The 288358-nt window shown below is 30.2% G+C and overlaps 1 protein-coding gene across 22 annotated transcripts; it reads right to left on the bottom strand.

The window, feature by feature from the left end:
* Nucleotides 1–131021: 131021 nt before the first annotated feature.
* On the bottom strand, nt 131022–272999 carry LOC119615953 (protein pangolin, isoforms A/H/I/S). 22 transcript variants are annotated; one of them, XM_037972005.1, is made up of 13 exons: nt 272344–272997; nt 272093–272136; nt 259114–259894; nt 258726–258774; nt 246181–246278; nt 205409–205520; nt 171245–171332; nt 171057–171140; nt 166616–166762; nt 150243–150438; nt 149124–149289; nt 142233–142308; nt 131022–132793 (listed from the first exon to the last, which is right to left on the bottom strand). In XM_037972005.1, exons 3-13 carry the CDS (start codon nt 259282–259284, stop codon nt 131152–131154), a joined length of 2829 nt encoding a protein of 942 aa, XP_037827933.1. In that variant the 5' UTR covers nt 259285–259894; nt 272093–272136; nt 272344–272997; the 3' UTR covers nt 131022–131151. The 22 variants fall into 22 exon arrangements, 18 of the variants coding, with proteins under 18 accessions (XP_037827933.1, XP_037827935.1, XP_037827932.1 ...); XM_037972007.1 differs by having other exon boundaries at nt 270612–272136; nt 272756–272997; XM_037972004.1 differs by having other exon boundaries at nt 272093–272997.
* Between the last annotated feature and the right edge of the window lie 15359 nt (nt 273000–288358).

Here is a 288358-nt window from a genome sequence, read left to right as displayed (position 1 = left end):
ACCTGTTCGATAGTGCTGTGCATTCTTCTGAAACCAAACTGATGGTCAGGAATAATGCTATTATCATTACGGTGTACAATAACTTTTCAAAAAGTTTTGAGAATATAGACAACAGGCTAATGGGACGGTATGATGTCACTTGAGTGACATCGTTTCCAGGTTTTGGTATCATAACAATTTCGGATACTTTCCATGAGGTAGGGAAATATCCAATACGTAGCATCGAGTTAGAGATGAACAAAATAATTCTCAGTGCTGAATTGGGCAGGTTACTTATCATCGTGATAGTAATTTTATCTATATCAGGTGATTTTCCTGCCTTTAGACCTTTGATTGTCGTCTTCACGGTAGAGAACCGGAATTTTATTGGGCGTGGAACCACATTATTTATAATGTTAGCACTAATAGAAGAATCTGTATCATTTTCAGTAAACACATTCTCCAAGTGATTGGCGAATGCTTCAAGTTTTTCTGACGTATTTCTTGCCCATTGACCATTCTGTAGGCGTATGGGTGACTCATATGCAATAGGGCATTGCATATGTATGTTTAACAGCTTTCCAGAGACTATATTCTGTTTTCTTAGTAGGGTCTAAGTTTTTGAGATAATTTCACAGATTAGATTCCTTATTATTTTTTAAGGCGATGTGAAGTCTTCTTTGGCACTGATTAAGTTTAACCTTTATGTTTGGAGATCGCGATTGTTGCCATTGACGTCTCACAGTGGTATAGGAAAAAAAAAAGAGGGAAATAATTCGGTAACTTCTAAACGGTTAATCCGATTTTAATGAAATGGTATGCACAAAGAGGAGGTGTTGTCGAGTTTAGGTTTTGAATTTGGACCTTATAGGCCAACCAGGGGCCCGGCGGGGGGTCCTCAAATTAGGACACCTCGGCTATGTTAATTTCGTATATAGAATCTCCTACGGGTCCAAATATTCCCGATTTTCGCAATTTTTTTTATTCGCTGAACAACAAGTTTATATATCAAGCAGTGAAAGAATTATGTAAAAATCATGACTGAGTCCAAAGTTATAGGCATTTTAATTTAAAAAATAAAAAAAGGCGATTTTTTGTCATTTTTTTGGGAAAAAGTATCTTTTTCTTTTTAAGTTATCTAAAAAGTTTCTAAGAAGATGTATATAGAATTTATACTTTTTGGAAAGCTGACTTTACATAAAGTACGATAAATGAAACAAAACCTAAAAATTTTTGATACCGAGGGGACCAGGTCCATCCAAAAAACCCTATTTTTTATGGAAAATTCAATTTTGAGCAAAAATTCTCAAATCGCATAGTCGATATCAAATTATAGTGACCTGTTTTATATGACCCAATATGTTCTTAATCATTTTGTAACGGGTTTCGATAACCCCGCCCCTGGTATGGATATAATAGGCAAAAAACCAAAAAAATCCCATTTTTGTGATTTTTTAAAACTTTTTTGGGAATTCCGGGATTTCTCATAAGAAAATTCGAAATTTTTATTTAATTTTGGATTTTGAGTAAAAAAATCTACCTAACTGTAAAATGTCATCAAAAAATATTCATAAATAAAATTTTTATTGCAATTTGAAAAAATTGTATCTTCGCAAAAACTGAATAAAAAACATTTTTTAATTTTTTTTTAAAAAGTATTCCGCGAATTTTTTAATTTTCAAAAATTATATACAGTTTTGAAAAATAGACAAAATTACCTTTCCATTGATATATAACATGCCTACCTAATGTTTTTTAAGTGACAAATTAATTAGGGAAAACTCAACATCTTTTAGAGAATTTACCTAGTACTATTATTTTCAATATATTTTTTTAATATATGTAAAAGTACGTTCACACCTATCAAATATTTGACGTTTTTTATCAAATATTTGTTGGCTGTAATGTGAACACAAAATATTTTTGAAGAGCAAACAAAATATCAGCTGTTTTCGTGAAACATTTTTATTTGTCAACCTACAAATATTTTCTTAATGTGAACACAATGTGAACACCAAACATGAAACATTTTTGTTAAACGTTAAAAAAACTATTTAATAATATTTTTACGATTTCATAGAAATTTCTGCCTAAAAACAAAAAATTAAATACATTTTTATTTCATAATGTGCTTAAAATGAGTATTTCTATTTTGACGTTTTGTTTGAAGAAACACAGCCAAACACAATTCAATACAAATAGTAAAAGTTTGTTTGCCCGGTGTTCACATTACAACAAATAATTTCGTAAAACAATTGACGGATGAAACTGTAAAAAAACAAGATTTTGTTTGCAGGCAAAGAGGAACATAACAACAAGAACAGCTAATGCGCAACCAAACCAAAAGCCAAAAATATATGTGTTTATATTTACTAAAAAGCTATATCATTGAATAATAACTTCTATATATTCTAAAATTTCATTTAATATTGTTTTTCATCAAAATTTTACAACAAAAAAATACAAATTACATTTCAATACCTTGTGCAAGTGGAAAAGAGATAGATAGACTTGCACAAGGTATTGAAATTACATTTCAATACCTTGTGCAAGTGGAAAAGACATAGATAGACTTGCACAAGGTATTGAAATTACATTTCAATACCTTGTGCAAGTGGAAAAGAGATAGATGGTGGATCTTTACTGTCATGTTGTTGCTATTTAGTATAGTCAATGTGGCGAAAAACCTTGGTTGTTTGGAACGGTTTATAGCGTTTTCAAAAAAATCGTTATAAGCCCGGAAATAACCAAATTATAAATAATTTTCATTAAATTACATATCTATAAAATTGAAAATTATAGATTAATATAATAAATAATTGTTTAAATAAATTGAGTAATAAATTAATTAAATAATTTCTCAATTAATTACTAAACTATAGACTAGATTATAACCTATAGACTAGACTATAAACAATACTATAAACTAGAGTATAGACAAGACTATAGACTAAACTATAGCTTGACTATAGACTAGACCAGCGGTTCCCCCGGTTTTTACTTCGCGGACCCCTAGAGGAATTTATTTAAATTCGCGGACCCCCATACATATTTTGATATCTTATTGTTCTAAATATGTAATTGTTCATCCGAAAATTGTCATAGTCCATATCTTATTGTTCTAAATATGTAATTGTTCATCCGAAAATTGTCATAGTCCATAAATCCCAATTTGGGAACCGTTGGACTAGACTGCAAACTAGACTATAGATGCATATATTATGTAGCATAACTATATAGTATGTTGTTACCAACCAATAAATAACAAAACAAACAACAAAAATAATAATTATCATTAATTTACGCAATTGCTTGAATTTCAATTAAATGACACAACTTTGTCTCAGATTTATATTTTATAAAAAATAAAATAAAACCAGTCATATAAGCGACTATTTACATTTTTGTATGAGGTGATAACACTCATTTTCAGAAAATAAACAAAGAATAGCTGTCATTGACGCTGTTTGATCTTACATTTGGTTTGCAAGATCAAATAATTATTTTACCAAAATGACGTAAATTATTTGACTTTTGGTGTTCACATTGATGAAACAATGAGAAAATATTTATTTGCCAGCAAATCAATTTGTTTTATGAAAATCATCCGCATTGCTGTTTGTAAACATGATATATTTTATGTTCATATTCGACAAAGTTTTTTCAATCGTGTTATATATTAATATTATACACTTTTATTATAAAAATTTAATTTTAAACCTAATAAAAATAGTTAAAATTAAAACAAATTGCCAAATTGCTTTTTTCTTGCATGAAAATATACGATATTCTGTGGCTGCAAAACATGTTTGTGTTTGAACCAAATTATTTTTGCACTGTTTGATAAAACAATACCATCAAATATTTGATCAAGTCTGAACATGAAATAAATATTGCGATTGTTTGACGCAACTTTATAAATATTTTATAACAAATATTTGGACCAAATATTTTACAGGTCTGAACGTAGCTTAACAAACTCTCGTTTGCTGTTGTTTTTGAATCTGTTGTTTGTTTATTTATTTTTTCTTTTGCGCTATTATCTACACAATTGTTTTGTTTTGGCGCACTTGAGAGAGGAGATCTATCGTTTGTTGTTGTTCTTACACTTAAATAATTTTTTGGATCATAATTATTGTTGTTGTTGTATGGAGAGCTCATAACAAAGTATGGATTTTTTCCATTGCTACTGAGCCTCATTTCACTTATTGGAGAGTTGAGAAACCCATGCACAATAACACAAACACTATACCTTATTAAGGTTTTGTTGTTATTATTATTTTTTTTTATACCCTCCACCACCATCAGTGGTGATAGAGGGTATATATAACTTTGTCATTCCGTGTGTAACACCAAGAAATATTCATCTGAGACCCAACAAAGTATATATATTCTGGATCCTTATGAAATTCTGAGTCGATTTAGCTATGTCCGTCTGTCCGTCCGTCTGTCTGTCTGTCTGTGTAAAACACGCTCACGCTAAAACGAAGCAATGTAATTTAACCAAATTCACCCAAAATATTCATTGTTATCCGGTACAGTTTGGTATTGAAAATGAGCAAAATCAATTCACATCGGGAAAAGTTATGAATCAAAATTTAAAACAACCTCGAAAAAAATAAGCATTTTTTACACATTCTAATGTAAAACTATGCAAGATAATTGCATGAAAATCACCATACATTCGTTTCTACAGAAGATCTTGATTCGTGTAGAAAATTGCCAGAATCGGTCCACAATTTCATATACCTCCCATACAAAAGTACATATTCCCGGAAAATGGGTTTTTCGTTAATAACTTCCATTACAATGTCGATATCTTCACAAAATTTTACAAATTAAAATCTTATGTCAATAGAATTCTTTCAGAGAAAAATTTTCTGGATCGGTTCATAATTGGACATATCTCCCATACAAGGTCCCCTCCCGAAAATCACTTAAACGCGCATAACTCATTACTAAATTAAGATATCCATACAAAATTTGGTATAAATATTGCTCATATGCATAGAAATATTACTGTGAAAGTTTTTTCCGATCGGTCCATAATTGGTCATAGCTCCCATACAAGGTCCCCTCCCGAAAATCACTTAAACGCGCATAACTCATTACTAAATTAAGATATCCATATAAAATTTGGTATAAATATTGCGTATATGCACAGAAATATTACTGTGAAAGTTTTTTCCGATCGGTTCAAAATTGGTCATAGCTCCCATACAAGGCCCCATCCCGAAAATCACTTAAACGCGCATAACTCATTACTAAATTAGGATATCCATACAAAATTTGGTATAAGTATTGCCCATATGCATAGAAATATTACTGTGAAAGTTTTTTCCGATCGGTCCATAATTGGTCATAGCTCCCATACAATGTCCCCTCCCGAAAATCACTTAAACGCGCATAAATCATTACTTAATTAAGATATCCATATAAAATTTGGTATAAAAATTACACATATGCACATAAATATTACTGTGAAAGTTTTTTCCGATCGGTCCATAATTGGTCATAGCTCCCATACAAGGTACCCTCACGAAAATCACTTAAACGCGCATAACTCATTACTACATTAGGATATCCATATAAAATTTGGTACAAGTATTGCACATATGCGCGGAAATATTACTGTGAAATTTTTTTCCGATCGGTCCATAATTGGTCGTAGCTCCCATACAAGGTCCCCTCCCGAAAATCACTTAAACGGTCATAACTCATTACTAACTATAAAGTTTGGCAGAAGTATTGCTCATATACAGAGAAATATTACTGTATATGAGGTCCATAATTGATCATAGCTGCTATACAAGGTGCCTTTCAGAAAACACTTAAAGGCACATAACTCATTAGGAAATAGTGATACCCATAAAATATTTGGCATTAATACTATTTTTGTACACATAAATGCTATTTCAACATTTTTTCACGATTAGTCCAACCTTGGTCATAGCTCCCATACAAGGTTCCCTCCCGAAAATCACTTAAACGCACATAATTCATTACCAAATATTGATATCATACATTTAGCAAAATTATTCTCTTATATACATAAATTACACTATAAAATTGTTTTACGATCGGTCCATATTTGGTCATAGCTCTGATACTAGGTCCCCTCCAGAAAATCACTTAAATGCACAATATTCATTACCAAATAATGATATAGTTACAGAATTTTGAAATTTTGTTTTTATATATAATTCGTCATAGCTCTCATACAAGGTCCTTTTACGAAAATCTCTTAAACGCACATTACTCATTACCAAATAAAGCTATTGATACAAAATTTGCCACAAATATTAGTTTTGTATACAAAAATTCTATTTCAAGATTTCTCACGATCGGCTCATAACATGGGTGCGGTCGGTCCCATACAAGGTTCCCTTTCGAAAATCACTTAAACACACATTACTTATTACTAAATTACAATATAGATATAAAATTTTACTGAAATATAGCTTTATGTACAGAAGTTTAGCTTAAAGAATTTTTTACGATCGGACTATAATTGGTCATATCTAGGTCCTGCCCCTGAAAGCACTTTAACCGTATTTAACTAGTTGCATTATCAATTTGTGTAGATTATATATATGTATTTTGAAAATCCTTTAATTTTCACACACATGCATACATGCAAATTACTAAATATCGCTAAGCGCTATAAAAATATAAAGAAAATTGCGTTTGTAATGTTCAATACATCTTGGAATTGTAATAGATTTAAGCAGTTTAAATCTTGGGATTTTTCAATTTAAGACATGAGATAACTTATTTCTACAAATATTTGACCAATTAGAAAAGTCTTAATATAAAAGTAGCTGGTGGAGGGTATTTAAGATTCGGCTCAGCCGAATTTAGCACTCTAACTTGTTTTTTTTTGTTTTTTATACTTTTTGTTTTGCTACAATTTGTTATTGTTAATAATTGCATTAACAAAAACGACAATTTATTTAATTTAAATATATTTTTATATATTAAGATTATTGATTTCTTCGAACTGTGATATTAAATATTATTAATTGAATATTCTTCAGGCTCGAGTTCGAGTCCCACTTGAGGATAGGTTATTTTCCAAATTGTAACGATATTTTTAATTATAAGAATACTGAAAATTTAATATTTTGGACACAACAGCAGAGTGGAATGCATTTTCGGGCCCGCTACGGCTCCTCATCAGCAATCTTCTTGTGCCATATGCTATGTCACTTGTAAACATCATCTATTTAACTCACAAGTATTGAAGAAATAGAATATGGGAATTGTAACCAAGTGTGTGTTTATATATACAGATTATTGATTTCTTCGAACTGTGATATTAATATTATTAATTGAATATTCTTAATATATAAACACACACTGGGCACAGTGAATATACGTACATGTTTAATGCAATGCTGTTGATTCACGACTGAATAGGATCAACAAAAGTAAACAAAACATACAAAAACAAAAAGTGTTGCTTAATTGCTAACTGACAGTTGGCTAAAGCAGCGACAAAGAGTAATGATAGATAAGAATACAACACTGAAAAAGCTCGTAATCTTCGATCTAACTCAATAAAGTAGAATGAAATTTTAATAAGGACTTGGTTACAATTCCCATATTCCATTTCTTCAATACTTGTGAGTTAAATAGATGATATTTACAAGTGACATAGCATATGGCGCAAGAAGATTGATGATGAGGAGCCGTAGCGGGTCCGAAAATGCATACCATTCTGCTGTTATGTCAAAAAATTAAATTTTTAGTATTCTTATAATTAAAAATATCATTACAATTTGGAAAATAACTTATCCCCAAGTGGGACTCGAACTCGAGCCTGAAGAATATTCAATTAATTATATTTTTATACCCACCATCAAAAAAGATGGGGGGTTATATTGATTTTGTCATTCCGTTTGTAACACATCGAAATATTGGTCATAGACGCATAAAAGTATATACATTCTCGGTCCTTATTAAATTCTAAGACGATCTAGCCATGTCCATCCGTCTGTCTGTCTGTCTGTCCGTCCTTCTGTCTTCTGAAATCACGGTAGCGCCCACACGAGAGGAGCTAGACAGTTGAAATTTTGCATAAATATTCTCTATTGTTAAGGTTTGTTTGGTATTGAAAATGGGTAATAGCGGTCCACGTTTTCGGATAGCCCCCATACAAGTGGACCTCCAAAAAATAGTTCTAACGGCCATAACTGTTTTAGAAGTACGAGTATAGGGATGAAATTCGACATAAATAAGTTTCATATGAGCCAAAATCTTTGTACCAAATTTTTTGAGGATCGGTCCATAATTGACCCTCCTCCCCATATACAGTCCCCTTCAGAAAATGACTTTAACACTCATTACTGGCCTAAACATTCTAGTATAGCCATGAAATTCGGTATAAGTAGGTTTTCAGGTTCAGCAGACTGCATACTTTTACAAGTATAACTTTACTTGGGTCCAAATTAGGTCCCTTTGTAATGACTGGAAAGAAAAGGAGAAAGAGGCGATAGAGACAGTAGTGGGTAGTAATTAAGAAGTGAGAATTAAAAAGAATGGATAGAGATGGTAACGAGCCTATAAGAGAAGTGAGGAACATAGTGTTTGATCAATTACACACCCATTTCGACAGTTTTAAAAATGCGAGAATACGTTCAAGTTGAACAGTTGATAGATCAGTTAGATCAGAAAAGTGTGCCGACCCTGTTGCCTGATATCGGATCGATTCAAGGGCCGGGCAATTACATAGAAGATGAGTAATTGTTTCTTCTTATTCTTCATTTTGACAGCTTCTACAGAAGTCATTGTATGGAAGACCAATGCGTCTTGCATGGTTTCTGAACTTGGAATGACCAGTAAGAACTGATAACAGAGTGCTCAGATGTGTTCTACTAAGCCATAATATGTAGGATGTTTTATGAGGATCCAGCAGTCGAGCAAGTGTGTTCTTGAGACCACCGATCTTGAGCTAAACTAAAACAAGTGTTGTATATTTGTTTCTTAATGGCCGCTAGGGGGACGCCGCAGAATTGGTCTATCTATATCCAGTATGGCCATCCTCGTACAAGCTTTTGCCAAGATATCAGCAATAGTATTGCCAACTATATCTCCGTGTCCTTTGACCCAAACGAGGGTAATTCTTGAATGTCTCGCCATCTCGTTTAGAGACGCCTGGCATTCTTATACAAGTTTTGATGCGGAGTAAACACCTATCAGGAATTTGATAGCGGCTTGGCTATCGGTATAGATTCTGATATTTTCTTCCCAAATTCTTCAATGAAGATTCCACCGCCGACACCTATAGTTGTTTTAGAACCGTCTGTATACACATTTAGGCCGTCGTCACCAACAGGTGAAGGTTCATTATAATCAGGGATTATACTATACCGGAAGTTTCTCGTAATGCACGGTTCCGGAATACAGTAGTCAGAGACCTCTTGTAGATTTGGGAGAAGATCCATCTATTTGTGATACTTAATCTGACTGCAGTACTCATTGCCAGTTGTTTAGCAAGGAGATCAACAGGAAGCCAGTTCAGCATAGCGAACAACGCTTTACTGTGCGTCGCCCTAAGAACACCTGTTATGAGAAGAGCCGATTGTCTCATAACTTTCGTGAGAGTGTTTCTGTTTGATGATTTGTCAAGTGCATGCCACCATACAATTACACCATACATCATTATCGGCTTAATCACCACCTCATATAGCCAGTGTACATTTTCTGGGTTGATACCCCAATGCAGGCCAATAGCCTTTCTACAGACATATAATGCCGTAATAGCTTTTGAAGATCTGGAGGTAATATCCAAACCCCATGACAACTTCCTATCAAGAATAACACCTAAGTATTTTGCATTATCCGACAGCGTGAGAACCTCGCCGTTTAGACGAGGGAGAGAGAATTTAGGAATTTTGTATTTGCCAGAAAATAATACAAGTTCCGTTTTTCCTGTATTAACTAACCCTGAGGCCACAGTCTACGCTCCATGAGCTTATTACCTTCAGCGCTTCTTCCAATCTCTGAGACATAGTCTAAAGGTCCGTACCAGTTACCGCTACTGCAACGTCGTCAGCGTATGAAACCGTTTTAAACCCTAGTGAATCAAGTCTAACTAACAGCCTGTTTTTCTAAAACAATTTAGTTCTCACACGAAATTTTATTTTATTACGATCAAGTTTAAAATTATGTTTTTACAAAACATTCGAAAGTTTTCGTTTAAAAATGTCTAAAATGAAATGAGCTTTTTCTATCGTAACAGAACATTATTGCTTTTTATTTCTGAAATTTTAAATATTTTTTCATGTAGTAATAAGCTGTTTGGTGTTAACCCTGAAAGAGGTTTCTTTCGTTTATTACGAACGAATTCATTTTCTAAAATTTTTTGTAAAAATAAAGCTCTTTCGTTGCCACTCACATGAAAATTTATTTTTTCGTTACAAAAACGTAAAGCCTATTTTGTTCGTTATTTTTAAGAACGAAGACAAATTTTCATTTTAGAAAAACTGGCTGTAAGAGTCCATTAATAGCCATATTCCATAAGAGTGGAGATAACACCCCTCCCTGAGGAGTACCCTGTATGGCTCTTTTGCAGATTGTTGTATCACCCAGTGAGGATACAATAATCCGTTGTGATAGCAAGTTCCTCACGAAGCTCACAGTGGGATTGACAGATGGGTGAGGATTTGACATTGTTAAAAGCGCCTTCGATATCGACAAAGACAACCAGAGTGAAATTTTCATAGCAGTCTCAACAATTTTCCCTTCATATAGGCATGTTGAGAGTTTGAGAGCAGAGATCTGTCAATCGATGATCTAACATTGATATTTATTATTCTGTCCAGAGTTTCAAGCAAGAATGACGCTAGACTTATGGGTCTGAAGTCTTTTGCCTTTGTGTGTGATGTTTTACCCTCTTTTGGGATAAAAATCACGTTACACTTGGTCCACTGTGAAGGTATATAGCACCAGTAGATGCAGGTCTTGTAAATAGTACTAAGCCAATCAAATCTATATTATTTTGAAGACCCGCTGGAATAATGCAATCAGGGCCAGGTGATTTATAGGTGTCAAAACTCCTAATTGCACAGCGGATGATGTCATCGTCTATCTTAACATTCCACAGTGGGGCAGAATGGAAATTTTTTGGAAATAAATCTGGCATTTCTAAACGACTGATCCGATCGGGATAAAATTTGGCGTGAGCGTAGCCAAGGAATATTCGAGTTTAAGTTTTGAAGATGAACCCTGCAGATGCCCCAGGGACGGCGCTGTGGCGGCTCAAAGTAGGGTACCTACGACATGTAAAATTTTTAAACTCGTGCCATTTTTTTTGTTTTTCATCCAAATACAAAGATATATTTTCTATATTTTCTGAAAGCGCTCGACGAGATCTTGAAAAAACATGCTTGGACATACTACTTATCTCTTATAATATCCGAGTTATAGGCATTTAAAAATTTAGTGATACAAAATTTACCATACCTTGGTCCGCCTTTTTTTGAATACCGGGCGTAATTTTGGACCAAATGGACTCAATTTGTTCTTGTTAGTTAGACAACAAAATTTCCAATAATATACAAAAAAATTTCAGATCAATATCATTTGCAGATCCAAAAATATACGTTTTTTAATTTAAAAATTCAAAAAATTTTAGATTTTTGCCGTTTTTTTGCCAAAAATGTGTCTTAACTCTTTTATTAATAAATTAAAATTTTCTTTAAGAACATATAACAATTTTATAGTTTTCTAAAAGGTATCTTTACGCAGAACGCTTTGGCGTAAAAAACTTGTCCTATTTTTTGAAAATGTTGCCACTGCGTCCTTCCGAATATGACCTATTTTTTATCAAAACTTCAACTTTGGGCGACATGTTCTAAAATCCCAAAGCTGGGATCAGAAAACTGAAAGCAGTTTTGGAAACCTCAATATGTTTTCTATTTACCCCAAAAGTATTTTCCCAGCCCTGAAAGAAATGTGGACCCTATGGGCAAAAAAGTAAAAATCCCATTTTTGGGATTTTCATTCCTATTTTTGGGAATTGCGGGATGCCCTTTGACCTTTTCAATTTTTTTGCATTTTCTTATTTGAAATGACAAATTTAACAAGCGTTGAAAATTTCATTGAGTTTTGTTCATAAATAAAGATTTTGTCATATATTACATATTTGTTTAATTTCTAAAACTATGATTTATATCAAAATTTTAATAGGGTCGCAGATAGCTACAACAATTTAGTCCATATTTATCTCTTAATATCTTTTTTTAGTTAGATATGGAAATTCTCGATTCTTTACAAAAATTTTCAAGCCAATATCTCAATTACCTTAAAAAATATGTTCATTTAAACCTGTATCCTTTAATTTCATATTTTTCATATTTTAGTATTAAATATGACAGAACATATTTAATTCTTATATTTACCTATTTTCTATTTGTTTGCTTATCCTTATAATTGAAAGGTCCTATTATGCTTAAATTTTGTGATTTATAGGTGTCAAAACTCCTAATTGCACAGCGGATGATGTCATCGTCTATCTTAACATTCCACAGTGGGGCAGAATGGAAATTTTTTGGAAATAAATCTGGCATTTCTAAACGGCCACTGTTGCCAATTTAGCTATTTTCTCGTCAAAACTAGCGATTTTAATCCCATTTTGCGGGGAAAAATATGATTTAGCTATTAGCGGGAAATCTAGCGATTTTTCTTTAGATTTTAAGGCATTTTTTATTCATTTATATTTTGATAATATCGCTTAAAAGTAGCTACGAATGACGATATTTACATATATGTATGTATATAAAAATATGCATTCAATGTAAATTATTTGAGTTTTAGCTGTGTGTATTATACTTATTTTGAATGTTCTGAAGAACATAATTAGGAGCAAATATTTGTGCGTACAGGTAAAGTTATACGAAAAACTTTAAAAGGGGTATATTTTATTGTACTCAATTAAAAAACGAATATTTAATTATTCTAGTCTTTTAGTAAATGAGTGATATGATAATAAAATTTACCATAATTCTAAAAATTAGTGAACATTGGAAATAAGTGACGAAAGGATCGATCCATAAAGTCCTAAAAATTTACAACATTTCTAAGGCGTATAGGGCCGCATATCGATATTGCAGATAAACTTCCCACAAAAGGAGTGTATAATAATAATCTTGGGTGCCCCGGTAAGCTAGTTGGTAGTGTGCTAGCCTGTCAGTCTGGGGGTTGTGGGTTCGATTCCCAGCAGAGATCCTGGTCTGCTACACTACAACGGTCGTATGGTTATCGTAACCCTGCTCGGTAAATTAGGTTAGAATATAATTTGTAATTGTATTGTAATGGAAAAATAAATAATACTCTTATGCCGAGAATAAAGGATCGATCCATAAAGGCCAGCATTTCGAAATTCAATTTATCTTTACAACATTTCTAAAGCAATCTGTATAGGGTCGCATATCGAAATGAACCTCAACTTGACATTTTTCCTAACCCAAAGTGAAAATATTTAACATAAAAAAAGATTCTCTTATATGTTTGTTATAAGATGTGTTTGTATCACTATCCCATTCCTACGTATGTATATAGATTTTAGCGATAAATCTGACTTTTTGGAATAATATAAAAAATCTGAAAAACTAGTTTTTTTAGCTATTTCTTTTCAGAATCATATAATAAATATTATTTTGACGATTTAACGCTAAATTTTTCAAAATGTCTTGAATTTAGCTATTTTCTAGCTATTTTTGAGTCGACTTTAGCGATATTTTTGGGAAAAAAGTTGGCAACAGTGTAAACGGCTGATCCGATCGGCATAAAATTTGGCGTGAGCGTAGCCAAGGAGTATTCGAGTTTAAGTTTTGAAGATGAACCCTGCAGATGCCCCAGGGACGGCGCTGTGGCGGCTCAAAGTAGGGTACCTACGACATGTAAAATGGAAATTCTCGATTCTTTACAAAAATTTTCAAGCCAATATCTCAATTACATTAAAAATATGTTCATTTAAATCTGTATCCTTTAATTTCATATTTTTCATATTTTAGTATTAAATATGACAGAACATATTTAATTCTTATATTTACCTATTTTCTATTTGTTTGCTTATCCTTATAATTGAAAGGTCCTATTATGCTTAAATTTTCAGAAATTTATAACTATTTTTTACCTAAATTTTTTCGATAGATCATTTCGTTCTGTTTCGTTTGTGATCATGTAGGTAAAAATATACAGGTAATGATAATTTCCATTCATTCACTAATAAGAAATATCAATGACTGAATTACAGGTTATAGTAATATAGTCCTAAATGTTAATAGGTAGACAATTAGAATTTTTTTACTTTGGAATACCTGTATCGGAAATGACAAGAATTGTTATATAAGTAAACTTCTCAGATTTTAAGTACCATATTTAATAAATCTACAATGAAGATTACATTAAAGTACGAAGAGTTGTGTTCCGTTTTATGGAGTGTATCTTCAAAAGGGCCAGAAAGAATTGAAGACATTTCAAATTATATAAAAACTACATATAGTAGAAAAGTAGACAAAACATGCATATCAAAAATTGAAAACTTTTTAACATTTTTGATGTAAAAAGTAAGTCTGTGGATGGAAATCAAAAGAAATTTCGATTAAAGTTTTGTAGTTGGATGGAAACTACTACGGAAATCTCAACTTACAACACATCAACAGGAGCGCCTTGCAAGTCATACGAAGACTTATGTTCAAGGTAAAAAAAAAGAGGGTCACACAAAAACTTTTTTCAATCTCAAATGAGGAAATTGCTGATACATTTAACGAAATGCTGAAAAAGGAAAACCAACCTATGGATGCCGTACATATTGCAACTATTCTTCCTAATGCATCACCAAAACGACTTAAACGAATTGTGGAAAGTATACCAACTCCAACATCACAATCAAATTTTACTGAAGAGGAAGCAATAGCGCTTATGTTGGAACTGGGTCTCAGTCGAAATAAGTACCAAATATTAAGGAAAGCTCTGCATGAAAAAGGACACAATATATTACCATCACACAGTGGTATAGGAAAAAAAAGAGGGAAATAATTCGGTAACTGCTAAACGGTTAATCCGATTTTAATGAAATTTGGTATGCACAAAGAGGAGGTGTTGTCGAGTTTAGGTTTTGAATTTGGACCTTATAGGCCAACCAGGGGCCCGGCGGGGGGTCCTCAAATTAGCAGGCCTCGGCTATGTTAAATTTTTAAAACGATCCTATTTCTTCATTTGAGTTCCGATTTAAAAAAACATTTCGTATATAGAATCTCCTCATCAAGCACTATAAAAAATGTCATCGTAGCAGTAAATTATCTCTTATAGTTTAGGAGATATTCGCATTTGAAAATTAAACTTTTAAAATTTTTACCGTCCTTACTTTAGTTTTTTTGATAATAGCGGGTCCAAATATTCCCGATTTTCGCCATTTTTTTTATTCGCTTAACAACAAGTTTATATATCAAGCAGTGAAAGAATTATGTAAAAACCATGACTGAGTCCAAAGTTATAGGCATTTTAATTTAAAAAATTAAAAAAAGGCGATTTTTTATCATTTTTTTGGGAAAAAAGTATCTTTTTCTTTTTAAGTTATCTAAAAAGTTTCTAAGAAGATGTATATAGAATTTATACTTTTTGGAAAGCTGACATTACATAAAATATGATAAATGAAACAAAACCTAAAAATTTTTGATACCGAGGGGACCAGGTCCATCCAAAAAAACCCTATTTTTTATGGAAACTTCAATTTTGAGCAAAAATTCTTAAATCGCATAGTCGATATCAAATTATAGTGACCTGTTTTATATGACCCAATATGTTCTTAATCATTTTGTAACGGGTTTCGATAACCCCGCCCCTGGTATGGATATAATAGGCAAAAAACCAAAAAATCCCATTTTTGGGATTTTTTAAAACTTTTTTGGGAATTCCGGGATTTCTAATAAGAAAATTCGAAATTTTTATTTAATTTTGGATTTTGAGTAAAAAATCTACCTAACTGTAAAATTTCATCAAAAAATATTCATAAATAAAATTTTTATTGCAATTTGAAAAAATTGTATCTTCGCAAAAACTGAATAAAAACATTTTTTAATTTTTTTTTAAAAAAGTATTCCGCGAATTTTTATATACAGTTTTGAAAAATAGACAAAATTACCTTTCGATTGATATATAACATGCCTACCTAATGTTTTTTAAGTGACAAATTAATTAGGGAAAACTCAACATCTTTTAGAAAATTTACATAGCACTATTATTTTCATCCATAAGGTTAACTCTTAAATTTGTTACATATATGGATGAAAATAATAGTGCTAGGTAAATTTTCTAAAAGATGTTGAGTTTTCCCTAATTAATTTGTCACTTAAAAAACATTAGGTAGGCAACACCTCCTCTTTGTGCATACCAAATTTCATTAAAATCGGATTAACCGTTTAGCAGTTACCGAATTATTTCCCTCTTTTTTTTCCCTATACCACTGTGCGATCCAAAAAAAAAACAAACTATCCTACCATCACCTATTGCTGTTAATGATGTGGAAGCTTGTATTGATATATCATCTTTGCTCGAAAACACAGCATCAAGAATTGTGTCAGACTTTTCAGAAGACCAACTAAGGAAAATTCATAACTGTGATGTTGTCTTAATGTGTAAGTGGGGATGTGACGGTTTATCAGCACTTCCAGAATACAAACAAGCTTGTGGAAGTCGGACATTAGCAGACTACAAAAGTGTATTTATGTCATCATTAGTGCCATTACGAATTCGTTCATATTCCCTTAATCCATCATCGTCAAGCATCGGAAATTCATTTGAAGATATATGGATCAATACAACTCCGGGTTCAAAAATGTTTGTAGACCCATTGGATTTGAATATATAAAGGAGTCAAAGAAAACAACAAAAGATTTAGTGGAATATTTAAAAGATGAAATAAATGAACTGGAGCCCATTTGCATAAAAATAAAGAAATTCTCTATTAACGTATCATATCAGCTAAGCTTAACAATGATTGATGGAAAGGTCAGCAATGCCATAACAGAAACTTCTTCCTTCTGGAGATGCTCAATATGTAATGAGAAAAAGTCGCAATTCTCAAATATAAACAAAAGCAGAAGTATTAATGAAGAAGTCCTGTCTTTCGGAATTTCACCACTTCATGCCAGAATACAATTTTTGGATTACTTTTTACACATAGCATACGACCTCAAATATAGAAGTGTGCCAGAGAATCTTACTAAATCAACAAAAAATAATGAAGAATTGAAAGAACTGAGAGCTGCGGAAAAAAGCAGAATCCAAGAAGAATTTAAAGTTCAGATGGGATTAAACATCGACAAACCACTTCCACGTTGCGGTAGTACAAATGCCGGTAATACGGCGAGAAGGTTTTTTCGTGATTTTGAAATTACTTCAAAAATAACTGGAATCGACAAGGAGTTGCTTCGAAGAGTTAACACTATTTTAATGGCACTGAATAGTAAACATAAAATTAATGGAAATCGATTTGGGGAATATACATCTGAAATTTCTAAATTACTTGTATCTCTGTATCCATGGAGGGAACTAACACCAACAGTACACAAAGTATTGTGTCATGGTCAAATAATAATTGAATCGAATATTCTTCCACTTGGAGAGTTAACAGAAGAAGACCAGGAAGCGAGGAATCGAGATTTTAAGCATATTCAACTATTCAGCTCAAGAAAATGCTCCAGGCAATCACAGAATGAAGATATTTTTAATAGTTTACTTCTATCTTCTGATCCTGTTCTTTCAACTATGCGAAAAAGATGGATTTGTTATGAAACTCTATCATCTCAAAACAAGGAAGATTTAAAGGACTTATATTCTAGATATGTATACCGATATGACAGATTATTTTATAGAAAATAAGTAGTGTTAGGAATTAACTATATAAGTAGGTTGTAAGAATTAATTGTATTATGTTTAAGATAAACAGTTCAAATAAAAATAGCTGTTATACTAACTGATGATATTGTATTAAATTGTGTTTTATGTTTCGGTGGGCGGGAAAGGTGGTTTGTGTGGGGTGATTTAGGTGTTGTTGTGCGTGGCTCATAATAAAATTATAATTTTGTTATTGTATATACAATGTTATAGTCTTTAATAAAATAATTAACTAAATAATTTTTAAAAATTGTCCAAATATTTTATTCAACACCAAATGTATGTTCTGTCATACTTAATACTAAAATATGAAAAATATGAAATTAAAGGATACAGGTTTAAATGAACATATTTTTGAATGTAATTGAGATATCGGCTTGAAATTTTTTGTAAAGGGTCGAAAATTTCCATATCTAACTAAAAAATGATATTAAGGGATAAATATGGACTAAATTGTTGTAGCTATCTGCGACCCTATTAAAATTTTGATATAAATCATAGTTTTAGAAATTAAACAAATATTTCATTGTATTTTATTCAACACCAAATGTATGTTCTGTCATACTTAATACTAAAATATGAAAAATATGAAATTAAAGGATACAGGTTTAAATGAACATATTTTTGAATGTAATTGAGATATTGGCTTGAAATTTTTTGTAAAGGGTCGAAAATTTCCATATCTAACTAAAAAATGATATTAAGGGATAAATATGGACTAAATTGTTGTAGCTATCTGCGACCCTATTAAAATTTTGATATAAATCATAGTTTTAGAAATTAAACAAATATGTAATATATGACAAAATCTTTATTTATGAACAAAACTCAATGAAATTTTCAACGCTTGTTAAATTTGTCGTTTCAAACAGGGTTTAATATTTAGTTTTTTTAATGTCGACTGAACTGAAGAAAGTTCAAGTATTTATTTTTCCCTCACAAGCTAACTGAAGTCAGTCAACTGTGTCAACGCACTGCTGCAATAACTTGCAAGTGGTTTTGTTTTTCTTCAGCAGCCAAACACACAAGCAGCGGCCATGTTAAGTTTTTCAACTCAGCCGAACTGAACACAATGACTGAACAGTAAAAACAGATTTGCGTGTGCTGCTTACGTATTGCTTAGTTCTTGGTTTCGTTTTCTTACTAAGGGACGTAAAAAAACTGATAGTTTGACTGGTTAGTACAAATCAAGCCGACTGAACAATGAAACTTGATGGGTTGTTTGTTCGGTAAGACTTTGTTATTGTATGCAATTTGTTTTAGTATATTGTATGTTTTTGTGTTTAAAGTTGACAAAAGTAAATAAAGTAATTGATAATTATTGCTAATAGAAATTGTTAATTAATTTAAAATTTATATATTTATAAATTACTATACTTATAAATTTAGATATTTTCTTTAAATAAAAATTGATTTAAATTTAAGCATTTTGATGATTTTTTAGTGAGATTTTGTTATTGTATGTATGTATGTATATTAATGTGGGTCGAAAATAGGCTTTTCACTCGGACCAACTTCTAATAGTGAAATTATGTTGTATTTTAATGTCAAATGGAAGACTATAAAATATTATTCAATTATTTTGAGGGTAAGAGCCCGCGCATCGCCGCCAAAGTTTGTAAATGCGTTTATATGGGAAAAATGGCACTTTTTGGAGTATTTTCACAAAATGAGGCTAAAAGTATTAATTATTGCACCATTTTATAGCAAAGTCGTAATGTCTACAAAATTGTCTTTCCAAAAAGATGGAAAAACTCAAAATTGGTTAAAAAAGTTTTGAGTTATTAAAATTTCCCCCGAGAATTTTGTGATTCTGAAGACATATAAAAGTAAATATATGAAAATTTTTGTTAGTTTTGAAAAATTTTACAAAAAAAATATTATGTTTATCTTTATAAGGTTCATAAATGTGCTAGTACGAATTTTTGTTCAAATTGGATAACGCTTACTCGGTTTAGTCTGTGGTCAAAAAAGGGCCATTATTTTAACAGAATCTCCAAAACTCCATTTTCAAACTTTAAAAAATTTTGTTAAATGGATTATTAAAAATTAAAGTTTTCTATGCTGGATATTATAAAAGATATATATAAGAATTAAACACAGAAAGAATGAGCTTAATACCTCTCATAGTTTTACCGTACCTGCGATGTGAATTTGAAGGATGGAAAGTTAGTTTTAATCAAATTTTCGAAACTAAAAATCATTAACCCTCTAAACACCGGTGTCAAAATCAAATTTTTGAATTTTATTATCTTGAAGAAATAAGAGCATGATGTTGTTAATTTGTTGATGGATATTGATGAAACTTCTTAGAAGTTATTTTTACTACATTCAAATAATACGATAAACCAAATACTAGATATATATCCATTAAATCTTTAAGAAAATTAATTTTAGAAAATTCCTTTTTAAAAGTGTTTTTTGTAGTGTTTAAAAAATCGGTCTTGAATTGACCCCAAGTATGGCAGAGGGTTAATTTTTAAAGAAGTTTGATTCCTAGATTTCTGGATATATTTTCGTGTAGTTTGTCAAAATGGATTCATAATTAAACACACAATATTTTGCTATTTTTAATGAAGAATATTAAATATACAAAAACTTGATTTTGACCCCGGTTTTTAGAGGGTTAATGATTTTTAATTTCGGAAATTTTATCAGAAATAACTTTTCATGGACTCGGAAATAATAATCGCAATTTAATTGATCAAAATTAAGCAACAATTGGTAATAATATAATTTTTACTTAATTATTGGCAAAAATTGCCTTTTTCCCGGTAAAACTATGAGAGGTATTGAGCTCATTCTTTCTGTGTTTAATTCTTATATATATCTTTTATAATATCCAGCATAAAAAACTTTAATTTTTAATAATCCATTTAACAAAATTTTTTAAAGTTTGAAAATGGAGTTTTGGAGATGCTGTTAAAATAATGGCCCTTTTTTGACCACAGACTAAACCGAGTAAGCGTTATCCAATTTGAACAAAAATTCGTACTAGCATATTTATGAACCTTATAAAGATAAACATAATATTTTTTTGTAAAATTTTTCAGAATCACAAAATTCTCGGGGGAAATTTTAATAACTCAAAACTTTTTTAACCAATTTTGAGTTTTTCCATCTTTTTGGAAAGACAATTTTGTAGACATTACGATTTTGCTATAAAATGGTGCAATAATTAATACTTAAAGCATCATTTTGTAAAAAAACTCCAAAAAGTGCCATTTTTCCCATATAAACGCATTTACAAACTTTGGCGGCGATGCGCGGGCTCTTTTGCCTTTGTGTGTGATGTTTTACCCTCTTTTGGGATAAAAATCACGTTACACTTGGTCCACTGTGAAGGTATATAGCACCAGTAGATGCAGGTCTTGTAAATAGTACTAAGCCAATCAAATCTATATTATTTTGAAGACCCGCTGGAATAATGCAATCAGGGCCAGGTGATTTATAGGTGTCAAAACTCCTAATTGCACAGCGGATGATGTCATCGTCTATCTTAACATTCCACAGTGGGGCAGAATGGAAATTTTTTGGAAATAAATCTGGCATTTCTAAACGACTGATCCGATCGGGATAAAATTTGGCGTGAGCGTAGCCAAGGAATATTCGAGTTTAAGTTTTGAAGATGAACCCTGCAGATGCCCCAGGGACGGCGCTGTGGCGGCTCAAAGTAGGGTACCTACGACATGTAAAATTTTTAAACTCGTGCCATTTTTTTTGTTTTTCATCCAAATACAAAGATATATTTTCTATATTTTCTGAAAGCGCTCGACGAGATCTTGAAAAAACATGCTTGGACATACTACTTATCTCTTATAATATCCGAGTTATAGGCATTTAAAAATTTAGTGATACAAAATTTACCATACCTTGGTCCGCCTTTTTTTGAATACCGGGCGTAATTTTGGACCAAATGGACTCAATTTGTTCTTGTTAGTTAGACAACAAAATTTCCAATAATATACAAAAAAATTTCAGATCAATATCATTTGCAGATCCAAAAATATACGTTTTTTAATTTAAAAATTCAAAAAATTTTAGATTTTTGCCGTTTTTTTGCCAAAAATGTGTCTTAACTCTTTTATTAATAAATTAAAATTTTCTTTAAGAACATATAACAATTTTATAGTTTTCTAAAAGGTATCTTTACGCAGAACGCTTTGGCGTAAAAAACTTGTCCTATTTTTTGAAAATGTTGCCACTGCGTCCTTCCGAATATGACCTATTTTTTATCAAAACTTCAACTTTGGGCGACATGTTCTAAAATCCCAAAGCTGGGATCAGAAAACTGAAAGCAGTTTTGGAAACCTCAATATGTTTTCTATTTACCCCAAAAGTATTTTCCCAGCCCTGGAAGAAATGTGGACCCTATGGGCAAAAAAGTAAAAATCCCATTTTTGGGATTTTCATTCCTATTTTTGGGAATTGCGGGATGCCCTTTGACCTTTTCAATTTTTTTGCATTTTCTTATTTGAAATGACAAATTTAACAAGCGTTGAAAATTTCATTGAGTTTTGTTCATAAATAAAGATTTTGTCATATATTACATATTTGTTTAATTTCTAAAACTATGATTTATATCAAAATTTTAATAGGGTCGCAGATAGCTACAACAATTTAGTCCATATTTATCTCTTAATATCTTTTTTTAGTTAGATATGGAAATTCTCGATTCTTTACAAAAATTTTCAAGCCAATATCTCAATTACCTTAAAAAATATGTTCATTTAAACCTGTATCCTTTAATTTCATATTTTTCATATTTTAGTATTAAATATGACAGAACATATTTAATTCTTATATTTACCTATTTTCTATTTGTTTGCTTATCCTTATAATTGAAAGGTCCTATTATGCTTAAATTTTGTGATTTATAGGTGTCAAAACTCCTAATTGCACAGCGGATGATGTCATCGTCTATCTTAACATTCCACAGTGGGGCAGAATGGAAATTTTTTGGAAATAAATCTGGCATTTCTAAACGGCCACTGTTGCCAATTTAGCTATTTTCTCGTCAAAACTAGCGATTTTAATCCCATTTTGCGGGGAAAAATATGATTTAGCTATTAGCGGGAAATCTAGCGATTTTTCTTTAGATTTTAAGGCATTTTTTATTCATTTATATTTTGATAATATCGCTTAAAAGTAGCTACGAATGACGATATTTACATATATGTATGTATATAAAAATATGCATTCAATGTAAATTATTTGAGTTTTAGCTGTGTGTATTATACTTATTTTGAATGTTCTGAAGAACATAATTAGGAGCAAATATTTGTGCGTACAGGTAAAGTTATACGAAAAACTTTAAAAGGGGTATATTTTATTGTACTCAATTAAAAAACGAATATTTAATTATTCTAGTCTTTTAGTAAATGAGTGATATGATAATAAAATTTACCATAATTCTAAAAATTAGTGAACATTGGAAATAAGTGACGAAAGGATCGATCCATAAAGTCCTAAAAATTTACAACATTTCTAAGGCGTATAGGGCCGCATATCGATATTGCAGATAAACTTCCCACAAAAGGAGTGTATAATAATAATCTTGGGTGCCCCGGTAAGCTAGTTGGTAGTGTGCTAGCCTGTCAGTCTGGGGGTTGTGGGTTCGATTCCCAGCAGAGATCCTGGTCTGCTACACTACAACGGTCGTATGGTTATCGTATCCCTGCTCGGTAAATTAGGTTAGAATATAATTTGTAATTGTATTGTAATGGAAAAATAAATAATACTCTTATGCCGAGAATAAAGGATCGATCCATAAAGGCCAGCATTTCGAAATTCAATTTATCTTTACAACATTTCTAAAGCAATCTGTATAGGGTCGCATATCGAAATGAACCTCAACTTGACATTTTTCCTAACCCAAAGTGAAAATATTTAACATAAAAAAAGATTCTCTTATATGTTTGTTATAAGATGTGTTTGTATCACTATCCCATTCCTACGTATGTATATAGATTTTAGCGATAAATCTGACTTTTTGGAATAATATAAAAAATCTGAAAAACTAGTTTTTTTAGCTATTTCTTTTCAGAATCATATAATAAATATTATTTTGACGATTTAACGCTAAATTTTTCAAAATGTCTTGAATTTAGCTATTTTCTAGCTATTTTTGAGTCGACTTTAGCGATATTTTTGGGAAAAAAGTTGGCAACAGTGTAAACGGCTGATCCGATCGGCATAAAATTTGGCGTGAGCGTAGCCAAGGAGTATTCGAGTTTAAGTTTTGAAGATGAACCCTGCAGATGCCCCAGGGACGGCGCTGTGGCGGCTCAAAGTAGGGTACCTACGACATGTAAAATGGAAATTCTCGATTCTTTACAAAAATTTTCAAGCCAATATCTCAATTACATTAAAAATATGTTCATTTAAATCTGTATCCTTTAATTTCATATTTTTCATATTTTAGTATTAAATATGACAGAACATATTTAATTCTTATATTTACCTATTTTCTATTTGTTTGCTTATCCTTATAATTGAAAGGTCCTATTATGCTTAAATTTTCAGAAATTTATAACTATTTTTTACCTAAATTTTTTCGATAGATCATTTCGTTCTGTTTCGTTTGTGATCATGTAGGTAAAAATATACAGGTAATGATAATTTCCATTCATTCACTAATAAGAAATATCAATGACTGAATTACAGGTTATAGTAATATAGTCCTAAATGTTAATAGGTAGACAATTAGAATTTTTTTACTTTGGAATACCTGTATCGGAAATGACAAGAATTGTTATATAAGTAAACTTCTCAGATTTTAAGTACCATATTTAATAAATCTACAATGAAGATTACATTAAAGTACGAAGAGTTGTGTTCCGTTTTATGGAGTGTATCTTCAAAAGGGCCAGAAAGAATTGAAGACATTTCAAATTATATAAAAACTACATATAGTAGAAAAGTAGACAAAACATGCATATCAAAAATTGAAAACTTTTTAACATTTTTGATGTAAAAAGTAAGTCTGTGGATGGAAATCAAAAGAAATTTCGATTAAAGTTTTGTAGTTGGATGGAAACTACTACGGAAATCTCAACTTACAACACATCAACAGGAGCGCCTTGCAAGTCATACGAAGACTTATGTTCAAGGTAAAAAAAAAGAGGGTCACACAAAAACTTTTTTCAATCTCAAATGAGGAAATTGCTGATACATTTAACGAAATGCTGAAAAAGGAAAACCAACCTATGGATGCCGTACATATTGCAACTATTCTTCCTAATGCATCACCAAAACGACTTAAACGAATTGTGGAAAGTATACCAACTCCAACATCACAATCAAATTTTACTGAAGAGGAAGCAATAGCGCTTATGTTGGAACTGGGTCTCAGTCGAAATAAGTACCAAATATTAAGGAAAGCTCTGCATGAAAAAGGACACAATATATTACCATCACACAGTGGTATAGGAAAAAAAAGAGGGAAATAATTCGGTAACTGCTAAACGGTTAATCCGATTTTAATGAAATTTGGTATGCACAAAGAGGAGGTGTTGTCGAGTTTAGGTTTTGAATTTGGACCTTATAGGCCAACCAGGGGCCCGGCGGGGGGTCCTCAAATTAGCAGGCCTCGGCTATGTTAAATTTTTAAAACGATCCTATTTCTTCATTTGAGTTCCGATTTAAAAAAACATTTCGTATATAGAATCTCCTCATCAAGCACTATAAAAAATGTCATCGTAGCAGTAAATTATCTCTTATAGTTTAGGAGATATTCGCATTTGAAAATTAAACTTTTAAAATTTTTACCGTCCTTACTTTAGTTTTTTTGATAATAGCGGGTCCAAATATTCCCGATTTTCGCCATTTTTTTTATTCGCTTAACAACAAGTTTATATATCAAGCAGTGAAAGAATTATGTAAAAACCATGACTGAGTCCAAAGTTATAGGCATTTTAATTTAAAAAATTAAAAAAAGGCGATTTTTTATCATTTTTTTGGGAAAAAAGTATCTTTTTCTTTTTAAGTTATCTAAAAAGTTTCTAAGAAGATGTATATAGAATTTATACTTTTTGGAAAGCTGACATTACATAAAATATGATAAATGAAACAAAACCTAAAAATTTTTGATACCGAGGGGACCAGGTCCATCCAAAAAAACCCTATTTTTTATGGAAACTTCAATTTTGAGCAAAAATTCTTAAATCGCATAGTCGATATCAAATTATAGTGACCTGTTTTATATGACCCAATATGTTCTTAATCATTTTGTAACGGGTTTCGATAACCCCGCCCCTGGTATGGATATAATAGGCAAAAAACCAAAAAATCCCATTTTTGGGATTTTTTAAAACTTTTTTGGGAATTCCGGGATTTCTAATAAGAAAATTCGAAATTTTTATTTAATTTTGGATTTTGAGTAAAAAATCTACCTAACTGTAAAATTTCATCAAAAAATATTCATAAATAAAATTTTTATTGCAATTTGAAAAAATTGTATCTTCGCAAAAACTGAATAAAAACATTTTTTAATTTTTTTTTAAAAAAGTATTCCGCGAATTTTTATATACAGTTTTGAAAAATAGACAAAATTACCTTTCGATTGATATATAACATGCCTACCTAATGTTTTTTAAGTGACAAATTAATTAGGGAAAACTCAACATCTTTTAGAAAATTTACATAGCACTATTATTTTCATCCATAAGGTTAACTCTTAAATTTGTTACATATATGGATGAAAATAATAGTGCTAGGTAAATTTTCTAAAAGATGTTGAGTTTTCCCTAATTAATTTGTCACTTAAAAAACATTAGGTAGGCAACACCTCCTCTTTGTGCATACCAAATTTCATTAAAATCGGATTAACCGTTTAGCAGTTACCGAATTATTTCCCTCTTTTTTTTCCCTATACCACTGTGCGATCCAAAAAAAAAAACAAACTATCCTACCATCACCTATTGCTGTTAATGATGTGGAAGCTTGTATTGATATATCATCTTTGCTCGAAAACACAGCATCAAGAATTGTGTCAGACTTTTCAGAAGACCAACTAAGGAAAATTCATAACTGTGATGTTGTCTTAATGTGTAAGTGGGGATGTGACGGTTTATCAGCACTTCCAGAATACAAACAAGCTTGTGGAAGTCGGACATTAGCAGACTACAAAAGTGTATTTATGTCATCATTAGTGCCATTACGAATTCGTTCATATTCCCTTAATCCATCATCGTCAAGCATCGGAAATTCATTTGAAGATATATGGATCAATACAACTCCGGGTTCAAAAAATGTTTGTAGACCCATTGGATTTGAATATATAAAGGAGTCAAAGAAAACAACAAAAGATTTAGTGGAATATTTAAAAGATGAAATAAATGAACTGGAAGCCCATTTGCATAAAAATAAAGAAATTCTCTATTAACGTATCATATCAGCTAAGCTTAACAATGATTGATGGAAAGGTCAGCAATGCCATAACAGAAACTTCTTCCTTCTGGAGATGCTCAATATGTAATGAGAAAAAGTCGCAATTCTCAAATATAAACAAAAGCAGAAGTATTAATGAAGAAGTCCTGTCTTTCGGAATTTCACCACTTCATGCCAGAATACAATTTTTGGATTACTTTTTACACATAGCATACGACCTCAAATATAGAAGTGTGCCAGAGAATCTTACTAAATCAACAAAAAATAATGAAGAATTGAAAGAACTGAGAGCTGCGGAAAAAAGCAGAATCCAAGAAGAATTTAAAGTTCAGATGGGATTAAACATCGACAAACCACTTCCACGTTGCGGTAGTACAAATGCCGGTAATACGGCGAGAAGGTTTTTTCGTGATTTTGAAATTACTTCAAAAATAACTGGAATCGACAAGGAGTTGCTTCGAAGAGTTAACACTATTTTAATGGCACTGAATAGTAAACATAAAATTAATGGAAATCGATTTGGGGAATATACATCTGAAATTTCTAAATTACTTGTATCTCTGTATCCATGGAGGGAACTAACACCAACAGTACACAAAGTATTGTGTCATGGTCAAATAATAATTGAATCGAATATTCTTCCACTTGGAGAGTTAACAGAAGAAGACCAGGAAGCGAGGAATCGAGATTTTAAGCATATTCAACTATTCACCTCAAGAAAATGCTCCAGGCAATCACAGAATGAAGATATTTTTAATAGTTTACTTCTATCTTCTGATCCTGTTCTTTCAACTATGCGAAAAAGATGGATTTGTTATGAAACTCTATCATCTCAAAACAAGGAAGATTTAAAGGACTTATATTCTAGATATGTATACCGATATGACAGATTATTTTATAGAAAATAAGTAGTGTTAGGAATTAACTATATAAGTAGGTTGTAAGAATTAATTGTATTATGTTTAAGATAAACAGTTCAAATAAAAATAGCTGTTATACTAACTGATGATATTGTATTAAATTGTGTTTTATGTTTCGGTGGGCGGGAAAGGTGGTTTGTGTGGGGTGATTTAGGTGTTGTTGTGCGTGGCTCATAATAAAATTATAATTTTGTTATTGTATATACAATGTTATAGTCTTTAATAAAATAATTAACTAAATAATTTTTAAAAATTGTCCAAATATTTTATTCAACACCAAATGTATGTTCTGTCATACTTAATACTAAAATATGAAAAATATGAAATTAAAGGATACAGGTTTAAATGAACATATTTTTGAATGTAATTGAGATATCGGCTTGAAATTTTTTGTAAAGGGTCGAAAATTTCCATATCTAACTAAAAAATGATATTAAGGGATAAATATGGACTAAATTGTTGTAGCTATCTGCGACCCTATTAAAATTTTGATATAAATCATAGTTTTAGAAATTAAACAAATATTTCATTGTATTTTATTCAACACCAAATGTATGTTCTGTCATACTTAATACTAAAATATGAAAAATATGAAATTAAAGGATACAGGTTTAAATGAACATATTTTTGAATGTAATTGAGATATTGGCTTGAAATTTTTTGTAAAGGGTCGAAAATTTCCATATCTAACTAAAAAATGATATTAAGGGATAAATATGGACTAAATTGTTGTAGCTATCTGCGACCCTATTAAAATTTTGATATAAATCATAGTTTTAGAAATTAAACAAATATGTAATATATGACAAAATCTTTATTTATGAACAAAACTCAATGAAATTTTCAACGCTTGTTAAATTTGTCGTTTCAAACAGGGTTTAATATTTAGTTTTTTTAATGTCGACTGAACTGAAGAAAGTTCAAGTATTTATTTTTCCCTCACAAGCTAACTGAAGTCAGTCAACTGTGTCAACGCACTGCTGCAATAACTTGCAAGTGGTTTTGTTTTTCTTCAGCAGCCAAACACACAAGCAGCGGCCATGTTAAGTTTTTCAACTCAGCCGAACTGAACACAATGACTGAACAGTAAAAACAGATTTGCGTGTGCTGCTTACGTATTGCTTAGTTCTTGGTTTCGTTTTCTTACTAAGGGACGTAAAAAAACTGATAGTTTGACTGGTTAGTACAAATCAAGCCGACTGAACAATGAAACTTGATGGGTTGTTTGTTCGGTAAGACTTTGTTATTGTATGCAATTTGTTTTAGTATATTGTATGTTTTTGTGTTTAAAGTTGACAAAAGTAAATAAAGTAATTGATAATTATTGCTAATAGAAATTGTTAATTAATTTAAAATTTATATATTTATAAATTACTATACTTATAAATTTAGATATTTTCTTTAAATAAAAATTGATTTAAATTTAAGCATTTTGATGATTTTTTAGTGAGATTTTGTTATTGTATGTATGTATGTATATTAATGTGGGTCGAAAATAGGCTTTTCACTCGGACCAACTTCTAATAGTGAAATTATGTTGTATTTTAATGTCAAATGGAAGACTATAAAATATTATTCAATTATTTTGAGGGTAAGAGCCCGCGCATCGCCGCCAAAGTTTGTAAATGCGTTTATATGGGAAAAATGGCACTTTTTGGAGTATTTTCACAAAATGAGGCTAAAAGTATTAATTATTGCACCATTTTATAGCAAAGTCGTAATGTCTACAAAATTGTCTTTCCAAAAAGATGGAAAAACTCAAAATTGGTTAAAAAAGTTTTGAGTTATTAAAATTTCCCCCGAGAATTTTGTGATTCTGAAGACATATAAAAGTAAATATATGAAAATTTTTGTTAGTTTTGAAAAATTTTACAAAAAAAATATTATGTTTATCTTTATAAGGTTCATAAATGTGCTAGTACGAATTTTTGTTCAAATTGGATAACGCTTACTCGGTTTAGTCTGTGGTCAAAAAAGGGCCATTATTTTAACAGAATCTCCAAAACTCCATTTTCAAACTTTAAAAAATTTTGTTAAATGGATTATTAAAAATTAAAGTTTTCTATGCTGGATATTATAAAAGATATATATAAGAATTAAACACAGAAAGAATGAGCTTAATACCTCTCATAGTTTTACCGTACCTGCGATGTGAATTTGAAGGATGGAAAGTTAGTTTTAATCAAATTTTCGAAACTAAAAATCATTAACCCTCTAAACACCGGTGTCAAAATCAAATTTTTGAATTTTATTATCTTGAAGAAATAAGAGCATGATGTTGTTAATTTGTTGATGGATATTGATGAAACTTCTTAGAAGTTATTTTTACTACATTCAAATAATACGATAAACCAAATACTAGATATATATCCATTAAATCTTTAAGAAAATTAATTTTAGAAAATTCCTTTTTAAAAGTGTTTTTTGTAGTGTTTAAAAAATCGGTCTTGAATTGACCCCAAGTATGGCAGAGGGTTAATTTTTAAAGAAGTTTGATTCCTAGATTTCTGGATATATTTTCGTGTAGTTTGTCAAAATGGATTCATAATTAAACACACAATATTTTGCTATTTTTAATGAAGAATATTAAATATACAAAAACTTGATTTTGACCCCGGTTTTTAGAGGGTTAATGATTTTTAATTTCGGAAATTTTATCAGAAATAACTTTTCATGGACTCGGAAATAATAATCGCAATTTAATTGATCAAAATTAAGCAACAATTGGTAATAATATAATTTTTACTTAATTATTGGCAAAAATTGCCTTTTTCCCGGTAAAACTATGAGAGGTATTGAGCTCATTCTTTCTGTGTTTAATTCTTATATATATCTTTTATAATATCCAGCATAAAAAACTTTAATTTTTAATAATCCATTTAACAAAATTTTTTAAAGTTTGAAAATGGAGTTTTGGAGATGCTGTTAAAATAATGGCCCTTTTTTGACCACAGACTAAACCGAGTAAGCGTTATCCAATTTGAACAAAAATTCGTACTAGCATATTTATGAACCTTATAAAGATAAACATAATATTTTTTTGTAAAATTTTTCAGAATCACAAAATTCTCGGGGGAAATTTTAATAACTCAAAACTTTTTTAACCAATTTTGAGTTTTTCCATCTTTTTGGAAAGACAATTTTGTAGACATTACGATTTTGCTATAAAATGGTGCAATAATTAATACTTAAAGCATCATTTTGTAAAAAAACTCCAAAAAGTGCCATTTTTCCCATATAAACGCATTTACAAACTTTGGCGGCGATGCGCGGGCTCTTACCCTCAAAATAATTGAATAATATTTTACAGTCTTCCATTTGACGTTAAAATACAACATAATTTCACTATTAGATGTTGATCCGAGCGAAAAGCCTATTTTCGACCCACCCTAATATACATACATACAATAACAAAATCTCACTAAAAAATCATCAAAATGCTTAACTTTAAATCAATTTTTATTTAAAGAAAATATCTAAATTTATAAGTATAGTAATTTATAATTTTATAAATTTTAAATTAATTAACAATTTCTATTAGCAATAATTATCAATTACTTTGTTTACTTTTGTCAAATTTAAACACAAAAACATACAATATACTAAAACAAATTGCATACAAAAACAAAGTCTTAATGAACAAACAACCAATCAAGTTTTATTGTTCAGTCGGCTTGATTTGTACTAACCAGTCAAACTATCAGTTTTTTTTACGTCCCTTAGTAAGAAAACGAAACCAAAAACTAATCAATACGTAAGCAGCACACACAAAACTGTTTTTACTGTTCAGTCATTGTGTTCAGTTCGGCTGAGTTGAAAAACTTAACATGGCCGCTGCTTGCGTGTGTGGCTGCTGAAGAAAAACAAAACCACTTGCAAGTTATTGCAGCAATGTGTTGACACAGTTGACTGACTTCAGTTAGCTTGTAAGGGGAAATTTTAACCAGTTACTATTTTTTAAGCATGGTACTAAATTTAGTCAAATATTTAGTAATTTGCGACTGCAATTAGCAGTTTTTTGAAACCCTGGTTTCAAATAAGAAAATGCAAAAAAAAAATTGAAAAGGTCAAAGGGCATCCCGCAATTCCCAAAAATAGGAATGAAAATCCCAAAAATTGGATTTTTTACTTTTTTGCCCATAAGGTCCACATTTCTTTAAGGGCTGGGAAAATACTTTTGGAGTAAATATAAAACATATTGAGGTTTCCAAAACTGCTTTCAGTTTTCTGATCCCAGCTTTGGGGGTTTAGAACATGTCGCCCAAAGTTGAAGTTTTGATAAAAAATAGGTCATATTTGGAAGGACGCAGTGGCAACATTTTAAAAAAATAGGACAAGTTTTTTACGCCAAAGCGTTCTGCGTAAAGATACCTTTTAGAAAACTATAAAATTGTTATATGTTCTTAAAGAAAATTTTAATTTATTAATAAAAGAGTTAAGATACATTTCTGGCAAAAAAAACGGCAAAAATCTAAAATTTTTTGAATTTTTAAATTAAAAAACGTATATTTTTGGATCTGTAAATGATATTGATCTGAAATTTTTTGTATATTATTGGAAATTTTTTGTCTAACTAACAAGAGTCCATTTGGTCCAAAATTACGCCCGGTATTCAAAAAAAAGGCGGACCAAGGTATGGTAAATTTTGTATCACAAAATTTTTAAATGCCTATAACTCGGATATTATAAGAGATAAGTAGTGTGTCCAAGCATGTTTTTTCAAGATCTCGGCGAAAAACAAAAAAATGGCACGATTTTAAAAATTTTACATGTCGTAGGTACCCTACTTTGAGCCCTGGGGCATCTGCAGGGTTCATCTTCAAAACTTAAACTCGAATATTCCTTGGCTACGCTCACGCCAAATTTTATCCCGATCGGATCAGCCGTTTAGAAATGTCAGATTTATTTCCAAAAAATTTCCATTCTGCCCCACTGTGCAGCAGTGTTTATAAGTTCGACACCAAACTGATCATGCGTGATTGATTCAGCAGTTGAGAAGCAACCGGGAAAATGAGTATTCGGGAGAAGCTCAAGTGTTTCATGACTACCTGCTGTCCAATTTCCGTCCACTTTTTTAATATAGCTTGGGACAGAAGGGGATTTAGACAGGATTTTGCGAAGACGACTTGTATCTGAAGAGCCTTCTATAGAACTACAGAATTTTCTCCAGGATCTGCGTTTCGCACTACGTACCTGATTCTTAAATTCATTAACTTTTGACTTATAAAGAGACCATACACCAGATCTCTTTGCCTCGTTAAATAATCTACGACACAACCTACGGGTTTTCGGAATTTCGGGATCCCACCGAGGGGGTTTGCCATTATAATTACCTTTCGATGGTTTATAAGCCCTATTAGTGGCAACACTGATGGAGCTTGGAATCCAATTTACGGCTACTTCGAGGTCCCTTCTGTTTTCGATAGTCGGTGCAGAAGGAATAATATCAGTCAAGGTCGTCTTATGGACCTCCCAGTTTGTCTTTCTCCTATTGAGAAATGGTTTCACAATCTTTGCCTGAACTATTATTTCAAATTCTACATAGCAATGATCAGAGAAGGAATACTTCTTTGAGATATTCCAACCCTGAACTAGATCAATATGGTTTGCACTCACAACCGTAATATCCAGTACCTCCTTTCTGTTCGCAACGACGAAAGTTGGTTCTGAACCTCTGTTTAATACTACTAGGTTATTATCTAATAGAAAATCTAAGAGAGACTCACCCCTTATATTGACATCTGAGCTACCCCAGACCGTGTGGTGCGCGTTGGCGTCTGCGCCCATAACCAACGGTATATGCCGTCTTTCAGCTTCGCGCACAATATTTCTGACCAGGGGTCGCCATGGTCGTGCGCCATGTAGCTGCTTAGAAGCCAGATTTTTGAGTTTCCAGACTCCCAGGCAGCCGCAGCTGTAATCAGACAGGATAAAGATATTTAGATGGTTCTTGGCCAAAATACCGGTAGGAGGGCAGCAGATGCTGCCTTGGAGTGGTGAAAGTTAATCTGCGTTACCTTCACCATCTCCCAGGTCAGGATCATATACGACGGTTACGTCGACATCCTCCGGATCGGTATCAGAAAGGGTGTCGTCGTCCTCCGCCACTTTCAGATCACCAAGGAGTTCGCCCAATTGACCTGTGGTCGATTGAGAGTTCTCCCCGCCTTCTGAAACACCGGGTTCGTCGAGGTTGTCTTCATCCTTCTTAGGCGGACCCTCTAGCTTAACACTAGAAGCGGCGGCGTTGCGTTTATCGTCACTGAGGTAGATACGGAGAGTGATACTATCGGAACCATAGTACACTTTGCTTCGCACTTACGCAGTGGCGACACGGACTCCTTATTCAGGACCACAATCGCTTTTCTAATCGCTCCTATCGGTTCGGACACCTTCACCACCTTCCAATCATGGGTAGGTAGATGATGGTTTCCGCTCCGAAGGAGGTCCAGAATCTCCGCCGGGTCATGAGGCTCAGTTGGGATAGAGGCAATGGATTTCGGTCTGCGAGGGATTTCACCTACCGGGACCACGTCCAACAAAGCACCTAACCACACTTCCCCAAGGGAATCAATCGCCAGCTTGAGAAGTAATGCAGAGCGTACATTCGAACAAGGTTTTTGGCAACCTCACTGAAATCCCTATTAACGATGTCAGTTTGAGCCTTTTTGGGACGTTTAATCGTCGGCTGAGCATTCGACAAAGAAGGGGACTCTTCCCCGGATCTCTGCCGTTTAGGCGCCTCCGTAGCATTCTTAGTCACTTCTGCGTTGGCTGGAGGATCTGAGTCCTTTTGTCTCGCCAGGATAGTATTGGCCCACTCAAGAGACAATTTCTCGTCCTTGGACAATGCATTGCTGGGCTTGGCGCCATGACGCTCAACAATGCGCTCGGCGGCTCGCCGGTGTGCAAAGGCACTACGAGAAGGTGTTTTGTGCCGTTGGGAGTCTGCTGATGGTACACTAGAAGAGCCCGACATCGACTTTTCCAGCGTAGGGGGAGGTGCTGATAAGGAATCCGACATCGGGGTCGACAATTCCTCTTTTGCACAAGGGGGCACATGGGAGACACTCTTGTCACCCGAAGGCAGGGAAGTGGCTGACTTTTGATCAGCTAGGACTGCTCTCGCGGCTGCAGAGGCACTTGCCACAATGGACAGAGGTACCTCACCGCTGCGAGCCAAAATCTCTCTAACAAATTTTATTTGGATCGGTCCATAATTGACCCTACCCCCCATATAAGGTTCCCTTCAGAAAATTATTTAAACGATCATTACTGGCTTAAAAATACGAGTTATGAAATACGGTTATGAAATTCGACATAAAAAACTTTTATACGAACATTAATCTTGCTACCGAATTTCATGCGTAATGTGGCGGTAATTCACCCTACCCCGCTTATAAGCCCTGTAAGGACCCAAAATGTTGCCATTTTGGGCCGCACATTTTTTTTTGCCATACTTTGTTTTTTTTTTTATAAATAAGATATTCACGGCACCGGTGTTTTATTTGGAGGGCAATGGATTACATCCATCAAAGGGGAGCGGATTACATCCGCCAATGTGTGTTTGTTTCTTTTCATATAAAAAAAAACGATCAATTCAGCCCAACAGAGTAACAGAACAGTGACATAGAGAGAGATTCAGCCAAAGAGAATTCAGCAAGAGAACAAGAAGATATCCAGCCAGTGAGAGGGAGGACAGTCGGATGGGGAGAATAAGCAGTAAAACCGTTAACGGTTCAAACCTATGAGAGGAGCATTACTACAAAACTACTGAAGTTGTAGTTACAGAGGACTATAAAAGAGGATGTAAACGAACAATCAGTCTCTTTTGTGGTGTAACAAGTGAACAGCTAAGACGTGTGTGTCGGTAAGAAAACTACAGTGGGCAGTGCTAGGTTAGCAAGAAACACAGTAAGGCTAAGATTAGACCTCTAGTTTACAATCAGTGGACAAACAAAAAAACCTTTAAGGGATTTACATCTGCTAGAGGAAGATTAGGGCTGAGGTGATAGACATTTTCCCTGGAAGTTTACACTCGGGAAAATTAGGGTCAAGAAAGAACTCTAGAATTACATTCTAGAAGAAAACCGTAGGCAAGTCAGGGCAAAAGCGATAGAAATCTTCCTGGAAGCTTACACTCGGAAGAGTTAGGAATAAGAGAAAATCTCTCGAATTTACATTCTAGATATTAACAAAGGTAGGAGTTAGAGGGCAGGATTGGAGGGACACCGACACGCGTCACACGTTCACAACCCGGCCAGCGAGACAAGTTCGTGTTAAGTGATATAAGTATTAAAAATACTTGAAAAGAAAAAAAAACAAATATATATAAGCATAAAAGTGTTCAATAAAGCTCGAGAGATAGAAAAAAAAGATCATTTGAAAGAGTGTATTAAACTTTTATGTAAAGGAATCCTGGACTAGGCTGAGCACTACCCCAGCTTCAAACCCGGAATAACCGGAGGTTCCTTACATTAGCAGGGACCCTTTTGGTCAACACACAGAGAGGTAATAGCAGAAGAGACAAGAAATCATGGTGCGTACGTCCTGGGCATATACCCTACGAAAGGATGAATTGGTGCAATATCTGGAAGAATTCGATCTAGATGCCAGTGGTACCGTAGAAGAAATGAGGAAGAAGTTTGCCACATTTATATCCGGTGAACACAAGGAAAAGGTTCTCACCAGGCTAGGAGCTAGAAAACAAGCACGGTCGGTGTCAAACACCCACAACCCCAGTATGTCCACACAACTAGACGTGCCAACAGTGTCACATATGGCAACAAGAATGGGACAGCAATCAGCCTCAGGCCACCTGTTGTGCTCATCACCACACAATGAACAGAGCTCGCAATCAGCTACGAATCCACCGCAGCAAAGTCCACACTACTCAACCGTGATCGACATAGTTAGGAAATGGTCGTTTCGCTATGAGGGCGGAAAAGATCCCATTGCTTTTGTTGAGCGAGTAGAAGAACTCGCGGTGGTCTACGGTCTGGACAAAAATATGCTACCCTGGACAATGCCAGAATTGCTTAAAAAATCGACGCTGGAATCGAGATTTTAAGCATGTTCAACTATTCAGCTCAAGAAAATGCTCCAGGCAATCACAGAATGAAGATATTTTTAATAGTTTACTTCTATCTTCTGATCCTGTTCTTTCAACTATGCGAAAAAGATGGATTTGTTATGAAACTCTATCATCTCAAAACAAGGAAGATTTAAAGGACTTATATTCTAGATATGTATACCGATATGACAGATTATTTTATAGAAAATAAGTAGTGTTAGGAATTAACTATATAAGTAGGTTGTAAGAATTAATTGTATTATGTTTAAGATAAACAGTTCAAATAAAAATAGCTGTTATACTAACTGATGATATTGTATTAAATTGTGTTTTATGTTTCGGTGGGCGGGAAAGGTGGTTTGTGTGGGGTGATTTAGGTGTTGTTGTGCGTGGCTCATAATAAAATTATAATTTTTTTATTGTATATACAATGTTATAGTCTTTAATAAAATAATTAACTAAATAATTTTTAAAAATTGTCCAAATATTTTATTCAACACCAAATGTATGTTCTGTCATACTTAATACTAAAATATGAAAAATATGAAATTAAAGGATACAGGTTTAAATGAACATATTTTTGAATGTAATTGAGATATTGGCTTGAAATTTTTTGTAAAGGGTCGAAAATTTCCATATCTAACTAAAAAATGATATTAAGGGATAAATATGGACTAAATTGTTGTAGCTATCTGCGACCCTATTAAAATTTTGATATAAATCATAGTTTTAGAAATTAAACAAATATGTAATATATGACAAAATCTTTATTTATGAACAAAACTCAATGAAATTTTCAAATTTGAAATTTTCACGCTTGTTAAATTTGTCGTTTCAAACAGGGTTTAATATTTAGTTTTTAGTTTTTTTAATGTCGACTGAACTGAAGAAAGTTCAAGTATTTATTTTTCCCTCACAAGCTAACTGAAGTCAGTCAACTGTGTCAACGCACTGCTGCAATAACTTGCAAGTGGTTTTGTTTTTCTTCAGCAGCCAAACACACAAGCAGCGGCCATGTTAAGTTTTTCAACTCAGCCGAACTGAACACAATGACTGAACAGTAAAAACAGATTTGCGTGTGCTGCTTACGTATTGCTTAGTTCTTGGTTTCGTTTTCTTACTAAGGGACGTAAAAAAACTGATAGTTTGACTGGTTAGTACAAATCAAGCCGACTGAACAATGAAACTTGATGGGTTGTTTGTTCGGTAAGACTTTGTTATTGTATGCAATTTGTTTTAGTATATTGTATGTTTTTGTGTTTAAAGTTGACAAAAGTAAATAAAGTAATTGATAATTATTGCTAATAGAAATTGTTAATTAATTTAAAATTTATAAAATTATAAATTAATATACTTATAAATTTAGATATATGAAAATTTTTGTTAGTTTTGAAAAATTTTACAAAAAAAATATTATGTTTATCTTTATAAGGTTCATAAATGTGCTAGTACGAATTTTTGTTCAAATTGGATAACGCTTACTCGGTTTAGTCTGTGGTCAAAAAAGGGCCATTATTTTAACAGCATCTCCAAAACTCCATTTTCAAACTTTAAAAAATTTTGTTAAATGGATTATTAAAAAATAAAGTTTTCTATGCTGGATATTATAAAAGATATATATAAGAATTAAACACAGAAAGAATGAGCTTAATACCTCTCATAGTTTTACCGTACCTGCGATGTGAATTTGAAGGATGGAAAGTTAGTTTTAATCAAATTTTCGAAACTAAAAATCATTAACCCTCTAAACACCGGTGTCAAAATCAAATTTTTGAATTTTATTATCTTGAAGAAATAAGAGCATGATGTTGTTAATTTGTTGATGGATATTGATGAAACTTCTTAGAAGTTATTTTTACTACATTCAAATAATACGATAAACCAAATACTAGATATATATCCATTAAATCTTTAAGAAAATTCCTTTTTAAAAGTGTTTTTTGTAGTGTTTAAAAAATCGGTTTGAATTGACCCCAAGTATGGCAGAGGGTTAATTTTTAAAGAAGTTTGATTCCTAGATTTCTGGATATATTTTCGTGTAGTTTGTCAAAATGGATTCATAATTAAACACACAATATTTTGCTATTTTTAATGAAGAATATTAAATATACAAAAACTTGATTTTGACCCCGGTTTTTAGAGGGTTAATGATTTTTAATTTCGGAAATTTTATCAGAAATAACTTTTCATGGACTCGGAAATAATAATCGCAATTTAATTGATCAAAATTAAGCAACAATTGGTAATAATATAATTTTTACTTAATTATTGGCAAAAATTGCCTTTTTCCCGAAATCCTTCAAATTCACATCGCAGGTACGGTAAAACTATGAGAGGTATTGAGCTCATTCTTTCTGTGTTTAATTCTTATATATATCTTTTATAATATCCAGCATAAAAAACTTTAATTTTTAATAATCCATTTAACAAAATTTTTTAAAGTTTGAAAATGGAGTTTTGGAGATGCTGTTAAAATAATGGCCCTTTTTTGACCACAGACTAAACCGAGTAAGAGTTATCCAATTTGAACAAAAATTCGTACTAGCATATTTATGAACCTTATAAAGATAAACATAATATTTTTTTGTAAAATTTTTCAGAATCACAAAATTCTCGGGGGAAATTTTAATAACTTAAAACTTTTTTAACCAATTTTGAGTTTTTCCATCTTTTTGGAAAGACAATTTTGTAGACATTACGATTTTGCTATAAAATGGTGCAATAATTAATACTTAAAGCATCATTTTGTAAAAAAAACTCCAAAAAGTGCCATTTTTTCCCATATAAACGCATTTACAAACTTTGGCGGCGATGCGCGGGCTCTTACCCTCAAAATAATTGAATAATATTTTACAGTCTTCCATTTGACGTTAAAATACAACATAATTTCACTATTAGATGTTGATCCGAGCGAAAAGCCGACCCACCCTAATATGTATACATACATACAATAACAAAATCTCACTAAAAAATCATCAAAATGCTTAACTTTAAATCAATTTTTATTTAAAGAAAATATCTAAATTTATAAGTATAGTAATTTATAATTTTATAAATTTTAAATTAATTAACAATTTCTATTAGCAATAATTATCAATTACTTTGTTTACTTTTGTCAAATTTAAACACAAAAACATACAATATACTAAAAAAAAAACAAAGTCTTAATGAACAAACAACCAATCAAGTTTTATTGTTCAGTCGGCTTGATTTGTACTAACCAGTCAAACTATCAGTTTTTTTTACGTCCCTTAGTAAGAAAACGAAACCAAAAACTAAGCAATACGTAAGCAGCACACACAAAACTGTTTTTACTGTTCAGTCATTGTGTTCAGTTCGGCTGAGTTGAAAAACTTAACATGGCCGCTGCTTGCGTGTGTGGCTGCTGAAGAAAAACAAAACCACTTGCAAGTTATTGCAGCAATGTGTTGACACAGTTGACTGACTTCAGTTAGCTTGTAAGGGGAAATTTTAACCAGTTACTATTTTTTAAGCATGGTACTAAATTTAGTCAAATATTTATTAATTTGCGACTGCAATTAGCAGTTTTTTGAAACCCTGGTTTCAAATAAGAAAATGCAAAAAAAAATTGAAAAGGTCAAAGGGCATCCCGCAATTCCCAAAAATAGGAATGAAAATCCCAAAAATTGGATTTTTTACTTTTTTGCCCATAAGGTCCACATTTCTTTCAGGGCTGGGAAAATACTTTTGGAGTAAATATAAAACATATTGAGGTTTCCAAAACTGCTTTCAGTTTTCTGATCCCAGCTTTGGGGGTTTAGAACATGTCGCCCAAAGTTGAAGTTTTGATAAAAAATAGGTCATATTTGGAAGGACGCAGTGGCAACATTTTAAAAAAATAGGACAAGTTTTTTACGCCAAAGCGTTCTGCGTAAAGATACCTTTTAGAAAACTATAAAATTGTTATATGTTCTTAAAGAAAATTTTAATTTATTAATAAAAGAGTTAAGACACATTTCTGGCAAAAAAACGGCAAAAATCTAAAATTTTTTGAATTTTTAAATTAAAAAACGTATATTTTTGGATCTGTAAATGATATTGATCTGAAATTTTTTGTATATTATTGGAAATTTTTTTGTCTAACTAACAAGAGTCCATTTGGTCCAAAATTACGCCCGGTATTCAAAAAAAAAAGGCGGACCAAGGTATGGTAAATTTTGTATCACAAAATTTTTAAATGCCTATAACTCGGATATTATAAGAGATAAGTAGTATGTCCAAGCATGTTTTTTCAAGATCTCGGCGAAAAACAAAAAAATGGCACGAGTTTAAAAATTTTACATGTCGTAGGTACCCTACTTTGAGCCCTGGGGCATCTGCAGGGTTCATCTTCAAAACTTAAACTCGAATATTCCTTGGCTACGCTCACGCCAAATTTTATCCCGATCGGATCAGCCGTTTAGAAATGTCAGATTTATTTCCAAAAAATTTCCATTCTGCCCCACTGTGCAGCAGTGTTTATAAGTTCGACACCAAACTGATCATGCGTGATTGATTCAGCAGTTGAGAAGCAACCGGGAAAATGAGTATTCGGGAGAAGCTCAAGTGTTTCATGACTACCTGCTGTCCAATTTCCGTCCACTTTTTTAATATAGCTTGGGACAGAAGGGGATTTAGACAGGATTTTGCGAAGACGACTTGTATCTGAAGAGCCTTCTATAGAACTACAGAATTTTCTCCAGGATCTGCGTTTCGCACTACGTACCTGATTCTTAAATTCATTAACTTTTGACTTATAAAGAGACCATACACCAGATCTCTTTGCCTCGTTAAATAATCTACGACACAACCTACGGGTTTTCGGAATTTCGGGATCCCACCGAGGGGGTTTGCCATTATAATTACCTTTCGATGGTTTATAAGCCCTATTAGTGGCAACACTGATGGAGCTTGAAATCCAATTTACGGCTACTTCGAGGTCCCTTCTGTTTTCGATAGTCGGTGCAGAAGGAATAATATCAGTCAAGGTCGTCTTATGGACCTCCCAGTTTGTCTTTCTCCTATTGAGAAATGGTTTCACAATCTTTGCCTGAACTATTATTTCAAATTCTACATAGCAATGATCAGAGAAGGAATACTTATTTGAGATATTCCAACCCTGAACTAGATCAATATGGTTTGCACTCACAACCGTAATATCCAGTACCTCCTTTCTGTTCGCAACGACGAAAGTTGGTTCTGAACCTCTGTTTAATACTACTAGGTTATTATCTAATAGAAAATCTAAGAGAGACTCACCCCTTATATTGACATCTGAGCTACCCCAGACCGTGTGGTGCGCGTTGGCGTCTGCGCCCATAACCAACGGTATATGCCGTCTTTCAGCTTCGCGCACAATATTTCTGACCAGGGGTCGCCATGGTCGTGCGCCATGTAGCTGCTTAGAAGCCAGATTTTTGAGTTTCCAGACTCCCAGGCAGCCGCAGCTGTAATCAGACAGGATAAAGATATTTAGATGGTTCTTGGCCAAAATACCGGTAGGAGGGCAGCAGATGCTGCCTTGGAGTGGTGAAAGTTAATCTGCGTTACCTTCACCATCTCCCAGGTCAGGATCATATACGACGGTTATGTCGACATCCTCCGGATCGGTATCCGAAAGGGTGTCGTCGTCCTCCGCCACTTTCAGATCACCAAGGAGTTCGCCCAATTGACCTGTGGTCGATTGAGAGTTCTCCCCGCCTTCTGAAACACCGGGTTCGTCGAGGTTGTCTTCATCCTTCTTAGGCGGACCCTCTAGCTTAACACTAGAAGCGGCGGCGTTGCGTTTATCGTCACTGAGGTAGATACGGAGAGTGATACTATCGGAACCATAGTACACTTTGCTTCGCACTTACGCAGTGGCGACACGGACTCCTTATTCAGGACCACAATCGCTTTTCTAATCGCTCCTATCGGTTCGGACACCTTCACCACCTTCCAATCATGGGTAGGTAGATGATGGTTTCCGCTCCGAAGGAGCTCCAGAATCTCCGCCGGGTCATGAGGCTCAGTTGGGATAGAGGCAATGGATTTCGGTCTGCGAGGGATTTCACCTACCGGGACCACGTCCAACAAAGCACCTAACCACACTTCCCCAAGGGAATCAATCGCCAGCTTGAGAAGTAATGCAGAGCGTACATTCGAACAAGGTTTTTGGCAACCTCACTGAAATCCCTATTAACGATGTCAGTTTGAGCCTTTTTGGGACGTTTAATCGTCGGCTGAGCATTCGACAAAGAAGGGGACTCTTCCCCGGATCTCTGCCGTTTAGGCGCCTCCGCAGCAGACTTAGTCACTTCTGCGTTGGCTGGAGGATCTGAGTCCTTTTGTCTCGCCAGGATAGTATTGGCCCACTCAAGAGACAATTTCTCGTCCTTGGACAATGCATTGCTGGGCTTGGCGCCATGACGCTCAACAATGCGCTCGGCGGCTCGCCGGTGTGCAAAGGCACTACGAGAAGGTGTTTTGTGCCGTTGGGAGTCTGCTGATGGTACACTAGAAGAGCCCGACATCGACTTTTCCAGCGTAGGGGGAGGTGCTGATAAGGAATCCGACATCGGGGTCGACAATTCCTCTTTTGCACAAGGGGGCACATGGGAGACACTCTTGTCACCCGAAGGCAGGGAAGTGGCTGACTTTTGATCAGCTAGGACTGCTCTCGCGGCTGCAGAGGCACTTGCCACAATGGACAGAGGTACCTCACCGCTGCGAGCCAAAATCTCTCTAACAAATTTTATTTGGATCGGTCCATAATTGACCCTACCCCCCATATAAGGTTCCCTTCAGAAAATTATTTAAACGATCATTACTGGCTTAAAAATACGAGTTATGAAATACGGTTATGAAATTCGACATAAAAAACTTTTATACGAACATTAATCTTGCTACCGAATTTCATGCGTAATGTGGCGGTAATTCACCCTACCCCGCTTATAAGCCCTGTAAGGACCCAAAATGTTGCCATTTTGGGCCGCACATTTTTTTTTGCCATACTTTGTTTTTTTTTTATAAATAAGATATTCACGGCACCGGTGTTTTATTTGGAGGGCAATGGATTACATCCATCAAAGGGGAGCGGATTACATCCGCCAATGTGTGTTTGTTTCTTTTCATATAAAAAAAAACGATCAATTCAGCCCAACAGAGTAACAGAACAGTGACATAGAGAGAGATTCAGCCAAAGAGAATTCAGCAAGAGAACAAGAAGATATCCAGCCAGTGAGAGGGAGGACAGTCGGATGGGGAGAATAAGCAGTAAAACCGTTAACGGTTCAAACCTATGAGAGGAGCATTACTACAAAACTACTGAAGTTGTAGTTACAGAGGACTATAAAAGAGGATGTAAACGAACAATCAGTCTCTTTTGTGGTGTAACAAGTGAACAGCTAAGACGTGTGTGTCGGTAAGAAAACTACAGTGGGCAGTGCTAGGTTAGCAAGAAACACAGTAAGGCTAAGATTAGACCTCTAGTTTACAATCAGTGGACAAACAAAAAAACCTTTAAGGGATTTACATCTGCTAGAGGAAGATTAGGGCTGAGGTGATAGACATTTTCCCTGGAAGTTTACACTCGGGAAAATTTGGGTCAAGAAAGAACTCTAGAATTACATTCTAGAAGAAAACCGTAGGCAAGTCAGGGCAAAAGCGATAGAAATCTTCCTGGAAGCTTACACTCGGAAGAGTTAGGAATAAGAGAAAATCTCTCGAATTTACATTCTAGATATTAACAAAGGTAGGAGTTAGAGGGCAGGATTGGAGGGACACCGACACGCGTCACACGTTCACAACCCGGCCAGCGAGACAAGTTCGTGTTAAGTGATATAAGTATTAAAAATACTTGAAAAGAAAAAAAAAACAAATATATATAAGCATAAAAGTGTTCAATAAAGCTCGAGAGATAGAAAAAAAAGAACATTTGAAAGAGTGTATTAAACTTTTATGTAAAGGAATCCTGGACTAGGCTGAGCACTACCCCAGCTTCAAACCCGGAATAACCGGAGGTTCCTTACATTAGCAGGGACCCTTTTGGTCAACACACAGAGAGGTAATAGCAGAAGAGACAAGAAATCATGGTGCGTACGTCCTGGGCATATACCCTACGAAAGGATGAATTGGTGCAATATCTGGAAGAATTCGATCTAGATGCCAGTGGTACCGTAGAAGAAATGAGGAAGAAGTTTGCCACATTTATATCCGGTGAACACAAGGAAAAGGTTCTCACCAGGCTAGGAGCTAGAAAACAAGCACGGTCGGTGTCAAACACCCACAACCCCAGTATGTCCACACAACTAGACGTGCCAACAGTGTCACATATGGCAACAAGAATGGGACAGCAATCAGCCTCAGGCCACCTGTTGTGCTCATCACCACACAATGAACAGAGCTCGCAATCAGCTACGAATCCACCGCAGCAAAGTCCACACTACTCAACCGTGATCGACATAGTTAGGAAATGGTCGTTTCGCTATGAGGGCCGAAAAGATCCCATTGCTTTTGTTGAGCGAGTAGAAGAACTCGCGGTGGTCTACGGTCTGGACAAAAATATGCTACCCTGGACAATGCCAGAATTGCTTAAAAAATCGACGCTGCTGTGGTTCAGAAACAATAACCGTCAGTAGAACACATGGAGAAGCTTTATGGACGACTTTCTGAAGTTTTTCCTGCCACCCCGATATTTTGATGGGCTTGACCACGAAATTCGCCGAAGACAGCAAAAACCACGAGAAACCTTTAAAGACTTTGTCATCGTATTACAAAACATGATGAGGCACGCGGGATACACACACGAACAGCAGGTGGATACAATATTTAGAAATTGCCTGGTGGACTATCAAATGTACATAAGAAGGAAAGATTTTCAGTCCCTGGAAGAGTTGATTCAGATGGCCGAAGATTTCGAGGTAATACGAACACACCACCCCGAGGTAAGCCATGATCACCGTGGCACTCGGCAGGCTCATCGAAGAGATGATAGACCTCGACAAATTGTGCCCACTGTAGAAGAGACCCCAATTAACCCAACGACTGCATGCAGGAGATGCGGGCAAGAAGGACATGGCTACCGTTTTTGCCAAAACGAGAGTGTGTTGTTCTGCTGGCAATGTGGCAGAAGAGGTGTGAGGACCCGTGAGTGAAGAAATGCGGAAAACGCCAGAGGACCGAGCCATCAGCAAGGGGAGGCTGCGGCCCTGAACAGACAAACCTTGCCCCAGTAAGTGCTTTCCGTCAAACGGAAACCCGATTGCTGGCCCAGGTCCAACTTGGAAGCCTGCACAAAGAGGCTACAATCGATACAGGCGCCTCGAGGAGTTATGTAAGCGAGCGTGTCGCCGAAGAATTAAGAGAGCAGAGTCAGATGATTCCCGTGGATAGCAGGATCATCTTAGCGATTGGTACCACAGTAGAAGTTAGAGAAGTTATCAGAGTGAGGGTGAGATTAGGTAGCAGAAGTTGCCAAATGTAGATGGGTGTTATGCCAAGCATGCTGGACGAAGTGCTGCTAGGCTTAGATTTCTTGAAAGCTGTGGAGTTTGCGATGCAGTGTGGTGACCAGAAAGTTAAGTTTAGCCCTGTTTCCCAACACGTAATGATAGCAGTAGAGGAGCAGGCAGTGATGGCAGGCGAAGAAGCACTTAGTGAAGATGAAGTAATTTCTCGGTTTCTGGAGAGTGAGTTAGACAAGTTCAAAGATGTCAAGGGTCCTACAAATTTGGCTGAACACCAAATCACATTGAAAGATGACAGACAGGTCCGACAAAGGTACACGCAACGCAATCCCGAAATGCAAAGGTTGATCAATGAAGAAATCGATGAACTGTTGAGAAATGGATGTATAGAGTCCCTACAGTGCACCCATTGTCATGGCACCAAAGAAAAATGGTACCCTTAGATTGTGTATTGATTACAGGCAGCTCAATGCCAAAGCGGTGGCCGATGCATGCCCCTTGCCACGGATTCACGCCATTCTAGACCGGCTGCGTAATTCAAAGTTCATTAGCAGCATAGATCTTAAAAATGGGTACTGGCAAATACCAATGGCAGAAGACAGCAAAGAATACACAGCATTCACAGTGGCTGAGAAAGGTTTGTTCCAGTGGAAGGTGATGCCTTTTGGGTTAACGTCAGCGCCAGCGACGTTGCAGAGAACGTTGGATAGAGTAATTGGTGCAGAAATAGAACCCCACGCCTTTGCCTACCTGGACGATATTGTGGTGCTAGGAAATTCGTTGGAAGAGCACATGGCCAACTTGAAAGAGGTGTTTAGAAAACTTCGAGAAGCGCGACTGAAGATAAATCAAGAGAAATGTAAGTTTTTCCAGAAGGAAATAAAATATTTAGGCCACGTAGTCAATGAAGGCGGAATCAATACCGATCCCGAGAAGATTGCCGCTATCCAAGAACTCTAACCCCCAAGGAATGTGAGAGAACTGCGAAGATGTCTCTTAATAGCTTCGTGGTATAGAAGATTTGTCCCCGATTTTTCACAGATTGTACATCCCCTGACCTCGTTGCTGAAGAAAGGTAAGCATTTTCGTTGGAACCAAGAGCAACAGGAAGCATTCGGGCGTTTGAAGAAACTCTTAACAGAAGCCCCAGTTTTAGCTTGCCCCGATTTCTCGAGGAAATTCACTCTTCAGAGTTATGCGTGTGATTACGGTTTAGGAGCGGTTCTGACCCAAGAGTTTGAAGGTCAAGAGAGGGTGATATCGTACGCTAGCCGCAGATTAAACCCTGCCGAAATGAATTATTCAGCGACCGAGAAGGAGTGTTTAGCGGTAGTGTGGGCCATCAGGAAATTACGGCCATATCTAGAAGGCTATCATTTCACGGTAGTGACTGACCACCTTGCACTAAAGTGGCTCAACTCGATTGAGAGTCCCTCAGGCAGAATAGCTAGATGGGCCTTAGAGCTCCAACAATATAGTTTCGATATTCAATACCGCCGCGGAAAACTTAATGTGGTGGCAGACGCCCTATCCCGTGACCCAGCAAATGTGTGCCAAGCTATTCAAGACAGGCCAGTGGAGTGCAGCTGGTGGAAAAGAAAATGTGATGAAATAAGCAAAGAGCCAGAGAAGTTCCCAGACTTCCTTATTCTCGAAGGGCAACTTTATCGGCACCTCCCGACGTGCGATAAAGATGAAGAATGTGCTCCCTGGAAGCTGTGTGTCCCCTCATGCCAGCGCCAGAGAGTGTTGCAAGAAAACCATAACGCCCCGACTGCCGGTCACCTCGGCATAAGAAAAACCATGGCACGTGTTACGAAGAAGTATTAGTGGCCCGGAATGTTCAGAGACATTCGTACTTATGTCAGAAACTGTGAAATATGTCAACAGCATAAACCCAACCAACTGCTCCCCGCAGGACAAATGCTGTCACGTATCGCAGAAGAACCATGGTCTATAGTTTGCGCAGACTCTGTAGGCCTTCTACCAAGGTCAAAACATGGAAACTCGATGCTGCTAGTTTTCACGGACAAATTTTCCAAGTGGTCAGGGGAAACCTTACGTAAAGCCTTTAGAGAAAGAATCTTAGCGAATTTTGGTGTACCAAAGATGTTAATCACCTACAATGGCTCCCATTTCACCAGTAAGATGTTTCGTGAATACCTCAAAGAAATTGGTGTTCGTCACCAGTTGACTGCCCCTTATACGCCCCAAGAAAATCCCACAGAACGTGTCACTCGCACCGTAAAGACCATGATCGCACAGTACGCTGGATTTAATCAGAAAACATGGGACGAGGTAATCCCAGAAATACAATTAGCCATAAACATGGCTAAGTCAGACACAACCCAGTATAGCGCCGCTTTTCTGGTACAAGGAAGAGAACCGCGACTTCCTGCCGCCTTGTACGATGAAGTAACCCCAGGAACGGGAACATCAGCCCAAAACCCACAGGATAAGCCGAAATGCTGAGGCACATATACAGCTTAGTAAGAAGTAATCTCGTTATAGCAGCTAAAGACCAGGCGCGTTACTATAATTTGCGGCGAAGGAAATGGAATCCTAAAGTAGGAGAACTGGTATGGGTTAAAGAACACCATTTGTCCAGTGCAGCGGATAGTTTTGCCGCCAAACTCGCCCCGAAGTTTGCAGGCCTGTACCGCATTCACCGATTAATATCGCCCGTAATTGTCGAAGTGCGAAAAGACGGTGAAAAAAGCTCGCGAACTGCTCACGTGAGTGAATTAAAAGCTTATAGTGGTCCGTCGGCTGTAAATGACGTGAAGAAATCAAGTGAATTATAATGTGAATTATGAAGTGAATCATAAACGATCATGAGAATGAATTTAAGAAAAAAAATCTAAAATAAAACCAAGAAAAACAAGTGAGAGTGTTATATTCGGCAGTGCCGAATCTCATATACCCACCATCAAACCATATGCCGTAAAAGGAATGCTCCCCTATAAACACCAGGGTGATATTTGGAATATGGCTTAAGTCAATTATGGACCGAGCTCTTTTGAACTAACAAAATATTAATTTTTAAAAACAATATGTTTTTGTCCAATTTTTAAACCGTGAGCGTATACGTAATTTTCTGAAGAGGACCTTTATATGAGTCAATTATGAACCGATACTCATAAAATTTTGTACATAGATTTCGTTTTGTATAGAACTTGTTTATGTCAAATTTCATCGCAATACTCTATTTTAAATAAGGAAAACTCGTATTTTAATAACCAAAACTCTCTCCTGAAGGGAACCTAGGGTCAGTTATAGATCAGTCCTCATTATTTTCGGAATGAAGAATTATGTTCCTAAGTATATACTTTTTAATGTCGATTTTCATCGCTGTACTACTAATCATATGACCCTAGCCCCTATGAAAAGCCCCCATCAAAATTTCACTTAAATGTCCACAATTTTATTCAACAATAAACGGCTTAAATATGCATATCTAAGGCAAGGTACAATTCAACTTAAATGCTTTATTATGGCAACTAAATCTCATTATATTTATGTTAAAGGTGTAGGGTATTATATGGTCGGCCTCGCCCGACTATAATTTCTTACTTGTTTTTTATTCAATTGTTGTGTTTTACTATTCTTTTTTTTTTGTTTTGTCGCACTTGTTTCGACCGCACTTCTTAGTTACGCACGCGCTGACTAATATAAACTGTGTGGAGTGTGTGTAGTAAATGTGCGTAAAGGGTATGCGTTGCATTGTTTACTCTCTGCCCACGCATTGATGTTCGATCGAACCATCGAACAATGTAGCCCATTGTAGCGTTTTTTTCCATCTCATTCTCATGTATATTTTTTTCCAGCGATTTTTTTTTAATTTTATTGTTTTATTATTTTTTTTTAAAGGGTTTTTATCGTTTTTTTTTTCTTCATATTTTTGTACCCACCATCAAACAAGGATGGGGGGTATATTGATTTTGTCATTCAGTTTGTAACACATCGAAATATTGGCCATAGAGCCATAAAAGTATATATATTCCGGGTCCTTATTAAATTCTAACACGATGTCCGTCCGTCTGTCTGTTGAAATCACGATAGGGACCACACGAGAGAAGCTAGACAGTTGAAATTTTTCATGAATATTCTCTATTGCTAAGGTTTGTTTGGTATTGAAAATGGGTAATATCGGTTCACTTTTTCGGTTAGCCCCCATACAAGTGGACCTCAAAAAAATAGCTTAAACGGGCATAACTGCTTTAGAAGTACGAGTATAGCGATGAAATTCGACATAAATAAGTTTCATATGAGCCAAAATCTTTCTACTAAATTTTTTGAGGATCGGCTCATAAATGACTCTACCCCCCATATAAGGCCCCTTCAAAAAATGACTCATAACACTCATTACTGGCCTAAAAATTCGAGTATAGCAATGAAGTTCGGTATAAGCAAGTTTCTTACGAACCAAAACCTTTTAACTAATTTTTGTTTAGGATCGGTCCATAAATGACCCTACCCCCCATATAAGGTCCCCTTTTGAAAATGACTTAAACTCTCATTACTGGCCCCAAAAAACTTGTTTATGCAAAATTTCAGCGCTATACTCGTATTTTAAATAAGGAAAACTCGAATTTTAATAACCAAAACTCTATCCTGAAGGGAACCTTTTATAGGGGCTAGGGTCAGTTGTAAATCAGTCCTCATTAAATTCGGAATGAAGAATTATGTTCCTAAGTATAAACATTTTTATGTCGATTTTAATCGCTGTACTTCCAATTATCTGAATTTTCTTCATACAATTTTCTAAAGAGGATCTCATATGTGGGGTATGGTCAATTGTTGACCTATCCTCATAACTTTTTGTAGACAGATTTTGGTTCATATAAAACTTGTTTACATTGAATATCATCACTGTACTCGCATTTTTATGCCAGCAATTAGCGTTCATGTAATTTTATAAAGGGGCTTATATGGGGGTAGGGTGAATTACCGACACATTCCGCATAAAATTCTGAGCGAATTTCATAACCGTATTTCACAACTCATATTTTTAAGCCAGTACTGATCGATTAAGTAATTTTCTGTAGGGTAAATTATGGACCGATCCTCCCTAATATCGGTTCACTTTTTCGGTTAGCCCCCATACAAGTGGACCTCAAAAAAACAGCTTAAACGGGCATAACTGCTTTAGAAGTACGAGTATAGCGATGAAATTCGACATAAATAAGTTTCATATGAGCCAAAATCTTTCTACTAAATTTTTTGAGGATCGGCTCATAAATGACTCTACCCCCCATATAAGGCCCCTTCAAAAAATGACTCATAACACTCATTACTGGCCTAAAAATTCGAGTATAGCAATGAAGTTCGGTATAAGCAAGTTTCTTACGAACCAAAACCTTTTAACTAATTTTTGTTTAGGATCGGTCCATAAATGACCCTACCCCCCCATATAAGGTCCCCTTTTGAAAATGACTTTAACTCTCATTACTGGCCCCAAAAAACTTGTTTATGCAAAATTTCAGCGCTATACTCGTATTTTAAATAAGGAAAACTCGAATTTTAATAACCAAAACTCTATCCTGAAGGGAACCTTTTATAGGGGCTAGGGTCAGTTATAAATCAGTCCTCATTAAATTCGGAATGAAGAATTATGTTCCTAAGTATAAACATTTTTATGTCGATTTTAATCGCTGTACTTCCAATTATCTGAATTTTCTTCATACAATTTTCTAAAGAGGATCTCATATGTGGGGTATGGTCAATTGTTGACCTATCCTCATAACTTTTTGTAGACAGATTTTGGTTCATATAAAACTTGTTTACATTGAATATCATCACTGTACTCGCATTTTTATGCCAGCAATTAGCGTTCATGTAATTTTATAAAGGGGCTTATATGGGGGTAGTGTGAATTACCGACACATTCCGCATAAAATTCTGAGCGAATTTCATAACCGTATTTCACAACTCATATTTTTAAGCCAGTACTGATCGATTAAGTAATTTTCTGTAGGGTAAATTATGGACCGATCCTCCCTAAATTTGGTGGAGAGATTTTGGCATGCAATAAACTTATGTTATTTGCAGAGGGGGACCTTATATGCGGGAAGGGTCATTTCCAAAAAAAAATGTAGAGAGGTTTTAGTTCGTAAGAAACTTACTTATACCGAATTTCATCACTATACTCGCATTTTTGAGCCACTAATGAGTGTTAAAGTCATTTTCTAAAGGAGACCTTATATGGGGGGTAGGGTCATTTATGGGCCGATCCTAAAAAATATGGTAGAGAGATTTTGGTTCGTAAGTAACCTACTTATCCCGAATTTCATCGCTATACCTGCATTTTGGGGCCAGTAATGAGTGTTAAAGTCATTTTCAAAAGGGGACCTTATATGGGGGGTAGGGTCATTTATGGACCGATCCTAAAAAAAAATTAGTTAAAAGGTTTTGGTTCGTAAGAAACTTGCTTATACCGAACTTCATCGCTATACTCGAAAAAAAAAAATTGGTACAGAGGTTTTAGCTCGTAAGAAACTTACGTGTGTAGCATTTCATCGCTTTACTCGTATTTTTAAGACAGTAATGAGCGTTGAAGCTATTATTTTTACATAAAAGTTATTAAAACGATTTTGGCTCGGGAGGAACTTAATTGTGTAAAATTTTATCGCTATATTCGTATTTTTTATGAGCGTTAAAGTCATTTTCCGAAGGGGACCTTATATGGGGTGTAGGGTCATTTATGGGCCGATCCTCAAAAAATTTGACAAAATGATTTTGGCTCACATGTAACTTATTTATGTCGAATTTCATCGCTATACTTGCATTTTGGGACCAGTAATGAGTGTTAAAGTCATTTTCTGAAGGAGACCTTATATGGGGGGTAGGGTCATTTATGGGCCGATCCTAAAAAAAATGGTAGAGAGATTTTGGTTCGTAAGTAACCTACTTATCCCGAATTTCAACGCTATACTTGCATTTTGGGGCCAGTAATGAGAGTTAAAGTCATTTTTAAAAGGGGACCTTATATGGGGGGTAGGGTCTATACAAACGAAATCTATGTACAAAATTCTATGAGTATCGGTTCATAAATGACTCATATAAAGGTCCTCTTCAGAAAATTACGTATACGCTCACGGTTTAAAAATTGGACAAAAATATATTGTTTTTAAAAATTAATATTTTGTTAGTTCAAAAGAGCTCGGTCCATAATTTACTTAAGCCATATTCCAAATATCACCCTGATGTTTATAGGGTAGCATTCCTTCTATGGCATACGGTTTGATGGTGAGTATATGAGATTCGGCACAGCCGAATATAACACTCTGACTTGTATAAAATTAAATTGTACTGATACAAATCAAACTTCTAGATTTCTTGTTAATATTAAAAATATATATAAGTATGTATTTAATCAGCGTCCATTCGCTGTTACTTACTTTTTTTATATCTTAATTAAGAATTTATGTTCACAATATTATTTTCTCGTGAGAGCGATTTAAAACACGTCTATCCACTATGAGATCAAACATCTATTTCATAACTGAATGAAGATATCCGTATAATATTAGTCATGAATGTGTTTATAGTAGATATGAAATTGCGACCTATTAAACAAATTCCAACTCTTATTTTGGAGATTTGTTGCTTTTGTTTTTACTTTGTTAAGAAATTAACGAAGTTGTTCAATAACAGAATTGAACAGTGCACACAAATAAAATCGAGAATTTTATTTCTACTTACGTGTTGGTTGGTGGAATTTGAAACACTTTTTTTTTAAATATTTAAAGCACCAGGAGTGCGTTTTTGGTTTTATTTATTTATTTTATTTTTTTAATTTAGAAAAAAAAAACAGCTTTGTTGACCGGGAGTCGTTAGGGTTGTTTTTTTTTTTAATAATAAAAAATTAGCCGATCTTCATCGGCACCAAGCCCGGCTTGCTCGTAACACTTCCTAAAATGTTGCCTTTAGGAAGTGTTTGGAGACCTTCAGTCAAGGTCGGTAAGGCCGTCGTCGAAGTCAATAAGATCGTCGTGAAGATCGATCAAATCGTCTTCAACGCGACCTGACCGAACCTCGACATGCCGGCCCCCTTGCACTGGTGCAATTGTAGACCCCGTCAGCTGGCTGAGGGCCGAAACAATCTGATTTACTAGCCCCTGGGTTGAGGCTGGCGTTGCCGGCGGCTGAGGAACAGCTATGGTTTGTGGTTGTTGGCGTCGTAGTTGTTGCTGCTGAAGTTGTTGTTGGCGTGATTGTTGTCGCCGTTGTTGTTGCTGTAGTTGTTGCTGCTGTCGCTGGATTAGCACTTGTTGCTGTTGCAGACGCTGCCGTAGGTCGTTCAGCCGTTGTTGAGCTCTTTGCTGCGGTGGGTTGGTATGCTGACGATTTCCCCGCACGGCTGCCTGTGATCGTGGTTGGGTTCGCTTCTGCTGAGGATGACGATTTTGCCGGGATTCCTGACCTGCATTCCCGGGATGATGAAGAGTGTGGTGCAGATCGCAACAGATCTGGCAAGCCCCCATCGAAATACAGCACCCAATCTGATGGGACCGAGAAAAACAATTGGAGCAGTACTTGTTGATGCGTACCGCGTAGAACCTCTGCTCCAATGACAACTTGCGAAACATCTTGCAGTAACGCAGCGGATGGTAGCTGAAACAGACAGCACACAATTCTGGATTTTGAGCTGGGTCCATTCTGGAAAGATATTTAAGAAACAAAGAACAGAGGCAGATTAAGGTCGAAAAAATTGGCTTTGGAACACATAGACACGACATTCTATGGACAAGAACAAACTAATCTACAGACTTTTCACATAACGGCAGCATGCATAATTTTACTATTGGTCGGGTCACGACGCCATTAGATGTTCTAACATCAGCGACTCTTACGCGCTTATCCCGACCAACGTGTACGGCTTCTATTCTGCCTAACCTCCAGTCGCATGGAGGAAGAAGCTCATCCTTGATGATAACGAAATCACCAGTCTGTAGATCCCGTCGTGGATTCTGCCATTTGTACCTCTTGTGTAGCTCCAGAAGGTTCTCATTTTTCCATCGTTGACCAAATTTATGATATAGTGCTTTCAGTCGTTCCCACCGATTCAATAACGACAAATTGTCAGGCGGTATTTCTGGCGCGAATACCAATGGTGCACCGCGGAGATAATGACTCGGAGTAAGGGCCTGCAGGTCATCTGGGTCTTCTGACATCGGTGAAATTGGTCGTGAATTTAGAACACTTTCTATTCGCGCAAGCAGAGTAGAGAACTCTTCACAATTAAATTTATGTGTGCCAGCAATTTTCCTAAAGTGGATTTTGAAGCTTTTGACGCCAGCTTCCCATAAACCTCCCATATGCGGGGCGCTAGGTGGAATGAACTTTCACTCAAGTCTATTAATGGCATATTTATCTGTTATAAAGAAATAACGAATACTCCTTTAGCAATGACTTACTAGCGCCTATAAAATTTGTACCATTGTCCGACATAACTGATTTTGGCAATCCTCGCCTAGCTATAAATCGTGCAAAAGCAGCTAGAAATGCTTCTGATGTTAAACTAGAGGAAACTTCTAAATGATAGCTCTTGTAGAAAAACATACAAAGATACATGCGTAACCTTTCATATATGGTAAATTTCGCAAATTGCCAGACTTGATCTGAAATGGACCAGCAAAGTCGACACCCGTATGTGAGAACGGTAATGAGAGAGTGAATCTCTCTTTTGGCAGTGCAGCCATTATTTTCGATTTCACTTGTTATTTATAATGAACACAGGTTAGACATTGATGAACGCATTTCTTGACTGTTCTTTTTAAACCAGGAATATAGAACTGGCTTCTTACTGCGCTCATCATAAGTGTGATGTCAGTATGGACTAGAGAGTTGTGGACAAACTCCAGAAAAATTTTGCAAAATTGGGAAGAGTTGGGGATAATTATGGGAAATCGCTCATCGTACGTAAGCGGGGAATTAGCTAATCTACCATTAACCCGCATAAGACCTTGAGCGTCGAGAAATGGATTCAAAGTAAGCAGAGATCTTTTCTTTGAAATATGCTTAGACTCCGAAAGATCCTTTAAATCTTCCGAATAATGAAACTTCTGCGTTAGTCTAATATATACAATTTTTGCGTTATTAAGCTCTTCGCGAGAGAGCGTTAAACTTTCAAACTTAGTTTTCTCTAATCTTTTATTAGTAGAACGTATGAACCTATAAATATATGCTATTACGGCGAGGGCTCGCCGATATGAAGAAAATCTTTGTATTATATTGAGTTCATCTGTAACGGAACAGTGAACTTCAACTTTCCTTTGTTCCATAAGAGCTATAGCAGGTGCGTTAGATTTAGGTCAATTATCTTGGGAGTCAAGTAGCCACATTGGTCCATACCACCATAAAGAATTTTCTTTAAGATCTTGTGGTTTACAACCTCGTGTTCCAAGATCTGCTGGATTTTCATGGGTTAAAACGTGGTTCCACTTAGCATTACCAACATTTTCAATGATTTGAGATGTTCTATTGGCAACATATGTTTTCCAAACTGATGGATGTTTTTGTAACCATGCTAATACTATAGTGGAATCTGACCACAGGAAAAGTTGAGCACTTTTAAATGAATTGTTAGTTAGAGTTTGTTTAATTAGTTTCGAGAGCAATAATGCCCCACATAACTCTAACCGAGGAAGACTTACACGTTGCAACGGCGCAACTTTGCTTTTCGCTACTAGCAGATTAGAATGTCTGCCAGACAAATCTTCCACTCGAATGTATATTGTTGCACAATAAGCCTGTTGAGATGCATCACAGAAACCATGGATCTGGATTTTGCTATCTGAATGAAAATGGATCCACCTGGGGATTTGAATGGATCTTATGTGTATAAAATCTTCTAAGAAAATGTTCCACCTTGAAAGAGTCTGAGGTTTCACATCTTCATCCCATCCAACCCCATCTTGCCACAATTCCTGTAGAAGGATCTTTGCTTGAACAATAATGGGCGTTAGCCACCCTGCGGGGTCAAACAATTTAGCTACCGCGGACAAAATTGTTCTTTTTGTTTGATGCGAAATTGGGAATTTCGAGTTTATAAGTGAAGGAATCACTGTATGCATTCCACTGAATACCTAACGTTTTCGTAGAGCTCGAATCGTAAAGTTTTAAGAAATCTGCACTTAAAATATCTTCTGTTGGAATATTTTCTAATAATTTGCAATTGTTTGCCGTAATTTTTCTAAGTGGAAATCCAGCTGATTTTAAAGACTTTATTAATTGACCTTGCGCTTCTAGGGCTGAAGCCAAAGTATGTCCACCAGCTAAAATATCATCGACATATGTTTCATGTCTTAATATGTGAGATGACAAAGGAGACTGTCTCTCTACATCTGTTGCTAACTGCAGCAACGTTCGTATAGCTAAATACGGTGCACAATTCACTCCGAAAGTGACTGTTAACAGCTCGTAATCTTCAATATTGCTTTAAATTTTTGTTCTATACAAAATTCTCTGAAACGGACAATCTGCTTCCGTTAATAACTAATATTTTTATACATTTTTTGATATCACCATTGAAAACGTATCTATGTATATATACGCCAATTTAAAATAACTGACATTAAGTCAGATTGCAACGTTGGTCCAATATGCAATACATCATTCAACGAAAATGAGCTTTTCGTTTTACGAGAACCATTGAAGACTACTCTAACTTTTGTAGAAGCGCTTTCTGGTCTAAATACAGCATAATGAGGTAAGTAATATGAAAAATACTTCCCATCTTTACAAATTTCGGAAGAATTTGTTTTCCTCATATGACCCAATGTTATATATTCTTCTAAAACATCATTATAAATCTGTTGAAGATCTAATTGTTTTTGAATGATATATATATTGACTTTTTGCTGCGAATCTGGAAGATTGCAAATACAAGTTTTCTGGAAATTCTTGTTTAAAAGGAAGTTTTACAACATATCTACCATCACCTCTGCGATATGTTGTCTTTTTATAAAGTTCTTCACAGTAGAGATCAATTTCTGATAGGACTTTCTATTTTGGAATTTCTTCTGTTTCCCAAATTAGTCTAAGCGTTGAGCTTATTTTATCATTTTCTTCCTTATTTTGAATATTAGCAGTTAAGGAAACGCTATGTATCCGCTATGTATCCATAGATGGAATTTTGAGCAAGTAGATTGCCTAAGATATTCTTTTGTATTCCAACTTGAATGATATATGGAATTATATCACTACCCATTAGCTTGTGAAGATACCAAGAATGCGGATCGGCTAATTCCAGATGTTTTATTTCTGAGAGATCAGCGTTTGAAATAGTAAAGCTTGGCATAAATTTGGTTAAATTTGGAACTATTATAACTTGGGTACTGAGTGAGAACTCGTGTTTTTTTCTACACATAGTACCCCCTATCCACAAATTTCAAAATTTGCATTTTGAGTTATTAACTGTAAATATTTCTCCTAAATGTAAAATTTCTACTAGAGCTGTAGGTAATAAAATATCATCATCATTGACAGAAAAGTTTGTTTGTGTGTTTGTCTTGTGTACTGTAGACATTGAGCTACATGGTGGTTGGCGGTTTATTGTATCCTCCGGTTGCTGAGAGAGATCAGCATGAAACGTATTGGACGTTTTGTTTTTATTTGATTTATTTTTCTTATTATTGGAATAATTATCCAAATGAAGTAAGCTGTGGTGCTTGTTCTTACACTGGACACATGTAAAAACGCTTTGACAATTTGTATTTGTGTGAGCTGAAGACAAACAATTACTAAAAATTTTGTTCTTTTCTACATAGTCAATTCTCTGTTTTACTGAAAAGTTTTCAAATTTAGGACAATTTCGAATGATATGTGTTTTATTACATAATTTGCAAAGCATATCATCATTCTTCGATTGAGCTTCTTTGTTCGGGTTTTCATATCTAGCTTTATTCTGCTGTGAAGAGATATTATAATTTCTACCCTGATTATTATATGGAACATAAGCTGGGTTTTGACTTCTAAAATATAGATATTCTTTCCATTACCTGATGTCTATTGATTAAAAATTCTTCCATTTCTGCCCAGGAAGGTAAACGAGTTGGAGAACTCAACGATTGCTCCCAAAGAGCTAATGTTTCATCAGGTAATTTTGTGGAACACAAATATATTAGGATTGGATCCCATTGATCGGTTCGTATACCATGAGCCTTTAATATTGATAAACAATCGCTAATGGTAGTTTGAATCCTGTTAATAGATTCGCAATTTTCAGCCTTTGCTGCTGGTATATTAAATTGGAATCTTCAACTGATTATCTACTAAAATGCGCTTGTTCTCATATCGCACCCTGAAAGCGGATATTTAGCTACAATACTACCTGCTTCGCCATTTGTTTTATTCTTTAGATGATATAACTTTTGAGCCTGTGTCAATCGAGGGTGATTACCATAAATGGCGGTAAACATATCGCGGAATGATGGCCATTCCTCATAACCCCCATAAAATTCCTGAGTATCACAAGGAGGAACCTTTATACAAATTTCCGAATCATTAAATGTGGCATTAATGGGATACATATTCGAAGTATTGAACAAAGTAGAGTTAGTCGGTTGATCAGACCTTAGACCTTGATTGCTAGAAGCTCTGTGCCTCTTCAATTGGTCCATCATATTAGCCTTGGTACGTTGATATTCGTCCTTAACTGACCCAAATCTTACTTTTGCCGTGCATTTTTCGCTCTCAGGAATAATATTCTCATTAGTTCAGGCTTTTCGAACTGATTGCCAGTCCTCTTCAAGGGACTGCAATTTCGTCTCGAGTTATATCAAACTTGGAACAAGATCCAATTAAATTATCGCATTCTAAAGCGAACTTAGCACATAATGTGGAGCCCATTATTAAAAAAGTTCAAATAAATTGTTTTAAAATGGAAAATTTAAAAAGCCAAATGAGAAAACTAATATCGAAAAAATCAAATCGATGAATAGAATAACTAACAAGTATAACAGTAAGTGATCTGCACTAATATTATCTAATTTGACCGTTGGTTGAAAAATACTGAGAAAAAAATTCCGTACACAAGTCCTATAATGCACCTAATATACCGAATCTAATTGCGTAGAGTGACCGTTAATCGCGAAAATATATTTCCAAAAAGTTAAATAAAAAAATCTTTTAATTGAAAAAATATTACAAAACAGTTCCGTTTACAGGTCCTATATTGTACCTAATATGCCGGATCTAACAACGTAGGGTGACCGCTTATTCGCGAAATATTTTTCCAAAAAAGAATTTTACTCGAAATTTAATTAAAAATTTAAGTCGATGTTATAATTAGTATTGAACTAATCAGACCGACTCACAATGTGTAGGGAACACACAAATTACAACAAACACAATAATGTATATATGTAATGTATGTTTGTATATATGTTTATTTTGTCTCTTTCTTTTTTACTTTCTTTTGTTATAGCTACGGTATAGCGTATAAAAAAAGAGAATATATTTTGGTATTTTAAGAGATAAAATAAACAAAAAAACCACCACCAAATTTACTTTAATATTTTTAAATAATAATATTGTAAATCTTAGTAAGTATGTATGTGCAATATTCAACAATGTTCTGATGGAAACAAAACAATAACAATCACTAGTTCTTGCACTAAATAGAATAAACTTTATATATAAAAAAATAATTATGTATGTGAAGAATGGGAATTCTTGCGACTATACTTATTATTTTTTATATAAATTTTCAATTAATTTAGCACTTTCACTGTAGTGTATAAATAGGCTATGAAAATAAGTTTTTTACGGATCGGTCCATAATTGTTCATATCTGTCATATAAGATCCGCTTCAGAAAATCGCACATTTCATTGATAAATAAAGATATCGGAATAAGGATATTTTGTGTATATAAGAAATCTTTTTTTTTTTTCTTAAATTAGGATCAATGCATAATTGGTCTTAGTTCTCATATAAGGCCCATTTCCATAAGTCACTTTTTCTAATATATTTCATTCAATTATAAATATATACGAATAAAATCCGACACAGTGTGTTTTTTATCGATAAATCATTCTGTGAAATTTTGTTCGGATTGGCCAATAATTGGCGACATCTTCATAAAATGTATATATGATTTCTAAATGATAGCACCCTCATCACGGAAGTACAATTTAAACTTTCACAATTTATTATATACGTATCTAGTAATATTTATAAGGGTTTTCATAAAAACTAGCTTACAGGTGGAGGGTATTTAAGATTCGGCATATCCGAATATAGCACTCTGACTTGTTTAATTTAAAGTTTTCTTCATTTAGATCATCAATATCAGATTTAATGGAATTAATATCTTCCTTTTTAGCAACATCCTTTAGCTTGTTATCCAGCACACTGTTTAGTTTATAACAAAAAAATGCATCATTTTGATTAGTTTCCATGGCTTCAAACGTTTGTTTGTTGTTATTGTTTTGAAAAAACCTACATTTTTTGCTTTTATTCTCAGTCAGCTGTTCTGGTTCATAAAAATTACAGCATACGTTAAGGCAGAAGCAAATTTATAAAACCAGTAGCTAACGAGAACAGCTGAACTGGTCAAATGGCGGCAACTAAAAATCAAAACAAAGATGTGTGTGTGTACCTCGCAGCCACCAATTAGGTAAGCAGCAGTCTGAGTTGTAATTTGGGGTTGATAGCAGGGATGGAAAATGAGATTTTGTTTCAGTATCAAAAAATATTTCTGAGGGTACTTTTTTGGATCTCAGAGTACTAAAATAATTTTTTTGCTGAAAGTTGGTAATTTCTTAAATGCATTTACATATATTTAGACATTTTTAAACAATAAACAAAGGAAGTAGAAAGGGCATTATATGTTGATATGATGAATATTTGTCTATCCTTCAATGTTAACCTTTTAGATATGATTTGATGAAATTTCTTGTACAGGAAATGGGTACATGGTATCAAATAGATCCAATAAAAATATCATCCCGATATTGTACTTTGTAAATATTTAATATTTAAATTTAATGCAGTCATTTTGTTATATTATAATAAATCCGTTGTTATATTTTAATAAATATGGCCTTAATGAAATTCAGGCCACATTTAACCCTACACAAGAATAAATTTAGAAATTCAACTTAACGCTAATAATTGAGCTACAAGTATTAGTAACGATAGTTTATTGTCAATAAATCTCTTATTTATGTGTTATTAAATTAAAATATGTAGATGTTAATTTTTTAAAAATCGATTGTCATATCAAATTCCACACATTGCGCTCCATGACATGAGACCTTACATAGGATATTTCCTAGTACATCCGATTCTGAATATGGCAACAAACAATAATTTGCTTTAAAGTCCAAATATTTTTGACCAAATATTTCTTATATTATCTTTGGTTGAATGCTTAATTTCAAAACATATCGTTTTATATTAAGGCCCAAATAGACTACACAAGCGGCTTGACAAACATACCAATATTTTACGTTTGTGCAAGCCTGTTGTGTAGTGTATGAGAGTGTTTCGTGTTTCTACAAATGCTTGCTGTTTGTTTGTATAAAAATTTAAAAAAAAAATGATTTTTACACAAACATATTGAATTTTTTCAAACCGTTTGTATTCTTTATATTCATTAATATCAAATTTTTCACAATAATTTATATTTCTAAGAAAAATTGTCATCTGTATCCTTGCAAGTCCACAAAAACGTGAAAAAATCGGTGTTTGTACGAGCAATGTTTGTGTAGTGTGTGTGCGAATGAAAAAAGTATGTTTGATAAGCCGCTTGCGTAGTCTATTTGGGCCTTTAGATAAATATTAAAACCAAAGAATAAACAAGAAGTGAAACGCTGTCATTTTTTTACAACAATAACATTACGCTCTTCTCACAGACAAGTGCTGTGTAAGTCCAACACATATGTAAAAATTTTATTCTCTCTCCAAACTTCAAAACTTTTTCGCGAAAATTTGAGGATAATAGCACTTTGAAATATTTTTTATCACTTAACATTATATTTTATAATTTTTTTGCACAATTTAAACACATTTAATAGCCCGAAAATAATATATTTTTTACAAACGAAAAAAATATTTTTTATTTTTTGACATTGAATTTTTGTTGGTTGAAATTAAAACTAAAAAAAAACAATGTTGAAAATTTTCGTATGGTAAACGAAAAACATATTTCAAATAAATAATTTTTTTTTCAATATTATAGATTAAAAAACAAATAGACGTGTTTATAAAATGTTTGTAGATAAAATATGTGGAAAATATCTTAAGAAACCTTTCAAAGTATAAATTGAAATGTAATATTTTTTTTCAATATTTTTCAATACGATTTTTTGCAACTATGTTGACTTGAGAATTCTACTAATACATTCTTAGAGTTAGGTACCGGATGACTTAGGTACTTTTGACAACAGTTTCATTTCTTATTTATTCTTTGATTGAAACCTTCGAGTTTCTGTCATTTGGAAATAATGAGTTTTAAAGTCAAACATTTTTTCAATATTAAAATTTTTGGTAATTTTCTCATAAAATATTAACAATGGAATTTTAATTAGATTAATATTCTTATAATGCCAATCAAGAAAAAAATTCTAAATTCCATTTCGAAATGTGCTGCATTAGTGATTTGCAAACATACTTCTAAATAAGTGGCTTCTAAAATTTGATTTCTTTAATTCTGGTAATAGTGAAAATAATTCTATTACTCTATAATTTTATTCGCCGTTTTTTTTTTCTAGAACTTTTAGTTGATGCGTTTTTGATAATTTTATGTAGATATGTGCTAAAACATTCTAGGAATTTCAAATTTGAATAATAATTTGAAATTTTAAAAATGCTTTGAGAGTATCAAATAAGACTCGGAGTATCACGGTATTTTTGAACATCAAAAAGTACCAAAAAAAGTATTATCGTACCAATTTTGCCATCCCTGGTTGATAGCAAACAAGAGTGATGTACTCCAATTGATTATAAAACACAATACCTCCAAGCGTCGTTATTAAATAGTTTTAACCAATAATGTTATGGTATATGAATATAATTATAAAAAATAAAAATATTTGACGGACAGTAAAATTTTTTGCACAACTTGACAGATCACAGGCAGGGTTTCCAATCCATTTATATGTTTTTAAAATACCATTTATATGTTTTCAAAATACCATCGATTCCATTCAAAATATTACTATTGATACAATTAACGTCAATGTTTTTGGACGCCAGTAAAGCACGCTCACATAACCACTACCTGTATTTGAAATTACGTTGAAGATTTGGAAAAACACAATTTATTAACTCTTCCTTTGTGTGATCCTGCAAAAGTTTCTATTCAAAATAATATTATTGATACAATTAACGTCAATGTTCTTGGGTGCCAGTAAAGCACGCTCACATAACCACTGCCTATTTTTGAAATTATGTTGAAGATTTGGAAAAACACAATTTATTAACTCTTCCTTTGATTGTGTGATCCTGAAAAAGTTTCTATTCAAAATAATATTATTGATACAATTAACGTCAATGTTCTTGGGTGCCAGTAAAGCACGCTCACATAACCACTGCCTATTTTTCTTAACATTAAATGTATAATCTTTAGAAAATTGAGTTTTCAATGGTAATTTGAGTGCAGAATGCGCAGTTATGCCTCCATCTAAAAGTGTTGCTGCCATACCTGATGAAGCAATGGCTAAAGCAATACTCTTTTGTGATCGAACTTTAGATAAAATCAATGAGATGAGAAAGGTTTTTCCGGTTCCTCCTGGCGCATCAATGAAATAAAATCCTCCTTTTTGGTTTGTAATTGTTGACATTATTGTATTATATGCCATTCTCTGCTCTAGTTGTAGATGCTGTAAATTTTCTGCCACCAAATTCTCTAAATCTTGTGGATTGTAACCCATTTCACGTTGCAGATCTTGGTAATTTGCTCTAAATAATAATATGAATACTTACTACAGTGACTTTCACAAAATTTGAGACTCCAGCTGTTTTAGTTTCCAAGATACATTAATTTAAGTATTTTCTTTATTTTCATATCTCGAAGCTATCCTAAAGTTATAATAATTAAAAAACTTCCTTTACGATTTTTTGAAGATTCTAGTTGTTTCAGTTTCCCAGATATACGAATTTTGTATTTAATTTATATGTAAGGTGCCAAGCCCCTATTGAATGTCAGAGTTCTTCGTGCAAAATTGAGGATTCTAGCTCTAATAGCTTTCCAGATATACGAATTTTTGTACTCAATTCATATGAGAGGTATCAAGACTGCCTAAAAGTTGCTAGTTCGCCCATTTTTGTCCTAAGCATTCAATTTGATACTAAAGTTCCTCCGAAAAAATGAGTACTCTAGCTGTTATAATTTCTCAGATATACTAATTTAAGATTTTCTTTATATGGGAGGTGCCACGCCCACTGTATCTAGGCTACTAATTTCATTCCCATATATTCATATGGATATTAACGTTTGTCCATACAAAATTTGAGGAATCTAGCTCTTAAAGTTTCTGGGATAAGCGACTCTTAATACTTATTTTGTAAATGAGCGTGGCATGTCGCCCACTTGCAATTTTGAAGTAAAAAGTAGCATATAGTTCCCTCCAGACGTACAGGAAGACACTATGAAAATAAATCGCTCCAGCCGTTTAGCTGTCTATAAAGGCAAAAAAAAAACTTTTTGTTTGTTTTTTTTTTAATAAACGTACAAACACACATTCATTTTTATACATATAGATCCATATTGGAGGTACCAAAACCCCCTTATGAAAGTCCACCCATTTTTCTCATAAATATTCACGTGGATGTTAAAGGTCTTTGTGAAAAATTAAGATTAATAGCATGTTTCTACATAACGAGACATAACATAACAGACGATTAGAAAAAAATATTCGTTAGAATAATTTTGAATTGAGTTTTGTTTTTAAATAGTGAAATAATCATGGATTCAGATAATAAAAAATGGTAAATATATGTATATTTGGGGTAATAGTTGAAAACAATGTTTATAACCGTTGGAAATTTGTAGTGTCAAAAAGACCACTGTAATTCAGTTCCAAAAGTTAGTTGCTTCAATGGAAGAATTTCCTAATCTCGCAAAAGGAAGCCCTACATTTGGAAGTAGCCGAGCTGCAGTGGAGGAAACATGGGACAAAGTGGCACAGAGAATAAATGCTTACGGACCCCCGGAAAGAAATGGATCCGAGTGGAAAAAAGTATTATATATAGTTATTAAATCAATTGATAAATTAATGATTGATCTTTCCTAGATATGGCAAGATTTAAAATGCAGGTTGAAAAAGAAAATTGCAGACAACAACAAAGGCCTTAAAGGAACTGGTGGTGGTACGTGTTCTTTAAATAATTTAACGGCTTTGGAATTAGATATCGATAAGATATGCCACCTCACATCAGCTGCCGCACCTGGTGGACTTTGTTTCGGAGTGCCTTCGTCAAATAAAGTACTTGATATATCGACTAACCAACGGGAAATAACAACATCAAACACATTCAAAAGACAAATTTTATGCACACAGAACAATAACATAGAATGTTATCCCTTGCCCTCTATACAAACCCCAAATATCACAGACATACTAACTCTATCACCCCCTAAACAACCATTAAAATCTCCGATCCTTACGCCACAATCACTTAAAACTAAATATTTATCAATGCGAACAGAAAACAACAAAATCGATAACACAGAACCTCTACCCTCATTTCAAACACATAAAAAAAAGAAAGAAAAGCGAAAACTATGCAGAAAAATTTCAACTTTTACGACAACAGGTGGAAATACAAAATAAAACACTTCTTATTTTGGATAAACAAGCAGAAGCTACTAAAAGTAATAGTGAAGCATCAAAGATTTAAGCCGATGCAGCAAAAGCTCAGGCTGATGCTATGAAAACTCAGGCCGAAGCTCTTAGAGAAATTGCCGATGCTTCAAAAGTTATAGCTAACGCTTTGGTGGATATCATTAAACACTTAAAATATGAAGAAGAATGAAGCAAACATATTTTTTTGATTTTGCATTTACAAAATGCATTTTTATTATTATATAATTAGTTAAATTAAAGAAAATATTGATTTTATAACAAATTCCTCGAAATTTCATTTCTCTTAGAAGTTGCTACTGTTGAGTCTTCAGAAAATGTTTCAAAAGAATCAAAATTATACTCATCATCATTTATGTTGTCGTTCTCAGGAATTTGCCAGTTATTTTTATAAAAAATACAAATGTTATGCAAAGTGCAACAAGCGTTTATTATTTTTGTAGTTTTTTCTGGACTATAATGTAGTCCCCTTGAACCAATTATTGCTCGAAATCTGTTTTTCAAAACGCCATTACATCTTTCTATAACATTTCTAATTTTACAATGCTTTTCATTATATTTTTTTCATGAAGTTCTGTTGGATTTCTGTAGGGGGTCATCATATAAGGCATTAATTTGTAACCAGAATCTCCTGTTAAAGAAGCTTAGGTAAATCGCTTATTAATTAAATATTTTATTCTAAATTATTATACCTAGGAGCCATGTGTTTCTCCTTCCATTTAAATAATTTGATTTAAAATAGTGTTCCGCTGCACTTTGGTCCCAAATAAAAGAATCATGATTAGCTCCTGGATGTCTTGCGTCCACATATGTTATGACCCATATTATGATCACATATCTATTATCCAAAAAATATGCACAGAATGTATAGTATAGTATAGTATAGTATAGTATAGTATAGTATGTATAGTATAGTATAGTATAGTATAGTATAGTATAGTATAGTATAGTATAGTATAGTATAGTATAGTAGTATAGTATAGTATAGAGTATAGTATAGTATAGTATAGTATAGTATAGTATAGTATAGTAGTATAGTATAGTATAGTATAGTATAGTATAGTATAGTATAGTATAGTATAGTATAGTATAGTATAGTATAGTATAGTATAGTATAGTATAGTATAGTATAGTATAGTATAGTATAGTATAGTATAGTATAGTATAGTATAGTATAGTATAGTATAGATAGTATAGTATAGTATAGTATAGTATAGTATAGTATAGTATAGTATAGTATAGTATAGTATAGTATAGTATAGTATAGTATAGTATAGTATAGTATAGTATAGTATAGTATAGTATAGTATAGTATAGTATAGTATAGTATAGTATAGTATAGTATAGTATAGTATAGTATAGTATAGTATAGTATAGTATAGTATAGTATAGTAGTATAGTATAGTATAGTATAGTATAGTATAGTATAGTATAGTATAGTATAGTATAGATAGTATAGTATAGTATAGTATAGTATAGTATAGTATAGTATAGTATAGTATAGTATAGTATAGTATAGTATAGTATAGTATAGTATAGTATAGTATAGTATAGTATAGTATAGTATAGTATAGTATAGTATAGTATAGTATAGATATAGTATAGTATAGTAGTATAGTATAGTATAGTATAGTATAGTATAGTATAGTATAGTATAGTATAGTATAGTATAGTATAGTATAGTATAGTATAGTATAGTAAGTATAGTATAGTATAGTATAGTATAGTATTATAGTATAGTATAGATAGTAGTATAGTATAGTATAGTATAGTATAGTATAGTATAGTATAGTATAGAGTATAGTATAGTATAGTATAGTATAGTATAGTATAGTATAGTATAGTATAGTATAGTATAGTATAGTATAGTATAGTATAGTATAGTATAGTATAGTATAGTATAGTATAGTATAGTATAGTATAGTATAGTATAGATAGTATAGTATAGTATAGTATAGTATAGTATAGTATAGTATAGTATAGTATAGTATAGTATAGTATAGTATAGTATAGTATAGTATAGTATAGTATAGTATAGTATAGTATAGTATAGTATAGTATAGTATAGTATAGTATAGTATAGTATAGTATAGTATAGTATAGTATAGTATAGTATAGTATAGTATCGTATAGTATAGTATAGTATAGTATAGTATAGTATAGTATAGTTATAGTATAGTATAGTATAGTATAGTATAGTATAGTATAGTATAGTATAGTATAGTATAGTATAGTATAGTATAGTATAGTATAGTATAGTATAGTATAGTATAGTATAGTATAGTATAGTATAGTATAGTATAGTATAGTAGTATAGTATAGTATAGTATAGTATAGTATAGTATAATATAGTATAGTATAGTATAGTATAGTATAGTATAGTATAGTATAGTATAGTATAGTATAGTATAGTATAGTATAGTATAGTATAGTATAGTATAGTAAGTATAGTATAGTATAGTATAGTATAGTATAGTATAGTATAGTATAGTATAGTATAGTATAGTATAGTATAGTATAGTATAGTATAGTATAGTATAGTATAGTATAGTATAGTATAGTATAGTATAGTATAGTATAGTATAGTATAGTATAGTATAGTATAGTATAGTATAGTATAGTATAGTATAGTATAGTATAGTATAGTATAGATAGTATAGTATAGTATAGTATAGTATAGTATAGTATAGTATAGTATAGTATAGTATAGTATATATAGTATAGTATAGTATAGTATGTATAGTATAGTATAGTATAGTATAGTATAGTATAGTATAGTATAGTATAGTATAGTATAGTATAGTATAGTATAGTATAGTATAGTATAGTATAGTATAGTATAGTATAGTATAGTATAGTATAGTATAGTATAGTATTTTAAGAATAATAAATGTTTCAAGTATGTAATAAAGCTTACCAACATCACGTTTATACTAAATAACCCTTACGGTTATAGTATAAATGATTTCTTTCGTTTCCAGGTGCCTTTATTCGCACATGAGTGCCATCAACACAACCCACGACCCCTGGTATTCCACCATAATTATAGAAAACTCTTTCACTTCACTATCATTGTTAGCTTTTAATTTTATCCATTTTGAACACAAGTGCCTTTCGAATATTTCTAACAATTCAGTTATTACCTTGGACACTTGCGATATCCAGAAATAATAAAAATGTTGCAAGTTTGGTAGGTGCTGGTATGTGTGTATTTCGATATGCCACTTTTAAATTTGGCGTTATTTCTTCAAGTAACATCACAAACACTTCCTTATTGACTCGAAAGCTAGCAATAAATCTAAATTCCTTTGTATGAATAAGGATTTATTACACATTATGTTCATTCACTTACCGTTCTTCTGGAAGATCTAAAACATTTGTGGCATCTCGTATATTCCTCCGACAAAGTCGTGTATCATCGTTATCACTTTCACTTGAATCACTATCCAGACTTATGGCAATTGATCCAAACATATTTATAAATTATACTATTTTATTTTTTAATAATTTATTTATATATGCCAAAAATTAAACAAAATGAAAAATTGTATTTGACAATCTCATAAATTTTAACGTAAAGGGACGAATGGTTTAAAAAAACTCATTTCATTACGTACTCGTTCGCATACTACTCGTTCGTGTAGAACTATGCAAGTTATGTAGAAACATGCTATAAGATTCTATCTCCAATAGTTTCCCCGATCAACGAATTTAAATATATAACTCATATGAGAGGTACCACGCCCCCTTTTGGAAGGTGCCACGCCTTTATATGGAAGGTGCCACGCCCACTATGGCTAGGCTGCCCATTTTATTCTCATGTGTTCACATGGATGTGAAAGGGAGGACTGTAGCTTTAATACTTATTTTGTATGTGGGTGTGGCACGTCGCCCACTTAAAATATTGAAGTAAAAAGTAGCCTTTGAGACATACAGGAGAGACAGCCGTTTAGCTGTCTATAAAGTCCAAACAAACAAACACACATTCATTTTTATATATATAGATTAAAAGTTAAAATAAATTTAATATCATTGGTGATAGAGGGTATATATACGTTTGTCATTCCGCGTGTAACACCAAGAAATATTCATCTGAGACCCAACAAAGTATATATATTCCGGGTCCTTACTCACGTAAAAACGATGCTAAATAAATTAATGAAATTCGGCCAAATGGTTCACTATTGTCCTAGGCAGTTTGGTATTGAAAATAAGCAAAATCGGTTTACATCGGAAAGTGTTATGAATTAAAATTTGAAAAACTGTATATATTCCCGGAAAATGCATTAATTTTTAATAACTTCCGGTAGACAAACTTTTACAAGTAAAAGTATTATGTCAATTGAATTTATATAGATGAAACATTTTCTGAATCGGTCCATAATTGGCCGTAGCTCCCATACAAAGTCCCTCCCGAAAATCACTAAAACGCACAAAACTTATTACCAAATAATGGAATCCTTACAAATTTAGGCACAAATATTGCCTTTATTTTTTCATGATCGGTCCATATTTGGTATTAGCTCCCATACAAGGTCCCTTCCCGAAAATCACTTAAACGCACATAACTTATTATTAAATAATGGTATCCATAAAAATGTTGGCACAAATATTGCTTTTATATATAGAAATTATACTGTAAAATTTTTTCACGATCGGTCCCTATTTGGTCATAGCTCCCATTCAAGGTCAACGCACATAACTCATTACCAAATAATGGTATCCATACAAATTTTGGCACAAATATTGCTTTTATATATGGAAATGATACTGTAAAATTTCTATACAGAATTTAACACAAATATTACTTTTGTAAACAAAAATAAAATTTTAATATTTTTCCCTTAGAAGAAATCCTTCAGAAAATAAATCATTACCAAATAAAGATATCCTTACAAAATTTGGCACAAATATAAATTAAGTTTACATAAATTTTATTTAAAAAAAAATTCACGATCGGCCCATATTTGGTCAGAGCTCCCATATAAGGTTTATTTCAATAAAAAACAAGTAAGAAAGTATAGTCGGGCGTGGCCGACCAGTTATGAATATTAAATGTGATTTATTTTTCATAATAAAGCATTTATCTTCAATATTCCCTTGTTCCGATACATTTAAGAAATTTATGGATGAAAAACTAATTTTATGAAAGAGGCTTTATACGGGGCTAGGGGCAAATATGGACCTAGCCCGATAAAGTTTTGTGAATATATTTATATTTATATTTATATAATATTTATTTGTGCTGAATTTCATCGCGATATTTGTGTTTATAAGTTAATTTTGGACATTCAAGTAATTTTCTGAAGGGGACTTTGTATGGGAGCTAGGGTCAAATGTGGCCCGATCTTTATGAAATTTGGCAAGGTCATCAAGGCTTGTATAAAACTTAGGTGTGCAGCTTTTTATCGATATACAGGTATATTTCACATAATTATGAGCTCAGAAGCCCTTTTGGGGAGTTCTGTTGTATGGGGGCTAGGTGAAATAATGGACCGATTTTAACCATTTTCAATGGCTTCAATAAAACGTGCGTGCCAAATTTCATCCAATTATCTTGAAAATTTTTGTATGTTACAAACATCAGCACAAATCCAATATACCCTCCCCACTAAAGTGGTGTAGGGTATAAATATAGAAATGTTTTTGTAAAAACACTTTAACCGTGTATAATTAATTAGTTTGTTTAGTAAAATTAATTTAATATAAACTAATTCTGAACAACAGTACACATATCTAAATTTTCTTAAATATTTTACACACATGCATACCTGGAAGTTATTAAATATATTTAAAGCATATTTTAAGGCGCTATAAAATATTATAGAAAATCGTGCTTATAATGCTGCGAAAAAACTTGCAATTGTAACAGATTTAAAATATTTAAATCTTTTATTGTTGCATTAGAAAAGATGAGAAACCCTATTTCCACAAATATTTGATTAACTAAAAGGTTATTAATATAACATAAGCTGGTGGAGGGTATTTAAGATTCGTCTCAGCCGAAAATAGCTCTCTAACTTGTTACATATATAAAATATAACAAGTAAGAGTGCTATATTCGGCTGTGCCGAATCTTTATACCCTTCACCACAGTGTATTTAAAAAATACCAATTCTATAAAATTTTAATTTATTTCATTTTCCCGTTTATATCCTTATTATAGCAATAGCAAAACGAACATCAACGCTAAACGAAATAAACACACGAAATACACATGGCAGTAAAAGCAACAGATATCCAAACATACGAAACTGAATGCACCAAGAAACAAAAACAATATACACAAGGCAATGAAACACACAGCCATCCAAACATATGAAACGAAATTCTCAATGAATAAGCAGTGTTGTTGTTGCTTATATCAAAGCATGAAAAAAATTGTTTTCTCGGATTTTTGCTCATATCTCCGGTATTTATGGACCGATTTTGCTGATTTTAAATAGCGATCTTCCCGAAAGCATGTCTAACAGAATTATTGAAGATTCGGATCTCGCCGATATCTGGGGTCCTCTAAAAACTGATTTCAACAAACATACAGACAGACAGACGGACATGGCTTAATCTACTCCGCTATCTATAAGGATCCAGAATATATACTTTATAGGGTCGGAAAATTATATTATAGCAATTACAAACGTAATGACAAATTTATATATATATATATATATATATATATATTTATTTAAACTGAACCCCTCGAAAATTGCTTTTAAGTTCATAAGTAATTATGTTCAATATACTCGTATCTCGACAAAAACCAAGTTCTAGACTAGCATTCCTGACCCTGATAAAATTTTTGGTGACCCTAGCCTCTATACAAAGCCCCCTTCGAAATATGATTTAAATGTACACAATTTTATTCAACACAAAATGGCTAAAGTATATCTGCGACAAGGTACAATTCAACTTAATTACTTTAATATGAACAGTAAATCACATTTTATTTTTATAACTTGTGTAGGGTATTATATGATCGGCTTCGCCCGACTATAACGTCTTACTTGTTTCATATTCGGTCGTCAGTTTTTAAAAATAAATATAAAAGAATTTTTTTTAGTCGTGTGAAAAATAATCATGAATTTAATTTATCGTAAATTAATTCATAAATATTTATTAAATTTATAGACGCCAACCGATTTTTTGAAGGAAGTCAATAGGAATTTAGGTTTATATTGATCCTCATAAAATTTAGTTTACGACTTTACCCATTAATGCCCACAGTTACGTATACATAACGCAAATTAATTTGAATTTGGACAGAAATGGAAAATGCAAAGTTACTTTTTTCCGTTTGATAGGTTAACTTATCATGTTCTTAACGATTAGGAATAGAATTTGAGTAATTTTTGCCTATAGGACTGTAATTTTTGGTTATATTCTAAAGTACCTATGGTTAACATGCAAAAACTCATATTTTTCGAGGAATGATGTTTGTAACGCACAATAATATTGGTCCTATACCCACCTAAAAGCAGGGTTTAATATTTAGTTTTTAGTTTTATTTTTTTAAATGTCGACTCAACTGAAGAAAGTTCAAGTATTTATTTTTCCCTCACAAGCTAACTGAAGTCAGTCAACTGTGTCAACGCACTGCTGCAATAACTTGCAAGTGGTTTTGTTTTTCTTCAGCAGCCAAACACACAAGCAGCGGCCATGTTAATTTTTTCAACTCAGCCGAACTGAACACAACGACTGAACAGTAAAAACAGATTTGCGTGTGCTGCTTACGTATTGCTTAGTTCTTGGTTTCGTTTTCTTACTAAGGGACGTAAAAAAAACTGATAGTTTGACTGGTTAGTACAAATTAAGCCGACTGAACAATGAAACTTGATGGGTTGTTTGTTCAGTAAGACTTTGTTATTGTATGCAATTTGTTTTAGTATATTGTATGTTTTTGTGTTTAAAGTTGACAAAAGTAAATAAAGTAATTGATAATTATTGCTAATAGAAATTGTTAATTAATTTAAAATTTATAAAATTATAAATTACTATACTTATAAATTTAGATATTTTCTTTAAATAAAAATTGATTTAACTTTAAAAAATTTTGTTGACCCCGGTGTTTAGAGGGTTAATGATTTTTAGTTTGATTAGAACTAACTTTCCATGGACTCGGAAATAATAATCGCAATTTACTTGATCAAAATTAAGCAACAATTGGTAATAATATAATTTTTACTTAATTATTGGCAAAAATTGCCTTTTTCCCGAAATCCTTCAAATTCACATCGCAGGTACGGTAAAACTATGAGAGGTATTAAGCTCATTCTTTCTGTGTTTAATTCTTATAAAATAATATCCAGCATAGAAAACTTTAATTTTTAATAATCCATTTAACAAAATTTTTTAAAGTTTGAAAATGGAGTTTTGGAGATGCTGTTAAAATAATGGCCCTTTTTTGACCACAGACTAAACCGAGTAAGCGTTATCCAATTTGAACAAAAATTAGTACTAGCACATTTATGAACCTTATAAAGATAAACATAATATTTTTTTTGTAAAATTTTTCAAAACTAACAAAAATTTTCTTATATTTACTTTTATATGTCTTCAGAATCACAAAATTCTCGGGGGAAATTTTAATAACTCCAAACTTTTTTAACCAATTTTGAGTTTTTCCATCTTTTTGGAAATAGAATTTTGTAGACATTACGATTTTGCTATAAAATGGTGCAATAATTAATACTTGAAGCATCATTTTGTGAAAAAACTCCAAAAAGTGCCATTTTTCCCATATAAACGCATTTACAAACTTTGGCGGCGATGCGCGGGCTCTTACCCTCAAAATAATTGAATAATATTTTACAGTCTTCCATTTGACGTTAAAATACAACATAATTTCACTATTAGATGTTGATCCGAGCGAAAAGCCTATTTTCGACCCACCCTAATATACATACATACAATAACAAAATCTCACTAAAAAATCATCAAAATGCTTAAATTTAAATCAATTTTTATTTAAAGAAAATATCTAAATTTATAAGTATAGTAATTTATAATTTTATAAATTTTAAATTAATTAAGAATTTCTATTAGCAATAATTATCAATTACTTTGTTTACTTTTGTCAAATTTAAACACAAAAACATACAATATACGAAAACAAATTGCATACAATAACATAGTCTTAATGAACAAACAACCCATCAAGTTTTACTGTTCAGTCGGCTTGATTTGTACTAACCAGTCAAACTATCAGTTTTTTTTACGTCCCTTAGTAAGAAAACGAAACCAAGAACTAAGCAATACGTAAGCAGCACACGCAAATCTGTTTTTACTGTTCAGTCGTTGTGTTCAGTTCGGCTGAGTTGAAAAACTTAACATGGCCGCTGCTTGTGTGTGCTGCTGTGCTGTGCTGCTGAAGAAAAACAAAACCACTTGCAAGTTATTGCAGCAATGTGTTGACACAGTTGACTGACTTCAGTTAGCTTGTAAGGGGAAATTTTAACGAGTTACTATTTTTTATGCATGGTACTAAATTTAATCAAATATTTAGTAATTTGCGACTGCAATTAGCAGTTTTTTGAAACCCTGCCTAAAAGTATAACAATCGTCTCAGAATCATTTTCTGAGTCGATTTAGCTATGTCCGTCCGTCTGTCCGTCCATCCATGTAAACCTTGTAATCAAACTACAGGTCGCAATTTTGAAGATAATTCAATGAAATTTGGTACATGATCTTCTATTATCCCAGGGATGAAGCCTATTGAAAATGGTTAACATCGGTCCCTTATTTCACCTAGCCCCCATACAACTGAACCCCCGAATAGGGCTTTTAAACCTTGTAATCAAACTACAGGTCGCAATTTTGGAGATAATTCAATAATGCACATGATCTTTTATGGTACTGTAGATGAAGCCTGTTGAAAATGGTTTACATCGGTCCATTATTTCACCTAACCCCCATACAACAGAACCCGCCGAATAGGGCTTTTAAGTTCATAATTATGTTTAATATACTCATATCTCGACAAAAAGCTGCAAAAACCAAGTTGTATACAAGACTTGATGACCCTCATGAATTCCATCAAAATTTCACTTAAATGTCCACAATTTTATTCAACAATAAACGGCTTAAATATGTATATCTAAGGCAAGGTATAATTCATCTTAAATGCTTTATTATGACAACTAAATCACATTATGTGATTTTTTTTGTCAAAGGTGTAGGGTATTATATGGTCGGCCTCCCCCGACTATAATTTCTTACTTGTTAAAAAAAGTTTTTGACGTAAACTTATAAAGAAGTAATCATAGTTTGTTACCTAATTTTTTATAAAGCAGAGACTGAAAATAACGGGTCCACTTTGTTTTTATAAGGTTAATTGCTGTGATCACCATTTATAATTGTGTTTTTGCAGTTTATCACTGAGAGAAACCTTTATGTTAGATTTTTTTTTTTTTTGATAAGTTGTTGGGAGAAACCGAAAAGAAAAACAAATAGGAAAGTATAGTCGGGCATGGCCGACCATATGAGATCCTATACCACTGAGTATGTTAAAAATGTGGATTATACATATATAATAACAAAGCATTTAAGTTGTTTACCTTAACTGTCTTGTCTATACCCGAGTAAAATTACGTACATCAATACCCAACATACCCGGGTGTGTTATACAATTTATATGGTTATTTCATCTTTTTATACATTTCTAGTGTATAATTCAGATAATTATTAAAACTAATTTAATAAAACGTTGTTATATATAAATTAAATAGTTTTTGATTATAAACCATTCAATTTTAGCATTTTTTTTTTAAGTTTTCTTATTACTTTTCTATTAACAAAAATATCGTATGCAAACAGCATAAAGAAAAACTCCTTCATAACGTATGTACGTAAGTATTATGCAGAATTTGAATTTGTAAAATTTTGAATTCAAGAAGCTATTACTCAGTGACCGGGAAAGATAATTGAACAAAACTTTTTATACATTATTTATTAGGGTGCATATAATCGATTAGCATTAAAGAAATTGTTTTTGCTTTCGTTAGTAGGGAACTTTTTTGCAAAAAAAGATTGCTAAGTCATGGTCAAAAATTAAAATTTTAAAATTTAAACTTAAATATTTTTGTTTATATGAGAAAAAAAATTATTATAATCAGCATAATTTTACTTTACTAAGTCATATACAATAAAAAAATTATTTCATCAAAATCAGCGCATATTTGTTAATGTTACAAGGTCCACAAATATTTCACATTCAAAATTATGAATAAAGACACATGACTCCGTATTTGAAACTATATTTGTTGTTTAGTTAAATTTTCTGTCATAAGATACAAGAATATATATAATTCTAATAATAAAACATAAAATTTATAATGAAAGTTAATTTTTGTCCGATAATTGACATATAATTTTTATACATACCGGGGTATGTTGGGTATTGACACACGAGGTAAAAATAGAAAATCGTCATAAATCGGTTTAAAATGTATATTAATTTTTGGAAAATGTATAGAACATGAAAGCATAGTCGAAATTTCAAGCCCATACGATATATAGATATCGAGATATATCACTTCAAAAATGAAAAACATACCCGGGTATGTGGGTATTGACATAACGGTTAATTCCGAAATATTTTAACAATTTGTTGAAAGAAGTGATTTTCTAAAAGACAGGATATATGGAGGAAGGGTAAATATGCCCCTATGCTTATAAATTTTGGCACATGACTTTACGTTTACATTAGAGTTATGTATGCTGGATTTCATCGTGATACTAGTGTTTATTAGTGAATTATTGACCTTCAAGTCATTTTCTGAAGGGGACTTTGTATGGGGGCTAGGGTCAAATAAAGTCCGATAATTATGAAAATTGGTAGTATTATTAAGACGTATATATAAATAACTTTTGCCGATTTTTGTAAAGATACTAAAATATTTAACATAATTATGAACTCAAAAGCCCTTCCAGGGAGGTAGGGTTGTATGTGGGCTAGGTGAAATAATGGACCGTTTTCAACCATTTTCAATAGGCTTCGTCGTTGGGCCGAAAAACACGTATGGTCCATCAAAATATCTTGAAAATTGCGACCTGTACCTTGCGCACAAGGTTTACATGGACAGCCAGCCAGCCGGACAGACGGACGGACGGACATGGCTTAATCGACTCAGAAAGTGATTCTCAGTCGATCGGTATACCTTAAGGTGGGTGTAGGACCAATATTTTTGTGCGTTACAAACATCAGCTCAAACGTATAATACCCTCCCCACTATGGTGGTGTAGGGTATAATAAAATAACTCGCTACAATTGATTATACCCTACACCACTTTAGTGGGCAGGGTATATTGGGTTTGTGCTGATGTTTGTAACATACAAACATATTCGTCCTATACCCACCTTAAAGTATACCAATCGTCTTAGAATCGTTTCCTGAGTCGATTTAGCTATGTCCGTCTGGCTGGCTGTCCATGTAAACCTTGTGCGTTTATTTCACCTAGCTCCTATACAACAGAACCCCCGAAAAGGGCTTCTGAGCTTATAATTATGTTAAATATACCTGTATATCGATAAAAAGCGGCACAACTAAGTTTTATACAAGCCAAATTTCATAAAGATCGGACCTGATTTGATCCTGGCTCCCATACAAAGTCTCTTCCGAAAATTACTTGGATGTCCAAAATTAACTTATAAACACAAATATCGCGATGAAATTCAGCACAAATAAATATTATATAAATATAAATATATTCAAAAAAACTTTATCGGGCTTGGTCCATATTTGCCCCTAGCCCCCATATAAATCCCCTTTCAGAAAATAAGTTTTTCATCCATAAATTGCTTAAATGTATCGAAACAATGAATTATTATGAAAAATAAATCACATTTAATATTCATAACTAGGGTAGGGTATCATATGGTCGGTCACGCCCGGCTATACTTTCTTACTTGTTTTTATTTTGTAAACATTTTTGAAAAGGTCTGCTTATGATTTTTATTTTTAAAAGCAAAACAATAAATCGCAAATGTAAATACACTATTAGGACACACATTCAATCTTCAGAAATCATAGCAAACAACAACAATATACTCTCCCACTCCACATAGGTCTGGCTTATCATGTTTTTTGGCCAAAACTATAAAAATATTATTTTTACATTGAAAATTTATTATGTATTAATTTGAGATAAGTTTATATAAATTTCCCCGATTTTGTGACCAATTAAAATATTGAAAGTATTTTTGAAATTTTTTATTTTTTAAGCAAAAATTAGCTTTAACAAGTTAAAGTCTTATATTCGGCTGTGCCGAATCTTAAATACCCTCCACCAGCAAGTTATTTTTCATTAAATCCCACTACACTATCTAACTTTTCGATAACTTGGCAAAATTGTTGTTTCGTATTGATATGCATATCTCAATCTAATTTTAATTAAGTCCAGAAAAATTTATATTAATAGGCCAGTTCGAAAACATTTTAATCTAATGATATATCTATACACAGAACATATTCATGTCGAATTTTATCCGGATATAATAATTTAATAACGAATTAAGTGGTATTAAGTGATTTTCAGAAGTAAACCTTGTATGGGAGCTAAGATAACTTATGGACCGATCCGGAAAAAAAATTCCGTAAAATATATTGAAGACAAAACATATTGAAGACGTACTTTATCCCAATAGCTTTATTATTGGACCTTTTATGGGAGCCTATCCGGAAAAAATTTCGTAGAGTGATTCATATAAAGACAAAACATATTTGTGTCGAATTTTATCAAGATAGCTTTATTTGATAATGAAATATGTGCATTTTAGTGATTTACGGAAATGGGCCTTATATGGGATCTATGACCAATAATTTACCGATCCGTAAACAATTTAGTAGAATGATTTGTATGTACGCAAAACATATCTGTGTCGAATTTTATCACAATAGGTTTATTTATCAATGATATGTGCGTTTAGCTGATTTTCGGGAGATATGACCAATTGTGGACCGACTGAATTCTACGTTGATATTATGATTTCTGTTTATATTATATTTGCATGTACAAAATTTTGTGTTGATACCGATATATTTGAGGGTGTTATTAACGATAAACTAATTTCCGGGAATATATACCTTTGTATGGGGGCTATGGGAAATATAAATCGATTGTAAAGATTTTGAACATAATTAATTACTGCCTTGAAAAAATAATGTGTGACAAAATTCATCGCAATATATTTGGTAGTTTCTGAGAAAACTTCAAAAGAATTAGGAAAAAAAAGTAATTTTTTACGTTGTGAACCGATTTTGCTGATTTTCAATACCAAACTGCTTAGAAAAATAACAAATATTTTGGGTGAATTTGGTTGATTTCCTTTGCTTAGTTTTAACGTGAGCGTGTTTTAGGCAGACAGACAGCCGGACATAGCTAAATCGACTCAGAATTTCATAAGGACCCAGAATATGTATACTTTGACGGGTCTTAAATGAATATTTCTTGGTGTTACACACGGAACGACAAACTTATTTATACCCTATATCACTACTGATGGTGGTGGTGGGTATAAAAACTGCCCATTTGTAATTAAACGGGCAAGTTATATTATAATTAATTAATGGCAAATATTTTCCAACAAATTGGTCTAATTTAGATTTATTATATTTTTCTCAACATTTCTAACCATTTTGTTTTATTCTTAATTAAAGATCCTATAAAAATTCGAACCAAAAATTAATATTTAAAAAAAGTTTTTTTAAAAGAATGTTATATTTAAACAAGTAAGAGTGCTATATTCGGCTATGCCGAATCTTAAATACCCTCCATCAGCAAGCTACTTTTTATTAAAACCCATTTAGCTATCTAATTTTTAGATAACTTGGCAACATTTTTGTTTCCGTATCGAGAGTACTAACATTTAGGCATATTTGGAACTAATTTTGATTAGGTTCATAAAATTTTATATTAATAGGCCAGTTGTAAACATTTTAATATAATGATTTATCTATACACAAACATACTCATGTCGAATTTTATCTGGATATAATCATTTAATAATGAATTAAGTGCTATTAAGTGATTTTCAGAAGTAAAATTCCGTATAACGATTTATATATACAAAATACACATTTATGTCGAATTTTATCCCGATGACTTTGATTGTCAATGTGTGTTTAAGTAATTTTCGGAAATGATCCTTATATGGGAGTTGTGACCAATTATGTACCGATCAAGAAAAAATTTCGTATAATTGTTTATATGGAAAAAAAATTAAGTAGAATATTAGTATTATTAATATTAGAATATTAGTTAGAATAGCTTTATTAATTAATAAAATATGTGCGTTTAAGTGGTTTTCGGAAGTGGACTTTATATAGGAGCTATGACCAATTTCGGACCTGTCCAGAAAAATTTCGTAGAGTGATTCATATGTATGTACACACAACATATTTGTGTCGAGCTAATTTTTATAAGTCCAGAAAAATGTATATTAATAGGCCAGTTCGAAAACATGGTAATAGAATGATTTATCTATACACAGAACATACTCATGTCGAATTGTATCCATATATAATCCTTTAACAACGAATAAGGTGGTATTAAGTGCTTTACAGGGAGCCAATACAACTTATGGGCCGATCCGAAAAAAATTCCGTAGAATAATGTATATACACAAAATACACATTTATGTAGAATTTTATCCCGATAAGTTTGATTGTCAATGTGCATTTAAGTAATTTGTAATGATTTATATGTAAAAAAATCAAGTTTAATTTTACTCCAATAGATTATCAATTAATGAAATATGTGCGTTTAAGTGATTTTCGGAAGTGGGCTTTATATAGGAGCCATGACCAATTACGGGCCTATCCTGAAAAATTTCGTAGAATGATTCATATGTACACAAAACATATTTGTGTCGAATTTTATTAAGATATCTTTATTTGATAATGAAATATGTGCGTTTAAGTGATTTTCGGAAGTGGACTTTATATAGAAACTATGACCAATTACGGGCTTATCCGGAAAAAAATTGGTAGAATGATTCATATCCCTATAGCTTTATTATTCAAAGAAAGATATACGTTTAAGTGATTTCTGTAAGTGGACCTATCAGGAAAAAATTTCGTAGAGTGATTCATGTAAAGACAAAACATATTTGTGTCGAATTTTATCAAGATAATTTTATTTGACAATGAAATATGAGCGTTTAAGTGATTTTCGGAAGTGGGCCTTATATGGGAGCTAAGACCAATAATGGACCGATACGGAAAAAAGCGGTAGAATGATTTATATGTACACATAACATATTCAAGTCGAATTTTATCTGCATAGCTTTAGAATTAGCGTTTAAGTGATTTTCGGAAGTGGGCTTTATATGTGAGCTATGACCTAAAATGGACCGATCCGTAAAGAATTTTGTAGGATGTATATGTACACAAAATATATTCAAGTCGAATTTTATCCCTATAGCGGAAAAAATATCGTAGAGTGATTCATATAAAAACAAAACATATTTGTGTCGAATTTTATCAAGATAACTTTATTTGACAATGATATATGAGCATTTAAGTAATTTTCGGAAATGGGCCTTATATGAAAGCTAAGACCAATAATGGACCGATCCGGAAAAAAGTGGTAGAATGATTTATATGTACACAAAACATATTCAAGTCGAATTTTATCCCTATAGCGGAAAAAAATTCGTAGAGTGATTCATATAAAAACTAAACATATTTGTGTCGAATTTTATCAAGATAACTTTATTTGACAAGGAAATATGAGCATTTAAGTGATTTTCGGAAATGGGCCTTATATGAAAGCTAAGACCAATAATGGACCGATCCGGATGTGACCAATTTTATCCTGTCCGGAAAAAATTTCGTAGAGTGATTCATATAAAAACAAAACATATTTGTGTCGTATTTTATTAAGATAGCTTTATTTGACAATTAAATATGATCTTTTAAGTGATTTTCGGAAGTGGGCCTTATATGGGAGCTATGACCAATAATAGACCGATCGGAAAAAAATTGGTAGAATGATTTATATGTACACAAAACATATTCAACTCGAATTTTATCTCAATAGCTTTATTTATCAATAAAATATGTGCGTTTAGGTGATTTTCGAAAGTGGACCTTATATGGGAGCTATGACTAATTATGGACCTACTGAGATCTACGTTGATAGCATGATTTCTGTTCATATTATATTTGCATGTACAAAATTTTGTGTTGATATCGATATATTTGAGGGAGTTATTAATGATAAACTAATTTTCGGGAATATATACCTTTGTATGGGGGTTATGGGAAATTTTGAATCGATTATTTTGATTTTCAATATAATTTATCCCTGGATAAAAAAAATAATGTGGGACAAAATTCATAGAATTATCTTTTGTAGCTTCTGAGAAGACGACTTAAGAATTACGAAAAAAACATTAATTTTCGAGGTGGTCTGAAATTTTCACTCATAACTTTTAACGTTGTGAACCGATTTTGCTAATTTTCAATACCAAACTGCTTAAGACAACAGTGAATATTTTTAGTGAATTTGGTTTATTTCTTTTGCTTAGTTTTTACGTGACAATGTTTTAGGCAGACAGACAGACAGACAGACAGACGGACATAGCTAAATCGACTCAGAATTTGATAAGGACCCAGAATATATTTACTTTGTTGGATCTCAGATGAATATTTCTTGGTGTTACACAGGGAATGACGAACTTATATATACCCTCTGTCACCACTGATGGTGGTGGAGGGTATAAAAATGCATATTTTAATTAAACGGGCAAGTTATAGCGAAATAAAGTTATTGTAAATATTTCCCAATATTATGACCCAATTTATGGATTTATATTTTTCTCAACAATTTAAACCAATTTGTTATATTCGTAATTGAAGTCTCTAAAAAAACTCAGGTAATATTTTTTTAAAATGTAAATTTTTAACTAAACGGGCAAGTTATGTTAAAACTAATTGAAGGCAAATATTTCCCAACAGATTGGTCTAATATCGATTTACTATACTTTTCTCAACACTTTAACCATTTCTATATTATTCTTATTTAAACAAATTTAGATAATATTTTATATATGAACATGTATGAAAATGTATGAACATATATGGTTTCATATATGAAAATGTATGGGTTCTTATATTAACATATATGAACAATTTTATCATATTTGGATGCATATATGGAACCATATATGGAGAATTGAATCCAATTGATATGTATGTATGTATGTATGTATGTATGTATGTATGTATGTATGTATGTATGTATGTATGTATGTATGTATGTATGTAGTATGTATGTATGTATGTAGTATGTATGTATGTATGTATTATGTATGTATGTGTATGTATGTATGTATGTATGTATGTATGTATGTATGTATGTATGTATGTATGTATGTATGTATGTATGTATGTCTGTATGTATGTATGTCTGTATGTATGTATGTATGTATGTATGTATGTATGTATGTATGTATGTTTGTATGTCTGTATGTATGTATGTATGTATGTATGTATGTATGTATTTGTATGTATGTATGTATGTATGTATGTATGTATGTATGTATGTATGTATGTATCTGTATGTATGTATGTATGTATGTATGTGTATTATGTATATGTATGTATGTATGTATGTTATGTATATGTTATGTATGTATGTATGTATGTATGTATGTATGTATGTATGTCTGTATGTCTGTATGTATAGTATTCTGATGCTGTATGTATGTATGTCTGTCTGTATGTAGGTATGTACTGTAATTTCTTTATGTATGTACGTATGTATGTATGATCATGTATGTATGTATGTATGTATGTATTGGGCCCCATAATGTGGTATGTATATCTTTCGGAATTCAAATTTTGGATTATTCTCTTAGATATGCCTTTCATAAAATTTGGCCATGTAACACAATAAAATCGGGTCCAAAATATGAACGGTATGATGGAAAATTTTAGGATATATCATGTTTGTATACACGACTAGATCAAATTTATCGGGATATATGTATATGGTTTAAAATATTTTTTTAGAAATTTTAAGAAACACATTGTTAAAGTTATTTAAAAAAATTTAATATAAAAAGCGAATCATACGTCTAGTTAAATTCTGAGGAATACAGATTATAGATGTAGTTGTTTTATGGAACAGGTTTGTTTTTTGGTGTTCATATCAAATATTTGTTTACAAATTAATCAGCTGCATTTATACAAATTTCCAAAAATAAAAATAAATGTTAATTTATTTATTATTTGCCGTTTTCGCGTAATTTATCTTGTAATGACGATTATAAGCAACACTGCTACAATAAAAAACACATGTTATTTTTTAGACAGTGATAAAAGTTAATAAATATATTATTTTATTATGTAAATTGTGATAATTTTATAATTTTCGGAAAGAAAAAACTAAAGAAAGTAAAAGTTTTTTACAAAATCAATGAAATAAAATACTTAAAAAAACAAAAGCTAGTATTAAATAAACGAAAGTAAGTATTTCAATTTCTTAAACGTTTATAGAATTAATTTATTTACAATTAAACAGTGATTTGATTAAATATAATTAATACAGTGATAATTAGTCTATAATTAAACAGTGAAAGAATCAGGACATGAATTACAAGTTCTTCAAGAAAAATTGGCAAAATAAACAAATCAAAAATTAGCTGAAACACAACAAAGCGGAGGAAACCTCGTGACAAACGAAGCCGGCAATGTGAAGAAATGTGGATCTGTGTTGTTGAGATTAGCTGAAGTAACAAATCATCCAAATCACATTGGAGAAATGCTAAAAATTTATTCCAGCCATTTATATCGGAAAATTATGAAGAAAACGTGAGTATATCTGTGCATATTTGACAAGTTTGTTCTTCAAAACGTGTCAACTATAAATGTTAATATTTATAATTAAAATTTTTCGAATTAATTAAAAGAACACTTTTAAGTAACTGTCAATTATTACAACTTTTGAATTGATCTATTTTTAGATGGTGCTACTAAAACACAATATTTGTTATCGAAGAATCGCGTATGGTAAAGATTTTTGATTCCGTGTATGTCCAAAAACGAGGATGGATACCTTAACTATGAGATAAATTACACCATTATGCTGTAAATAGCCGAACTAACGACAACATAATAATAATACCTTACATGTAAGTTTTAATTAAAGTAAAGAAATAAAACTGAAACTACGTGAATTATGTGCGAAAATTTTATTTTGTATTATTACTTTGTTTCTATATTTAAACAACATTATATGTATCAGTTTTTATCTTAAATGTAAATTTTTATAAATGTAATTGAAATAATTTATTTTTATAAGAATTATATCCTAAGCTCTTATGTAACTTTTTAAATATTACAATAAATAAACAAAAAATTCAAAATATGCATTTTTATTTAGAACAAAATTGTGGGAATGTATAAATATATATGGAAAATATGAACATATATGATCATATATGGTCATATATGTTCATATATCGCCAATTTTCGATCTGAACATATATGGAGCTTCATATATGAACATGTATGGTGCCATATATGAACATTTTATGGAATTTGTTTTTTGTTATTTTAATGGCGTTTAAAGATTTTAAAATTATATGAAATCTGATTTACTTAAATTTTTTCAACATTTTGTCCAAATGTATCAGCTAGCTAGCTACATGCCACTGTCATTTGTTCTTTGTCAGTTTTCCATATTCATTAACAGAGATGTTTCATCTCCATGGTGTTTGTTCGTAATACCAATTCGAAGTTGCCTTTCACTATATTTATTAATTATTATTTATTTACAACCACTTTTACACACATACTTTGTCCGGATCTTCAAGGAATGCAGTAGCTTCCTCTGTTATCACAATCAATTTGCTCTTTCTTTTTCAATTACATATTTCTGAAAATATTGAATATTATTTAACACTAAAATTTAGCACAAATTAAATTATATTTATTTAAAATACTTACCTACTTACTTCTGGGATTCCGGCGTTTTGTTTATAAAAAAATATAAACTTCTTTTCTTTTATGTATTGGGCATTTACTTATCAATGATGCCGACGTACGCATTAGCAAATACTAGCTACTGAATAGTTGACGAGTGTTGCGCACAAGCGATTTGCAGCAGTGGGTACATGCGAATACTTTAGTTAATGAATATGACTAGGCTTGCCAGACGTACTGTTTTCAGCAGTACGCGTACTTCTTTTTAGTAATTGTACTTTTAACTGCATAACCCCTAAAGAAGTACACAAATGTACTTCTTTTTAGCATTTGTACTTCTTTTTGTACTTCTTTTTTGAATTTAACCATAATTTTATAGATGTAATCGTCACCATACACAAATATTCTATAGAATCGATATTTAAGGACTTCAGAGATACATAGTTTGAAAGTGGATTTACTAAGCTCAGAAAGGCAAATTCAACTATAAGAGGTTTCGATGCATTTAGAGCGTTTATTCAAAATACTTTAAAGTTGTTAAATTTTGATTAAGATATCACTGTAATGAAAGTTTTTAATGAATTTTCGGCATAAAAAAAGACTGCGAATGTGAAGGACATGTTTGAATGTTAAAATGTAATGCATAATGCTCCGTCGTGTAAGTTCCTATTCGATAGCTTTATCCAGTTCCGCTGTGGAACGATTTTTAAAAAAACTATACTGCCATTCTTATTTTTCGTAGCAGGGTGGCTAATTTTTAAAAAAATAGGTATCTGAGGATGTTTGAAGAATGACAAATTTAAATAACAGAGTAAAAGTTGTAACGTTTTTGTAACAGTTAGAGAATTTTTATATTTTACTGGATATTTTTTTCCATAAAAAGATATCAAACATATCTTCACAACAAATGGTTAATATTTGAAAATGTAAACAAACCAAACGAAACAAAAATTTAGGGAATTTTACACTTTTTAAAGAAAATATATAAATTAATAGCACACTAATATTAAAAAAATGATTTGTAATTGGATTAATTTTATTGTCATAAATTAGTTTTATATAAGTTTTTTGTGAAAAATCATAGCAACCAATGTCAATATAGCGTTTTTAGAACAATTTAATTTAATTTTTTGGAAAATATACAATTGTTCTTTTTTTATTCAATTGTACTGCTTTTTTAACTACGATGTACGTTTTTAGTTGATTTCAAATCTGGCAAGCCTAAATATGACTAATAATGCATTCTTTTTATTCAAAGAAAAATATTCAACAAGATAAATAGATATTTAACCACATTAAGAAATTTTTATATGTGATTAAATTATGATCATTTGGAAAATACAATTTTTGTATAAGAAAATGTGTGATTTATATAAAAACATATTTTTAGAGATTTTATATGCATATTAATAAACAACTATTTTGGAAAATTTCCAAATGTCAATAAATATAATTTTGACATATTTTTACCTAATTTTTGCATGCACATACAAGTGTAATGAAATCAAGATCAAGAAAGGAATTGTAAAAATTCTTCTACCTAATTTTGTATATACAAATACAAGAAGTGTGTTAAAAATATAAAGGATTCAAATAATTTCCAGACTACCTGTGACAGTCTTTGACAAAAAAAATATTTGTAAACTTGTAACCCAAAACAATATATATACTTCATATTAGAGACGCCGCGGCAACCAATACAATTTCGACAATTTTACTCCTTTCAATTTCCGTCCATTTTCTTATAAATGTTCACATGGATGGGATGTAAATAGGACATACATACATACATATATACATACATACTTACATACATACATACATACATACATACATACATACATACATACATACATACATACATACATACATACATACATACATACATACATACATACATACATACATACATACATACATACATACATACATACATACATACATACATACATACATACATACATACATACATACATACATAAATACATACATACATACATACATACATACATACATACGTACATACATCCATACATCCATACATACATACATACATACATACATACATACATACATACATACATACATACATACATACATACATACATACATACATACATACATACATACATACATACATACATACATACATACATACATACATACATACATACATACATACATACATACATACATACATACATACATACATACATACATACATACATACATACATACATACATACATACATACATACATACATACATACATACATACATACATACATACATACATGCATGCATGCATGCATACATGTTAATATTGATTTTTGATTTGATTTTTGCACTCATATACTTTCATATATGATCCCATATATGGAAAAATTATTTATAGATGAATCCATAAACTGTTCATATATGCTTCCATGTATGATCCAATTCTCCATATATGGTTCCATATACATATGCGTCCATATATGATAACATTTTTCGTCTATGTTCATATATGGATCCATACATTTCCATATATGAAACCATATATGTTCATACATTTTCATACATGCTCATATATAATCATATATGATCGTTTTTAGCTGGGATGTCAAATATTTCCTAACATATCGATGTAATTTCGATTTTTTATATTTTTCTCAACACTTTTAATCGGTTGTTTTATTCTTAATATTTATATACCCTACACCACTTTAGTGGGGAGGGTATATTGGGTTTGTGCTGATGTTTGTAACGCACAATAATATTGGACCTATACCCACCTTAAAGTATACCAATCGGCTTAGAATCATTTTCTGAGTCGATTTAGCTATGTCCGTCCGTCTGTCCGTTCGTCCATGTAAACATTGTAATCAAACTACAGGTCGCAATTTTAAAGATAATTCAATGAAATTTGGTACATGATCTTCTATTGTCACAGGGACGAAGTCTATTGAAAATGGTTAAGATCGGTCTATTATTTCACCTAGCCTCCATACAACTGAACCTCCGAATAGGGCTTGTAAACCTTGTAATCAAACTACAGGTCGCAATTTTGAAGATAATTCAATGAAATTTGGCACACGATCTTTTATGGTATCGGAAACGAACCCTATTAAAAATGGTTAACATCGGTTCATTAATTCATCTGGCCCCCATACAACTGAATATCCGAATAGGGCTTTTAAACTTTTTAATCAAACTACAGGTCGCAATTTTGAAGATAACTCAATGAAATTTGGCACACGATCTTCTATGGTATCGGAAACGAAGCCTGTTAAAAATGGTTAACATTGGTTCATTATTTCACCTGGTCCCCATACAACTGAACCTCCGAATGGGGCTTGTAAAGCTTATAATCAAACTACAGGTCGCAATTTTGAAGATAATTCAATGGCACACGATCTTCTATGGTATCGGAGACAAAGCCTATTGAAAGTGGTTAACATTGGTCCATTATTTCACCTAGTCCCCATACAACTGAACCTGCCGAATAGGGCTCTTAAGTTCATTACAGTGTTGCCAGAAAATGAATTTCAAAATAAGGTAAAACTTGAAAAACTAAGTGCTAAAATGTTCTACGGATGAAAAAAAGTGCTAAAATTTTTTAATCTAACAAAACAATATAAATGTTTGTTTTTTCTAGTTTTTATTTAAATACTGATGATGTAGTGCATGACTTCAATATTTCTGGTACTATATCTTCAACGTAATCCTCATTTTGATATTTATCAAATGATCGTATTTGATTTGTAATATAATTTTTTATATATTCATAAACAACATTTTATTTTGTAAAAGATTTTTAATACTAAATTTCCATCCAAAATTTGTATAAAATTAAAATTTGTTTATGATTAAGGCCTTAAGTGTAACAGCATGCATTTTCGAATTTCAATTCTTTTCGAATTTGTATTATTGAACATAAAAATTCAGCTTAAATACGATTTCGAATTTTAATTCTAGACTTTGATATAAAAAGCCTTTCAAGTTCGGCATTAGAAAAAGGTGAAACGAGTAATGACAATACAAAAATATACAATTCATTAAATTAATTTTCACCGATAAAATTTTCAAAATTATATACATTATATCAGATTTTTGTCATAATGTTGTTTTGCAATATCCAACCATGATTTTCAATAATATTTTTATCAGTTAAACTATACTTAGTTTTTTTTTAGAAAACATAGAAATATTTTTTAATTTTTTTTATCAAGCAAATTATGCTAAAAAGCATTTAGCATAATTTTAAAAAACCTCAATGCATTTTCACGATGCAAAATGCTAAATCTAGCACTGAAAGTGCTAAAATGGCAACACTGGTTCATAATTATGTTTAATATTCTCGTATCTCGACAAAAAGCTGCAAAACCAAGTTCTATTCTATACTAGCCTTGACGACCGACATGAATTTTATAGTTATAGAGTCTCATTTGACCATAGCCCCTATACAAATCCCCCTTCAAAATTTGACTTAAATGTCCACAATTTTATTCAACAATAAATGGCTTAAGTATATCTGAGACAAGGTACAATTCAACTTAAATGCTTTTTTCTGAAAAAATAAATCATATTTTATTTTTGTAACAGGTGTAGGGTGTTATATGGTCGGCCTCGCCCGACTATAATGCCTTACTTGTTTTTTATTGAAATCTATATACAAATTCGAACCAAATAATTTTTTAATGAATAAAATATATCTCATATATTTTGTACATCAGCCAAACTTTTTTATATTTAACGTTTCAGAAGTACAATCTATATTATCATCATTAATTTAAATAAGTAATATGTTTAATGTATTTTTTCCTTAACTAAAAAATCTGTTGAAAAGGAATAATACCAACAGTTTAGAAATATATTTTTTTTTATATTTATGGAAAATATTTTACTTTTGTTTTATCGCGGTCTAATGTGTAGAAGTTTTTTTCGAAGAACAAAAGTATATTTTATAATCTTTCAAGTGTTTAATTTAACATTGCAGTACCAAAAAAGTAATTGTGCGTTTTGAGTTTTGGCCATAAATTGCGTATTTCTAGACCTATGTGCACTCTCATAGAAGCAAGAAAAAGAAGTAAGAAAGTATAGTCGGGCGTGACCGACCATATGATACCCTACATCAGTTATGAATATTAAATGTGATTTATTTTTCATAATAAAGCATTTATCTTCTATTACCTTGTTCCGATGCATTTAAGCAATTTATGGATGAAAAACTAATTTTCTGAAACAGGCTTTATATGGGGGCTAGGGGCAAATATTGACCAAGCCTGATAAAATTTTGTGAATATTTACATAATATTTTATTGTGCTGAATTTCATCGCGATATTTGAGTTTATAAGTTAATTTTGGACATTCAAGTAATTGTTCCGATACATTTAAGCAATTTATAGATGAAAAACTAATTTTCTGAAACAGGCTTTATATGGGAACTAGGGGTAAATATGGACCAAGCCCGATAAAATTTTGTGAATATATTTATATTTACATGATATTTTATTGTGCTGAACTTCATCGCGATATTTGCGTTTATAAGTTAATTTTGGACATTCAAGTAATTTTCTAAAGGGGACTTTGTATGGGAGCTAAGGTCAAATGAGTCCCGATCTCTTAGTTGTGCCGCTTTTTATCAATATACAGGTATATTTAACATAATTATGAACTCAGAAGCCCTTTTCGGGGAGTTCTGTTGTATGGGGGCTAGGTGAAATAATGGACCGATTTTAACCATTTTCAATAGGTTTCGTCATGGACAGCCAGCCAGACGGACAGACGGACATAGCTTAATCGAGTCAGAAAACGATTCTAAGCCGATTGGTTCACGGCTTATAATTGGTTTAAGTAAAAATCATTTTATAACTGAGTGATTTATTTTAAAAAACTAAAATAAATCACAATTCGTGCACTTTGGTTATGTGGCCCAGTTATTTTCAGTCTCTGTTATAAATATATACCACGTCCTTGCGGAGACTTATAAAGATGACAATTAGGATGTTACGTATATGTAACAGTGAGCAATTCTCAGTACTTTTTGTCGCCCTCTACATATGATATAAATAATGAACCACTTGCTTACTTTTTTATGAAATCTGCTTCAAAAATAGTTTTTTATCGGAGGAATTTGTTGATAACGTAAGAAAAAAGAAAATATTTTCTTGAAATATTGATATTTGATGACAAGCAATATATTTTGAATGTAAATGTTTCTATTAAATCGTCCTTTCGTGGATATTTTAAATTTTTTAAGGATTTCTGTGAAGGATATGCCATTTGACCGCATTAAAACTTACGCAAGGCACAGTTTGCGAATCTTAAATACATATTTTTACGAGAAAATTGTAATATAATTGCAATTATCATTCATAAATGAAACATGGTTAGAAAATTATGTCTATTTTCTTGGTTTATTAAGTGAAGGATTATAGCGCCAAAGAACCTTTGTAAATATATGCAAAATGAGTAATGTTAGTCAATATATCTGTTGCCGCAAGAAAAAATACATATTTCTTTAAATTCATGAATTGACATAAAAAAAAATACAAAATTCCACGAATTAAAATTTTTTACTTTTAAATTATTTTTTATTTTATATGAACAAATTTTGTATGATATACCAAATAAGCTAGTCTATACTTAAAACTTAATAATTAACCAGTTTTTTACGATTTTTTTAAAATATATAACTCACTTAAAATACTTAAGGGACAAAAATTCGTGGGTAATGGTTACGTATATGTAACGTCTTCTAAAATCCAAACCAGGCAAAATAGAAAAATTTTTTAATTAAAATCGGTTTATATACAGAAGTAAACAATCATATCCAAATTTCACAATTCTACCTTACGTAGATCGCCGTGGGCATTAATGGGTTAAGTTCATTTATTGCTTATTTATGACTATTAAGTGCGATACTAATATTTATAAGACTAAACATAAAAATAATTTTCTGAAATGGGCCTTATATAGGCATTGGATCAAATGTGGTCCGATTTAAAAAAAAAAAAACTTTACAGAATTATTTGTAGATCCTTAAAACATACTCCTGACTAATTTCATAACGACTAAACATAAAAACAATTTTCTGAAATGGGCCTTATATAGGCATTGGATCAAATGTGGTCCGATTTAAAAAAAAACTTTACAGAATTATTTGTAGATCCTTAAAAAATACTCCTGACTAATTTCATAACGATTGCTGCATAATAGAGGCGCTTACGAGTATTTAAGCGGGGCTATGTCGCTAAACGCAACTAAAAACCATCATTCTTGGACCATAATGGTGCTATATACCATTTTTTTCCTATATAGCTTTAAGCTTCTGATCTGTAATTTAACACTAATGAACTCTGGAAGTGGTTTTGAGTCTATTGGAGTCCTTTAAGCTTAGTTAAGTACTATTATTTTTGGTTTTTACTAACATTACCTGATTCATTATTACATTACCTGATAATATAAATTGTAATGGTATAGGATATACAATTCAATATAATTCCTGATTTTTCCAGTTGACGATAAATAATAATCTTTTTATATTCATGTAACAGTGAAAAATAAATACATGTGGGTAATTCCATGAAAAGGTAAACCTCAACTGAAAAAATAAAACCATTTTTTAAGATAATTCAACAAAAATTGGTATATGATCTTTTGTAGAAGAAGAATGTTGAAAATTTTTGAAATCGGTCTATTTTACACCTCGCCCCCATACAAACGGACCCGCAAATATCACTTTTTAGCTCATAATTCTGTTAATTATAATACTATTCCTTCCAAAATCGGCAGATCTATACTGTATATAAGCCTAAACCATTATTACGATTTTTATAACGATTGGACCTCATTTGAGCCCAGTTCCATTCAAAGTTTAATTTCAGAAAAACATTTAAACGTCCGTAACTCACTTATAAGCACTAGTATTATAATAAAATTTGGCACAAATAAGTTTTATATGAATAAAAATCCCTCCCCAAAATTTTATGAGGATCGGTCCATATTTGACCCTAGTCGCCATATAACTACTGTTTTTTAATTTTATCTAGAAATTGCTTAAACAGTCGGCCATTTCCGACTGCACTTTCCTTTTTATTTGTTGAGGTGTGTGTGTGCATATATTTCCAAAATATATATTTTATAACCTAGAAAAAATTCAGGAAAAAAATGTGTCACGTACAATATTCAAAACGTTCATTATATTTTTTTTTTTTTTATTTAAAAATTATGGATTACGAATGAAAAATCTGTCCCATAGTGTAAGAAATTAAAACAAAACAGATACACCTACAGAATTCGCAGATTTTCGAAAATATTTACATGTACTTTAAAAACACTTCCGTTTTCCGTCACGTTTGATATCGCCATATTTTAATCCATATTTTGGAAAATAAGATTCTGAATGGGACAATTCCTTTTGCAAATATAGTATTCTCAGAATGGAGCAGAATGTCAATATTGTTTTCCAAGTACTCCCATTTTTACGTTGCGTACGAATGTCACATAAAATCGTATGGAATTGGCCATGTATATATTTGATAGATTTATTGCATTTCACTTTGTTTTAAAAGTGGTAAATCTATTTTTTCAAAAAGTAAACAAGTAAGTGTGTTATATTAGGTTATGCCGAATCTTATATACCCACCATCAAATCGTATGCCGTAAAAGGAATGTTCTACTGTAAACATCAGGGAGATCAGGCTTAAGTCAATTATGTACGTGATCTTCGAATTAACAAAATATTCATTTTTAAAAACAAAATTTTGTTTGTCCCATTTTTTAACTATAAACATATATGGGAGGTAGGGTCAATTATGGACTGTTTGTCGTAGAATTTGGTAGAAAGATTTCGAGTCGTATTTCATTGCTGTTCTCGTATTTTTAATTCAATCATAAGCGTAAAAGTAATTATCTGAAGGGAACCTTTTATGAGGTAGGGATAATAATGAATCGATACACAAAAAATTTTGTACATAGATTAAATTTTGTCGGCTATGGTCAGCTATAGACCAATCCTTATAAAATTCGGAATGAAGAATTAAAATAAAAATCTTTCTCGTTGTGGCTTTATATATGAGGGGTAGGTTCAATTGTGGACCGATCCTCATAATATTTTGTAATGCGATTTTCATTAATACAAAACTTGTTTATGTCGAAATTCATCATATTTGTGTCGAGTTTCATTATTATATTCGTTTATTTTCTGAAGAGGACTTTATATGGGGGGTAGGGTCAATTATCGACCGATCCTCATAAAATTTGGTAGAGAGATTTTGACGCATATAAAACTTATTTATGTCGAATTTCATCGCCATACTCGTATTTTTAAAATGATTATGACTGTTTAAGCTGTTTTTCGGGGGCCACTTGTATGAGGGCTATGCGAAATCGTGGACTGATATTGCCCATTTGCAATACCGAAGAAACCTCAACTATAAGGAATATTTGTGGAAAATGTGCTTTCAACAGACAGACGGACATGGCTAGATCATCTTAGATTTAAATAAGGACCCAGAATAACTACACTTTTGTGGGTCTACGATTCGATGTGTTACAAACGGAGTGACAAAATCAAGATACCTCCATCTTTTTTGATGGTGGGTATAAAAAAAACGAATATACCGAAACCCGATTTTTGAAAATAGTTAAAGAATCGAATTTTCTCGGTTTTTTTCTATTAACCGTTATGTCAATACCCACATACCAGGGTATGTTTTTCATTTTTAAAGTGATATATCTCGAGATGTATATATCATATCGGAAATTTGGACTATGCTTTCAGAGTAATGTTTTCTACATTTTCCAAAAATTAGTTATATATATATATATATATATATATACATCGTCATATACAATAAAAATATATATATATATATATATATATATATATATATATATATATATATATATATATATATATATATATATATATATATATATATATATATATATATATATATATATATATATATATATATATATATATATCAAAAAAAAATATATATATATATGTATATATATATACATATATATTTCATTTTGACCTCGTGTATCAATACCCAACATACCCCGGTCTGTACATAAAGTATGTCAGTTATCGGACTAAAATTAAGTTTCATTACAAATAATTATTAGAATTATAAATATATATTCTTGTATCTTATGAAAAAAATTTAACTAAACAACAAATTTTGTTTCATTCATTTGAATGTGAAATATTTGTGATACCCTGTAACATTAACAAATATGGGCCGAATTTGATGAAATAATTTTTTTTTTATTGTATATGACTTAGTAGAGTAAAATTATGCTGATTAAAATAATTTTATTCTCATATAAAGAAAAATATTTAGGTTTAAATTTAAATTTTTAAATTTTTATTTTTGACCATGACTTAGCAATCTTTTTTTATTGAATATAATATTTTTGTCAATAGGAAAGCAATAAGAAAATTTCAAAAAAAAATTGCTAAAATTTAATGGTGTATGATCTAAAACTATTTAATTTATATATACAGACGTTTTATTAAATTAGTTTTAATAATTATCTGAATTATACATTAGAAATGTAAAAAAATATGAAATAGCCATATAAATTGTATGACATACCCGGGTATGTTGGGTATTGATGTACGTAATTTTTAGTTTTTAGTGAAAATTGCCTTCCATTGGTATTTAACTTCATCCAAGATGTAACTTTTTAAAATAAGTCTACTATTACGCACAATTCAAAATACGTCTTTTTCTAAAAAGATAAAGAATACCACTAAAACAGGGAAATAAAATTGTTTATAATAACCAATATTTTTAGTACTGACAATATCAAAAACCATGGTACCAAAATATTTTAAAAATTATCATTTTAACGAGAGATATATCAAAACGAATATATATATATTTTTTAACAGCGTATTATTTTGCACATCACTGTATATAAATATTATACGAATAATTTAATTTCATATATGTAGATCCTTGTATGAACAAATCTGCCCTAAAAATCACACAAAAGCATTTCCATTATAGACTGACAAAATATACGCTTCCAAAAAACAGGACAAAGTACCGCTGTCACCTCTTAATCTTCAAATATTTATTAGTATTGTTAAAATATGTAATATACATATGTATATATAAATAAACTGTTAATATTATCTCTTGCGAATGTATCTCGATATCGTTAAATGTATCATTTACGTACACGATTTCAATACCAATAAAGAACATTTTATAAACTTTTCTCAATATCGAGATTGGAACTTAAAAGATGTATTTTTTAATTCATAGTTAATATTGCTAAATACTCGCTATTGGTATCGTAAGCGAAACTTCGAGATCGAATGATTTGCTGCCACAAACTGGGCGACAGGCCAGATCTAGGAGCACATTCTCTTGTCGTTGTCGATAGCCGTTTTCGACTGTTTTACCCGAGAAATTATTGAGAAAACTTCGATGGTGATTTCATTATCGATAGCCATGGTCAAGTGGGATTCTCTGATTGCAACCAAACGTGTATGTGTATGAATTTCCAAACACAAAGCGCACAAGCATATTCATATACCAAGGCGAATTCATAGGTGGTGATATTCAATCAGCTGATTATTTTTTTCTTCACTGGACTGGTACGCACTGATGTCAGAATTTGTTATTGTTCACATTTTTATATTTAAAAATTTCCGTTAAAACAGAAAAAAACTTCGTTAGTATTATGAATAATTTATGTAAAAATCTGAAAATACCAAGCATTTTGTAAACAAATATTTTTCTTATATTTCTTATATGAATAATTGGTACGCATCACAGTAGGAAATGGTAGAATAGGAGCTGATCATGAATACTTTTTATAAAATGTTAATTTTTGACATAATTTTGTTTTCATAGTAAAGCTAAGATTTTGTGTATTATAATATAAAAATATTGGAGAAATCCAACTGGTATAACTATCCGTAAATATTGATCAAATGTGAAGGATTTCAAATATAATATTTTTGTACTTTAAAATTGCCATATTTAAGGTCATTATTTTCGCTGATATAGCATTTTTCGGAATATGTTTTAATTAATGTTAGATAGAGTATTTTGTTAAGATATTTATTAAGTCATAATTTTTAAAGAAGATTGTAAACTTCTCTTAATATTTGCATGTTTTCTAGTTAATGTTCTTTTTATGAAGTATTGAGTTTTTGGTGGAGTATACGTTTTAAGGTCCCCTTGCCACCGTGTTAAAATTAATATAAAACAAGTATGAAATTATAGTCGGGCGAGGCCGACCATATAATACCCTACACCTTTCACAAAAAAAAAAAAATCACATAATGTGATTTTTGTACCTTGCCTTAGATATACATACTTAAGCCGTTTATTGTTGAATAAAATTGTGGACATTTAAGTGAAATTTTGATGGGGGCTTTTCATAGGGGCTAGGGTCATATGAGAACCTATTATTATGGAATTCGTGAGGGCCATCAAGTCTTGTATACAACTTGGTTTTTGCAGCTTTTTGTAGAGATATGAGTATTTTAAACATAATTATGAACTTAAAAGCCCTATTCGGCGGGTTCAGTTGTATGGGGGCTACGTGAAATAATGGACCGATGTAAACCATTTTAAACAGGCTTCATCTACGGTACCATAAAAGATCATGTGTAAAATTTTATTGAATTATCTCCAAAATTGCGACCTGTAGTTTGATTACAAGGTTTAAAAGCCCTATTCGGGGGTTCAGTTGTATGGTGGCTAGGTGAAATAATGGACCGATGTTAACCATTTTCATTGAACTATCTTCAAAATTGCGACCTGTAGTTTGATTACAATGTTTACATGTACGGACGGACAGACGAACGGACATAGCTAAATCGACTCAGAAAATGATTCGGAGCCAATTGGTATATTTTAAGGTGGGTATAGGACCAATGTTATTGTGCGTTACAAACATCAGCACAAACCCAATATACCCACCCCACTAAAGTGGTGTAGGGAATAATGAAAGCTTAATGTATTGTGTATTAAATTTAATGAATGAAATTTGCGGCGGTCTGCGGCTGCAGTTAGGGGAAATAAAAGCCCTTTAGAATACACACATTTATTTTTAAAATTTAATATGTATTGTATTTTATAGATCGATATCTATGGTATTTTAATCTTATTTAATAAAGCCAATTCAAGAGAATGTTCGTTTGGTATGCAAATGTGCAATATCGGTCCACGTTTTTTTCTAGCTCCCATACAAGTGCCTCATCGGAAAACAGTTTTAAAAGTAAAAACTGGTATAGAAATACCAGTATAGCGATGAAATTCCACATAAACAATTTTTATATGAACCAAAATCTCTCTACCAAATTTTACGAGGATCCCGCCATAATTGATCCTAGCCCCCATATAATGTCCCCTTTAAAAATTTACTTAAACGGTCATTACTGGCTTCAAAATAGGAGTACAGCGACGAAATTCGACATGAAAAGAAATTTTACTATTTTTCTACAAAATTTAATGAGGATCATGCCACAACTGGCCCTACCCCCATATAAGGTCTCCTTCAAAAAATTACTTTAAAGCTCATTACTGGCTTAAAAATACGAGTACAGTTATAAAATTCGACATAAACATGTTTTGTACGAGCGAAATATCTTCAACATTTTATGAGGATAGGTCCATAATTGACCTTACCCTCTCAGGGAAACTTTTTTGAAATTAAACAAGTAAGAAATTATAGTCGGGCGAGGCCGACCATATAATACCCTACACCTTTGACAAAAATATAATGTGATTTATTTGCCATAATAAAGCATTTAAATTGAGTTGTACATTGCCTCAGATATACATACTTAAGCCGTTTATTGTTGAATAAAATTGTGGACATTTAAGTGAAATTTTGATGGGGGCTTTTCATAGGGGCTAGGGTCATATGAGGACCTATTATTATGGAATTCGTGAGGGTCACCAAATCTTGTATAGAACTTGGTTTTTGCAGCTTTTTTCGAGATATGAGTATATTAAACATAATTATGAACTTAAAAGCCCTATTCGGCGAGTTCAGTTGTATGGGGGCTAGGTGAAATACTGGACCGATGTTAACCATTTTCAATAGACTTTGTCTACGGTACCATAAAATATCATGTGCCAAATTTCATTGAATTATCTCCAAAATTGCAACCTGTAGTTTGATCAAAAAGTTTAAAAGCCCTATTCGGGGGTTCAGTTGTATGGGGGCTAAGTGAAATAATGGACCGATGTTAACCATTTTCAATAGGCTTCGTCTACGGTACCATAAAATATCATGTGCCAAATTTCATTGAATTATCTCCAAAATTGCGACCTGTAGTTTGATTACAAAGTTTAAAAGCCCTATTCGGGGGGTTCAGTTGTATGGGGGCTAGGTGAAATAATGGACCGATGTTAACCATTTTCAATAGGCTTCGTCCCTGGGACAATAGAAGATGATGTACCAAATTTCATTGAATTATCTTCAAAATTGCGACCTGTAGTTTGATTACATGGACGGACGGACGGACGGACATAGCTAAACCGACTCAGAAAATGATTCTGAGCCGATTGGTATACTTTAAATTGCGACCTGTAGTTTGATTACAAAGCTTAAAAGCCCTATTCGGGGGGTTCAGTCGTATGGGGGCTAGGTGAAATAATGGACCGATGTTAACCATTTTCAATAGGCTTCGTCCCTGGGACAATAGAAGATCATGTACCAAATTTCATTGAATTATCTTCAAAATTGCGACCTGTAGTTTGATTACAAGGTTTACATGGACGGACGGACGGACATAGCTAAACCGACTCAGAAAATGATTCTGAGCCGATTGGTATACTTTAAGGTGGGTATAGGACCAATATTATTGTGCGTTACAAACATCAGCACAAACCCAATATACCCTCCCCACTGAAGTGGTGTAGGGTATAAAAAGACATACATTACGATATACTAAAGAACCTTAACATATCAATAAAATACCTAAGTAGTTTTCTGTGTAAGCAATTTTTTGTTTTTAAAACAAAACAACTTTTGAACTCCTTATTTACAAGTACTTATATAAATAGTGATTTGTAAGAGAGCGTGGTAAGTACTTACCTCCAATGTCATGACCGTGTTAAAATTATGAGTTAAAATTCTAATGAATAAGTTGTGAAAAGCCGCTTTTTTAGCTTTTCAACTCATTAATTTTCAATGTATGTTTTTGCTGGGTAATGGTAGGTTTTTACTTATTCACTACTCATTTATATGTATAAATTATATTTAGATAAAACTTATTTCTATATAAGGGGTTAACAATATCAATTGTTCATTAATTTATTACATTCGAAATGAAATATTACAACAAAACTTTTATTCAAACTTTTGCAATAAAAATATTCAATTTCAAACATATATTACCAATCAAACATTGAAATTTTGAAGCTCATATTTATATATATGATCAGAAATATTGTCAAAATTATTGGTGTAAAATTTTGGGCATTTATCTCAGAAAACGACAAAAATTTCACACTGTGCGCATGTATAAACTTAATATAACAATAATATTTTTTCTATTAAATGTTAACAAATTAAACAATACTTATACCCTACACAATATTTTTGGGATTGGCCTATAATTGGGGATAGCTCCCATATAAGGCCCATTTCCGATAACCACGTAATCGCACATATTATGTAACAGATTGAAGATATCGGTATAAAATTCATCATGAATGTGTTTCAAGTATATATAAAACACCCTGCGAAATTTTTTCCGGATCGGCCCATAATTGGTCACATAATTGGTAAGGTCCACTTCCGAAAATTACTTAAATGCACATTACTAATTTAGAACAAGTAAGAAATTATAGTCGGGCGAGGCCGACCCTACACCTGTTACAAAAAAAATGTGATTTAGTTTTCATAATAAAGCATTTAAGTTGCATTGTACCTTGCCTCAGATATACTTAAGCCATTTATTGTTGAATAACATTGTGTACATTTAAGTCGAATTTTGAAGGGGGCTTTGAATAGGGGCTATGGTCAAATGAGACCCTATAATTAAAAAATGCATGAGGGTCATCAAGGCTAGTATGGAACTTGGTTTGGCAGCTTTTTGTCGAGGTACGAGTGTATTAAACATAATTATGAACTTAAAAGCCCTATTAGTCAGGTTCAGTTGTATGGGGGCTAGGTGAAATAATATACCGATGGTAACTATTTTCAACAGGCTTCGTCACCAGTACCATAGAAAATCGTGTGCCAAATTTCATTGAATTATCTTCAAAAGTGCAACCTGTAGTTTGATTACAAGGTTTACAGGCCCTATTTGGGGGTTCAGTTGTATGCGGGATAGATGAGATAATGGACCGATGTTAACCATTTTCAATAAACTTCGTCTCCGGTAAAATAGAAGATCGTGTGCCAAATTTCATTGAATTATCTTCAAAATTGCGACCTGTAGTTTGATTACAAGGTTTACAAGCCCTATTCAGGGGTTCAGTTGTATGGGGGCTAGGTGAAATAATGGACCGATCGTAACCATTTTCAATAGGCTTCTTCCCTGGGACAATAGAAGATCATGTACCAAATTTCATAGAATTATCTTCAAAATTGCGACCTATAGTTTGATTACAAAGTTTACATGGCCGGACGGACATAGCTTAATCGACTCAGAAAATGATTCTAAGCCGATTGGTATTCTCTAAGGTGGGTATAGGACCAATATTATTGTGCGTTACAAACATCAGTACAAACCCAATATACCCTCCCCACTAAAGTGGTGTAGGGTATAATAAAGAAATTGAAATAATATTTAACATAAATATGTATTGTGTATACATATATCACTCTGCAAAATATATTTTGGATCGGTCCATAATTGGACATAGCTCCCATACAAGGTCCCCTCCCGAAAATCACTTAAACGAACATAATTCATTACTAAATTAAGATAACTATACAAAATTTGGTAAAAAAATTACTCTCACACACAGAAATATTACTATGAAATTTTTTTCCGATTGGTCCATAATTGGTCATAGCTCCGATACAAGGTCCCCTCGCGAAAATCACCTAAACGCGCATAACTGAGAAATTTTTTTCCGATCGGTTCATAACTGGTCATAGCTCCCATACAAGGTCCCCTCCCGAAAATCACTTAAACGCACATAAAATACCCATAAAACATTTGGCATAAATACTATTTTTGTACACATAAATGTTATTTCATCATTATTATTTCCTTGGTCATAGCTCCCATACAAGGTTCCCTCCCGAAAATCATTTAAACACACATAACTCATTACCAAATATTGATATCCATACATTTAGCAAAAATATTGCTCTTATATACAGAAATTAAACTACAAAATTGTTTAACGATCGGTCCATAATTAGTCATAGCTCTCATACTAGGTCCCCTCCCGAAAATCACTTAATTGCACAATATTCATTACCAAATAATGTTATAGATACAGAATTTTGAAATTTTGTCTTTCTATACATAATTGGTTATAGCTCACATACAAGGTCCTTTTACGAAAATCTCTTAAACGCACATTACTCATTACCAAAAAAACTATTGATACAAAATTTGGCACAAATATTAGTTTTATATACAAAAATTCTATTTCAAGATTTTTTCACGATCGTTTCATAACAGAAAATCACCTAAACACACATAACTTATTACTAAATTACGATATAGATACAAAATTTGACTGAAATATAGCTTTTATGTACAGAAATTTTGCTTAAAGGATTTTTTACGATCGGTATATAATTGGTCATCTCCCATACTAGGTCATGCCCCTAAAAGCGCTTTAACCGTATTTAACTAGTTGCATTATCAATTTGTGTAGAACAAAATTAAATATATGTATTTTGAAAATCTTTAAATCTTTCACACACATTCATACATGCAAATTACTAAACATCGCTAAGCGCTATAAAAATATAAAGAAAATGGCGTTTGTAATGTTCAATACATCTTAGAATTGTAATAGATTTAAGCTGTTTAAATATTGGGATTTTTTCTATATAAGACATGAGAAAACTTATTTCTACAAATATTTGATAAATTAGAAAAGTATTAATATAAAACAAGTAAGAAATTATAGTCGGGCGTGGCCGACCATATGATACCCTACACCAGTTATGAATATTAAATGTGATTTATTTTTCATAATAAAGCATTTATCTTCAATATTCCCTTGTTCCGATACATTTAAGCAATTTATGGATGAAAAACTAATTTTCTGAAAGAGGCTTTATATGGGGGCTAGGGGCAAATATGGACCAAGCCCGATAAAATTTTGTGAATATATTTATATTGACATAATATTTTATTGTGCTGAATTTCATCGCGATATTTGTGTTTATAAGCTAATTTGGGATATTCAAGTAATTTTCTGAAGGGGACTTTGTATGGGAGCTAGGGTCAAATGAGGCCCGATCTTTATGAAATTTGGCAGGGTCATCAAGACTTCTATAAAACTTAGTTGTGCCGTATTTTATCGATATATATGTATATTTAACATAATTATGAGCTCAGAAGCCCTTTTCGGGGGGTTCTGTTCTATGGGGGCTAGGTGAAATAATGGACCGATCTTAACCATTTTCAATAGGCTTCAGTCAAATAAAACGTGCGTGCCAAATTTCATCCAATTATCTTGAAAATTGCTACCTGTACCTTGCGCACATGGTTTACATGGACAGCCAGCCAGCCAGACGGACGGACGGACATGGCTTAATCGACTCAGAAAACGATTCTAAGCCGATTGGTATACTTTAAGGTGGGTCTAGGACGAATATTTTTGTATGTTACAGACATCAGCACAAATCCAATATACCCTCCCCACTAAAGTGGTGTAGGGTATAAATAGCTGGTGGAGGGTATTTAAGATTTGGCTCAGCCGAATATAGCACTCTAACTTGTTTTTTTTGTATAAAAAATATGGATGGTCAAAAATAATTGTTTAATTATGAAAAACATTAAAGAAATGAAAGGGTATTATAATTTTTTTAGATAATATTCATTATTGTATGTATTCATTATCATTTCATTTTTCCCGCTTTATTGAAAAAAATTATTGAAATAATTTATTATTGCATATTTATGTACATTAAAGATTTATTTGCACGCAAAATATTTTATTTTGTTTATGAAAAACTTTTTACAGTGTACTAATACTAAATGTTAACTTGAATACGGTTCTCTGCTGCTTAACACACACAAATATATATGTACTTGATAGTATCTGTCTGCCCACCACTAGTTAAAATGCATTAAAAGCCGACTTTTTCATCAACTAGTTGTGGTTGATCATTGTATTATTTTTAATGGAGCCAACTGACTATTTTAACATGGCGATGTCCTACGAAATAATCAATTGTCCGACTCTGCATGACTTTTGAACTAACTTAAAGTTAGTTACAAAATTATTAGCTTAAAGTTAACTGTTTATTAACTTACTTAAAGTTAGTAGCAGAAAACACAACTAATAGTTTTCTTTTGTATTACCTTCTGTATTAATTAATTACATTTTAATTACATATATTTAAAATTTATTTAACTATTAGTTATCTAAATTACACTTTGCTTTAATAAATATTCTTTAAAATATTTTTTTGATAATTATGCAAAACATGTTTAAAACAGAGAAATCTGAATGAAAATTAGTTCCTGTGCTTATTCTTGAAGCTTTTTTAGTTGAAAATACTGTGGAAATAGACACCTTTTTAAGATTTGGAAAGTTTATGTAATATGATATGAATTTGTTAGAATTAATAGACATCAGTTTTCTGCAGAGGAACCAATAATAACGCCGGTATTCATGATTCCCATTGATCCAAATCTATATACATATATAAAAATGAATGTGTGTTTGTTTGTATGTTTGTATGTTTGAACGTTATAGAATACTGGCTGAACCGATTCCTCAACTTTAGTGTCAATATGATTATTTAGGGCAAAAAGTAGGCGGACTAGCATTAGGGGGCGTGGCACCTCCGATATAAATTAAATACAAAAATTAGTTTATCTTGGAAACTATTACAGGTAGAATCTTAAAATTTTGCACGAATAACATTAACATCCATTTAAACATTTTGGGTAATAAATTGGCGGACTACCCATGAGAGGAGCGGCACCTCTCATATTAATTAAATACACAAATTCGATTAGCTGGGAAACTAATGGAACTAAATTCTTCAAATTTTGCACGAAGAACTTAAATATTCATCTGAACATTTTGGAGGAAAAAAGCGGACTTTCATCTGGAGGGGCTTGAAGTCCCCATATGAGTTAAATAGAAAAATTCGTATATCTGAGAAACTATTAGAGCTAGAATCTTAAAATTTTACTTGAAGAATTTTGACATTCATCTGAACATTTAGAGTATAACGGGCGGACTTTGAATGGGGAACTTTGCACCTCCCATATGAATTAAATATAAAATTTCGTTTATCTAGGAAACTTATAGAACTTGATTCCTAAATTTTTGCACAAATTATTTTAATATTCATCTGAACATTTTGGGGAAAAAGTGCGAGCTTTCATCTGGGGAGCTTGAAGCGCCCACTGAGAAACTATTAGAGCTAAAATCTTCAAATTTTATATGAAGAACTAACTATTATGTCTTTAACTCTTATAACTTGCTTCAAAATGATAGTTAAGCTACGAAATTCAATTTAAACAAGTTTTTGGGGAACAAAAATATTCCCCATATATTATGAAGATCAGCCCATATTTGACTCTACCCCCATATAAGGTCCCTCTCAGAAAACGACTATTTCGGTCATAAATGTTCCAAAATTATAGCAATGCAACGAAATTCGATATATACAAGTTTCAGGGGAACATAAATATCTGTGCTAAATTTTTTTGGATTTTGGCCCATAATTTACCTTACCCCCCATATAAGGTTCCTCTCAGAAAATTACTTTAAAGGTAATAATTTGCTTTAAAATTCCAGTATATCAACGAAATTGACATTAACATGTTTTATGGAAACCACGAAATTCAGCAACGAAATTCGACATAAACAAGTTCTTCAAAATTATAGTAAAGCAATCAAATTCGACATAAACAAGTTTTATAGGAACATTGTTCTAACTGGTTTTTGATGATCGGTCCATGATTGGACCGACGGCCATGCTTATAGAATGTTAAAAATACCAGTATAGCCATAAAATTCGTCATGAACTAGTTTTATAGGATCTAAAATCATTCCCCTATCAACGGCCTTTCTCATAGAATGACATTAATGGCCATAACTGGCTTAAAAATACCGGTATATCGATAAAATTCGTCATGAACTAGTTTTATAAGATCTGAAATCTTTCTGTGAAATGTTATAAGCATCGGGCCATATTGTATCAAAGCCTTCATATAAGGCTTAGAAAGCTTGATATTCGACATAACAAGTTTTACTGAAACCAAAATCTTTGTAAAATCTTAGGAGGATTGGTCCAAAATTGACCATAAGTAAATTTACAGGAAATCAAATTGTTAAAAAAAAAATAATTATGATAAATTATTTAAAATCACCCTGACTATTACTATTTATATATGACAACTCAGTTCAGAAAAAAATTCAATAAATGTTTAAATTGTGGTAACAAAAACATGGATTTTTACAGCGTAGGTCCATTTTCAATTGAAATTTAAGACACATGATTTGATGGTGGGTATATAAGATTCGGCATAGCCGAATATAGCGCTCTTAGTAGTTCATTTTTAAAGTGATATATCTCGAGATCTATATATCGTATCGGCTTGAAATTTGGACTATGCTTTCAGAGTAATGTTTTATATATATATATATATATATATATACTTATATATATATTAAACTTATTTATGACCGATTTTCTATTTTTACCTCGTGTATCAATACCCAACATACCCTGGTATGTATATAAATTATATGTATGTCAGTTATCGTACAAAAATTAAGTTTCATTACAAATTTTATGTTTTATTATTATTATTAGAATTATATATGTATATGTATATATATTCTTGTATCTTATGAAAAAAATTGAACTAAACAAAAAAAAATTACTTTCATACATTTGAATGTGAAATATTTGTGGAACCTGTAACATTAACAAATATGGGCCGATAATAAAAATATTTTTTTTTTTATTGTATATGACTTAGTAGAGTACAATTATGCTGATTTAAATAATTTTATTCTCATTTAAGTTAAAATTTTAAAATTTTTATTTTTGACCACGACTTAGCAATCTTTTTTATTGAATATAATATCTTTGTTAATAGGAAAAGCAATAAGAAAACTTAAAAATCAAGTAAGAAAGTATAGTCGGGCGTGACCGACCATATGATACCCTACACCAGTTATGAATTTTAAATGTGATTTATTTTTCATAACAAAACATTTATCTTCTATTACCATGTTCCGATACATTTAAGCAATTTATGGATGAAAAACTAATTTTCTGAAAGAGGCTCTATATGGGGGCTAGGGTCAAATATGGACCAAGCCTGATAAAATTTTGTGAATATATTTATATTTACATAATATTTTATTGTGCTGAATTTCATCGCGATATTTGTGTTTATAAGTTAATTTGGGATATTCAAGTAATTTTCTGAAGGGGACTTTGTATGGGAGCTAGGGTCAAATGAGGCCCGATCTCTATGAAATTTGGCAAGGTCATCAAGGCTTCTATTAAACTTAGTTGTGCCGCTTTTTATCAATATACAGGTATATTTAACATAATTATGAGGTCAGAAGCCCTTTTCGGGGGGTTCTGTTGTGTGGGCTTCGTCCTTGGGCCGAAAAAGGAGTGTGTGCCAAATTTCATCCAATTATCTTGAAAATTGCGACCTGTACCTTGCGCACAAGGTTTACATGGACAGCCAGCCAGACGGACGGACGGACAGACGGACATAGCTTAGAAAACGATTCTAAGCCGATTGGTATACTTTAAGGTGGGTATAGGACGAATATTTTTGTATGTTACAAACATCAGCACAAACCCAATATACCCTCCCCACTAAAGTGGTGTAGGGTATAAAAATTGCTAAAATTTAATGGTTTATGATCAAAAACTATTTAATTTATATATATAGACGTTTTATTAATTTTTTTTTTAATAATTATGTGAATTATACATTAGAAATGTATAAAAAGATGAAATAGCCATATAATAGTATGTTGGGTATTGATGCACGTAATTTTGCTCGGGTATAAATTTTTTTATGAAAATTGCCTTCCATTGGTATTTAATTTCATTTAATTTTCAAGATGTAACTTTTTAAAATAAGTCTATTATTATGCACAATTCAAATTACATCTTTTTTTAAAAAGATAAAGGATACCATTAAACCAGGGAAATAAAATTGTTTATAATAACCAATATTTTTAGTACTGACAATACCAAAAACCATATTAACAAAATATTTTAAAAATTATCATTTTAACGAGAGATATATCAAAAAATATATATATTTTTTAACATCGTATTATTTTGCACATCACTGTATATATAATGTAAATAATTTAATTTCATATATGTAGATCCTTGTATGAACAAATCTGCCCTAAAAATCACACAAAAGCATTTCCATTATAGACTGACAAAATATACGCTTCCAAAAAACAGGACAAAGTACCGCTGTCACCTCTTAATCTTCAAATAATTATTAGTATTGTTAAAATATGTAATATACATATGTGTATATAAATAAACTGTTAATATTATCTTTTGCGAATGTATCTCGATATCGTTAAATGTATAATTTACGAACACGATTTCAATACCAATAAAGAACATTTTATAAACTTTTCTCAATATCGAGATTGGAACTTAAAAGATGTATTTTTTAATTAATAGTTAATATTGCTAAATACTCGCTATTGGTATCGTAAGCGAAACTTCGAGATCGAATGATTTGCTGCCACAAACTGGGCGACAGGCCAGATCTAGGAGCACATTCTCTTGTCGTTGTCGATAGCCGTTTTCGACTGTTTTACCCGAGAAATTATTGAGAAAACTTCGATGGTGATTTCATTATCGATAACCATGGTCAAGTGGGATTCTCTGATTGCAACCAAACGTGTATGTGTATGTATTTCCAAACACAAAGCGCACAAGCATATTCATATACCAAAGCGAATTCACATAAGGTGGTGTTATTCAATCAGCTGATTATTTTTTTCTTCAATGGACTGGTACGCACTGATGTCAGAATTTGTTATTGTTTACATTTTTATATTTAAAAATTTCCGTTAAAACAGAAAAAAACTTCGTTAGTATTATGAATAATTTATGTAAAAATCTGAAAATACCAAGCATTTTGTAAACAAATATTTTTCTTATATTTCTTATATGAATAATTGGTACGCATCACAGTAGGAAATGGTAGAATAGGAGCTGATCATGAATACTTTTTATAAAATGTTAATTTTTGACATAATTTTGTTTTCATAGTAAAGCTAAGATTTTGTGTATTATAATATAAAAATATTGGAGAAATCCAACTGGTATAACTATCCGTAAATATTGATCAAATGTGAAGGATTTCAAATATAATATTTTTGTACTTTAAAATTGCCATATTTAAGGTCATTATTTTCGCTGATATAGCATTTATCGGAATATGTTTTAATTAATGTTAGATAGAGTATTTTGTTAAGATATTTATTAAGTCATAATTTTTAAAGAAGATTGTAAACTTCTCTTAATATTTGCATGTTTTCTAGTTAATGTTCTATTTATGAAGTATTGAGTTTTTGGTGGAGTATACGTTTTAAGGTCCCCTTGCCACCGTGTTAAAATTAATATAAAACAAGTATGAAATTATAGTCGGGCGAGGCCGACCATATAATACCCTACACCTTTCACAAAAAAAATCACATAATGTGATTTAGTTGTCATAATAAAGCATTTAAGTTGAATTGTACCTTGCCTTAGATATACATACTTAAGCCGTTTATTGTTGAATAAAATTGTGGACATTTAAGTGAAATTTTGATGGGGGCTTTTCATAGGGGCTAGGGTCATATGAGAACCTATTATTATGGAATTCGTGAGGGCCATCAAGTCTTGTATACAACTTGGTTTTTGCAGCTTTTTGTCGAGATATGAGTATTTTAAACATAATTATGAACTTAAAAGCCCTATTCGGCGGGTTCAGTTGTATGGGGGCTACGTGAAATAATGGACCGATGTAAACCATTTTAAACAGGCTTCATCTACGGTACCATAAAAGATCATGTGTAAAATTGCGACCTGTAGTTTGATTACAAGGTTTAAAAGCCCTATTCGGGGGTTCAGTTGTATGGGGGCTAGGTGAAATAATGGACCGATGTTAACCATTTTCAATAGGCTTCGTCCCTGGGACAATAGAAGATCATGTACCAAATTTTATTGAACTATCTTCAAAATTGCGACCTGTAGTTTGATTACAATGTTTACATGTACGGACGGACAGACGAACGGACATAGCTAAATCGACTCAGAAAATGATTCGGAGCCGATTGGTATACTTTAAGGTGGGTATAGGACCAATGTTATTGTGCGTTACAAACATCAGCACAAACCCAATATACCCACCCCACTAAAGTGGTGTAGGGAATAATGAAAGCTTAATGTATTGTGTATTAAATTTAATGAATGAAATTTGCGGCGGTCTGCGGCTGCAGTTAGGGGAAATAAAAGCCCTTTAGAATACACACATTTATTTTTAAAATTTAATATGTATTGTATTTTATAGATCGATATCTATGGTATTTTAATCTTATTTAATAAAGCCAATTCAAGAGAATGTTCGTTTGGTATGCAAATGTGCAATATCGGTCCACGTTTTCTTCTAGCTCCCATACAAGTGCCTCATCGGAAAACAGTTTTAACAGTAAAAACTGGTTTAGAAATACCAGTATAGCGATGAAATTCCACATAAAAAATTTTTATATGAACCAAAATCTCTCTACCAAATTTCACGAGGATCCCGCCATAATTGATCCTAGCCCCCATATAATGTCCCCTTTAAAAATTTACTTAAACGCTCATTACTGGCTTCAAAATAGAAGTACAGCGACGAAATTCGACTTAAACAAGTTTTGTACAAGTTCTCTACAAAATTGTATAAGGATTGGTCTATAATTGACCCTACCACCAATACAAGGTCCCCTTCAGAAAATGACTTTCACGCTCATTACTGGCTTAAAATTACGAGTACAGCGATGAAACTCGACATGAAAAGAAATTTTACTATTTTTCTACAAAACTGGCCCTACCCCCATATAAGGTCTCCTTCAAAAAATTACTTTAAAGCTCATTACTGGCTTAAAAATACGAGTACAGTTATAAAATTCGACATAAACATGTTTTGTACGAGCAAAATATCTTTAACATTTTATGAGGATAGGTCCATAATTGACCTTACCCTCTCTGGGAAACTTTTTTGAAATTAAACAAGTAAGAAATTATAGTCGGGCGAGGCCGACCATATAATACCCTACACCTTTGACAAAAATATAATGTGATTTATTTGCCATAATAAAGCATTTAAATTGAATTGTACCTTGCCTCAGATATACATACTTAAGCCGTTTATTGTTGAATAAAATTGTGGACATTTAAGTGAAATTTTGATGGGGGCTTTTCATAGGGGCTAGGGTCATATGAGGACCTATTATTATGGAATTCGTGAGGGTCACCAAATCTTGTATAGAACTTGGTTTTTGCAGCTTTTTTCGAGATATAAGTATATTAAACATAATTATGAACTTAAAAGCCCTATTCGGCGGGTTCAGTTGTATGGGGGCTAGGTGAAATACTGGACCGATGTTAACCATTTTCAATAGACTTTGTCTACGGTACCATAAAATATCATGTGCCAAATTTCATTGAATTATCTCCAAAATTGCGACCTGTAGTTTGATCAAAAAGTTTAAAAGCCCTATCCGGGGGTTCAGTTGTATGGGGCTTAAGTGAAATAATGGACCGATGTTAACCATTTTCAATAGGCTTCGTCTACGGTACCATAAAATATCATGTGCCAAATTTCATTGAATTATCTCCAAAATTGCGACCTGTAGTTTGATTACAAAGTTTAAAAGCCCTATTCGGGGGGTTCAGTCGTATGGGGGCTAGGTGAAATAATGGACCGATGTTAACCATTTTCAATAGGCTTCGTCCCTGGGACAATAGAAGATCATGTACCAAATTTCATTGAATTATCTTCAAAATTGCGACCTGTAGTTTGATTAAAAGGTTTACATGGACGGACGGACGGACATAGCTAAACCGACTCAGAAAATGATTCTGAGCCGATTGGTATACTTTAAGGTGGGTATAGGACCAATATTATTGTGCGTTACAAACATCAGCACAAACCCAATATACCCTCCCCACTGAAGTGGTGTAGGGTATAAAAAGACATACATTACGATATACTAAAGAACCTTAACATATCAATAAAATACCTAAGCAGTTTTCTGTGTGAGCAATTTTTTTGTTTTTAAAACAAAACAACTTTTGAACTCCTTATTTACAAGTACTTATATAAATAGTGATTTGTAAGAGAGCGTGGTAAGTACTTGCCTCCAATGTCATGACCGTGTTAAAATTATGAGTTAAAATTCTAATGAATAAGTTGTGAAAAGCCGCTTTTTTAGCTTTTCAACTCATTAATTTTCAATGTATGTTTTTGCTGGGTAATGGTAGGTTTTTACTTATTCACTACTCATTTATATGTATAAATTATATTTAGATAAAACTTATTTCTATATAAGGGGTTAACAATATCAATTGTTCATTAATTTATTACATTCGAAATGAAATATTACAACAAAACTTTAATTCAAACTTTTGCAATAAAAATATTCAATTTTAAACATATATTACCAATCAAACATTGAAAATTTGAAGCTCATATTTATATATATGATCAGAAATATTGTCAAAATTATTGGTGTAAAATTTTGGGCATTTATCTCAGAAAACGACAAAAATTTCACACTGTGCGCATGTATAAACTTAATATAACAATAATATTTTTTCTATTAAATGTTAACAAATTAAACAATACATATACCCTATGGTTGGAACTTGGTTTTTGCAGCTTTTTTCGAGATATGAGTATATTAAACATAATTATGAACTTAAAAGCCCTATTCGGCGGGTTCAGTTGTATGGGGGCTAGGTGAAATACTGGACCGATGTTAACCATTTTCAATAGACTTTGTCTACGGTACCATAAAATATCATGTGCCAAATTTCATTGAATTATCTCCAAAATTGCGACCTGTAGTTTGATCAAAATGTTTAAAAGCCCTATTCGGGGATTCAGTTGTATGGGGGCTAAGTGAAATAATGGACCGATGTTAACCATTTTCAATAGGCTTCGTCTACGGTACCATAAAATATCATGTGCCAAATTTCACTGAATTATCTCCAAAATTGCGACCTGTAGTTTGATTACAAAGTTTAAAAGCCCTATTCGGGGGTTCAGTCGTATGGGGGCTAGGTGAAATAATGGACCGATGTTAACCATTTTCAATAGGCTTCGTCAGAAAATGATTCTGAGCCGATTGGTATACTTTAACAAACATCAGCACAAACCCAATATACCCTCCCCACTGAAGTGGTGTAGGGTATAAAAAGACATACATTACGATATACTAATACTATATACTAATACGATATACATACTATACGAAGCTTCATGAGAACGGTATATATAAGTTTGTCATTCCGTTTGTAATTTCTATAATATAATTTTCCGACCCCATAAAGTATATATATTCTGGATCCTTATAGATAGCGGAGTTGATTAAGCTATGTCCGTCTGTCTGTGTGTTTGTTGAAATCAGTTTTTCAATAATTCTGTTGGACAGCTTTCGAGAAGATCGCTATTTAAAATCCGCAAAATCGGTCCATAAATACCGGAGATATGAGCAAAAATCCGAGACAACCTCTGAATATTTCATAAAAAGACAATATTTTTCATGCTTTGATATAAGCAACAACAACAACACTGCTTATTCATTGAGTATTTCGTTTCATATGTTTGGGTGGCTGTTGTTTTTGTTTTTTAGTGTATTCAGTTTTGTATGTTTGGATGTCTGTTGGTTTCATTGCGTTGTGTATTTTGTTTTTTTGTGTGTTTGTTTCGTTTAGCGTTGTTGTTGTTCGTTTTGCTATTGCTATAATAATGATATAAACGGGAAAATGAAATAAATTAAAATTTTTATAGAATATATAATATATATTTTTAAATACACTGTGGTGAAGGGTATATAAGATTCGGCACAGCCGAATATAGCACACTTGTTGATATACGCACTTTTCACATATATACCATCTACCCGTGGCTATTAAAAGTTATGTTATATGAAAAAACTTCACGATATTGTCACACACGAAATTTTTTCTAAAAAACTAGTTTTTAAAATCGCAAACCACTACTACAACAAAAAAATGTGTATCGTAAATTAACTGGTAACGATCCAAATGAAGAAGTTTTTTGTTGAAGAAGATTAACAATTTTTTAAATGCAGTCGATATTTTGCGACATTTTTGCTTAGAACAAGATATAAATTCAAATTTTTTATTTGAAAAAAGATACAAATGTAACTAACATCTCCAAGCTAACACAGACTAAAATTATTGATTTTTTAAATGTAATGTATTTATATTCACGAAGAATTAATATATACGATTTTCTTTATAAGCTCATTCTGCCATCTACAAAAATGTTTGTTTATAATCACTTTAGCGATATATTCCTCAATTTGTGTGCAATTAAGGGTTGTGACTATAAGCGAAATATACTGTATATTTAAATATTTTTCGAAAGTGGACCATATATGGGAGCTGTGACCAATAATCGACCTATACAGATCTACGTTGGTAATATGATTTTTGTACTTATTATATACATATGTGCAAAATTTCGTGGTGATACCGATATTTTTGCCGAAGTTATTAACGATAAATCTATTTCCGAGAATATGTACCTTTGTATGGGGGCTATGAGAAATTTTGAATCGATTGTTTTGAGTTTGAACAATTTTGATCCCTGGGTAAAGAAATAACGTGTGACAAAATTCATTACATTATCTTTAGTAGTTTCTGAGAAAACTACTCAAGAATTAGAAAAAAACCTAATTTTTTTCGAGGTAGTCTGAAATATTTTCTCATAACTGTTTACGTTGTGAGCCGATTTGTCTGATTTTCAATGCCAAACTGCTTAGGACAATAGTAAATATTTTCAGTGAATTTGGCTGATTTATTTTGCTTAGTTTTAACGTGAGAGTGTTTGAGGCAGACAGACGGACACAGCAAAATCGACTCAGAATTTCATAAGGATCCAGAATATATATTCTTTGTTGGGTCACAGATGAATATTTCTTGGTATTACACACGGAATGACAAACTTATACATATATACCATTTATCACCACTGATGGTGGTGGAGGGTATAAAAATGCATGAAAAACAAAGATTGAATAAAAAAATATCTCATATTCATATTTACTGTATATCATATCACATATGTAGCTTACAAGAACTCAATATAAGGTACAGTCAAATTCGTCTATTATGAACTCCGCGGGATCAGTCAAATTTGTTCGGTATAAACGTAATAAGACGGGTGAAGTTTTTGTAGTTCCAAAAATAAAGTGGCTTTATACGAAATTTTAATAATATGATTTATAATTTTATGTAATACTAGCTATACCCAGTGTGCTTTGCTACCCTAAAAGCAATATAAATAAAATATGACTTAACGATTTTGAAGATCCTAACTACAATAGTTTTCCACATATACTATTTGCTACATATGAGAGATGACACGCAAATTATTGCAAGTTCGCCAATTTTCCCGAACGTTAATTAAGATTTTAATGTAATCTAAATTAATAAGAATTTTAATAATCTAATAGATATACGAAATTTTGTATTTAATTCATATGGGAGGTGCCAAGCCCCCCATTGAAAATCCGCCCGTTATTCTCTAGTTGTTCACATGAATGACAAAGTTCTTCCTTTTCCTCAAAAATATTCAAATGAATATTAAAGTTCTTCTTGCAAAATTTGAATCTAGTTCTATGAGTTTCCCAGATAAACGAAATTTTATATTTAATTCATATGGGAGGTGCAAAGTTCCCCATTGAAAGTCCGCCCGTTATACTCTAAATGTTCAGATGAATGTCAAAATTCTTCATGTAAAATTTGAAGATCCTAGTCCTAATAGCTTCTCAGATATACGAATTTTTCTATTTAATTCATATGGGGGCTCCAAGCCCCTCCGCCCCTTTTTTTTGCTCCAAAATGTTCTGATGAATATTAAAGTTCTTAGTGCAAATTTTGAAGAATCTAGTTCTATTAGTTTCCCAGATAAACGAATTTTTGCATTTAATTAATATGGGAGGTATCGCTCCCCTCATTGGTAGTCCGCCAATTTATAACCCAAAATGTTTACATGAATGTCAAAGTTCTTCGTGCAAAATTTTAAAATTGTAATTGTAATAGTTTCCAAGATAAAATAATTTTTCTATTTAATTTATATGGGAGGTGCCTCGCCCTCTGCTGCTAGTCCGCCTACTTTTTGTCCTAAATAATCATATTGACACTAAAGTGGCTCCTACAAAATTTGAGGACTCTTACTGTCATATTATCTCAGATATACTGATTTAATATTTTTTTAATAGGGTCCCACTTCAAATTTCGAAATAAAAAGTAGCCTATAACCTCTTCCAGACATACAGGAATACCCTGTGAAAATTTCAAGAAAATCGGTTCAGCCGTTTAGTAAATCATATAAACATACAAATATACAAACACACATTCATTTTTGTATACTCGTATATAGATTATTCACAAAAAACTGCATTGATTTTATTTGTTTATATTTTTTAACAAATTTAAGTTTTTTTCAACAAAGCAAAATATATTCTTATGAGTTCAACACATAATTTTAAAGTTCGCTATAAAAAAAGAAAATTGTATGAAATTGTACTAGAGGGACTGAAAAAGTAGTTCGTTTTATACGAGGATTCGTAATAACCGAGTTCGATATAAGAGATGTTTTTTGTATGAAGATAGTTACCAAAATAGCGGGACTTGAAAACTTTTTCGTAATAACCGAGAATTTGTTATAAGCGAAATAAATTAATAGAAATTCCATATAATATGTTATTATCTATAACAATTATTTTTAACGATTTAATGACGATTTCCAAAAATCAATTGACGATTTTTTCCTCGAATTTGACTAAATTCGATTGGAAACAAATTCGGTTGCAACAATGAATCTGTTTTCTCTGTGTAGTTAAAATAGTTACTATAAAATCGTAAAAATACCATCAAACATGTACACTATCGGACAAAATAAAGTGCAAAAGTGCTCATGATATATTCTTTCAGCGAAAAATCTGTTAAATGATTATTGAATATGAAATTTTTTTAAAAATTCATTTAGTTTATATACAATGCTACAAAAATAACAATAAACAAAATTATTCCACCTTAAATTTTTCTGTATAACATCCAAAATTAAAGTAAATTCACTTTTTTGTCGGACAAAATAAAGTGTAAATCTTATATATATATAATTATTTAAATTTCTTGACCTAAAAAATACAAAATTAAATACTAAAATCGAAAAAATTGTCCAAGCATTTAAGTATGTTGGTGAAAGATTGAAGATATGGGTCAGTTTACTCTTCGTATGTGTCCAATATTTAACGTTAGGTGTGGGGAACCTAAGGGAAATTTATTCAAAATGCTCCAGTGAACACTATGTGAGCATGTTACAGTCAAATCTTAAGATCAGTGCCTTCGAAATTGACTTGGGCAACTTTATATCTCGGCAAGATAATAAGCTTAAGAACTTGATAAAGTTAAAAAATAACATTACTGTAGGAAAGAACACTGAAAAAATGGAATAAGTTGTTCAGATTAATTTTGGACCACAATTGATCGAAAAATTCCGATGAAAAAGTGATCAAAAACGGATTTCTTTTGAAAATAATCATATGGGAAAAGCAAGAGGAAGGGAACGCGATTGCGAAAAACAATGGGGAAAAAAATTACCAAAATGGCTCCAGATATTCAAGTCAGACACCAAAATAGATAAAAAAAATTTTGATACACAAGAAATTTAAATAATGATATTTAAAATTTACACTTTATTTTGTCCGACAAAAAAGTGAATTTACTTTAATTTTAGATGTTATACAGAAAAATTGTAAGTACAATAACTTAGTTTTATTGTTATTTTTGTAGCATTGTATATTAACTAAATGATTTTCAAAAAATTTTCTATATTCAAGAATCATTTAACCGATTTTTCGCACTTTATTTTGTCCTATGTTTACACGTCTTTGTGCATTTTCGCACGCAAATACTTAAAGTACACGGTGAAAACATCATATCGTCACCTAAAACGCAAACGGCCCTATCTAACATTTTTAAAATTTTACAGGAGAAGCAAAAAACTATTTATATTGAAAAGTTTGTTTCAATCAACGCGATTTATTTGTTGTAAATAAACAAATTGTTTAATAGTGAAACCTATCATTTGTTATGATAGTTGACAATGGCGTATATAAAAATCGATAAATTGGACTTTTTACCTTTAATATTGAAATGTTTTTGTAGATAGGGCCTTTTGTTTTTGGTCAATAAAATCAATAATTTTTGTTAGAAGAGTCCAATTTTTGGTGTGGACATTTGTTTTGATGCAATACATTAGAATCAACATTAAAATCGATTTTGAATTTTTGGTTAGTTAGGGCCGTTTGCGTTTCAGGTGACGATATACTCAATACTCATTCTTTCGTTTGGGTATTCATGTTCAAATGTTTGAATAAAAGAAATTCCCAAAATATTATTTGTTTTTATTCATTTGAGATCATACATACAAGCTATGCTTTTGAATAGTGTATAAGATCATACATGTTTGTTATGCGCATTGAATATACGTATTGATATTTCATTGAAAATACGTACATGAAGGTACTCAAAATTAAACTTGTGTACATTGTAATCAAAAATTCTGAGTAAATAGTTGTGTTACTTGTTTCATACATATCTATTGTTAATCTCTGACGCATATGTTCATGTATTCCAAAAAATAACAAAATAATGAATGGAAAAAACAACATGGTGTTTAACTGTCAAAACGAATTACGAATGTGTCGTGGAAACGGGTTAATTGGCTATTGTAATTCAGAGGCCGAATTAAGAAATTTAACTGTCCGTGTGAACTTGGTATTAAGCATTAAGGGTGATAGCAATGATCAAACAAATTTACACACACAGGAATTTTTTTGATTGTGTTAGTGAACAAAAACTCACACGCACTGGTTTGATGAAAATGAAAAACACTTTTGATTTTCAACTGAAATTGAAGCAGAAGAAGCATACATTGAAGAAGAAGAAGCATAAATTCATTTTTATTTAGTGTTTGGTGAGACAACATCACATTTTTTGCCGCAAGGTAAATGAAATATGGATGAAAAAAAAAAATCATATTCGAATTTATTTACAGGCACAGTACCAAATTTTACAAAGAAAAATATCCAGTATTTTAATAAAATAATTTTTCATTAATAAAAAAATAATTTCAAAAAATAAATAATGGCTTTTTATAACAAAAATTACATTTATAATAATGGTAAAAATTGTATGTGTAACAGTATAGACACATAACGCATAAAATTTTTTCATACAAAAAAAATTATGTTGCCGTCGCAAAATCTAAATAAAAATTAAATTTATGCTTCTTCTTCCTCAATGATTGCTGGAATAAATTACTAACACATAAACAAGTTTTGATCAAATGTTGACGTGTGGCCATCGCCCTTTATAAAATTGCAGCACTGACGTATGTATGCCTTTTTAGTCTCCATGGGCATCACCCTGATTAAGAGAAATTCGTCATTCGTAAAAAGTTATTTCGATTCTACTACACTTTGGACTTGACTATGATATAAAGCGTCTCACATATCGGACACTTATTTCTCACTGATATGGTATAAATCAAAGACTGAAAATAATACAAATACAATATTCAGATTTTATATATATATATATATATATATATATCATATAACTTTATTATTGTTTTATTTTTTCTTTATTTGTTTGTTTGTTTTTATGTGTGTTTTATTCCTTACAATTATTCCTTAATTATAATGATGTTTTTTGTTTTGTTTTTATTAGTTTAACTTAGAAATTGTGTATTTATAAAATAATAATAATAATAATAATAATAATAATAATAATAATGTAAGCAAAATTATATAACTAAAAAATAGTTAAATATTTAAAAATAAAACACAGTACAATGGAAGAACATGTTGTTGTGCTAATCATAATAAAATTAGATTTTGCAAGTTTTTTGTTTTTGTTGATTAAAATCAAAAAGAAAATAATAATTGTTAATAAAATAATATTATTAATAGGTAAAAAAGTGTGAAAATAAAAGAAAAGAATAAATAAAATAAAAAAATCTTATTTTTCGGTCGCTTCTTCTTCATAACAATTATAATAATAGTAATAATAAGTTATAATAGGTATGTAGAATGGTTTATTACACATAAAATACAGTTTGTAACTCTACTATAAACTTATAGTAAGTTGGTTTTACCATCACCATAAAATCAAAAACCTATTGCCAACTTAAGTAACTATTGAAGTACGAATAAAAATATTTTATTCTGCTTCTTTTTTTGCTTCAAATTTGAAAGCAGTTATTCTAACAGTTATGCAGTAGAGAAGCAATAGAATAATGCTTGCCTACTGCTCTCGTAGGCAGTTATGCAGTAGAGAAGCAATAGAATAATGCTTGCCTACTGCTTTCGTAGGCAGAGAAAGGCTTTCTGTAGAGCTGTGGGAATGATTTCGATTTTATGGATTGGCCTTTTACGAATAATGACTAAATATACATATATTAAAAAATAATAATATAAACAAAAAGGCATTTGGTGAAAGAAATTTAAAAAAAGTTTTGTACAATATTGCTAAGACCAAATGTAAATAAATACACTTATTTTCCATTCTATTATTTATATATATTTTTTTGTTTTTCTGAATTTGTTGTTGTTATTATTAAATGTAATATATTGTTTTTGTTTGTTTCGTATTTTTGTTATACCATCTACACAAGATCATACAAGATACATAATGTACATTGAATACTTCCCACTATATTTGGAAGCCCCAATTTCAGCACATAACATTCAAGATTTTCTTTGTATTTTCGTTGGTAATACATATTATATGAAAATGCCTTTTTATGATCTATATATCTATATACATATGTGAATATATAGATACATAGTGTCTTGTACATTATGTGATAATGTATTATGTATAACATTGTTTTCATGTACATATGTATGTGTTTTTGGTTTGCAAATCGTCATCATTTCAGACTTACAATTTGTAAGAATCGAATTTAATTTAGTTTATTTATTTAATTTTTTCTTATTATTTTTTACTTTTACAATTGATATATCCATATTTATAAGAAACAGACATAAAATTATTTAATTATTTCTTTGCTTTTGTTTGAATTCGTTGAATTATCGTTTTCTTTTTGGTTTGCATGTGATTGATTATTTATTTATGTTGACTTTGAATTTCAAAAAGGACTTTGGATTTGTTTTTGGGTTCTGTACGGCAGGAAGAATATACTTGCGTATAAAATAATTTTTTGTTTAACAGCTAACGGATTCAGAATATACGCAATATGTATACCAGAGTTTTTTTATTTCGACGTACAAAAGGCAGATCGGATTACACTTACTCGTGCTGTACAGATGGTGAAATTTACATATAAATATTCACAGGGATTTTCGTACAAGACTTTTACTCAAGTATTAAAATAAAACAAAAATCTAATCTACTAGATATCGTTGTTGTGAAATGCGGTATAAAATTTAAGCTTTAAGAAATTTAATTAGAAAATAGAGATTCGAAAGATTTGTTTTATTTTTTTAACTGATATTTCAGAGTAATTTTATCAAATTTTTCTTATACACTATGTTTCCTCAGATTTTAGTCAGAATTCTCGAGGAACATACGAAAAATGCTGTATAAAAAGTTTAATTTATACTGATTTTTTAATAACACAGGCCAACAAACAATTTTAAAAGTCGAAAGGAAGGATTACTACCCAAAATTTGAATCTGGCATCCGAATATTTTTATCTTATCATGTTTTTGTGTCATGTTTGCCTTTAAATTTATTAATCGAAATTCAATTTTTATTTTTTTCTATGCGTCAGCATTATTCTTTAGTAGAGCTTGTAAAATATTTGAATGAAAATTAGTATTGATTTTGAGGTGCTTGCACCTTTTTTAGGAACCTAACAATCAACTCAAAAAACAAAAATAATAATATAATATTTGGGACTTTCTTAACCCCGCTTTTTAATATATTTTCATTCAAATCCCGCTTTTTAATCATTCGGATTCCGCTATTATTCCAAAGTCATCTGGTCACGTTAGCTATGTGTCATGTTAAAGCAGAAAGTGAAAATAGTACATTTCATACATGACCTAATATTGCTTTTGAACTTATATTGATATGGGTACACCGGTGCCGAAGCTAATATAGCTATACATAATATACCGGTACTTTAATTGAATAAAACAAAATATAATGACAATAGCATTATGTTACTGGAACTGATACAGGTACTGTACCGAACATATTGTTTCTATTGTAATCGATATTAATTACAATATCGGTTGACAGATTTGTATTTTTCTGTTGTAATTTAAATTTTTTGGTAAATTATATTTTTTATAAATTCTTTAGGTAGGTAATTAGGTGTGGTGGTGTTGTTAATTACACAGTATGTATATAGTAGGTGGCGATAAAATATATTTTTGTTTCTATAATATTTTAATTTAATATTAAAACCCTATTAAGTAATTGTATATGGCAAAAATGTGGCACAAAATTCTGTTTTTTTTTTTTGTTTTGTTTTGTTTTTGTAGTATGTATATAAATGACACAAAATTATGAAAAAAAAACATATATAAAAATTAAATTATCTACTTTGTTGAAATGTGAAATGTATTGCTTTTAACAGATATTAGACATGAAAATACACACTTTTACAATATTCTAAGACGACAATATTTTTTGTTTAATATCATGCAAAAACATATTACTTTTCAATAAATAATTTAAACACACAAGGGCATTCAATATTCATTTACACTCCACCATACATCTGTTAAAGCATACATATATTTCGGGTTTATATTCTGGAATTTTAAAATGCTCTTATAAAAATAATAGTAATTTTCATACTTCAACATAAATCGTTGCATTCAACAGTTTGGCATTTATGAGTCTCAAAAAAAAAAAACTAAAGAATTTTATTCCAAAATATTGCAACACATAGTTAATTTTACATTTCTAATAGTCTCAACGTTACATAAGTAAAATTCTTAAATAAAAATAAAATATTTTACAAAAGAAAACTAATGATATAAAGAAAAAATAAACTGAAAATATTAAGATAAATAAAATAACAATCCTGCGTTAAAAATGACACTTCTCGAAATTATTCACAGTTTTGGCCGGAAATTCATAATTAATCGAATTAAACTATTCGTATAACTAATTTCTAATTTATAAACAAATTGCAACATTTACATAAAATTTTTTATAAATATATAAAAATTTTTTATAATACAAATCCAGGGAGTTAAAATTCTGAAAATGAAAAATCCCATTAAAAGGTCAGAAAAAATTAAACATTTAAATTAAATTATATATTTTTAAAATGATTTTATCCTTTTTAAATAAATACAATTAAAATGAATTACACATAATTAAACCGAATATTTCGAAAGTTTTAATAAGAATTCATTTGGTGAACGTTTTGGGATAAATTCTGGTGGAGTGCATAAAAATTCGGCTTGGCCGAATTCGCTAAATTGTTCAGTATAAAAAATTAAACGAACGTTTATAAAAGCCCAAGAGATTGGTATTTGAGAAAAATTTGACAAGTTCAGGACTAGCATTTGTAATTAGATATTGGATTAAAGATAAGTAATTATCCTGATTTTAAACATTGTTTTTACACAATGAATACATACAAATGTATTTAATGTATACATAAGATGTACACACACAAGTGTATATAAGTAATACTTCCATAAATCCGCAGAATAAACACAAGCGCCATCCTGACGATTGAGCTTCAGACATTGGTCGGTCATTATAAATATTTTTTTTACAATATCAAATATGTTATAAATGAAAATAAAAAAATATGCATATGTCTATTGATGTTATGAAAAGTATTATCATAACTTATGAAAGTATTCGTATATAAAAGTATGTATATGTTGTTGTATTTTCCGATCTTTATTTTTTCAACTACTACTTCTCCCAAATAATTTGTGTGCATGTATATACAATCATAAGTAAGTAGAAGTTTTTACATAATTAAATAAATTAAATAGCCTAAAGGTCTATATATTAAAATTCTATAATAATTTGTTAATTCAATTTATTTGAATGTCTGTCATGTGATCTATAGTGTGGTATGTATGTATGTATGTATGTATGTATGTATGTATGTATGTATGTATGTATGTATGTATGTATGTATGTATGTATGTATGTATGTATGTATGTATGTATGTATGTATGTATGTATGTATGTATGTATGTATGTATGTATGTAGGTATGTATGTATGTATGTATGTATGTATGTATGTATGTATGTATGTATGTATGTATGTATGTATGTATGTATGTATGTATGTATGTATGTATGTATGTATGTATGTGTATGTATGTATGTATGTATGTATGTATGTATGTATGTATGTATGTATGTATGTATGTATGTATGTGTTTTCTTCATTTAAAATATTTTGTTTTATGTGTGTATAAAATAAATTTCGATTTTAGTTTCATTTTAAGTCTATCATAAAAAGGGTCAATTTCAGTTTTTTTTGTTTTTTCTTTTAATTGCTTAACAATTATATAAAATATTATCAGGTTGATTTTCTTTTGTCGTATTAATATGTATTTATGTATGTATTGCAATTTTTATCAATTTCCAAAATGCACAAAATATTTTATCTACTTCCCAACGTCCTTATTCACATTTCAGGATGTTCTTAAAAATTTCGAGTGTCACGTCTTAGTAGTATATATTGAACATAAATTACTTTTGCAGTTTTGATAGCACACTGAAATAATCCATGCCTAAAATATACGAAAAATGTCGTATATTGTACGAAATGCTTCGTGGTTTCGCAACACGAAATTCTTTCGTAATATATACGAAATTGTACGAAATATTTTAGTAAAATGCAAAATAATTTTATATAATTTTAGAAAAAAAATTTGTTTATTTTACGATTTTTTTAAAAACATAAATATGTTAGTTCTTTTAAAATAATCATTGTAGATTTAAAAAAAGATTGCGAATTAAAAAAAAAAACAAATTTTTTATGTGCGAATTAAAAAAAAAAACAAATTTTTTATGTTTTTTAAAAAAACATAAAAAATTTTACAGGAAATTAGGCAGCTAATTTAATGTAAATTTAAAATTACGTTTAATTTAACTCGCTTAAAATTACGAATATAACAAAAAAAAATTCGTAACAAAATATTTTTTTTGGTGAAATCAAAAATAATTCTTGTATATTACTAAATAATTTTGTTACGAAAAAAATCGTTACTTTTTTTAAATATTACATGTCTTAATGAAATTATTTTTGTAAAAGAAAACAAAGTTTCTTTCTTAATATATACGAAAAAAGATATTACGACAGGTTTTCGTACTTTCGTAAAATTAGAAAAGGGGTAACGTTAAGCATGGATTATTTTCAGTGCATGAATGCATATAAGTAGAATATTTAATTGTCAGTGAGTTCTCTAGATAATGTGAATGTAAAACTAAAAAATGTATAAAAAATTAGCTTGTTTGTCGTAGTTTAGAAAAAAATTGATTTTAATCCAATGAAATAAATACACAGATTTTTGTTAATTTTTATATGATTAAATTAAAATTTAGTGCTCTCAATTTTATTTTAGCAAATCGTTAAATTTTTTGTTAAGAGTGTATAGTCAGCGGAATGTTTTATAGTAACAAGTTCAGAGACAAATAATGGTGTTCTGTATCGAAATTTGATATAAATGTTTATTAATTCAGAGGAGTGTGAAGAATCAGCTGTTCTTGTTTAGAATTAAGATTCTAAAAATCTTAATTTGAGTATGTTGGCTTTTTAAAATGCTATATGCAACATAAAAATGTAAAAAATCATTTCGGAACATTGCAAGATTATGTGTGGATTAGTAAAATTATTTTAATAACTCATAAACTTCTCAACAGCATAAACTGTAATATCTCTATAAGGAAATTAAACCGAAATTGTTCAAATTGACTCAGCGTTACGGCAGCAAAACTAGTATCATACTAATCCACACTGAAAAAATCCATGCCTAATATATACGAAAAATGTCGTACATTGTACGAATCTTTCGTTGTTTGGCTCCAAGAAATTCTTTCGTAATATATACGAAATTTTAGTATAATGCAAAATAATCTTGGAAAAATTAATTTACATAAATTGAAAAAAGTGAATTTTTAATAAATACGGTAAAAATTACGAAATATTAATTTATACAAACATTTTTGCTAATTTTCAAATAATTTTTCTAATTTTAGTTCAAAATTATTCTCCACACGAATTTTTAATTTTTTTTTTTATGAAAATAGTTCGTCAGTTATATTATACTTTTTCTTAAATTTTATAAAAATGTTGTTGTTTTATCTAATGATAATATACTTAATATCATTATGTTTAATTTCGCTAAAATTCAAGAAAACATATTACGAAAGGTTTTCGTACTTTCGTAAAAATAGAAAAGGGTTTTATTAAGTAATATTTCGTATTATACACGAAATTTTTGTAAATATTACGAAAATATAAGTTACGAAATTTTTTTTCGTAAAGTTGAGCATGGATTATTTTCAGTGCAGTCAACACCCCTCAAAATACGATAGGTAAATAATAATAAACACTCTTACATATGTATGTATATGTAAGTACATATATATGCATGTAATACAAATAATTTTGTTGCTATGATCCCATTTTCCATTGTTTGCTGACTGATTCTTATTTGATGATATACATATATGTATATGTACATATGTATACCACTTGATCATTTAGGTGTTAAAGTAATATTATTTGTAAATATCTTTCGTCTTAGCACATTGATACATTTCCTATCTTATAGCAAATATACGGTTTGGTTCTGTTTTATGTAAAACCTGAGTGACCAGAAAATTCTAAATGTTAATGGAAATGGAAACTGAAGAAACCGTTTTATAAATTTGTGTGAAGAATATTTTAACACCTCGCCTAAATGTATTACGAGAAGTGACCTGTCAATGTTTGGCAATGCAACTTCAAAGATTGTCATACATTTAATCTAATTACATAAGTACGTTTTTAAACTGCTCCATATTGAAGGGAGAGAGGCAAAAAGATATGATAAAAAATTTAATAACAGTAGAAATAAATGAATATTGAAATACGTAGAATTAATATTAATATATCACACACTATATCGACAAATGCAAACATATATTTAAATTTAAAATTCTGTTTGATAATCTAGATTTATAAACTAACACCATCAATAGTTCTCGTTAAATTGTTGCTTTTCTCTCCGGAAATAAGATTGTTAGATTGGGGTTATGTTACACTTATGGCACCACTTTCATTCGTTGCAGTTGTTTCACTTGTCGGCCGACGACCGACATCAATATTTACAGACATGGCACTAGTGGCTACATTGCTAGCGCTATTACTGTTGCCAACAGCTCGAGAAGACTGTGTGACAGTTGTTGGCGCAGAAGCAATGGCCGCGGCAGCTGCTGCTGCCGTAGCCAAATGATGGCCGAATTGTTGTTGGAAATGTTGGGTGAAATTATTGCTAAACATAGCATTATGAGGTGGGGGTAGTGGTAATGCTGCTTGCGTTTGGTGATGTGTGGATTGCAGGTGGTTAAAAACAACATTTGCTGTTGTTGTAGTATGTCCGCCTGTTGAAGCCGATAAAGACCCTAATGAGGTGCACGTGTTGCTATTAATACTACTACCACTGCTGTTGCTGATTCCGTTACTTTCCTCTCGTGGCCTTTTCGTCAACTGATTGATGCTGAGCGGGTTATTGATGTCTCGGGGATTTGCGCCGATTGGATTTCTCTGTAGGGGTATTGATATATGACTGCTGTTGTTGCTGATGCTGGCACTTAGAATATCGGTTGTGGTAGAGATTGCCACCGGTGATGAGGCTGCAGACGATGTTACTGACGGTACTGAGGGTGATTGGGTTGATATTAATGCGGTGGTTAGTGGTTGATTTATGGATTTGTCTGAATTATCAGAGCGTATATTATTAAGACTAGTTGTTATTGAGGATCGACTGCTACTGGTTGTTGGTAAGGATGTTATTAGACCTGAGCCATCGTTTGCGCTTGTTGCAGCCAGTCCTAAGGAATTATAGGTGTTGTCATTACTAATACTGTTGTTGTTGCTAATACTATTGTTAGACATGGCCAAGCCCATTGCTATATGACCAATACGATTGCCAAGTAACATTGCCGGGCTACCGCTAAGCAATGAGCGAACCATTCGGTCGGATAATGAGGCCGGCGAAGATGTGGAGGATGTATTTGTTGAACATGAGCTTGCTGATCCATAACCCGACACCGAACCCGATGACGATGAAGATGAGGTAGATAGTGTTGGCAATAGTGTGGACACTACACTGGAAGCAGCGTTAATTATGCCACTTTCATAGGCAGACACTGCTGTCGCATTTGAATTGGAGCCTCCAACACCAATAGATTGTTGCTGCTGTTGCAAATGACTTGACTGCTGTTGATGATGATGATGTAGCTTTGTCTGTTGTAGTAATTGCTGATTTAAATGTTGTTGCTGAGCCTGCAAAACCTGCATATGCTGCTGTTGCAACTGTTCATTTACGGGTGCATTTAACAGTCCGTTGCCATGCTGCGGCATAACCGGACTTGTCAACAGACTTAAGGGGCTGGCTAAACTTGTTGATGGACTTTGCAGGCTGGAGAGACCACTTAAACCACCAGGACTCGAAAGACTATGGTTCAGTGATTCGTTGTCTTCATCTCGGCCCTTGTGTGTGTCATCGCCACTACCACAACTTCCCAAATTATCATGTTCGTTGTCGTCGTCATCATCCTCATCACTTCGTTGACCGTCCATGTCATCTAAATCATTACAGTGATCTTCTTTTGTACTACCACCACCGGTTGCACCAACCGACTCCATATAGCGAATGCACTTCTTTTTGCGCCTATTTATATATAAAAAAATCAAATTAGTAATTTCCATTGCATTTCTCTTTAAAATAATAATATTTGTTTTCTATTAATTTTTCCACTTTTTTCATTTTGTTTTCCAAAATCAATACATGTTATTTGGATTTGTTTAAATGTAACAAAAAAAAATTAAACAAAAAATATTTATTAAAGATTCATGCTATTATACATTCCAGGTCATGCAAAATCAAATAATATAAATCAAAAATAATAAAAATTTTAATAATAATTAAGACCATTAAAGCATAAACATTAAAAAATTATATTCATTATTATTATTTTTATTTCTTTCTTAGCAAAATTTGGATCTGCCCCAATCTTCATATTTACAACCTCATCCAGTTTTCAGTTCCAATCTGATATTGTTTTACTTTCCGATTAAGAACTATAGAACTTGGACTATAGTTCTTAATATAGACCCAAATAAATGATCAAATAAAATCAGGCATCTTAATTATTCAGAACTTGTACAGTACCTACATCAGTTTGACTTGTGTAAGAGATTGGAAGGAATTGGTTGGTTGGTGGGGTGTGTTGGGTCTAATTTACATGCAACAGAAAGTTGATAACATGCTGAACTTTAGTAAAAAAGAAACGAACCAAATGAAAAAGATAAAAAGCTATTTCTGTTGTTTTTACAGATGTTAACTTAATGGAAGACTTTCCATTTTAGCAATAATATGTAAAATTTCAACAGTTTTAAATTCGATAAACATCCAAACAACAATTTGTTTTAAAGTAATTATGGTTAAGAAATAAAAGTTAATAAAAGAAACGTATATACATATATTGAAACAAAATAATAATAAAATGTTTTAATACTGCTTTAATAAACAAGTATTTAACAAACAAAAAATTCAAGCATTTTTATTGCAAAGATATTGTCCTAAATTATATGTATTAATTGGCGTCTAATCTAAAATATGAGTATGACCTATATACATACATATGTATGTATGTCACAGTCAAAAGTATTTAAGACCTAAGAAAAGCTTATAAATAGCAAAAATAAATTTGAGTTGCAGTAAAGCCTATTTTACTAAGGATCGAATAATTAGTTGTGATTGAAATTAACTGAGCAACAATTATGTCTTCTTTGTATTGCAGCTATTGTTGTGAAAGATTCTTTGGGAGAGGCGATGCAGTACATACATATACATATATAAGCGATGTTGTTACACTGAAAAGAATCCATGCCTAATATATACGAAAAATGTCGTACATTGTACGAATCGTTCGTTGTTTCGCACCACGAAATTCTTTCGTAATATATACGAAATTGTACGAAATATTTTAGTATAATGCAAAATAATCTTGGAAAGATATGAATTTTGAATAAATATGGTCAAATTTACCAAATATTAATTTATGCAAACATTTTTGTTCATTTTAAAATAATTTTTCTAATTTTAGTTCAAAATTATTCTCCACACGAATTTTTAAAATTTTTTTATGAAAATAATTTGTGAATAATAGTATACTTTTTCTTAAATTTTATAAAAATGTTGTAGTTTTAATTAATGATAATTTAATTAATATCATTATGTTTAATTTCGCTAAAATTTAAGAAAAAAATATTACGAAAAGTTTTCGTACTTTCGTAAAAATAGAAAAGGGTTTTATTAAATAATATTTCGTATTATACACGAAATTTTTGTAAATATTACGAAAATGGAAGTTACGAAATTTTTTTTCGTAAAGTTGAGCATGGATTATTTTCAGTGTATTTATATAATAATAATTTGTTTCCAATGGAATGATTAAAGACCCTTTAATTAGTATGGCCGTGTATTTAGAGGGATTTGAAATTAATATGTCAAAAGGACAACAAAGAAAAGGCTACTATTCCACATAAATGAAATTCTAAATTCTAAATAACATTGTTTCACAAATTTTTTTCACAAAATAAGAATTTTAATAATTAATAATAATAATGCTTACTTAAAGAACGTAAGCACTTGTTTTTCAGTTGCTCTTTTTGAATTTCTTTCGTATGTACCTATTTTAAAAAAATATATGAACTATTTGTTAAAATCACATACGGCATATAAAAAATTAAATAATTCTATATTCTGGCGCAATTTAGTCGTAAACAATAATGACTAAATAAAAAAAGTATTTAGCATAATAAGTAGTCAACATCAAAAACAACATTTACAAAACTTTATTAGACAAACATTAATGACAAAATAAGAAAATAGACAATAAATTTATTAACAGCAAAATTTTATAAAGAAAACATAAGAAAAAAAAAACGAAACGAAAAAATATGAAACATTTTAAATTGGTTTAACAATTGGAATTAAATTGTTTAAACAAAGCAACACCTACGATAAGAATGAAACACGTAGATGGAGCGCGCTGCTTCCGAAGTACTCGAATATTTTTTATTTAATAAAAAACAAAACGATTGGTACAATTTCGAAGAGTAGGAGGAGTGTAAGAAATTAAATTTCTTTATTTATTTATTTATTTATCTATTTATTTTTTTGTGTGACAAATTTGGTGTATTTGTTGTTTCTTTGGAAGGAGATGCGTTTAAATATGCTTTTAATAAATGGGACGTTCGCTGTGATTGAGTAGTGTGGCATATGACAAACAGGTTATCAACGGTAGTTATTTGATAGATTACAAGTTCACGTATGTGGGTGGAGCTTGGGGAGATGCTTGCTGAGGACCGCCGGCGCCACCAACGACATTGGCACCACAATTACTACCACTTAAATTCGTTGTACCATTTGCATTGAGACCTCCAGAGTTATTCGGATGCAAGTGTGTTTGATTTAAGCTGGCACCGTTGCTATTATTATTGTTGTTATTATTATTATTTGTGCCATTTGTACTGCATTGTGAATTTGATCCTCCAGATCCACCGGCATTGCCGACTACTGCTGCATTCAGTAAGTGCATGTGATTGGACGATGACGTCGATGATGATGACGAGGATGAAGAGGATGAATTTGGCAGCATTACAGTGCCCCCAATACCTGTCACAACCGTATTGATCATAGAGCTTGAGCTCAAACCTACACTGACACTCCCAACTCCACTGCTAGCACTTCCGGAATTGGTCAAGGCGCTTAAACTTGGACTGCTCACATTGATGATTTTGTTTTTTTTTTTTTTCATTTAAGCATTTTATATTAATTGTTCATTCATTCGTTCAATAAATCATTAATTAATTTGTTTATCCATTTTTTTATTGGTAAGCATTATCAAAGGAAAGGTTTAAAAGACATCATTATTAGTTAGTTTTCATGTTAACAATTAACTAAATTTGTCTAATAAAAAACAACAAAGATATTGAAACTAAAATATATCCAATATCTACCTTTATTTATTCTTACAAACGTAATTAAATATTTGCATTAAAGCCATAGTCTATCTGACAGTGTCAGCTATTTAACACAAAGTAAAGCCTATCTATTTTTCTTTAAAGTTATGAGCTATATACATACATATATTGCAAAGCGAAAACTTAACTAAATTTAGAAAATCTGAACGAGAGACTAAACAGTCGAACTTTTTGTAAGAATCTATACTGGCAATTATTGATTTAAAAGACATACATATATATATACATACATTAGAAAAACTATGTTTTTATAAAACTAAAATCTTGACTTAAGTGAACGGAAGTATATTTTATTTAAATTTCAGGTAAATTGATCTTAAAAGAATATTGTTTATCAACTATTTTAGTTATTTAGCTATGACTTTCCATATTTATAGTTTTGTATTGAAGCCTAAAACTATATTGAGAAAAACAAGAAAATTTTGTGAAATATACATAAATATATGTATATTGCTGATTAACCGATTTTTTTTATTGAACCAAGGTATAAAATAAATAGGAAATAATTTTGTAAAATTGTTTAAATCAATTGCTCAATTCACTATCGACATTTTAGCGTTGTATGTCAGCAGATTCTACAATAGTCATAATAATTGTAGTTGGTATTTTCTACGCAAAAATTGTATACAGCACTTATGAAATTTTCACATATCTCTCAAGACTGGCATAATCCAAAATGCGGCGTTTTGGAACTGAACATTCTGAAGTCTTTTATATAGATTTATTCAAATATGTCTATTACTTTCGGTGTAAGATCGATTTTTTGTTGTTAACGCAAAAACTAAAACTCATGTTTTCACGAATATTAGATAAATAAAAATTAAATTTCAATTTAGATGATAAACATATTAACCTCTACTTTGAATTTTTCAAATCCCTTGTTTCGTTTAAAAATTATTTAAAAAATAGTAAAAAATGTTATTAAACGTTCAAAGCCATTTTTCTCAAAACAACTTTTTGGATTATGCCAGTCTTGTAGTATATGAGCGATATGTTTGTCGAAGGTTGTAAAAAGATTCAGTGTTGGCAAAAGTTCATCTCAACTAATTTTAGCTTAAAAAAACAACCTAAAAGCTGTGATACACGATTGTCAGATCTTAAAACGTTGTCAGTAAAATGTGCAGAAAATGTCTAACAATCGTGTGAACTTACTATTTTTCTTTTGCAAGGTTGTCAGAAAAAGCATAACTGACAATGTTCCAAGACAAAATTTGTAAGTTGACACTGTTTTAAGACATTTTCTGCACATTTTACTGCCAACGTGTAACAACCGTGTATACATAGCTTAACTGAAACCAAAAACAGCTGATTGCCAAAACAAAAATAAAAAAGGTTTATTAAAAAAGTTATTTATTAGCATGAATTTTGTAACAAAGTAAAATAAAGAATTTTAAATTGATAAAAATGTTACTAATTTATGTTCATGTTGACGAAAAGAAGAAGCAATCAAAACAAACATACAAAAGTTATGAGATAAATAAAAAATGTATTGAATTTTCTATGTTTATTTAGATTGTTTCTTCTCTTTGACAACATAAATTTACGACTTGTCGCAAAGTTCTGTTCACAATTGCAGTTGTACTTCACAAAATCCATTATTTTTAATTCGTAAAATCGTAATTTTGAAACTGATTTCCCTATTACTAATAACTGCTTTGCATTAAGTCATAAAAAACAAAAGATATACAAAACCAGCACCAGGAAATAATTTTATTTTATTTTTATAAACAGCATTATGTATTCACATGTAGTAAAGATATTTTTCAAATAAATGTAAGTGTATTTCATTTCCAAATGTTGTTGTATGTAAAAATATTAGACACCGAAGCAAGGAGCAGAATCTTATAAATACATATGTATATATGTACATTAGACCGACTCACAACAAATGTTGCTTGAGTTACCCCTTCAAAATATTCGCTGTTATGTAATATGATGTTACCCAAAATATTTTGGGTTTAGTGTTGTATGTTCGTGAGCTTTTCAAGAAAATATTTTATGGATGACACGATTTTTCATATTCAATACAATATTTTATACAGCTTCAAAAAATCTTTGTTTTGTAAAGGTTCCCAAAATATTTATAGTCTATCGACGGCCGTTCGTGAGCTGGACCCGTTAAAAAAAGTCCCTTTTTATTTTTTTTTTAAATTTTACAGTTTTTTCTTAAACAAAATATACAATATATTTTGTTTCATAACAACACTAAAATTCAAGCAAAAATAATTCAAAAAAACCTTTTTTAATTTGGTCTAGTACACGAACGGTCATCGGTAGACTTTATTTTGCGAATCATCAAAACAAAGCATGGAATGTGAAAGGGGTAACAAAAACGCGCGCTGCCATACAGACATACAGACAGACATACAGACAACAGACATACAGACAGACAGACAGACAGGAACATACAGACAGACAGACAGACAGACAACAGACAGACAGACAGACAGACAGACAGACAGACAGACAGACAGACAGACAGACAGACAGACAGACAGAACAGACAGACAGACAACAGACAGACAGACAGACAGACAGACAGACAGACAGACAGACAGGACAGACAGACAGACAGACAGACAGACATACAGACAGACAGACAGACAGACAGACAGACAGGACAGACATACAGACAGAAAGACAGACAGACAGACAGACAGACAGACATACAGACAGACAGACAGACAGACAGACATACAGACAGACAGACATAGACATACAGACATGCATGCAGCAGCAGACAGACAGACAGACATACATAGATACACAGACATACGACATACATACGGACAGACAGACAGACAGACAGACAGACAGACAGACAGACAGACAGACAGACAGACAGACAGACAGACAGACAGACAGACAGACAGACAGACAGACAGACAGACAGACAGAAACATAACAGAACAGACAGACAGACAGACAGACAGACACAGACAACAGACAGACAGACAGACAGACAGACAGACAGACAGACAGACAACGACAGACAGACAGACAGACAGACAGACAGACAGACAGACAGACAGACAGACAGACGACAGACAGACATACAGACAACATACATACAACAGACAGACAGACAGACAGACAGAGACAGACAGACAGACAGACAGACATACAGACAGACGACAGACAGACAGACAGACAGACAGACAGACAGACAGGACAGACAGACAGACAGACAGACAGACAGACAGACAGACAGACAGACAGACAGACAGACAGACAGACAGACAGACAGACAGACAGACAGACATACATACATACATCATCATACTACTAACTACATACATACTACATACATACATACATAACACATACATACTACATACTACATACATACATACATACATACATAATACATACATACATAAATACATCATACATACATACATCATACATACATACATACATACATACATACTAACATACATACATACATACATACATACATACAACATACATACATACATAAATACATACTCCATATACATCATACATACATACATACATACATTACATACATACATCATACATACATACATATTCTGTCGTTCTGGATCGGTCTATATATTGTTATCATATGTACATACATATGGTATTTATAACTAGTTTCTATACATACGAGTATTAAAAAATTGCATTTAAGTTGTTTAAGTATTAATACATTTTGAATTTTTTACTTAATTGTTGTTGTATGTTAAAATTAACAAAAAATAAAGAAGAAATATGTAAATGGGGTTTGGGGAAAAAGAAACTAATGATATTTGAAAATAATAAATAAACTGTCTTAACATCACATACATAATAATAACGAAAGAAATTATAAAATAAATTGTATGTAATATCATAATATGAACGTATGTAAAAAATTTAAAAGGTGTGTTAGTGAGATAATAGACATTTGGTGGGTGATATTTGTTGTGTAATTCTAAATTAAATTGAAAATATTTTGATTTATAGACAATGCTGATATGTCCAATTTACAGTTCGTACACACCGAAAAGTTAATATTGGCATTAACTGTATAATGGTAATAGAAACGAATACTGAGAATTCCGAAAAAAGAAATACTAACATTTTTGCAAACAAGTTTAAGTTTTAATTTTGACCACTTTTTATTATAATCGGTTGATCTTACAATGTGAGCTTCCAATATTAAAATTTAAAATAAAAACCAGGTTTATCCAAGGAAATCATTTTCAAAATTAAAATTAATTGCATTGCTAACATGAATATTTGTCAATATTTGGTGAGCTGGATAAAAGCATGAAAAGCATAAAAGCATGAAATTTTGTATCATTTGAAAGATCATTTACAGATTTATTCAGATTTTATGTGCGGTTACAAAAGTACATATTAATTTTTCGTACTTTTTTTTAATAATTTAAATTATTACATCTTATATAATTACAGTGAAGTAGTTTTTTGTGTTTTTCAAAATTCTAGCTATCATTTTATATCATTCCTTTGCGTTAAGTATGAAAAAATTTGAGAAAACTTATAAAAGGACCGTTCTATTATTTGAGCTAACAACATTTTGAGAAACGGTATCATAGAAAGAACTAGACTTTCATCAGTATCTTATTTCTTCTTCATACAAATGGGTCCCCTGGTACACAAATGTATTATATATAAACACGGAGAAATCGCATCAAAACCTAACTATTGATATGAATTTGGCTTGCGGCGTTGCTAAGAGCTTCACGAAAAAATACCAAATCGGACTTTAAAAAACGTCATCCCACATATTTCGGCTTATAACTCAACTAGTGTGTTTTTAATTGAAAGAATTTAACATTAATTTGACCCCTCTACATGTGTCCAGATTTATATTGGATTTTGCTTTTTATATATTTATGTATATGCCAATATCAACTTTTCACATACTAAATATTTGTATTTTTGTTATAAAATAAGTTCAGTTTTTGTATGATTTTCTGTACTAAATAACTAAAAAAAAAACAAAGTAGTAATAAAAATAATAACATGAATAAGAATTTCTAATAATTTTTTCTGTGTTTATGACTGTGTTTATATTTTTCTTGCTTAAGTAGAAATTTCAAGATAAAAAAATATGATGATTCAGAGCGGATAAATTAGCTTGCAATAGTATGAAACTTAATTTTTTCTAAATTCTCATAAACAAAATGTTTAGCAAGATTTTAGATCGGTAGTTAACGGTACAACTCATAACTCGAACGATTTTCCAGTAATTTTGTAAATAAAATTGAAAAATAGGATTAAAAAAACTATTAAATTATTATATTTTATATATTTCATTGCTTGGAACTAATAATGTTCATTTATATTACAATTTTTTAAGTATTAGTAATATTAACGAAATCTCAATTTCGAAAATTGTATACAGAAATGACATGTATTTACACTCATTATATCCGTTTCGACAGTAATAATTGTAGGTAATTAGTTGTATAGAATATATCAAATACACTGGCAAACTTATAGCACAGTGTCGTCTAGTCTGTTAAACCGGAGGTCGTGGGTTCGATCCCTACCAGATATACTGGTAAGAAGCGCACAGCAGGCTCGATGTAGACCTAGTAGTATTTATTCCGATTTTATGTAACATACATCCTCCTTTCAAAGTAACTACTAACTATAACACCGATCCACAAAATTCAATCTACCGAATTTATTACATTCTATCATTTATATCCACACAATGTTTTTCTTATGATGTCGCTATTTATCCACTCTGACAATATTGTACTGTGTATACGTGCAAAGGTTTTAAAAATTCCTGGAACTGGCATTAAGGATTTTAAGTTAAATAATATACACAATATTTATCTTTCATTTTCATTACCAATAAAGACAATTATGGCTTTGATCACTATATGTAATAAAATTTCTTTGATTTAAATTTTCCATAAGCCCTTTACAATTTTGGTACAGTTAAAAATATATCATATTCATTTTTTCATTTGGCCAAAATTTTACAAAACCTAAATCATTGGTAAACTTTATAATCTAGTTAAATTAGTTTGAATTTAATAAATATATATTTTTACAATAATTAATTTACATACCTGCAAGGTTTACACCACTGATTTTGTTGATCCAAACCGAACCGAGCTCGACATTTCTTCATATTATTACCTAAATCAGTAGGTTTAAATAAAGAAAAGAAAAAACACAAAAAGTACATACAAATAACACAATTTATGTTTGATAATAAAATATTTCAATGGCAAAAAGAAAGAAGTAACAGAAAATTTAATGTATTTTTCAAAAATAACAGTTAGAGAAATTAACAGAAGTAGGAAAAGTAAATTAAACGACATACAAGTACAGACATACAAAAGTATTATTTATAATTATTATATAAACACTGCTAAATGTCAGTACAACTAAATGTAAAGTAATAATAATAAAAAGCATGCAATATCTTATTAATTGAATAATAATAAAAAACAATCAAATAAAAAATTAGTTACATAAATATATGTATATATATTTTTTTGTTTTTATAATTATATATAAATATATACAACAAAAGAAAAACCTCATGAAATCACAAAAGAAACTAGAACAATGTCGATTTGAAACCTTAGACCAGTAATTATGTTTTAGCAGAACTAGATACTTCTCGAGTTACACCTTCGCGGAATAATATCTTATAGTTTACACTACTCTTAGAATTAAATTTGAATGTGCAACACATCAGTTGTGAGTACAACGAGGATATATTTTTCCAAAATCTGAGCAGACAGAGAAAGACTTTGTTTAAAGCAAACAATATTTAATGTCAATGAATTGACGAATGCCAGTTCTTTGAACAAAAAAGGTAGTAAAAAATTGCGTAATTCCACTTGCGTGCTTATCTGTTAGGTAGGTGGGCCTATTGCAATAAGTTGGCCTATTGCAATAGGTTCTAGCTCATAATTATGTTCAATATGTTTGTAAGTAAGGTTCTTAATTATCGGTCCATAACTGACCATAGCCCCCCCATAAATAAGTCCGAATTCGAAAATTACTTTCACGTTCACAATTGGCATATATGTATATATATGAAAATACTGGTATCATAAATCCCTCCACCAAATTTTATAAGGATCGGTCATATCTGACACTAGCCGCCATCCAAAGCATGTTTTAGAAAATCAGTTTCTAACTCTTTGTACGTTCTAAGGTCACAAAAAATTTCTACAATAAATTAACTCTAATACGGTGTTTAATATTAGTTCATATTATAAATTGTTCTTTAGTTCATGAGATTTTCTTTCTGATGATATATAATAAATTAAAATGGCCCAATTCAATAATTTTCAGTGTTTTTATTGTAAGCAAATTTCAGTAGCAAAAGTTTAAATAATAATAAAAATCACAAATTGTTATTTTGTTAAAAATAATAGTTATAATAAATAAACTCAATTAGGAATATCCACCACCATAAAATATTTTTGTGTATAAAGTAAAAGATAGGTCTACATAGATCCGAAGGATAATGGTAATTTTTTAAGATTTAAGATTTAATTATTGAAAGAACAGTGGTTCTGAATTAAAAAAAACGTAGTGATTTAGACCTGAAGGTAGGTATATAGATAGGTTTTCTGTTCAACATATATTTAAAACAATTTGCCGATAATAATGGTGGTGGTTTTAGCCTTCTTGGTATTGACGGTGTGTTATTTCGTTTATAACGAAAAACCTAGAAACTGGATTTTAATTTAACGTTTTTTTAGATTAAGAAGAAGAAAAAATGTTTTGTAGACTGTTTTTAACTAAGAAAACTAAAAAATCATTGACACTCAATACAAGTTTGGTAGTATATATAAATATACATACAATTTAATATCTAGATATATGTATATAGAATATATGTTATTATTGTTAACCCATTAATGGCCAATTTCTAGCAATGAGTGAAAAAACAAGTACAAATTTCTAGAATTGATTGTAGTTTGCCTTTTAAAAAATATTTATAGTATGTATATACAGTTTATTTTTAGTTGTTAGAAATTTTGTTTCGTCTATTATTTTGTGAAAAAAGAAAATATAATTAATATTGTATATAAAGAAATACAAAAAATTGTACAAGTATAGTTAGATACTGAGCAGCTCAAGTTATATGTATTTTGTTGAACATTAATGGGTTAATTATTAAAGTAAATGTGTGTAGGTAATGTTTTTACTTATTATAGTAATTTGTTGTTTTTTATTATAACGAATATACATATTTTTATTTTTTTATAAAATGTATGCCTGAAAAAAGTTAATCTAACCTCCGTCTGCATTGTTGTCTTGTTTTCGCTTGCGTTTCTTCCCTCGTGACGCATTTGTCCGTGAGCTCCAATCGGGATACATTTGCATATGCAATTGACGTTCTCGACGTGCCAATTCATAATATTTGGCTTGTTCTTCCCGACCCAAAGCATGCCACTATTTTGTTTATTAGTTCATTTTTATTTTTTTTTTCAATATTTTTTGTTCAATTTGATGAAGTACAAGATTTAGGTAAAAAAACAAATATTTAGAAAATAAAAAATAATCAAAAATGTTTTTAACAATTAATTTGTTTTTGCTTTTCCATTTTTTGTATGTTTTTTTGATTTAGCTTTTTATTTGAGCGAGTTAATTAAAAATAATGAAAAGAAACAGAGGAATTCCCATTTGACTGATTATAAAAAACTTTTTGGCTTAAAAATTACAATTATCACGATCGTTTCTACGGCTTCGGAAGCATGCAGTCATATGCCGAATTAGTTTTTTTATATAAAAATATATAGAAATTTGTTTTTATAGGTATATCATATAATTTAAAAATATATATTTTTTAATGTGTTAAAGCATAGTAATGTAATAGTTTTGTAATTTTCCTTAACAAAATACAATTTTTTGTTTGTAATATAATAAAATTCCACCATTCTTAAAATACAAAAAGAACTGATAGTTAAACCGTGAAGGTTATAAAATAAGTACTGAATTGTAGACAAATTGCAGTAAAGTAAAACTTTTTTAAAGCGAACTCCTATATAGAGCTAATGGCAAAAATATGGAGAATATCGTGTCAAGTGAACCAACTTTAAAAATCGATGTAAGCCGAACACAAATTTTCTGCTCTATCGGTCACGAACTGCCGGAGTCAGAGGGGCTCAAGGTTGGACATTTTTGTCATACAGGGTTTTTCAAATATGTGTAACTTTTCACCTATTAGTCCTAGCAAAAATTATCCAAAGGAGTTCTGATAGGTATTTCTTCATTCTTTATATTTTATTTTTTAATTTTTTTTCAAAATGGGCCCTTTTTATTTTTTTGCTTAAAAGAATGCTTATACAATTTCCTTAAAGGGCTTTATAGTCCCATAATGGGATGCGAGTAGGATATTCATCAAAAAATTATTTTTTAACTCAAGAATAAAATTTTGTTCAATATTTGGCACTTAATTTTCCCCCATTTTTTCAAAATGGACGTTTTTGTTGTATTTTTTTTTTACTCAAAAGAAAGCTGTGAAAAAAATAATATTTTAACTGAAAAACTTTGCTTTTGGATTTAAAATATTATTTATATATATACCACTCGCATCCCACAAAGCTCTTAAAGCTATCTGCACTCCTTTGGACATTTTTTGCTAGGACCAATAAGTGAAAAGTTACACTCATTTGAATAAAATACTGTATGACCAAAATGTCCAACTTTGCCCCCCTATAAGTCCGGCAGTTCTTGACCGACAGAGCTGAAAAATTGTGTCTGACCTACTATCCAATAGTACTAGCCTTAGAGAAAATGTTGTCGAAGTATACTAAGAAATTTTTTCTGGTTTGGTTTTGTACAGTTTTTTTGTTTTTATAGAGGAGTAATAATCTATATAGAATTGCATTTCCATATAAATATATAGAAGTTAAACATCGGTTGAAATCATGAAAAAGCAGGATTTTAGATTTTAATGCAAACTATAACGCTATCCTAAGAACTACGAATGATCAAAATACCATGTTTTAATATAGTAAATAATTCTGCGAATGCAGTAATAAAATAATCTTAAAATTAATGTTACACATCACTATTTATAAAAGATCAATTAGTGCCATAACCATAATCATAAAGTACAAATAAGCGATTAGGTTTTCTATTCGGGTATGTAAACTTTATGATAAATTTTTTTTAAGATAAGCTGATGTAATCAGGCACATGTCCTACTATGTATGTACATTAGAAGTTTCAATTTTGTTTGGATGGTCCTTATTTTGTTCATGATTGTCTAAACCAAACTTGTGAACAATTTTAGCCCAATCGAATAACGAAATGAAGAAAATATAATTTTAATAGCTCAATTTCAATCGATTTCAGGAACGGGTTCCCATTTTCCGATTGGATTAAAAATTTTACACCAGTTAGTTTTAGACACTAGGTGACCAAATACCAAACAAAATCTATATTTTTAGGCACCTCAAATATATATACATACATATGTATGTCAATTATGTAAAAATAACTTTCAACAATAGCACATGCCAACAATTTTTTTAACCCAGAGCTGTGCTGAAACCGAATCTGGCCTCAGAATTTCGCCATCACATCCAGTTTTCGAGATATCGTGCCCATTTTGTAGCCATTTTGAGATGTTATACAGCGTGAAGACATCTTGTCACCTGAAAGGCCAATGTATCGACTACGCCTTTATTTTATGACAAACTAGATGTATGTCACAATATCTCATAAATTTTCCCCAATAGTTTTTGAATTTAAACATTTATAGTATTTGCTAACATATCGTCTATAATTGCTTTTAACTATGGGTTAAGATAACTCGAAGTGGAAGAAAATATAACAGAGATTTAAACTTTATTTTAAAGCAATGGTGTCCATTTCATAGCGCGTTTGCGCAGACTAAAAACATACATACATATTCTTATTCTCTTTTATTTAGTAGTTGCTCAGACAGCAACGAGTACTCATGCTTAGCGGGCGTACGAATTCTTTTAATTTTTTAAAATTTTTGTTGTTAATGCACTGAAAAAATGAAACGTAATATGTGAGAAATTCACTCTTAACAATATTTGATACAAAAAATTAGGAATTCTAAGGTCAGATTCGGATTTAGCGGTGCTAAAAGTATATTTTTTATACTTTTTCAAATGTATGTGTAATCATAATACCACTACCAAATAACAAAAAGGAGTATCGGTCTCACAACCTAAATTAATTTTAACAATTGTGTGTAAATCGTATCGCATTGTCGGGCCTAACCGACCATATATACATTGCTTGCTTTTGTTTGTATAGGTATATTACAAAATTATTTAAGATTTTGAATTCTGTTTTTAATAAAAATTATTTTTGTTTTTCAATTATTATTAAAAACTCAAAATAAAACTAGAAAACTAGAAAAAAATTATAAAAATTGGGCCAATTCTATAAAAAGTTTTTACTTGAATTTCGTAACCAAAATATATGAACTAATTTTGAACCAATTACTAAACAAAAATAATTCAAAATATATGTATTTTTCAAACCAAATGCAATTTTTGTTTGTATTTTGACAAAACAATTATTTTTTTGTTGAGAGTGTATGTGTGTATTTGTTATAGAAAGATTTTTTAGTGTTTTAAATTGTTTCGAATATTGATTAATTTTTCATTGTTTTTCTTATGGTAATGGTTTGAAAGCAATTCAAATATTTATTCTAACCTAATAAATTTAAATAATGGTTATGTTTGCTGTTTATACAAAAACAAAGAAATTATTAAATACAAATCATAATAATTATAATATCAACTGTAAAAGTAATACTGATTAAGACGTATTATGTATTTGTATATAGATTCAAAACAAAATGTAAAACAAAATAAAAGCAGGTGATTGAGTTTTAAATATAAATGGTCTTTAATGATTGGATAATTGTACTAGTGATGTTTTCTAACAAGTCTACATATTATTCTAACAAAAAAAATGTTTTTGATCGCACTTAAAGATGCCATAGGTTAATAAAATGTATATAATGGCCCATCTAACACGAGCAGTACTGAAGGATATATTTTCATTAAGTTAAATCTAAAATTATACATGTTTTTGGCGATCGTATTTCATAATAACAGTACACATAGGAGTAATTTAATTTAGAATTGTAGTGTCAAGATAGTCTGCTAACATTTGTACTACACTTTTCTTTCCTGATCAATTCTAAAATGCTACTTTTTATATACATATATCACAAGCAATTTGACAGTGTTATCGAATCGAATTGTTCGTTGTCCTGCATAAATGTATATTGAATTTTCTATTTATTTGTAAATTATATGCAAATGTAACTGCATGTTTTGTTTTTGTTTAAGAATCCTGTTATTAGTCCAATTTGAACATTTTTTATAATGAACAGATATTTTTGTAAACATTTAGTATTAAAATATTCCTGTGGAATTATTGAAATATATTTTTATGATTGCATTTTAATTTATGTTAAATTTTAAAATAAAAACTAAATCCAAGTAGTAAAACTTCTTCGAGGGTGTATTATAAACACAAGATGTAAAAGAACAGCAGAAAAGACATTATCGCCTCCTTCTGCGACCCCTAAAATATTAATTTAACTGTCCTATAGTAGAACTATATCCATTGGCATATATTTTGCAAACAAAAGGTATTATTTATACTGGACTAATGTGGACAGCACCATAATTGTTCTTTAATTTTTGTCACTTTTCGTTATATTATTTGTTATAAATACATTAATTGTACGTTCTAATGTTATAAATTATAAAAAATAATATTAATAAATTATGAAAAAGTAAAAGTAAAGTAAGGAAAGGAAAGAAGGAAATAAATCCGAAAATAAGGATACAAATTTTAAAACAGTTAATAATGATAGATGATGGTTGGTTAATGTTTTTAGTGTATTATAAAGTTACAATTAAATGAAAATGATAATTATAATTATAATAATTAAAAAAATTTTAAATAAAAAAAATTTTGTGCAATACCTCCCGAATCCGCGGGCGATCTGTCTTTTTTACGCTTTTTCTTTTTCGAAACATAACCATAGTTGTCCCGTGCACTCCACCCCGGATACAATTCCATGTGTAATTGACGTTCTTGCCGAGCTTTTTCATAATATTTACTTTGTTCTTCGCGGGACAGTTCATGCCACTACAAAATAGTTTGGGGAGGGGGGGTTGTATTTAAAATGCATACGTTTCAATGAAATTACATACATAAATGTTTCATATGTAAAAGTAAGTTAATAAAAAGTTATTAGCTAGTTTAATTATTGAGACCCTTCCAAAAAGGGTGATCATGTATTAAACTAACAATAGTAATAGTAAAAACAAATTTAAATACAGCTTCTTGAAAATTCCAACGCTTAATTTTGTTTAATATATTTATTTTTATATTTATTTGTTAAGAAAAAATGGTGTAAAACAAAAACATATTATTTTAAAATATTTTGACAGAATAAAACATTACTTGAGTAAGATTGGCGAATGTTACTGTATGATCGAGGCCCTTAAAATCTGTCAATAAACGTTTTTATCTTTTATGAAATGAATGAAACATTAGTTTATTTATTTTGGATTTTAGTTATTTCAGAGAAAAAAGTAGCATTCCAAATAAAGCAAAATAAATGAAATGTTTTTGAAAAGATAATAAGTATATTTAATTATAGTTGCGAGTTGATATGATCAATAAATGTATAATGGTACAGTAACACAGTTTCGCTTAAATCCTCGCATTTTTTCTCAAACAATGTTTAATTCAATATCAGAAAGTGATTCTACATAAAATCTTTCATTTAAATGTATGTTTATATGATTAAATAATTTTAAATAAATGATTACATTACACATATCGTTGGGTTAGTGTTAATAACGCTTAACTGACATTTCATTGTAACATGATGGGGAAATCTGTTGAAGCATCATTATCTCATGTTTAAGTAAAAAATTTCAGTTACAAGTTACCAACATGTAACCTTCCAAACATATGTAAATATGTATCACTTTCACACTTTCATGGGACTTTATTCAATACTACGTTCTTTTTAGTGCATAGGACGCTTAGAAAGCTTACAAGCATGATTTATAGTTCTAATGTGGACTTACCCGTCTACCCAAAATTTGATTAATGGCAGCTGATTCCTTTAGTGTGCACTCTGCCACTACTTTGGCACGCATTTCCTTCATGTATAACATGAAAGCATTCAAAGGCTTTTTGATATGTGGTTTCTTTTTTTCGGATGAGTTATCCTTGCAGTTATCGTTTCCCTGTAAATTCGATGAATTTTTGTTATCCAGATTCCTGAAAGGCAAAAAAAAATACAGTATATATAATTAACTAGTACCATATTGATGAAATTGAGAGGCAGTGGAGAATTATATTTCTCAAACCGAAATTGGAGATACTATTGACCGTATTTGTTACATTATTAGGTGTCTTTGGTAAATTGTATATATAATAAGAAATAAGTAAATATATTGAAATATTAAATAAATAACAGACTAGTGTAGTATCTCTTCATTCTTTATGACCTATTGTTTTATTTATATTAATTACATCTTCTTAAATTTGTTGCCAATGCTGAGATCATATGGTCCTTCAGAATTCATTGCTGAGTTTGTCAAGTTATTGGTATTGTTAGTTGTGGAGGTGATAGCAACTGTCGATGCTGCATTTGCTGAAGCTGTGGCAGCATTAATGACAGCTGCAGCAGTTAAAGCACTGAAGCGAACTTTAAACATGTCACTTAAAGCTTTTTCCTGTAGAGCAGCTACAGCAGCGGCTGCTGATGTTGAATGTGTGCCATATATTTGGGCATTTGTAATGGGCGGACTTGTAGCATAGGAGGGCGTGGTTGTATTTAATCCGGCAATAGAGGTGGGTGGTATACTACTATTATTGGTGTTGGTATCTAGTTTCTTTGTTTTACGTCGGTTACAGCTGGGGCTGGTGGTGGTAATCGGTGGTATATTGGCTGCAATAGTCGAAGAACTTGATGCTAAATTTATAAGAGCTCGATTGCTAAGAGCGGTAAGAAACGAAGATGTGCCACAATCTGTCATGAGCATATTTAAAGCTGGAGCTTCATCCGGGTGGTTTGAACTCATCGAGTAATTTGATGAAGATGATGATGCAGATGTTGTTTGTAAAAATGGCGAATTACAAGAATTCAGAGATGGGGTTGATGTCGATGTTGCAATTATTTGCGGCACTGGTGATGGATTAGTAGAGTTGACCGTATCCATTGATTTTTTTTGACAATTTAACGTAGTGTTTGCAGGTGCTGCTGCTCCCGCTGTTTTGTTAAGCGCTGCACACTCTAATATTATTTCAACGGCTGTTACAGCCTTTTCATTCCGATTCATGCCAACATTTTTAGGATGCCAAAAGCAAATGGGTGATTTGTTTTCCGAGTGTCCTGTGTATAGTTCTTCTTTGCCAAGTTTGCTTTCATCTTCTTCCTGTGTTTCTTCTTGTTGAGTTTCATTGGCGAATGGTTGCCAGACAGTTTTAAAAATATTGGTTTTAAATTCAGTATCTGTGTTACCGTTCATATCATTTGTTTCCCGCTTTATAGACGAAACATCCGATTCGATTATATCCGTTGTTTTCGATTGAGCTTTGGGTTTCAAGTCAGGTGTAGACCTATCTTCTAATAAATACTTGAGATGATTTACAGGTGATACAGATATAGACTCTTCTTCGGATAATTGACTAGTTCTTAAATACAACTGCCGTGAGTCTTCACAATGTCTAAAAACGTAGTGCAATTTTGCCATAATGGCTTCGATAAATCCCTTTTCATCTTTCAAATTATTACAGACTTGGCTGCCATTTGGTTTTTGAAGTGTGGGTGTCGCAAAAACGACTTGCATTTCTTGATTAATTTCCAAAAATTGTTCTAGGCATATGTGGGCTTGAGTTAAAATTTTTAATTGTTCGTGCCACAAATCTAAGATCTTGGTACCGCCAATATCATCAAAAACAGATGAGTTGGCGAGAAAAGATAACGCAGGTGATGTCGGTTGAACCTTGAGATATGTTTCTTTAATAGGATTCTTCTCAGTTTTTATGTTATTGGCTTCCAAGTCCAAGTCGTTGTTGTCGCTTTCAACTGCGACTTCAGTCCCCTCTAGTTTTTCATGTTGATGATCATTAGTCTGTACATTTTCATCGATGTGATCGTAACTTACATCATTGTTGTTGTTGGTTTTTAAACTGTAATCTAATATAAGAAGAGGTGATGGTGATGATGATGATGATTGCTGAACTAACTGCGAATGCAGCAGCTGAGAAGCCAACATATGATAGGCTGCCGACAAGCTAGATCTGTTCGTCTCTTTATTCGGCAACTGTTTTTGTTGCTGTTGTTGTTCATCTGTTATATTGTTAAGCTTAAGAATTTCCATTAAAAGTGAAGTTTGTTTTAAACCTGAGGAACTAAGACGAAATGATCTTTTGGCAAGTTTCTCCAAATGACGATTCGGAGCACAAGGCGGGGGGGTGGTGGCTGTCAAATTTGTGCTATTACTTGCAGCTGCTGCAAATGAGGCCAAACGATGCAATAAACTACGACCTTTTGTGCGATTAATGGTACTTTTAAGAGCATCTTGCGATGCGGTTTTGTTTGGAATGCATGTTGAGTTCGCCGTTATTATTGGTACAATATTTGTTTCATTGATTTCTTCGTTATATTTGTCCTCTTCCTTTTCAAGAACATTATTCGACATATGCTCTATGTTTTTTTCGTTCTGTAGATTAATTTCGGGGGGTAAATCTTTTCGATAACTATTAATACCAACATCTAGAGGAGAATCTTCAGTTATAGCAACTGCCATGGCAGGCAAAGAATCGCCATTTGATGTGCCAAATATATTTTGATTAGTTTGTGAGGAAAATTTAGACTTTAAATTTGAAGATGACAAAGGCCACGATGTCGTTACAGACGATGTTGTTGAGTTATGTATTTTTGAAAGTCCAGAAAAATAGCCGGAAAAATCGCTGCAACCCACTTGTGACGTTAAAAAAGAATACAGAGGGCTGGTTTTGGAGTTATTATGAAGAATATTATATAAATTCGACTGACAATGACTCGTTAAAGATGCAGAGTCGTTAGATAAACATGTTGTTTCTGCAGTTGTAGATGTTGGTGGCAAGGGCGTTAAAAACTCTATGGAACTGAAGGAGGGAGGAGGCATCAACCGCTCCACCTGTGCAATATGTTTTAATTGTAAATCTTTTGATTCAGCTTTATTAACGTCATCATCATGTTCCACATTAACAGTAGACATCTGTACTACTACTAGTAACCTTCACTGTTTAAAGACCTTTTAAAAAATGTTGCATATTTTCTTCCATAACACACTACCACATGCATAAATTATATGCAACTGAAAATATTTTCCTTTCCGTTTTATTTTTTCTACCCTTTACTATTCAGCTACAGGTTTTGGTCATTTTAGTGATAAACGCTCACACAAACTCGCAAGGGAATTGATAAATATTTATTTTTGTTTCTAGTTTTTTCGTTTGTTTATTTATACTAGTTTATTTTTGTTATATTTATGATTGTCCTGTCAAGTAATGTTTGTTTTATTTTAATTTATTTATTTACAAAATGCCACGCCTTGAAGGCGATTTTAATTTTGACACTTTATTTGCTTAAGACAGCATCTTTACTGTTTTATATAAAATGTTTCTTTATTTCATAAATTGTTTGAATGTTTATATTTTATTTATTTTTGTTTGAGTAAATAATTTATTTAATTGTTATCACTTTTCCAATGAGTTTTCTATAAATAATAATCGTTTTCTTTTATGTATTGCAGGCTTAGTACACTCATATACAGACATTCGCAATCATCAAAAAATATATGTTCGCACACTTACTCACACACAAACTTAACACAGACATTATTCACATATTTCAAAAAGTAAAACAACAAGTGCAGGTGTAATTAAGACAGAAAAGTGAAACATATTAAATAAAAAAAATAATTTATCCATCATCATTTTAATATGTTCAGTAAATGTGTTTATTGTGTGCTGAGTGAGTATTCACTTTTCTGCCATATTTTATACTCTTTCTCTATATCTCGCTCTCTCTCCCTTAAGCATACAAAAACAAAATATTTTTATTATGCTCTCACTGTATAATTATACCCTTCACCTTCGTGAGAAGGGTATATATAAGTTTGTCATTCCGTTTGTAATTTCTATAATATAATTTTCCGACCCCATAAAGTATATATATTCTGGATCCTTATAGATAGCGGAGTTGATTAAGCTATGTCCGTCTGTCTGTCTGTCCGTCTGTGTGTTTGTTGAAATCAGTTTTTAGAGTACCCCAAATATCGGCGAGATCCGAATTTTCAATAATTCTGTTTGACATGCTTTCGAGAAGATCGCTATTTAAAATCCGCAAAATCGGTCCATAAATACCGGAGATATGAGCAAAAATCCAAGACAACCTCTGAAAATTTCATAAAAAGACAATATTTTTCATGCTTTGATATAAGCAACAACAACAACACTGCTTATTCATTGAGTATTTCGTTTCATATGTTTGGGTGGCTGTGTGTTTCATTGCCTTGTTTATATTGTTTTTGTTTCTTGGTGCATTCCGTTTCGTATGTTTGGATGTCTGTTGGTTTCATTGCGTTGTGTATTTTGTTTTTGCTTTTTTTGAGTATTTCGTTTCGTATGTTTCATTGCCTTGTATATATTGTTTTTGTTTTTTGGTGTATTCAGTTTTGTATGTTTGGATGTCTGTTGGTTTCATTGCGTTATGTATTTTGTTTTTTTGTGCGTTTGTTTCGTTTAACGTTGTTGTTGTTCGTTTAGCTATTGCTATAATAATGATATAAACGGGAAAATGAAATAAATTAAAATTTTATAGAATTGATATTTTTAAATACACTGTGGTGAAGTGTATATAAGATTCGGCACAGCCGAATGTAGCACTCCTACTTGTTTTTATAAAAGATTTGCATATTTTTTTACTATGTTTCAAAATTAATGAGGAGGAAACGACATAAAACAAAAAATTTAAGACACTTTTGGAATACTACAACAATAAATAATAATTTGCAATTGTTAATCGAAATAATTAATCTATAAAATTATATACAACTCAAATGCACAAGGAGATTGATTCTGATACTTTTAGCAAGGCCATCACCATTTTTGGTTACAATGGATAAATTTTTATCTGTCATTCTGCTATTACCTATTTTATTATAAACAAATTCACAGTTTTGAGTTATAAGGTAATGAAACTGTCCTAAATTATGTTTAAATTTTTTCAACTACTTTGTAAAAAAATACATATTTAAAAAATAAAATTGAATAAAATTTACCATATATATTTAACAATTGAGAGTATAAATGTCATGGAACAAACACTCTTCAGACATATCTTTAGCAGGGATGGCAAAATTAATACCTTTTCCTTTTAATTAAAATTTTGTATCTTCAAACATGCTAAATTAGGTTTTCTGTATATTGATTTATTATAAAATCCGTCCCAGTCATATCATTAATAACTTTACTTAAAATGATTACAAAACCTGTTTGTCCAAAAACTTTATCTTATAATATCTGCATGATATCTTTATTTTTCTACTTGTGTTTTTATTTATCAACTTCTACATATGTTTTAGTTTTTTAGCTCCATAATTTTTTTCAAATGACACGTTCAATTCGAATTTTTAATACCAATTTGCCATTCCTGCTAGAGAATATAACTTTCATGTAATATATAAGACGTATTACTGCAATAAATAAGTATTGCATGGATTGAATGTTAAGTTTTGTATTTCGTTCGAATCCCCGGCCTGTACTTCCATTTTGGGGATGTTCTTGAAATATGAACAAGTGTTAAAATATTTGCTATTTTCTACTTTTTGTCATATATTCACCGTCTGGCAACTCTCCATGCATGCGCAGAAAACTTCAACTGTTAAAAAGCTTTTTTGGGTGCATTTTTCTATCTCTCTTTATTTTGTTAACAGAGCTGTCAACACACTGTTATATGGAGATAAAGCATTTATTTCAACTTTATTCAATTCTTAGGAATTGAATAAAGTTGAAATTCTTAGTTTTATGTAAATATTCAAATAAAGTTTAAGTTTAGAAAGAGTACTTTATTATTCATTCACAGTTTCTAAAATCCTACAAATTCAGAAAATCTTCCAATAACAATGAAAATTACAAATAAAAATAATTTTCAAGAATAGAAACAAGATTTTTTAATGTATAATCGTTATTAAAATTAATATCGTAATCAGTTTACTCATAATAGAGAAATGGAATTGGTTTGTTTACAACATTACTGAAAATTTTTTAGAATTTCATAATAATCAAAATAGGAATCAAAACCGTAATTTTCCTATTTCTAATAAGAAAATAAATAATTTTCGAAATTTCCTTTAAAAAAATAGTTTTTTTAAACAACTTTTAATTCTTAAAATCTTATATTTTGATTTTAAATTTAAATTTTTTTAAGTAAACAAGCTAAATTTTAATCATTGTTATATAGAAGTTGTTGTTTGGTTTAACAGATTTTTCGATTTTACGAATCTTTCGTAAGCCACTGCATATAATAAATTCTTATTGACAAAACTTTTGGGATTAAAAAATATATTTTAATCCCATTTTTTGCGGCAAATTTATAAGTATCAACATTTTTCTTTTTTAGTAGGTAGTAGGAAAATAGTCAACCAATTCTGATTGAAAATAATTCTTAGAAAAATAGAATTAAATATTTATTAAGAAATTTATATATATTTTTTTTTTAATTTATACCAAAATTGTTTATAATTTTCTTTAGAGGGCAATTTAAACTTATATGTGCCGTTACATTTAATAATCGAATAGTCCTTAGCATTACTGTTTAAGTACTTAGCTGTCAATATATTCACACACAAGTAACACATAGTAACGACATAGATACACTATGTCGTATATAAAGTATCGCCGATTTGGGAATGCAAATGTATGGAAGCTTCTCTGGAACTAAATATTGTTCCATATTTGTTACGGTATATTTAATTATTTTTATTTTACGAAGCAGACTAATTTTTTTTACGAATTTTATTGTAATTCGATTTAAAAAAGTTGTTTTGGTAATATGACATGTCAGAATTTTGGTAGCCCATAAAGTAACTAAATTTTGTGCTCTTTCTCTTTATCTATTACTGACGTACGCATACATACACCTAAATTCAACAAAGTAACTGTATTTCATCATTTACAAAAGTAGGTTTGTATGTACATATATTTCACAAAAATTTACTGGTTACTTTTGTTTTATATTTTTAAAATTTTCTTATACATGCATTATGTTTTTATTTTTTTTATCTTCCGGTTGTGAGCCAAAACTCATTACCAAATATTTGAGCGTTACCATAGAGTGTGTGTGCATATGTATCTTATTGATTTTGCAAAACAATTTACAAACAAACATTAAGTTGCATATCTTTAGGAAAATTAAAAAACAAATTCTCTTATTCTCATTTTAACCCAAACTGAACACAAACACACATGCATCAGAATTAGAGTATATTTATATTAATATAAGCGTTTATATTTCAAACATATTTATTTTGTTTATCATATTTTTTATTAAAACAATATGGCATTTTAACTTTTTATTTTAAATTCACAATTTTTTTAAATTCTTATATGTAATTAATTGTTTTTGTTTAACACCATTTGACGAAATTGTCTTCGGAACTAAAGTACACACATTCTTATAAAATATTAACTTCAAATGTGCTTTTAAAAAGTTAGATATCAACAAAAAACATATTGCTCTTAAATCAGTCAAAACCATATAGAAGCATATATTTATTTACATTAGGGCGGTATCAAATCAATAGCAACAAACATATTTGAAAGAATACTTAACTTTTTGCCAAAATAAATCATAATGCCGTAAATCATACCGTTAGATTTACTTCTGTAGATTTTGGCTGTTTGTTTGGAAATTTACAACATCATAGTAGCCGCCCTAATAAAGTACATTTACATTTCAGTTGTTGCATGTTTACTACCTTTTCTACTTTAATTGCGATTAAGGACAAAAAATATACACAAACACGTACGTATCTTTACGAAAGCTTCACTGAAATGTGAGTACATTTCAAACACGAAAAAGCTTTAAATTAGAGTAAATCAAATAAAACTGTTGATTCGAAATGTTTCTAACAATACGTATACATTAAAAATTTTTTTGAATAATTTAAAAAAAAAAAAATAATTAAAGTTAATAAAAAAATTATACCTATGTAAATATGTATTTACATTAAAATTTATAAATGTAAAAAAATTTTAGAATTTTTAAAATTACACTACTGCTATGGCTGAGCTTTTAAAAAGCTTTATAAAAGAAAAACATAATAAACAAGTAAGTTATAGTCGGGCGAAGCCGACCATATAATAACCTACACAAGTTATAAAAATAAAATGTGATTTAGTGTTCATAATAATGTATTTAAGTTGAATTGCACCTTGTCTCATATATACTTTAGCCATTTTTTATACCCTTCACCTTCGTGAGAAGGGTATACATAAGTTTGTCATTCCGTTTGTAATTTCTATAATATAATTTTCCGACCCTATAAAGTATATATATTCTGGATCCTTATAGATAGCGGAGTGGATTAAGCCATGTCCGTCTGTCTGTCTGTTGAAATCAGTTTTTAGAGGACCCCAGATATCGGCGAGATCCGAATCTTCAATAATTCTGTTAAACATGCTTTCGAGAAGATCGCCATTTAAAATCAGCAAAATCGGTCCATAAATGACGGAGATATAAGCAAAAATCCGAGACAACCTCTGAAAATTTCATAAAAATAGACAATTTTTTTCATGTTTTGATTAATAAGCAACAACAACAACTTTGCTTATTCATTGAGTATTTCGTTTCACATGTTTGGATCGCTGTGTGTTTCATTGGCATGTGTATATTGTTTTTGTTTCTTGGTGTATTCAGTTTCGTATGTTTGGATGTCTGTTGGTTTGATTGCGTTGTGTATTTTGTTTTTGTTTTCGAGTATTTCGTTTCGTATGTTTGGATGGCTGTGTGTTTCATTGCCTTGTGTATACTGTTTTTGTTTCTTGGTGTATTCAGTTTTGTATGTTTGGATGGCTGTGTGTTTCATTGCCTTGTGTATATTGTTTTTGTTTGTTGGTGTACAGTTTCGTATGTTTGATGTCTGTTGGTTTCATTGCGTTGTGTATTTTGTTTTTGTTTTTTTTGTGTATTTCGTTTCGTATGTTTGGATGTCTGTTGGTTTTACTGCCTTGTGTATTTTGTTTTTTGAGTGTTTATTTCGTTTAGCGTTGTTGTTGTTCATTTTGTTTTGCTATTGCTATAATAATGATATAATCGGGAAAATTAAATATGTACATAGGTACATAAATTTAAATTTTATAAAATTTATATTTTTTAAATACACTATGGTGAAGGGTATATAAGATTCGGCACAGCCGAATATAGCACTCTTACTTGTTGTTGAATAAAATTGTGTACATTTAAGTCATATTTCGAAGGGGGCTTTGTATAGGGGCTAGGGTCAAATGTCATCAAAAATTTTATCAGCGTCATGAGTGCTAGCCTAGAACTAGGTTTTGCAGCTTTTTGTCGAGATACGAGTATATTGAACACAATTACTTATGAACTTAAAAGCAATTTTCGGGGGGTTCAGTTGTATGGGGGCTAGTTCAAATATTGGACCGAGGTTACCCATTATTAATAGGATTCGTCTCTAGTACAATAGAAGATCATATGCAAAATTTCATTTAATTATCTTCAAAATTGCGACCTGTACTTTGATTACATGGTTTACAAGCCCTTTTCGGGGGTTCAGTTATATGGGGGCTAGGTGAAATAATGGACCGATCATAACCATTTTCAATAGGCTTCGTCATTGAGGCAGTAGAAGATCATGTACCAAATTTCATTGAATTATCTTAAAAAATGTGACCTGAAGTTTGATTAAAAGGTTTACATGGACGGACGGACATAGCTAAATCGACTCAGAAAATGATTCTAAACCGATTGGTATATTTTAAGGTGGGTTGAACAAACTTCTTCTAAAACTTCACCGCTGAACTTAGTCGTAATTTTAATTCAAAGAAATATAGATTTTTGTCTGAAAGTTGTACAAATAATATTTGAAAATAGTGCTTATTAGATCTCATATAATAATCTCACTGATCTTCAAATTTAATGAGGTTTTCGATATTTTAATTTCAGTTAATAAATAAAAACAATCTGTATTATAATTTAAAATATATATATAAATAAATAAAAGAGAGCCGTACGACTGACAAATTTTCCATCAGTATTTTCTCTCAATGTGTGATGGTTTCATTACATATTGCGTTTAGACCAATGGTGGCCAAACATGCCCCTGAGGGCATTGTGTTATTCTCACTTATACACACGCAATACAAATATTCTCAGCAACAAAACAAAAACAATTTAATCTAGTTTCTCTCTTTATGAAATGGTACACAGAGGATATTTTCAAAACCCATTACAAATGAATGTATGAATACTTTTTATAGAAAGATTTATAGACATAAAATTATGTATAATTATATTTGTATTTTCATTTGTTCAAGCAATTAATCGCCTAAATTGTATCGATTAAACGATCGACGGTACATACCTACATACATACATACATACATACATACATACATACATACATACATACATACATACATACATACATACATACATACATACATACATACATACATACATACATACATACATACATACATACATACATACATACATACATACATACATACATACATACATACATACATACATACATACATACATACATACATACTACATACATACATACATACATACATACATACATACATACATACATACATACATACATACATACATACATACATACATACATACATACATACATACATACATACATGTTCGGTTGATCGGTAAAATTTTGGCGATTAATTGCTTGAATAAATTAAAATACAAATATATTTGTAAATAATTATTTACCTAATACATCTATCTATCAAAAGTATTTATACAAACATTTATTTGTAACGGCATTTGAAAATATTATCTGTGTATCATTTCACAAAGAAAGCAACTAAATTAAATTGTTTTTGTTTTGTGTATAGTTTGTTTTGTTGCTGAGAATATTGGTATTGCATGTGCATAAGTGAGAATAATACAATGCCCGCAGGGGCATGGTTGGCCATCGTTGGTTTAGGCCAATGGTGTAAAATATGAAAGAGAACATAAATATTGATAGATATATGTAGTTGTTGTTGTTTGTGTGTGTATTGTTAAATGTATCTATTAGGTATTCAAATTTAGGCGATTAATTGCTTGAACAAATGAAAATGCAAACATAATTATAAATAATTATATGTCTACTAAATCTTTCTACAAAAAGTATTCATATATTAATTTGTACTACAAGTAAAATAGTAAATTTTACAGATAAAACATATTTAAAGAAAAGAAAAATATATATTTCTTCACAAAGATAAAGTTTTTTACTTAAAATGTGTAAAATAGTATTAAATATACTGTTTTTATGTGTTTTCATTCTTATGAATTAGTAAATTTTTTTTGGAGTGTACGAGTTTTTTGCAAGTAATTCTGTTGTTTACAAATTGCGTTGTTGTTTTTTCAAATTGTTTTTGCAATATTTGAAACATAGCGACATCAACCTACATTCTTGAATGCTGTTAAGCAACTGAAGATAATTTTTTGTATTTTTACGCTCTTGCTGTGAGTTTTGTTTACGATCGGGTAGTGTACGTGTGAATTGCCGAAAATCTTCCTAATTTGAACAATATGAACGCGCAACGCTGGTTTAGACGATCCCATCCGTTTTCTTATACACAAAATTTTGATAGATCATATTACTTGTGTGCTCGTGTGAAGGGGGCTTAAACCCTGTTGAAATAAACAGTTTACATTATGCCACAATAAATATGATATTTCAAAATGTTGTGTAGAAAATAATAGATGGGATCGTATAAATGCAATATGTACCCAGAAAGAAATTACATTGAAATGTAATGAGTTAAAAAGCCGCATTTCACTACTTATTCGTTAGCATTTTAACTCATTATTTTAACACGGCGATTACATTGGAGGTAAGTGCTTACCACACTCGCTTACAAATCATATAAGTACTTACAAATAATGAGTTAAAAAGTTGTTTTGTTTAAAAAACAAACAAAAAATGCTCACACAGAATACGAACCTGGGCTTCTTATTCGTTCGTTGTCTTACTCACAACACCACTGCCCAGCAAAAACCCGGAAGTACAACTCTTCCATAACCAATTACTTTTCAATGACTACCACTTACCGTCTGTATTACTTAGAAGTACACTAGTAATGACTTTACTTTATTTTCGGCTTTGTCATTTTGTTTGCACATTTTATTTAATTGGGTGTTAAGAATTGTGTTTTACAAAAAATAAAACAAAATTAGTTTTGTATGTGAAAACCATTATTTTACGAGCAATAAAATAGCTAAGTGGTGCAGTGTGTAGAACATTTGACTAACAACCCGAAGTCCCTGGTTCGTATTCTAGCTGGCTCTTTTTATACCCTTCACCTTCGTGAGAAGGGTATATATAAGTTTGTCATTCCGTTTGTAATTTCTATAATATAATTTTCCGACCCCATAAAGTATATATATTCTGGATCCTTATAGATAGCGCAGTTGATTAAGCTATGTCCGTCTGTCTGTCTGTCCGTCTGTGTGTTTGTTGAAATCAGTTTTTAGAGGACCCCAGATAACGGCGAGATTCAAATCTTCGATAATTCTGTTAGACATGCTTTCGAGAAGATCGCTATTTAAAATCAGCAAAATCGGTCCATAAATACCGGAGATATGAGCAAAAATCCGAGACAACCTCTGAAAATTTCATAAAAAATAATTTTTTTTCTTGCTTTGATATAAGCAACAACAACAACATTGCTTATTCATTGAGTATTTCGTTTCATATGTTTAGATGGCTGTGTGTTTCATTGCCTTGTGTATATTGTTTTTGTTTCTTGGTGCATTCCGTTTCGTATGTTTGGATGTCTGTTGGTTTCATGTATTTTGTTTTTGCTTTTTTTTTGAGTATTTCGTTTCGTATGTTTCATTGCCTTGTGTATATTGTTTTTGTTTCTTATTGCATTCAGTTTCGTATGTTTGGATGTCTGTTGGTTTCATTGCGTTGTGTATTTTGTTTTTTGTGTATTTCGTTTCGTACGTTTGGATGTCTGTTGGTTTTACTGCTTGTGTATTTTGTTTTTTGTGTGTTTATTTCATTTAGCGTTGTTATTATTCGTTTTGCTATTGCTATAATAATGATATAAACGGGAAAATGAAATAAATTAAAATTTTATAGAATTGATATTTTTTAAATATACTGTGGTGAAGGGTATATAAGATTCGGCATAGCCGAATATTGCACTCTTACTTGTTATTATTAAAAAACAAAACAACTTACTCACAACTGTTTTGTAAGAGAAATTGCAAGTACTTCTTCAGTTCCCTATTTGTAAGCGTGCGTAGAAGTACTTGCCTCCAATGGCATCACCGTGTTAAAATAATGACTTAAAATGCTAAGGAAGAAGTAGTGAAAAGAGGTTTTATTAGCTCATTACTTTTCAATTAAATTTTTCCTGGGTGCTTAATTAGTTTATTGTGCGTCCAACAATGGTTTTCACATAGAAACACTATTTTCTTTCTTTGTGTGTGTGATAAACAGTTGCTAGCGCGCAATTCAATAAAATGTGCAAATAGAACGGCAAAACTCAAAATAAAGTTCTTACCTATCTATTTATATTACATAAGAGTACTTAAAAGTAATGCAGACGGTAAGTAGTAGTCATTGAAAAAAGTGATTATGTAAGTACAAGCCATTACCGAGTTTTTGCTGGGGAATGATAACATCACACTTTTAAGAGAAAACGCGGATGAAAAATTTTACAGCTCTATGGCTCTCTACATTTTTGAAATGATAAAAAAAAGTTTCATTAGATCAGGGACGTAGAGTAACGTAGATTGATATATAGGGAAGAACATAATGTCGGAATATTGTTCGTCTTCCCTTTTCCAGATATTGATAGCCAAAATTTAAGATCGATTAAACGCCTGTCGTCGCTGACATATTGACCAATAACTCCGGAACTCATTAAAACTTATATTCTATGGATAATTCTTGTTATTTTAAGTCATATTGAAAAACGTGACCTGGTACCAATAGGAGAACACATCGAATATTTTATTATTATGTGACAAATTTTACCTTTTTTGGTATATATATATTTCATGTTTCTAGGTTCAATATTATAGAAAATTCAAAAGTACCTTTTGAAGAACGAAAAAGTACCAAGAAATATCCTTTTTAGGCTATCACTTATTCTGGGCCCTACATACTTAATTTTATGTCTCTAGGTTCAATTTTGTAGAAAATTCTAAAAGTACCTTTTGAAGAACGAAAATGTAGCAAAAAACCCATATTTATAGGATGTCACTTATCCCGGGCCCTACACGTTTAATTTCATGTTTCTAGGTTCGATATTATATAAAAATCAAAAAGTACATTTTGAAGTATGAAAAAGTACAAAGTATCCTCTTTTATAGGTTATCACTTATTCCGGTTCTTACATACTTGATTTTATGTCTATAGGTTCAGTAATATAGGAAATTCAAAAAGTACCTTTTGAAGAACAAAAACCTACCAAAAAGTCCCTGTACTAATAAAATGACTGCAAACTAAAAAGTATATTCTAACTGTCAAATTGATATTTTGGATTTTGACAGACAGCGTACATTAAAGTTCATATATAAAAAACTATCAGCTGTGCTCTCTCATTTATCTACATAAATTCGACTTTCTCAAAATTTTGTTGTTGTATTTCTGTGTGGATTTTAAAAAAGTCCGGACCTTACATTCTTAACTTAATTTTTTAAGCCAATAACACCATACAGTTCCATCCGTAAGGTATTGCTCTTGCTGTGCTTTGTCTTTATAAAGCCCCCTTCACACGAGCACACAAGTAATATGATCTGTCAAAATTTTGTGTAGAAGAGAACGGATGGGATCGTCTAAACGCAATATGTAATGAAACCATCACACATTGAGAGAAAATACGGATGGAAAATTTGACAGTCGTATGGCTCTCTTCATTTTTTGAAATGATTCAAAAAACAAGCAAGTCGCATTAGATCAGGGATGTATTTTTATGTAAACACATACAAAAAAAGTAAAATATCTGTTCCATCTTACTTTGTTATTGTTTTATACCAATCGTGTAAACACAAAAAATATAAATCATACGACTTTTATTCTCTTTTTTGTCATACGGATGGAATTTCATTTTACTTTTTCATTAGACTTGTCGTACGTAAAGTGTGACCGTGTGAAGGGCCCTTAAACAATCAATTACAATAACCAAATATACCATATGGTTACGTGTTTTGTTGTTGTTTGTTTATGATTTCTGTATGTGCATGAACGAAAAATCTCAATTTTTTATGAAATTTATATATATATATATATATATATATATATATATATATATATATATATATATATATATATATGTACAGCACAAACGTGTGTTGTGTACCTTAAGGGAAATCTAGACATATTTATGTACGTGAGGCTGCCATACTTATAGTATTTAATGTTATTTTTCGTCCTTGCATAAAATGATAAAGCTAAATAATAGCTTCTGAGATTCATACGAATGTTGCCAAATTATTGATAAAGTAACACAAGTTTATTATCCTAGATTTGAACCAGCGTTTAAAGCGCTAGTGCCATCTGTGGTTAAAAATGTGCCATGCACAGAACATTTTCTCATTAATAAGGAAAATCTAACTAGAAATAAAGTCGAAAAATCCCTACTGTAACTGTGTATGTTTGCAAGTAATCTTTATAGTGTGCGTTTAGGTCTTTCCTTTTACACGGGGTGAAATAAAAAAATAACAACTCGCAGGAAAGAAAGAGATAATAGATGAGAAAGTGAGACCGCCATATTTCTACAGAAGGCCAATAGCAGAGCAACTCCTTAGATGAGTGCACGTAAAATAAATATGGTGGATTTATTTTTTTGTATACACTCGCACATATACATGCATGAACTTACAAATCCATCGAAATTGTAAACAAGTATTTTATTAGACCAGTCCTTCGAAAAGTTTAAATATGTTTTAATGGGGTTCTTTTCAGCCAATACAAATGTATTAAACATTTTTAAAATAACTTATTTTTATAAGGACAGGTCTACTACTATACACATATATATGTTTTTATCCTAATGCAAAAAAATTTTTTGCATTTCTGGAACTTTAAAATAATTCCTATTGAATATTTTTTGACCTACTAAAAAATTGTTTAAATAATTAAAAAATTATATATTTAGTAGAAAAAAAATTGTAAAAACTTACCTTGAATAGCGATGGTTTGCTGAGGTATCCTGATTGCAATCTTGTTTTGGACCGGATGTCACAATAGCAGGATGTGAATTGAGTACATGATGCGGTGAAGTGTGTACTGAAGGTAAAAGGCTTGGTGAAAACCGGAATGGAAAGTCACTACACAACAGAAGATTATGGATAAAATTAATAAATACGTACATTTAAAATACAAGAAATTAATAAAAATCATTTAAATAGTGGCAACGAGGAAAAATAAATAATAGAGTTGTCAAATTATTTGTGATTGTTCGAATAAAAGTTCACTATAAATGAATTCTTCGAGTATTTGAATAAATTCTAAAGTTCCATTGATTTTTCGAACAAATTATTGTTTTCGAAAATTTATGTATGTAGTTATAGCTACCAATTAAACTACCAATTAATACCATTCTTCGCAGATCTAGTCGAGTAAGCAAATTTGGCAATTGCTAATGTATTTCCAAAATTGACGGTGTAAAAATGTTGACCAAAATAAAAATCGCGAGAGTTTGTGTAAAAAGTTCGTAAGACTTGTTTGGTAGAACATTCATTGTTCACTAATGGACACATCGCTGGAGTCATATACCGGCGTATAGAGAGGCAGATAAAAAAAATCACCACTACACATACACTATTGGTGTTTTTTAATGAAATTGCACTGGAAAAAATATTTGGCTATATTTATAAACAAAATATAATCAATGAACATAAGAATGATAATTTCTTCACATAGAAACAACATTGAAATGTTGTTAAAATGTACAAAAAAGTATTAAATAAGAATGATCTTATTGTTATGCTTTCTAGAAAATTATTTATGGTGTCTTGTTTTTGAAGTTGTGTTTTTGTATTTTCAAATTGCGTTTGCAATTTCTGAAACAATACGATATTAACTTACATTGTTGAATGATGCCAAACAACTAACTAAAATATTTGTATTTTTGACGCTCTTGTTGAGAAGTTCGTATGCGATCGTCTTGTATACATGTAAATTGCCGAAAATCTTCGTATTCAGAAGTAAAGACCTTCTCGGCAGAGAGTAAAAAATAAGTTCTCTTACTGGTTTTTATCGTTTTTTATACATGTGTAAGCATACATGCGTGTGAAATTAAGAAAGCTCTTTGCCGATCAGGGCTATAGAGTCTATATTATAGACCAAAGGTGGCCATAAAGAGAGTTTTTAAAACGCATATGTGGTAGTGTAAAATACAAAAGAGAACATAAATGAAAATATGTGTGATTTGCACTGAAAAAAATTATATGTTTGTACTTTGTTTATTCATATTATTTGTATTATAAATTAATAATGGAAGGAATGAATGTGTCGATGGATGTATGTATTGATGCATGGATTTATGCATTAATGTATGTATGTATTGTTGTATTTAATGTTTTATACATTAATGTATGTATGTATTAATGCATATATTGTTGTTTGTATATGTATTGTTACACGTGCCTATTAGGTATACAAACGATTAACCGTCGATCAGTTAACCGATAAAATTTTGGCGATTAATTGCTTGAATAAATGAAAATACAAATATAATTATAAATAATTATTTGTCTAATAAATCTATCAAAAGTATTCATACATGTAAACATTTATTTGTAACTGCTTTTGAAAATATTCTCTGTGTATAATTTCATAGAGAGAGCAACTAAACTAATTTTTTTTTTTTGTGGTTAGTTTGGTTTGCTGCTGAGAAATTCATATTGCGTGTGTATAAGTGAGAATATCACAATGTCCGCAGGGGCATTTTTGGCCACCGTTGTATTAGACAATATTATCCATATAATAATACATGTATAGACGAAACTGAAGAGGTTGACAAACAAAACAACAATTTTTATTCTCTTCACACAGATGAGTTCTGAGAGAATTAAACACACTTGAGGGAACTTAACCAACGGTGGCCAAACATGCCCCTGCGGACATTGTGTTACTCTCACTAATCGTTTGAATACCTAATAGACACATGCAACAATACATATACAAACAACAATATATGCATTAATACATACATACATTAATGTATAAAACATCAAATACAACAATATATACATACATTAATGCTTAAATCCATGCATCAATACATACTTTCATTAACACATACATCCATCGACACATTCATTCCTTCCATTATTCATTTATAATACAAATAATATGAATAAACAAAAATACAAACGTATAATTTTTTTCCGTGCAAATAACACATGTTTTCATTTATGTTCTCTTTTGTGTTTTACACTGCCACATATGCGTTTTAAAAACTCTCTTTCTGGCCGCCGTTGAACTAAACCTTAGTCCCCCAGAAAGGAGGCAGATAAAATAAGCACTACTACACATGCATAAGTGACGTTTTTTCAATGAGATTGCACTGAAAAAAGGTTTGGCTATTTTCAATTTCCAAGAATGAATTTCATTACAGTAAAATGGAAGCTTTTATAAATAAAATGCAATCAATGAACATAGAAATTATAATTTTTTCACATAAAATAACATTTTAATTTAAAATGTACAAAAAAAGTAATAAATAAGTACGATCTTATTTACTTTTATTATTATGCATTCCACAAAAGTATTTAGAGCAACGATGTCCATTTCATAGCACAATTGTGCTGCTATGAAATGAGCCAGCGACGAATGCACATGTGTAGCGGGTGTACGATTTTATTTCAGTATTTTTGTTTACAGCACTGAATGAATTTAATATGGCATGCGAAAAATATTTTATGATTATAAATGCGTTTGACAATACTCAATGTCTATTATGTTATAAAACATTTAAGCAAATTAGGGGATTTGTTTTAAAAAGTCATTATGATTCTTTTCATAGTAATATGGATAGATTTAGTGATAGGGAAAAAGAAAAATTATTTTTAAAATATAAAATTATTTTTTTGGAAAAACTAAAGAATTGGTTATCTGATAGGGAAGCCAACGAAAAGAATTTAGATGATAAAAGTTTAAAAAAAGAGTTGTCAACTCTTATAAGTTTTATAAATTCCGCACACATAAAAAATATTCTTTTGCTACGAAACTGTCATAACAGCATTAATGTAGAAAATTTCATTAATGATATATGAAATAAATTTCAATTTTTAATTTTGTCCGTAAATTTTATTTTTTGGTATACACAATTTTTCTTTCAGTGCAGTTCTCTTTCGCTCACCAATACAACTACAGTTTTAGTTTTGGACATCACTGATTTGGAGTGTACGTTGTTTTTGCACATTGTGCTCTTGTTTTTGCTTTACAAATTGTGTTTAATTCGTAAAACAAAGCGACATCAACCTACTTTGTTGAATGCTATTACAAAAATTTGTTTATCAACAACACACTAACATTACTTCATTTTGTGCTTTTGCATTCCATGCACTGAAAGAAAAGTTTGTAAAAATTTTTAGTGTTTTTTGGTGTAATGACTTCATTACTTTACAGTGTACTGTATTAGAAATCTTCATATTTTCTTCGCGGAAACTTTGGGACAGCAGCACTTTATTCATTTTCTTATCACTTAACAAAATATATTTTTTCGACAATTTTAATATATTTAAAAACTCTAAAATAATTTATATTTTACAAACAAAAATCATATTTTAGGTATTTTTTCATAAAACAGTTAAAGAACAAATATACTTTTTTATTATATGTTTTAAGAAAAATATCTATACTAATATTTTCATTCACTAGTAAATAAAATCCGATTGATATACACAAAAAATAACGTACCAAAAATGCATTCATTATTTAGTACTTTTTGTGTTAATTCTCACCAGTTAGGTCTTTGACAACCAGTTTCGCCTATATGTTACTATGTATATGATATTAACTTTCAACAAGATGGCGCACAGCTCATAAAACAGCGACATTTTGCGCACTAGTTCTTTTAGCCCTTTTGACGGCATGAATTCGCTCCATCACCCGTACAATACCAATATTATGCGAAAGTTTGCCTTAACGTTTGGATCGTTGCTAAATTATTCGCATAATATCGGTATTGTACAGGTGATGGGGCGAACTCTCATCGTCAAAAGGGCGGATAAAAGTGAATCGTTGGAGAAAATTCAACGATTGTTAATAATTTTTTAACAATAAAAACAGCCTTATTTTAAATATTTTTAACGAACAACACTATTTCAGCCTGCAAACATGTTTATTCGAAATTATTGACTGAATACATTTTTAATCCAACAAATTTGTTACTTTAATGCTTTACGCAGGAAAAATTAAATTAAATCACCAATACAAAGGCGTTATATGATTTTATTTTATGGAAAGTTTAAAGAAAATTTTTCTACTTCCTGATCTTTGTTTGATCAATATAGTAATCGCTGTGTTTGCAGAGTTCTAATGAACTCAGTACTATTTATTATAAATTATAAATTTAAAAACTTAAATTTTTAACATGTCTTCTTTCATATTTACCTGGATAATGTGGTATTAATGGGTAGGGAGGTAGGATAAGGACTTCTAAAACTAGATGCTGCTGAATATACAGAAGGCGTATGCCTACGGATAAAACAAGAAATAGTTGGAAATAAGCGGTCTCGATTATGACTTTTGTTTTTGTTGTAATGAAATGAACGTATGTATAAAAAAACGTATGGACTTACCATGATGCCACTTGTGACATGTCCGGACTTAACATTGGGTAGGGATATTGACCAGAAGGGAAGGGATAAATTGCTGGTCTTGTCAAGCCTAAAATTAAAAAAGAAATATGTAAGAAATATGTAAACTTTTTCGATCTTATAAAATTTAGCAAGCAGACTGAAGAAAATTTTAAAACACATCATTTAAACAATTCATTTTAAACAATTTGGTACGATTAATATATGTTTATTAATTTATGTACATGTATTCCCTAGAAAGAAGGGAACTGTGGTTATTAATCGGGCGTCATGAAATAACTCGCCAAAATTTTAGAAAATTAAAAATTGCCCCAAAAAACACTTACAAAAAATTGGGGAAAAATTTAATTTACATACCTATATGGTGTAATATTTCATTATGAAAAACTGACCTAAAATTGGGGTCAGTTTTTTCGTTTTTGACTTTGGGATCATTTTTCCTGAAGCCATTTTTCGGTTATTGTTTTTAAGGAATGTCACTTCATACTTCATATGAAACAAATCCCTAATTTTAAAATGAAATAAATTTCCATTTAAAAATTTGACTTCTAGAGATAAAAAATAACAAATTATGAAACAAGTCGGTTTTAGTGACATTTCTAAAAAAAAGTAGGTCGCTCACACTTTCGAGTCGGGCTTCAAAGTTTAATACATTTGAGTTTAATCGCTTAATAAAGATTCCCTTAATAGCCGGCCCAGTTGGCCTCATGAAATAAATCCCCACGAAATAACTCCCAAAAAAAATTAAATAAGTCCTCAATTTTAAAAATGAAAAAAGCCCCAACGAAATGAAATAACTTCCTAAATTTAAATGAAATAACACCCCGCTTTTGAGGATTTATTTCATATGAAACAAATCCCTAATTTTAAAATGAAATAAGTTCCCATTTAAAAATAACAAATTATGGAACAAGTCGGTTATAGCGACATTTCTAAAAAAGCTTAAAACAATTCAGTTTAATCGCTTAATAGAGTTTCCCTTAATAGCCGGCCTGCGCCCGCTCGCAAGGACTTTCTACTCTATGGTATGTCCAACAACGGCTTCACTTAATAAATATTTCCGGACGCAAGGATTTACCACTTTATAATAATACCACTCTAACGGCCTAAAGCCGAACACTCTTGATACAGGGAGAGTGTATTCATAGCGAAGCCGGTGTCCAATGTACCCCAGAGGATAAAACCCTTGCACCCGGCCGAAGGCCGTCTATCAGACATATATTTTTTATTTCGTGTGACAAAAGTAATATAATGAAATAACTCCCCAAAAATATTTTTAGGGATTTATTCCATTTTTGAATTTTGAGGAATTATTTCATAATGAAATAACTCCCCATTTAAAATGTAAAATAATGCCCAAAAAACGAATTAAATCCCCAAATTTCGTTGTTTTTGCTTTCTGAACAAATTTTTAGGGAGTTATTTCATTTTTGTTTTAGGGAGTTATTACGTGGGGAGTTATTTGATGACGCCGCTATTTCACTGGGCGCTGCGAATTATGGCCCCAGGTAAAATGGTCCCAAAATATAAAACGAAAAATTGCCCCAATGTCGGGGTCAAAATTCATTATGAAGTATAACCCTAACATTCTTTAAGAAAAATCACCCCAAAATAAATGAAAAATCTCCCCAAATATTGGGTTAATTTTTCGTAATGAACAATTACCCCAAAAACGTAAATGAAATTTCACCCCATTTAATTTAAATTCAAATATAGGTGGCGTGTCATAAAATCCAGTGTCATATTTTCCATGGGCGTTATGACTCACTAAATGAGTCTAGTGTCCATGGACGTTATAACAATTTCAAAAGTGTCACAATGCATATGAGCAATGTAACATAAAATCCATGGATTTCAAAGAGTCCATTTATCAAAAGAAGGCTTAATTTAGCGAAACCGGTATTCGAAATAACCCAGAGTTTAAAACCCCTGCGACCGGCCGAAGGCCGGCTATCCAGAACACTTTTTAAATAAATGCAACATATACCAAATTTAGTAAAAATTCTTTTGGGAGTAAGAGTGTCACTTTCTTAAATTCTTTACAAATTTTCAAATACAGTTCTGTTTTAAAAGTGATACAACGCCAATGGATTTTTAATTTTTATAAAATATTAATAAATAGTAATAATGAAAGATCACCCCTAATTATTATATGGTTTTATAGGTCCCTTTTTAATTTGTTTTTAATATTCACGTATTTTACAAAATTTAAGAATGAAAATTAGCTCCAAAGGAAAAAAAATTTTGTTTTGGGATATTTCTTCATTTCACAACATTGGGGTCATTTTTATTTTTTTGCAAAATGCAGTATTACCCCAAATGTAAAAATGTTGAAATACCCCAAAAAAATAAATATAAAAAAAAAACAAAAATTTCGTGTTTTTGTTTCCTGTATCTTTGCTGGGGCCATATTTCGTTTTATATTTTGGCGCCATTTCACTGTACCCCTAATTTATCTTTTATATTCACCACTATAAAATTGCGTATATCTAGATTATAGAGATGTTTAAAACGATGTAATATGTTGATAAGAACATTCGAGAATAATGTTAATAATAATGTTAAAAAAACAAATGCGAACATTTGTTTATCTACTGACAATGATCTGTCAGCGACAAGTCAAGCATAGAAGCAAATGTAGAACGTTCGCTCGCTGGTTCGTTCCATTAATAATGGGTACATAATTTCAATTTGATTGCCTAACATAGATATCCATCCTTGCTTAATACAAAATTGTTCTTCCTATTTGGTACTTAATGCTCTAAAAGGGCTTTTTTGCATAGCTTGCAACAAATGTATACACCACCATACATGTAACCAAGTACGTTTATGTCACGTCCTCTTGCTGCGACATGAAAATAAAAAAATAAAATACTCCCAATATTGTGGAATAAAAAAGGGATCATGAGCAAATTTTAAAGAACATGTGTAAACAGAGGATTAAGACTGATTATTTTGCCGGCTGTGCTTTAGATTTTGTTTGTTGCCTTTGTTGTACGTTGTTGTTTAGTTATCATTAGTAAAGTAATTTTTAATTAAATTCAATTTTTATTGTTCGTTCATTGTTATTGTTTGCTAAACAAGATAGAAACATTTTACTTGTGGGGAGTAAAAACTAATCAATTGATTTAAAATATGGACAGAATAAAAATGGAGCTGTAAAAATAATTTAATGTTTCTATGACAAAGTATTTTTAAATATAAAACTACACAACGAAGGACCACATAAAATAATGTATTATAATTCTATTTAAATATTTATTTATGATGGAATAATAAAATGAAGTCAATTCTACAAAAACAACAAAAATCGTATACTTCTGTCAAAAAGTGTGTATGTTGCAAGAGTGGTCTTTTTATACCCTCCACCACCATCAGTGGTTATAGAGGGTGTATATAAGTTTGTCATTCCGATGAAATATTCATCTGAGACCCAACAAAGTATATATATATTCTGGGTCATTATGAAATTCTGTGTCGATTTAGCTATGTCCGTCTGTTATCTGGTTAAAACTAAACAAAATAAATCAACCAAATTCACTGAAAATATTCATTGTCCTAAGCAGTTTGGTATGGAAAATCAGCAAAATCGATTCACGACATAAAAAGTTATAAGTAAAAATTTCAGACTGCAGTAGTTTTCGTTTATAGTCATCACTGTTATTGTCACATTAGTTATATTGTCAATTAGATTTAAATGTCTCTGTCGAACAATTTCATATAAAAAGATTTATAATAGTCCATTTTTGATATAAGCACTTTTCATATACATACATATATGCCATCTACCCGTGGCTATTAAAAGTCATGTTATATGAAAAAACTTCACGATATTGTCACACATGAAATTTTTTCTTTTCGACAAAAAAAAAATATACCGTAAATTAACTAGAACGATCCAAATGATGTTGAAGACTAAATACTATTTTGCGACATATTTGCTTAGAACAAGATATAAATTCAAATTTTTTATTAAAAAAAATAGAAGATACAACTGTAACCAATATCCTCAAGCTAAAACATACTACTGTTATTGATTATTTTAAATATTATAATATATTTTTTAATTAAATGGATTTATGAAAATAATATTTATTTCCTTAATAAACATGAATTTTTATATGAGAATTAATATATAAGAATTTCCTTATAATCACATTGCGGCATATATAAAAAATTTTGTTTATAATCACTTCAGCTATATATTCCTCAATTTGTGTGCAATTAGAGAATTCTTGAGTAGTTTAGCCCAAGGATCAATTATGTTAAAAATCTTAATAATCGATCAATTTCCAATAGCCCCCATACAAAGATACCCAGCAAAAAAAATTTGAAGTTGTTCAAGAAGAAGGGATATGTTCATGATTTCTTTTGTACGTATTCTTGTTAATGCATTTTAAATACATGCCAAAATTCTTATAAATACCAAGATGGCTGAATGCTTAACGGATTTTAATGCATTTTGAAATAAATATTGTGCACCAATGAAAATTTGCATGAGAATCATCGAATGTTCACTGGTTATAAGCACTCATTTTAATGTCGTGCTATTATTCCAAATACGAACCCATGCTCGCCAATGACACGCTAATGTTAAAATCATGCATGTTTCCCCTAAATATGAACCAGTTCATTATCAGTTGAACCCATGCATATACTACTTTTTTTGCACGTCTTTTTTTGCTGGGTACATATTCCGGGAAATGAATTTATTGTTAAAAACTCCCTATATATTAATATAATATAAACATAAATCATACTACCCAGGTAGTATGCCCACAATTGGTCATAGCTTCTATACTTATATATTACATTGATAAATAAAGCTATCGAGATAAAATTCGGCACGAATATGTTTTGTGTAAGTATCAATCACTCTACCAATTCCTTTCCGGATAGTCCCGTAATTGGTCATAGCTCCCATATAAGGTCATCTTTCGAAAATCACTTAAACCCACATATTTCATTAACTAATAAAGCTATGGGAAATTTCGTGTCAATGTCTTCCGATTTGGATGAAATTTGCCCCAAGCTTAGACCATTTCCTTTAAGAGCTGTGTGGATACTTAGTGGGATGCGAGTGCGATATCTATAAAAAAATATTTGAACTCAAGAAGTAATGCTTTTGAGTTAAAATATTATTTTTTTTACATAAGCCCCTTTCATCCAACTATGTAACTATAAAGCTCGTAAAGGAAATGGTTTAAGATTTCTTTGGAGTAAAAAAATACAACAAAAAAGTCCATTTTGAAAAAATAGGGGGAATTTTTATTACAAATTTGAAAACGTTAAAATTAGAATTTTTAAATTTAATTTGTAAACCTAAACCAACCTAACATTAACAAAAAAATATTTATCTGAGAAAAATTTTGTTAAAAATCTTATTTTATAATAACTTATTGTTATCTTAAAGAAGAATAAATAATATTCTTATATTTGTCAATGGTTTATTGAAGGTATTTTAAGATAACGTTTATGAAACGATTTTCCTGAATTTTGCCTAAAATTGGTTAACAAACCTGAAATAAGTTTTTATGAATACAGCCGTAGGAATGATTAAATTCAATATTATTTATATTAGTACAACGTTAAATATTTAAAAATCAACAAATATTATAACAGAGTTTAGCATTTTTATTACAAAAGTCAAAGTCAAAAAATAACTTTTATTTCTGCTCGAAAAAATTAAAACAAAAATTTAAAAAGAATGGTATTTTCTTAGACAACGAAAATGGTATACTTGATATTGTTCTCCGATATTTTCTTGTGATCAAATATAATTATTATTTTCGGCCCCTAGCCATTTCATTTACTATATAATATGAAAATGCATGGACGTTGTGAAGTTAATGGATAACACTACTGTAAGTCAATATTCAATAATTTAACATTTTCTTATTTTGTACAAGCTGTACAGTAATATGTACTCATTAAACTATTTAAACGAAAGAAGAAGAAAACGTTCAATTGACAAAATCAACAACAATCACTAATTAATGCAAAGTACATATAATGTATTATTGTTCTGTTTAAACAAAACCCGTTGAAAAACCCCAGTAGTTGTTTTTTTATATTTTTGTTTTTTTGGTATTGCTGTATTTGTTTACACAAGGACTTAAAAACATCATTATAATATGTCGTTCAAGGGGTGAATTGGTAAATTATTTCCACATAGGTAAGGTACCCAGTAAACAATTTTTCCAGACATGTCTGATGTCAGAAATTTTCTGAAATAATTCTTATATTTTATCAGAATTTTTAACGAATTTCTAAATTTCGTTTAGACATTTTACAGAATAATCGGCAAACTGTTTGTTAGACTTTTCTGCATATTTTCTGAAGTATTAAACGATTAACATCAGACTTGTCTGCACATTGTCGAAAGGGAATTTCAGTGTTACGATAATTATGAGACTAATCTGCACATTGGCGGAGGACAATTTTTTTTTTATTTCTATTTTTCTTTTTAGACATAAAGGAGAATAGTCTACATTTTCTGAAGTAAAATATAAAATGGCTTAAGAATTATATCCGATAAATCTGCACATAATCTGAAGAGATTTGTTTTTGTAACTTCGTCAGACAATTAAGCGAATAATATAAATTTCCTTTAGATATTTAACAGAATACAACTCTGCACATTATCTAAAGAATTTTTTTTTTTATAAAAATCATGCACAAAGCTGTTTCTATTTTGAAATTCGTCAACTGTACTTTAAAAGGGAATTTAATTTTTATTTTCTTAGTTGGTCTTTGGAAAGCAAGCAAGCAAGCAACAACATCTGCATAGGAGATGATTATTGTTTAAATTTCTTTAAACTTTGTTAATACACAAAAAATAGCAAAAAATGACATCATTATGGTTTAATTTTATAATTTTAAATAGATGTATATAATGAACTCTATTATCGTATGTAATATATATGTAGTATGGTTTAATTTTATTAATTCAAAAAATATTCTATAAGTTTCTATTATTTATTTATGTACCCTTAAGAAGTCATGAATAATGGAAGCTTATAAATTATTATTAAAATTAATAAAATTAAACCATAATAAATTATATATATGAAAATAGTTTTCATCAGACATTGATCAGAATAGTCAGGCCATTTTCTTATACTTGATCAGACTTTTGTACGAACTGTCGGACATTTTATCAGACATTTATCCAACATCTATCAGACTTTCTTTTACTTGATCAGATTTTTGAACGAACTGTCGGACATTTTATCAGACATTTATCCGACATCTATCAGACTTTCTTATATTTGATCATACTTTCATACGAAATGTCGAAAGAATGTCAGATATGGTATCAGACATTTGTCCGACTTCAATCAGATTTGTCGAAAATTCCTTCAGAATTTCCCCAGGAATTTACATCAGATTTCGTACCAAATTCTGACCGAAAATTCTGCACATTTGTCCGAATTTTCTCAGACAAAGAGTTCCAAATTCCGAGCAACCTTTCATACGATTTTCGCAACGAATTCTGGCGGAATTCGGATACGAAATCGGCAACTTGTGCAGACTGTTGGTACGAATTCGGCAAAAATTGTTTAGTGGGTAGACACGTTTGTAGGGGCTAGAATAAAAGTTAAGTTATTAAAAGTTTTAATGAAACTTCACAGGATAAAAAAGTAGGATGTAATAAGGGCGGATATTTTGTTAATTTCTTCTGCTGAAGAAATATTAATAATAAGGAAACATTTCATGCCTTAATTGGTTCGGGAAGATATTTTCTTCTAATTTTGCGCCGATATTGTTAAGATTCAATATAAAGCAAACCATATTAATAGGTATTGTTATTATAAATGCTTAATATAAGTATAAACATCACTAATTATTTCCTGTAAACGAGAAGAGCTGTAGTTTTTTAGACTGCCTTAATGAACATATACATGTATATGTATACATATATAGATGTATACATACATTAACATTCGCACCTTTCACTAGTTATATTACAGCATTTCCAACTAACTAGTTACCTCTGGTAAATAAAGTGGTCGATATTTTGTCTAAACGTTCACTACGTTTCACCATTCTAATCAGTTTGATAAATTTTCGCACGAAGTTTATAAAAATTAATTTTAAATAAATTAAATGCTTTAAAAATGTCACCTCATGGCACATTTCTGACGAAATGTAATGCTGAAAGTATCCCTTTGCATTTAATGGCGCAGAAAATACAAACATTGTTACAAAAATTACATGCTCTTCATAGCAAGAATTAGAGCTTCGTACGAACAAGAGATCAATAGCTCAGTGGTAAGAGCTTCTAAATACAAACCGATAGACACCAAGTTCAACCCCAGTTTCAGAATTAATTGTTTCTCTTTATTTTTTAATTTTTGTTGGAGAATTTGAACTTGTGATAATGTGGTGTTAATTTGGTACCAGGCGTGTATATTTTTTTTCTCTTTTGTTTACTACTTTTGTTTTGTTACTTATGGTTTTGGCTGAGAAATTGTTTTTTGTATTCCTTTTTTCTCTTGGTTATATGAGAGTGGGAGAGTAAATTAATGTTGTTTGGTATGATTTCTGAAGATAGTTTATGTGTGTCCTAATCGTGTATTTACATTTGCGATTTATTGTTTTGCTTTTAAAAATAAAAATCATACGCAGACCTTTTCAAAAATGTTTACAAAATAAAAATCAATTGTAACGAGTTATCTCTCGGTGATAAAATGTAAAAACACAATTTTAAATGGTGATCACAATTAACCTTATAAAAACAAAGTGGACCCGTTATTTTCAGTATCTGATTCAACAGTAAATAACATTGGTAGTGGGTTTAAAATTAACTAGTTGTAGTTCTTAGTGGCTATTGATATCGCCGTTGTCGAACTAGTTCGTCGTACTGCAGAGTTAATACACTTGCAGAAGTCCACAAACATACAAAATATTTGTAAAAGTAATATATACAATTCTAAAGGTGTCACTTACACAAACAAATTAATTTAAACAATTTCAATTTCATATATAAAAAATACGTATAATGTTTTAGAATAGAAGTAAAATGTATATTGATCATATATTTAACGTTAAAGTTTTTGAGAATTACTTCTTGTCAGCACTAAATCAGCACAGGGGATGACCACTAACTCATCCAGGATTGTGTTGGAACTAGGAAAATAGGTTGTGGGAAGAAGGATATATTAAATTCCTTTGCATCAAAGGTGCACCAAATACTTCCACAGGAAGTTTGGACAAGATCTCAATATAACGTATTGTAAAGCATTTTTGCCAATGCAAATATGTACTTTATCTATTAAAAATATTTTTGACGATTTAATGACTATTTAAAAAAATGAGTTGACAATTTTTCCCAGAAATTTGACGATTTTGTACCCAATCATCTGGCAACTATGCTTGTAATAGTTTGGAACGAGAGAAAAATGTTTGCGCAAATTTTTCTACTTACACTACCTTTTTTGTATCATCAAAATAAAAGTATCATACATATACACTCCTCGCACATTTAAATACGTTCACTATTTTGTTTACATTCAAATTAATTTTTTACAAAAAATAATGGACTAATTGGTTATATTAACATTTTAATTAATAGCATAATGTCTCATGTATCACTAGATAGACAAACATTGGTGCAATACTAAATAACCGATTTTTAAAATTTTTTTTATAAAACACTACGTTTTTGAACAATCTTTTTTTGGCTCATTTGAATAGGTTCATCATATTTAATTGACAAAAACAACAACAAAATGCATTTATCACGAAACTTTTTTATTTTTATAACAATTTTTACAAGATTTTAGAAAAGATTTAGAAATGAACATATCCGCCATTACTTGATATAACTTCGGAAATTCGAGGTGATAAAGAGTTATAAAGATTCTTAAGTAATGACAAGGAAATTTCGGTCCAAGCCTTTTCAGTTCCTTTAATTTAGGCTTCTTTTGTGTCATACTGTCTACCCGACCTACATATACACTTTACGAGAAAGAAAATCCGAAACATTTTCAATAATAAATAGGTGAGAAGATTATGGAGGCCACTCCAAAATTTTTACATTCTGTCATTGAATCCATCCATTTACAGTCCTGGCGGTATGGATCGGGGTATTATAAGTTTGAAATATCCACGGCAAGGGTTCAGAGATATCCGAGAATGTGAAAAAAGCTGATTCCAGTATGGCATTACAATCATTACAATTAATACTAGATGAAAGAAATTGAAGCTCACATTTTTCATAACATGAAATTGCCCCCACTACATCCCACATCCTCCACAGCTATGCTGACGACTCAGGTAGAGCTCTTCCTTTCAAAACTCATAAAAATAATGATTATATCGATCTGGACCTAAATTAAACTTTTTTGCATCCGAAAAAACAAGATATTGATATTGCTTTATATAACCATATGCTCATGTGTAAACTGAAGTGTTTTTTTTCTTTACGAGTGGCAATTGGAATATCTTTTATAATTTTTTTAATATTGTACGTCTATTAATGTTTTCTAAATATTCAAACTATTTTCTTATAAAATTGCGAATAACATTCTGAATTTGCACAATTTTTTTACCAAATTCCTGTGATTTTGGACAGCTTCCAAAAACGCTTAAATTTTGTCATTTTATTATTTAGTTAATGGCATACCGCGATCTATTTTTTAAAAAATATAATGTCTATATCAGCGTTGCGTGTTCATATTGTTCAAATTACGAAGATTTTCGGCAATTCACACGTACACAACAGGGTTGGTACAATTGTACTTTTTTTGGTACATACAATTCAATCCTCAAAAGTACAATGACCCATTTTGTACAATTTGAAATTCATTTTCTTACTGAAATAATAATCTAAAATTGTACTTCTGACATAAAGTTCAAAGGTAGGAAGTCCTTCGATAAATTCAGAAGAGGAAAAATATAATTCTTGTTTATATACTTTCATATTGTTTAGAAACCTGCAAGAAATTACAACCAGACAAGCAGAGTAATAATTTTCCACAATTATTTATTTTTTATTTAGGACTTATTTTATCCGATTTTAAATTATTTTAAGGGTCTTTTAAGTGCTATTTTATATAGACATTTAAAGTACATTTTGCTGTACTTTGGCGTAGTCTAATGAATTTTCTATGGTCTAGTCTATAAATTAGTCTAGGGACTAGTCTATGAAGTAGCCTTTGCGTTATTTACCGACTATCCTATTTAGAGTATAGTCTATAGCAGAGTTCCTCGCTAGTATTATTCAGAATACGAAGATTTTCGGCTATTTACATGTACACAATACGATCGTAGACGAACTTGTCACCAAGAGCGTAAATAATAAAAACATTTCATTTCAGTGTTGTCAACTATTTTATACTAAAACGCGCCGTCCATTCACTCAAAACGTACCAAAAAGCGTTAAAATTATATTTTTACACAGTCACTAAAAAATATACGGTTGTATTCATAAAAAGTTAATTTAGGTTTATTAAACATTATTAAGCAAAATCCACGAAAATGGTATTCATAAACGTCAAATAGCTTAAAATACCTTCAATAAACCAATGACAAATAGAAAAAATTTATTGTACGCTCGACCCTACTTTAAGCCAACAATAATTTGAATTCTTACAAATTTTGTCTCTGATTAAGCTTTTTTCATTAATTTTAGGTTGAAGACGAAAACTAATCATGTTTTATTCTGAAATGAAATCTAAAAATTGTAATTTTAACGTTTACAAATTTGTAAATAAAATTCCAGATAAATTTTAAAAGTTTCTATTTTGGTGAAATAACTAAAATCTAGGCATTATTGGATTAATAGATGAATATTTGACAATATTCCAGTTGGTCAATACTATTTTTGGCAATTTGGAAATGCCCGCCTGTCAATCAAATCATGGCCACAATCATTTTATTTGTCTTTTTCATAGTTTATTCGCTAAATATAAAGCCATGAAGTAATTAATAGTGTAAATTATATTGATTAGTGTCCTATCAATGCAAAATATCTTCTCCGGCAATAAAATGTAGTCTTTTATCAAAGAAATTTATTAGTATTTGCAAAAATTAATTAAAAATTGCTATAAAAATAAGTAAAAATAACAAAATGTGCATAGTGGTGTTTATTTTGTCACAAAATATTCGTTATTCGAATACTTTTAATTATAATTAAAAATATATATGTTATATTCATTCATCTGAACTAAATATATATTTATTTTAGCCATGTATACATTTATTTTTCTTAAAAGTTCGTTCTTATTTTCAAAAATGTGTTATAACCAAAAATATAAAATTAAGAAAACCGAATCAACGAATATTTTATCCTAATTGTACGCAACACTAACACAGAAAATGACAGCCAAATTGTACAGTGCTGCCAAGTTAAACAATAAACAGCACAATAGTTAATGTAGGTTTATTATTTGTTTATGAATACCATAATTTTATTAATGGCTTTTAAGTCTAAAGTGTACTTTAACTATTGTGTGATTTAAATCTAAAATAAGCATTTTTATAAATACAACTGATAGTATTTAGCTAAAATTAGTTTATTAAAAAAAATTACCCCTTAATTGGAATTTTGATTCGGGAACGAAATTTAAAAAATTAAGGTTAATACAAATATGTTCGATTTCCTTATTCAATGACTAATTGCTATCATCGATCAAGATCTCAATAACTAGTCAAAGAGATTTTTTGAAATTCGCCATAATAAATTTTAATTAAACTCTTCATTTCCAAAAATACCAAGAGCCAAAACTTTGTGAAAAAAACTGAAGTAATCGTCAAGGAATTGTTTCCTTCACAGTGAAGTTATAAAAAAATAATGCAAAATTTTTGTGAATCAAACTTTGTGCGATCAAATTTTTTTATTTCTTTTTGTATTATTCACATTAAAATATCAATAGTTTTCACGAAATGTAATTTTAATTTTAAGTTCAAGTTAAAAGCAAAAACAAGAGCAAAATGTGAAAAAGCAGCGTACGCTCCAAATATTTTTGTGAAATGCAAAACAATAAAAGCAAATAAGATCGTTCTTGATTACTTTTTTGTACATTTTTAATCAAAATGTTATACAATGCATACCTATGTGAAGAAATTATCATTTTTATGTTCATTGATTGCATTTTATTTGTAAAAGTTTCCATTTTACTGTAATGAAATTTAATCTTTGAATTAGAAATAGCCAATCTCATTAAAAAACGTGACTTATGCGTGTGTAGTGGTGCTTTTTTATCTGCCTCGCTTTCTGGGGGACTATAGGCTATTCTATTATCTAGTTTATAGACATCTCTATGTATGCCTTAGGACTAATATATAACATTATAATCTATAGACTATTGTCTAGTTTATAGACTACTCTATTGTGTAGTCCATAGGGAGTTTATAGACTCCCTATAATCTATGGACCAATTCGGTGGCAAAATTGACTTGTTTATTTACTAGTCTAATGACTGATCTAGCCCATAGATACATATGAACTGTTAATTTTGAGAGTACTTCATATTGATATATAATTTCCAAAAAAAAAATGATTTGGTACAAATGGAATCAAAAAAGTACAATTGTTAATGCTGTTTTGTACAATTTGAAAATTCTATTTGCAAACACTGGTACACAACCCGATCGTAAACAAAACTCAGTACAAGAACGTAAAAAATATAAACATTTTCTTCAGTTGCTTGATAGCATTCAACAAAGTAGCTTGATGTTGCTTTGTTTCAGAAATTGCAAAAAACAATTTGTAAAAACAAAAAAACAAGAGCTTAACTTGCAAAAAACTCGTGCACTCCAAAAATTTTTCAGGAATGCATAAGAATGAAAATACATAAAAACTGTATTATTTAATACTGTTTTTACACATTTTAAATAAAAATCTTTAATTTTGTGGGGAAATACACATTTTTGTTTTCTTTAAATATGTTTTATCTGTAAAATTTACCATTTTACTTGTTATGAAATTTGATCATAATAAGCGTAATTAGCCAATAATTTTTCTAAGTGTTTTTTTAGTGTTTTCTCACCACTACAGTAAAATTTTCTTAGCGACTCTCTTTCTGCGCTTGGCTGGTCTATATTCATAGACACTAGAATACGAATGGATTTTATCCACTGCCAGCAGTAAACTGATTTTATTCTGACTGAACCTAATCAAGTGAGCCAAAGAAATATAGCTAAAAACGTAGTATGTTAGAAAAAAAATTATTAAAAATCAGCTATTAAGTATTGCCCTAATTTTTGTGATAGGTGATAAATAGGACATCATGTTATTATTTCAAATTTTTAATTAACTAATTAGTCCATTACTTTTTGCAAATAATTAATTTGAATTTAAAAAAAAACTGTGATCCTATTTAAGTGAGCGTATATATAATTGCTTTACCCTGCAAAAATAGCGCAACCTCGTAATACACACATGGATTACATCATTCTAATTCCAAAAAGTATTCCAAAATTATTGGAGTAGTATTCACAACATGGTCTTATGTAATACATACACAATTGTCCAAAGGAGTTCAGAGAGCTATTTCTTCATTTCTATTTTTTTTTTAATTGACGGAATACATCGATTTTTAAAGTTGGGTCACTTGACACGAAATGACCCATACATATTATGTATTTAAGAACATCCCAAAACACTACAGTACAATCTGTAATTTTCACAATATTTTGAAATTTTATGTAAGGATGAATACACCACAAAACGTCAAATCCGAACAAATGCATAATTAATTTTCAACAAAAGAGGAAAGAATATCAGAGGACTGTTTGTACGTGTATCTGCTTAAAAGTTATTAAATTTAAGACTATTTTGTGATAATTACGTTGTGAACATTTCGTTAATAATGTTGTTAGCCACATGCTGCTAATACTTGCAGAACCCGCAAACATACTGTGAATGTGAGTCTGTCATACACGTATCATAAACATCCCCTATCTTACGGCGATAGCGTCATTGTTCTTTAAATCCTTATCATATACATATACATTAGAAATCTCTTCAGATCCATTAAGGCGTATCATTACTTTACAATATAAAAAATAGCAAAAAAAAATAAATAATGAAAAAAACATTCAAGAGGCATTACTGATATACGCTTGATTACGCTATATCAGCGATGACAAAAGTTTAAATTTCCAGCAAAAAATTGAACAATTTATATTAGGGGAAACAAATAGTAATGTGAATAAAAACAACAATAACAACAACCACCTTCTGCAAAAACTGCATTAATACATTGAATCTTTTGTACCGTTTGCCGAAATCTATTATTTCTAATATTTAGCGTCTCGTTGTTGGATTGTTTACATGCAACACCGTCTTTATAACACAAATGAATAACATTTCCCTTACGTCCGTTTATGTTTTATAGTAATGTTTTGTTCGCATTCACATTTTGGCAGTGCCCAAAATATATTACACCAAACTCTTTCAACACAACCTTGATATATTTCCTATTATTCAATTTATTAATTTTTTTTTAAATGACAGGAATGAAGTTTTACAATTACATTTGTATATTAGGGTGGCAACAAAGTGGAAGTTGTGATGTTCAGAACCAGTATTAAAATTTAGCTTATTCTATGATACCATTTCTCAAAATTTTTATTTATTTATAGTTGGTGAGATGGATCAACGGATAAAAAGACTTTTTTAGTGTTTTTATGATTTCTTCAATATTTCTTGCAAATAAAAAATATGGTATCATATGAAAGGCGCTTTTAAAGTCATATCAAATACTTACGTGTGATTACAAAAATATTACCAAATCTCTATTTGTTTGGTAACGTTTTTAGTTTTCTAAATTTTTACATAGAATTATTTAATGTAAATAATTGAAAATGGGCATTCATTTTGAGAAACGGTATTTTAGAATGAAAAAAACTTTTATTTTAGGTGGGAACATATCTATATAAAAAATGGCTATCCTATCTGGATCATTATTATATTCAAGGAAGTACTAGCCATGTCTGTGTGTTGAAAATTTCAAGAGTTTGGACCATAATTGACACAAGAAAACGTTTAATGATTTAATGGAGATTCGGTATAGTAGAATATAAACTCTTATTTTTTAAATTATATCTAAAAGATTTTACTATTTTAATCTTTCTACAAATATAAATGTATCATTTTTTAAGTAGATACTATGTATACTACATTACATTTCGAAAACTAATATTTTATGCTCCCAAAATTCCGGGTGTTTTTCAGAGTTCGTTATTTATTGTTTTTAATATAATAAAATATCCAATTTAATGGTACTAACTTTTTGGAAAGTATGTAGAATGATTCCTCTTTAAAAGATTTATGATATGAATTGATGTTCGAAGAATTGAAATGTGCTCAGTTTTTAAGTTCCTTACGTCGGAATGGTAATGGGATATTTTTTTTCTAGAAAGTGTGTAGCTAAACAAATTCAGTTGCAGAAATGAGAAATTATGAAATTCTTAAAGTTTTTAATTTGATCTATTTTTAATATACATACATATGTATGAATCTCATTTTTGTTTAATTTCTACTAAATTAAACAATTTTCATTACAAACATGATTTAAAGATTTTCATAATAATATAATTAAATTTGGGGTTTTTCGCAATTTTCAAAATCCCGATTGACACCCTAGTACATACAAATACATACATACATATGTATTGTATTTAAATATTGGTATTTATAAAGCTATCAATGGTTTATTAACCAGTTTTTGAAGCTGACGATTTTTAAAAATTAAAAAAAAAAAATTTTAATAACTTTTTTTCTTATTTTACAGTGAAAAAAGGAAATTAATATTAAGACTTGGACTTTAGTAAAAATACAATTTATAGACTTCTGATCAATTATTTTTCCAAACGAAAACTGTAAATTAAATTTTAGAAGTGTTTTGAGTTTTAAGCTCTCAAAGTTTAACAAATTGATCGACAAATATGAACCACATTGTATAAGTTGAGCCAGTACAAACAAGTTTTGTAAAAGAATTCAGTTTTTGGGAGAATCTCTCCAACTTTAATTTTTTATATGTACCAGTATCTATGGTTTAGAAATGAACTAACATTAATGAAGAATATTCCTCAAAACACAAAAATAATATTGGGTATTTTTCGAATTCTAGATTAAATATAATATATTTCTTTTAAAATATTTAATTTTAATTTTTAGTTAACATTTTATTTTAAGCTTTTATATTTTCCGATTTTTTACGATTATTTTAAATTTACCGTAATTAAAAAATAATAAAAAAAGCATCTGACGGCCCTGGTTACCATACTTTTTCATGCAATTTGACAACTGTCTCGCATGAATATGCAACGAAAAAAATGTATGTATGTATGTATGTATGTATGTATGTATGTATGTATGTATGTATGTATGTATGTATGTATGTATGTATGTATGTATGTATGTATGTATGTATGTATGTATGTATGTATGTATGTATGTATGTATGTATGTATGTATGTATGTATGTATGTATGTATGTATGTATGTATGTATGTATGTATGTATGTATGTATGTATGTATGTATGTATGTATGTATGTATGTATGTATGTATATATGTATGTATGTATGTATGTATGTATGTATGTATGTATGTATGTATGTATGTATGTATGTATGTATGTATGTATGTATGTATGTATGTATGTATGTATGTATGTATGTATGTATGTATAGTAGAGTTTTCTGGATAATAAACAAATTTTGGTTGTTTGTGTCCTCAAAGCTAGGTATATTGTTAACAGCGATTTCATACATAATTCTTCAACAAATAGTGCTAATCGTATTGCAAGATTTTATGAAACAATATTTCTTACCGCTCACATATAAAAATATAGTTTAATTGATTTTTGGAATTTTATAATTTTATACAAAAATAAAATTTTATAAAAATTAAAAATTTACTATATTTAAACACGTGAGCAAAATTCAATTCAAGTCATGTCAATACTGATGTTTTGTATTTAACTGCTCAAGCGTTTTCTAGCGTGTGTCGAAAGGAATTTTATTAATTTGGTATTTAATAATAGATAGATAGACAGAGAAAGAATTTGCTCATTTTTTAGATTTAGTATATGTTACCGTGACACTTTTTATTCTCAATTATTATTAAGGTACATACATACATATGTATATGCGACATACTAGCATTGTGTATTTTTAATTTATTTCCAAAACTTTGAAGTGCAAAGTGAATGTTATTATAATTAGACTACTTAATCAACGTCATCAATAATAAAAGGTTATCATCGAACCAAAATGATACCCTTTTCATCAGAAATCTATATATAATTTATACATTATTTATATTGCTTATTTATTAAGTTAATATTTTCTTAACAAAAAATATGCATACACCGAAAATAATACACATTTTTGCAAGTAGATAAAACTATATAAAAGACTTGTGGACAGTAAATATTTTGTATTTCCACGTTCAAGCTGATTTAAAAAAGAGGTATCAAAATAATCTTACTCATCTGAAAAAGTAACATATTTCAGTATTGTTTGGAAAATAATTAAAATATTCGTGCAAAATTATGCTCCGCTCACACCTATAAAAAAAAAATAATAAAATCAACCTTTTGATTTCCTTTAAATATTTGTATATTTACACAAACATGATACACATATATTTAAAGCACTCAGCTTAGAGCAGCTTTATTATTAGTTTGACATTATTTGCAGTTGCAAAAATCATGTAAGATCAAAAAAACATTTACAAAGAATTGTGGTTACGTCTTTTTCGTGAAATATTTGATAGGTGTGAATGTACCTGAACTTGTGCTTTCATACACATTTTATTTTGTGACAGCATCTTCAAATATAGTGGTTAACACTAATAAGCACAATCCTTATGTTAATTATGTATATGGCATATTCATTTTCGTGGCAATTAGTAGAGCATATTTTCTAGCGTATGCTTATACAAGTGGACACGTGCTACACACATACACAACAAAATTGTGTGTATGTTTTATGTGAAAGTAGAATAAAAAATACAATATTTTTTCTCATGCATTCTATTGTTTTTTATACGCTTTAAAACTTCCAAATTTTTTCAATCTCCTTAAATTTTGCCGAAAGTATTGAGCTGTTTAAAAATTACACATTTTTAACTTTTATGTTATGTTATGTGTTTGTGCTGATGTTTATAACGCAAAGATACATATATTGGTCCTACAACAAACTAAAAGTATACTAATAGATTTATCTATTTTCGTCAGTATGTTCCTCCATGTAAATTTTATAATAGTAGCAACAAAACGGCATCCCATGAATATGAGTTAAAAGTTCGTAATTATGTTAAATGTACTAGTATATCTTTTTCCATAAAACATGTTAATGTCATTTTCGTTGATATACTGAAGTTTTAAAGCAAATTATTACCTTTAAAGTAATTTTCTGAGAGGAACCTTATATGGGGGGTAAGGGTAATTATGGGCCGATATCCAAAAAAAAATTAGCACAGATATTTATGTTCTCCTAAAACTTGTATATATCGAATTGGACTGATCTTCATAATATATGGGGGAAATATTTTTGTTCCCCAAAAACTTGTTTAAATTGATTTTCGTAGCTTAACTATCACTTTGAAGCAAGTTATAAGAGTTAAAGTCATAATAGTTAAAGTCATTTACTGAAAGGGAGCTTATATAGGCGGTAGGGTCAATTATGGGCTGATTTCCAAAAAAAATTAAGCAGATATATTTATGTTTCCCTAAAACTTGTATATGTCGAATTTCGTTGCATTGCTATCATTTTGAAGCAAGTTATGACCGTTATAGTCGTTTTCTGAGAGGGACCTAATATGAGGGGTAGGGTCAATTTTGGACCGATTCTCGTAAAATTCGGTAGGGTGATTTTGACTAATATAAAACTTGTTTATGAAGAATTTTATTGACATTCTTATGTTTTTAAACCATCTATGACTGTTTACACTGTTTTTTGGGGGGCCACTTGTATGGGGGCTATGCGAAAACATGGACCGATATGGCCCATTTTCAATACCAAAGTGCATCGATAAGAAATATTTCTGCAAATTTTAGCTCCTTAGCTCTTTTCGTTCGGACTCTATCGTGCTTTCAACAGACAGACGGACGGACATGGCTAGATCATCTTAGAATTTAATAAGGACCCAGAATATATATACTTTTGTGGGTCTGTGACCAATATTTCGATGTGTTACAAACGGAATGACAAAAACAGTATACCCCCCATCTTTTTTGATGGTGGGTATAAAAATTGTGTTATTACCAGGGAAACCAAAATATGCACATGCATGTTACAGTGCTTCGAATGTACTCATGGATAAAGTATTTACATGTTTCAGAACAATTTAAGACTTTACGCATATTTTTGCATATCTAATTATACCCTACACCACTTTAGTGGGGAGGGTATATTGGGTTTGTGCTGATGTTTGTAACGCACAATAATATTGGTCCTATACCCACCTTAAAGTATACCAATCGGCTCAGAATCATTTTCTGAGTCGATTTAGCTGTGTCCGTCCGTCTGTCCGTCCGTCTGTCCGTCCGTCCGTCCATGTAAACCTTGTAATCAAACTACAGGTCGAAATTTTGAAGATAATTCAATGAAATTTGGTACATGATCTTCTATTGTCCCAGGGACAAATCCTATTGAAAATGGTTAACATCGGTCCATTATTTCACCTAGCCCCCATACAACTGAACCCCTCGAATAGGGCTTTTAAAACTTGTAATCAAACTACAGGTCGCAATTTTGGAGATAAGTCAATGAAATTTGGCACATAATCTTTTATGATATCATAGATGAAGCTTATTGAAAATGGTTAACATCGGTCCATTATTTCACCTATCCCCCATACAACTGAACCCCCGAATAGGGCTTTTAAAACTTGTAATCAAACTACAGGTCGCAATTTTGGAGATAATTCAATGAAATTTGGCACATGATCTTTTATGGTATCGTAGACGAAGCCTATTGAAAATGGTTACCACGGTCCATCATTTCACCTAGCCCCCATACAACTGAACCCCTCGAATAGGGCTTTTAAAACTTGTAATCAAACTACAGGTCGCAATTTTGGAGATAATTCAATGAAATTTGGCACATGATCTTTTATGGTATCGTAGACGAAGCCTATTGAAAATGGTTACCATCGGTCCATCATTTCACCTAGCCCCCATACAACTGAACCTCCGAATAGGGCTTTTAAAATTTGTAATCAAACCACAGGTCGCAATTTTGGAGATAATTCAATGAAATTTGGCTCATGATCTTTTATGGTACCGTAGACGAAGCCTATTGAAAATGGTTACAATCGGTCCATTATTTCACCTAACCCCCATACAACTGAACCCCCGAATAGGGCTTTTAAAACTTGTAATCAAACCAAAGGTCGCAATTTTGGAGATAATTCAATGAAATTTGGCTCATGATCTTTTATGGTACCGTAGATGAAGCCTGTTGAAAATGGTTTACATTGGTCCATTATTTCACCTAGCCCCCATACAAGTAAACCCGCCGAATAGGCTTTTAAGTTCATAATTATGTTTAATATACTCATATCTCGACAAAAAGCTGCAATAACCTAAAGCTAAAATAACTTGTATACAACTTACAAGACTTGATGACCCCCAAAAATTCCATAATAATAGGTTCTCATATGACCCTAGCCCCTATGAAAAGCCCCCATCAAAATTTCACTTAAATGTCCACAATTTTATTCAACAATAAACGGCTTAAGTATGTATATCTAAGGCAAGGTACAATTCAACTTAAATGTTATATTATGGCAACTAAATCACATTATATTTTTGTCAAAGGTGTTACTTGTTAAAATATAAAAGCATTTTTTATTGCATATTTAAAGCAATTAAAACACTTTATTAGAGCATATTTTTGGTTTCCCTGGTTATTACTTTTTTAATCACACATAAATTTTTAATACGACAGCGACTTTCAAAGCCTTTCTAAAAAATCTTCCAACTGCTCCCTGAGTATAAAAAATTGGATAAGAAAAATTTGAATCAGATGATCATATTAATTTTTTGCCCAATTTTGTTATTTTTTATGCACTTTATTATCTTGAAATAACTGGACTAAGGAATGTACACGAACAATGTGTAGCAATGGAATGCATGCAGCAAATCATCTGAGTCTAAGTGCGATTAGGTGTATTTGTGTAAATTAATTACCCTGCAGTTTGTAGAATCTGTCCTAAACTACTGACTAGAATACTCAATTCGTTAATTAACAAGTTTTTGGCACTTCGATAATTTGCAATATATCACATCTGTTGGTTTATATAACAAAATAACAGTTACAGAACAGAACAGGATGTAAAATAGTCTTTTCTCCAAATTACACTAAAGTTACGATTGACTTTCTCTTTACAATCCAAAGTGATACAAAACAAGTTCAATGATATTGCATAAAAGGTATATATAAACTCCTTGTAAAATTGCTGGGTATTTTTGTTGCTGCTGTTATTATGACGTTGATTATAATGTACATGAATATGTATGTATGTTTGTGTATAATAATTTTTCACTAAAATTGCGTGAAGTATTTTGAGAGTCATTTAATGATATAAACCCTTAGGGTAAATACATTTAGCACATCCGACCGCTAACCATTAAATATACTTATGAAACAATTATCCTTAAATCCATCCATCCATACACTATTCTCAACCAAATTTAACCATTATTATTATTTTTATTTTTTTCTTTCATTCATTCAACCATCCATTCACCCATCCTTCCATCTATACCTACATACAATCATTCAAAAAACCAACAACAGCCATAGAGGAATTAATACTTGCATTAATATGTTTCCTTGATAGTACGTGTGTTTGCCTGTAGTGCTCATACAAAAGGAAAGAAAGAAATTATGATTTCATATAATAATTTGTTTGCTTTTGCATTAAGGGGTGAGAAAGTCAAGAGTTTGGTTGTTGCGTTCATGTATTTATAGTTATTGTTTGTTTGCTTGGTTGTGTATTATATTATTTTGTTTTTTTTTTTTGTTTTTATTGTTTTCAATTAAAAAAGTTCAACGATGTGTATTTCTTCGTGGGTTGGCTAAGAGTATTGTTACAACACTCAAAAATTTACTGAGGGTTGTGTGGCTGCAGCAACAATTAAAACTATAAATTCGATTAGTTGCATATTTTATGAATATGTTTTTAGTAACAGGGCAACTCCAGCAATGATGGTACACATATGCATAGAGTAAAAAAGTGACCTCCTGTATATTATGGTGTCCCGTGGACTACTTTTCAGAAGGAATACCTCAAAGTATTAAATTCGAGAAAAATAAAAAACAATTTTTTTAAAAAGGTCCTCAGTTCCCTACCTGTGATTGAAAATCTTGTCTCATTACATTATGCAATCTTTTCGAATTCCGCTTATCGCGGGAAAAATAATTAATATTTTTGTTAGTCTATTTCTGGTCCGCAAAACGATTTTTATTGCGTTATAAGGTGCATATAAATTTTAAAAAATTCAAAATAATATGAAATGGACTAAATTAAATCCCAAACTATTTTTTAAATATGTTTCTGTATGAGTTAAAAATTACGACACTTTTGACACCCATTCGATAGGAAGCCAAAATAATACGCCTCTCCAACCCACTAAAAATCATTTTGTGGACCAAAAATATTCTACAAAAGTTTTAAAATTATTTATCCGTAATCAGCTCAAAATAATGGAATTTTTAAGACCCGTTTTGAAAAAAATTGAAAAATCGAATTCAAGATTTTCAATCGCTGGTAGGCAACTGAGGACCATTCAAAAAAAAGATTTTTTATTTTTCTCGTATTCCTATATGAAATTCTTAAAAAGGCTGTTCCTCGGGACAGGAAGATTTTTTATTTTTCTCGTATTCCTATATGAAATTCTTAAAAAGGCTGTTCCTCGGGACTTTCTACTGTATAGTCGGTCTTCAATCGGACGTAGGGGTTTTTCGAACAGCGAGTTCGCAAAATTAAGCAATTTTTAAATATCTGTTCCTCGGGACTCTCTACTGTATAGTCAGTCTCCATCGGTCGTAGGGGTTTTTCGAACAGCGAGTTCGCAAAATTAAGCAATTTTTAAATATATGATGGAATGGATATGGAAATTGTAACACTTTTAAACATGTCATAATGTCCATGCACACTATTATACCTAAACACCTGGTCCAAAAGGTATATAAGCACCTTGGTTATTATTAACCAAAATTGGTTATTTTTATTTTGCATGTGTACATGTGAATTATTTTTTAGTTTTAGTTATTTTTTGCAAACAAAATGCTGATTTTGTTTTAAATATAAAAATATAAAAAATAAAAAAACTTCTTTGATCTCTAGTAATAAACCAACTATTTAAATAAACATACTTATATGATATTTACATTCCGTTTGTAACACATCAAAATATTGGTCATAGACACATCAAAGTATATATATTCTGGGTCCATATAAAATTTTAATACGCCTGTCTTTTGAAAACACGATAGAGGCGAAAAAAAAAAACAAAATTCAGAGCTGAATTTTGCCAAAATATTTTTAGTTGACACAGTTTGTTTGGTATTAAAAATGGGCAATATCGGTCAACGATTTCACTTAGCCCCCATATTAGGCTCTATTCAGAAAATTATTATATAGCTAGTAACTTGATTAAAAAAGCATGTGTGGCTTTAAAGGAACTTAAATTTCTCTGTAAATTATTTTGAGAATCGGTCTATAATTGCCTTTACGCACGATAAAAGGTCGATGAATTACTTTAACGCTCATGACTGTCTTTATTATACCAGTATAGAGACGAAATTTTGTAAGAACATATATCCAATTTACGACTCCAAAGTTCATAACTATCCAAATGTAAACATGAAATAAATAAATATTTTGGTGACTTCTTTCTAAATTTGATTATATTTTATATGAATTTTGGTTAGGAAAAAATTGTTGTTGTGGCAACACACATACATACATACATACATGCATACATGCATACATACATACATACATACATACATACATACATACATACATACATACATACATACATACATACATACATACATACATACATACATACATACATACATACATACATACATACATACATACATACATACATACATACATACATACATACATACATACATACATACATACATACATACATACATACATACATACATACATACATACATACATACATACATACATACATACATACATACATACATACATACATACATACATACATACATACATACATACATACATACATACATACATACATACATACATACATACATACATACATACATACATACATACATACAGTTTTAGCATTTTTGCAGCTAGATTTAGCAATTTTATACCCATCATCAAAAGAGATGGGGGTAAATTTTTTTGTCATTCCGTTAGTAACACATCGAAATATTGGTCATAGACCCACAAAACTATATATGTTCCTTATTAAATTCTAAGACGATCTAGCCATGTCCGTCCGTCTGTCTGTTGAAAACACGATAGAAGCCGAACGGAAACATCTAGAGGGTTTAAATTTTCCACAAATATTCTCCATAGGTAAGGTTTGTTTAGTATTGAAAATGGACAATATCGGTCCATGTTTTGGCATAGACCCCATACAAGTGGCACCCCGAAAAACGCTGTAAAGAATCATTGCTGGTTTCTCTCTCTGCCATTATCTCTCTGCCAAATATTAAGAGGATCGGTCCATAATTGATTCTACCCCCCATATAAGGTCCCCCTCATAAAATGGCTTTAACGCTCATAACAATAACTTGCTTCGACATTAAAAAATAGCAACGAAATTCGTCATAGACAACTTCTTCAAAATGATAGAAAGCAATGAAATTCGACATAAATAAGTTTTATAGGAACTTAATTCTAACTGTAAAATTTTTTGAGGTCCGTATTTGACATTATCCCCTATCATAGAATGACATTAACGGCCATAAGTGGCTTAAAAATACCAGTATAGCGATAAAATTAGTCATGAACTAGTTCGGCACAGCCGAATATAGCACTCTTACTTGTTTATTTTGATTTAGATGTACAAATTTAATTAAGCATTTGGCATTTTATTTAGCATTTTTATAAATATTTTTAGCATTTGTAGCTTTTTTTTTGCAATTTTAGTATATAAACAAAAAAGACAAAGTTTTGCAACCATAAATTGTATTACATATGTATTTTGTTCTATAAATGATCCCAGATGACCAGAAAAGATTTATATTGTAAATAGGTTTAACCGGGAAAAATCATAATTAAAATAAAGCAAAAAGATTCATGATGATAAATAACTTAAAAATTACGATTTCACATAAAAGTAGAGTTTGTTATTTGAAGTTATCGAGTGACTATTTTAAAAACTTTATTTTCGCCAATACAAGTGAATACTTTAAAATGTTATACCCCTAAATTTTTTTCAGGAACCCAATGCTTTGTTAAATTCGAGGTGATAGAAATAATTCAAGAGATTTCATATATTTTTACAAATACGTTCAGTATTTTCAAATATATACATATGTAAATAACGCTATTTTACAAACTAATACATTTTGTTTGCTCATAGAATGAAATATATACAATTAACCATCATACATCAACTATGTATGATGGTTAATTAACAAATTTTATTTTTTTTCTATACCCCAAAATTTTGAGATAAAAAGGTTTTATCATCCTTCAGGAGTTCTTGTTAATTTATTGAAAATGAGCATTGAAAAAATAAATAATATAAAATTTGGACTTTCTTATCCTATTTTCTATTCTTTTTATGTTTACCAAATTTTTAGTTAAATTAAAAAAATACATCAATTTTTAAAATATTATTGACAATTTATTTCAGAATTACAAACTTACGGATTTGAATATATCCCATAATTCATTTCATACATTCTCATTTATATTTTTTCCGAAAAAATCTTCGAAGTACGAGTTATAAACCTGACATATATTCATCGAGATTTATGATTATTTCAACGGAATTTTCAAAATTTTTGTGACATGAAAACCATTTTTAAAGTGTTTTGAGGAAGACAAATAAAATTGTTTATAAAAAACTAAGACTCGAAATATCAAACTTTCCTTCCAAAACCCCATATAGGTTTTATATCATGAGCAACTAGAGTAATTCATAGAGTTTTAATGTAATTTTTGCATTCAGAAATATTTTTACATAATTGCTAAATTAAAAAAAATTTGAACTAATTTTTAGCATTTCTGTTGTTTTATCTTAATGCCACGGAACTTAATTTTTTTACCCTACACTACTATACTACGTTTGAGTATACTAATCGGCTAAGAATCATTTTCTGAATCGATTAAGCCATGTAAGTCTGACAGGTTGAAATTTTCAAAACAATTTGATGATGTTTGGCACGTATGCTTTTTTGTTCCAATGACAACACCTTTTAAAAATGGTTAAAGTCCGTCCTTAATTTTACCTAGCCCCCATACATATACAAATATGTAAAGCCTTTCTCAGAAGGTTCAATTCAACATTAATGCTTTATTACGAAAAATAAATCACATTTTATACTCATATCTGGGGTAGTTTATCATATGATCAACCACGGCAGAATATACTTCCTTATTTGTTATAAATTACAATGAATTACAGTTACAAAATTAATATGAATTGTTCATAAAAACACTTAAAAAATTTAGCATTTTTTTGTCATTTTAAAATCAATTTAGTATTATTTCGGATGGGATTTAGCCGCAACATTTTTTGAGACCTGATCACACTGCATACATACTAGGGTGATCGATTATTCGACATTTTCCAAAAACCGGTTTTCGAATAGTTCGAATAGTTGACATTTAAAAAAAACCGGTTGATATTTTTCAAATTCAGAAAAAACCGGTTAACCGGTTTTTCATTACAATTAAAAAAATATATTTTAATTTGAAAAACTTAATGTTTATGTTTAAATTTGATTAATAAAACATGGCCCGAAATGATTTTTAACAGTTTAAAACTTTAGATCTAGTCGTCTGATTTACATTATTTCTTTAATATAAAAAATTAGGAAAAAAGTGGGACACTTCTGTTAAACATAAGGTACTGTGTAATCCTAGCTTATTTTAAAAGACTTGTTTAGGAAATTTGCATAGGCATTCCAACACTTCCATAAAATTTCAGCCGTAAATTAATTATTGTAATTGGAATATAATCTTAAGATTGCTAAATTTTATCAAACAGTTATCCATTTTACAAATAATTTTTTTTTAATTAATTAGGAAAATCAAAAAAGTTTAACCAAAAGAGCTGTAGAAAAATATAGTCTAGTTCCTCGACTCGAATATTTTTAAAATTTAGACGGGCTGTATTATTATTTACTTAAAAATTTCATTTAAATAATCTTTGAATACAAAGCAAATAAAAGTATTCGAAACCGGGTTTTAAAAAGTGAAAAAACCGGGTTATTCGATATTCGAAAAATCAACATTAAGAAAAAACCGACACTGGTAAAGCAGAAAAAACCGGTTTTAAAACCGGTTGAAAAATCGAGTCGATCACCCTAATACATACTAAAGATCTGCACAAGACAACAATAATGCGACAATATGTTAAAAAAAATATAGTGTGCGCCATTATGGCATTATGAAAAATCAGTAGATTATTGTTATATCTAGATGGATCCACCACTTTTTTCGGGTTGAAATATTATCAAAAATTAATTTTAAAGATAATTTCATATTTTTAAGTAATGCATTTCATTGCTTCCAAATTTTATGTAATAAATTTTTAAAGTGAGATTCAGCTTTCTGGTGTTTAAATACAAAATTTACAGAAAAATTAAATAAAATTATTTAAAACGTGCATAAAAACCGTTATAATAAATATTACGATATGTCCCCTGTGCAATGCCATGAATCGTTTCTATTATTTTTTCCTATCTATATTACTTAAATATGAAGTATAAAGTATAAATAACGAATGGAAGTAGACTTAAATACCTCTGATTTGAGATATTAATCATGAACGGGTAGTTTTTTAATGACAATAAATGTTTGTCATGTATGAAAGCAAAACAAAAGTAACAACTTTCAAAAAAGTCGTAACCCTGAGACCAAAGTACACTTTTATAATGAATTGAGCTGCGCTGAATTCGGATCTTAAATAAGATTTCCTACATCACATGTCCTAAAGTTTGAAAAACCCGATATATCTAAACTTTATGTTAAGATATCTCGAGGTAGAAATAAAATATACATATGTAACAGAGGTTAAAGCTTTATTGTAGAATTGACAAATTGGACTTTGTAAATAAAGGTGTGTTAGAGCTAATGTAACGTCTCAAAACGGGGTTATTTTAAAACTTTGAGACACGATATGATGAAAACATGGTGTGATGAAGAAAATCTGATTCGAATTTGTGCAGCGCAAAGAATAAATGTTCTTCGGTCTCTGGGTTAAACATTTGGTGGCCGGTGTTATTAATTAGTTAGAGTTCAATTAAACTGAACCAATTTTAAATATATATATGAAATTTTGCTATTAGATCTTAATATTTAATAGTTTAATTTAAGGAATCATTATATAAATTTTATGAAGAAGTAGCAATTAAACTTGGAAAATTAAAGAAAAACATGTATGTACAAATTAAAGTCGACAGTTATTTAAATTCTTGTTTCTATCTTGCACTGTTTATTTCGCTAAAATTTATTCAGGGATATCTTTTTATGCTCATTTTATTGAATGTACTTAAGAAAACTTTGCATAAATGATGTCTTTACAAAAACATTTTTAATGTTTCTTGTTCATAAGAATTTATTCTATCTGTCACCAATACACATTAGGGTGGGTCGAAAGTAACTTTTTCGCTCGGATCAACTTCTTATAGTAAAATTATGTTGTATTTTAACGTCAAATTTAGGCATGTAAAAAATCATTAAATTTTTTAGGGTAGGAGCCGATTTTAAAAACCTAAAGAGTCCAACTTTTCCCTAAAAATAATTAAATAGTTTAATCCAATTTGTAATTAAATAATATTTTACATACTTCTATTTGACGTTAAAAGAGAAACACTATTAGAAGATGATCCGAACGAAAACGTATTTTCGATCCACCCTAATATAGTCCATACATACATATGTACATATGTATATACATCATGAATCGTATACTTGAAACCTTGATTGCAATTTTCCAAACGATTGCCAAGTACTTACCAGATTGTTCATCTTTTCATTTATTTGAAACATTTCTTCAACAAAAACTACAAAATTTGATTTGCAAATTATTTTGCTAAGGATTTTTATTTTGTTATCTTGTCTTGTATTTATGGTTGTAAATATGTGCGTTTGTACTTACGAAGCAATCATAAAGTTCTACTTATGTATCTAGATACTTTTCTATGTATTTAATCTGTATGACATGTCTGAACATTGTTTTAAAACAATAAAATCAATAATAAATGATTGAAGAACAAAACAAAAACCGCTGAAATAGGAATGAGAAATGTGCCGGTTGTCTCTTTTAATGTTTTTATTTTATCATTTAATGGGATTTGCTTATTGGACGTAAACGGAATATTTTATTTGTTTGTGGATCTAAACCAGCGACGATTTTTATTGAAGTTTCCTAGCACGCGTGATAGGGTAAGAAAATTCTGCTAACGCTATTTGATACACATGCACTCAGGGCTGCCAGATGAATTTTTAAAAAATCGTCAATTTCCCGCTAAATTTTTAAATAATCGTCATTTTGGTTTTAAGAAATCGTCAAAAAAATCGGAGAATGTGAAAAGCTTAAAATGTTTATAAAAAATAAAAATATTGTAATATTTTAAGACGGAATATATTAAAAAATTTATAATATTAATACATATTTATGTAAAATTCGAAAAATACGGAATATTATTGCTCAAAATTCAATAAACTTTGAGTTTTGAAGAATATTCGACAGTAATGTTAATTCATTTCTAATGTTCTCATAATGTTTTCAATGTTCTGGCATTTTTAAAAATATCAAACATAAATACTGCTAAAATTTACATAGTGTACACATATAGTTTTTAGGTATAGAAACTTGTTCATCTTTTTCCTTAAATTTCTGAAAGTTTGTTGCATCACAATATTGCTTGTTTTGGTGCACAAGGAATATTTTAATCTTATTAAGCAAAAAACTGTTTGTAAAATTTTTGAAAGTTTTCTTTAAACAAGTACTTACCCAGCAAAAAATATTCTTGATTTGGAAGCAATAAATATAACTACTGCATCTTTACCTCCTTCCTTTATTTCATCTTAAAATTATTGCCTTACAAAAAAGATTTTGGAAGGCATATATTCAGCAATTATTGTTTGTGGTGTAGAAATTTGCTTCTCAACAGCTCTAAAATCACTTAATTTTTGCATTTTTCTAAATTTAAATCAATGTTCAGTGTTGAAAAATAATATTAATTCACTGAAATCAGCGCAATTTCAACAGTATGAAATATGCACATTTTGGATTCCTTAGGCAGAGCCTCTACGAGAGGAATCCCATATAAAAATCATATACTCTTTCATATCAAGTAACAACTGCTCTCTGCCTTACAAATCTGCTTCCGAGGAAGCACTATTTTTTGCTGAGTAGATATAAAAAGATTAAACTTGATGAGATTTTTTCGTATAATTTAGTTCTTTTACAAAACTTGTTTGTACTTGTTTGGATTTAACTTATACAGTGTGAAAATTTGGTTCAGATCTGTCGATCTCTTCAAAAGTTATAAGAAATAATGTACATAGCATACACATTTAGATGTAAAATATGTTTAAGCTTTGAGAGCTTAAAACTCAAAACACACTTTTTCGACTTAGAATGTTTTATAATAGCTCTTCTAGAATTTAATTTCTAGTTTTCATTATAATATAAATTCTATTTTTACTGAATTCCAAGTTTAATATTAATTTCCTTTTTTCACTGTAAAATAAAAAAAAATATATAAAATCTTTATTTTTTAATTTTTCCAAAATCGTCAGTTTCAAGGAAAAAATCGTTAAATCGTCACTTTGCTATTTTTGAAACGAAGAATCGTCAAAATGACGAAAAATCGTCGAATCTGGCAGCTATGCCTACACTATAGGTTTTTTTTATTCTTCTTCTTATAATGAGTTGGTTTGCTCTCAACCAGGGTGCACTTAAAAGGTGAAGTCAATTCAACAGCTGATCACTCATTTTTTTATTTGAGGTAGATACAACTGTCAAAGTACCCCATTTAGAGTTGCCACAATCCGAAAAAATATGTACATCTATCTAGGGATTCATTATATTTTTAGGACAAAAAATGAATAAATAAATTTTATATTCATTTTAATCCGTAGTAAATTTATTCGAAATACTAAAAATTGCACAAACTATTTGTCTTAAATATGCATCTATTTTATCAATTATAGGGAACTTTTTACTAATCAATTGATAGTACAAACATCCCACAATTGTAATTAAAATTATTAAAACTCGATTTTATCATAGATATCTTAATTTTTAACAACTTTCCATGGTAGTGGTTTGGTCACATTTCTATAAAGATCATTATATATTTCTTATACGACAATAGTAGAGACCTACACGGTATTATAAGTTCCCAACATTGACTGATAAAAAATAATACGTATATAATTTGTATTATTGCTACTACTTACAATTTTGTAATCTAATACTAATTTTTTGTTATTTTAATTGATAATTTATTTACTTTTTTAATAAGTAAATAATAAATAATATTCTAACCCCCTTATTCACAAACAACATTTTTATTTTATAAAAGGTTTATAAAACAAAATTTCCATACAAAATACCGTTTATAAATTAAAAATTTTGTTTGTGAATAATTTTTCAATTCATGTATAATTTGTAATAAATTTTATCTTATAATACATATTTACTTTACGTGAAGAGATTTTTGGGCATGTGGGATTGTCTTTTTGTAAGGTAAATTAAAATAAAAAACACGGTGGCAACATGTAAATTTTTTGACAGAAGTATCTACTTTTGTTGTTTTTGTAGAATTGACTTCACCTTATAAGTGCACCCTGCCCTCAACTTGAAAAACAAAATCAAATCAGTTGCTGATCAGCACTTGTCAAAGCAAGGTCTGTGCGCGACGTTTTTAAAATACACACAGAAATACAACAACAAAATTTTGAGAAAACCGAATTAATGTAGGAGAACATGAGAAACAGTTGATAGTTTTTTTATATATAGACTTTGATATGCGCTGGCTGTCAAAATCCATAATAAATATTTGACAGCTAGCATATATTTTATAGTTTGTATTGATTTTATTAGTATACTTTTATTTTGAATTGAATTCTGTTCTCTGCTGCTTTACCAACAGAAATAAAACAAGTAAGTAAGTATAGTCTGGTGTGACCGACGATATGATACCCTACACCAGTTATGAATATTAAATGTGATTTATTTTTCATATTAATTCATTGTTCCGATACATTTAAGCAATTTATGGATGAAAAACTAATTTTCTAAAAGAGTCCTTATATGGGGGCTAGAGGCAAATATGGACCAAGCCCGATCAAGTTTTGTGAATATATTTATATTTATATAATATTTATTTGTGCTGAATTTCATGGCGATATTTGTGTTTATAAGTTAATTTTGGACATTCAAGTAATTTTCTGAAGGGGACTTCGTATGGGAGCTAGGGTCAAATGAGGCCCGATCTTTATGAAATTTGGCAAGGTTATCAAAGCTTGTATAAAACTTAGTTGTGCCGCTTTTTATCGATATACAGGTATATTTAACATAATTATGAGCTCAAAAGCCCTTTTCGGGGGGTTCTGTTGTATGGGGGCTAGGTGAAATAATGGACCGATTTTATTCATTTTCAATTTCATTTCGTCCTTGGGTCAAAAGCGTGTGTGCCAAATTTCATCCAATTATCTTGCGCACAAGGTTTACACGGACAGGCAGCCAGCCGGACGGACATAGCTAAATCGACTCAGAAAACAATTTTAAGTCCATTGGTATACTTTAAGGTTGGTATAGGACGCATATACCCTCCCCACTAAAGTGGTGTAGGGTGTAATTATTTTAGTCTATGGTAGTATGTGTTTGAGCACCACTGATCTAAACATATGGTTTTTAAATATTTTTTAAGGAAATTAGGAAATAAATAAAAACTAAAGAGATATAAATGTTAACCTACCCATGGCCTTCGGATCTAGCTGGTAGGGAGGTATACCACAGTGTGCAGGTGGAGGAGTCGTCAGATGATCACCATTGTGACAGAAAAACGGCGGTAGACCAATTTTGTTTGCCTAGAAAAAATTAAAATAAAAATGTTAATAAAACATACTATTAGGTATTTTTAACTTTAAACGTAGTATAATTATTTTAATACCACCGTGTGAGTGAGAACACACTTTAATGGATGCAATAGAGTTTGTAACTTAAAATCAGTAAAAATGACAAATTATTATCAGACCTGAATGGGACTTCTTTTGTTTATTAGTGTCTAAACCATGCCGGAAATCTAACAATTAACTAAGTTATTGATCTTTTTATACCCTTCACCTTCGTGAGAAGGGTATATATAAGTTTGTCATTCCGTTTGTAATTTCCACAATATAATTTTCCGACCCCATAAAGTATATATATTCTGAATCCTTATAGATAGCGGAGTCGATTAAGCCATGTCCGTCTGTCGGCCAATGGGCCGATCGTTTGACAGTAACATTAATATATATATGTATATAACTCATTACTTAATTATTTTGACTAAATTCTGTATCTATATATATTATTATTTGGTAATAAGTATTGTGTATTTAAGTGATTTTCGGAAAGGTTCCTTGTATGGGATCTAAGACTAAATATAGACCGATCAGAAAGAGAAATTCACAATAACATTTCTAAAGATGTTATGTGATTTTCGGAAGGGGACCTTGGTCGTAGCTCCCAATTATGGACGGATCGAAAAAAATTATAGCATCTTTTCTGTGTATAAAAGCAACATTTGTGCCAAATTTTGTATATATATCATTATTTGGTAATGAGTTATATACATATACCGATAGGAAAAAAATTTACAGTAACATGTCTGTACATAAAGTCAAAGTTTATACCCAATTTTGTATGGATATCTTAATTTAGCAATGGTTAGTGGTATGTAGGTTAGTGTTCTAGTCTGGTAGACCGGAGGTGATGGTTTGGATTCCCACCACAGGCACTAGTTAAGGAGCGCACAACAGCTCCAATAGAGGCCTAGGTGTATTTCTTCGGATTGGATGTATATATGTACATCTTCCTTTCAAACTAACTAACTAACTAACTATTTAATGAATTATGTGCGTTTAAGTTATTTTCGGGAAGCGCCCTTGTATGAGAGTTATGAACCAATCGGAAAAAATCTACACTAACATTTCTTTATATAAAAGCAATATTTCTGCCAAATTGTGTATGTATATCTTAATTTAGTAATGAGTTATGTGCATTTGAGTGGTTTTCGGGAGGAAGCTATGACTAAATATGGACCCATCGTGAAAAAATTTTAAAATAACATTTCCGTATACAAAAGGAATGTGTGTGCCAAATCTTGAATGGATATCATTATTTGATAATGAGTGCATTTAAATGATTTTCTGAAGGGGACCTTGTATGGGAACTATGACCAATTATGAACCGATCTTTTGTCTTTCTATGAATTCTATTGACATAATTTTTTAATTTCATTTGTAAAATTTTGTGAAGATATCAGCATTCTAACGGAAGTTATTAACAATAAACTCATTTTCCGGGAATAGGTACTTTTGTATCCGCCAATTTTCATCAGCAATAAAAATCTATGTGTGATGATTTTCATGGAGTTATATTGCACAGTTTTTATTAAAATTACATTAGAATATGTAAAAAAAGCTTAATTTCTTAGGAGTTTTTTCAAATTTTGATTCATAACATTTTCCGATGTGAACCGATTTTGCTCAATTTCAATACCAAACTGCCTTGGAAAATAATAAATATTTTGGGTGAATTTCGTTAATTTTTGTTGCTTCGTGTTAATATGAGAATGTTTTATACAGACAGACGGACGGACGGACATAGCTAGATCGACTCAGAATGGGTCTCAGATGAATATTTTTGGGTGTTACACACGGAATGACAATATTTATTTTTGTTATCATGATGGTAATGGAGGGTATAAAAATCGAAAAAGAAAAAGTAAGAGAGAAAAAGCTCTGAAATATGTCAAAGAAAATATAAAAGTTACATTACTTTCAACATAAACGCCATAAGAAAAAAAAAAGAAAATACCAAGAAAGAAGATAAAATTTTTTTAGAACTTTTATAATTTGTTCTTAAAAGTAAAAAACTAAACTAATGTGCCTTTAGAATGGAATTTTATGAAATCGCTTAAAATTAAAAGAATCATATATTTCTTTATAGAATATAGTCAAAAGTAAATAAAATTTGATTTCGTAAAAACTAAATATTACGTAGATCATGTTCTAATGATACAAAAATGTCGAAATCTTAAGAAAAATACAATATTTGTTTTTCCAGGTTATTATGTATTGAAAAGTTATATAAATTTCCCGGGAATGAAAAACTTTTTTATCAATTCCCGGGAATGAAATAAGTCTGGGAAATTAGAAACTCTAGTTCAGATGTACAAATATACCATATAATTTCTAATTATTATTAAAAGTATCCGAATAACGGATATTTTGCGACAAAATAAACAACACTATTGCACATTTTCTTATTTTTACTTATTTTCCTTGTAATTTATGATAAATTTTAGAAGATAATGATAAATTTCTTTGGTATTTGACTAATTTTAACGCCGGCGAACATATTTTGCATTAGTATAACACTTATCAATATAATTTACACAATTTATTACATTATGGCATTATATTTAATCAACAAACTATGAAAATTATTTTATTTTAAAAGAAACCATAATTAGTTTTCGCTATCAACCTAAAATTACCGAAAAAAGCTTTACCTGAGAAAAAATTGTTAAAAATCAACTTATTGTTGGCTTAAAGAAGGGTCTTTCCTGCAATAAAATTCTTATATTTGTCAATGGCTTATTGAATATTCGCAAAAAGTAATATTAAAATATCATTCGAATATTCGATTAATCTAAATTTAAAATTTTTTATTCGTTCAAAGAAAAACATATTTTTTCCTCGATTAATACATATGTAAGCGATTATAAAGACAATGTACAGTATCTAAGAATTTGAGAAAAAACTACTTTCTCAAAATTGCTATTTGACCCTTCAGCACTTGTTTCATTATCTCTATAATCAAATGTTATTTTCCAAACCATTTGACTCCCAATTAATAGTCAAATAAATCAATTTTTTTTAAAGATCACTTGCATTGTACATATGAAAAACATAAAGTAGACAATTTATTTTTAACAACTTCCCAGGAATCCTGTCACAAAACCTACGGTCACACAATCAAACACACATAATTATATCTTCCCTGCCAGCAACTCAACTAACATTAAATGCACTTTTTCATCAACTAGTAATGGTTGGTTCTTGGCTTATTTTTAATGGAGCGAACTGACTATTTTAACATGACGATGTCCCACGCAATAGTCATACATGACTTTTCAACTTACTTAAAGTTCATTATAATTAACTTAAAGTTAACTCTTTATTAACTAACTTAAAGTTAGTTGCGAAAAGTCAACTAATAGTTTTCGTTTGTATTACCTACTGTATTAATTAATTACATTTTAATTAAACACATGTAAGATTAAATACATATATTTAAAATTTATTTAACTTTAGTTATCTAAATTACACTTCGCCTTAATAAAAGATTCTATAAAATCTTTTTTTCTTTTTTGATAATTTTGCAAAACATGTTAAAAACAAAGAAATCTGAATGAAAACTAGTTCTTGAAGCTATTTATCAAGTTCATTAGATCAACTAAGTAGTTGAAAACACTGTGGAAGTAGTAGTAAGATTTGTGAAGTTCATGTAATGTGATCTGCTTTTTCAAGTCATTATAGTAGTTCGTTAAAATTAATAGATATTAGTTTTCTGCAGAGGAACTAATTATAACACCGGTATCCATAAAATTATGAATGATTTGTTAATTATTTCCATGATTCCCATTGATACAAACCTAAAATAAATTTAAAAATGTTATGTGTAATGTTAGCTATTAATGTATTATATTTACAGTATCAATCAACAGAATTTAGAATTTAAAGACCGGGTTTTGAAATATTTAACCTTTTATAATTTATTTTTTCAATTTACTGACTCTAATTTCACAATGAATACAAGAATATGACAAAAATGTAAAAAATTCCAAATAATAAAGAAATATGAGAAAACATGTCGAAACAAAATGCTCTTCAGATAATTTTGGGGAACTTTTGTATTATATGATAGTTAGCTTGTAGCTAGTCTATAAAAGTCGATGTCTGCATTACATTGTAGTTCTTTTATAGTGGGTCTACTAAATTAACAAATAAAATTCATAATAAAGCGCCTTGGCGACACATCAAATTGTTTGACTCAAACGGTAAGTTTTTTGATTGTGTTAGTAAAAAAACTCACACCGCATATATACATGAATATAAACTGAATCATACATAAGGAGGGGTTCCGAAGAGTGAACATTTTTTGCTTACTGGTTAAATAAAGTTTGTTTTTGTAATATATTTTTTGTAGTCTTCAGTTTGCGTAATACATAACTTGTAGAATGATCAAAACCTCATTTTACGCGTATTTTTTTATTTCAATAAAATATCCTCCCAGAAGAAACAAACATCTGTAATCGAAAAGGAGGTTCGATTTAAAAATAAATATGTATGCATCTTTTTTGTAATTATTCATTGCTATGAATAGCTCATAACATTTTAATATTAAATATTGTTAAACTTTTTGTAATTATTTAAAATATTTTTCTCTGAGTGTAAAATTAATCTAAATAATATTAATTATTAATTAATTATTTCATCGTTATGTAATGTAAGGTAATGCAATTAATCGAATATGTCAACACAGGTAATTAAATACACAAACTTATACAAATATTTTTACTGCATAACAACTGCAAAAACAACAACAATAAAACAAATATTAACACCAGAAGCCCTACAACTGCAGAAAAGTTCTTTTTTATGACAATAAAACTCTCTGCTTTTTTATTTTTACTGTTTTCCAACCAACCATACATTCATCCATTCAAGCAACCCATTAACCCACCCAAACTCTACTTTATACATTATAGGATATACACAGACATACACAGATTACCAGATGGCGCCTTCACTGCTAGTGGGAAAAAGAAAGCATTAATGGTAGAAAAGTTAGAGTTTAGTGAACTTAGTCGTATTAATGTGTGTGTAAAATCTTTAGATTTGTATACATGTTAACAACACATCCCTCAGTGCGAGTGGCAACGAATGAAAAAAACTCGCTCAGTGGCAGCAAACATTATATTTTATGCAAACATTATATTTTAGTATTTTGTAAAAGGCCAAACTCAAACCCAGATAAAATCCTTGGAAGATATCGTAATTAATATCGTATTAAAAATTTGTATAGTTCCGTATTGGAAAAATAAAGTTTTAAATGTTCTCCTCAATGGACTATGGTTCAGACGACCACTTTCTATTACTATTACTATTTCTATTACTATTTGTTTTGATGTCGCATTTTAACAAACTTTTCAATGCAGCATTGTAGGTCATACTTCGGATCTACAGAAAATTTACTTTGTTTTTGTTTCCATTAACATTAAATTAGTCTTTAATTACAAGCAACTAAAGTTGCTTTTTTCATTAAAAAAATAAAATAGCACTTTATCGATGTTGTAGCGTTGTATGTCAGCAGCTGCTACAATAGTCATAACAATGTTGTTGGTATTTTCTATGCAAAAGCTCTATACAACTCCTACGACAATTTTTCATATGTTTTTCGAATATTGTAAGAAAGTTTAGTGTTGCCAATTGTTTATTTCAACATATAAACAAAAAATTCAAACGATTTTAGCATAAACAAGTAAAAGGGCTATATTCGGCTTTGCCGAATCTTATATACCCTTCACCATAGTGTATTTAATAAATATGAATTTCATAAAATTTAAATTTATTTCATTTTCCGGACGATATCATTATTATAGCAATAGCAAAACAAAATGAACAACAACAACGCTAAACGAAATAACCACACAAAAAACAAAATACACAAGGCAGTAAAACCAACAGCATCCAAACATACAAAACGAAATACTAAAAAAAAACAAAAACAAAATACACAACGCAATGAAACAGACATCCAAACATACGAAACTGAATGCACCAAGAAACAAAAACAATTTACACAAGGCAATGAAACACACAGGCATCCAAACATAAGAAACGAAACACTCAAAAAAAACAAAATACACAACGCAATGAAACCAACAGACATCCAAACATACGAAACTAAATACACCAAGAAACAAAAACAATATACTCAAGGCAATGAAACACACAGCCATCCAAACATATGAAACGAAATACTCATTGAATAAGCAGTGTTGTTGTTTTTTTTTTTAAATCAAAGCATGGAAAAATTTGCCTTTTTTATGAAATTTTCAGAGGTTGTCTCGGATTTTTGCTTATATCTCCGGTATTTATGGACCGATTTTGCTGATTTTAAATAGCGATCTTCTCGAAAGCATGTCTAACAGAATTATTGAAGATTCGGATCTCGCCGATATCTGGGGCCCTCTAAAAACGGATTTCAACAAACACACAGACGGACATAGCTTAATCAACTCCGCTACCTATAAGGATCCAGAATATATATACTTTATGGGGTCGGAAAATTATATTATAGAAATTACAAACGGAATGACAAACTTATATATACCCTTCTCACGAAGGTGAAGGGTATAAAAACGATAAAGTGGTAACACTGAAATCAAAAACAAACAGCAGTTTACCACAACAAAAAAACTAAAATTTTATTAAAAACATTTTATTTATTAGTTTAAAATGTGGAATAAAGAAAATAAAAGAATTGAAAATTCAAAGAAATTTATTTGGTTTATTTCGCATGTTTAATTAATTTAATATTTTTTGATATTTTTATCTTTTGACATTGTTATGTATATTTGTTTTGATTGTTTTTTTTTTTTTTTCATTGAGAACATAAACTTATGACTTGCTGCAAAGATCTGTTTACAATCACTGTTACTACACTTTAGTAAGTACAATATACAACTTGATTGTGAATTGAGCTTATTTACTAGAAATTTTTCGTAATTCAAAATCAAAAAAAAAAAAAACTTTCACATCGTAAGTAATATATATTTTTGAATATAGATAAAACTGCCAAAAAGACATTATTGTAAGTACTTAAATGAAAGAAATTTTGAAATGTATAGAATCAATTTGATTCATGGATTTGTGCCATGAAGAATGAATATGAGCACCAGATAAACGATCACTTGTTAAGGTGAAAATCATATTGACAAGTGATAGGGTTCGTATGAGGAATAAAAAATTGTGTTTATTTATTAAGTATTAAAATAACTTTTTAGACAAATTAAACGATTTCGTCATTAATTATCAGGGAAACCAAAATATGAAAATGCATGTTTTTTATGGTGCGTCGTATGGACTATTGGATAAGATATTTATGCGTTTCCGAACAATTTATGAATTTTGATATCAATTTGTTATCTCATATTTTTGCAAATTTTACCCATAAGAGCATATTTTTGCATAATTGGATTTAATTACCATATTTTCGAGTTTTTTGTTTTTCTATGGAGCTTATTACTTCATTTCATGTAACATGGAATTCTTTTAAACTAGTTTTTCAAACTAAGAATCCAAAAGAAATCTTATAGGATAATATTTCAGTGCATTACCCAATATAAAAAAATCGTTTAAACTTTTATTTTTAGAGCATATTTTATAAATTTTATGAGCAAAAAAAAAAAACAAATTTAAAATATAATTTGTTAATTTACATATTTATCTATTTTCTTCAAATTTACTATATATTAATGCATAATTATATACATATGTATGTTATTTATATTATATATATCTTTTTTCATTATTGATTATATGAGTAGGAAAATAAATGAATTTATGAATAAAACATATTTGATTTGTATAAAAAATTTATTTTACAATGCAAATTTATTGCTTAACAACTCAACTCAATTCAACTTGTACATAACCAGCATTTGAATTAATTACTCGGTTTAATGAGATTGTTGTCGTTTGTTACTTATTATCGATTGGTGGTCGCAATAATGTATATATATATAAAAAATGGCAAAATTACTAGCAGGTCTATCACTCACACCTATTGTTATTATTATTAAAATTTGCATATTTTAATAAAAAATTATTTGTTTGTAATAAAAATAGAAAACTGGGTAAAAATGTCGCCTATTAAACCCCTTTAGATGACTTAAATTATAATTAAAACACACATTTTTGAACCCCGAACAATGATGTTTAATTAGTTTTCTACCAATGATTTAAAAAATCACACTGCTATAAACAAAATAGTTCAAATCACATCAAATGACTCTAAAATTGACACTGAAAACTATCTTATTGTACAAAATTCACGTTTAAATTATGTATTACTTTTTATTTTGATATATTAATACATACATATGTATATCCTTGAAGGTTGATAAGAAATCCTCACTAAGAATATATAGTAGGTGGGAAACAGCCCAATCGGATATCAGAAACCCCTGACGGAAATCGAATCAAAATTTTTCAAAAAATCTAATCTAGAAGATAAGATTTGGTCGATGTATGTATGTATACATCAGACGGATGGACGGATATTTCGAAATTAACTCAATATTTATTATAAGAATCAAATCACAAATCAAAACTGTATTAGACTCCCCGAAGACATCATTTAGGTTCCTAGTCCTTATGGAGGGGATGGGAATGATAAGGCAAATGAGTTCGCAAACTGGGAAACTGAACTGAAAAATATAAAGTGACATTCTGAATAATTTCGTAAACTATGTGTTCAAAAAAAATCGTATCAAAAATTTAACATTTTAGCAAATATGTATTGAATAAATTCATATATGTATGTAAACCCAAACTTGTTATCAAAGGTTTGTTGGGTGTATCAAGGTATGAATATTCAAATGGACGTACAAAATACATACATACATATATTGAGACTTTTAGCTAGAGTTTTATCTACAAGTAGAACAAAATGGCATAACATTATAAATATACATATACAAATATGTATGTAAACACAAACATTTAATATATACATATATTTTTATAAAAAAATAATAAACAAACGGGCCTTTGATCTTGCCGACGTTTAGCACAAATGAAAGAAGCCGACAGTCGCATATAACAACACAACTACCACCACCAACAACACCACTACTACTTGAACAAGAACAGCAATAATAATAGTAGTAGTACTAACAGCAAAACATCAATAGCAGGCAGCACCATCTAACGAGCGAACGAACGACAACACTGCCTTGAAATAGCATATATGAATACATATATACAACGTATTTACATATATATGTATGTATGTATGTATGTATGTATCTATGTATGTTTGTATGTATGTATGTATGTGTGTATGTATATAAAATGTAGCGTAGTGGGGGAGAAGAATTTGTAATTTTGTTTATTGAGTGAGAATAATCATTGCCTGAAACTCACGTCTGAATGTTGCCAGTTCACTTGTTTCAGTTGTCCCCATAAAATAATGCCAAAATCCCCTTTCTTGCAGACAACCGTTAAATACAAGTGAGCAGTAAGAAAATCATACATTTCATAGAATGAGAGATTGAAAACTTACATGTAATGTAAACAAACGCAAGTAACACACACGAAAACACATATATTTTCTACTTCGATTTAAAAACAAAAAAATTGTTTGTGTACCTATTTGTTTTTGCTGCACAAGACTTGAACAACAATTTGAAAATCAAATTGAACTCTGGAGCACTTTCAGAAAAAAATTTTCTGAAATATAATATAAAAAATACTAAAATACTGTCTTTTTGAATTAAGAACTAGTTAAATCAGTATTTAAGTGTTTCGATATAAAATATTCTACTATACATCAAATCTAGTCGATTACAATTAGGAATTCCCAAACAACACTTTATGGTTTCATTCTATTTTACATCAAATATGTCAGTTTAACTAAAATGTTAATACAATTTATCTTAAACGGTTTGTACGTTGTTGTTTACATTATTTTGCAATGTTTTGATAGCGTACATAAGCTTCGATAAATTAAAATAAAATTCAATCTAGATTGAATTTTGAAAAACGGGGAAAAAACGCTTCGATTTAATTTCAACGAATTATATCAAATTCATCTGTGTTAAAATGTGAAAAAACTGAAAATGTTCTGAAAAATTTGAAAATTTCGATTTCTTTTGATATTAAACGAAAATTTAATGATATGCTATTGAAAGCGTCTACCAAGGTCCTTTCTTATGGTACCAAAATTGTATATCTTTCCTTTGAAAGAAATATGAAAAAATCATAAAAAGCTCAAAAGAGGACCTTTTTATCCCTTGATCGAGCTTACCAAATATTGACGCCAGGGCAAAAATTTTGAGTAACGGTATCTAAGAATTAATTAAACTTTACTTTTAGCTAGGAACATTGATAACTTTTTGTTCTTTCATACAAACTTGACAGCCATAATGTACATACATAAATGTATAGAAGTTTTAGTTTGGATTACTTCTTGAAAATTTTTAAGATAACTTTAAAAGTAAAGAAGTACTTTTTCCAATAAAGTCTAATTTTTTAATTTTATACCTATATGTACACATAAATAGAAATTAAATAAGTGCATAAATATTTGAGTCTGTAATTGTCAAGTAAGACAAAGATGGGGCAAAAACTATACATAATTTCAAAAGGGAATAACCTCAAGTACGCTTTCTTCTAGACATTAAATTATGTAAATGTTCTTACTTTTTCCGAAATTCATTCGTTGATAGTTTGTATGAATTTAAGTCATAAAATCCCGTTAAAACGCTTTAAAAACAATGCAGTGAAAAATGTTTTGGGGTTTGAATACACCCCACACACACAGTGTTATTTTATAAAAACATAAATATATTTTGGGTCTTTGTAAAATTCCCTTCATCTGTCTTTGTAATATGTATATGGGGGGAAGATAAATTTTTTACCATTTTTTTGTACATGAAAATTTATACCGAGGTTGTCAAACTGAATGTGAAATAAAACTCCCTCTTAACTGAATCTGAATTTTTCTACAAGAAACAAATTTCAAAGCTGATAGTAAGCTGACCACGTCCTCTTTTATAGAGGACAATCATCTATTTTAACTGGCTGTCACTTTATGTCTTCTAGCTGTCATCTATTTCCATAATATGTCATCTTTTGTCATCTTAATTTTCAAAACCTTGATCAATATTTATTTTTGCAAATTTATTAATTCATAAAAGTCAAATTGCTTAAAATACCATCCTTAAACGATTGACAAATATACGATTTTTATTGTAAACTAACCCTACTTTAAGCCAACAATAAGTTGATTTTTAATTTTTTTTCTCAGATCTCAAATGATGGCCAAAATCATTTTATTTTCCTTTTTCATAATGCATACATATTAGGGTTATGACTTATTTTGGGCGGCAAAATACCATAGCACTGCCTTATAGCCAATAATATAATGCTATTTTTTAAGTCATTTCGGTCAAAAAACTTTCCGTACCGAAAGCAATTTCTACAATGCTTTCGTTCGTTATTTTTCAAAAATTATTTTAATAATTTTCATATAAAAGTATACTATTTTCTATAACATGCATTATTCTCTCGATTTGTTAAAATTTCCATAACAAGGATTTAAAGAACAACATATAATACAAATGCAAAAAGTTTGGCAAAAAAAATTATTTTTCTCATATGAAAAAGAAAATTTATGCAAAACTTCATCGCCTTTGGTGCGGCAACTTTTTTCACGATCGCGAAAAAATAATATCATATTCCTTAACATCTGTTCGCGCCCTACAAGCTCTTGCTATGGTATTTTTGATATTTCAAAAATTGCAGAAAGTCATTACCCTAATACTTATGTATGTATGTATGTTAAATAAAATACTATATTAGATATTCATCAATAATTGGAATAATTTATCAAAAATTGCAATAAAAATAAGTAAAAAATAAGAAAATGTGCAATAGTGATGTTAATTTTGTCGCCAAATATTCGTTATTCGGGTACTTTTAATAATAATTTAAATGTTATATGTACAATATTAAAAAAAGATGTATCTTTTAACGTAAAAATCTTTAATTAAAGGAATATTGTGATTATTTTTTAAATACATAGAGAATTGGAATTGGTTGTCAACAAAATTACTTACTCGAAAATGTTCAGAAGTTTTCACATGGGAAAATACGTAATTTTCTCTTTTCTTCATGTCATCTATTTTTATTTCCGAAATCTGGTCGCCTTACTTATAGGCACTGCTAAACTTATGGATTTTCCCTATATTTTTTAAATATAACTGAGATATCAAGTTACAGAAATCAGTGTACATTTCTAGATATTTGCAAGATAAAAATTTGCTATTAAAAAACCTTATATACCTGAATTAATAAGTACATCACTATACCCAAAGAACATTACGATTGGATGAATTTTATTTTTTCTCTTGCTTTAAAGCAACGATGGCCAAACAGTGCACTGGGAGAAATACACACATACACGCAAAACACAAATTCTCAAAAATAAACAACAACATTTAGTTGAATGCTAACTAGAAACAATATAATATATATAGTCGAAACATTTTATTTTTATTTAAAACGTTCTCTTTCTGGACACCGCTGCTTTAAAGTAAAACTATAAGTCAACGCTTAGTCATATTACAGTCTTCCAGTTTACAACTCTTTATTATTAACTAATATGGAGTTATAGTCTCTTGGTCGATGCCTTCATTGAAACTAAGATCAAAATATAAAATTTTTAGCAATGATGAAGTTGCGACAAAACAGGATGTATAAAGTAGATTTCAGGATACACAATATTTTGGCTAGAATTATTAACAAAATGGTTGCTGGGTACCTACATACATACATATGTACCTGCTCAAATACTGATTCACAAAAATACATAAAAAATTCAATACATTTCAATATTACAAACATCAAGACCCAAAAAACGGCAGTGTATAAAAGGACCCCCAACTCCTTTCAACTTCAACTAAATATTGAATAGAATTCAAAGAAAGAAATTCCGTAACGTCGTTTTAAAACGAAAATGAATGCAGAATCTAGAAAATGCTCTTGCTTGATTATTTCCTTATACAAATTAAAATTTTCTCATACCAGTAACAAAATCCCTTAATCCATAAGGTTCTCATAATTGCAACCCTGAGAAATGGTATAAATTTTTGCTCCACCCCTCTAAATGTGGCGTTCAAATTTGACGCCATATTGTTACCCTGTAAAACACAGACACACAATCACATAAACAGCCTATGTTTTCCATAATAAAAACACTACAAAAAGAAAAATAAACTGAAAAATACAAGCAACAATCTAACCAACCTCCCACCCACCTGTTTAACAGTCCCTTTCCCTCCTCTGCGGCACCCCTTCCCATACCATCCAATCAAAAGGAACTCAAACTTAGTTGTTGTATTCAATGCTACTACTGTATATATACATACACACATACTACAACGCAAAGTTTCCGTTACGTTGTGTCGTTCGAAGCTAAAATGTTGAGTCTCTCGTATATGACTATGTGGTTATATGCGTGCATGTGTCTAGTATTGGAAAAACAACCCTAAAGAGAAAAATCTAACCAAAGGCTTGCATCATAATGGCGTGTTTCTTTTCTCATCATACTTTTTATTTTTTGTTTCCTTTTTGTTTGTAAGAATGTATGTGTGTTTTTTTGTATTCTGAACAAGAACAATATTTTCAGAGGGCTTTGCAATTTATTCGAATTTAAGAACAAACAAAAAATAATCTTTTTACCGAGAGCCTACAAACTTTAAAAAGGTGTTTTTTTTTTCAAACAAATTTAAATTTCAACACACGATGTTTTCTGATTCTGTAATAAAATTCAAAACATTTAATGTAATTGAGCTTTAAGTTTTAAACATTTGAAGTTGCTTTACCCTTAATCTAAAAGCGTTCTTATTTGGGCGATGATAATGGAAATCTACATTAAAAATTAATATTATTGGTTTATTATTCTTAAATTCCCCAAAACACCGAATAAAAAACTTATGAAAATTAAAATTTATGCCGTTTTTAATCAAGGCAAAGTACTCATTCTTTCGCACAACTATAAAATTATAAAATTTCCTGGCAAATATTTATTCACAACAAATATAACGACTACTCAGCAACGTTAAACAACTTACGTAACGTCTTTGACTTATTATTATTTATATTTTTGCTGTATACTAGGGTGGGTCGAAAATAGGCTTTTCTCTCGGATCAACTTCTAATAGTGAAATTATGTTGTATTTTAACGTCAAATAGAAGACTGTAAAATATTATTCAATTATTTTGAGGGTAAGAGCCCGCGCATCGCCGCCAAAGTTTGTAAATGCGATGTAAATGCGTTTTTGGAGTTTTTTCACAAAATGAGTCTTTAAGTATTAATTATTGCACCATTTTATAGCCAAATCGTAATGTCTACAAAATTGTCTTTCCAAAAAGAGTTCTGAGTTATTAAAATTTTTCCGAGAATTTTGTGATTCTGAAGACACATAAAAGTAAATACAAGAAAATTTTTTTTAGTTTTGAAAAATTTTACAAACAAATATTATGTTTATCTTTATAAGATTCATGAATGTGCTACTACGAATTTTTGTTCAAATTGGATAACGCTTACTTTATTTAGTCTGTGGTCAAAAAAGGTCTATTATTTTAGCAGCATCTCCAAAACTCCATTTTCAGACTTTAAAAAATTTTGTTAAATGGATTTTAAAAAATTAAAGTTTTCTATACTGGATATTATAAAGGATATATAAGAATTAAACACAAAAATAATGAGCTCAATACATCTCCTAGTTTTATGTGAAGTTGAAGGATTTCGGGAAAAAGGCAATTTTTGCCAATAATTAAGTAAAACTTATATTATTACCAATTGTTGCTTAATTTTCATCAAGTAAATTGCGATTATTATTTCCGAATCCATGAAAGTTATTTCTAATCAAATCTCCGAAATTAAAAATCATTAACACTCTAAACATCGCACAGTGGTATAGGAAAAAAAAAGAGGGAACTAATTCGGTAACTTCTAAACGGTTAATCCGATTTTAATGAAATTTGGTATGCGCAAAGAGGAGGTGTTGTCGAGTTGGTTTTGAATTTGGACCTTATAGGCCAACCAGGGGCCCGGCGGAGGGTCCTCAAATTAGGACACCTCGGCTATATTAAATTTTTAAAACGATCCTATTTATTCATTTGAGTTCCGATTAAAAAAAAATGTCGTCATAGCAGTAAATTATCTCTTATAGTTTAGGAGATATTCGCATTTGAAAATTAAAATTTTTACCGTCCTTACTTTAGTTTTTTTCATAATAGCGGGTCCAAATATTCCCGATTTTCGCCATTTTTTTATTCGCTTAACAACAAGTTTATATCTCAAGCAGTGAAAGAATTATGTATACTGCTCGATGAGGAGGTTCTATATACGAAATTTTTTTTAAATCGGAACTCAAATGAAGAAATAGGATCGTTTTAAAAATTTAACATAGCCGAGGTGTCCTAATTTGAGGACCCCCCGCCGGGCCCCTGGTTGGCCTATAAGGTCCAAATTCAAAACCTAAACTCGGCAACACCTCCTCTTTGTGCATACCAAATTTCATTAAAATCGGATTAACCGTTTAGAAGTTACCGAATTATTTCCCTCTTTTTTTCTTTCCTATACCACTGTGCATCGGTCTTGAAAAATTTTTTAAAGTTTGAAAATGGAGTTTTGGAGATGCTGTTAAAATAATGGCCCTTTTTGACTACAGACTAAACCGAGTAAGCGTTATCCAATTTGAACAAAAATTCGTAGTAGCACATTTATGAATCTTATAAAGATAAACATAATATATGTTTGTAAAATTTTTCAAAACTAAAAAAAAATTTTCTTATATTTACTTTTATGTGTCTTCAGAATCACAAAATTCTCGGGTAAAATTTTAATAACTCAGAACTCTTTTAACCAATTTTGAGTTTTTCTATCTTTTTGGAAAGACAATTTTGTAGACATTACGATTTTGTTATAAAATGGTGCAATAATTAATACTTGAAGCCTCATTTTGTAAAAAAAAAAACTCCAAAAAGTGACATTTTCTACCATATAAACGCATTTACAAACTTTGGCGGCGATGCGCGGCTCTTACCCTCAAAATAATTGAATAATATTTTACCGTCTTCCATTTGACGCTAAAATACAACATAACTTCACTATTAGAAGTTGATCCGAGAGAAAAGCTTATTTTCGACCCACCCTACTGAATACATATATACATAAGTGCAACATATTATTCAGTCTTCTGCGTAAAGCTGGGATAAGAATCTTTCACCATTTTCCCAAAAACTATAGTATTTTTCTGTGTGAATATTTGCAATAATGACAGCCTGTAGGGACTATATGTATGACCTCAATATTCCTAACCATATAGGATTGTTTGTCGACAGCCATGCGGCATTTCTTTCATTAAAATCTTACCATCACTATTGGTCTGATAATGCAAAAAGGATATGTTAACCCTTTCACGCATAAAACTAAACCGCTAGACTTTTTATGGATATGACTTCACCACACATTTTAACTACTTTCATATATAATAATTTAATAACGTAATGTTATTAGTTAATTCAGTGATATTGAATTAAAGGAAATAATAGAGTTTGTACTAGTTATATTGTTTAATACTTGCCCAAATACCTTGCAATTATTATTGCACGACACGTTTCATAATAAATATGATCTACGAGTAAATACTGATTAGGGAGGCACTTTGTTTTATCCACCAATTCATAAACTGTGGAACCATTTGAGCAATGAAGTTGAAAGGAAATAACTGAATTACTTTCAGTAAACTGTGGAACCATTTGAGCAATAAGCGGATTGTTGAAAATTAAAATCTGCCAAAAATCACTTGGAAAATATTTCAAATTTCACCAAGTATGATGTACGTAAAAAGTGTTAAAAGTGATTGTGTTAATTAATTCAGAAAATGTTGTAATTTACCTAACACGATTTTTCAAGAAAATCGAATTATGAAAACTAAACAGATTTGAATATATACATATGTATGTACATTAGGGTGGCCCGTTTGTATGGAGGAAAAATAAGGTGTCAATGTTCCCAACTAAAATTAAAGTTTAATTGATTCTAAGATAAAGTTTATCAAAATTTTGGTCCTGGCGTCAATAATGGGGAGCTGGATCGAAGGATAATAATCCTTAATTAAATTTACCGAAATGGTTTTTTCCGTTTTTCAAAATTCATTAGAGATCGAATTTTATCTGAATTTATGTACGCTACCAAAATAACGTAAACAACAAAATACAAACCGTTATTAACAAAGCAAGCGTAACAAACAAATACATGTTTATGACAAATTACATATGTAAATATTCTAGTTAAACTAGAAAATTTTATTTCATTGAAATCGTCCCTCAAAGAACTTTCTTATGATACTAAATTTGCATATGGTTTATTTGCCAGAAATATGAAAAAGTCATAAAAACCATAAAAAGGACCTCTTTATCCTTTGATCTAGCTCACAAAATATTAACGTCAGGACAAAAATTTTGAGAAATGGTAACTTATAATGAACTTATTTCTCATTTTCGGTGGGAACATTAGAAACTTCCATTTTGGGACCACCCTAATGTACATATATAGTAAAATAAATGCCCACAATTTACAATGAAAGTTTACCCAAAAACTAAATAAGATATGATATCGTATAAATGTGCACATAGATAAGACCAAAGAAAATATAGAAAATAATATAAAAGGTAGTATTGGCGGAAGAAGTAGAGGAAAAAGAATATCCTTACAGTAGTCATTGCTTATTAAGTGTGGTTAGTTTGACACGCTTCGCCACCATTTCAAAATGACCATTTAATTGGTCGTGTCAACCGTAGATTATCACCGCCCTAATAATGTTTGTGTACTGTTTTCTACGCTACAGTGACCACCCAATCATACGTGCCAACACATACATGTCCACACATTCAATGTTTCAATGTTTATATATATATATATATATATATATATATATATATATATATGAAAAACATCATTCGTACAATAATTGTTTTTGTTTTCTTTTATTATGGTTTGTTTAAGTGAACTTCCTTTTCTAAACGTCAATAACAAGAAAAATAACAACATCTATGTACATGTACGGACGGAAAAGGGAAATGACAAAACACCTGGCAGTTCGAATAAGCTGTCTTGCTTTCTTGGGGACACTAAATTTACAACATTTTTTTCTTCTCTGTTTTTCAAAGAGTGCATAACACGTGTCAAGTTTTCCAAATAAATATGTATATGTATAGAGTAATGTGTAAATGGATTCATTGGCTCCTTGTAAAACTGCAGGGATAAAATACATACATATAATATATGTACATATTATCCATGTGTGTAAGATTAAGTATGTAAGTTTTAGAGAGTGGTCATTACTTACGAATTTCCTTTTCTTTTGCCACTTTTTTATACGACAATTGGAAAACCAATATTTCCACACATAAAATTGATACATACATATTTGCACACTCTTGTATGTATTTGTATGTGTTATTTATAATTATTTGCTCACAAGTAAACATTTAATTTCTGAACTAGGTTTAGAGATTTCTTAGGGCCAATCTTTAGGTGAACGATTAGCGATTAAATTAAAATTAATCCTCGAAAGTTGTTTTTGATTATTAGGTTAGTTAATTTCGTTTGCTAGTTTAAGCGCCCAATGGAGGGGGTTTAAACTTGAGCAAGAAATGCAAAAGTGTAAACAGCTGATGCAAAATTATTAAGAAATTGTTTTATTAAAATAATCATAAAAATCATTTATTTATTGATTAGTAGAGTCGGACCGAACTCAAAATTTCGTTCGGTACCGAACCCGAACTTCGGTAAATTTGAAAGTTCGGCCTAACCCGAACTTTGTTCGGTTTCCTAAGTTCGTATAACACGAACTTTTTTAAAATGAAGAAGTAAGAGTGCTATATTCGGCTGTGCCGAATCTTATATACCCTTCACCACAGTGTATTTAAAATATATCAATTCTATAAAATTTTAATTTATTCCATTTTCCCGTTTATATTATTATTATAGCAATAGCAAAACGAACAACAACAACGCTAAATGAAATAAACACACAAAAAAACAAAATACACAAGGCAGTGAAACCAACAGCATCCAAATATACGAAACGAAATACACAAAAAAACAAAAACAAAATACACAACGCAATGAAACCAACAGACACCCAAACATATGAAACTGAATACACCAAAAAACAAAAACAATATACACAAGACAATGAAACATACAAAACGAAATACTCAAAAAAAAAGCAAAAACAAAATACACAACGTAATGAAACCAACAGACATCCAAACATACGAAACTGAATGCACCAAGAAACAAAAACAATATACAAAAGGCAATGAAACATAGAGCCATCCAAACATATGAAACAAAATACTCAATTTATAAGCAGTGTTGTTGTTGTTGCTTATATCAAAGCATGAAAAAAATTGTCTTTTTTATGAAATTTTCAGAAGTTGTCTGGGATTTTTGCTCATATCTCCGGTATTTATGGACCGATTTTGCTGATTTTAAATAGCGATCTTCTCGAAAGCATGTCTAACAGAATTATTGAAGATTCGGATCTCGCCGATATCTGGGGTCCTCTAAAAACTGATTTCAACAAACACACAGACGGACAGACAGACATAGATTAATCAACTCCGCTACCTATAAGGATCCAGAATATATATATACTTTATGGAGTCGGAAAATTATATTATAGAAATTACAAACGGAATGACAAACTTATATATACCCTTCTCACGAATGTGAAGGATATAAAAATAATACTTTTTTATTTTTGGTTTTTAAACGATTTATTGCCAATGATATAATTATCTGTAAGAGCACGCTGAGAAAAAACATGGTTGTGATAACCATGTTCTAAGAGCAACATATTATGATTAAACATTTTAAAATATCACATGATTAAATACCGTCAAAATATTTCATCATGATATTTTTGTATTTATCATAATATTGTTATACATGATATTATGATCCAATGTGATCAAAATTTCGTTTTAAATATGTATCGAAATCAAAATGAATTTTATCGAATCAGTAAAATTAGATTTAAAAAAAATAAAAAATATATATACAATACTTAATACAATTCGCAAATTTCAATTTGAAATTTATACGAAATTTTGGTTCATAAAAAAAATTAAGTATAATTTCATAAAAATACTAGTATTTTTAAGCCTGTTATGAACGTTAGTAATTTTCTAAAGCGAACATTATATGGAGGCCATGTCCAAATGTAAACCGATTTTGTCCATTTTGAATACCAATCAAACTGCAACAATAGTTTAGGTCCCATCGTTCTTTCAAGAGACTGACAGACATGTCTAGATCGTTTGAGAATAAGAAGAAATTCGAAAATTTCGAATTTCGAAATCAAAGATTTATAATCGAAACTAGATAATTCAAATTAAATGTTTCACTTTTCTTAGCTTTTTAATCAGTTTCTGGTTAACAGTTTTTCAAATCAGCCGAAAAAACGAACGGTTAAAAGGGCGTTTTGTAACTATGTATATCCGAAATTTATTGTACAGCCAGGATGTATGATAACTTCTGTAAACAGATTTTCATCATATGATAAAAAAAACATTTTATAAAAAGTTCGGCGTTCGGTCAAAATTTCGCCGAACACCGAACATTGACCCAACCTCAATTTTTACCGAACGTTCGGACACTATTGATTAGTATAAATTATGGAGACTTCCAAATACATTTTTTTGTTCTTATTTCAAGTTTTCATTTATTTACATATTACACTTACAGTTGTCATCTTCTTTTTTATAAAACCCACATTGTTTTTATAGCAAGCAGTGACGTTTTCAGTTGTTTTGTATGGCAACACTGCGAAGTTTAAAATTGTCCTAATCTGATTCTTAATTGGCATTTAATTGCCAACTCAAAAACCAGCTCTTAATCGACTATAAGATTAATATTTTAATATAGTGGTTTTCCAGTTTAACGAATATTCATTTTAATTAACCAACGGACATTTTTTATGACTTAATGAAATAATTAAGTACATACGTACATATGTATATATTTTGATATACATATTATGTAAGTTCTGGCTATATTGCTAACATAAGATCGGAAAGAATATGCGTTATGAAAAATTTAAATAAAATAATAACTAAAAAATAAAAAAACATTCGGTTAAATTGTATGAGATTTATACAATAAAATCAATTATTTACGTTAAATAATTCTATATAAAAATGTGAAATCAAATTTTTTCTGAAAAAAATTTGTTTAATTAAAAATTGTTTAATTATTTTGTAATCGTACATAAATGTTTAATACAAAAATAACAAGTGAGAGTGTTATATTATATGCCGAATCTCATATACCCACCATCAAACCGTATGCCTTAAAAGGAATGCTCCCTTATAGACATCAGGGTGATATTACACATCAAATTAACTGAAGAGGACCTTATATGAGAGATAGGGTTAATAATTGACCGTTTTTCATAAAATTTTAGACCAATTTTGGTTCATACAAAATATCTTTACATCGATTATCACTTCCCGACACTTTCCGCATGAAATTCGGTAGGAAGATTTACGTTCCTATAAATGTTGCTTATATAAGATTTCATAACTCTTCACGTATTTTTAAGTAAGCAAATATCGTTAAAGTAATTTTCTTATGGACCGTATAAAACATATGTGCGTCGCATTTCATCGCTTTTCTGTATTCTGTATTTTTAAGCCAGTAATGATTGTTTAAGTAATTTTTTGAAGGGCACCTTATATGGGGAGTAGAGTCAATTATGGACCGATCTACATAAAGTTTGATAGAGAGATTTTGGCTTCATTGAAACTTATGGGTGTCGAATTTCATCACTATACTCGTATTTTTAAGCCAGTAGTGAGCGTTAAAGTCATATTCTGAAGGGAAGCTTATATGGGGGATAGGGTCAATTATGGACCGATCAACATAAAATTAGGTAGGGAGATTTTGGATCATATGAAACTTATATGTGTTAAATTTCATCACTATACTCGTATTTTTAAGCCAGTAATGAGAGTTAAAGTCATTTTCTGAAGGGGACCTTATATGGGGAGGTTCAATTATGGACCGATCAACATAAAATTTGGTAGAGAGGTTTGGGATCATAAGTGACTTACTTATGTCAAATTTTATTGTTATACTAGTACATTTAAGCCAGCAATTAGCGTTAAACAAATTTTTTGAAGGGGACCTTATATGAGGGGTAGGGTTAAATATGGACCGATCCACATAAAACTTGATAGAGACAAAAAAATTTCAATCCTCTATCTCTTTCCTTTCGAACTCTATCGTGCTTTCAACAGACAACAAGACAAACATTTTGAGATATAGTTTCTTAGAAGGAAAAAAAACATTTTCGATATGACCAGCAACCTCCATTTTGGAGCACCCTAATGTACACACACATATGAAGATAAAACTAAGTAGTTATATGGTAGTAATATGTCAAGTCTGCCTTAAATATATTTAAATATTTATATATGTACATTTGTATATATGTATATATATACATACATACATATATTTATTTTCCTTTTTATGTTTTCTTTGTATAGGGGATAACATGTTGATTCAATTTTAGCTGGGATTCCACGAAATCATTTTTGTGTTTTTTCTTATTTTTTTACATTTTTATTCAGTTTATTTTAAAAAGTCGTTGCCTTGCTTGATATGTGTTTTCGATATATCAGACTTTTTTTCTTACATTCGAGTTTTATTTTTTTTAATTTATTTTTTGTTATTGCAACATGCTGCTTGCTAGATGTTATTTCTTCTTCAATTTTAATGTACATACACATACATCTATACACATAACACTCATGGGCAACAAAATAAATACATCTATTTAGGGTCACTTTTTTCTCAGTGTTAAGAAGGAAATATCAGTTGATTTTGATAGGTATGTAAAAGAGGAAAAAATGATTTTTTCATTTTATTATTATGAAATTTAAAATGACTTATTCAGATTTTTTACAAGTTTATAACAATTAATAACTAACTGCTATTGTTAAAGCTATACAAAGTTTAAATAAAAATATTATTTATACCTATTTAACCCAAAAGTTTTTAACCCATAAAATCATAATAAATCAGTGTAAACAATATAGTTCCTGGGAACTATATCTTAACCTCAAACGGTATCTACGACGACATTTAATTTTAGAAAAATTGACATTACACTTTGTTGACGAAAATATGTATTGTATGTACATAGTTTCGAAAATACAGACATATTGGTCATATTTATTTTTATGTCCAAATTTTATATTTTAAAATAAAGGCTTGATTGATATCTGTTACATCTTCTTCCTTCTTCTAGATATTTTAACCTAAACCTCGCGACAACCAGAAATTTGAAGGTAAAATGTGCGTATTTTTTCGAACATATGTATGTACATATGTATGTGTACATAAAACATAAATGTTTGTAAATTGTGTTTAAGTACTTGCGCGCGCATTATTAATACTTTATATTGCATGTATTTACATGCTGTACAAAAGTAACACTCAGAAAAATCTCCTAAATAATCCTTAAATAAAATCCATGACACAGTTTTATATAAAAAAATTATGAAAATCTATTTTATTTGCAATTCTTACTACATATTTTTAATATGTATTCAAACTTTCAGGTACCACTTTATATCTAGGGATGATAAATCGGATTTTTTCCTTTATTGTTCTATAACAAAATTAGATTCATTGAGAATGAAACGAAATCTAATTAATACATACATATTTAAATCTGAATTATAATAGATTTCATCTGAATTTCTTTAAGTGCATTTGTTATTTGTTGTTGATGTTTTTAAGTACATTTAACCCTTTACATACAGAATGCGTACAAGCAAATGCATGTACAGTTTAACGCGCTTAACTACAATATGTGACTAAAGCTGCGTTTTTAGTTTTTCTGAACTGTCTGAATATTTTTATAGAAATAAAGATTGTGGCAACTCTATTTCTCAGTCAACAATGATATTTCACACATTCATTATTATTCGTTACAAAGTAATACGATGTGTAGATCATTGTATATTTCTTCTGACAAACGCACCCTACATCCTAAGTACTATTATGTATCTACAGGAATTCAGTAAAATAAATACATACATACCAAGAAACACAAACATTGTTGAAATACATATTTCTTTGTTCAATGTTTGGTTAATCTTAGACACCTACACTAGAGTGGGTCGAAAATAGGCTTTTCTTCTGGATCAACTTCTAATAGTGAAATTATGTTGTATTTTAACGTCAAATGGAAGACTGTAAAATATTATTAAATTATTTTGAGGTAAGAGCCCACCGCATCGCCGCCAAAGTTTGTAAATGCGTTTATATGGGAAAAATTGCACTTTTTGGAGTTTTTTTCACAAAATGAGGCTTAAGTATTAATTATTGCACCATTTTATAGCAAAATCGTAATGTCTACAAAATTGTCTTTCCAAAAAGATAGAAAAACTCAAAATTGGTTAAAAGAGTTCTGAGTTATTACAATTTTCCCCGAGAATTTTGTGATTCTGAGGACACATAAAACTAAATATAAGAACATTTTTTTTAGTTTTGAAAAATTTTACAAACAAATATTATGTTTATCTTTATAAGATTCATAAATGTGCTACTACGAATTTTTGTTCAAATTGGATAACGCTTACTTTATTTAGTCTGTGGTCAAAAAAGGGCTATTATTTTAGGAGCATCTCCAAAACTCCATTTTCAAACTTTAAAAAATTTTGTTAAATGGATTTTAAACAATTTAAGTTTTCTATACTGGATATTATAAAGGATATATATAAGAATTAAACACAAAAATAATGAGCTCAATACATCTCCTAGTTTTATGTGAAGTTGAAGGATTTCGGGAAAAAGGCAATTTTTGTCAATAATTAATTATATAATATTATTACCAATTGTTGCTTAATTTTCATCAAGTAAATTGCGATTATTATTTCCGAATCCATGAAAGTTATTTCTAATCAAATTTCCGAAATTAAAAATCATTAACCCTCTAAACACCGGGGTCCGCCACTCATTTGCAAAAGTAAATGCAACAAATTACTGAGCACAATCAAAACGGCAGAATACAAACTACAGACCAGTTCAGGTCTAAAATAAAAAAAAAAAACAAATTTACTTATATATTAGCAAAAAACCCCTGCAGTTCTACAAGAATATATCACTTTTTCTTTTTACGACTTGGAAATGAAGAGACACCTAAAAATCGACACTTTGATCTGCATTAATACACATAAAGAATAATCTCATTCTAGATTTTATTTTATCCAAAAAACGTATGTTCTTGAAGATTAGGACGATTTTCCCTAGCCGTACTCATGATGGTATGACCCCCATTCATGCATTGGATTTGATTGGAACTTGGAAAGTAGATTATGAGGGGAAGATAGAAGAAGAATTGTTTGTGGACATACTCTGATTTAAATCTTTTTATATCAAAAGTGACGGGGAATACTTCTGCAGGAAGTTTGTTCGACAGCTGAATAATGGGTTTTTCCTATAATGTGTTGTGTAGTGTTTTTCTCGGGGAATTCCGCAAAATTTTCAATCCCGAATTCCCGGTAAATTGTGCGGAAATTATTTCACCTAGTTTTATGTGATTTTTTTGGCAAAAAATTTTGTTAGCAATAAATACCTATGTATATTGATTTGAAATGTAAAATTTAGAGAAGATATATAAAAAGGTGCTAAAAAGTAGGAAACAAATTACTTTTAAATAATAGTGTAGGGAATTAAAAACATTCCTATTGATATGTTTCAGGTTTGTATAAAACATAGAAATCGTGTTTAATCTTGAGTGCTTCTTTCAAATTATAGATATCTTAAAAATAATACGACATTGTATTTTAATAGCTGCTATATTCTTAAAATTTTATTATTTCTTCTGGGCTGGAATTCCCGGGATTCCGGAAAATTTTAAAATGAATCCCGTTTTCCAGGAAATGAAATAGTCCGAGAGAAAAAAGCACTAGTGTTGTGCGATCCTCTGGCCAATCGATCACAATTATGTGTATTCTTGATGAATCATATGTGTTGCGCAAAAATGTGGGTATCGGCAATATGATCCGTAATATCAGAGGAACACATTTCATTGTAATAGCCAAGGCAAGGATTTTCATGCAAATATGAAAATATGCACCAAAAAAATATTTCCTTGTAAAATTTATTTATTAACATTAAATTTTATGGATTATGATCAAGTGACCCAACTACAAAAAATAGATTTGGACGAAATTTGCACCAGTACTATTGGATAGTAGGCCAGACACATAGTTCAAGAACTTTATCGGTCAAGTACTGCCGGAGTTAAAGGGGATCAAAGTTGGACATTTTTTTTCAAATGAGTGTCACTTCTCATCTAATTGTCCAAAGGAGTTTAGATAGATATTTCTTTACTGTTTACAATTTTTTTTAAAGTTATTTTTTTTTTTAAATTTTAAAAATATGTAATACAAAAAAACACAATTTGTGTTCGAAAAATTAAGCTATAAAAATGTTAAAAATAAGCAATTTATGCATTTGTAACAAAATATGCAACAACAAATCGATGCCATTTTATGGCAAATTCTTTGATTCGAAAAGAAAACTACTTAAAAGTTATTTTGAGTTACTGACTACAAACATGCATTTGCATACAATTCCTTGCCCTGGTATTAACGATATAAAAGTGAAATACTCTTCACGATGCGATAAGTAGCTTCGCCCACTCCTGTACGGGTTCGAGTAGCTTCAAAGTTGACCTTGAAGCTCCAGCCCATAAATGAGAATTATATTCCTTTTTCGGTTTAACAACGCAGAGAAGAAGTCTATTTAGAAACCCCAAGTAATCACTTCATTATTCATTAGAAAGATAATCATCCTTTTGTAATAGATCATATATACTATTGGATAGTACGTCAGACACAAAATTTCAGGTCTATCCGTCAAGATCTGCCGGAGTCAGAGGGGGTCAAAGTTGGACATTTTAGTCATGAAGGGTTTTATTCAAATGAGTGTAACTTTTCACATATTAGTCCTAGCAAAAATTTCTTCTATTTCTTCATTCTACCCAATTTTTTTTTTTTTTTTTATTTAAAATTAAAAAATTTTTTTTTTTATATTTTTGGCTCAAAACAAAGCTTAGACCATTGCCTTTAAGAGCTTTGTGATTACTTAGTGGGATGCGAGTGGGATATATGTATATAAAAATATTTTAATTCCAAAAGCAAAGTTTTTCAGTTAAAATATTATTTTTTTTTTCACATATGCCCTTGCATCCACAAAGCTCTTAAAGGAAATGGTCTAAGCTTTCTTTTCAGTAAAAAATACAACAAAAAAGTCCATTTTGAAAAAATAGGGGAAAATTAAATATTGAATTTTATTCTTGAGTTAAAAATAATTTTTTGATGGATATCCCACTCGCATCCCATTATGGGACTAAAAAGCCCTTTAAGGAAATTGTATAAGCTTTCTTTTAATCAAAAAGACAAAAAAATAAAAAAAAATGGAAAGAATGAAAAAAGAATGAAGAATGAATAAATAGCTATCTGAACTCCTTTGGACAATTTTTGCTAGAACTAATAGGTGAAAAGTTACACTCATTTGAATAAAACTTTGTATGACCTAAACGTCCAATATTGACCCCCTCTAACTCCGGCAGTACTTGACCGATAGAGCTGAAAATTTGTGTCCGGCCCTACTATCCCATAGTACTAATCTTGGTGGAAATTTCATCCATATCGATTTTTAAAGTTGGGTCACTTGACACGAAATTCCCCATAGGTATAAATATTGGTAGGAAAAAGGGAGAAAATTATATGTAATTTTAAACTTGTTTAAATTAGTTTTAGTATATATAATTCCTTCCTATTTCTAGTTACGAGTGTAGATGATAGAGATGTGCAAAAAACATTACCGCCCAATAACTAAAATTGCTATATAAAAATGTTTATAACTTGCAACATATTTTTGACACCCTTTAAATTTTCAATTAAAATTTATTGTAATTTATTTGTTAAATTTTTAAATTCTAAAACTAGCTACACTGTTCCATAGCAATATTTGCGTTTGTTCCAAAAAGAGGCCATAAATGGCACATATATCGTCACTGGCAACTGCATTCTAAATTGTTTGTCTTGTTTTTGCAACTTGCTTTTCATTTTTTTGCTTGTTTTTATTTGTGGAGTATACAAACGATGTGATGCTGTTTGCTGCTGAGTTTCTCAAATAACATGTTTTCTGTTGTTACTTATGTTGATGCTGCTGTTATTATTTTTGTTCTTGCTGATATTCTTAGTATTTGCCATAACGTAGTTAAACGAACAGTTTGTCTTTTTTTGTTTGTTTTGCGAGCAACGCAGGAAGGCGTTTTTGCTCGTTAGCATTGATGATGTTGACGCTTCATTATCATCATATGATTTTTGCAATCGCTAGTTGCTGCTGCAGTTGGTGTACATAATGATAAAGCGCGAATCGTTTGTGTGGTTGATTTAGATTTTTATTTATTATAATTCTTTTTATTGTACACTTATTACATAGATATGTACATAAGTTTTTGTTCTCCTAAAATTGGTTGATGTTATAAGTTTATCGTTTCAAATGTACTCACTTACTAGTTCGATCAGTTGCAGATGATTGTGAATATATTTATCTATTTTTGTCCTAGAGTTGCCATATTGCAACACCTCGATTTAAATAGATATTACATAATTATAATTTGTAACAGCAGAATGGAAATCAACTACAATTATTTAAAATTATGGAAAAATTTTGTTTTCAAAAAGATTTTTTGTCTTGTATGTCTCCACATGGAAACACAGGCCCGTGTGTTGCCACTAATAATAAGATTTCTTTTGGTAATAGGGATTTGTTATTTAAGGACCTAATACCCCCGTTCACATTATGCAATTATTCGTAATTCACGCTCTCATTCATCATTCAACCCCCAATTACATACTGAATGACATGATTGGCCATACAAAATTTCAGCTGCGAATTACACAAGCTGTACGTAATTCAGTTTGAATTACGTACGAATTACGAATGAATGAGTGTCATCTCTAATTTTTATCGGGTATTTATCATAATCAGATGTTTTTTTCATTCGTTGGAGACAAATAAAAAATAAAATCACAAATAAATAGAAAATATATAACTTAATTTGTTAAAATAATGTAACAAACGTATTTTTGTATCATACATACACACAAATATTCCAAAAAAAATTACAAAATAATGAATGAAAAAAAAAACAACATAGCGATGAACTGTCAAAACGAATTACGAATGTTTCGTAGAAACGGGTTAATTGGCTATCGTCCTTCAGGGGCCGAATTAAGTAATTCGACTGCTCGTGTGAACTTGGTATAAGATTCAAAATTAATAACAGTATTAATTACAAAACAAACTACTTTTCATATAAATCAAAAATAATTCCCGGGCATAAAGGGCGAAGAAAACAACATAGTTTGTAATGAAATTGAAGATTTAAGTAGAAAAATTATTACTGAGATAATAATCAGAATCAGAAAATTCCATACTGTTTTCAATATTATTGTTTAATTATTAAAACGCCTGTTTAGTTAATAAAAACTTTAGTCTGTAACTTGTATGGTTTTGTGTTCCACATGAGGAACTAAGCTATGTATGTATGTACCCAGCAAAATAAAAATTACTTCTTGAGAATAACTTCAGAAGTAGTGAATTTGGAATCAAAAAGAACATCCCTCCTATGACAAGCCTGTGTTAAAATCGTCACTTCTTCTGGTCTTTTTCACTACTTCCATGGAGTAAATTCTACTAATTTTTCGCTTATTTGGAAGTTCTTTTTTTGCTGGGAGGTTCAACTTGATGTGAAAAAGTGTGAAAAGTTACATCTAAAACTACAGGCCACTTATAGTTTATTTTTAAATAAAGAAAAGGACGACTCACGGCTCATCCAAAATTTACCGTGCTTTGTTTTATGTTGATTCCCAAAATATTTTAAGTCTAGCAATGGGCGTTCGTAAAAAAGGTATTTTTGAATTATTTTTTTTTTTTTAATTTTAGTTTTGTTTTGAAACAATTATTCAATATAGGGTATCATTTGAAAGGTGTTTTAAAGACGCTTCCAATGATGTTTTAATCATAAATAACAGTCTCCTCATAATTGTCATATTCCAAAAAGATTTTAAATTTTTATGTTTTTCATGGATATAAATAAAATTTATGCATAATTTTGCAAATTGTGTACACCTTTAGACGCGGATTTAAAAACCTTGCAAATGATACCACATATTGTATATTTTGTTTAAGAAAAAACTGTAAAATTTAAAAAAATAACTAAAAAGGGTCTTTTTTTGTAACCGGTCCAGCTCACGAACGGGCATCGATAGACTCAAAATATTTTGGGAAGCATCTTAAACAAAACAATGATTTTTTGAAGCTGGGTAAAATATTGAATTGAACACGAAAAATCGTATCCCCCATTGCATATTTTCTTGAAAACTGTCCAGCTCACGAACGGACAATACTAAACCCAAAATATTTTGGATAAGATCATATTACATAACAGAGAATATTTTGATTGAGTATCACAATTTTTGTGAGTCGGTCTAATGTTCATACAATGAACTTCAGAAGTAGTTAATTTGGAATCAAATAAAAAGTACATCCCTCCTATGACAAGCCTGTGTTAAAATCATCAATTCTTCAGGTCTTTTTCAGTAATTCTACTTCTTTTTCGCTTCTTTGGAAGTTCTTTTTTTGCTGGGTATATGTTTTTGAGCAAAGTTTCGTAAAAGTGTTAATGATATTGTTTTTCATCAGTCATTGCACCCTGCGAATTACTACTGTAGTCAGAGTTGCCATTTAAACACAATTCCAAACAATAAAGGCATGTTAAAATGGATCAATACTCTCAACACCACGGAGTGAATTATAGTTAGACCAGGCAGACAACTACTTTTTTTTTGCTGTTTAGTTTTTGCCTTGAACGCAACATTTATAGGACGTTGTGTAGCATATAATAGTTATAATTGTGGTACGTGGCGATGCTTGGGATTTTGTCAGTCGTCAGTATATGAGGATAAACATTTTGTAATTGCAGTTCAGCACAGCTACACTTTAGCACTTTATGATACCACATTGACTTTACATACCACATTTATGTATATATGAATAGTTAAGTATACATAAGTACATATCGCTCATATACAAGACCGACATAAATCAAAAAACTTCATTCTGAGTAAACAGAATTTATTTTTTTTAGGACATTTTTCTATTTTTATACATATGTATGTATGTACATTAGGGTTATAACTTTTATACAATTTTTGGAAATTTCAAATCGGCCCTATCCATCATTCCACATAGAGCAGAAAAATATACGTCGAAAATGTATATTACTTTTTCCCGACCGTTAAAAATAGTTTCCGCGGTAAATGCCTTGAAGTTTTCGATGTAAACAGGTGTCATTGTTTGAACACTACATCTATACGGAGATATTGTATACCAAAAGCACTCAAAAACATCTCGGTGAATAATTGGTTCATAATTGGTCTGAATGCCTCTTTACCGAAATATCACATATGTTGTGTTTTAAAAACTTTTTTCATTTTACTTTTGTCGTTTATAAGAACAAATCACTTATAAACTGAAAAAAGACTTAAATTTTGTTTGATCACATGTTAGCCTGCACAAAGGCTCATAATTTGAGAACTATGTCCTTTAAAGAGGAATATTAAATTCGCCATAGTCTTTTGTTTTTGGCGTTGTTAATATTTTTGTACACAGAGTTGGTGGTTTATTTTTTCATTATTTATTTCCCGTCAACTAACCACTAACTATGGGTTAAATGCTTAATTACAGACCCATAAAACTAATTTTCAACACATGAAAACATATTTCATCAGATACTCCTTTTCCATTTATTACTAATTGTAGTTTATTAAAAAACGAAACAAAAAATATAAACACACAAACATGTCCGTCCGTCTGAGCCGTTTAAATTTCATACTGAACTACCAAGTGTAGCAATGAATTTCACTTTTAATTTAAGGTTCACAAAGTACCTATGTATATATTAAATAAAAATTTACTCATTTCTAATCTAAGAAAAACAATACGAAACATAATATAAATACATAATTTTAATTTGTCGGTTGTGATAAGTTACATGAAGTTCGATATAAAATTATTTGCGGATGTGTGTGTAACAAGTGGTCTAAATTATTTGTGCTTGAAATTTAAAATTACACTACATATATGTAAGTACATCATATCTGAAGGCTAGACACGGTAACATTTTGCAAGGGATATAATTTAGAAGAAAAAAAAACAAGTTTGTGTGCTATATTCGGCTGGGCCAAATTCTAAATACCCTCCACCAGCTACTTCTATATTAATGTCTTTTTAATTGATCAAATATTTGTGGGAAAAGTTTTTTATGTTTTCTAACGGAAATAAACACAATTGTAAGATTTATTTAACATTATGAACACAATTTTTTATGGCGCCTTTAGGTACGCTTTAGAAATATATGCATGTATGTAAAATATTTAAGGAAATGTGTATTGTTATACACAATTTGTTTTATACTGTGCAATACAATTTATTAATTATTTTGTAATGAGTAATCTGTGTAAAGAAAACACATGTGTGATGATTTTCATGGAATTATATTGCATATAGACAGACGGACGGTCAGGACATAGCTAAATCGACTCAGAATTTTATAAGGACCATGAATATGTGTTTATATTTTGTTCAGACCAAGTTTTCTCATTGTTACACACGAAATGCCAAACTTATATAAACCCTACCACTATCAAACTGATAGTGGTAGGGTATAATAATGGGCACACATTTCTAAAATAGAATTTTTGTTGATAATATAGGGTTAAATTCTTTTCATGCGCAGCACATTATATTCGATGCAAGAAACATACTTTCAGTTAATTAAATGGAAAAAAAGGGTATAAGGTTTTGGTTTTCATATATTTACAGTAACTATGCACCATAAAAAAGTATTAAAAATGACAATAAGAAAAACAAATAAAGAGATCAATGCCGGCAAAATTAAAAAAATGAATTAGAACCCATCACATGAAAATGACACTAAGAGTAGGATTTTACACTGAAATGAACGATACTTATGTGTAGAGTAAAAGAGCAATATGATATTTTTCTAAAAATAACATTAAATAGTAAGTTAAGCCTTAACAACGAATATAAGTTTACAATGATTAAAATAACCGGTTCTATTTTTGAAATTTCAATGATATTGGAAAAAAACTGAGTATTTATAAATCCCTAATTAAATGCTATGTTAAAAACCAATTTTCTTGCCAAGATATTACTTCTAAGACGTAGTAATCTTCAACTGTTTTTTTTTCGAAATCGCAGATATTAGAGAGAGAGAGTGAGATTTACCTACTAATGTATAACTTTTTTACATCAATTTCCATTATGTTAGTATGAAGTGAAAAATTTTGGTTTTGGAACTGAGTACTACAAAATATGCTCCTTAAAGTCTTTGATATAGTTTTATCTATCTTATTAAAAAAATCAAAATATTATATTTGAAGGTACATATATTTATTAAGTAAAAATTTACCTTAAATTCAGATAAAAGAACACCATATTTAGAATTTAAATCTTATGATTTTTTCGAAACTATTTAGGAAATAGAAAAATGTAATCAAAAATTCAAACCGTTTTTGCCAAACGATTGTTTTTGAGTTATGATGGTTTTGTAAGCGATATGAAAATATTAAACAAGGAATGCTTCCTTATAAATAAACTTTGATATATATGAGCCGATGGTTTTGTTATTATTAAAAAAATTTTGTAATTTATTAGATCTATGTTGAATTTTATCATCATATATCGATATTAATATGAACATCAGGGTAATATTTGGAAGAGGGCCTTTATGAGGGCTAAAGTATGGACCGTACTTTAAAAACAAAACGTTCTTGTTCAATTTTTATAACCATAAATTGTTTTTTTTTTTTTTTGTATAAGGTGTTTATGGAGGGTCGAGTAATTTATTATTTATAAAATAAGTTGTTTATTTCGAATTTTATAGCCCAAGTCGTAACCAATGAGAGTTAAAGCAATTTTCTGAAGTGGGGGTAGGATTAGTTATCGATCCATCTTCATCAAAATCGGTAGAAAGATTTCAGTTCCCATAGAACTTGTTCATGTCGAATTTCTTCGCTGTATTTTGTGGCAGTAATGAGCTTTAAAATCATTTTCCGAAGGGGACCTTATGTGGGGGTAGGATCAATTATGGACCGATCCTCATAAAATTTTATAGAGAGCTTTTGGCTTATATGAAACTTATTTATATCGGATTTCATCGCTATAGTCGTATTTTTAAAACAATAATGCCAGTTAAAGCTATTTTTTGGGGGTGCACTTATATGGGGGCTATCCGAAAACGTGGACCGATATTGCCCATTTTCAATACCAAACAAACCTTACCTGTAAGAAATATTTGTGTAAAAGTTCATTGTGCTTTCAACAGACAGGCAGACAGACAGACGGACAGATAGACAGGCATGTCTAGATAGTCTAAGAATTTAATAAAGACCCAGAATAAATATACCAATATTTCAAAGTGTTACAAACGAAATGACAAAATCAATATACCCACCATCTTTTTTGATGGTGGGTATAAAAAGGGGTTAATAGACAGATAGAGATACCACCTCTTTTGCATTAGGGTTGTATGATCACAGTGGCTTACTTCTAGCTAAAATAAATTAATAGTATTAGAAACTGCAACAACAAAAAAAAAACGTGATATAATGAAACGTTTAAAAAAATTCAAATAATAGACAAAGGGGTTCAATTTATATAATTACACTTTAAACTGACAGACGGACCGACTCGCGCAAGTATTATTAGCTAAATACCATGTAACTTAAATATAACTCTGTTTTATTGTTTTTGTATATTTACAAATTATGACAAGCTGACGATGACAACAATAAAAAAGGGTGAATAAAATTATACATCAAACCTACTGGAACGCGCAACACGCACAGCACCACATTCAAATTTTGATTGTATGCAGCAATTATTCTATACATTCTATTTTATTGTTTACATTGTCAAAATTAGGAGGGAAGCATTGCATCAACAAATTTATATAAAACTTGAAGAAAAGGAACGCACAAAGCAAATTGTCACAACTAAATACTACAAAATACTTTTACTAACCGCATATTAAAATCTTCAAGTACATATATAGTATGTGTGTATGTATGTATGTATGTATGTATGTATGTATGTATGTATGTATGTATGTATGTATGTATGTATGTATGTAGTATGTCTGTATGTATGTATGTATGTATGTATGTAGTATGTATGTATGTATGTATGTATGTATGTATGTATGTATGTATTATGTATGTATGTCTGTATGTATGTATGTATGTCTGTCTGTCTTCTGTATGTCTGTATGTCTGTCTGTCTGTATGATGTCTGTATGTCTGTATTTTTGTCTTCTGTCTGTCTGTCTGTATGTATGTCTGTCTGTCTGTTCTGTCTGTCTGTCTGTCTGTCTGTTGTATGTCTGTTCTGTCTGTCTGTTCGTCTTTATTCTGTCTTCTGTCTGTTGTCTTCTGTCTGTCTGTCTGTCTGTTTCTTCTGTCTGTCTTTCTTCTTTTATTTCTGTCTTTTCTGTCTTCTGTCTTTGTTGTCTGCTTTATGAATTAATCGTTTTTTGTGACCTTGTATTAGCATGTGTTACAACCGCATCTTTTTTTCGGAGTTTTTTTTTTAAGTTTGATTCATAACTCTCCGATGTAAACCGATTTTGCTCATTTTCAATACCAAACTGCCTAGTACAATAGTGAATCTTTTGGCCGAATTTCATTAATTTATTTAGCATTCTTTTTAGGTGAGCGTGTTTTACACAGACAGACAGACGGACATAGCTAAATCGACTCAGAATTTGATAAGGATAAAAGTGTTTGATTTTATTTTAAAAGTTTTCAATGACACTTTCGAATGTTTCTAATTCTATTACAGAATTGTTCAATTATATTTCAGGTTGGACGTTTCTAAAATACTATTGGAAATTGTGTGAATTTGGAATACGTCAATTGATATTTGTTGTGCTATAACTATAATGTCGTTCACACAAAACTCATTATTATTCCCAAAAAATAGAGATGACATATCATTCCTTATTTTTGTTTGAAAGAGCATAAAAATGTCAATTAAAATAATTAAAAACAATCACATGAATAGAAAATGTTTTCATCGCACACTAAACGAATAATGGAAATGTTTGTACATTAGGGTGGCCCCGTTTGTATGGAGGAAAAATAAGGTGTCGATTATAAGATAGCGTTTCTCAAAATGTTTGTACTGGAGTCAATATTTGGCGAGCTGGATCAAAAGAAAAACAATAACATAGAAACCGTTATTTACAAAGCAAGCATAACAAATAATTAGATGTTTGGGATAAATTGTGTTAATATTTTAGATAAACTGAAAAATTTTATTGATAATAGAATGAAACCATAAAGTGTTATATACCATTGTAAAGAAATTACTCGTATGCTGATGAACATATTAAGTACGTTGGATAAATATAGCTAGCAAAATAGAGTTTAAAATATTAAAATGAAATACAAAATATAACTAATTTCGAAAAACAGAAAAAAACATTTCAGTGAAATTGTATAAGGTTTACAATGTAATAATTTCAATTAATTATATTGTATAATTCAATGTAAAAATTTAATAATTTTGGAGTTGTATACAAATTTGTGTTATGTCATCGAGATTGTCTCTCAAAGACCTTTCATATGATACTACATTTGCGTATGGTTTATTTGGTAGAAATGTGAAAAAAATTCTTAAAAACCTTAAAAAGTTACCTTTTTATCTCTCCAAATATTGCCGTCAGGACAAAAATTTTGAGAAATGGTATCTTAGAATGAACTAAATTTTCATTTTCGGTGGGAACATCAGCAGCTTTAATTTTGTGGCCACCTTAATGTACATACATGTGTACGAAATCAAATATAAGTGATGTCGGTTTAAATCTTAAGTTGGAGGTCCACATCACGCGGTCTACGCTTTCTCTCATTCTATGCGTATATGAAAAAAGTAGAATCAATGTATGTATTTGTATGCTGCAAGTTACAAGTACAAAAGCTTAAGGTGGAAGTACACAACACGCGTTGATGCGGCAACGCGTTTCACGCTTTTCAAACTTTTCGCGCTTTATAAGCGGCAAGTTACACACCACGCGTAATTTTGATCTCTCTTTTAATGTTTTTTAGGACTATAACTATTTTATAACTATAATTTTTCAGTACATAAGTTTCATAACTATATTTATACCCTACACCACTATAGTAGGAAGGGTATTATGCGTTTGTGCTGATGTTTGTAACGCACTAAAATATTAGTACTATACCCACCTTTAAGTATACCGATCGACTCAGAATCACTTTCTGAGTTGATTTAACGATGTCCGTCCGTCCGTGTGTCCATGTAAACGTTGTTATCAAAGTACAGGTCGCAATTTTCAAGATAATTTGATGAAATTTGGCATACATGTTTCTTTTGACCCAAAATGGTTAAAATCGGTCCATTATTTCATCTAGCCCCCATACAACTGAACCCCCCGAAAAGGGCTTTTGAGCTCATAATTCTGTATAGTATAAATGTATCTCGATAAAAGTTCGCACAACTAAGTTTTATACAAGCCTTGATGACCTTGCCGAATTTCTAAATGATCGGACTTCATTTGACCCTAGCTCCCATACAAACCCCCCTTCGGAAAATGACTTGAATATCCGCAATTCACTTATTAACACTGTTATTGCAATGAAATTTATCACAGACAATTATTATATAAATATAAATCTATCCAGCCCATTTTATCGGGATAGGTTCACATTTGCTCCTTTCCCCCATATAAAGTCTCTTTCAGAAAATTAGTTTTTCGTCAATAAATTGCTTAAATAAATCGGAATCAAGGTAATATTCCAGATAAATGCTTTATTATGAAAAATAGATCACATTTAATATTCATAACTATTGTAGGGTCTCATATGGTCGGTCACGCCCGACTATACTTTCTTACTTGTTTTTCAATATTTTTCTTCCATTGTTGAAGAAATTTATTTCATTATACCCTACACCACTATAGTGGGAAGGGTATTATGCGTTTGTACTGATGTTTGTAACGCATTAAAATATTAGTACTATACCCACCTTAAAGTATACCGATCGACTCAGAATCACTTTCGATCTAACGATGTCCGTCCGACCGTCCGTGTGTCCATGTAAACGTTGTTATCAAACTACAGGTCGCAATTTTCAAGATAATTCGATGAAATTTGGAACACACGTTTACTTTGACCAAAGGACGAAGCCTATTGAAAATGGTTAAAATCGGTCCATTATTTCACCTAGCCCCCATACAACTGAACCCTCCGAAAAGGGCTTTTGAGCTCATAATTATGTATAATATAAATGTATCTCGATGAAAGTTCGCACAACTAAGTCTTATGACCTTGCCAAATTTCGAAATGATGGGACTTCATTTGACCCTAGCCCCCATACAAAGCGCCCTACATAAAGTGACCTTGAATATCCGCAAATAATTTATTAGCACTGTTATTGCAATGAAATTTAGCACAGACAAATTTTATATAAATACAAATCTATCCAGCCCATTTTATCGGGATCGGTCTACATTTGCTCCTATTCCCCATATAAAGCCTCTTTTAGAAAATAAGTTCTTCGTCAATAAATTGCTTAAATATACCGAAATCAAGGTAATATTCAAGATAAATGCTTTATTATGAAAAATAAATCACATTTAATATTCATAGCTGGTGTAGGGTATCATATGGTCGGCCAAGCCCGACTATACTTTCTTATTTGTTTTAGTTTATTTTTATTCTACACAAAACAAAATACAACCCTGATCAGCTGCTGACGCGTCAAAAGTTGCTGAACTTTTCGCGGCAGACGCGTTACAAACTACAATGTGTAACTTTTAAATGAAAAAACACTATTTCAACTTTTTTTGACAGAAGCCTATAACGCGTTGCCGCGTACAACGCGTGTTGTGTACTTCCACCTTTAGGGTGCTTTGACGCGCAGAGAGTCTAAAGGTCACACGAACATGTCAACTGTTATTTACAATTTATATTATTTTTTAATATATATTTATCACTTATAGTAAATTAAAACGAGCTTAATGGTGAAAAAAAGCTGCTGTTTGAACAACCCCCGTTTTAAGCCATATTTATATTAACAGCGCGAAGACATTTTTGTTTGTAAAATAAATTAAAATATATCTGAAAGTCTAATCAGTCGTACATGTATAAAAGCAGATATTTATCTACTTCATTCTTCGAGATATCTCAACAAAAACTTGAGACTCGATTTTATCGTTTAGATGGATTTCAAATTTTGCTAATTCAGTTGACATGTATAATTTAGAAAGATATAAAATACTTTTTATTCCACTTAGACGGGGTCAAAGTTGGACATTTTGGTCATACAGGGTTTTATTTAAATGACTTTTCACTTATTGGTCCTAGCAAAAATTGTCCAAAGGAGTTCAGACAGCTATTTCTTCATTGTTTCCTAAAAAAATTACTTATTTAATTTTTTTCTTCCTTTTTTGCTTAAAAGAAAGTCTATACAATTTTCTTTAAGGGCCTATAGAATTTTCCCATAATGGGATGCGAGTGGGATATCTATCAAAAAACTTATTTTTTAACTCAAGAATAAGATTTTTTTCAATATTTGGATTTTCATTTTTCAAAATGGACGTTTTTGTTGTATTTTTTTACTCGAAAGAAAGCTAAGACCATTTCTAAGCAAGGGGCATATGTAAAAAAATTTAACTCAAAAAAATAAGAGAGACAGAACGAGAGGAGGAAAGCACAAACCATTTATGATTATGTGTTCTAATGCCCTTTTTCCATTATTATTTTTATTTTTGTATTTATAATATTTCTATGGTTATACAGAGGATCAATCTGCTTAAATGATTAAAATCTTTGTATGTATTTATTTTATCAGCTTTTTGTACAATAGATAAATAAATGGATACAATAACACCAATAATTGAAAACATAAACTTAAGGTACACACAGCACACCCAGAAAACATTTGATAAGTCTAAAAAACAAGTTTCTCGTATTCTGAACCTTGTGACAAAAACCAAATTAAAAAAAGCATTGCTACTGAGTCCTATGTTCAATAATATGAAAATATCACACTTTTAAGATTTTGTTTACTGGGTTACGGCAAATATATCCATACGTATGAATGTATGTATGAACAAAATCTATGTGTTATGTTATGTATTTATTTACTTTAAACGATTTGAGTTTCTTAGGAATTCGTTGTATTAATAACAAAATATATAAATATGTATTTATTAAGGAACACATATAACTGTTAGCAATGTTGTTGTTTTCGTTTTTACACAAAAGTTTCCGCAACGATTCTTATAATACTTGTACCTATAACAATTCGTTTCTATAAATTATTAAAAAAAATTATTTTTCGAAAAATAATGGAACTTATTTAAAAAATCATTTAATCAGTAAATCCTTATTTTAAACTTACCATTGTAACAGGCAGACCCCCGGCGCCACCATTTGAATACGAGTAAGGTGATACTAGATAACCCATATTAAAGCTAGATGCATGTGGTTCAATCTTGCCTAAAAAGGAAGAGAAAAATAAGTAAGATTAACAAGATTATTTATATTTAAATACAGAAAATCCTGGTAAAACGAATCTCACTTTTATTAAAAACCCTTAAAACGCAGAGCAAAATTTTTTACAATAACTGCCTATAACGAATGTTTAAGAAATTTTATACTCGAAATAAGGAATACAGATATGTAAACTAAAAATTGTTCACTTTGACAATATTATATAGCAAGCAAAATATAATTTAAAACAGGAAAATGAATTAAATCATTCCTGATTTTAATCATACTGCATATTCTACCTATCGAACAAAACGTCATACATTCATTTTATTTACAAGAATTACGGACAAATATTATTTCATTAGAACATTATTATATAAAAAATTGGAATCTATAAGACGTAACGTTACGTTTGTCCGAATCAAGTTTAAACCATAATTTGAATAAATAAAGTAGATGTCCAACCCAGCACTATTATTCCAGATCGATGAAATTATCGGCATAAGACTCAGTTATCGTTTCTTAAGCTTAACATAAGTTTAATTTTAAGTTTTTACATTAAATGTATATCCAACAAATTAAATTAATGAAGTTGTCGAAAACGAAAATCCATTCCACCCAGATGTACAAAATGCTTTTTTATTTTATTATTTTTATTTACAGCTAATGGTAAAAAAATATGTAATATAATATTTTTGTAATGCTTTTTATTAATTAATAAAATATCTAGTAAAAAAATTAACACAATATTTAATTTAACAAATAATTAAAAAAATAAATATATTAATTCGTTTGTAAAATATTTAAAACAATTAAAACATTAAGAATTATAAAAATGACAGCTCTTACACTCATTAGCAGGCATGCCTTAAAAGTCGCATGTAAATATTCTAGATTTTACGAAGGGCATTTAAAATGAAATAGAAAAAAAGGCATGCATGAAAAGTAACAATCTAAAACATGACTAACACAAGGCAACAATATTTACGCCCAGAGACAAATAATATTTTTCCGAGATATTGAATTCGTAATTTTGAAGAAAATTTGTTTGAGATGTTATAACAGTGCACACTGGTTTCCCCCATATGCCAAAAATCTAAAAAAATTAATTTTTTTCTAAGTTTTATTGCACCAAATTTATTACTAAAATAGAAATATTATTTATTTACTGCTACATAATAATATATTTCGTTAAAATATTTTTCGTTAATTAAACTTAACATCTTCTGACCGCCTTTTGCCTTTATTATTAATTTCATTTGAAATTATGTTGGCTACGCCCATGAAATACGACTTTCATTGTTAATTAGAGCCAACATTATATGAGAAAATACTTAATAATAGCAATTAATTTGAAATAATAAATGATGAAAGCGAAGATCTTTTTTTACTTTTTGTAACTAAAAGTGGAAGTACACACACAACACGCGTTGAGGCGGCAACGCGTTTTACGCTTTTCAAACTTTTCGGGCTTTAGAAGCTGCAACACGCGTCATTTTGATCTTTCTTTGTTTTTAAGACTATTACTGTTTTAAAAATTAAAACTTTAGGATTTTGTTTATTTTTTAATATTTTTCTTTGATTGTTGGTGAAATTTATTTCCAGGGATCGTAAATAATAATTATTTTTGAATTTTTTATAGAAAAAAATCAAATACAATAAAATATCGGAAAACAAATTCAAACATACCATTTTTATTGGTTTGAGCTATATTTTTATAAAACGATATGATTTTAAAATTTTTGATTTTTATTTTTTTGGCAAAAAATAATAATTATTTTTTGATTTTTATTTTTTTTTGGGCAGAAATAAAAATCTTTTTTTGATTTTTATTTTTTTGGCAGAAATAAAAATCAGTTTATTGTAATATTTTCCGTTTATAATGCATATGTACATACCTACATACATACATACATACATACATACATACATACATACATACATACATACATACATACATACATACATACATACATACATACATACATACATACATACATGATGATTGGTACATACATACTACATGTTTATTAGAATAAATTGATTTTTATTTCTGCCAAAAAAATAAAAATCCAGAATAATTATTATTTCTTCCAGAAAAAATAAAAATCAAAAATTGATTTTTATTTCTGCCTGAAAAAATTAAAATCGAAAAATAATTATTATTTCTGCCAAATAAAAATAAAAATCAAAAATAATAATTATTTTTGGATTTTTATTATAAAAATCATAACGGTTACGGTCCCTGTTTATTTCATTTTAGTTTATTCTTATCCTACACAAAATAAAACACAATCCTGATCAGCTATCGACGCGTCAAAAGTTGAAAGTTGCTCAACTTTTCGCGACAGACGCGTTACAAACTACAGTGTGTAACTTGTTAAATGAATATACACTATTTCAACTTTTTTTGACAGAAGCCCAAAACGCGTTGCCGCGTACAATGCGTATTGTGTACTTCCACCTTAAGAGCACACATACATCATACATTTAAAATGTGAAAGAAGAGAATAAAATAGTGAGATGCTGAAGCCAAAGTGTGAGTCGAATATTGAATGCCTTAATTTAAAAATATATAAAAAAGTACAAATTTCAAATTCCTCCTCGCATCACTAACAAACCATGTGTCAAAAATAACAACATTTTATTTATGTATGTGAAATATTGATTTTATGTTAAATTTAATTTTATTTATTAAGAAGCACAATTCTATAATTGCTGTTTATCTATCTCAGCAGTCATTAAGTTGTTTCATAGCGTGCTTTTAAAAATATCGCAACGATTTAAAAAACAATAGATGGATCTTTTGTTGAAAACAGTATTGCCATATTTTAAAATATTTATTATAAAATGTCAAAATTACAATATAAGAAGTAAACTTTATATAACCAGCCGGTTATAAGTTTAAATTACTATTGAAATATTCCTGTGATGTAACCCTAAGAAAAAACCTCAAACCTAAGCAGAATGGGGAAGTCCGCGGTTAGCATGTAATCTATGTCATCATAACAATACAAAATTGGATTCTGACGAATGTAGAGCATGTGGAGAAATGAAATCTAAAACACCTTCAAAATATTTTGGAATCGATATTATTCCGGACATAAAGGTGGAAGTACACAACACGCGTTGAGCGGCAACGCGCTTTACACTTTTGAAACTTTCGCAATAACGTCTTGAAAACGAAATTATTGAACATCGGACGTATACTATACATACATACATACATACATACATACATACATACATACATACATACATACATACATACATACATACATACATACATACATACATACATACATACATACATACATACATACATACATACATACATACATACATACATACATACATACATACATACATACATACATACATACATACATACATACATACATACATACATACATACATACATACATACATACATACATACATACATACATACATACATACATACATACATACATACATACATACATACATACATCCCATTACCCAATTCCAAAATTACGTGGACATGATTTAGTGTTCATTTTCTTTATTGGTTGTTCATTCGGGGATACGACCCTAAACAACATCTGGGAACACTGGTTTAAACAATTCCTAAGAATACAGTAGAAAAAACAAATAATAATAAAATATGTAAGAAACACAAAACAAAAACAAAACTGAATTAAATTTCTGGTTTGCTCGCTGGTTTGTTTTTATTACTCATTCTTATTAACGCTTGTACAATCTGTACAAACATACATACAGACACTCAAATATGTTGATATGTATACATTTATATACCAGGGATGGCAAATGCAATTTTCAAATTGTACAAAATAGCATTTAAAAGTGTAATTTTTGGAATCCGATTGTACCAAGCTGACTTCTTCAGCCAGTCAGAACTAATCAATATTTGTATGTATAAATAAACAAGTTCATTAGTCAATGCACTAGGCGATATACCGGCGTATAGAGTTGCAGATGAAAAAATCACGACTACACACACAGTAAAAAAAAGGACTACATAACTATAGATTAGTCATTAGACTAGTCAATAAATAAGACCATTTGGTCTATAGACTTGATCTTAGACTATTCAATAGACAGTCTATTGTCTCTATATGTACTAGAGGATAGAGTAGTCTATAAACTAGACAAGAGACTAGTCTATAGATTAGACATTAGATTATATACTAGTCCAAAGACTAGAATAGAAAAGCGATCGGATAAAAAAATAATAAGAAGTACTCTCTTTATTAAATGTTGTCTAGTTATAAACTCTTCCAGGATTCATAATAATATTCTCTTGCGACGTTTACAAAAAATTTGACGTAAGTTGGTAGTTCTTTGGACTTTGTGTTAAAAGTAAAATTTTTAAATTGTTATTTCAGTAAAGGAATGTTTTTTAAAATTGTACAAAATGGGCCATTACACGGTGGTAAATTCCGGCCAAAAATCTATAACATCTTTATTTCTTTAAATAAATAGCTGAAATTTTTGGTACTGAATAAGGGCAATATCGGTTGAAGATTTCAACTAGCCCCCATACAAGTGACCCCCCAGAAAACTCCTTAAATACTCATAAATACGTTAAATATGAAGCAATTTCCATGAAATTTAGCACAAGTCATTTTTATGGGAACCTGTACCTCTCGACGATAAACATCAGCATAAACATAAATATCAACATAAACAAGTTTTATAGGCGGTAAAATCCTTCTGTCAAATTTTATTTAGTTCAGTCCATAATTGACCCTTCCCTCCTACATTTGATTTTGTACTATTGATAATATGTCGTCCCGTTCTCTATTTTTATGAAGTTGAAATATATGGAAAAGTTCAGCATTTGTAATAGACGAAGTCATTAAAAATGTTCTAGTTACTAGAGTTGCAGAAAGCTGCAGATGAAATTTATAATACTTATTCCTGATAAATAACAGAAGTAGATACAATGTTCATCCAACCACTTATAGCCCCTTTTCCTTTTCTGTGGTCTTTCAAAATTTGGATTTCTATAGCTTTTTTAGTTTTTAAAGTAGGCCACAATCACTTAATTTATCGGAAAAAGTAATCCACACAAAATCGCTATAACCACATGGAATGATCACTTATTAAGACTACTTTAAAACACGTGCTAATTTACAAAGAAAAACTTTAACGAAAAATCGTAGCCCTCATTTATGTAAATTTAATTTAAAAACCTTAAAACGACAGGCAAAATATTATCAAATTTGCATATGTATAAACAGTCACAAGGTTAAGCAATAATCAAAATATGATTTACATTGTACGATTTGAAGTGTTAGCTATAATCTACCATCAAAAATTTATCAGAATTAAATAATTGAAAGAAATCATTTTTGGCCGGAATTTACCACCGTGCATTGGTAGACCGAATTGTACCAAAAAAAAAAGGGCAATTGCACCAATTTTGCCAACCCTGGTACATACATATGTATAAAAAAATTGTTGTTGTTATTTTTATGTTTATGTATAGGGACGTATGTATGTATGTATTAAACGACGTAACTCACCATAGAGTTATTTTCCTTCTTTTAAATTATTTATTCTTTGTTTAGGTTCGTTGCTGTTGTTATTGTTGTTGGTGGTTTTCGTTATACATAGTTATTATTATTGTACATATCTTGTTATACGTTCTGTTTATTTATATACCTGTTGAACTGTAAATGCTGGATATGGGTAGTGTTGCTAATGATGTTTTTTAGTTCGTATTTTTGTTGTTATACTCTTCAACGCCTTAAATTACATATAACAAGAGTTGGTAAGCAGCAGCAACAACCGCAACAACACCACCAACACAACATAGTCAACAAGATCGTACAACGACGCCATGACGTCGTCGTCGCTGAAGCCCTATCGTCACTACTAAGAGTCTTGAGCATAGACTTAATTTTAGGAACAAAAATCATCATTGTTAGCGTTTTTTATTTTTTTATATTATTTTGAACTTTTTATATTATTTTTGAGAGCGTTGCCACTTTTATCAGCGTTGCCAATTTGGTCCAATTGGACCAAAATTGGTAGTTTCAAATCCCTAAAAAGACCTTTGGATAATTGGAACTAATGCATATAAACATTTCTGAACTCATTATGGCGAAGTAATAAGAATTTTAATAAATACGTCAATGTTAAGTTACTGTTTCAATATGGTTCTAAGAAAATATTAAGTTTCTATGTATTTTAACATTTCTGATTCATGAATGTTAGTAAGTTAGTTAGTTTGAAATGAGGATGTTACATCAAATCCGAAGGTTCACAGTATGAATCGAACGCACGACCTCAGGTCTAACAGACTATAACAAAAACCACGAACCTACTGGAGGCCAAACTAATTCCTTTTTTCTCTAAGAAGCCAGTACCTCGTTTCTGTAATTTTCTCGAATCGAGAAAAAACTTAAAATATAATAGTCTTCCAGTTTTTAACAGTGTGACTCAGATTTTTTTTTAAACTGTACTCATTAAAATTTAATAAGAAATTTTTAAATTTCTTGTATTCACCCTGTTTTACACAAGATGATCATGAATTTTTCGACAGATTTTCTCGATGCGAGAATTACAGAAACGGGGCACAGATTGATGAATTAATATGTAATTTGGTAGGGTACTAACTTACAAACGGAATTACAAATCAAATATATCCCAAACTTTTTGATGGGTACAAAATATTAAGGGTGTATTGATTTTGTGATTCCGTTTGTAAGTATACATTTTTCTATGATCTCTGACTCTTCTACAGCCATTTAACACCTTTTACGGCAAATATGTTTATTATGAACATAAGCAATTGCCCAAAAACCCTAAAGAACAAATTTGGTAGTTTTTGGAACGTTTTGGTAGTTTTTTTGTCGGAACTTTGGTAAGAAAAATACATTGTGAGTGGCAACGCTGATATGTATGTATGTACGTATCCATATGTATAGTTTTGCTTCGTGTGTACCGCGTAACGATTTCTTTAGTTTCTGCTCCTCGTTAATCTTTTCGTTCAGAAGAGCTTTGCAAACAAAGAACCCATTTGTGCGCACGAAAAAATTTATGTGTATATGTACGTATGTGATTATTTTAATTAAATTTAAACTAAGAGGTGAATCTTTTTAAATATATTATATACATACACAATAACTGATATGTTCAAGTTTATTACTAACAAATACCTATCTCAGAATTTTTTTATAACAACTTTTAACCTTTTAATTGTCATCTTAAATTTTTAACTAATGCCGAATATCGTTCAGTGCGAAAAAATACAGTGCACTTTTAAATATAGAAAATTGGATACTTTTTCTTTCTTAGGATAGTGACGATATCGGAGAAGAAACATAAGCATAACATACGACTTTATAATATCTGTTAATATTTTTTTCAGTACATGGACATAATTCAAAATTCGTGGTTTTCAACAGAATCATATAGAAAACATACATACATACATACATACATACATACATACATACATACATACATACATACATACATACATACATACATACATACTACATACTACATACATACATACATACATACATACATACATACATACATACATACATACATACATACATACATACATACATACATACATACATACATACATACATACATACATACATACATACATACATACATACATACATACATACATACATACATACATACATACATACATACATACATACATACATACATACATACATACATCATACATACATACATACATACATACATACATACATACATACATACATACATACATACATACATACATACATACATACATACATACATACATACATACATACATACATACATACATACATACATACATACATACATACATACATACATACATACATACATACATACATACATACATACATACATACATACATACATACATACATACATACATACATAATACATACATACATACATACATACATACATACATACATACATACATACATACATACATACATACATACATACATACATACATACATACATACATACAAACAAAATGTACAATACCTATCTGAACTCCTTTGGAAAATTTTTGCTAGGACCAAATTTGACCGCCTCTAATTCCGCCAGTTCTTGACCGATAGAGCCGAAAATGTCTGTCTGACCTACTATCCAATAGTACTAACCTTGCTGCAAATTTGGTGATTTTTTGAGTTGGGTCTCTGACACGAAATTCCCCATATGTATAACAAGCTGTTAAAGTTCAATTTGAAAATTGTCAACATTGTTTAATTGTGTTTTGCTATTTGTTTAAATTTGTGAAAAGTTTAAAAAGTGAACTAAAAGTGTTATAAATTATACATATTTTAACCTTAAAAGTATTTTTTTTATACCCTTTACCTTCGTGAGAAGGGTATATATAAGTAATTTCCAAAATATAATTTTCCGATCCCATAAAGTATATATGTATGTATATTCTGAATCCTTATAGATAGCGGAGTCGATTAAGCCAAGTCCGTCTATTTGTCCGTCTGTGTGCCTGTTGAAATCAGTTTTCTGAAGATCTCAGATATCTTTGGGATCCAAATCTATATAATTAATAGACAAAGCGGTTTTTTGTGACCCCTTTTACTCTTACAGTTACACCCGATCTTGGCAAAAAATAAATCACTTTAAAGGTATTATTTTGCAGATGTGCACAATATATGTATTAATGAGATCGGTTCAGAATATTGGGAGTTATAAGCGTTTAAAGTTGTAACTAATACATAGAAACAAAAGTCACTCGTATGCTTGGACTAAAAATAAACAAACAAAGCAAGAAACAAAACAAAAAATTAAACAACACAGCTTATTGAAAAAAGAGACGAGAGTGCATTACATAAATATGTATCTGATGGTGTTTAATTTTTGTATTTTACATTTACATATACGTTTTTACATACATATTTTTATAATCTGAATTTTTAATTTCGACTAGGGAAGCGAAGCTCCCTTTATGTACTGTAGTCTTCAATAATTATGTCAGACATGCTTTCGAGAAGTTTCCTCTCCTCTCCTCCTCAGCAAAATCCGCTCATAAATAACGGAGTTAGAAGCTAAAATCCGGGACAACCTCTAAAATTTTCAACAAAAAAGAAAAAAAAAACAATTTTTTGCATGCTTTGATAAATAAGCAACAACAACACTGCTTATGTTTGGATGTATTGATTTCATTGCGTTGTGTATTTTGTTTTTTGTGTATATTGTTCGGTATGGTTGAATGCTGTTGGTTTCAATCAGGGTAGGTAAAAATATCGCTCGCGATCGCTATTTTATTTATATCGCTCGTTTTAAAATTCAAAATCGCGAGTTTTATTTTTCAACACGCGAGCACAATTTTAATTAGAGTTTTATGTGTTTTGTATTCGCTTCGTAAGCGATATTTACATGTTTTTGTTTTTTCAACTCGCTTAGGAGCGCTCTTTAAATTTTCAACTCTTATCGCGAGTTTAAAAATTAAACTCGCGAGTCGAATAGATTTATTCGCCGGAAAATGAATTATTTAAATCGCTCGAATTAAACTCGCTCGCGAGCGAATTGAATTCGATCGCTATCTGTACCCTGGTTTCAATGCGTTGTGTATTTTGTTTTTTTTTTTTGTGTTTTTTTCGTTTAGCACTGCTGTTGTTCCTTTTGTTTTGCTATTGCTAAAGTAATGATAGAGTCGGAAATATCAAATTAATAGAAATTTTATAAATTTAATGTTTTTTAAATACACTATGGTGAAGGGTATATAAAATTCGGCAAAGGCGAATGTAGACTTCTTACTTGTTTTATTTATGTTTTCTTCACATTGCTGTTGAAAGAAATTTTTATAAACAAACCATACGATTTTGACACAATTGCAAACTAATTCCAAAAACAAAATGCACGTGGTTTATGTAGATGTTGTTGTACAACATCTCGTGTGGCTACTTTATTAATATACTTTGCTTTAAAGTTTAAATTGTCCTCTCTAGAGTTGTTAACTAACCGTTAAGAAATAATCCAGAGTTCATTAGTAAACGAAGTTATTTGTTCTGCAGGGTATGTTGCTTGTGTTTGTTTGATTTTAAGCATGCATGATAACGACATTTCTGTTTTGCTGCTTACCTCACGAACGTAATATTGCCGACTTTTTTATTGTTGGCTAGATTGTTAGTTAGTAGTTAAGGTTGTGTTAGCGGATTCTACGAAAACTCATTAGTTAAAGATCCATATAATAAGGTACCACAAACTATGTGCATCAATGTCTTGAATAAAACAACCACATCAGCAACGTAAATCATTATAATACAGATGCATACAAACAATATCTGCGAATAACACAATCATGTTAATCACAATAAAAAGTAGCAGCAAATAAAAAAAACAAGTTTGAACAATCTGGCACTCATATCCCTCTTCATGCCTTTAATAATAAACAAGGCAAGGATTTCCATGTACTAAAAAATTAAAAATATTCGCTTATATGCACTATAAAATGGGAAAACATGCACTGAAAAATATGCACCAAAAAAATATTTCCTTGTGAAATATTTTTAAATAATAGTGCATTTATGCTGACTTTTTTAATATATTTACAGTTGTATTCATAAAAAATGCTTATTTTAGATTTAAATCACACAATAGTTAAAGTACACTTTAGACTTAAAAGCCATTAATAAAATTGTGGTATTCATAAACAAATAATAAACCTACATTAACTATTGTGCTGTTTATTGTTTAACTTGGCAGCACTGTACAATTTGGCTGTCATTTTCTGTGTTAGTGTTGCGTACAATTAGGATAAAATATTCGTTGATTCGGTTTTCTTAATTTTATATTTTTGGTTATAACACATTTTTGAAAATAAAAACGAACTTTTAAGAAAAATAAATGTATACATGGCTACAATAAATATATATTTAGTTCAGATGAATGAATATAACATATATTTTTTTAATTATAATTAAAAGTATTCGAATAACGAATATTTTGTGACAAAATAAACATCACTATGCACATTTTGTTATTTTTACTAGATAACAATATATAATTTACACTCTTAATTACTTCATGGTTTTATATTTAGCGAATAAACTATGAAAAAGACAAATAAAATGATTGTGGCCATGATTTGATTGACAGGCGGGCATTTCCATATTGCCAAAAATAGTATTGACCAACTGGAATATTGTCAAATATTCATCTATTAATCCAATAATGCCTAGATTTTAGTTTTTCCACCAAAATAGAAACTTATAAAATTTATTTTTACAAATTTGTAAACGTTAAAATTACAATTTTTAGATTTCATTTCAGAATAAAACATAACTAGTTTTCGTCTTCAACCTAAAATTAATGAAAAAAGCTTAATCAGAGACAAAATTTGTAAAAAAAAATCAACTTATTGTTGGCTTAAAGTAGGGGCGAGCGTACAATAAATTTTTTCTATTTGTCATTGGTTTATTGAAAGTATTTTAAGCTATCTGGCGTTTATGAATACCATTTTCGTGGATTTTGCCTAATAATGTTTAATAAACCTAAAACAACTTTTTATGAATACAACCGTTAAACAATTGTTTGATTGTTTGCAAGGGTCAAAAATTGTCCAAACCTAGTAAAATTTGGTAAACGGATGTATTTTCGTATAAATTATATTTAATCTGAATTTTATCGTGTGGTAACGTTTTTAAGTGAATTCTGAACGGTAAAGTAATTTTCTGGAAGATATTTTGTAATGGGGATAATTGTGGAAAATTTCACCAAGTTATCGGTTTATATGGACATACAGATGGACATACTCAAAAAGTGATTCCGAGCCGATACTTTAAGTAAAACTGTGTAACATTTAATTTCATAGTTTCACTGGCGAAACCTAGTATTTTGTTGTTAAATCGAAATTTTTTTATGTTTATTTCAAAAATTCTAAATATGCAAATATAAAATTGATTGTAAAAATAAGTAATGCAAAGATAGCAACACACAATTAGTGTTAGAAAAATTACAAAATACGCAAAATATACTACAAAAATTCTTTGATTCGAAATGCATGCATTTCCATAGAAATCAATGACCTGATAATAAATAATATTTGCAGCAATGGTTATTTAAATGTCCTCTAAGGAAAATTTGTGTCAATTGATTGGACACTTTACTTGTTCAAAATATTCAGTGGCTAAATTTTGTGATTAGTTTATAATCGCTCTATAAGAATTTCGAACGTTTTGGTTTCAATTGGATAACGGGCCAAACAGGAGGGATGTATTCAAGCGTTTAAGCCATAGTCGTAGAAATTACTCTCCCTAAGGTTTTTGTCAACTTTATTTTTATAAGCAATGTATGTTTTTGCTTTTCACGTATCAGTGACGAAGATTTTAATGGTTTAAGTTTTCAAAAAGGCGAAATTTTTAAAATTTGCTACAACTTTTTTGATTTAATTTTGATTAATTTATATACATTTTAAATACTTACTAAATACCGGGCTATGGTCAGACCGTGATGATATTTTACCACTTTTTTCCTAAAAAAACAATAAGAAAACATATGTTTAAAAAATTTTTGTGGACCATATAATCAATAGTGCTTATACAATATCTTCTTCGACTTTGGGAAAATAGTTTTGTAAAAACACATTTTAAATATTTTAATTTTTTGAATGTTTATGATTTTAACAATAACAATAATCCTGCTATTTTAAGTGATTGTTGCAATAAGTCTATAAGTCACAAAAAGAAAATATTGAAAAAAAAAAGTGTTAAAAGTTTACAAAATATTTATATTTTACAGTTACAGTTTGTGTGGCTTAACATATTACTGCAACAAACACTTTGTCAATAAAAAATGGTTTACTATGTCATACCTCACTTTCTGTTAAATCAATAAGGCTCGATTTTTCTTCAACTAGTAAATTTTCCGATGAGATTTTTTCATCTTCACGATCGCCCTCATCTTTGAAAATTTTGACTTCATCGGTGCTGCCTAAATCATCACCAGATGAACCGGTATGGCGTGTATGGCTTGTATGAGGCATACTGATGATTTTTATTATTTATTTTTTTATATATAAATTACACTAATTATTATACATTTATATAACTGATTGATTGCACCCGTTGGAAATTACAAAAGGAGTAAAAATTTTTTAATTTATTTATCGTTGTTTAATTTTTTTATTATTGTTATTATTATTTTATATTTTGTTGTTGGTTTTTGTTTTAAACTATTATTACTTTATGATACTATTTATTGGCATTAAAATTTGGTTCGAAGTATTTTTTTTATTATTATTATTTTTTGTTTTCTTTTTGTTGTTTTTAATTTGTTATTGAAATTAATTTAATTTTGGTTAGTTTTGTTTTAAATGTATTTTTTTATAAATAGTTTACAATTATATTTATATGTTTTTTATATTCTTTAACACACATTTTGTTGAAATATTTAAATCTATATTCTAGATGTATTTTAAAATCACAATTTTCGGATGTTTAATTTTAGTTTAATTTAAACACTTTTTTCATGTTTGTTTGTAATTTTAGAATCAAGAGCCCGAATTTGCAAAAGTTGTTTTATTAAAAAAATTCAATTTAACCGATTGTACTTCAGAAGTTGGTCTTAATTTAATGTATTACAAATAAATTTACCTGCAACAGAGAACAAATATTATAATTTTTATAAAAGTAGTCAAAATAGTTCTTATTCATAGCTAAAAAGTGAATAGGAAAATTTCTAACTTTATACAACAATGTTGGGCCTTTTGGAAATATTTTGACTTAATCTTAAAAATAACTTCTAAATAATATCATCCCAAAAATTACCTAAATATGTACATATAAACAACCCACATTGCTTAAACTCGAGTGAAATATGATTGTGCTTTATTTTGTGTACGTTTCAATTACACGAATTTTAGCCACGCCCTCAAATGTCAGGCCAGTAAGTCTGAATTACATTTTAAGAATTTATTACAAATTAAATGACGAAGTTCCTACTACATCTCCCCGAACTTAAGTGTTGATGTTAAGAAAATTTGTAATAATCGTCCTTTTTAAACTCTACACCACTTTAGTGGGGAGGCTATATTGTTTTTGTGCTGATGTTTGTAACGCACAATAATATTGTTCCCATACCCACCTTAAAGTATACTTAGAATCATTTTCTGAGCCGATTTAGCAGATCGTAAATTTGAAGATAATTCAATGAAATTTAGCACATAATCTTCTATTGTACCAGAGACGAAGCCTATTGAAAACGGTTAACTTCGGTCCATTATTGCAGCTAGCCGCCTTAAGCTCATAATTATGTTTATTATACTCGTATCTCGACAAAAAGCTTCAAACCCAAGTTCTATATTAGCCTTGATGTCCCTGATGAATTTTATAATAATAGGGCCTCATTTCACCCTAGCACCTATACAAAGCCCCCTTCAAAATATGACTTAAATATCCACAATTTTATTCAACAATAAATGGCTTAAGTGTATCTGAGGCAAATTCAACTTAAATGCTATATTACGTAAAGTAAATCAAATGTTATTATTATAACTGGGGTGGGGTATTACATGGTCAGCTTTGCCCGACTATAATTTCTTGTAGTAGTATGCATGTGCCTAGTAGTTTAAAAATATGTATATCCCAATTATGAGTTATTTTTCCCAAATGTTCAATTACTTGGTTATTTTGAATTAGTATATTTTTAACGATACCATAGTCAAAATATTCTACACCTTGTTTCCATACAATACGAATAGCTAAAGGCTTGTTTGGAAATGCATCACTGCGTTGCTTCTGATGTGCACTAAAATGATTGGTGCGATAAAAAAGTAGGTATTTAGATTTTAATTTGTTTTGTGAACTTTATTTCCATTTGCGTGTTTTTAAACGAATATAAACTCTATGTATAAAACAAGCATCAGTTTATTTGGGGGAAATTTTTGTTTATTTTACTAAATTTCTTTTTTTTTTTTTTTCTCATTTTTATATTTTGTATGAAAAATTTTCGGCTTTGTGGGGGGAGGGAATTTCCCTTTCCTCCGTGAGGGGTGAAATTTACAAGCTAATTCGGGACAAACTCCCTGGACTGCCGGGCATGTATCTATGTGTTTTTAATTCAGTCTCTATTAGTGACAAAAGCAGTCGAAAAAAGGGAATTTTAATGTCACCAACTAACGACGAATAAACTAAATTTTAAAATACTCGTTTCTGCGTTTCTTTTTCTTCTTGTTTGTCGTTATTGTTGCAGAAACCTGTTAATAGCGTTTGGGAAGAAAAACAAACAATACAGTACAATAACAAATACACTCAAGGAAAAAATGTGTAAGAGAAACTTGTATACAAAAGAAGCAAAATTCCATTTTAACTTAGTTTTAGTCAAAATAAATGCTTTATTAAACGTATAACATTTATGCCAAGAAAAGGGAAACAATTTCAAAAATATAAAACACAATCGATAAACCAGAATATTAAAATAAATGTAAAAACTACTTAAAACTTCCAAAGTATGAATTAGAAAAAGCAATTCATTACAAAGTGATGTGTTTTATAATTATTAAAATATGTATGTACATATTAAAAGCCTGCACAAGACAACAATAATGCGACAATTTGCTAAAAAATTTCGCATATAATTTTAAAATGGCTTCAAATTTTAACGAAGAACACGTTTTTTTTCTTTTAGTGTATAAGCCTAAAGAGCATTGGCATAAAACAATAGTCTTATATTCAAGAAGCCCAACGAATTTTTATCTATACAATAACAAAAAAAAAAATAAATAAACATTAGTTCCTAATATAAGTAGCCGGCGAAATACATATCTTTTTCGTATGAATGTATGTATGTATGTATGTATGTATGTATGTATGTATGTATGTATGTATGTATGTATGTATGTATGTATGTATGTATGTATGTATGTATGTATGTATGTATGTATGTATGTATGTATGTCTGTATGTATGTATGTAGGTATGTATGTATGTATGCATGTATGTATGTATGTCGCATTAATTCCATAATATTGAAAAACCCAGATTTTATACATTTCAAAATTTGGTAAATTATTAAAAAAATGTTATAAAAATGAGTTTCACGTATGTACGCTTCCAAATTAAAAGTAAGCAAATTTTACGTTATCTGACTTAAATACTGCAAAGATTTGGTTCGAATCAGCCGATCCGTTCGGAAGTTATAGGAAAAACTTTACATAGCATACACTGAGCTCTTATACACAACTTGTTTTTACGTTTTTAAATGTATCAACTTATAGAAAGTGAAAATATGGTTTAGATCTACCAATTTGTTCAAAAGCTATAAAAAATATACAGACCCTATTAAAATTAAATATTTTAAAAATTAAATAAAATATTTTAGCAAATATAATTAGTGTAGCTATATATTATTGCAACAAGCGCTTTGCTAAGCATTTGAGAATATTTTCAGAACAATTTTTTACTATTTGACAGATGAGGACAGTCCAATATCTTCTAAACTATATACCACATATGTTTCTTATATTGCTTTGGAATATTAAAACAAATTAAATTAAAAAAGGTAAAGTTAACCTTTTATATTTAACAAATTATTAAGAACATCAGTGAACTAAAGGTAAAAGTTTTAATAAAAATATGTAGTTTTTCTATGCAAAACTTGTACATTTTTAATAGTTGGTTGCTATTTTTATTTTTACCTTATATTCAATAAAATGAATTGCTATCTAAGAGATCAGGGTTGTAGAATATCTTTTAGAAACAAATATTTAATTTTTATTAAGTAAATCATATTTGTTGTAATATGTTATATCCTCTAAATAACTCAATAAAGATTGTATCTAAATGCTAATAACAGTGATTATATACAGTTATTACTATATTAACATATGTTAATAAAATAAAAAACATTTAATAAGGGCAATTTCAACAGATTCGGTACATCCAGCTCTGTAAGGTAGTGTGTTGGTTGTTGGTATATACGGCAATCTACATACATACATTGTATGTGTGTTTATTTTCAAACAAACCCATAAAACTAAACAAACAGAAAGAGAAATGTTATGTTTAGAATCTGAAAGAACTAAAAGTGACAAGAATTTATTGAAAAATAAAATGTATACACTTGGAAAATCAATGTTCTTAAAGAAAAAGAAAATTTCTTAGAAATAATTTATTTCATTCAAATACTTATTTGAATTTCTGTCAAAATCTGTTTGTTACTTATCTATCCATAAATTTGTATGTATGCATCACACAATTGTAAATAGAATATAAATTAATGTAATGATTTTAATATTTCTTGTTTTATTGTCTGTAATTTTTTTAAAATTGGAGACAAAAAAGTCTAGTGTTATTACAGAAGAAATGAATGAATTCAAATTTAACTTTTTCATTTCAAGTTGTAATAAAAAATTAACTAAAAATGCCCAAATACTCTATGAAAAAATACACAAATATTAGATATCTGCTGCCTGTTTATAATAAGTAAAATTATTTGTATTTTACAAATACTTTCAGACACTACATATTCCCGGACCCTAATAATTCTATCCCCTAAACACTTTTGTGGTGTTTTCTTACCTGTATTTTTCGTAAGCCGTAATGTACATAACTTTTTTATTGTTGTTGTATTTGTTTTAATCTTATCTAAAACACACAGAACTTTAACCACACAAATATGTACGAAAACACACATAAGTACCAACGTAAATATAGTATCTGCTACTTAGATACCTACTAAAAAATAGGTCTGTTCGTGTACTTTCCCGTAAAAAATATCCAGTAACTTTATGATAGAGGGTAATTTTTAATTTACTCTCAATCAAAAAAATATCCAAAAAAGTACGTAAACGCTAATTTGTAAAAAAATTCCAAAGTTTTTGTTTATAAACAAAGATTAGTAATGTCCTTTTGCTGAAATCTTAACCGCAAACAAAACACCAAAAAACAAACAATTGCAACTATGATTTTTCTTATAAAAAAGATGTAATATCATTATATTGTTTTAAATAAATATTATTGTTTTAAATAAAAATTTACACAAAATCGCTAAGAGAAAGACAAACTAATCGCTAGATTGACAATATTTGTTATGATTTTTCTCAACAAACTAACTCTTTTAAAAACTAATTTATAATAAACAAAATTATAATATATATAATTACAAATATTTTTTTAATTTTCGTTTGTTATTAATTTATATATTTCTTTCAAAAAATGTAAAATTTACTAAGTTTTCGTTTTCTTTGGTTTGTTTACATATTCATATATCAACCATATGTTGTGAATATATGTTGGATATTTTTTACTGCGGAAAAAATATCCAGTAAAATCAAATAATTCTCTATCAACGAACTGTCATTTTCTTCGCTCTCTTACTCTCTCGTTGCAAGTTTTCAAAAGTACGCGAACGGAATCCAGTAACAATTGTTGTAAATTGTTACAAATTATCGAGTACGCGAACAGACCTAATAACAATAATGTTTTCATTTGAAAATAAACTTAATTTTAAATTACAATCAAAAGGTTCTGTACATTACTACAAAACAATTAAAATTTTGAAACTGCTATAAAAAATAGGAAATATTGTGGAAATGATTTGCAACTTGGTATAATAATTTTAAAAGAAAATCCTTATTAATATTAAATACTTTTGTACATTAAAAGCCAATCCATAGGTTAACGATTGTCGATTAAATGAAAATTAAACTTCGAATTAAGTAAGTTTGTTAATTTTGTTTGCTAGTTTAAGCGCCTAATGCAAAAAATTACATAAATTTTTTTTTATTTCTTGATTAATATAAATTATGGAGACTTCAAATACAATTTTTTTTTAATTAAGTTGTCTTTAATTTTCATATTACAATTACAGTTGTCTTCTTTTTTATATTCATGTCTGTTCTGTAAATCGATTCGGTTTCAAAACCGAGAAGCTTTTAAAACCGAATTTGGTGTTCTGCAAATCGAGTTTTTATTTGAACTTAAAATTCAGAAAAATAATCATATTTTAAATGAAAAAGAGTTTAAAATGTCCATAGCATTTATATTAAATTACAATTATATTAAAAAATTCAAAAAATAAAATTTTAATTTATTTGAATAAAATTAAAATCGATTTACTTCCGAATAGGTTTGTTTTTGAAACGAAAAAAATTATGAGAATTCGTTTTTAAACGAGAAATTTACTTGGATTCGGTTTACAGAACAGACAGGATTAACTAATCTATTTATTGACATTTATTTGCCAACTCAAAACCCAGCTGTTAACAGAATAATAATTACATATCCCTACACATTTACGTATTTACATTTATTTATTATTTCTTCTTTGAGATATTGAAAACATAAGTTACGACAAAAACTTCAATGGATGAAATCTCAGCAAATACAAGAGATTTTTAAACAATTCAAATAGTATTCTTATGGAACAGCAAATTGTGACATAAAGTTTGTTGTAAAATAAAGTTGAAATATAGAGAGAAATTCAGTTTTTGTCAATTTATGGTTGTTCCAAGATTTTAATAGTTTTGGCAAGTGAAACATACATATTGCAAATGATAAAACTTTATTTTAAAGTCGAGAATGATATAAACGATTTTACTAACAAATATATCTTCGCCAAATATGTCCAAAAACTGGGTTCTTTTTTTTCAAATTGTAGTACTCGATATCTCTATGTGATTCAGAAAATTCTTAGGTTAAATTCAGAGCAACTCTTTAGAAATGTATACCCGATATTTAAGTTAAAAAGTTTCTCTTCAGCGTGCGATTTTAATTCACAAGACAACAATAATGAAATTTGTATTCCTGTAAAAAGATTAATGTTTACCCATTTTTATGCATTTCCAATGTATGTATGTAGTTTTTTACAAACTTCACACAAAAGTTTAAAAATATTTTTTATTATATTTTATATAAATACTTAGCAAGGCGTATATTTTATAGTACTCAGTTTAAAAATTTTTGAGTTTTGGGAGTTTGAAATGAATCGAGCGAAATGTTTAACCAAAAGAATTCAAGACGTTTACTTAATATTTAAGATTGCACTGAAATTTTCACTACGATTCATTGGAATTTATTATTTATTTCTGAATAGTTTAAACGATTTTTATTGTTTCTTTGTAGTTGAAACATGGCTTTTATTCCAAATTAAATTAAAAAAACAGTCCGGTTTTTAATAGTTTTCAAATGTTTATAATAAAATCAGTATTTAAATATGTACTTAAAAATCAATTACAATTTTAAAATATGGTTTCTTTTCAAGGTAATTTAAATATCTAATGAAGCAATGCGATGCGATCAATAATGAAATACATTTCTAAGCAAATGTTGTGATCTGAATAATACATATGTATATGCTTGAGCTGTGCTGTATCCGAATCTGGAATTTCTCAACCACATCAGGTATATTTTAAAGTCCACCAATTATACTTTCTGAAAGTTCAACCTGTGGACTTTAAAACAAAGGTTTAAACTCTGCTGCTTCTTCTTCGGTATTGACCTTAAGTTTGCCTTAATTGGACGGTTATATCTCATACATAAATACATACATATATATAATACATACATACATACATACATACATACATACATACTACATACATACATACATACATACATACATACATACATACATACATACATACATACATACATACATACATACATACATACATACATACATACATACATACATACATACATACATACATACATACATACATACATACATACATACATACATACATACTACATACATACATACATACATACATACATACATACATACATACATACATACATACTACATACATACATACATACATACATACATACATACATACATACATACATACATACATACATACATACATACTTACTTACTTACATACATACATAAGACATTTTATAAATATATGTTTCATAAATATGTAGGTGTCGATATTACAACGTGGAAAACCTGATCTGATGGAGAAATTCGAGTGCAAACTCTTACGAATTTCAATTATTGAGTAAGTAAACTTAATTCACAGACTATTATCTTTAAAAATATAAATTAAAAATTTTAGATAAAAAACAATAATCACCAAATTGACATTACTGTTTTCTGTATACTAGAACAACTTATTCCCTATAGCAAACTCAGCAATAACAAATTCAAAAATTCTCGTTGTAAGGCATTTTTTGTTTACACACAAAAACATCGAAACCCCAAAAATAAAAAATCTTGTATTATTTTACAGTCGACCGTAAAAAACATGATTATTTACTGTCGTAGACGCTTGTACGCAATTAGAACATGTTTAAATATTTTAGGTAAAATAAATAAGAAATAAAACTACGTTCGACTATATGTATGTATGTATTTAAATACATATATGCCACATACACACATTTACATTCACAGTAATGAACATCATTAAAACAAAGGAAAGGAAAAAACTAGCAACAGAACTGTTTTTCAATTTAAAAGAATTTTAACAGGATTTTTAACTTATTCTTGTTGTAGTTGTTCCTGTTGTTATTTTCTCGCAAATGAATCTTGTTACCTGCTGCTGACGAGATCATATCAAAAAATAAAATTCGGAAAATAATACAAATCTTAATCTTCAGTCATATAGGGTAATAAACGTAAAAAATATTTCTGTACACTACTGGTACCATCTTCAGTCATATAGGGTAATAAACGTAAAAAATATTTCTGTACACTACTGGTACCATGTTCCCAACTAACATTCATGACAAATATTTTATATTAAATTACTTTTTATAAAAGTTGTTAAAAAACTAATTTTTTAAATTACAGAAAAAAGTATCAAATGTCTGATCTTGACTAAAGTATAAATGTGGATATGCAAATAAAATAAATAGTAATAGAGAATTAGTTTCTTTTGGAAATATGGTATGGTTGTTGGGTAATTAGTACGTGAGTTCGTGTATATATATGTCTATAAATAGTATATTTACCTTTTCAATATGGGAAATTCCATACGATCGTATGTAAGTGAGATTTGTACGCCTACAGAGTGGTATAGATTTTGTAAAAATAGGACTAATTAAAAAATAATTTGTCATTTTGATACTATCTTTCAATTCGATACCTTGTTTTTTAAGATATGAAGGTAAAATTAGGGGATATCATATGTAACAAAAACGGAAGTCATTTTGAAAATCTGCAAATTGTGTAGGCGTTTTTTTATTTTCATACACGAAGAGTCATATATTTTCTTTATAATCCGTAATTTTTGAATAACAATAGTTTAGATAATTTTGTAATACATATTTAATTGGGTATCGTAAGTGACAAATTCCTATCGTGCAATATTTTTTGGTTATTAAATCCTTATTTTGTAAATATGTATGTATGTACATTAGGGATATAACTATTGACGTTTTTTGCATAAAGCAAAGCATAGTCGTTTAGAGCATTAAAAATATGAAAACCCACGGAATTATTTTTTCGCGGTTGTTAAAACTAAACGCAATAAGTTTTTTAATACATATTTTTAATTATTTTGGAAAAATTCATCTTATTCTTTTGTTAAGTTGTTTTAATAATTAATAATAGCTGCGGACATATTTCAAAATATAATTTTTAATAAGGGAAGTATCCCTCACAATTGCAAAAAAGTTGCAATTATTTATATAATTACTGATTCAGCATCGCCCAGACCAAACTGTTAAAGTTAGATCATGCATTTTTGGTACAAGGTTTCTTTGCCATTGATTAGATCCACCAGAAAAGGATTTTTAGGAAACTCGAACGTTTAGGGGATGAAATGGTAAAAAATATTCAAAGTGTGTATATTTCAGAAACTGGTGTTGGTGCGTGAAGTTTTTGATTCCAAATGACCCAAAAAAAATTGTATTTAAAAAAATTATTATTAACTTGTATATAAATGTTAGGTTTGCCGATTACTGAAGCATAATTATGAGCAATAACTGCAATAGTTTTATGGGTGTTTATTTTGTCAGTCGTGGCTTCCTTTTTCATGGAATTGCCCATATGCTTTTCCCGTATTTGTATGATTTGACCTTTAAAGGTACACACAAGTAAGAATTTGCTCTAAGCCGTTAATAAGCGTTTCATTCGTAACGCACAATATTAATATGTATGTACCTGGAAATATTTATTACTGTTCTGTAAAGTTATGGTTTTCCGTTATCTGCTTAAGTACTGGTATTTGTTCACTTAATATCCCATCGATACCTGTTTGAATATTACTACTGTCAAATACTAGGAAAATGAAAAATATTTTCTTAAGAACAATATATAATTAGGATGACGCCATATTTTACCTCTGCTTATTATAATGTTCAGTATTTTTTCACAAGAAATTTAAATCAAATTCACATGAAAGTGAAACGATTGTATACATATGTACATGCATATTCAAGCCATAACATGATTTTTGTGTTTTTGTTTTTAGGCTCAACCAAAACACAATACAATGAAAACAATCTTGGTAGTACAGTGGTTTAACAGATGTATCTTTAACTAACTATTATTTTAATAACACAGGAAAATTCCTCCTTATATAAAAATATTTTATAGCAAGGAATAAATTTACAACAGTATTAGAATCACTTTAAAAATCACTTTCTCATAATTTGAGGACTTTCTGCTCCTTATTTCTATGAAAGATGTTGAGGATAATAAAAGCGGGAAAATTTAAGCGATTGTAAGACATGCCTCTTGCTTTCAATATCTAACGATATTCAAAAGTAGATAAATCAATAATTAAATTTAAAACAAAACATACATATTTCAATTTTAGAAGAGTCAGACTGATGCAAACATGATTAAAGTTTAAAAGTTGATTATAATTCCTTTTAGAAGAACGTCTTATAGATTTATAGAACTGGTAAATTGTATTTAATAATATCGAAAATCACGGAAATGGAATATACATACATACATATACATATCGGGGACATTTAATTTAAAAAGTAGCCATACATACATACATACATACATACATACATACATACATACATACATACATACATACATACATACATACATACATACATACATACATACATACATACATACATACATACATACATACATACATACATACATAGATACATACATACATACGAACGTACGTACATACAATTCAATTGAAGCATTGAGATGAGTATTAGAAGTGGGTTGTTGGAGAAAATCTGTGATAATTTTTTATGTTTTCGACTATAAATGCTAAATGTAAAAATAGATAATATAGATTATACTAACTAAACATATTGACTAATACGATTATGTAGAGCTTAGAAAAAATTATCATAAATATTTAAGTGCAAAATAATCCTAAAATAGGAATGAGTTAGAAATTTAAGTTACAATTTAATTTAAATACTTGTTGATTACACTAAAATGTATGTTTATTTCTTTTAGAAATTTTATAAAAGTAAAACTTTTATATAGTCTGTCTGTTTAATTTAGCCATAAGGATTTTTTAAACTATGTGGCTCTGGATCTGATGATATCTCCGTTGTCGTCTGCCTTAAATGTTGAATGTTGGTATTTGGCCCATGGTATGTTGATTGTTGATACAGTACTGTATGTTGAATAAAAAATGTTGACTGTTGACTCAAATACTTCTTCAAGCAAAAATGGTATGTTGATTGATGATTTTCAAACCCGTCCATTTTGAATGTAATTGTATATGCAAATTCTGACTGTTTTAATTTAATTCATTTATAAAATTTGAAAAAGTCAAGCAAAAAAGTCAAATCATTTTAAGTTTAGCAAAAAAGTGAATTTAATATCAAAGCATGATTTTTGAAAATCTTACATGAATCTTACTATAAATTTATTTTACTTCTTTTCTAAATGTTTTAATAATAGCTTTCTTTGTAATCAAAATCTATAGATTTTAAAACAAATACACTACGTGAAATAATGATAAGAGCATCTCAACTAAAATTGATTAAGTGAATTTATCCTGGAACACCAAAATTTAAATTGTAAGTAATTATGGAAGGTACATTTTGAAATTGCGTTAAATCTGGATTGTTAGCTTTATGCTTGGAAATAACTATTGAATACATATATACATATATACAGATGTATGTATCTATGATAACATTTAGGTAACCTGAAACTGTTATAAATTATTGACAATTTAAAAAAAAATCAAGAAAAATTGGTAACAATGTGTAATAAATGGCATTTTGGTTTTAGCTGAACCGACCAATTATTTTCCAGACAAATGTTACATTAAATGGGGTTCAAAAATATTCAAATATTCTCCTCAAATTTGACTATGTTCACATTGGGTTTTTGCTTACAATTAATATTTGGCTTCGTGTTTGTATACATTATTCTCAATTAAAGAGGAATCCAAATTTGTCTTAATAGATTTTAGAATTAATTTCTCTCATTGAATTCAAAAACGAAATTTCTAACCATTTCAATATTTCAGATGAGTATATCCATTAACTTTTAGGAGTATAGCAACGATAAGTTAGTGAAATATTTTGGTTTCCTAACTAATATTTGGCCATTAGATTTGAACAATTCGTTTATCATGTTTATCATGTTTATCACAAAGCAACAATTGAGAGAAAATTTATACAATTTTAAAGTTGTGGCGATCTACTGACGTCTAAATGTAACAAACATTTTATTTTATTTTTTCTTGTGCAGATCCGTCGGTAGCCGTAGAACATCATTTTATTCATTTGTGTACTCATTATTATTTGGCGTAGTGTATTTTTCTATTTTATTTATTCAATAACATCTTAAATATAATAAACTGATTTGATTTAAATGTATACGTTTCTGACTGGCTAAAGTATAAAAAATACGACAATAATAACAAATAAAAATGGTGAGGTTTAACATACTTTATGGAAATGTTGAAGTAGTTTTTAAAATGTTACGTTAAAAACTGGAATTTAAAATAAATTTTATTGTAGTTATATATTTATTTATATGTATACGTATATATTTAAGATTAAAACACAAAACGTTTTTAATATTATTATTGTATTTATTTTGGTTATAGAAATTTTTCAAAACGCTGGATTTTGTTTTTATTATTTTTTTATACATGTGTTTTTTTTTTTTCTTTTTTAATTTTATTTTGATAACATACAAATGTGTTGAATACCGTCGGCACACGCAAACACTTAAAAAATATTTTTATCTCACAGATTGTGTTAAAACATTGCGGCATTTAATTTGTAGATTTTTTGTTTAAAATTTGTATTGCTTTATTTTTTAAATTATTTATATTTTGTTAAAGATTCTTCTTAGTTTTTTCACCATCATCATTATTTAATTTTTCTTTTTTGTTATTTTTTTAATTTTATTATTATTTTAAAATACATATTTATATTTTTTGGCGTTGGAGATATATTTCACTAAACACTAGTATAAATTTATTTTATATAAATTCAATCAAATATATATTTAATTTTTTTCACACATTACTTTGTTATCTTGCATTTGTTATACATAAAATATATTTATAAATTTGTGTCAACTTTTATATATATTGTAAATACCTATCTGTATATTATTTTTTAAATATTTAAATAATTTTTGTGTGTATTTTTTAAACGATTTTTGTCTTCACGAATTTCAGTAAGAGCGTGGCTTAACTGTAACAACGTGTTTTTACAGAACTTTGCGACGCATCCAGTTAAGCAAGTAATGAGTGCTCGCTTAAGCTGGCTAAATGACTGTGTATGGTCGCGCCATAATATAATATGCAACACAACGTAACAAACGCTGAACAAAAAAGTAGGTACCAATAACGACACATTCCTCTCCCACTTGCTCTGAAAGAAACGCACATATAAACAAGGCAGCAGCAATAGTTGTTGTTGTCATATACATACAAGTAGAGGGTGTTGTGTATGGTGCACAACGCACCATTTCGCTCACCTCTACACATGTACATAGATACTTCCATACACATAGTTTTATACAGCACCAGTACAGTACAGAACGATTATTGTTATTTTTGTTGTATGGCTGCGTTTAAGTGTGTGTGTTTCTCTTTGCGAGCTCTCTCGTTCGCTCTCGTCTAACGTGTAATGTGAGAGAGTATATCAGAGTTGTCGTAGTTTACAAAATGTGAACGATTCGCAAAATACCAGTATTTTTTATTATACACCATCAGGTACATAAGTAGTTAGTAAGTGGAATAATATGCAAATCTGAGCCTACTAATAAAGACTAAAATCACATACATTTGAATTTTGTATATGGCTATCACTTTTCTACAAATCGTACAAAAGTACGATTTTGTTTGGTACCAAATTAAACTCTGAATGATGATCTATTGTCATCTGCTTTGTGGGTTATTTGTGTACCCTTCATTTTCGTCAAAGGGTATGTATAAGTTTGCCATTCCGTTTGCAATTTCTAAAATTTAATTTTGCGGTCCTATAAGCTAAGTATAGTATGTACAGTGACGGCACAAAAAATTAAAACAAGATAATTTTTGAGTGGAAAATCAATTTTCTGCCAACCTATATGGTAGAATTTGATGATCAATATCTCAAATGAAAACTACCCAGCAAAATCTTTACATACTTGGTAAGCCAGAAAGTAATATTGGAATATTGTTGTTGGCTGTTGCACAGTGGTATAGGAAAAAATAGAAGGAAATAATACTGTAACTTCTAAACGGTTAGTCCGTTTTGTATGAAATGTGAAGAGAGGAGGTGTTGTCGAATTTAAGTTCTGAATTTGGACCTCATGGGCCTACCGCGGGAATGGCCAGAGGTCCCCAAACTAAGACACCTCGGGTATGTACAATTTTTAAAACGATCCTATTTCTTCCGTACGATTTCAAAATAATTATTATATATGAAATCTGCGCGATGAGCACTATAAAAAACCTCGTAGCTATAAATTATATATTACTGCTTAGTAGATATTCGCATTTTAAAATTAAATATTCAACTTATTTACCCATCCTTGTTCAGTTTTTTGCTAACTGTGGGTCCAAATATTTCCCAATTTTCCCCAATTTTCTTTCGTTCAATTAACAACAAGTGTTTATTAAACAAAAAATAATTATATAAAAATCGGGACTGAGTCAAAAGTTATATGCATTTAAATTTAAAAACCTTTTCGCTAATTTTTTGAAAAAAAAAAAAAAATACGTTTATTATTTTTAAGTTATCTTTAACAATTTCTAAGAAGGTAAAGAATTTATACTTTTTGAAAAGCTAACCTTCCACGAAATATTTTAAGTAAAACAAAGTTCAAAATTGTTTATATCGAGGGGACCAGGTGCATGTAAAAAATTCCTATGTTAATATCCTCCACCACCATCAGTGGTGATAGAGGGTATATACAAGTTTGTCATTCCGTGTGTAACACCAAGAAATATTCATCTGAGACCCAACAAAATATATATATTCCGGGTCCTTATCAAATTCTGAGTCGATTTAGCTATGTCCGCCTGTCTGTCTGTGTAAAACACGCTCACGTAAAAACGATGTTAAATATAATAAAGAAATTCGGCCAAAAGATTCACTATTGTCCTAGGCAGTTTGGTATTGAAAATGAGCAAAATCGATTTACATCGAAATGAGTTACGAGTCGAAATTTAAAAAACTCAGAAAAAATTAAGCTTTTTTAACACATTTTAATACAATTTTCACAAAAACTATGCGATATAATTTCATAAAAAAATCAGCACACAATTGTTTCTATACGAAAGCTTAATTAAAAATGGGCGGAATCGGTCCACATTTTCATATACCACCCATACAAATGTACATATTCCCGGAAAATGCATTTGTTACACGGTGTGACAAAATTACAAAAAATCAACAGACTCATCGAGAGACCTAGTGAAGTTGGTAGGTCTAGTAGAGTAGATTACAGCACCATTTTTAGAATCTTCAATATACCCTAAAAATCGGAACATATTGGAAAAAACGCTTTTAGTTGACTAGACAGACCAAAAAAAAATTTTCAACTGTTTTAGAAAGAGTTTCCTTTGTACTTTTCAAAACATACACGTTTTATATTTTTTAAGGAAATAAATACAAATTTTTATATTTTTTTAAAATTTTTTAGCATTCACGATAATTTTTGACCCACACTTTATTAGAAAACATATTTTTTAAATATTTTTTTATTTTAGCCCACATTTTTATGAATAAAATAAGATATGAAACGTTGAAATCAGATAAAAACTGACAGAAATAGAATTTTTTTTTGGAGAAACAAAAATTTGCCAAATCTCTCATTGCTGAAGTAAAATATCAACGTAAGATATGCAACACAAATATAAGCTTTACTTTTTTTTTGTACCCGGCGTTGACCGCGATTTTAAGTGATTTATAATATTAATCAATGTATGCAAATTAACATTGACTTTGCCTTTTACCCCTGAAATGGATATGTCAAAATTAAAATATACATTCAAAATATATAATTCAGAACAAATTTCACAAAATTTACCAAAAACACACATTTTCTCCCTTTTCAAAATTCTTTAGGCTTGAATGGTAAAAAATTACATTTAAAATTTTTAATTTCATAAAGCAATAAAAATATTAATACTTAAAATTTCTAATCATTTTCTCCTTTCAAGCATGATTTAAACTCTTCAAAACATTTGAAAAGATACTTTACTAAAAATTGAGAAGCTTAAACCAAAATATATATATTTTCTTAAGGGGCCTTCACACTATCACACTTTACGTAAGTAAAGTCTAAAAAATAAGTAAGATGAAATTCCATCCGTATTTCAAACAAGTTAAAGTGCTATATTCGGCTAAGCCGAATCTTAAATACCCTACACCAGCTACTTTTATATTAATACTTTTTTAATTGAACAAATATTTGTAGAAATAAGTTTTCCCATGTCTTAAATAGAAAAACCCCAAGATTTAAACAGCTTAAATCTGTTACAATTACAAGATTTATTGAACATTACAAACTCCATTTTCATTTACATTTTTAAAGCGCCTTAAGATATGATTTATCGATATTTAATAATTTGAGTGAAAGATTTAAGGAAATTCACCTAGCATGGGAGATATGACCAATTCTGTATATAAAGGCTATATTTCAGTCAAATTTTGCATCTATATTGTAATTTAGTAATAAGTAATATGTGTTTAACTGATTTTCGGAAGGGAACCTTGTATGGGACCGATCGCACCCATATTATGAACGGATCGTGAAAAAATCTTAAAATATAATTTTTGTATACAAAACTAATATTTGTGCAAAATTTTATATCAATAGCTTTATTTGGTAATGAGTAATGTGCTTTAAGCAATTTTCGCAGGAGGACCTTGTATGGAGCTATGACAATTGTGGTCCGATCGTAAAAAATTCCACAGTAACATCTATCTATATATATAAAAATGAATGTGTGTTTGTTTGTATGTTTGAACGTTATAGACTACTAAACGGCTGAACCGATTTTCTTGAAATTTTCACAGCATATTCCTGCATGTCTGGAATAGGTAATAGGCTACTTTTTATTTCGAAATTTCAAGTGGGCGATGAGCCACGCCCACATTAAGAAAATATAAAATCCGTATATTTTAGATAATATAACAGTTAGAGTCCTCAAATTTTGTCGGAGCCACTTTAGTGTCAATATGATCATTTAGGACAAAAAGTAGGCGGACTAGCATTAGGGGGCGTGGTACCTCCCATATAAATTAAATACAAAAATTCGTTTATCTGGGAAACTAATAGAACTAAATTCTTAAAATTTAGCACGAAGAACTTTAAAATCCATATAAACATTTTGGGTAATAAATTGGCGGACTACCCATGAGGGGAGCGGCACCTCCCATATTAATTAAATACAAAAATTCGTTTATCTAGGAAACTAATAGAACTAAATTCTTAAAATTTTACACAAAGAACTTTAACATCCATATAAACATTTTGGGTAAAAAATTGGCGGACTACCCATGAGGGGAGCGGCACCTCCCATATTAATTAAAAACAAAAATTCGTTTATCTGGGAAACTAATAGAACTAAATTCTTAAAATTTTGCACGAAGAACTTTAATATTCATCTTAACATTTTTAAGGAAAAAAGAGCGGACTTTCATCTGGGGGGCTTGGAGCCCCCATATGAATAAAATAGAAAAATTCGTATATCTGAGAAACAATTAGAGCTAGAATCATTAAATTTTACTTGAAGAACTTTGACATTCACCTGAACATTTAGAATATAACGGGCGGACTTCCAATGGGTTACTTGGTACCTCCCATATGAATTAAATACAAAATTTCGTTTAACTGGGAAACTAATAGAACTAGATTCTTCAAATTTTGAACAAATTATTTTAATAATCATCTGAATATTTTGGAGGAAAAAGGGCGGACTTTCATCCGGGGGTTTGAAGCCCCCACATGAATTAAATTCGTATATCTGAGAAACTATTAGAGCTAGAATCTTAAAATTTTACATGAAGAACTTTGACATTCATGTGAACATTTAGAGAATAACGGGCGGACTTTCAATGGGGGGCTTGGCACCACATATATGAATTAAATACAAAATTTCGTGCATCTTGGAAACTCTTATATTATTCAAATTTTTTGTAGATAGATAGAAATTGGCGATAGATAGAAACTGGCGAACTTGCAATAATTTGCTTGACATCTTTTATATGTAACATATAATAAATCTGGTATTTATTTATACATATTCCTTTTAGGGTAGCAAAGCACACTGGGTATAGCTAGTTAATGTATATAAAGACAAAATGTTGGCTAAATTCTGTATCTATATCATTATTTGGTAATGACTATTGTGCATACAATTGATTTTCTGGAGGTGACCTTGTATGGGAGCTTTGACCAAATATGGACCGATCGTGAACAAATTTTATGGTGTGATTTATGTATATAAGAGCAATATTTGTGCTAAATGTATCGATATCAATATTTAGTAATGAGTTACAGTAGTTTTCCGATTTAACGAACCCATATGTTGTCAGGCCTGTTCGTAAAATTGAAAAGTTCGTTATATGCAGTACTAACTAAAACATTGGTTTTTAGTAGGAAAATAATTAAAAATAGGTGCATAAAATATTTTTTAAATGTATTTTATAAAAATTAATTCTTTTTTTATAAAAATAGCACAAAACACAAAATTCCGAATCTTATATACCCACCTTCAAACCATATTTGTGTCGAATTTCATCGCTGTATTTTTAATTCAGTCATGAGCGTTAAAGTTATTTCTCGAAGTTCATCGCTATACTCGTATTTTTAAGCGAGTAATGAGCGTTGAAGTAATTTTCTTAAGGGGGCCTGATATGGAGGGTAAGGTCAATTATGGACCGATTCCCATAAAATTTGTTAGAGATTTCGGTTAGTATAGAACATGTTTGAATCGAATTTCATCGGCGTACTTGTATTGTTAAGCGAGTAATGAGCGTTAAAGTCATTATCTGAAGGACGGACGGACATAGCTACATCGAACTAAAATTTAATAAGAACCCAGAATGTGTTACAGCTTTGGGTATAAAAGTACCGCTACAACTTAGGTTATTTGTTATTTTTGATAAATGTCATTTTATCTTCATTTAAATAATAATATTTTTATTAGTTCGTTAAACAGGGTACAAAAAACAAGTTTTGTTCGTTATTTAAGGTAGTCAATAGGAAAAATTAGCTTGTTCGTTAAATGCGATGTTCGTAGAATTGAATGGTCGTTAAATCGGAAAACTACTGTATGTGCGTTTAAGTAATTTTCGGAAGGGAACCTTGTTTGGGAGCTATGACCAATTATGGACCGATCAGAAAAAAATTTTACAGTAGAATTTCTGTATATAAGATATATGGATATATTAATTTAGTAATGAGTTGTATGGGAGATATGACCAATTAAGGACCGATCGAAAAACAATTTCATAGAAACATTTCTGTATATACAAACTTGATCCAAATTTTATATGGATATCTTAATTAAGTAATGAGTTATGTGCGTTTACGTGATTTTCTGGAGAGGACTTTGTATGGGAGCTATGACCAATTATGGACCGATCGGAAAATAATTTTAACTAACATTTCTGTATATAACAGCAATACTTGTACCAAATTTTACATGGATATCTTAATTAAGTAATGAGATATGCGCGTTTAAGTGATTTTCGGGAGGGGACCTTGAATGGGAGCTATGACCAATTATGGACCGATCGGAAAAAACTTTCATAGAAACATTTCTGTATATACGAACTTGTTCTAAATTTTATATGGATATCTTAATTAAGTAATGAGTTATGTGCGTTTAAGTGATTTTCGGGAGAGGACCTTGTATGGGAGCTATGACCAATTATGGACCGATCGGAAAAAAATTTCACATTAACAATTCTGTATATAACAGCAATACTTGTACCAAATCTTATATGGATATCTTAATTAAGCAATGAGTTATTTGCGTTTAAGTGATTTTCGGGAGGGGACCTTGTATGGGAGCTATGACCAATTATAGACCGATCGGAAAAAAATGTCACAGTAATATTTCTGTATATTAGAAAAACACTTGTTCCAAATTTTATATGGATATCTTAATTTAGTAATGAGTTATGCGTGTTTAATTGATTTTCGGGAGAGACCTTGTATGGGATCTATGTCCAATTATAGACCGATCCTGAAAATTTTTTCTCTGATGGAATTTTATTCTCATAAGATTTTAATTTGTAAAACTTGTGAAGATATCAACATTCTGACGGAAGTTATTAACAATAAACTCATTTTCCGGTAATATGTACTTCTGTATGGGAGGTATATGAAATTGTGGACCAATTCCGCCAATTTTCAGCAGAGGTCAAGCCCTTGTGCAGAAACAAATGTATGGCGATTTTAATGCAATTATATTACATAGTTTTCGTGAAAATTACATCGGAATGTGTAAAAAATGCTTATTTTTTCGGAGTTGTTTTAAATTTTGATTCATAACTTTTCCCGATGTGAACCGATTTTGCTCATTTTCAATACCAAACAATAGTAAATATTTTGGGTGAATTTCGTTAATTTTTGATGCTTCGTATTAATGTGATAATGTTTTATACAGACAGACAGACAGACAGACGGACAGAGGGACATAGCTAGATCGACTCAGAATTTCATAAGGTCCACGAATGTATTTAGAATAAATAATATTCATTGACTTAGAAAAAATTAGTACATACTAATTTTTCCCCTGTCGAAAAATGCCTATTAAAGCTTCCCAAAATAATCTTGAAGTGTGTGGTTCAAATTTCATTAAATTCGGTTCAGTCGTTGTCATAATAAGACGTAACTGCATCACGAAAAGTAGCAAAAATAAAAATATTTCCTTTGCAGTTTAATTTGTCAAAAATATTGATATTTATAAATCTCAAATATTGAATATAACTTTCCACAAATTCAAAAACTTCATATCATTTTAAAATTACAAAACAAAATTCGATCCTTTTATCTGTAAATTTTTAGTTTATTAAAATACTAGCTTGCTGCCCGCTACTTCGTTAGCGATACATTTTTGTCTGGAAATAAATTTAAATTAGCCCCTATCACTGTTATTCCGTGTGCAACACCAAGAAATATTCATCTGAGACCCAACAATGTATATGTTTATATTCCGCGTTCTTATCAAATTCTCAGTCGATTTAGCTATGTGCCTTAAGCACGCTCCCGTTAAAACTGTTTTCTTAAGCAGTTTGGTATTGCAAATCAGCAAAATCGGTTCACAAATTTAAAAGTTATGAGTAGAAATTTCAGACTAACTCGAAAAGGACGATTTTTTCCTAAATCTTAAATAGTTTTGTTAGAAAGATAATTCGATGAATTTTGTCACACGTTATTTTTTCGCTCAGGAAACAATTATGTTCAAAATCATAACAATCGATTCAAAATTTGCCATAGCCCCCATACAGAGGTACATATTCCAGGAAATGGATATATCTTTAAAAATTTCGGTATCATCACAAAATTTTGCACATATGTGTATAATATGAACGGTTTATAATTGGTTTTAGCTCCGATATAAGCTCCACTTCCAAATATCACTTTAATGTACATATGTAACTAATTAAGAAATAAAGATATCGCAATAAAATTCGACATAAATGTTTTTGTGTATATATCACTCCCCAAAATATTTTTTTGATCAGTCCGTAATTGGTCATAGCTCCCATATAAGGCCCACTTTCGATAACTACGTAAACGCACATTCATTTATAAATAAAGATATCGTGATAAAATTCGACACAAATGTGTTTAAAGTACACCACCCTGCGAAATGTTTTCCGGATCGGTCCATAATTGGTCATAGCTCCCATATAAGGTTTACATCCTTATATCATTTAGCACATACATATGTATATAATTAAGAAATAAAGATATCGAAATTAAATTTGACAAAAATATGTTCTGTGTATATAAATATAAATCACTGCGCCAAATTTTTTCCGCATCGGTGCATAATTGGTCATACCTCCCATATAAAAGCCGTCTCCGAAAATTACTTAAGCGAACACATTTAATTGACCAAAAGAGATATCGCTATAAAATTCGACATGAGTATACATATTTTGTGTATATACAAATCATTCCGCAATTTTTTTTCTAGATCAGTTCATAATTGGTCATAGCTCCCATAACCGATCATCGTTCGAAAATTACCTAAGTGAATATAATTCATTAATAATAACGATATCAAGGTAAAATTCGACAGGAATTTTTGGCTTATACAGAAAAATATTTAAAAACTTTTTTGGCATTTGGTTTAGTCCATTTCCCTATAATGCACCAAAAGTCGTTTTGCGGACCAGATATACTCTAACAAAAATTGAAATTAAGTATTTTTCCCGCGAAAAGCTCATACTCTAACAAAAATTCAAATTATTTTTCCCGCGATAAGCTCAAAGCTGTGGAATTTTTGAGACCCATTTCGAAGAGATTTCAGAAATTTTTTTTTAAATATTGTACTGAGATCAAGATTTTTAATCGCTGGTAGGGAACTGAGGGCCTTTTCAAAATTTTTTTTTATTTTTCTCGTATTTAGTACATTGATAACAGTGTTGCCAGGTTAGCTTTTTAAGGCTAAATTTGCCTTTTTATTTATCATTAGCCTCGAAATTTATATTTTATCTTCTGGCTTTTTCTAGCCTTTATTTAAAACTTTAATAGTTTTTATAACAAAAGGATCATTTATTAGGATGACCTTTTTATAATAATTATGCCATATTCGGAGGTTTTAGTTGTATGGGAGCTAGGATAAAACCTAGCTCCTATTTCCATAGGCTTCGTTATACTGAAATTTGGCGTACGTGCCAAACTCCATCAAATTAAATTGAACATTGCGAACTGTATCTTGCGCGCAAGCTCAACATGGACATCCAGCCTGTAAGCCGGACAGATGGACTTATTCAGATCGGAAAATGATTCTAGGCTTATTGGTATACTTTTTGGTGAGTATATGACATATATTGCTTGCCGTCCCCACTAACGTGCATTTCAGCATTTTATTTAATTAAGCGAGAATTGCCTTTTTTGGATCTAGTGCCATTTAATTTTTTTTCCTTCTTTTAACGCAGATTTTAAGATATAAATTTAGCCTTTTTCTAGCCTTTTTTTAATTTTAGCCTACTCTAGCCATTTTTAACGTCTGGTTTAGCCTTCTATATCTGAAGCTCTTGGCAACACTAATAATAGGTATTCCCACAGAGAAGTGGTCCACGGCACATCCTATTATACATACATATGTATGTCTGTTGTGTTCATAATTCTAATGAGAAAATAATTTTTTTATAGAGTACCAATTTTTGACACCGTTTTTATCCCTTCATTACCCGAATTTCTAAAAAGTACCAAAGGGATTTCTAATAGCCTTTAATTAAAATAGGATACATTGAAATTTTTATTTGTATGGAAATCTATTTAGAAGATAAATTGGCTAAGAAAATGTTCTACGGGGACAGTTTTTACCCTTTTAGCTCTATAAAGTTACGATTTTTGAAAAAGTACCAGACACCTATCAATTATTTTTTTGAATAAAAAAGTATATATTGTAATGAATGATTTATGAAATTTTTATAAACTTGCATGAATTCAATTTATACTAATTGCTTTTTATGGGTGTAAAAGTTGTGTTTATATTTTCATTATTCTTTCACACATATTTAATGTTGCTAAACATTTGGTCTCTATACATTGTTGAATTTAGCAGAGTTTCAAACCAGAATATAAACTTATAGTGTTGGGTATATTAGTGAAATTTTTTTTTTCTGTTAACATTTGATAAACGCAATTATAAGGGTAATTTTGGCTAAACAAATTTTGTTATATATTTATTCTAACTATAATGTAATTATCATAATAAATTATCATAAATTCAATTAAAAATTATGTCTGAGTGAACAAGTGATGGTTTAAGGGGGAGAAAAATGGCTGGGGTTGATTTTTGTGGAATGAAGATTACCCATATGACAAATACTCATTTACGTTTTAAATACCGAATACTTTTTACTTCGGAAGATGATATTCTTCGGTTAAAATAACATGGTAACCTAAAGAATGTTTAACTTCCTTTTTCTGGAGATTTCGAGCCGATACGAACGTGTTTGAGAGTATAAAAAGTCAATTTACAAATTAAATCTGAAATCATCTAAGTTTATTTAAATTCGACAATTCAGAAGGTAATTCTAAAATAAAGTTTTCATCATAATTTTAAATAAGCTTTAAATATTTTACAAATTTTTAGCATTAAAGAACAAGGAAACTTTAAACCCAATTCTGGGGGACTCGTGGTTGTAATTTTTGAGCCAAATATTACGGAAAAAATTTAATTGTTGGCTTAATTATTGATTTAATTCCAGAGAAAGTTCTTATTTCCAAACAATTACCTGCTTATCTTCTAAATCCAAAGGAAAACCTACTAATATTAAATTTTATCCTCTAAAAGAATTGACCACTTTTCCACGTTTTCAAGACTTGGTCTGTTAAAGTACTTATATCAAATCTCGTATCACGTCATGCACGTGGATCTTAATCTGAAATTCTATCGAGCAAAGCTAAACACAAAAGAACATTTGCGGTAAGATTTTGAAATATATGAATTTTGAATGTCTTCCAAACTTGTATTTTTGTTATTCCTGACAGATTTCATAAATCGTCGAATGTTCTTGTATACCCTACAAAATATTAAATCCCTAACCTGTATCATCACTACTCAACATAATCCACATCGTCCAACTTTATGTCATCATAATCTTCTTTGACATACATATTTTCTGGGAGCAGATAGAAGAAGAACAATTAAAATTTTATTGGTGTCAAAAGTAAATTGATCAGTGATCAGAATTGTTCTTAAAATTAAATTACATAGAAAATAGTGAAAAACGAATAATAAAAGTAAAATATATAGTTAAAAGAAAATATAAAAATAGTATAAAGTTAAAGTGAAGGTAATTTTAAGAAAAGAATTTCGTTTGACCAAACATTTATTTAAAAATTTAAAAAGAAAGAAAATCGTAAAAGAAAGAAAAGCCAAAAAAAAAAAATTAAGTAGGTGCCAATTATTGTTATATATAGTGAAAAAAAAAATTGTATATGAGAAAAGTTGAATGTTAAAATCTGCCTATATTTCAAAAGTTAAAACATAAAGATAAAACCTGGTTAAAAAATGTAAAAAAATCCTATACCTAAATATTGAAATTATAAAAAAAAATATCATAAAATATCACAGAAATACTAAAAAAAAAAAATCACAGGTTGTTTAAAAATTTGAAATATGCAAGAACATAATCATCCCTACTTATTTAGCAAAGTCAACTACAACAGTTCGCTGAGGCCTCAACGTTCCTGAGTTATAGTTGGTGAGTGTAAAACAAAATTATTTAATTATTTGATTTTCTTGCATATACAGTTAAGAATATAGGAGTAAAAAAGTATACATATTTCTAAAAAAAAAAAAACAATAAATGTATAAAAGCGAAAGAAGAAGCATTTGAAGTTTCTTGCATTTCTCTTTATTTTGTTTTGCTAATTTGTTAATATTCAATTTGTTTTAAAATGTAATTTTACTCCTCTATTCTTTATTATTCTTAATTACTTGTGTATCTTTTCGTATAAAAAAAAAAAAACTTAATAATCAAAACAAACGTAACGTTTATCTATTTCGGTTCGGTTACGATATTAAATTTTTTTTAGGAGAAATAATTAATTATTCAGAAGTGAAATTGGCATTTAGTTAGATTTTGGGTTTTCTTGTAGAAAAAGCTATTTTTTTTATATTATCTTTAAATTTAAACATAAATTTTGTTAAATATTAAGAGAAATGTAACATAATTTTTGAAATTTTAGAATCCTAATTAAAGTAAGTGAGATAAATAAATTTATGAATTCTGAGAAAATGAATCGCTAAATTTAAAGTTCTGTTTTCTTGCATGACATGAATGCGTTAGGGTAGTCTAAATGTGGGTTCTTAGGAGTATAATTAAGTGCCACTAAGAAATTGGTAGGTGTGGGTTTCGAGGCACATATCTCTGGTCATCTTGGAGATATAATTTATGATCAGTGAGTTGGCTATAGTTATTCTCATATATAATCATAGTTTGGGGCTTTTGATTTTGTTTACTATGATTAACCGGACCTTTGTAGAGTTGATCTTGTTCTCGATTAGTGTTTAAAGTTATTTTAAGGGAGTCTATATAAAATTAATTGTAATAACAATAAAACAAAACGATAGGAGACAAGAACCCCCCAACCCGGCTGATCGCTAGCGATAACAAGGCTCCCGTCGTCGACCTTCGTGTTGTTTTCTAAATTTCTGAGGCAAATGTTAAATTTTATCTTATGAAATTTCTAGGCATTAGATTTCTAATCTAATCTAATTTTCTAATTACATAAAATGGCGCCCAACGTGGGGCCGAAAATGTTTCTATTTTAGATTTATTTTCGGTTCTGAATCACATAAATATCACATTAGATTTCATTTAAAGCTATGTAGGCAATAGTTTTTGTGTCAGGATTATTTCATATGAATAAATGAGTATGCTGGTATGGATTTTTAGATGTTTGAGGAAAATAAGTTCGAATAATCTAACCGACTAGCCAATTCACATTACTTTCATACGTTTTAAAAATGATTTCAAAATCTATTGTTACGTGTGCGAAATTTAGTGTAAATTATAGATTTTAATATATTTATGACTGAGTTATCAGCCACTAATTTTTATCTGGAAATATGGTAATTTGTTGAATTGCGAAAAATTTTCCTTTAAATTTGGCAAATAAATATTTTAAAATGCCACTAGCTCATTCACCAAGCAATACAGAGGTTCAGCCTCAGGATCAAGTCAATCAAAATGAACCGATATTGTCCTCTCCAAATTCACAAGCTATAGGTGATGTTAACGCATCAGAATCTAATTGTTTTATATGTAACGAAGTAATGAATGAGAAAATTGCTTGTTTGATTATAGTTCGTTGTAGTCATGCTTTTCATAGGGCATGTATAGAAAATTATTTAGGCAATAATAATGAATGTCCTATTTGTCGTGTCCCTTGCGAATTATCAGACTTGCAAAGAATTACATTTCCCATTAAAAAACCACCAAAACCTAAGGGCAAACCTCGTGGCGCGTTAGCCAAACATTATAACACAAGAAGTACAACTACTAGTAGAAACCTGTTTCAAGAAACCCAATTATCTTTAGTAGATTTTAGTTCAAATGAAGCATCAGGATTAAGAACACCAGTAAATAATCGTTCACCTGTGAATCAAAATTTTACAAACGTAAATAATTCTAATGTTGTTCATTCTAATGCTAAGCAAAATGAAGAGTTGAGTAAAATAATTGAGAGTAGTGTAATGAAAATATTACAAAATCTTAATTTAGGACCAAATAATCCAATAGATAATTTGAACAATGTAGCTCATCAACCTCATCGTGAAACCAATTTTTCCCATCCTTCAAGGAATAATAATGCAAATAATTTTCGACATTCTCAACAAAAATATTCGCAAGTAACACCTTCCAATTTGAATAGAAGTTCTTTTCTTTCCAACTCATCGAATTATCAAGCAGACAAAATTACGTCTATTATTCAAAACTGGGGGTTGAAATTCGATGGTTCCTCGACAATCCCAGTAGATGAATTTCTATATAGATTACGTACGTTAACTTATGATAACCTTAACGGTGATTTCAATCTTATTACTAAAAATCTCCACATTTTGCTTGCTGGAAAGGCCCGCGATTGGTTCTGGAAATACCACAAGCAAGTGGAAACAGTGAACTGGAATGATTTCTGTGGGGCAATAAAATCACAATATAAAGACCCCAAATCCCCTTATGATATCCGCGAGGAAATACGTAACCGTAAGCAGAAACCGGGAGAATCATTTGACACCTTTTTTGAAGCTATTTCCAATATTATGGATAGGTTACCAGTACCTCTGCCAGACACTGATCTGATTGAAATTATAACCCGCAATTTACGTCCAGAAATTCGTCATGCGTTATTATATCTTGATTTCTATTCTATTCCACAATTACGTAGATTAGTACAAAAAAGGGAAAGTTTTCTCAACGATGAATATGTAAAGAGAAATTTTATGTCACGCAATACAAACTCCTTTATACCAAGAAGACAAATTTCAGAAATAGAGGCAAATTTGGAAATTTGTAACGAAAATGTTGCCGACAATATAGAAACTTCTGTTGATGCTATTACACAAGATAAAGTTAGAAAATGTTGGAATTGTGATCAATTCGGGCATTATTGGGAAGATTGCTTGGAAGACAGGTCTATATTTTGCTATGGGTGCGGTGAAAAAAACACCTACAAGCCCCAATGCCAAAAATGTAAAATGCGAAAAGCAAAAAACTTTCAGCAAAATGTTCCTTCCAAGGAACCGATATAAACTCTGATAAAGACTCCTCTGACATTTCACCTAATTTATACTCTTCAATACCAGATTTGAAAACACATGAACTTTTGAAACTTAATGATTTCAATGATAAATCAAATGCATCAGATTTTACCGGCTATGACATTTTAAAAAGAGACTTTGACAAACCCAAATGTGACAATATCCCTGATTTTTCCAAAATAATATATCCAAAGCTACTATACCATATTCGATGGGAAAACTATGTTTTGAAACGAAA

This window comes from Lucilia sericata, unplaced genomic scaffold (assembly GCF_015586225.1).
Source record: "Lucilia sericata isolate MDLA Ls3-8-SP2 unplaced genomic scaffold, ASM1558622v1 Contig000049F_arrow, whole genome shotgun sequence".
NCBI classification, from domain to species: Eukaryota; Metazoa; Arthropoda; class Insecta; order Diptera; family Calliphoridae; genus Lucilia; species Lucilia sericata.
This window is presented reverse-complemented; position numbering and strand designations above follow the sequence as displayed.

Bases quoted from the DNA above. Each gene is read 5' to 3' on its own strand.
- LOC119615953 (XM_037971995.1), bottom strand. From the start codon at position 153,428: ATGTCTACTGTTAATGTGGAACATGATGATGACGTTAATAAAGCTGAA. The intron at 142,309-149,123 runs GTATTGCACAAA...TTAAACCTACTG, and splicing joins ATCGCCCGCGGATTCGGGAG to ATTTAGGTAATAATATGAAG. The intron at 132,794-142,232 runs GTATGTAAATTA...ATATATAAATAG, and splicing joins CAGTGGTGTAAACCTTGCAG to GCGCAAAAAGAAGTGCATTC.